The sequence below is a fragment of the Haematobia irritans genome, chromosome 4, assembly GCF_050003625.1.
Source record: "Haematobia irritans isolate KBUSLIRL chromosome 4, ASM5000362v1, whole genome shotgun sequence".
Taxonomy (NCBI): Eukaryota; Metazoa; Arthropoda; class Insecta; order Diptera; family Muscidae; genus Haematobia; species Haematobia irritans.
The window spans coordinates 189,897,395-190,185,752 of record NC_134400.1 but is presented as its reverse complement, the minus strand read 5'-3'; the positions used below and the strand labels follow the sequence as shown (position 1 = coordinate 190,185,752).

At 28.5% G+C, this 288,358-nt stretch overlaps 5 protein-coding genes and 3 long non-coding RNA genes across 12 annotated transcripts in view; 5 read left to right on the top strand and 3 right to left on the bottom strand.

Annotated features, from left to right (window-relative positions):
- The window catches only part of RhoGEF3 (Rho guanine nucleotide exchange factor 3), a 710,057-nt gene extending 700,739 nt beyond the window's left edge, over positions 1-9,318 (top strand). For all 4 annotated transcript variants that reach the window (XM_075305340.1, XM_075305342.1, XM_075305343.1 and 1 more), the window contains 5 exons: positions 1,203-1,452; positions 2,437-3,280; positions 5,134-5,296; positions 5,368-5,474; positions 8,141-9,318. In XM_075305340.1, coding sequence (XP_075161455.1) covers positions 1,203-1,452; positions 2,437-3,280; positions 5,134-5,296; positions 5,368-5,474; positions 8,141-9,317 — 2,541 coding nt within the window. In that variant the 3' untranslated portion in view covers position 9,318. The remainder of the gene's footprint in view (positions 1-1,202; positions 1,453-2,436; positions 3,281-5,133; positions 5,297-5,367; positions 5,475-8,140) is intronic.
- A 14,689-nt stretch (positions 9,319-24,007) lies between these two features.
- On the bottom strand, positions 24,008-41,598 carry Pc (chromodomain protein polycomb). 2 transcript variants are annotated; one of them, XM_075304513.1, is made up of 3 exons: positions 41,241-41,598; positions 40,558-40,963; positions 24,008-30,864 (listed from the first exon to the last, which is right to left on the bottom strand). In XM_075304513.1, the coding sequence occupies exons 2-3, from the start codon at positions 40,618-40,620 to the stop codon at positions 29,524-29,526; spliced, it is 1,404 nt and encodes a 467-aa protein (XP_075160628.1). In that variant the 5' UTR covers positions 40,621-40,963; positions 41,241-41,598; the 3' UTR covers positions 24,008-29,523. The 2 variants fall into 2 exon arrangements, with proteins under 2 accessions (XP_075160628.1, XP_075160627.1); XM_075304512.1 differs by having other exon boundaries at positions 40,558-41,598.
- A 32,722-nt stretch (positions 41,599-74,320) lies between these two features.
- Rab26 (RAS oncogene family member Rab26) lies at positions 74,321-244,966 on the top strand. The gene is made up of 7 exons (XM_075307614.1): positions 74,321-76,353; positions 82,262-83,259; positions 88,707-88,817; positions 224,863-224,971; positions 229,874-229,984; positions 230,107-230,251; positions 244,499-244,966. The coding sequence occupies exons 2-7, from the start codon at positions 82,879-82,881 to the stop codon at positions 244,608-244,610; spliced, it is 969 nt and encodes a 322-aa protein (XP_075163729.1). The 5' UTR covers positions 74,321-76,353; positions 82,262-82,878; the 3' UTR covers positions 244,611-244,966.
- LOC142237124 (uncharacterized) lies at positions 99,469-114,228 on the bottom strand. Its single transcript, XR_012722355.1, has 2 exons — positions 114,072-114,228; positions 99,469-99,727 (listed from the first exon to the last, which is right to left on the bottom strand). It is a non-coding gene; the product is annotated as an uncharacterized LOC142237124 (long non-coding RNA).
- LOC142233397 (uncharacterized) lies at positions 148,845-149,798 on the top strand. Its single transcript, XM_075304297.1, has 2 exons — positions 148,845-149,603; positions 149,790-149,798. Exons 1-2 carry the CDS (start codon positions 148,845-148,847, stop codon positions 149,796-149,798), a joined length of 768 nt encoding a protein of 255 aa, XP_075160412.1.
- On the bottom strand, positions 153,724-154,595 carry LOC142236748 (uncharacterized). The gene is made up of 2 exons (XR_012722178.1): positions 154,095-154,595; positions 153,724-153,929 (listed from the first exon to the last, which is right to left on the bottom strand). It is a non-coding gene; the product is annotated as an uncharacterized LOC142236748 (long non-coding RNA).
- Positions 244,967-280,771: 35,805 nt separating the features above from the next.
- LOC142237009 (uncharacterized) lies at positions 280,772-281,146 on the top strand. The gene is made up of 2 exons (XR_012722300.1): positions 280,772-280,875; positions 280,933-281,146. It is a non-coding gene; the product is annotated as an uncharacterized LOC142237009 (long non-coding RNA).
- Positions 281,147-281,983: 837 nt separating this feature from the next.
- The window catches only part of LOC142234701 (protein odr-4 homolog), a 17,723-nt gene continuing 11,348 nt past the window's right edge, over positions 281,984-288,358 (top strand). Inside the window, exons 1-4 of the mRNA XM_075305879.1 lie at positions 281,984-282,266; positions 282,785-282,971; positions 283,034-283,124; positions 287,454-287,573. Of these exons, the coding sequence (XP_075161994.1) occupies positions 282,174-282,266; positions 282,785-282,971; positions 283,034-283,124; positions 287,454-287,573 (491 nt within the window). The 5' untranslated portion in view covers positions 281,984-282,173. The remainder of the gene's footprint in view (positions 282,267-282,784; positions 282,972-283,033; positions 283,125-287,453; positions 287,574-288,358) is intronic.

Here is a 288,358-nt window from a genome sequence, read left to right as displayed (position 1 = left end):
CTTATTCTGTTTTTAAATAATTTGAAACAAAAAAAAATTTTTTTAAATTACCCTTAAAAAATATGAAAAAAGCGAATTATAAAAAAAAAATTAATTAAAAAAAACTTCCTGAGTACTTAAAATAAAGAACATCTTTGGGAAGACATTTTTGGAAGTTCTTTTAAAGTTATGCCTTTAGAATAACTTCCAAATTTTTTTGCTGGGTGATTATTTGTCACACAATAGTGAAAAAAAAAACCTATAATAAAATTATATTCGTAAACCATAACAATAATTGTGAGTAAATATTTATAGATTTATGCAAATAGAATGCTTTTTACTAAAGGCTTTTTACACAGAACGATTTTGTGTTGGCCTAAAACTATGCAACAGCTTTTTTGTTAAAATGTTGGAAATTTACATAACTCAGAATACAAAAGAAATTACATATAATTGAAAAGTTTAGGTTTCTTTCCATGGTTAAAACAATAAAACTGTAAAAAAAAATCTGAAAAATTAAATTTTTTGTGGCTCAATTTTCCCCCAAAAAGTAGGCAATAAATAGCCATACTTTGCTTTAGGATATAAATATTGAAAGTGATTATTTGTGGCACAATAATTTAAAAAAAATATATATGTATAAAAAATAACAAGAAAATTATATTCGTAAAGCATAAAAAAAAAATGTGTAAATGTTTATAGAGCTATGTAAATAGAATGCTACCTAAAGGTATTTTATATAGCCTAAAAATATGCACTAGTTGTTTGTGAAAATATTGGAAATTTGGATAAATTAAAAAAAAATATAAAGCAGTTATACATTTCTCTACACAGTTAATTCGAATGGAAAACAATTGGAAAATTAGATTTTTAGCCTTAATTTCCCCAAAACAAGCTTTGGTTGTTATCGCAAAAAGTCTTATATTAAACTCTAGCGATGACTCTCTGGAGCATACATTTTTAGTTTGAAAACGAGACCCACCTGGAAAATTAGAAAAAAAAATTGCAAATAGAAATTCCACTTCGTTTCAATAAAGTATTTTCTATAAGAAAAAAAATTATTGAGTTTCTCAGAAAAGAAAATTCTTCATTCAGTGGGGCCGGAGAAAATCTGACGAAAATAAATTACTTTATAAAAGCGTAGCCCAAAAGTAGGCAATGGTGTTGCAACGTTTTATTTAATGTCTTTATTTTTCTAATTCTTGTTTTTTTTTTTCTTCTAGAATGCCTTAAGGCTAAGAAGTGTACGACGCACCAATTCTGCCAAAGTCACCTCGATTACTGATCAAAGTATCTCTGAGTCTCTTAATAAAGCTAAGCTATTAAAACGTATGGATATCAACGATGAACGTGAGGCACCTGAATCATTACCAACAAGATCTCTTAGTCAGCCCAATGGTTTGGAATCGTGTGGTATGACAACCAATGATTTGGATGATAGTGACAGTGATAGTGTTACATCGCATGAAGAAGGTAAGCTTAAGGGAAATAAATGAATAAAACAATAAAAAATATTTAAAACGATTTTATTTTTATTTAACTTGATTTTAATCATTTATGTTTAATTTAATTTCATTTAGTTTAATTTTATTTCATTTAGTTTACTTTACTTTCATTTCATATCGTTTAAATGAATTTAATTTTTTTATTGCATTGCATTTCATTTCATTTCATTTCATTTCATTTCATTTCGTTTCGTTTAATTTAATTTAATTTAATTTAATTTAATTTAATTTAATTTAATTTAATTTAATTTAATTTAATTTAATTTAATTTAATTTAATTTAATTTAATTTAATTTAATTTAATTTAATTTAATTTAATTTAATTTAATTTAATTTAATTTAATTTAATTTAATTTAATTTAATTTAATTTAATTTAATTTAATTTAATTTAATTTAATTTAATTTAATTTAATTTAATTTAATTTAATTTAATTTAATTTAATTTAATTTAATTTAATTTAATTTAATTTAATTTAATTTAATTTAATTTAATTTAATTTAATTTAATTTAATTTAATTTAATTTAATTTAATTTAATTTAATTTAATTTAATTTAATTTAATTTAATTTAATTTAATTTAATTTAATTTAATTTAATTTAATTTAATTTAATTTAATTTAATTTAATTTAATTTAATTTAATTTAATTTAATTTAATTTAATTTAATTTAATTTAATTTAATTTAATTTAATTTAATTTAATTTAATTTAATTTAATTTAATTTAATTTAATTTAATTTAATTTAATTTAATTTAATTTAATTTAATTTAATTTAATTTAATTTAATTTAATTTAATTTAATTTAATTTAATTTAATTTAATTTAATTTAATTTGATTTGATTTAATTTAATTTAATTTAATTTAAGTTCATATAGTTTCATATTATTATTTGATTATTTGATTTTTCTGTGTATTTTTACTTATTGATTTTCTCTCTCTCTTTCCTTAGCTTCCACTTGCTCCTATTATCCCATTTATGCTGAAGTCTTGTACAATTTCACCGCCGCTGGACCCCAAGAATTGGGCCTAGAGAAAGGCACCTTAATTGAAATATTACGCAAAGAAATTGGCCCCTGGTGGTTTGGCCGCATTAAAAAAGAAGATGCCAGTCTGGTGGAAGAGATTTTAGATCCCGAATTGGGCTGGTTTCCCAAAGAGTTTGTACGCGTTATTCATTCACCCGATACAGATGCATTTTTCCTGCGCCACATTATCAATGAGGAGCAGAGACAAAAGGATCAAGAAAGTCAGCTTATGGGTCACTTGCAAATTCAAAATGAGCAAACTCCATTACCCACAGCAGTACAACCTCCCACATCATCCTCCCCAACGATGGTCAATGATAATCAAATGTTGAATACATCGTCTAGTGCACCATGTACACCCATTAACACCAGTTCCGAGGATAATTTTAATAGTACCATCGTTGATAAGCACAATGTGACAACCATTGTAATTGAATCATCATCACCGCCACCACCACCACCACCGATGGCATCATCATCACCATCGATGGACCATCAAAATCTCTGTCATGAACAGGATACATCCGATGATACTATGGAAAATCATAGCCAGCAGAAAAATCATCAAGATGGTTGCTGTACTACAGCAACAACAACCACAACGGCAGCCACATCCGCACTGACAACCAATGGCCAAACAATATTATCGACTTCCCAAAGCCTTAATGTTTTAATGGGCAGTGCTGATATATTGCGTCGTAGTGCTGTTAAAGAACTGCTGGATACCGAAGTTAATTATGTCAAATTATTGCAAGCTATATGTGAAGGGTAAGAATCCTTCTTTTTTTCTTTTTAATGAAAAAAATTTTTTTTTTATATTTAGAGATGGGTCCTAATGGAGAATGAAATATTAGAGAAAATATATAAATAGATTGTCAGTAGGCAGAAAAAAGGCTCAATAGAGATTGGAAGAAAAAGTTATAAATAAAAAAATGAGCACGAGTTCCTTGAAAAAAGATAGTTCGATAAATTAATTATCTATTTATTTTTTTATTTTATTGATTTGTTCTATAGAATATATTCCTTACAGTCTGGAAATTTTTAAAAGTAAATCAAATCTTAGCTATTATTAAATTATATAAATATTTTCTTATAACAACTTAAAAAATGTTGGTGTATTTTAAAAAATTTTAACTAAAATTTAAAAAGGCGAGCAAAAAATATCTACAAATTGCTAATAGTTCAGAATTTCCTCAAATTTGTACAATTTAGCAAAAAATTATTATTTATTCAACTTGATTATAGAGTGATTTGCCTTAAGTCGTTTGTAGTAATATATTGCAGTAAAATGTCCCAAAATAAATTTCTTTTCATGATGGCTTCACTTTTTTTGGGTATAAGTGATTCCATCATTTATCCTATTTATTACAGCATATTTTTAGGCGTTAGTAGTCTATCGTACAGCGTTGCCATTTTCGTCCGATCGGTCCAAAATTCGTCAAAAAATTATTCGTTTTTAAATTTGGTCCGATGGTCGGACCAAATGGAATTTGGTTGATTTTGGTCCATTTTCGTCAAAGCGGTAATTTTTTCAAAATTTTATATAGAAATAAAATGTTGGCAAAATTTTCTATATAGATACAAAATTATGCAAAAAATTTTGTAAAAATTTTTTATGGAAATAAAATTTTGCCATAACCTTCTATAGAAATAAAAGTTTGACAAATTTACTATAGAAATGAAATGAAAATTTTCTATAGAAATAAAATTTTGACAAAATTTTCTATAGAAATAAAATTTTGACAAAATTTTCTATAGAAATAAAATTTTGACAAAATTTTCTATAGAAATAAAATTTTGACAAAATTTTCTATAGAAATAAAATTTGGCAAAATTTTCTATAGAAATAAAATTTTGACAAAATTTTCCATAGAAAAAAAAATTTGACAAAATTTTCTATAGAAATAAAATTTTGGCAAAATTTTCTAAAGAAATAAAATGTTGACAAAATTTTCTATAGAAATAAAATTTTGACAACATTTTCTATAGAAAAAAAATTTTGACAAAATTTTCTATAGAAATAAAATTTTGGCAAAATTTTCTAAAGAAATAAAATGTTGATAAAATTTTCTATAGAAATAAAATTTTCTATAGAAATAAAATTTTCTATAGAAATAAAATTTTGACAACATTTTCTATAGAAATAAAATTTTGACAAAATTTTCTATAGAAATAAAATTTTGACAAAATTGTCTATTGAAATAAAATTTTCTATAGAAATAAAATTTTGACAAAATTTTCTATAGAAATAAACTTTTGACAAAATTTTCTATAGAAATAGAATTTTGACAAAATTTTCTATAGAAATACAATTTTGACAAAATTTTCTAAAAAAAATTAATTTTGACAGTTTTTTTTATTGTATTTCGACAAATTTTAACTTTTAAATTATATTAACTTAATTTTGAAATATGGTCCGCTGGTACAAATTTTGGAAAAATATTGGGCCAAAATAAAAATTCATTGTGGCAACGCTGCTGTCGTATCAATTATAAATAATTTATATCAGATTTGTTTTTTTTTTTAATTTTTGTCATTTGTTTTGTCAATATTTGCGTGTATCTTCTATTATTTATTCCTATTTTTTTTTTTCTTTTCCTCTTTCTCTCTCCATTTTTTAGTTATCTTCCTGCTATGAGCAAACGTATTGATATCTTCTCACCAAACAGTATACGCTTGATATTCTCCAATATTACAGCAATTTACAAATTTCAAAGAAAATTCTTGGATGCTTTGCGTAAGGGTATCGAACAAAATCAAGTGGGCAAAATCTTTTTGAAAATGGTAAGTTTGGTAAAATTTCCCAATAAAAAAAATCAGTCAATTTATTTTGATTTTTTTTTTTATAATTTTAGCACAAAGGATTTTTATGTTATTCAACATATTGCAATTCATATCCGAGGGCTTTAATCGAATTGGAATCATATGAGAGAGTTAAAGATGCTCGCACCATATTAGATAAGTAAGTATGAAATAAACACTCAAAAACAAAAATTGTTAGTAGACACAGAAGAATAATCTCCTAATATAGCTCAATTATTTCTAATTTTGTCAAAATTTTATTTCTATAGAAATTTTTTGTAAAAATTTTATTTCTATAGAAAATTTTGTCAACAATTTATTTCTTAAGAAAATTTTGTCTAAATTTTATTTCTATAGAAAATTTTGTCCAAATTTTATTTCTATAGACATTTTATTTCTATATATAGAAAATTTTGTCAACATTTTATTTCTATAGAAAATTTTGTCAAAATTTTATTTCTACAGAAAATTTTGTCAAAATTTTATTTCGATAGAAGATTTTATCAAAATTTTATTGTTATAGAAAATTTTGTCAAAATTTTATTTCTATAGAAAATTTTGTCCAAATTTTAATTTTATAGAAAATTTTGACAAAATTTTATTTCTATAGGAAATTTGTCCAAAATTTTATTTCCATAGAAAATTTTGTCCAAATTTTTTTTCTATAGAAAATTTTGTCAACATTTTATTTCTATACAAAATTTGGTCAAATTTTTTTTCTATAGAAAATTTTATCAAAATTTTATTGCTATAGAAAATTTTGTAAACATTTTGTCAAAATTTTATTTCTATAAAAATTTTGTCAACAATTTATTTCTATAGAAAATTTTGTCTACATTTATTTCTATAGAAAATTTTGTCAACAATTTATTTCTTAAGAAAATTTTGTCTAAATTTTATTTCTATAGAAAATTTTGTCAAAATTTTGTTTCTATAGAAAATGTTGTCCAAATTTTATTTCTATAGAAAATTTTGTCAAAATTTTATTTCTATAGAAAATTTTGTCCAAATTTTATTTCTATAGAAAATTTTGTCCAAATTTTAATTTTATAGAAAATTTTGTCCAAATTTTATTTCGATAGGAAATTTTGTCAAAATTTTATTTTTATAGAAAATTTTGTCAATAGTTTATTTTCATTGAAGATCTTGTCAAAATTTTATATCTATAGAAAATTTTATTATTGTGGCCAAAAAAAAAAATAGATTTCTATAGAAATTTTTAGGGAAAATTTTATTCCTATAGAAAATTAGATTTCTATACAAAATATGGGCAAATTTTTTTTCTATAGAAAATTTTATCAAAATTTTATTTCTATAGAAAATTTTGTCAAAATTTTATTTCTATAGGAAATTTTGTCAACAATTTATTTCTTAAGAAAATTTTGTCTAAATTTTATTTCTATAGAAAATTTTGTCCAAATTTTATTTCTATAGAAAATTTTGTCCAAATTTTATTTCTATAGAAAATTTTGTCCAAATTTTATTTCTATAGAAAATGTTGTCCAAATTTTATTTCGATAGGAAATTTTGTCAAAATTTTATTATTATAGAAAATTTTGTCAATAGTTTATTTTCATTGAAGATCTTGTCAAAATTTTATATCTATAGAAAATTTTATTATTGTGGCAAAAAAAAATAGATTTCTATAGAAATTTTTAGGGAAAATTTTATTCCTATAGAAAATTAGATTTCTATACAAAATATGGGCAAATTTTTTTTCTATAGAAAATTTTATCAAAATTTTATTTCTATAGAAAATTTTGTCAAAATTTTATTTCTATAGGAAATTTTGTCAACAATTTATTTCTTAAGAAAATTTTGTCTAAATTTTATTTCTATAGAAAATTTTGTCCAAATTTTATTTCTATAGAAAATTTTTTCAAATTTTATTTCTATAGAAAATTTTGTCCAAATTTTATTTCTATAGAAAATTTTGTCAAAATTGTATTTCTATAGAAAATGTTGTATAAATTTTATTTCTATAGAAAATGTTGTCCAAATTTTATTTCTATAGGAATTTTTGTCTAAATTTTATTTCCATAAAAAATTTTGTCAAAATTTTATTTCTATAGAAAATTTTGTCAACATTTTAAAAATTTTATTTCCGTAGAAAATTTTGTCAAAATTTTGTAAAAATTTTATTTCCGTAGAAAATTTTGTCAACTTTTTATTTCTATAGAAAATGTTGTCCAAATTTTATTTCTATAGAAAATTTTATCCAAATTTTATTTCTATAGAACATTTTGTCCAAATTTTATTTCTATAGAACATTTTGTCCAAATTTTATTTCTATAGAAAATTTTGTCAAAATTGTATTTCTATAGAAAATGTTGTCTAAATTTTATTTGTATAGAAAATGTCCAAATTTTATTTCTATAGGAATTTTTGTCTAAATTTTATTTCTATAAAAATTTTTGTCAAAATTTTATTTCTATAGAAAATTTTGTCAAAATTTTAAAAATTTTATTTCCGTAGAAAATTTTGTCAAAATTTTGTAAAAATTTTATTTCCGTAGAAAATTTTGTCAACTTTTTATTTCTATAGAAAATGTTGGCCAAATTTTATTTCTATAGAAAATTTTGTCCAAATTTTATTTCTATAGAACATTTTGTCAAAATTTTATTTCTATAGAAATTTTTGTCAAAATTTTTTTTCTATAGAAAATTGTAGTTCTTAACTCTCTATTTGGGCCCATTTTATTGGGACCCGGTTTTTTTAGATTTGAAACAATTTCCCCTTCCCTTTAAAATACTACCTCCCATTCCTTTTGAATGTCTTTTCTAATTTCTTTTCTAATTTTTGTGTCTCTTTTCTTACATTTTCCAGCTGTCGCGAATCGGAAAATTTAGCTGAACTTCCTCTCTCAGCCCATTTATTGGCTCCAGTACAACGTATATGCCGCTATCCTTTGCATTTAGCCGAAATTATGAAGACATCCAACAAAGGTTCCGAGCCCACTCCATTTCATTTACATGAATATGAACAAATCGATGTGAGTCAATTGGATATACCCGATACTACAGAAACAATAGATATGGCCTTGGAGGCCATGAAATCCATAACTGAAGCTGTAAATGAAGGCAAACGTCATAGTGAGACCATTGCTCGTCATCAGGCTAGTTTTCAGAATTTCAAAGGTCCTCCCTTGCATTTGCATAGCACACGATTTTTTGTGCAAGTCGATGCCACAAGGCAAAAACAAAATCTATGGAATAGTAGCTGTACCTTATTCCTATTCGATAATCAGCTGGTCTATTGCAAGAGGGATATAATCAAGAGATCCCATTTTATTTATAAGGGACGAATATTTCTGGATCGTTGCCGTGTGGTCAATGTACGTGATGGTAAAATGTTTGGCCATACCATTAAGAATTCCCTAAGGATTTACTGTGAGGCTCGAGATAAATGTTATGACTTTAGTTTTCGTTCGGCCAATCGCAAGCAAAGATTCTTAAATACCTTGGCCTTGGAGAGACAATTTAGTGGCAAGGCTTTGTATATATCGGAAATTCCTGGTCTAGAATATGCCTTTGAGGAGAGAGACTATTCCGATCAATCGGATTATGAGGGAAATGAAAAGGAACAACAACAGCAGCTCAAAGAATTTCTCTATGAAGCCAATCTGCATGGTGGCATGGGAAATGGTCATCAAACGAATACTTCGGGTGAAAGCTCTGTACCCGAATCACCAGCAAAATCATTTAAATACAGTGATACATTACCCAAAAAGTCTACACAGAGATTGGATGGAACCTCGTCCTCTTCGTCGACAGGCAATAATAATGAGGCTCAAACCACAGGATCTTTGGGAAGAAGAAGATTGGGCAATTGGTTTCGCAAACCCAAAAGTTCGGCCTCAACACCAAATCAATCACCCACCCATAAACATAGTCATCCCTCGTCAGCACATTCCACGGGAGATTTACAATTAACTGGTACCGATATAAGTGAAACCTATACGGTTTTGGAAAATGCCGAAAATGGAGGAGGAGTTAGTTCTTAAATCCAAAAAAAATATATATATAGAGCGTAAAAAATATTTAGTGTTTTTCAAAAAACAAAACAAAATCCCAGAATCTCAAGACTAAAAACAAAAAAACAAGTTTACTTATAAACTTACTTACATATTAAAAAAATAATTCGAAATTGTTAAGTTTTAGTTTACGTTTGGCACGAAAAAAAATCTTAAATTTTGTTTTTAAGTTTAATAAAAATTTTGTATAAAACAAACAAAAAACACATGGGAAACTAAATCAAGTCAATTATTATTGTTGTTTATAATGAAATCACCATTAAATAGGAAAATAAATTCTAATAATCTTGTTTTTAAATTATTTTAGTCTAAAACAATTTAAACTGTATAATAATTGTATGTATTTATTTTGTTTTTTTTTTGGACTAACTTTGTAATATATTATTTGTATTATTATTTTTTATTATTAATTTTGTAATTAAAATACAAACGAAAGCAGCAAACAAACCCAGAAGACCTTATAAATATTAAGTAATTGTTTTTTTAGTTTTTATTTTATAAATATTTATTAGTATTAAATGTTTTTTTTTTATTAACTTGTTACTTAAGTTTTTTATTTTTGTTTTCTAAACCAAAAACCTATTATTAATTTTATACCCATCAATCAACATTCATATACAGTATACATATATTTGCATTATTAACAGAAAAATTTTTTCCAATAATATATATTAGATGTTATTATTGAAAGAAAAAAAAAACAACTATTTGTTTTTTAGAAAAAGAAATATTAAAACCAAAATTATTACAAATATACATAACATTTTGTTTTAATTAAAAAAAAAATACATAATAAAAATTTAAAACTCTTTAAATGTAGCAATTCACATTACTGTATTAATTAATCTTTAGAAAACAATACTTAACAAAAAGTCTGCATTACTATACAATAATAACAAAGCAAAATTAAATTCAAGCATGTGGAAAAAATTCAAAAAAAAAAAAAACTAGTTATACTGTTTGGAAAACAATCTATTATTAAACAACAAAAAAAAACTATATATGTATATTTAACAAAATATATGTATTTTCAAAATATACCCCCAAAAAATTAAATATTAAAATTTTATTTGTTTTTGTTTCTCTTTAGCTTTAGGATTTGAAGTTAAATGTATGGGAATTTGAATTTAATGTGAATTTGAATGTAATTTGAATCTGATGTGAATTTCTAGGTAATGGGCTGGGCCTTTCCATAAGGGATTTCTACACCCAAAGTAGGAACAACAGAAATTCTGCTGAAAAAAGGAAAGCAGTGTAGCAGACAATGTTTGCTGAAATAGCAAACATTGTCTGCTATTTTTTAAGCTCTATTACACTAAAACATGTTTTAGTTTGGCTGAAACAAATAAAAATGTGAGCAACTTAGGAGCTATCCTAACACAATGAAAACAATATTTTTGGCTAATATCTTTAGTATTTGCCCAAAAAATTTGTATATTTATCAAACAGCAAATAAAATGTTTGCTGATCGTATTTAGGAGCTTGTAACCGTGTTGTCAGATTAAGGGTTTTTTCCCCCAAACTGGGGATTTTTTTCTCGTGGTTGGGGATATTTTTTCACTTTGGGGATGTGACTGGGGATAACGTCGTGATTTGGATTTTTTTTTTCTGGGGATATTAGATATTAGATTTTGCAAAATATTCCTCTCCAACTAAGAGGTACTTCACAAACTTTCTGTAGATATATAAAATTTTGTCCAAATTTTCTATAGAAACAAAATTTTGACAACATTTGCTATAAAAATAAAATTTTTAAAAAAATTTTTCACAACATTTTCCATAGAAATAAAATTTTGAATTTTGATTGTAATTTGGACAAAATTTTTATAGAAATCTAATTTTGACAACATTTGCTGCTATAGAAATAAAATTTTGACTACATTTTCAATAGAAGTAAAATTTTGACAAAATATTCTAAAAAAAATAAAATTTTTATACAATTTTCTGCAGAAATAAAATTTTGACAACATTTTCTATAGAAGTAAAATTTTGATAAAATTGTCTATAGAAATTTAATTTAGATAAAATTTTCGAAAGAAATAAAATTTTGACAATATAATTTTTGTTTGGGTTTTCTTCAAATTTTTCTGAAAATACACTCTGCATTTTTTATTGCAAAACATCGATTGCAATAATTGACCAGCTAACAGACTCGCTGAAGTCCTTACCTATTAAAGAATTCGATATTGTAAGACTGGGGATATTAGATTTTGCAAAATATTCTTCTCCAACTAAGAGGTACTTCACAAACTTTCTATAGATATATAAAACGTTGACAAAATTTTCTATAAAAACAAAATTTTGACAACATTTGCTATAAAAATAAAATTAAATTTTTTTTTAAATAAAATTTTGACAACATTTTCAATAGAGATAAAATTTTGATTGTAATTTTGACAAAATGTTTATAGAAATCTAATTTTGACAACATTTGCTGCTATAGAAATAAAATTTTGACAATATTTTCTATAGAAATAAAAATTTGAAAAAATATTCTAAAAAAGTAATAAAATTTTGATACAATTTTCTAATGAAATAAAATTTCTATAAAAGTAAATTTTTGACAAAATTTTTTAAACGAATAAAATTTTGAGAAAATATAATTTTGACAATATTTGCTGCTATAGAAATAAAATTTTTACAACATTTTCTATAGAAGTAAAATTTTGATAAAATTGTCTGTAGAAATGACAAAATAATTTTTGTTTGGATTTTCTTAAAATATTTCTGAAAAAAAAACAAGTAAGGAAAGTTTAAAGTCGGGCGGGGCCGACTATATTATACCCTGCATAATTTTGTAGATCTAAATTTTCGATAACATATCACATCCGTCAAATGTGTTGGGTGCTATATATAAAGGTTTGTCCCAAATACATACATTTAAATATCACTCGATCTGGACAGAATTTGATAGACTTTTACAAAATTTATAGACTCAAAATTGAAGTTGGCTAATGCACTAAGGTGGAACACAATTTTAGTAAAAAAATATGGGAAACATTTAAATCTTAAGCAATTTTAAGGAAACTTCGCAAAAGTTTATTTATGATTTATCGCTCGATATATATTTATTAGAAGTTTAGGAAAATTAGAGTCATTTTTACAACTTTTCGACTAAACAGTGGCGATTTAACAAGGAAAATGTTGGTATTTTGACCATTTTTGTCGAAATCAGAAAAAATATATATGGGAGCTATATCTAAATCTGAACCGATTTCAATCAAATTTGGCACACATGACTATATTACTAATTGTACTCCTAGTGCGAAATTTCAACCAAATTGGGCCAAAACTCTGGCTTCTGGGGCCATATAAGTCCATATCGGGCGAAAAATATATATGGCAGCTATATCTAAATCTGAACCGATTTCAATCAAATTTTGCACACTTGACTATACTACTAATTGTACTCCTAGTGCAAAATTTCAACCAAATTCGGCCAAAAATCTGGCTTCTGGGGCCATATAAGTCCATATCGGGCGAAAGATATATATGGGAGCTATATCTAAATCTGAACCGATTTCAATAAAATGTTGCACACTTAACTATACGACTAAGTGTTATGTTTGTACAAAATTTCAAGCAAATCGGTATAAAACTCTGGCTGCTGGGTCCATATTAGTGCATATCGGGCGAAAGATATATATGGGAGCTATATCTAAATCTGAACCGATTTCTTCCAAAATAAATAGGGTTCTATTTTGACCCAAATTAGGAACATGTGCCAAATTTGAAGGCGATCGGACTTAAATTGCGACCTAGACTTTGATCACAAAAATGTGTTCACAGACAGACGGACGGACGGACATGGTTATATCGACTCAGGGACCCACCCTGAGCATTATTGCCAAAGACACCATGTGTCTATCTCGTCTCCTTCTGGGTGTTACAAACATATGCATTAACTTATAATACCCTGTTCCACAATGTGGCGTAAGGTATAAATATGGGAACATTTAAATATGAAGCAATTTTAAGGAAACGTCGCAAAAGTTTATTTATGATTTATCGCTCGATATATATGTATTAGAAGTTTAGGAAAATTAGAGTCATTTTTATAACTTTTCGACTAAGCAGTGGCGATTTTACAAGGAAAATGTTGGTATTTTGACCATTTTTGTCGAAATCAGAAAAACATATATATGGGAGCTATATCTAAATCTGAACCGATTTCAACCAAATTTGGCATGCAATGCTAATTCTACTCCCTGTGCAAAATTTCAAATAAATCGGAGTTAAAAATTGGCCTCTGTGGTCATATGAGTTTAAATCGGACGAAAGCTATATATGGGAGATATATCTAAATCTGAACCGATTTCAACCAAATTTGGCACCCATAGCTACAATGCTAATTCTACTCCCTGTGTAAAATTTCAACTAAATCGGAGCAAAAAATTGGCCTCTGTGGTCATATGAGTTCAAAAAATCCGATCGTATTTAAATGACGTATATGTACATTTATGGCCGATCTGATCATAATTGGGGTGTTTATGAAGCGATATTCTTAAAATTTATATACGAATGTTTTGTGAGTATCGTAAAACTTGCAATATATCAGCCAAACCGATTTAGATATAACTACCATATAAAACTTTGTCGCAGCGGTTTCCTAAAAACTTTCCACAGACTTGATTAAGATTTAATTTTTTAATTGATTCAATTAAAAATGTATTTCGTTATAGCAATGCAAAAATATCATTGGCTAATTTTTATTGAAATTTTCTTCATATGTGTGATTGTTCTCCCGCAAAGTTACAAAAAAAGCTCACCGAAACTCAAGCCATTCATGTTTTATTGGTTTAGCAAAATATATTGCAATAACCGTTTGATTTTTTCGAATTCGGTCGGACAGAATATGTTTGGTTACCAGTGTTGGTACACGGTAGTACCTTTTCTCAGCCACCTACCCCAAGGTTGTTGTATTTGATAAATGTACATAGCCGAGACAACATCAAAAAACCAGTTCACATAACTCTCACATCTTGAATGTTAACAATTGAAAATATGTTGGATTCATGCGAAACTAAAATAATATATGTTTATGTCTGTGTTTAATTTTAGCAAGTATAATTTGGTCTGATGTAGAAAACAATTTGGTCTGATGTAGAAATAAAATTTTAACAAAATTTTCAATAGAAATAAAATGTTGACAAAATTTTCTATAGAAATAAAATTTTGACAAAATTTTCTATAGAAATAAAATTTTGACAAAATTTTCTATAGTAATAAAATTTTGCCGAAAATTTTCTATAGAAATAAAATTTTGACAAAATTTTCTATAGAAATAAAATGTTGCCCAAAATAGTCTATAGAAATAAAAATTTGCCGAAAATTTTCTATAGAAATGAAATTTTGCCGAAAATTTTCTATAGAAATAAAATTATGACACAATTTGCTATAGAAATAAAATTTTGACAAAATTTTCTAAAAAACATAAAATTCTGACAAAATTTTCTATAGAAAAAAAAATTTACTGAAAATTTTCTATAGAAATAAAATTTTGACAAAATTTTCTATAGAAATAAAATTTTGACAGAATTTTCTATAGAAATAAAATTTTGACAGCACTTTCTAGAGAAATAAAATTTTGCCAAATATTTTCTATAGTAATAAAATTTTGCCGAAAATTTTCTGTAGAAATAAAATTTTCCGAAAATTTTCTATAGAAATAAAAATTTGCCGAAAATTTTCTATAGAAATAAAATTTTGCCGAAAATTTTCTATAGAAATAAAATTTTGCCAAAAAGTTTCTGTAGAAATAAAATTTTGCCGAAATTTTTCTATAGAAAAAAAATTGCCGAAAATTTTCTATAGAAATAAAATTTTGACAACACGTTCTATAGAAATGACATTTTGAGAAAATTTTCTATAGCAATAAAATTTTGCCGAAAATTTTCTATAGAAATAACATTTTGCCAACAATTTTGTATAGAAATAAAATTTTGCCAAAAATTTTCTATAGAAATAAAATTTTGCCGAAAATTTTCTATAGAAATAAAATTATGACAAAATTTGCTATAGAAATAAAATTTTGACAAAATTTTCAAAAAAAAATTAAATTCTGACAAAATTTTTTATAGAAATACAATTTTGACACAATTTTCTATAGAAATAAAATTTTGACAAAATTTTCTATAGAAATAAAATTTTGCCAAAAATTTTCTATAGAAATAAAATTTTGCCGAAAAATTTCTATAGAAACAAAATTATGACAAAATTTGCTACAGAAATAAAATTTTGACAAAATTTTCTAAAAAAAATAAAATTCTGACAAAATTTTCTATAGAAATACAATTTTGACACAAATTTCTATAGAAATAAAATTTTGACAAAATTTTCTATAGAAATAAAATTTTGACAAAATTTTCTATGGAAAAAAATTTTGAAAAATTTTTCTATAGAAATGAAATTTTGACACAATTTTCTATAGAAATGAAATTTTTACAAAATTGTCTATAGAAATAAAATTTTGACAAATTTTTCTATAGAAATAAAATTTTGACAAAATTGTCTAAAAAAAATAAAATTCTGACAAAATTTTCTATAGAAATAAAATTTTGCCGAAAATTTTCTATAAAAATACAATTTTGAGAAAATTTTCTATAGAAATAAAATTTTGACAAAATTTTCTAAAAACATAAAATTCTGACAAAATTTTCTATAGAAATAAAATTTTGACGACATTTTCTATAGAAATAAAATTTTGCCGAAAATTTTCTATAGAAATAAAATATTGACAAAATTTTCTATAGAAATAAAATGTTGACAAAATTTTCTATAGAAATAAAATTTTGACAAAATTTTCTATAGAAATAAAATTTTGACAAAATTTTCTATAGTAATAAAATTTTGCCGAAAATTTTCTATAGAAATAAAATTTTGACAAAATTTTCTATAGAAATAAAATTATGACAAAATTTGCTATAGAAATAAAATTTTGACAAAATTTTCTAAAAAAACATAAAATTCTGACAAAATTTTCTATAGAAAAAAAAATTTACTGAAAATTTTCTATAGAAATAAAATTTTGACAAAATTTTCTATAGAAATAAAATTTTGACAGTACTTTCTATAGAAATAAAATTTTGACAGCACTTTCTATAGAAATACAATTTTGACAGCACTTTCTATAGTAATAAAATTTTGCCGAAAATTTTCTGTAGAAATAAAATTTTCCGAAAATTTTCTATAGAAATAAAAATTTGCCGAAAATTTTCTATAGAAATAAAATTTTGCCGAAAATTTTCTATAGAAATAAAATTTTGCCAAAAATTTTCTGTAGAAATAAAATTTTGCCGAAAATTTTCTATAGAAAAAAAATTGCCGAAAATTTTCTATAGAAATAAAATTTTGACAACACTTTCTATAGAAATGACATTTTGAGAAAATTTTCTATAGCAATAAAATTTTGCCGAAAATTTTCTATAGAAATAACATTTTGCCAACAGTTTTGTATAGAAATAAAATTTTGACACAATTTTCTATAGAAATGAAATTTTGACAAAATTTTCTATAGAAATAAAATTTTGCCAAAAATTTTCTATAGAAATAAAATTTTGCCGAAAATTTTCTATAGAAATAAAATTATGACAAAATTTGCTATAGAAATAAAATTTTGACAAAATTTTCAAAAAAAAATTAAATTCTGACAAAATTTTTTATAGAAATACAATTTTGACACAATTTTCTATAGAAATAAAATTTTGACAAAATTTTCTATAGAAATAAAATTTTGACAAAATTTTCTATAGAAATAAAATTTTGACAAAATTTTCTATAGAAATAAAATTTTGACAAAATTTTCTATGGAAAAAAATTTTGAAAAATTTTTCTATAGAAATGAAATTTTGACACAATTTTCTATAGAAATGAAATTTTTACAAAATTGTCTATAGAAATAAAATTTTGACAAATTTTTCTATAGAAATAAAATTTTGACAAAATTTTCTAAAAAAATAAAATTCTGACAAAATTTTCTATAGAAATAAAATTTTGCCGAAAATTTTCTATAAAAATACAATTTTGAGAAAATTTTCTATAGAAATAAAATTTTGACAAAATTTTCTAAAAAAATAAAATTCTGACAAAATTTTTTATAGAAATACAATTTTGACACAATTTTCTATAGAAATAAAATTTTGCCGAAAATTTTCTATAGAAATAAAATTTTGCCGAAAATTTTCTATAGAAATAAAATTTTGACAAAATTTTCAATAGAAATAAAATTTTGACAAAATTTTCTCTAGAAATGAAATTTTGACAAACTTTTCTGTAGAAATAAAATTTTGACAAACTTTTCTATAGAAATAAAATTTTGACAAAATTTTCTATAGAAATAAAATTTTGACAAAATTTTCTATAGAAATAAAATTTTGAGAAAATTTTCTATAGAAATAAAATTTTGACAAAATTTTCTATAGAAATAAAATTTTAACAAAATTTTCTATAGAAATAAAATTTTCTATAGAAATAAAATTTTGCCGAAAATTTTCTATAGAAATAAAATTTTGCCGAAAATTTTCTATAGAAATAAAATTTTGACAAAATTTTCTATAGAAATAAAATTTTGCCAAAAATTTTTTATATTTAGTAATAAGATTTTGCCGAAAATTTTCTATAGAAATAAAATGTTGCCGAAAATTTTCTATAGAAATAAAAATTTGACAAAATTGTGAAAATAAAGTTAATTCGTGATCATCATCATCATCATCAAAAACAAAAAATTAAAAATTCCATTCAAATCCCAAAAAAATGCAATTTTTTTCAAAAAACTTCTTTTGTTCATATCTCCTAAATGAATCGTCCTAGAACGAAAGGAGGGGAATTTCGTGGTAAAAAAAAAAAAACATTTTACAATCCACCAAAATCATTACTTCAAAAGATTGTTATTTGTGGACTATCACATTGACTGTCCTAGCGTTACCGATTCAAAATTTTTTGGTATTTGGCGGAAATTGGGATAGACCATTGTACCACGATAACTTTCCTTTCTAGTATATCCATGCCTGTGTTTTACAAAAATACATCTTTTGTGTTTTATTTCTCAAACAAATTCGATTTTATTTGCTTCTCATTTTTTGTTTGTTTGTTTATTGAGCAAACTAAATCTAAATAAATTTCGTAATATAATTTATGCGTTTTTTAATACAATAGATTCTATAATAAATTATGTACAACAATAATATTATTTGCATAATAGTAGTAATAAACATTAATTAATGTTTAACAATTAAGCAGGTTGTTCTTATCCTTGGAATTATATTTAATGGATATTTTCTTTCTTCTACATGTATTTTATGGTTGCAATTGCAATTTCTCTTCATTTTGTTTTAATTAATTGGTGTTTGTTTTGCAAAAAAAAAAAAGATTGTTTTGTTTTCATTTTTTGTGGTAGTTTTGGAGGCTTTGTGTTGTGTCTACTTTCTACATTTCATCTAAATAGAACCCCACATATTTCATATACATATATATGCATATATATGTTTCTTTGTTTATTGCTTAAGTAGTAAAAAATACAATAGTAATAATAATAATAATAAATATTAAATTATTTTATTATAAATATAAGTGAAGTTTTGACACAATTATTTGCAATTTATATATTATTGATACATTTATATAATAGGTGTGTTTTTGTTTTAGTTTCATTTTTAAGAATGATAATATTATTGAAATTTTTGGTGAATTAAAAAAAAAAATAAAAAAAAAAAACATTTAAATAAATTTGTTAAGTCCGAATCGTAGGATTTCGTTCCAATGAAATTAATGAAGTCAAAGACAGCTGTATTTTTCACTAAAAATATTTTCAACAGTTCAAGATCGGATTGAAAACGCTGATATCGAAAATAAGAAATTTATATTTAATTTGATTCTAATGTTAGATTCAATCGAATATTTCACTTATTGGAAACTGAAACAAAAACAAACCTATTATTGCAGTTTTGGTTATAATAATCAATAAAATATTTTCATTTTGATCCTGTATATGTTTTTTTTAGTTTTTTTTTATATTGATTGGATTAAAAAACAAGATGCATCGTTTGAGAGTTGATTATTTCATGATATTTAAAATAATTGCTGCAATTTATTTTCACAATATTTTGTAAATAAGACATCTGGAATTATTGCTTTAGATATTTGCCACTACATGTGAGTCCAAGATAATATTTTTATAGCCAAGTAGTTGAACTTTCCCTAGTGTCAATTTTTTGACTCGCAGTTTTTGATTGTTTTGAGAATCAAAAAGACGACTTGTAGGCATTTTTGAAATTTTACACTTAAAACATTTTTCAAAATTTTTGGGAATGTTGATTTTGCGAATTTTTAAAATTTCAGATAGACTTTCGACTTTTGCAGTTATTGAAAATTCGATTTTTGACGTTTGCGACTTTCATTGTTTTTTTCTCCATAAAAGGTGGTACTTCTCATTCCCCTTTCAGGCAAAATTCAAAAATTTCCTTTAAGTCCGATTTGTCATTTTTGTTGGGTAGATTTGAAAATGTCTATTATCGACATTTTTAAAATTTGGCAAAGTTGACGTTTAGAATTTTTAATATTTTGGACTTTCGACTTTTACAGCTATTGAAAATTGGAATTTTGACATTGCATCTTTGAATGCATTTTCTACCTAAAAATTGCTACTTCTCATTCCCTTTTCAGCTCAAATTCGAATTTTACGATTTAGTTCGAATTTCAAAAAAATAAAATTGAAAAGTCGATAAGTCGATTTTGCCTTTTGTTGAAAAAATATCGATGAATAAAATTGCTCATAATAAAATTTTGTAAAATTTTTGTTAACCCTTATCCTGTACTAGTGGGTCAAAATTGCCCAAAACCAATTTAGTTTTTGCCAAAACAATATGTAAATAAAATACATATACATGAATAAATGTATATTGGGCAAATTTGATCCACTAATACAATATGCGGTATTGTTTTGAGTACAGGATAAGGGTTAAAAGATTGAAGTCCCTTTCGACCTTTCGCATTTGTCTTTCGTTGAAAGTCGATTTTCACCAACAAGTGGATTCCAAATTATTTTATTTTTTTTTTAAAGTTAGTTACTTGAAAAAAGGATTTTCATCGACTTTCCAAACCAGATTTTCAAAATTAAAATTTCTAAACAACGAATTTTTCTAAAGTAGGGATACAAAACCAGAAAATCTATTTTTTGTCACAAAGGCAAATTTTTGTCAAATAAGACAATGTCAACTTTTTGCAAAAAAAAGGACGATTTCAAATTCGACTAATCGACTTTTAATATTGTTGAAAATCGATTTTTGATGTTGGACAAAATCAACTTTTCACCAAAAAGTCGTCATTGGATTGATACACACAAAAAAAATTATTTCGGATTCAATCACGAAATTAATTGATCCAATTAAATTTTTAATTGAAATGTCTTCAATCACAGAAATGATATTATCAATTAAAATATTAATTGACAGTCAATTGAAAAATTAATTGATCCAATTAAAAAATTAATTGATCCAATTAAAAAATTAATTGATACTATTAATTTGTGTGATTGATTTTTATTTCAATTAAAAAAATTGTTAACTCAATTAAATTTTTAATTGAATATTTTTTAAAACTCAATTAACATTTTAATTGGAAAAATTTTCGTGAAATATGTTTCTGTGTACAAATGTGTTTATACTCACAAAAACAATTGCTTTTCTGACTCAATCACGAAATTACTCAGAAAAAAATTTCACGAAAAATTTTCCAATTAAAATTTTAATTGAGTTTTAAAAAATATTCAATTAACAATTTAATTAAATCAACAAATTTTTTAATTGAAACAAAAATCAATCACGAAAATTAATAGTATCAATTAATTTTTAAATTGGATCAATTAATTTTTTAATTGACCTTCAATTAATTTTTTAATTGATACTATCATTTCTGTGCACACAAAAAATTTTTTCTCTGATTCAATCACCAAATTAATTGATCCAATTAATTTTTTAATTGAAATGTCTTCAATCACGAAAATGATAGTATCAATCACAGTTTTAATTGGGCATAGAAAAAATTCTTGATTAAAAAATTAATTGATTTTTTCAGCAAAATTCAATTAATTTTTTAATTGATTCAATTAAAAATTTAATTGATGTTGATTGCAAAACGCAATTAATTTATTAATTAAAAAGGGTAACTATTTTTAATTACTTAGTTAGATTGGCTTAGAGTTTTTATTTGGATTAACAAATGATTGTTTGAAATACATTTTTAATTAAAAAAGTAAAAAAAAAAAATCAGCACTTTTTTTAACTGAATTAGTCTTCCGAATTTGATTAAAAAGTTAATTGTATCAATTAATTTTTTAATTAAACATTTTAAAAATTCCAATCATTGACTTAATTAACTTAATGTTTCTATCATGATTAAAAAGTTAATTGTATCAATTAATTTATTAATTGAAAAAATTTTCAACTTCAATTAACTTTTTAATTGGAAATATTTTGGTGATATTTTTTTCTGTGTGATTGAAGACATTTCAATTAAAAATTAATTGGATCAATTAATTTCGTGATTGAATCAGAATTTTTTTTGTGTGTAATTGATCCACTTAATTTTTTAATTTAATGAAATGTCTTCAATCACAGAAATGATAGTACACACAAAATAATTTTTTTCTGATTCAATCACGAAATATATTGATCCAATTAATTTTTAATTGAAATGTCTTCAATCACAGAAATGATAGTATCAATTAAAAAATTAATTGAAGGTCAATTAAAAAGTTAATTGATCCAATTAAAAAATTAATTGATACTATTATTTGCAGAAGGATAAATATAGAATCTGGCTGCATTTATTGATATGAGAGAACTTTCTCTCCAGTCACTTATATAGTATACACAGAAAAAAAAATATCACGAAAATTTTTCCAATTAAAATCTTAATTGAGTTTTAAAAATATTCAATTAAAAATTTAATTGAATCAACATTTTTTTTTAATTGAAATAAAAATCAATCACACAAATTAATAAAGGGTGGTTAAATTGTAAGGGCCGATATTGAATGTGAACCACACCTAAACGCCAAATTTTTTCCGAATTTTATTTGACATTTCTCTATTTCAGACTTACTCAATTTGAACCATGGAGAGATACACAATCCAACAACGTGTTAAATGGTTCCAAGAAATGGCAACAGTGGATGATCAATTTTCGAAGAAAATCATCTTCAGTGATGAGGCACATTTTCACCTCAGTGGATTCGTCAATAAACAGAATTGCCGCATTTGGCCGAATGAGAATCCAAGAGTGATTGGCGAAAAACCAATGCGAGTGACTGTTTGGTGCGGTTTATGGGCTGGCGGCATCATCGGGCCGTATTTTTTCCAAAATGAGGCCGGTCAGGCAGTTACTGTGAATGCTGTTCGCTATTGTGAGATGATAACGAACTTTTTATGGCCCGAATTGGAAGATATGGATATGGACGATATGTGGTTTCAGCAGGACGGTGCCACTTGCCACACAGCTAACGAAACTATGGCTCTTTTGCGCAACAAATTCAATGGCCGTGTTATCTCACGTAATGGCGATGTCTATTGGCCGCCAAGATCATGTGATTTGACACCGTTGGACTTTTTTCTATGGGGTTATTTGAAAGAAAAGGTGTACGTCGATAAGCCAGCAACAATTCAAGAGCTAAAGGATGAGATAATTCGACACATTAACGGCATAGAACCTCCATTATGCCTCAGCGTCATCGAAAATTTGGACCATCGGATGAAGGTGTGCCACCGAGGTCGCGGCGCCTATTTGGCCGATATTTTGTTCCATACATAATTGAGTAATACCAATATATCATAATAAAATAAAATTACAATAATTTCCTAAATAGTTTGTGTTTTATTAAAAATCAACATCGGCCCTTGAAATTTTAACCACCCTTTAGTATCAATTAATTTTTTAATTGTCGATCAATTAGTTTTTTAATTGGCGCTCAATTAATTTTTTAATTGATACTATCATTTCTGTGACATTTCAATTAAAAAATTAATTGGATCAATTAATTTCGTGATTGAATCAGATTTTTTTTGTGTGTATGTGGATCAGATTATACAGAAAAAAAAAAATAATTTTTGGATTCAATAACGAAATTAATTAATCGAATTAATTTTTAATTGAAATAAATTCAATCACAGAAATAATAGTATCAAAGTCAATTAAAAAATTATTAGATACTAATGATTTTGGTGATTGATTTTTGTTTTAATTAAAACATTTGTTGAATCAATAAAATTTTTAATTAAATATTTTTTTTTGAAAATTCAATTAAAAATTTAATTGGAAATTCGTCGATATATCAAAAGATTAAGACAATATAAAAAATTTTGTTGTTTTTGTTGCACACAGATAAAATTTTCACCAAAATATTTCAAATTAAAATTTTAATTGAAAGGGTTAATTGATACTATCATTTCTGTGATTGAAGACATTTCAATTAAAAAATTAATTGGATCAATTAATTTCGTGACTGAATCAGAAAAAAAAAATTGTGTGTATCAATCAACGAAGTAAATTAAAAACTTGATACTATAGCGTTTTGTTTTAATTAAAAAATTTGTTGAATCAATTAAATTTTTAATTTAATTTTTTTGGTCTGGCTAGACCAAATTTGACTTTGAGCGCTTAGTGATCGAAAGCTTATCGCCTATCCTAGGGTTAAAAAATTAATTGATCCAAATAAAAAATTTAAAAAATTTTGTGTGATTGATTTTTATTTCAATTAAAAAATTTGTTGAATCAATTAATGGCCTGTTCCTGTATATCGAACGAAAGCTTGCTTTCGTATTCCAAACGAAAGAAAATTAATTTTTGTTCTTCTATTTCGAAAGGCAAGTCACTTCATATTTTGTTGTCGAGCAATAAACGAACATATACAATAAGTGTCAAGAAAAAAGTAAAAACATTGCTAATATATGAATGAATTCTCAGGCTAAAAATTTGAAAATACTCATTTTTGATATTCAATGTCTTCTCAGAAAGACGAACTTTCAAAAATATAAAAACCAATATTCTTTCGAATTCGACTGACTGCCTTTCTTTCGAATGGGTTTTCGTTCGATATACAGGAACAGTGCATAAATTTTTAATTGAATATTTTTTAAAACTAAATTAAGATTTTAATTGGAAAAATTTTTGTGAAATTTTTTCTGTGTACTATCATTCCTGTGATTGAAGACATTTCAATTAAAAAATTAATTGGATCAATTAATTTCGGAATTAAATCCAACAATTTTTTTTTTGTGTAATTAAAATATTTGTTGAATCGAATCAAATTTGTAATTAAATACTTTTGAAAATTCACTTAAAATTTTAATTGGAAATATTTTGGTGGGAATTTTTTCTGTGCAGAAAACACTTTAGATGTAGTGGTTCTGGTATTTTGACCCTTTGTCGATATATCGCATGATTATGACAATATAAAAAATTGTGTTGTTTTTGTTGCACACAGAAAAATTTTTCACCAAAATATTTCAAATTAAAATTTTAATTGAATTTTCAAAAAACAAAAATTCAATTAAAAATTTAATTGATTCAACAAATTTTTTAATTAAAACAAAACGCAATAGTATCAATTAAGTATTTAATTGACTTCGTTGATTAATACACACAATTTTTTTTCTGATTCAATCACGAAATTAATTGATCCAATTATTTTTTTAATTGAAATGTCTTCAATCAAAGAAATGATAGTATCAATTACCCTAGGATAGACTACTTGGTCTGACTAGACCAAATTTGACTTTGAGCGCTTAGCGATCGAAAGCTTATCGCCTATCATAGGGTTAAAAAATTAATTGATCCAAATAAAAAATTTAAAAAATTTTGTGTGATTGATTTTTATTTCAATTAAAAAATTTGTTGAATCAATTAATGGCCTGTTCCTGTATATCGAACGAAAGCTTGCTTTCGTATTCCAAACGAAAGAAAATTAATTTTTGTTCTTCTATTTCGAAAGGCAAGTCACTTCATATTTTGTTGTCGAGCAATAAACGAACATATACAATAAGTGTCAAGAAAAAAGTAAAAACATTGCTAATATATGAATGAATTCTCAGGCTAAAAATTTGAAAATACTCATTTTTTATTTTCAATGTCTTCTCAGAAAGACGAACTTTCAAAAATATAAAAACCCAAATTCATTCGAATTCGAGTGACTGCCTTTCTTTCGAATGGGTTTTCGTTCGATATACAGGAACAGTGCATAAATTTTTAATTGAATATTTTTAAAACTAAATTAAGATTTTAGTTGGAAAATTTGTCGTGAAATTTTTTTCTGTGTACTATCATTCCTGTGATTGCAGACATTTCAATTAAAAAATTAATTGGATCAATTAATTTCGGAATTAAATCCAACAATTTTTTTTTGTGTAATTAAAATATTTGTTGAATCGAATCAAATTTGTAATTAAATACTTTTGAAAATTCACTTCAAATTTTAATTGGAAATATTTTGGTGGAAATTTTTTTTGGGCAAAAAAACCACTATGATGTAGTGGTTCTGGTATTTTGACCCTTTGTCGATATATCGCATGATTATGACAATATACAAAATTGTGTTGTTTTTGTTGCACACAGAAAAAAATGTTTCACCAAAATATTTCAAATTAAAATTTTAATTGAATTTTCAAAAAAAAAAAAATCAATTAAATATTTAATTGATTCAACAAATTTTTTAATTAAAACAAAACGCAATAGTATCAATTAAGTTTTTACTTCGTTGATTTATACACACAAATTTTTTTTTCTGATTCAATCACAAAATTAATTGATCCAATTAATTTTTTAATTGAAATGTCTTCAATCACAGAAATGATAGTATCAATTAACCCTAGGATAGACTACTTGGTCTGGCTAGACCAAATTTGACTTTGAGCGCTTAGTGATCGAAAGCTTATCGCCTATCCTAGGGTTAAAAAATTAATTGATCCAAATAAAAAAATTAAAAAATTTTGTGTGATTGATTTTTATTTCAATTAAAAAATTTGTTGAATCAATTAATGGCCTGTTCCTGTATATCGAACGAAAGCTTGCTTTCGTATTCCAAACGAAAGAAAATTAATTTTTGTTCTTCTATTTCGAAAGGTAAGTCACTTCATATTTTGTTGTCGAGCAATAAACGAACATATACAATAAGTGTCAAGAAAAAAGTAAAAACATTGCTAATATATGAATGAATTCTCAGGCTAAAAATTTGAAAATAGTCATTTTTGATATTCAATGTCTTCTCAGAAAGACGAACTTTCAAAAATATAAAAACCAAAATTCTTTCGAATTCGAGTGACTGCCTTTCTTTCGAATGGGTTTTCGTTCGATATACAGGAACAGTGCATAAATTTTTAATTGAATATTTTTTAAAACTAAATTAAGATTTTAATTGGAAAAATTTTTGTGAAATTTTTTTCTGTGTACTATCATTTCTGTGATTGCAGACTTTTAAATTAAAAAATTAATTGAATCAATTAATTTCGGAATTAAATCCAACAATTTTTTTTTGTGTAATTAAAATATTTGTTGAATCGAATCAAATTTGTAATTAAATACTTTTGAAAATTCACTTAAAATTTTAATTGGAAATATTTTGGTGAAAATTTTTTTCTGTGCAGAAAACACACTATGATATAGTGGTTCTGGTATTTTGACCCTTTGTCGATATATCGCATGATTATGACAATATAAAAAAATGTGTTGTTTTTGTTGCACACAGAAAAATTTTTCACCAAAATATTTCAAATTAAAATTTTAATTGAATTTTCAAAAAAAAAAAAATCAATTAAAAATTTAATTGATTCAACAAATTTTTTAATTAAAACAAAACGCTATAGTATCAAGTTTTTAATTGACTTCGTTGATTGATACACACAAAAATTTTTTTTCTGATTCAATCACAAAATTAATTGATCCAATTAATTTTTTAATTGAAATGTCTTCAATCAAAGAAATGATAGTATCAATTAACCCTAGGATAGACTACTTGGTCTGGCTAGACCAAATTTGACTTTGAGCGCTTAGTGATCGAAAGCTTATCGCCTATCCTAGGGTTAAAAAATTAATTGACAATCAATTAAGAAATTAATTGATCCAAGTAATAAATTAAAAAATTTTGTGTGATTGATTTTTATTTTATTTAAAAAATTTATTGAATCAATTAAATTTTTAATTGAATATTTTTTAAAACTAAATTAAGATTTTAATTGGAAAAATTTTTGTGAAATTTTTTTCTGTGTACTATCATTTCTGTGATTGCAGACTTTTAAATTAAAAAATTAATTGAATCAATTAATTTCGGAATTAAATCCAACAATTTTTTTTTTGTGTAATTAAAATATTTGTTGAATCGAATCAAATTTTTAATTAAATACTTTTGAAAATTCACTTAAAATTTTAATTGGAAATATTTTGGTGAAAATTTTTTTCTGTGCAGAAAACACACTATGATATAGTGGTTCTGGTATTTTGACCCTTTGTCGATATATCGCATGATTATGACAATATAAAAAAATGTGTTGCTTTTTTGTTACAATTTCAAAGTCGACTATTTCAGATTTCGTATTTTTGAATTACTTATAATTCTTTAACATATATTTCTATTTGGACACACACACACACACATTTCCAGGCTTGACACATGTAGGAATTGTATGAACTTGTGTATTAGTTTAACAGCCTGTTTCGGTATGTCGTACGAGCTGTATCGATCTGCTGAAATGCATAGAAACAACTGATTTGTCGTTAAACATTCAGCTGTTGGTTTCCATTTCAGTCGATCAATAGATCTCTTTCGACATACAGAAACAGGTTGTAAGCTTTTCAAACACGAAATTAGGATTTTTTTTTAATTTGACAAGGACCTTGCAAAACTTGAAATTTCTTTTAGCCCATTCAAAAAGTCGATTTGAAATGCCAAATAATAGTTTGAAATCTATTTAAAGAGGATTTTGAAAGTGTAATAAGGTGTGAGGTATTAGAAACTTGTATCGACGATATGGAAACCAAAAGAAAATATCTAATAAAATTAATTCATAACACTACAATGAATTGAATGATGCATACAAAATATATTTGATTTATGAAATAATTTTTGGTATAATTTAGATAAAAATTAGCGATATTAATAGGCTTTGTTAAATAAATGAAATCATTGAAAAATAAAGAAGAAGAAAAAAAAATAAACAACTAAGTTGCTTTAAACTAAAATGGAACCTATCAGAATTATTTACATATAACTAATGTGATACCGAGTTTTTTTTTTTTTTTTAACAAAATAGAATGTAAAGTTTCAAAAATTTTGGGATAAGTAGCAATAAATAATTTATTAAAAATAGAAAATTTTGTTTTTTTTTTGGGTTTTTATGGGGAAAAATATTTAAGATTATAATTAATATCATTAGAGAAAAATAAACAAATGTCTCATGGATGATGGAAAAATATAATAAATTTGCTTTTATATATTTCAAAATCATTCATTCATTCATTTATTTCTCTTCTTATATCTCAAGCCCTACAAAAATATAGATTCGTATATATTTATATATGCATTATATTATACATATTTTTTTCGTACCAATATAGGTTTTCAATAATTATAATTGTTAAATGTTTTGTGTATTGATTCACTTATATAAATATATAGTATGCATATATGTATTGTTTGTTGTGTTTTTTTTCTTTTATTTTAATTAACATTTCATTTTATTACTACTTTTTTTTATATATATGCAATAAGTAACAATTTTTGCAAACACCATTGTTTTTTTTTGGCATCTTATCCAATTATTTTGTAATATGGAAAAGAAAAAACTTTAAAGGTAAAAGACACCAGAAAAAAAAATGTTATATCCTTGGGTCAAAATTTGCTTAGAAAAATAAATAGTGCATTTTGTTGTAGTTTTTTTCTCTGTTTGTTTTGTATATAAAAATATATATATTTATGTGTGTGGGTGAATGTATGTGTGTCTAGGGTATATATAGCAAATCTTGACTTAAAGTCCTGCTTTACGTTCAGTTACGGTTTTATAGTCTCATGGAGTGCCTCATAGGAAGTTTTCTTTATCCTTGCTTGTTTTTTAATTCATCATTGATTTTGTTGTTTTCATCATCATCATCATTAGCAGCATTATCATCTTTGGCCATCTGCCATAGTGTTTCCCCTTTTAGGCCATTGTATCACCGCTGGATTTCATATCTCTTTCACGAAAAAAACCTCTTTCGGTTTTACATTCACGTATGGTGACAGTTTCGAAATTCACAGTTACATCGGTGATAACAACTTTATTGGAAATGTTACATTTACTGGGTAGCCAAAAACGTGGTGGTAATGCTTGTGGTGACAATGGTGTTAAAGGAGTTGATTTTTGTTTGGGAGGTGGTGTATGTTCATAGATGGTGTCTAAATGCTGTAGGCGTTGCTGATGATGATGATGATTGGAATTAATATTGTTGTTGTTGTTATTATTATTATTGCTGTTGTTGTTGTTGTTGTTGTTATTGTGCATTACCATATTATTTTCCACTTCATTCTGACTATCAGCCTGCGATGATTCATCATCATCATCATCATCGGCAGCAGCACCAACATTTTGTCCATTATATTGTTGAGGTTTTTCGGATGGCGTTGCCTGTTCCGGCCTTGATGCTGGTGTCTCTGGTGACAATGGCTCCGTTTCCGCCTTTAAAGGTGTCGATATGGGCGTAGCTGTATCCACCGAACAATGAATTTTAGCTGGTGGTGGCCCGTCCGGTGATGTTTTTATGGTTACACCAATTTTACCCGATTCTTTTAATACTTCCGCCTTACGTTTAGTTCCCACAGTATCCTTTCGACTTAAAGGTTGATCTTCTGAACTTGAGGAATTTGTATCGGCCTCTGGTACAAAGGCCAACGAGGAGGAGGAGGAGGAGGTGGTGGCATTTGTTGATACAACTGCCTGCATTTGACGTTCTGTGGATTTTTGCCTTTTATTTTCAGCATGGGTATGTGGTGATTCAGATCGCCTACTACTTGAAGCACGTTCCGATTTCGAGCTATGATGATGGTGATGATGGTGGTGGTGATGGTGATGCTTCTTTTCCTTATCCTTTTCTTTGTCATGATGATGGTGATGACGTTGATGTGACGTCGTCGTTTCACTTGAGGCAGATGTAGAATTTGATGTGGCGGCAATTTGAGGGGTCGCTGTCGCCGTCGCCATTATAGCTGCTGGTGTTATTGCTGCCGAACTTGTTGCCACCGCTGACGCTGTTGTTGTGGAGGTTGTGGTGTGTGTATTGTGACCATCGTCTTCGTTGAAAGTGTATTCATCCTCTTCAGATTCTGGCTCGGGATCACGTTCTTTTTCCTTCTTTTTGGGACCACGTTTGGAGGGAGTATTCGATGATTTATTACCTTGTTCATAGATTTCAATAAGCCGCCGATCAAGAATATTGACTTCCGGTTCCCAGGTATTATAACGTTGATTCCATCCTTTCCATTTCACTCGATATTCCACAACTCCCTATAAGACAAAGAGAAATGGGGTTAATGCAAGATGACAAAGGATGATCGCTTACAATCATCCGGATGATAGCTTTTTTTTTTAAATCTTAGCTAAAAGAAGGAAGTAAAGCATCCTTGAAGAATCTATGGTACTAATTCTTGAATCTTGACCCCATGACAGCTTCCAAAATATTTTTAGAGAACACCCATACATTCTGACAGGAAGAATCTTGGTCTACTCATATGCAAATTCAGGAAACTTCAGCTCACAGAGTAGCCTTTTAGCAAATCTATGTCCATAAGTACGCTGTACGCTCTTTTGTGATATTGGAACGCTCTTTTGTGATATTGGAATTCACTCTCTGTGGTGATTTCCATTTCAGACCATTCCAGATCCGTCTTGTGTTAAAGCTATAATTCGGGTTATGAAAATGAAACCCTATATATCTCGATGATAGCTTTTTTTTTTTAAATCTTAGCTAAAAGAAGGAAGTAAAGCATCCTTGAAGAATCTATGGTACTAATTCTTACTCGTTGGTTGCCTTTAAAAAACAGAATTCTTAGTGCGGTGATTTCCAGTTCACACCTTTCTCAGATCCGCCTTGTAAGGAATACTTTTTCTTTTATAAAACTACACCTTACGAAAATGAGTAATGAATCTTGACCCCATGACAGCTTCCAAAATATTTTTAGAGAACATACATACATTCTGACAGGAAGAATCTTGGTCTACTTATATGCAAATTCAGGAAACTTCAACTCACTGAGTAGCCTTTTTGGAGATCTATGTCCATAAGTACGCTGTACGCTCTTTTGTGATATTGGAACGCTCTTTTGTGATATTGGAATTCACTCTCTGTGGTGATTTCCATTTCAGACCATTCCAGATCCGTCTTGTGTTAAAGCTATAATTCGGGTTATGAAAATGAAACCCAATATATCTCGATCACATGCCAGCTTCCAAAATATTTTTTAGAGAACTTACATACATACATTCTTACAATAAGAATCTTGGTCTACTCATATGCATCTTCTGGAGACTTCGACTCATAGTGTAGCCTTTTAGAAGATCTATGTCCATAAGTTTGTAATACTGAAACTGACTCTCTAGGATCACGAAAACAAAACCCAAGACCTGTGGGCTAGATTTTCGTATCCACATGACAAGTAAACGAGCCCTGTACAGTTCTTCCATCCGATAAGGCCTATTGGCCTACTTATGTAAATTGCACCATGTGAAAACGACGGCAGCTTTCAGAATTGTTTTTTTTTTGAAACTCAATCTATATCCATTTTACGTACTTTATTTTGACTAGATCACTTCGGATTCTAAGAATCTAAGGAATACAGCAGTTCCAACTCTTGGCGAATCAGAATTTGAAGAACTTTTATATTCTGGAAAATTTTTTTAATTTCCAATAGAAGTAGGTATTGCAGTCTTGTTTTTCAATAATTCAGCAGTATTCGATGGAATTGTCTTCCTTTTATTTAGCAGAAATCTTTCTTGCAAGTGGCCAAAGTTGAAGATGAAACTGTATTCCACTTTATTACCTCACAGAGCTCCCATATATGGAATTTCCAATTTTTTTGTCATTTAGACGAAATCATGATTCTCTGATAGGTCCAATTTTTCTGCTCTGTGATCCTCATGACAAATATGGCTTTTTTCTTACATAACTCTACTATAGACCGATGACGCGATTTAATTTCTTGAACATACAGAATGTCAAATTTTTTTACTTGAAATTGCATCCATTCAGACTTGTCCTTCGATTTCAATTCATGATTATTAAGAGACACAATTGTAAACCAATTAGCTGGATATTTGAAAATCGGTCAATTTTTTACTACATTCAATCACTGGTTAACACCAATCTCTCGTTGCTGCTTCTTGAGTTTTGGAAAGCCTGCAATTTGCCTCAATTTGTCCATAAATAAATAAGGTGAGGATGATTTATATCCGTTAGGTTAGGTTAGGTTAGGTTATGTGGCAGCCCGATGTATCAGGCTCACTTAGACTATTCAGTCCATTGTGATACCACAGTGGTGAACTTCTCTCTTATCACTGAGTGCTGCCCGATTCCATGTTAAGCTCAATGACAAGGGACCTCCTTTTTATAGCCGAGTCCGAACGGCGTTCCACATTGCAGTGAAACCACTTAGAGAAGCTTTGAAACCCTCAGAAATGTCACCAGCATTACTGAGATGGGATAATCCACCGCTGAAAAACTTTTTGGTGTTCGGTCGTAGCAGGAATCGAACCCACGACCTTGTGTATGCAATGCAAGGCGGGCATGCTAACCATTGCACCACGGTGGCTCCCTTATATCCGTTAAGTTCTCCAAATTGTGGTAGGAAGCTATTCAGCTCATTGCGATACCCCAGATTGCGAACTTCATTGAGTGCTAAATCACAAGGGATCTCCTGTTTATAGCCGAGTCCAAACGGTGTTCCACATTATGCCGAAAGCATTTAGAAAAGCTTTGAAACACCCAGGAACTTCATGAGCATTACTGAAAGGGTATAAACCACAGTCATATAACATTTTTAATGTTCGGTTGAAAGTAGGATTGAACTCACGGCCATTTGTTTGCAAGCCATACATTAACAGGTTAGCTGATAAGTCCTCGGTCTGACACATAGATAGCTTCGCTAGTATTAAATGCATATTATTTTTATAACGGGTGATACGGTCAAAATTTGGTCAATATAAACTTGACGTATTTCTTTCAATTTAGCATTTAAAAAACCTGAACACCCCTCATTTTGAAGGTGTGTGTGTGTAGAATTTTGCTCCCAATTTGATTTTGGAATTTACTCTTCAGTTGTCAAAATGCCGTCCAAGCAAGAAGAGCAGCGTATCAAAATTTTTCTCGCGCATCGCGAAAATCCAAGCTACTCGCACGCAAAGCTGGCAAAATCGCTAAAAGTTGCCAAATCAACCGTTACAAATGTAATTAAAGTGTTTGGGGAACGTTTGTCGACAGCCAGGAAGACTGGATCGGGGGGAAATCGAAAACCGGAATCCGCTGAGACGACAAAGAGAGTTACCGGTAGTTTCAAGCGAAACCCTAACCTCTCTCTCTGAGATGACGCAAATAAGCTGGGTGTATCGTCTACAACCGTGCATCGAGCCAAAAAACGAGCCGGACTATCGACTTACAAGGTAGAAGGTAGTGACTCCAAATCGCGATGATAAACAAAATACGACGGCCAAAGCGCGATCCCGGAGGCTGTACACGACGATGCTAACGAAGTTTGACTGCGTGGTAATGGACGATGAAACCTACGTCAAAGCCGACTACAAGCAGCTTTCGGGACAGGAGTTTTATACGGCAAAAGGAAGGGGAAAGGTAGCAGATATTTTCAAGCACATAAAGAAAAGAAATATCTGGTTTGGCAAGCCATCTGTACCTGTGGCTTGAAAAGCAGCATTTTCATAGCTTCCGGGACTGTCAACTAAGAAATTTACGTGAAAGAGTGTTTGAATAAACGTCTGCTGCCTTTCCTGAAGAAACACGGCTGTTCCGTACTGTTTTGGCCGGATTTGGCATCTTGCCATTACGGTAAAAAGGCCATGGAGTGGTACGCCGCAAACAACGTGCAGGTGGCTCCCAAGGACAAGAACTCTCCCAACACGCCAGAGCTCCGCCCAATTGAGAAATACTGGGCTATTGTCAAGCGGAACCTAAAGAAGACCAAAAAAAACTGCTAAGGACGAGCAGCAGTTCAAGGCAAACTGGCTTTCTGCGGCGAAGAAGGTGGACAAGGTGGCTGTACAAAATCTGATGGCAGGTGTCAAGCGTGAGGCCCGGCAATTCGGATTTGGAAAACCGAAAGCCTAACTGAATATTTTTCCTGCATTTTATACTAATTGAACTTGAAAAAGAAATTTAATTTGATTTTTTAAATAAACGATTTCACCGATTTACACGCGTTTTCCCTTGACCAAATTTTGACCGTATCACCCTTTATAGTACCAACTTTCAAATGATTCGTGTCAAAATTTGACGTCTGTAAGTCAATTAGTTTGTGAGATAGAGCGTCTTTTGTGAAACAACTTTTGTTATTGTGAAGAAAATTGAACAAAAAGGAATTTCGTGTTTTATAAAAAAAAAACTGTTTTCTGAAGGGGAAAATTACGGTGGAAGCAAAAACTTGGCTTGATAATGAGTTTCCGGACTCTGCCCCAGGGAAATCAACAATAATTGATTGGTATGCAAAATTCAAGCGTGGTGAAATGAGCACGGAGGACGCTGAACGCAGTGGACGCCCGAAAGAGGTGGTTACCGACGAAACCATAAAAAAATCCACAAAATGATTTTGAATAACCGTAAAATGAAGTTAATCGGGATAGCAGAGGCCGTAAAGATATCAAAGGAACGTGTTGGTCATATCATTCATCAATATTTGGATATGCGGAAGCTCTGTGCAAAATGGGTGCCGCGCGAGCTCACATTTGACCAAAAACAACAACGTGTTGATGATTCTGAGCGGTGTTTGCAGCTGTTAACTCGTAATACACCCGAGTTTTTCCGTCGATATGTGACAATGGATAAAACATGGCTCTATCACTACACTCCTGAGTCCTATCGACAGTCGGCTGAGTGGACAGCGACCAGTTAACCGTCTCCGAAGCGTGGAAAGACTCAAAAGTCCGCTGGCAAAGTAATGGCCTCTGTTTTTTGGGATGCGCATGGAATAATTTTTATCGATTATCTTGAGAAGGAAAAAACCATCAACAGTGACTATTATATGGCGTTATTGGAGCGTTTGAAGGTCGAAATCGCGGCAAAACGGCCCCATATGAAGAAGAAAAAAGTCATTGAGAACGATGGCAAAAATTCATGAATTGGGCTTCGAATTGCTTCCCCACCCACCGTATTCTCCAGATCTGGCCCCCAGCGACTTTTTCTTGTTCTCAGACCTCAAAAGGATGCTCGCAGGGAAAACATTTGGCTGCAATGAAGAGGTGATCGGCGAAACTGAGGCCTATTTTGAGGCAAAACTGAAGGAGTACTACCAAAATGGTATCAAAAAATTGGAAGGTCGTTAAAATCGTTGTATCGCTCTTGAAGGGAACTATGTTGAATAATAAAAATGAATTTTGACAAAAAAAATGTGTTTTTCTTTGTTAGAACGGGGACTTATCAGCCAACCTGTTATTCCTCTCCAAATAAGAGGTGCTTTACAATTTTTTTTTTTTTAGAAATAACATTTTGACAAAATTTTCTTAAGAAATAACATTTTGACAAAATTTTCTATAGAAATAAAATTTTGAGAAAAGTTTTTATAGAAATAAAATTTTGAGAAAATTTTTTATAGAAATAAAATTTTGACAAAATTTTCTATAGAACTAAAATATTGACAAAATTTTCTATAGAAATAAAATTTTGACAAAATTTTCGATAGAAATAAAATGTTGAAAAAAATTTCTATAGAAATAAAATTTTGTCAAAATTTTCTATAGAAATAGAATTTTGACAAAATTTTCTATAGAAATAAAATTTTGACAAAATTTTCTATAGAAATAAAATTTTTGACAAAATTTTCTATAGAAATAAAATTTTAACAAAATTTTCTATAGAAATAAAATTTTGACAAAATTTTCTATAGAAATAAAATTTTGACAAAATTTTCTATAGAAATAAAATTTTGACAATATTTTCTATAGAAATAAAATTTTGACAAAGTTTTCCATAGAAATAAAATTTTGACAAAATTTTCTATAGAAATAATATTTTGAAAAAATTATCTATAGAAATAAAATTTTGACAAAATTTTCTATAGAAATAACATTTTGACAAAATTTTCTATAGAAATAACATTTTGACAAATATTTCTATAGAAATAAAATTTTGATAAAATTTTCAAAAAGAAATAAAATTTTGACAAAATTTTCTAAAGAAATAAATTTTTGACAAAATGTTCTATAGAAATAAAATGTTGACAAAATTTTCTATAGAAATAAAATGTTGACAAAATTTTCTATAGAAATAAAATTTTGGCAAAATTTTCTATAGAAATAAAATTTTGACAAAATTTTCTATAGAAATAAAATTTTGACAAAATTTTCTATAGAAATAAAATTTTGACAAAATTTTCTATAGAAATAAAATTTTGACAAAATTTTCTATAGAAATAAAATTTTGACAAAATTTTCTATAGAAATAAAATTTTGACAAAATTTTCTATAGAAATAAAATTTTGACAAAATTTTCTATAGAAATAAAATTTTGACAAAATTTTCTATAGAAATAAAATTTTGACAAAATTTTCTATAGAAATAAAATTTTGACAAAATTTTCTATAGAAATAAAATTTTGACAAAATTTTCTATAGAAATAAAATTTTGACAAAATTTTCTATAGAACTAAAATTTTGACAAAATTTTCTATAGAAATAATCATAGAAGCTCTCTCAACATTACGGAGATTGAATATTGGACTGCGATGCAAGTACTAAATGTGTATTTGGATATAGCCAATAAAACCAGATATAAAGAGGACTCAACTCAATGTAACTCATCAAAACGTACCATAGTGACAATTTTATATAGTAAGAAACCATTAAATAATAAAAGCAATGATGCCAACCACATAATTTCAATGGAAAACAAATGCCGCGTAGAAGACATTTGTTAGAACATAGAACGTGCCGAGGACGCAAAAGAATACCGGCCATAACACAAATGAACTTTAACATTAAATATAAGATATATCCTACAAAACAGCCTGCCTCATAGAGAGAGGTGTCTGCTTTGGCATAAAGCAACAGTGACGACACACATTAAGGGAATATAAAAACAACAGCTGTATAGAGTAAGAACAACAAGGAACCACAAGAAGACAAAGACAACAAGGATCCTAATAACTCAATAATTGCACAAACACTTAAACTCACAGTATGTAGCACTCACAAACACAAATTTAGGTTATTGCTTTTGCTACAGTGGTTTCAAACGTATAAATGATACGAATTCCTCTTCAGAGGAAGAAGTTGTGCAAGTGCCTAGAATAGTGAAATATATTGATCGTCATGGTCAACATTCCGTTATTTACCGATGGTTTATCGACTAACGCCAGATTATTGACAGTGCAAGCGAGAGTTTAAAACAAACATTCGATGCCCACAGATCGAAAAATCGCTTTACACGTGTATCTGAGACTAAGTAGTTTCTAGTTTCCAGTTCCTAGACTCACAATAATAGCAAAAAAATTGAGAATTATGTTTCCACTGGGAAATAAGGGCGATGTTGAAATGCAAAACAAAACATGTTGCCTTGGTGTTACACTACTTTTTCCCTTATTGCATTTTTGCCCAAATGGTATCGTCATTCCCAAGTTATTGTCAATTCATAATATTGTGAGGGATACAGGATCACGGTTGCCACAGTTGGTAAAATTCTACCAAAAAACGGTAGATTTTTCACTGCTTGGTAGAATTTTTGATGTTTTGGTAAATTTTGCAAAATATTCCTTACAATTTTCTATTGAAATAAAATTTTGACAACATTTTCTATAGAGATAAAATTTTGACAAAATTTTCTATAGAAATAAAATTTTGACAAAATTTTCTATAGAAATAAAATTTTCTATAGAAATAAAATTTTGACAAAATTTTCTATAGAAATAAAATTTTGACAAAATTTTCTATAGAAATAAAATTTTGACAAAATTTTCTATGGAAACAAAATTTTGACAAAATTTTCTATAGAAATAAAATTTTTTCTATAGAAACAAACTTTTGACAAAATTTTCTATAGAAATAAAATTTTGACAAAATTTTCTATAGAAATAAAATTTTGACAGAATTTTCTAAATAAATAAAATTTTAACAAAATTTTCTATAGAAATAAAATTTTGACAAAATTTTCTATAGAAATAAAATTTTGACAAAATTTTCTTAAGAAATACCATTTTGACAAAATTTTCTATAGAAATAAAATTGACGAAATTTTCTATAGAAATTAAATTTTGACAAAATTTTCTATAGAAATAAAATTTTGACAAAATTTTCTATAGGAATAAAATTTTGACAAAATTTTCGATAGAAATAAAATTTTGACAAAATTTTCTATAGAAATAAAATTTTGACAAAAATTTCTATAGAAATAAAATTTTGACAAAATTTTCTATAGAAATAAAATTTTGACAACATTTTCGATAGAAATAAACTTTTGACAAAATTTTCTATAGAAATAAAATTTTGACAAAATTTTCAATAGAAATAAAATTTTGACAAATTTTTCTGTAGAAATTAAATTTTGACAAAATTTTCTACAGAAATAAAATTTTGACAAAAATTTTCTATAGAAATAAAATTTTGAAAATTTTTTTTATAGAAATAAGATTTTGGCAAAATTTTCTATAGAAATAAAATTTTGACAAAATTTTCTATAGAAATAAAATTTTGGCAAAATTTTCTATAAAAATAACATTTTGACTAAATTTTCTATAGAGATAAAATTTTGACAAAATTTTCTACAGAAATAACATTTTGACAAAATTTTCTATAGAAATAAAATTTGACAAAATTGTCTATAGAAATAAAATTTTGACAAAATTTTCTATAGAAATAAAATTTTGACAAAATTTTCTATAGAAATAAAATTTTTAAAATTTTTGTATAGAAATAAAATGTTGATAAAATTTTCTATAGAAATAAAATTTTGACAAAATTTTCTATAGAAATAAAATTTTGACAAAATTTTCTATAGAAATAAAATTTTGACAAAATTTTCTATAGAAATAAAATTTTGACAAAATTTTCTATAGAAATAAAATTTTGACAAATTTTCTATAGGAATAAAATATTGACAAAATTTTCTATAGAAATAAAATTTTGACACAATTTTCTATAGAAATAAACTTTTGACAAAATTTTCTATAGAAATAAAATTTTGACAAAATTTTTAATAGAAATAAAATTTTTACAAAAATTTCTATAGTAAAAAAATTTTGACAAATTTTTCTGTGGAAACTAAATTTTCTATTGAAATAAAATTTTGACAAAATATTCTATGGAAATAAAATTTTTACTAAATTTTCTATAGAAATTAAAGTTTGATAAAATTTTTTGTAGCATCGTGATTATTGAAGAACCTGTAATTGACCTTTTGTTATACATTTTCAGAAATCAAAGATTTATTAAGCACCAAAATTGTGCCAGCAACACTGTGCCTGAGAAAAATAAACAAGGAAAATATCATACAAAGAAGGTGTACTACAATTCCTTACTTAAGAAGACAACAAGGAGAATGATACAAAATATATACTATATACAAAGGTAGACAGTAATTATAGCAGATGACGAAACATTTTGGAGGAATAGGAACTAGCGCACGAGACAAAATTATGGACAGACAAACCATAGGCACCAACAACATAGCATAGCGAGAGAACGAACGAATTATTCCTATTACAGGATCCTATGAATGAAATAAAAACAGGAACAACAAAATAACAGCTGCCAGCAGATGTTAAGAGGATTTAAATGGCAGTTGGTAGTGGTGATGACGATGTCGACTGCTGGTATTGTTGGTTTGCATTGACAAAGTACTTATAGGAATGGAAAATATAATAAGGAGGGAACACCATGAACTTCCAGAATCAAGCATCTATTAGATTTGTGTTTTTAAATATTTGTACATTTCTTAAGATATATTTCTCAAAAAATAAAATATTTGAAAAAAAAAAACAATAATAATTACCTTTCTAATACGTTTCTGTATAATACGCTCAGCAGCGTATACCCTATCATCCGAGCTGCCCATAATGTTATCCAGTTTGAAGCCTTCGATTGCTTAAGAGTTAACGAAATGCTTGGAGGAATGTTGGTGTTAGATTTTATATTACAATTTATTTTCTTTGTTTTGTTATTTAATGCCCCAAAAGATTGCTTTAAAATTTGGCAAAATTTATTTGCACTTTATATTTAGGTAATCACTTTTTAATTTTTCAACTATTATTAAAATCTTCAATTGTTTACTTTTTAGATGTCTTGTTTTTACCGCGAGTATCCATAGTAATACATTTTTTCTTTCCCTCGTAAAAATTTATAATAATAACACTACGCACAAACAAATTACATGGGACGACGACAAAACACACAAGAAACTAAAATAAAAACACAAAACGTCCTTCAGGTAATGATAGTGTCATCTCTTTTTTTCTCACACAGTTGTTACGGAGGGGAATGGACCAACTAGAATTGTGATGGCTTGATTCAATAATTTGTAATTGTTGTAATGGCACAAAATCACAAATGAAATAAATTCACTTAATTCCAATACAATTCATATTTATCATTATTTCACTTATTACAAAATGGTGTATATATTGATCTGTTGTCACTTATATCAAATTTGTTGTTCTCGAAAACTTGTGTTATTACTTTCTCATGAATTATAAATGATGTTTGACGTTTACTCTCTCTTCCTTTATATTCTCTTGAACAAACCACTTTGAGCTATGTCTTACGCCGTCATGTTTTCCACATTGGCTTTGATACACAGCCTCAAATAATCCAGACGCAAAGCCAGCCAACAATCCGGCTAATTTCTCTCGAATATTCATGTACACAGAATTTTAGCTTGTTTTGATTAGCTTTTTTAAATACTTTATTTCATTTAAAATGATACTTTTCAAAACTATCTTTCACTATTATATCTCTCAAGTAGTAAATTTGCAAGAAATTATCTAGTTTGGCCAACTTTTAATTCGAAAATTATCACTTAAAATTTCTACGTCTTTCTTTCTCGCGTTAAAGCAAATGAATAAAATCCAAAGCCAATAAGTATAGACATTTAACGGCTCTCATTTTGGCAGCGCCATTGTGTTAAAATGTTCTGGAACAGTGTTGCCAATATTTTAAAGAACTTATGAAAGGGCGCAAACCTGATGAAACCACGATTACTTTTCTTAATTAATCCACTTTAAGGTATACAAACTTTGTGAAAATTTGCTTTGGGCTATTCCCCATCAAGTTATAATAAAATTTGCAACAAAATTTGTATAATTGTATGACTTTTTTTACTGATTTAGTTTTCACTTTAGCGATTTTAATTTTAGCGGCTAAACTCGAACTTAATACCCACCTTTAGGTACTGTTATGGCTTGTTTACATTTTGCTCCCATTAGAAATATCCCAACAAACACAAGGATGAACATTTTTCATAGGTAACACCATATCAATTTGATAGGGAATCCCATCTTCAACATTAATTCAAATAGCCTTGCAACTTCCTTGCCTTCAACAAATTGTCTAATAGGTTTGAAGTATTAAAATGAAATTTAGTTTGAAAAGTTGTTGCTAAAATGTTGAGAAATTGTTGCTAACGTGTTGAATTCTACTATTGAGGGTAGTGTCTGTTTTTTGTTGAGAACGCCATTTTCTCAACAATTTCTCAAATTGAATTCTAAGCTAATTCTTTGAAAAAATGCTTGAAAGTGTATTGAGTACAAGCATTTCTCCAATGCTTGTGTTTATTGCGATAAGGCAAAACTGTGTTATGCGCCGTTCAGACTATATGTTTATGGGACGAACTATTTGTGTTTCTAAAGAATCTTACAATGTGGCCAAATACTAAGAATTGCCGGCGACAACAAAATAATCGACAAACGTTTTAGCTGTCTATCGAGCATAACTTATAGTGTGACCAAAATCTGGGATATACCGATGGGATCATCAGCCACCCCCTTTGCAGCAGACATTCTGATGGAAAAACTTCTAGAGGAAAGCTTGAAAAAACTTGTATATAAACCTAAGGTAATAACGAAATATGTCGATGACTTATTTGCAATCAGTAAGGAAACTGAAATTGAACGAACGTTGGCAGAACTCAAAAATTTCCATAACGGTATCAGATTTAGAAACCCAAAAATTACCGTATCTGGATATATTGGTACTAAGAAATGGAGAAAATCTATATATGGATTGGTATCAAAAAAGAATTATGAATTTCTATTCAAAGCATCCAAAGAGAATAATCTTAAATACAGCCCAAAATCTAATTCATAGAGCACTTTCCATCGGTGACCAAAGATTCCATAAAAAAACAAGAAGAAACTACAAAATATAGTGGAAGAGAACAATGTCCCTACGAAACTTAGTAGGGATTTAATAGCTGCTTTTAAACCTCGTACGGATAAACTGGACAATGACAAACAGCAAAAATCTTACAGATCATTACTGTATGTACCGGGTTTATCGGAAAGAATAACAAAATCCAACATTTTTGACAGGAACAAATACAACTTAGCGCATAAATCAAACAACACAGTGAAAAAAAATGTTTACCAAAACCAAGGACAAAATCCAAAAGGCGGAAACACCGAACGTTATTAATGAAATTCCATGTGAAGGAAATTCTATAGAAAAATGTGAAATGGTCTACATCGGAACCACAAAAAATAAATGAACAAGTATATAGAGCAGTAAGTTCGGCCGGGCCGAATCTTAAATACCCACCACCATGAATCAAATATTATAGTTTCCTGTGAATATTTCAGGGGGATTTGGTGACAAGCAGATCAGTTCAACCAGTACACTTCCCGAAGATAAATTCAAAGATTTTACCTATGAAGACTAGATCAGATTATAGATTTATAAGAACCATATTTGTTTGAGCTTTAGAGGATTCATAGACATCGTGTGCAAGAAAATGAAATGAATATGAAATAACGCCTTGATTTAAAATCTAACATCTGTAGATGTTTACCCCCATTATTTAAATGTTTACAAGACGTAAAATCTGGAAACTATAATTCAGTTTAAAGCAATTTTCATTATCAGTGCACATGGACCGATATTCACCATTTTCGCCACACCTCTTTATGTTCCTAAAATACTTCTAGATTTAAAATTTCATGCAAATTTGATAAAAAACGATGGTTTCTAAAAGCCCAAGAAGAAAAATCGGGAGATCGGTCTATTTGGAGATAAACCAAAACATGGACCAATACACGCCATTTTCGGCTCTCATATTTAAGGTCCTAAAATACCTGTAGATTTCTCATTTCAAGCAAATTGGATAAAAACTACGGATTGTATAAGCCAAAGACCAAATCGGGAGATCGGTCTATACCCTGCCAGCAATTCAAAGTTCCATTTCATCCTCATCGCTACCACAGACTCGTAAATGTCACCACAACCATCGCGAACTGTGATGGGGGAAGCATATCAAAAAGTACAAAATGTACATGAAAGTATTTTGCCATCACTACTGTTAGAAAAGCCATTTTATTTTTTGTGAAACGCCAAGCGCAACCAGCTTGTTATATTTTATTTAAATAAAAACGAAAATAAAGTTCTGAAAACATAGATATTACGCTTAAAATTGTGAAAGGTATATGGTGAACAATTTTCGACTTTCCAAATAGAATAATGTGATCGTTTTTCAAATATTTTTCCAGGCACGCTGTCTCCATCGAAAATAAACAAACTGGCTGATAGACGCTGCAATATGTAACTTGCTACTTAAAACTCAGCATCATTCTTTTATTAATGCAAAAAATTATGTTAAGTGTGATGAGATAAACCGAAAAATGGTATATTTATAAGAAATTATAAATGTTTAATCAAATCAATAAACATCTACACAATCGTGTTTTACTTGACCACAATGATTCTTCTACAATTACCTTAAAATGCACTTTTTCTGATAGTTTGCAGGGGTTCTTATTGGCGTCCTTCGAAACTGATCTAAATAGGCACGTAATAATTGCACTGATGAGAATCTTTTTCGTAGTAACTTGGCGTGGTACAACTTCTCAATAGTGACGGTGCTTTTCCGACGAGTTTTTGATGTCGTATATGATTGTTTTCGACGTAGTGGGGATTCTCAGAAGCGCCCCCAAATTCAAAAAATGTTGGCAGGGTATGGGGGATATACCAAAGCCTGGGCCGATACTCACGATTTTTAGCACACCTCTTTATGGTCCTAAAATAGATTTCAAATTTCAGCCAAATTGGATAATAACTACGGATTCTAGAAGCCCAAGAAGTAAAATCGGGAAATCGGTCTATATGGGGGCTATATCGAAACATGGTTCGATTATAACCATTTTCGGCACATCTCTTTATTTTCCTAGAATACACAGAAAAAAATATCACGAAAATATTTCCAATTAAAAAGTTAATTGAAGTTGAAATTTTTTTCAATTAATAAATTAATTGGTACAATTAACTTTTTAATCAAGATAGAAACATTAAGTTAATTAAGTCAATGATTGAAAATTTTAACATTTTTAATTAAAAAGTTAATTGATACAATTAACTTTTAATCAAATTCGGAAGACTAAGTCAGTTAAAAAAAACGATGAACATTTTTTTTAAATTTTTAATTAATTTTTTTTTCAAACAATCAATTGTTAATCCAAATAAAAATTCTAAGCCAATTCAGAATGTAATTGAAAATAGTTACCTTTTTTAATTAATAAATTAATTGAGTTTTGCAATCAACATCAATTAAATTTTTAATTGAATCAATTAAAAAATTAATTGATATTTGGTAATGAAATCAATTAATTTTTTAATCAAGAATTTTTTCTATGCCCAATTAAAACTGTGATTGATACTATCATTTTCGTGATTGAAGACATTTCAATTAAAAAATTAATTGGATCAATTAATTTCGTGATTGAATCAGAAAAAAAATTTTTTGTGTGTACCTCTAGTTTTCCAATTTCAGACAAATTGGGTAAAAACTACGGATTCTAGAAGCCCAAGAAGTAAAATCGGGAGATCGGTCTATATGGGGGCTATATGAAAACATGGACCGATACTCACCATTTTCTGCACACCTATTTATGGTCCTAGGCAAATGAGATAAATACTAAGGATTCTAGAAGCCCATGAAGTAAACTCGGGAGATAGGTCTATATGGGGGCTATATGAAAACATGGACCGGTACTCACTATTTTCGGTACACGTCTTTAGGGTCCTAGAGTGCCTCTAGATTTAAAATTTCAGGTAAATTGGATTAAAACTACGGATTCTAGAAGCCCATGAAGTAAAATCGGGAGATCGGTCTATATTAAAACATGGACCGATACACCCCATTTTCGGCACAACTCTTTATGGTCCTAGAATACCTCTAGATTTCCAATTTTAGGCAAATCGGATAGTAAATACACTTTCTAGACGCCCAAGAAGCAAAATCGGGAAATCGGTCCATATGGGGACTAAATCAAAACATGGACCGATAGGCACCATTTTCGGTACACTTTTTGATGCTTCTAAAATACATCTAGAATTACAATTTCAGGCAAATTGGATAAAAAGTACGGTTTTTATAAGCCCAAGACCCCAAATCGGGAGGTCGGTTTACATGGAGACTATATCAAAACTTGGACCGATATAGCCTATCTTCGAACTTGACGTGCCTGCAAACAAAAGACGAATCTGTGCAAATTTCAGGATGATAGCACCATTATTGAAGGCTGTAGCGTGATTACAACATACAGACGGAAAGACGGACATGCTTATATCGTCTTAGAATTTCTCCCTGATCAAGAGTATATATACTTTATATAGTCGGAAATCGATATTTCGATGTGTTACAAACGGAATGACAAACTTATTATACCCCCGTCACCATTCTATGGTGGTGGGTATAAAAACAAGAATGCAAGGCCACAACCAGCAGAAAGTCGGGCGGTGCCGACTATATTATACCCTTCACCACTATGTAAACCAACATTTGCGTTACCATCTCAACTACTTCAAATTTGCTGGGAGCTATGTATATAAAGGTTTGCATTTTTAGATACAAATACTTATAATGGAGACAATTTTTGTACTTCTCCAAAATCTTTTTTTATTAAAATTTAAATTGGCTAACGCTATCCAGTTAATTGGAGAAAAATCCCATAGAAAATGTGGCTAAAATATGAAACAGTCTACCATATTTCCCCAACTCTGGTGTACGTATATATGGGAGCTATATCTAATCTGAACCGATTTTGACTAAATTTGACATACATATGTTAGTTAGAATGATAATTACCGATACTATTAAACGTACTTACCGATACTATTAAACGTACTCCTTGTGCAAAATTTGAAGCAAGTCAGGGTAAAACTCTGGCTTTTGAGGCCATATAAGTTCAAATCGGACGAAGGACGATTTTAACCAAGTTTGGCAAACATAACGGTATCATTAAACGTACCTTTTGTGCAAAATTTGAAGCAAATCACGGCAAAACTCTGGCTTTTGAGGCATTATAAATCTAAATCGCGCGAAAGATATATATGGGAGCTATATCTAAATCTGACCCGATTTCAACCAAATGTGGCACATAACAGGTTGGTTGATAAGTCCCCGGTCTAACAAAGAAAAACACTTTTTTTTGTCAAATTTCGTTTTCATTATTCAACATAGTTCCCTTCAAGAGCGATACAACAATTATAACGACCTTCCAATTTTTTGATACCATTTTGGTAGTACTCCTTCGGTTTTGCCTCAAAATAGGCCTCAGTTTCGGCGATCACCTCTTCATTGTAGCCAAATTTTTTCCCTGCGAGCATCCTTTTGAGGTCTGAGAACAAGAAAAAGTCGCTGGGGGCCAGATCTGTGAGAATACGGTGGGTGGGGAAGCAATTCGAAGCCCAATTCATGAATTTTTGCCATCGTTCCCAATGACTTGTGTCACGGTGCATTATCTTGGTGGAACAACACTTTTTTCTTCTTCATATGGGGCCGTTTTGCCCTTCGACCTTCAAACTCTCCAATAACGCCATATAATAGTCACTGTTGATGGTTTTTCCCTTCTCAAGATAATCGATAAAAATTATTCCATGCGCATCCCAAAAAACAGAGGCCATTACTTTGCCAGCGGACTTTTGAGTCTTTCCACGCTTCGGAGACGGTTCACCGGTCGCTGTCCACTCAGCCGACTATCGATTGGACTCAGGAGTGTAGTGATGGAGCCATGTTTCATCCATTATCACATATCGACGGGAGAACTCGGGTGTATTACGAGTTAACAGCTGCAAACACCGCTCGGAATCATCAACACGTTGTTGTGTTTGGTCAAATGTGAGCTCGCGCGACACCCATTTTGCACAGAGCTTCCGCATATCCAAATATTGATGAATGATATGACCAACACGTTCCTTTGATATCTTTAAGGCCTCTGCTATCTCGATCAACTTCAGTTTACGGTCATTCAAAATCATTTTGTTTTTTTTATGTTTTGCTTCCACCGTATTTTTTCCCCTTCAGAAAACAGTATTTTATAAAAACACGAAATTCCTTGTTTTCCATTTTTTCACAATAACAAAAGTTGCTTCACAAAAGACGCTCTATCTCACAAACTAATTGACTTACAGACGTCAAAGTTTGACACGAATCATTTGAAGGTTGGTACTATATAAAAATAATATGCATTTAATACTAGCGACGCCATCTATGTGTCATACCGGGGACTTAACAGCCAACCTGTTATAACGATACCATTAAACGTACCCTTTGTGCAAAATTTGAAGCAAATCACTGCAAACTATGGTTTCTGAGGCCATATAAGTTCAAATCGGACGAAAAGTATATATGGGAGCTATATCTAAATCTGAACCAATTTCAATCACATTTACCAAGCATTGGTAGAATGTCAATTCTACGCTCTATGCAAAATTTCACGAAAATCGGTAGTAAACTTTGGCCTCTGTGGTCATATGAGTCTAAATCGGACGAAAGATATATGTGGGAGTTATATCTTAATATGAACCGATTTGGCTGATATTTTGCAAGTTTTGCGAGACTAATAATATATTCGGATGTACGGAATTTGAAGAACATTGGTTGATAAACAGACTAATTGTTATCAGATCGGTGATAAATATATATAGCAGCTATATCTAAATCTGAACCGATTTTTCCAAAATCAATAGCGTTTGTCTTTGTTCCAAGAAACGACCCTATGGCAAATTTGAGAACGATCGGACTTAAACTGCGACTTATACTTTGCACACAAAAATACACGAACAGACAGACAGACGGACATCGCTAAATCGACTCAGAATTTAATTCAAAGACGAAACGGTGAGTCTCAGACTTTTCCTTATTGGCGTTACATACAAATGCGCAAACTTATTATACCCTGTACCACAGTAGTGGTGAAGGGTATAAAAATCGCAACAATCAAAAATTACAAAAAACAGCATTAGCAACCCACAGTGCAACAACCAATCATCGACCAAACTTCAATAAAGGGTGATACGGTCAAAATTTGGTCAATATAAACTTGACGTATTTCTTTCAATTTTGCATTTAAAAAACCTGAACACCCCTCATTTTGAAGGTGTGTGTGTGTAGAATGTTGCTCCTATTTTGATTTTGGAATTCACTCTTCAGTTGTCAAAATGCCGTCCAAGCAAGTAGAGCAGCGTATCAAAATTTTGCTCGCGCATCGCGAAAATCCGAGCTACTCGCACGCCAAGCTGGCAAAATCGCTAAAAGTTGCCAAATCAACCGTTACAAATGTAATTAAAGTGTTTGGGGAACGTTTGTCGACAGCCAGGAAGTCTGGATCGGGGGGAAGTCGAAAACCGGAAGCCGCTGAGACGACAAAGAGAGTTGCCGGTAGTTTCAAGCGAAACCCTAACCTCTCTCTTCGAGATGCCGCAAATAAGCTGGGTGTATCGTCTACACCAGTGCATCGAGCCAAAAAACGAGCCGGACTATCGACTTACAAGAAGGTAGTGACTCCAAATCGCGATGATAAACCAAATACGACGGCCAAAGCGCGATCCCGGAGGCTGTACACGACGATGCTGACGAAGTTTGACTGCGTGGTAATGGACGACGAAACCTACGTCAAAGCCGACTACAAGCAGCATCCGTGACAGGAGTTTTATACGGCAAAAGGAAGGGGAAAGGTAGCAGGTATTTTCAAGCACATAAAACTGTCAAAGTTCGCAAAGAAATATCTGGTTTGGCAAGCCATCTGTACCTGTGGCTTAAAAAGCAGCATTTTCATAGCTTCCGCACTGGTAGAAAAAGTTTCGTTACATTAATGAAATGTGTCATTAAAATTGAGCGAATGAAACAAATTCATTGATATAACGAAATTTTTCGTTATTATAACGAATTTTCCGAAATTCAACGAAACGTTTCGTACTATTAACGAACATTTTCATTGTCTTAATGAAAATGTTTCGTTATATCAATGACAAATTTTCGTTGGCTCAATTTTAATGAAATTTTCTTTGTGTGCGGGACTGTCAACCAAGAAATTTACGTGAAAGAGTGTTTGAATAAACGTCTGCTGCGTTTCCTGAAGAAACACTGTTGTTCCGTACTGTTTTGGCCGGATTTGGCATCTTGCCATTACGGTAAAAAGGCCATGGAGTGCTACGCCGCCAACAACGTGCAGGTGGTTCCCAAGGACAAGAACCCTCCCAACACGCCAGAGCTCCGCCCAATTGAGAAATACTGGGCTATTGTCAAGCGGAACCTAAAGAAGACCAAAAAACTGCTAAGGACGAGCAGCAGTTCAAGGCAAACTGGCTTTCTGCGGCGAAGAAAGTGGTCAAGGTGGCTGTACAAAATCTGATGGCAGGTGTCAAGCGTGAGGCCCGGCAATTCGGATTTGGAAAAGCGAAAGCCTAACTGAATATTTTTCCTGAATTTTATACAAATTGAACTTGAAAAAGAAATTTAATTAGATTTTTTAAATAAACGATTTCACCGATTTACACGCGTTTTCCCTTGACCAAATTTTGACCTTATCACCCGTATATTACAACAAGAAAGCAATAACAACAAAAGGTACACATTAGAAATGCTGCACATCAACAATGTACCAACAAATCGACGAAGAATTACAAAACGGACACAGACAACATCATCCACATATACAGGCATATGATATGCAAAAACGATGACCAACTGACGGGAAATAATCCGAACAACAACATTAGACAACCAGTGCAATAGATAAAGTAGACGAGAGCAGTGATGCTCCACTATAATAAGAATTGTTTTGTGATCATTGTCTCATATGTAAGTGAAAGATAGTTGTTGCGTGCTAACGTTATGTTATGTTGTGCTAAATGTTATGTTATGTTGTGCTAAATAATGTTATAAAGGGTGATTTGTTAAGAGCTTGATAACTTTTAAAAAAAAAAAAAACGCATAAAATTTGCAAAATCTCATCGGTTCTTTATTTGAAACGTTAGATTGGTCCATGACATTTACTTTTTGAAGATAATTTCATTTAAATGTTGACCGCGGCTGCGTCTTAGGTGGTCCATTCGGAAAGTCCAATTTTGGGCAACTTTTTCGAGCATTTCGGCCGGAATAGCCCGAATTTCTTCGGAAATGTTGTCTTCCAAAGCTGGAATAGTTGCTGGCTTATTTCTGTAGACTTTAGACTTGACGTAGCCCCACAAAAAATAGTCTAAAGGCGTCAAATCGCATGATCTTGGTGGCCAACTTACCGGTCCATTTCTTGAGATGAATTGTTCTCCGAAGTTTTCCCTCAAAATGGCCATAGAATCGCGAGCTGTGTGGCATGTAGCGCCATCTTGTTGAAACCACATGTCAGCCAAGTTCAGTTCTTCCATTTTTGGCAACAAAAAGTTTGTTAGCATCGAACGATAGCGATCGCCATTCACCGTAACGTTGCGTCCAACAGCATCTTTGAAAAAATACGGTCCAATGATTCCACCAGCGTACAAACCACACCAAACAGTGCATTTTTCGGGATGCATGGGCAGTTCTTGAACGGCTTCTGGTTGCTCTTCACTCCAAATGCGGCAATTTTGCTTATTTACGTAGCCATTCAACCAGAAATGAGCCTCATCGCTGAACAAAATTTGCCGATAAAAAAGCGGATTTTCTGCCAACTTTTCTAGGTAATAAAATTCAATGATTTGCAAGCGTTGCTCGTTAGTAAGTCTATTCATGATGAAATGTCAAAGCATGCTGAGCATCTTTCTCTTTGACACCATGTCTGAAATCCCACGTGATCTGTCAAATACTAATGCATGAAAATCCTAACCTCAAAAGAATCACCCTTTAGATCAAATCCCCTCTGAAGAAGCAATTCAGTGAAAATTGCGAAATATTAGGAATGATGGATGAAAAATAAATAAAGGAAAACTAAGATCTCAAGCTTAATAAAACTATTGACATTTGAAAGAAAAAGATCTTATAATACAAAAAAAAAACAAAAAGTAGCGGAAATTTCGTTAGAAGTGTATACCTCGCCATCATTTTGTTAAATTGAGTACTTCCTAGAATCTCCATAATGATTAATCTTGGATAACAAAAACAAAATCAAAAAATATACGATAAGCTTGAATGTCATCAATGGTTTTATATTCACTGATGTTATTTTTCTATCTTCTTATTCTATTGGCAAAATGCACCAATGAGTATTGTCCCATTCTATTTTCATATCTATGATAAAGTGGTTTTTCTATGGTTGTTTGTACATCCATGTACAGGGCTTAAAATATTGCTTAAATAGACTCCCACAACCTCGTGGAAAGCCAACCACGGTTGGGGGGAAAAAGGTTGCTAAAAAACTACACAAAAAATCTTATTTTGCAAAATTTTATTTCTATAGAAAACTTTGTCAAAATTTTATTTCTATAGAAAATTTTGTCAAAATTTTTATTTCTATAGAAAATTTTGTCAAAAAATTTTATTTCTATAAAAAATTTTGGCAAAATCTTAATTCTGTAGAAAATTTTTTCAAAAATTTATTTCTATAGAAAATTTTGGCAAAATTTTATTTCTGTAGAAAATTTTGTCAAAATTTTATTTCTATAGAAAATTTTGTCAAAATTTTATTTCTATAGAAAATTTTGGCAAAATTTTATTTCTATAGAAAATTTTGGCAAAATTTTATTTCTATAAAAAATTTTGTCAAAATTTTATTTCTATAGAAAATTTTATTAAAATTTTATTTCTATAAAAAATTTTGGCAAAATTTTATTTCTATAAGAAATTTTGGCAAAATTTTATTTCTATAAAAAATTTTGACGAAATTTTATTTCTATAGAAAATTTTGTCAAACGTTTTATTTCTATTAAAAATTTTGTTAAAATTTTATTTCTATAAAAAATTTTGGCAAAATTTTATTTCTGTAGAAAATGTTGTCAAAATTTTATTTCTATAGAAAATTTGGTCAAAATTTTATTTCTATAGAAAATTTTGTCAAAATTTTATTTCTATAGAAAATTTGGTCAAAATTTTATTTCTATAGAAAATTTTGTCAAAATTTTATTTGTATAGAAAATGTTGTCAAAATTTTTATTTCTATTGAAAATTTTGTCAAAATTTTATTTCTATTGAAAATTTTGTCAAAATTTTATTTGTATAGAAAATTTTGTCAAAATTTTATTTCTATAGAAAATGTTGTCAAAATTTTTATTTCTATAGAAAATTTTGTCAAAATTTTATTTCTATTGAAAATTTTGTCAAAATTTTATTTGTATAGAAAATTTTGTCAAAATTTTATTTCTATAAAAAATGTTGGCAAAATTTTATTTCTATAAAAATTTTTGGCAAAATTTTTGTTTCTGTATAAAATTTTGTCAAAATTTTATTTCTATTGAAATTTTTGTCAAAATTTTATTTCTATAAAAAATTTTGGCAAAATTTTATTTCTATACGAAATTTTGGCAAAATTTTATTTCTATAAAAAATTTTGACGAAATTTTATTTCTATAGAAAATTTTGTCAAACGTTTTATTTCTATAAAAAATTTTGTTAAAATTTTATTTCTATAAAAAATTTTGGCAAAATTTTATTTCTGTAGAAAATGTTGTCAAAATTTTATTTCTATAGAAAATTTGGTCAAAATTTTATTTCTATAGAAAATTTTGTCAAAATTTTATTTCTATAGAAAATTTGATCAAAATTTTATTTCTATAGAAAATTTTGTCAAAATTTTATTTGTATAGAAAATGTTGTCAAAATTTTTATTTCTATTGAAAATTTTGTCAAAATTTTATTTCTATTGAAAATTTTGTCAAAATTTTATTTCTATTGAAAATTTTGTCAAAATTTTATTTGTATAGAAAATTTTGTCAAAATTTTATTTCTATAGAAAATGTTGTCAAAATTTTTATTTCTATAGAAAATTTTGTCAAAATTTTATTTCTATTGAAAATTTTGTCAAAATTTTATTTGTATAGAAAATTTTGTCAAAATTTTATTTCTATAAAAAATGTTGGCAAAATTTTATTTCTATAAAAAATGTTGGCAAAATTTTTGTTTCTGTATAAAATTTTGTCAAAATTTTATTTCTACAGAAAATTTTGGCAAAATTTTATTTCTATAGAAAACTTTGTCAAAATTTTATTTCTATAGAAAATTTTATCAAAATTTTATTTCTATAAAAAATGTTGGCAAAATTTTATTTCTATACGAAATTTTGGCAAAATTTTATTTCTATAAAAAATTTTGACGAAATTTTATTTCTATAGAAAATTTTGTCAAACGTTTTATTTCTATAAAAAATTTTGTTAAAATTTTATTTCTATAGAAAATTTTGTCAAAATTTTATTTCTATAGAAAATTTTGTCAAAATTTTTATTTCTATAGAAAATTTTGTCAACATTTTGTTTCTATAGAAAATTTTGTCAAAATTTTTATTTCTATAAAAAATGTTGGCAAAATTTTATTTCTATAAAAAATGTTGGCAAAATTTTATTTCTATAAAAAATTTTGCCAAAATTTTTATTTCTATAGAAAATTTTGTCAAAATTTTATTTCTATAGAAAATTTTGTCAAAATTTTATTTCTATAAAAAATTTTGGCAAAATTTTATTTCTATAGAAAATTTTGTCGAAATTTTATTTCTATTGAAAATTTTGTCAAAATTTTATTTCTATAAAAAAATTTGTCAAAATTTTATTTCTATAAAAAATTTTGGCAAAATTTTATTTCTGTATAAAATTTTGTCAAAATTTTATTTCTATAGAAAATTTTGTCAATATTTTATTTCTGTATAAAATTTTGTCAAAATTTTATCTCTGTAAAAAATTTTATCAAAATTTTATTTCTATAGAAATTTTTTTTCTATACAAAATTTTGTCAAAATTTTATTTCTGTAGAAAGTTTTGTCAAAATTTTATTTCTAAAAAAACTTTTGTCAAAATTTTTTTTCTATTGAAAATTATGTCAAAATTTTATTTCTATAGAAAATTTTATCAAAATGTTTTTACTATAGAAAATTTTATCAAAATTGTAATTCTATAGAAAATTTTGTTAATTTTTTTCTATAGAAAATTTTGTCAAAATTTTATTTCTATAGAAAAATTTGTCAAGTGTTTATTTCTCCTCTTTGGAAAATCTACAAAAAAATAAAAAATTCTACCAATCTACCAAACAGTAAAATATCTACCATTTTTGGTAGAATTCTACCAACTGTGGCAACCGTGATGCCAACACACAGTTCATACATTCACATGAGAAATGTTACACACGTTAAACATATCCTGTGGCAAATGTTTGACATTAAAAGAAAATTCGATTAAATACAACGAAATTGCTTGTGTACTCGTACATATGGGACAGAAAGGAAATCACATATTAGTGAGTTTGTGTGGCGAAAATTTTCTATGGTAGGGATGTACCATCTTATTAAAATATTGTCCATCTTTCGCAGTTCATAAAATCATCGAACAAAAAGAATTTCCTACAAAAATCTAGAACAGCGAATGAAACCTCCGATTAAGTTGGATCATCTTGAGTGACATTGTAGTGCCCTAAAAACTGAAAAAGATTAATTTGAGCACAATTTGATTAAATTTTTCGATTCCGATATTTTAGTTTGGGATTTTAAAGGATAATTGGCCTACGCCGAGCAGATATTTTGCGTCAGTCCAGCCATAAAACAGTTCACGACTATGGCAATAATTGAGTGTCAGTCTTCTCCGACAAAAATGCGTCGACTTCATTCTCTGGTCGAGAACTTCATTAAGGGATATGTGAAATACACGACGAAACTGTATTATCGACAGGAAACCTATTTATGCTATTTGTGCACACCGTAATATTCTGGACATTTTAGCAACGTAGATTAAATTTTCGCCTACCAAACAGTCGCTATGCTAGTGTTTTCACACTTAGGGAGCGTCGATAATACCGGGTAGCTTTATTTACATCTCTGAGGTGTCTCACAAAGGGTGATTTTTTCTTGAAAGCTATAGGAAAATTTAAAAACAAAAATACATAAAAATCAGAAAAATACATGAAATCTTTATTTGAATCCATAGTACGGTCCATATAATTTAATGTTTGAAGATTATTCCAAGGAAATATCGTCTGCGACTGTTCGATCAGCTTAGTACAACTTTGGCAAACTCCTACCAACATTTCGAATATATGCTTCAATGTTGTCTTCCAATCACGGTTGCCACACTTGGTATATTTCTACCAAAAACGGTAGATTTTTTACTGCTTGGTATATTGGTAGAATTCTTGATGGTTTGGTAGATTTTGCAAAATATTCCTTTCCAACAAAGAGGTACATCACAAATTTTCTATAGAAATAAAATTTTGACAAAATTTTCTATAAATATAAAATTTTAACAAAATTTTTTATAGAAATAAAATTTTGACAACATTTTCTATAGAAATAATATTTTGACAAAAATTTGTCAAAATGTTTTATTTCTATAGGACAATATGTCAAACTTTTGACAATTTTGTCAACATTTTATTTCTATAGAAAAGTTTGTCAAAATTTTATTTCTATAGAAAATTTTGTCAAAATTTTATTTCTATAGAAAATTATGTCAAAATGTTATTTCTATAGAAAATTTTGTCAATTTTGTTTTTCTATAGAAAATTTTGTCAAAATTTTATTTCTAGAATATTTTGTCAAAATTTTGTTTCTATAGGAAATTTTGTCAAAATTTTACTTCTATAGACAAATTTTCAAAATTTTATTTCTATAGAAAATTTTGTCAAAATTTTATTTCTATAGCAAAATTTTATCAAATTTTATTTCTCTAGAAAATTTGGCAACATTTTGTTTGTATAGAAAATTTTGTGAAAATTTTATTTCTCTATTTATTTCTATAGAAAATTTTGTCAAAATTTTACTTCTATAGAAAATTTTGTCAAAATTTTATTTCTCTAGAAAATTTTGTCAGCATTTTATTTCTATAGAAAATTTTGTCAAAATTTTATTTCTATAGAAAATTATGTCAAAATGTTATTTCTATAGAAAATTTTGTCAATTTTTTTTTCTATAGAAAATTTTGTCAAAATTTTATTTCTAGAATATTTTGTCAAAATTTTGTTTCTATAGAAAATTTTGTCAAAATTTTATTTCTACAGGAAATTTTGTCAAAATTTTACTTCTATAGACACATTTGTCAAAATTTTATTTCTATAGAAAATTTTGTCAACATTTTATTTCTATAGAAAATTTTGTCAACATTTTATTTCTATAGAAAATTTTGTCAACATTTTATTTCTATAGACAATTTTGTGAAAATTTTATTTCTCTAGAAAATTTTGTGAAAATTTTATTTCTATAGAAAATTTTGTCAATTTTTTTTCTATAGAAAATTTTGTCAAAATTTTATTTCTAGAATATTTTGTCAAAATTTTACTTCTATAGAAAATTTTGTCAAAATTTTATTTCTATAGGAAATTTTGTTAAAATTTTATTTCTAGAATATTTTGTCAAAATTTTATTTCTATAGAAAATTTTGTCAAAATTTTATTTCTCTAGGAAATTTTGTCAAAATTTTATTTCTAGAATATATTGTTAAAATTTTATTTCTATAGGAAATTTTGTCAAAATTTTACTTCTATAGACAAATTTTCAAAATTTTATTTCTATAGAAAAGTTTGTCAAAATTTTATTTCTATAGCAAAATTTTATCAAATTTTATTTCTCTAGAAAATTTTGTCAACATTTTTATTTCTATAGAAAATTTTGTGAACATTTTATTTCTCTAGAAAATTTTATCAAAATTTTATTTCTATAGAAAATTTTGTCAAAATTTTATTTCTATAGAAAATTTTGTCAAAATTTTATTTCTATAGAAAATTTTGTCAAAATTTTATTTCTATAGAAAATTTTGTCAAAATTTTATTTTTATAGGAAATTTTGTGAAAATTTTATTTCTAGAATAAAATTTTCAAAAATTGCACAACGGGAGCCACCGTGGTGCAATGGTTAGCATGCCCGCCTTGCATACACAAGGTCGTGGGTTCGATTCCTGCTACGACCGAACACCAAAAAGTTTTTCAGCGGTGGACTATCCCACCTCAGTAATGCTGGTGACATTTCTGAGGGTTTCAAAGCTTCTCTAAGTGGTTTCACTGGAATGTGGAACGCCGTTCGGACTCGGCTATAAAAAGGAGGTCCCTTGTCATTGAGCTTAACATGGAATCGGGCAGCACTCAGTGATAAGAGAGAAGTTCACCACTGTGGTATCACAATGGACTGAATAGTCTAAGTGAGCTTGATACATCGGGCTGCCACATAACCTAACCTAACCTAACCTTGTCAAAATTTTATTTCTATAGAAAAAATTTTATTTCTATAGGAAATTTTGTCAAAATTTTATTTCTAGAATATTTTGTCAAAATTTTATTTCTATAGGAAATTTTGTCAAAATTTTACTTCTATAGACAAATTTTCAAAATTTTATTTCTATAGAAAATTTTGTCAAAATTTTATTTCTATAGCAAAATTTTATCAAATTTTATTTCTCTAGAAAATTTGGCAACATTTTATTTGTATAGAAAATTTTGTGAAAATTTTATTTCTCTATTTATTTCTATAGAAAATTTTGTCAAAATTTTACTTCTATAGAAAATTTTGTCAAAATTTTATTTCTCTAGAAAATTTTGTCAGCATTTTATTTCTATAGAAAATTTTGTCAAAATTTTACTTCTATAGACAATGTTGTCAAAATTTTATTTCTATAGAAAATTTTGTCAATTTTTTTTTCTATAGAAAATTTTGTCAAAATTTTATTTCTAGAATATTTTGTCAAAATTTTATTTCTATAAGAAATTTTGTCAAAATTTTATTGCTAGAATATTTTGTCAAAATTTTATCAAACTTTTATTTCTGTAGAAAATTTTATCGAAATTTTGATTTCTATAGAAAGTTTCGTACATGACTACTCATTAGGCTTTCTTAAATCTGGAAAATCTTCGATAGCATTTCACATTTTTTGGTGTATATGTTTCTACAATTAAGACAATTTCCCTTTAACATTGGCAATGACGTCAAACTGACACTCACACACATAGACACAAATACGAACGCACAATGTCAAACATTTATGATTAGATTAAGCACTCTGTATATGCCTGGTGTTAATTTGTTCTGTTTGCAATACATCCGGAAAAACGGATGTGTATGGTAGTGTCATTTTCTTTGGTGAAATGAGTTTTGGGCTACTTGGGACTTGGGTCTATGTGGAATGACGGAGGGTGGCCAATTTTCATTCATGCTATCTGTTTTGCTGCCCTAAAAGCTTTTTGATAAAACAATAGAGATGTCTCCTATAGTGGAGTGATTCAATTACACCATCACCCACCATGATGGGATGAGGTGATGATGGCAATGTCATAAGGGATGGTTGATGATTTGGTCAAGAGAAATGAAATGTCTTCAATTACATATTTTGATAGTATTAATTAAAACATTTGTTGAAAGTCAATTAAAAATTAGTCGATTAGTCGATAATTTTTGCGATTGAATTTTTTTTTTAATTAAAAAATTTGTTGAATCATTAAATTTTTAATTGCGCCAATACAATATCATGCACATCATTTCATTTATATATTATTTTTTTCGTATTTCGTATTTGCTCATTTTGCATCTACCAATTTATGTTAATTTGTTTCTAATGCTAAATTTCAATAACAGAGATCAGTCATGTTAAAAAAAAAAACACATAACAGCGTTAAGTACTCATTGCTATGCTAGTGATCAGTTACAACAACAAAAGCATTAACCCTTGCTCTCATTAGTAATGTTATGTATTGATTGTGGTAATCACTCATATAATTTATAACTGTTTTGTATCACTCTCAAATACTCAGTTCATTTGAGCAATCTGAGTGATCCCTACATTAAAATACTCTAGATAACATACATAATTTGGCGAGAAGCTTAGTGGTAAGATGTAAGAAAAATGTAAATTCATTCTCATCGAGAAATAACAGAATAAAGACGCATTCAAAACGAAAGCGCTGAGTTTCATTTCAGAAGGATAAAACAAAAAAGATTATTTAAATTTTAATAAATTTAATAATAAGTATCGCTAAGACTCAGGAAGTTTAACTACTATAGCCAGCGATCTCTAAGTCGGATAACGAGCCTTGTCGCCTTATTCCTGTCTAGGAAATAAAATACAGAATTAAAAAAATATATGTCAAACAACACTTTAAAGTGAAACCCTCTATGTAGATCTAGAGGAATTCTTCCATACAATTGATTATTTTCTAAAATTTTAATTGGAAAAATTTTAATGAATTTTTTTTCTGTGATAGTCTCACAAAATTTGTCTACTTTTGGGAAATGTCCGCTTTTAAATGTGTTCAACTTTGAAAGTTTTCACTGAATTCATATAAAAATTTGTATTTTTTAAAGATTTTCACAAAAAAATTGATTTTTTGAGTGGGTCACAAATGAATCTCCTTTTCGCTATAGGACTAATATTTAAGGAGATGTGAAAATTTTAATTTTTTTTTTGAGGATTTTCATGAAAATTTCAAATTATTTGAGGGTGGTCCCAAATTAACCTCCTTTTCGCTCTAGGAGGCACGTTTAATGAGATATGAGCAAATTCCATTTTTCCATACAGAAATTTAGATTTTTTTGTTGATTTTCATAAAATTTTTTGTTTTTGGGGTTGAATACAAATTAACCACCTTTTCATTCCAGAACGCATATTTAAGAAGATTTGAGCAAAATAAATTTTTCATACAAACATTTTTGTGTTCACTGTTTTTTCAGTGTAGATAAAAATGTATCCTAGAGCGAAACGAGGTCGAGCATGAGACATGAACAAACTAAGTTTATTCACACACAAATTTGTTTTTTTTTTGATTATTCATAAAAAAATTAATTTTCATAAAAAATTAAATTTTTTGAGGTTGGTTACGAACATCCTTTTCGATCCAGGGTCATATTTAAAAACACGAGTTAAATAAATTTTTCATATAAAAATTATATTTTTGTATGATTTTTAAAAAATATTGATTTTTTTTGAGGTGATTATAATTAATTTGCTTAGGGACATTTTAATTTTTTGGGGTTGCCACGAAATAATCTCTTATACTGAAGAAGATATGGCCAAAATAAATTTTTCCAATAAAAATTTTGATTTTGGGATTTTTTTTGTATATTTAAAATATTTTTTTTTTTCGATTTTTATAAGAAATTTTCATATTTTGAAGTTGACTATAATAAAAAAAATATATAAAAACCGTTAAAAAATTTTGGTGGTTTGTAGGTGACTAAGAATTAATTCGCTTAAGACGCATATTCGAGGGATTCGAGGAAAAATGAATTTTTCATAAAAAAAATGTTTGATTTTTGGATTTTCATGGAAATTTTAATTTTTTATTTAGAAAATGTGACCAAAATAAATTTTTCATATGAAAATTTGTACATTGGAGGAATTTTATGGAAATTTTAATTTATTTCCGGTGCTCACAAATTAACCTCATTTTCACTCTAGGGCCCATATTTAATGAGACATGAGCAATATCAATTTTTCATACAAAAATTTTGATTTTATGTTGATTTTCGTAAAAAGTTAAATTTTATGGGGTTGGTTACGAATTAACCTCCTATTCGATTCAAGCCCATATTAACAAAGATACGACCAAAATAAATTTTTAATACCTTTGTTTTTGATACTATAAAAATTTTGATTTTTTTGGAATTAATTCGCTTTCGCACGTTTGCCACAGTTGTTAGAATTCTACCAAAAATGGTAGATTTTTTATTGTTTCGTATATGGTAAAATTCCTCTCCAACTAAGAGGTACTTCACTAATTTTCTATAGACATAAAATTTTGACAAATCTTTGTATAGAAATAAAATTCTGAAAAAAATTCCCATAGAAAAAAATTGGAAAAAATGTTCTACAGAAACAAAATTTCGACAAACTTTTCTTTAGAAGTAAAACTAATTTTCTATAGAAATAAAATTTTGATAAAATTTTCTAAAGAAATAAAATTTTGACAAAAATTTCTAAAGAAATAACATTTTGACAAAAATTTCTAAAGAAATAAAATTTTGATAAAAATTTCTAAAGAAATAAAATTTTGACAAAATTTTCTTTTGAAATAAAATTTTTGCAAAATTTTTTATAAAAATAAAATTTTGACAAAATTAGAATGATAGAAATAAAAATTTTGAATAGGAATAAAAATTTGATTAAATTTTCTATTGAAGTAAAATTTTGGACAAATTTTAGCTTATGAATGATATTAATTTAAATTGGAAAAATGGTCCGCTGCTACGAATTTTGGTCCAATGTTGGAAAAATGTTGGGCCAAAATAAAAATTCATTGTGGCAACGCTGCTTTTGTTGTCAAAATCTGCTGAGTGTCCTCTCTTAAGCATATGTTGTGAAACCACCAAAGAAACCGAATATAAAAACAAGTAAGGAAAGTCTAAAGTCGGGCAGGGCCGACTATATTATACCCTGCACAACTTTGTAGATCTAAATTTTCGATACCATATCACATCCGTCAAATGTGTTGGGGGCTATATATAAAGGTTTGTCCCAAATACATAAATTTAAATATCACTCGATCTGGACAGAATTTGATAGACTTCTACAAAATCTATAGACTCAAAATTTAAGTCGGCTAATGCACTAGGGTGGAACACAATTTTAGTAACAAATAAGGGAAATATTTAAATCTGAAGCAATTTTAAGGAAACTTTGCAAAAGATTATTTATGATATATCGCTCGACTCTAATTTTCCTATAGTTTAGGAAAATTAGAGTCATTTTTACAACTTCTCGACTAAGCAGTGGCGATTTTACAAGGAAAATGTTAGTATTTTGACCATTTTTGTCGAAATCAGAAAAACATATATATGGGAGCTATATCTAAATCTGAACCGATTCAAACAAAATTTGGCACGCATAGCTACAATGCTAATTCTACTCCCTGTGCAAAATTTCAGCTAAATCGGAGTTAAAAATTGGCCTCTGTGCTCATATGAGTGTAAATCAGGCGAATGCTATATATGGGAGATATATCTAAATCTGAACCGATTTCAACCAAATTTGGCACGCATAGCTACAATGCTAGTTCTACTCCCTGTGCAAAATTTCATCTAAATCGGAGTTAAAAATTGGCCTCTGTGGTCATATGAGTGTAAATCGGGCGAAAGCTATATATGGGAGCTATATCTAAATCTGAACCGATTCCAACCAAATTTGGCACGCATAGCAACAATGCTAATTCTACTCCCTGTGCAAAATTTCAATTAAATCGGAGTAAAAAATTGGCCTCTGTGGTCATATGAGTGTAAATCGGGCGAAAGCTATATATGGAAGCTATATCTAAATTTGAACCGATTTCAACCAAATTTGGCACGTATAGCAACAATGCTAATTCTACTGCATGTGCAAAATTTCAACCAAATTGGGGTAAAACTCTGGCTTCTGGGACCGTATTAGTCCAAATCGGGCGAAAGATATATATGGGAGCTATATCTAAATCTGAACCGATTTCAATAAAATTTGGCACACTTGACTATAGTACCAATTGTTCTTCTTGTGCAAAATTTTAAGCACATTAGGATAAAACCCTGGCTTCTGGGGCCATATAAGTCCATATCGGGCGAATTATATATATGGGAGCTATATCTAAATCTGAACCGATTTCTTCCAAAATCAATAGGGATCTATTCTGAGTCAAAACACATACTTGTGCCAAATTTGAAGTCGATTGGACAAAAACTGCGACCTAGACTTTGATTACAAAAATGTGTTCACGGACAGACGGACATGGCTATATCGACTCAGGAGCCCACCCTGAGCATTTTTGCCAAAGACACCATGTGTCTATCTCGTCTCCTTCCGGGTGTTGCAAACATATGCACTAACTTATAATACCCTGTTCCACAGTGTGGCGCAGGGTATAAAAATCAAATACACATTGCATATGTACACCCTAAAAAAAATCGCTTCTCTAACATATGTTCCAAACATATTTTGCAGGAAGCACATATATTATTGGATACTGCCGAAAAATTAATATGTTTGTTTTATGTGAACATATTATATGTTTGGAAGCATTTTGAGCCCAAAAATATTATATGCCTGGAAGAATTTTCCCCAAAGAAGATTGTGCTCATTTCCTAACATAATTTGCACTTCCACGAAACTTTTAGTTCTTGGTACCTTTTTCTGTAATACAAATTATGTTAAAGAAATTATTCAATTTTATAAATTTTTTAAATTTTACCTTTCGCCTGGACGGAGAATCGAACCGAGGACCATACAGTTTGTAAGCCAACACACTATCCACTGGGCTACGTAGCAGTTATAGTCACCAGTAGACAATTATCATTATAAGTTACATTTATATAGCATAGTTTGCAGTGCCCACGAGCCCATGCAAACATAACAATATTTAAAGTAAACATACATTTGTTGGTCACGTGGAGCAGTGGTTAGCATGTCTGTCTTGCATGCAAAGGGTCGTGGGTTCAATTCCTGCTCCGACCGAACCATTTTTTTTATACCCTCCACCATAGGATGGGGGTATATTAACTTTGTCATTCCGTTTGTAACACATCGAAATATTGCTCTAAGACCCCATAAAGTATATATATTCTGGGTCGTGGTGAAATTCTGAGTCGATCTAAGCATGTCCGTCCGTCTGTCCGGCTGTCCGTCCGTCTGTGGAAATCACACTAACTTCCGAACGAAACAAGCTACCGACTTGAAACTTGGCACAAGTAGTTGTTATTGATGTAGGTCGGATGGTATTGAAAATCGGCCATATCGGACCACGTTTACGTATAGCCCCCATATAAACCGATCCCCAAATTTGGCTTGGGGAGCCTCCCGGAGCAGCAAAATTCATCCGATCCGGTTGAAATTTGGTACCTGATGTTAGTATACGGCCTCTAACAACCATGCAAAAATTGGTCCATATCGGTCCATAATTATATATAGCTCCCATATAAACCGATCCCCAGATTTGAACTCCGGAGCCTCTTGGAGGAGCAAAATTCATCCGATCCAATTGAAATTTAGTACGTGGTGTTAGTATATAGTCTCTAACAACCATGCCAAAATTGGTCCATATCGGTTCATAATTATATATAGCTCCCATATAAACCGATCCCCAGATTTGACCTCAGGAGCCTCTTGGAGGAGCGAAATTCATCCGATCCAGTTGAAATTTGGTACCTGATGTTAGTATACGGTCTCTAACAACCATGCAAAAATTGGTCCATATCGGTCCATAATTATATATAGCCCCCATATAAACCGATCCCCAGATTTGAACTCCGGAGCCTCTTGGAGGAGCAAAATTCATCCGATCCGGTTGAAATTTAGTACGTGGTCTTAGTATACGGTCTCTAACACCCATGCAAAAATTGGTTCATGTCGGTCCATAATTATATATAGCCCCCATATAAACCGATTCCCAGATTTGACCTCCGGAGCCTCTTGGAGGTGAAAAATTCATCCGATCCGGTTGAAATGTGGTACCTGATGTTAGTATACGGTCTCTAACAACCATGCAAAAATTGGTCCATATCGGTCCATAATTATATATAGCCCCCATATAAACCGATCCCCTGATTTGACCTCCGGAGCCTCTTGGAGGGGCAAAATTCATCCGATCCTGTTGAAATTTGGTACCTGATGTTAGTATACGGCCTCTAACAACCATGCAAAAATTGGTCCATATCGGTTCATAATTATATATAGCTCCCATATAAACCGATCCCCAGATTTGAACTCCGGAGCCTCTTGGAGGAGCAAAATTCATCCCATCCAATTGAAATTTAGTACGTGGTGTTAGTATATAGTCTCTAACAACCATGCCAAAATTGGTCCATATCGGTTCATAATTATATATAGCTCCCATATAAACCGATCCCCAGATTTGACCTCAGGAGCCTCTTGGAGGAGCGAAATTCATCCGATCCAGTTGAAATTTGGTACATGGTGTTAGTATATGGTATCTAACAACCATGCAAAAATTGGTCCATATCGGTCCATAATTATATATAGCAAAAGTCATCCGATGCGGTTGAAATTTGGTATATTTTGTCAATATATGGCCTCTAACAGCCATGTAAAAATTGGTCAATATCGGTCTTTAGTTATATATAGCCGATGACTTATTACACAAAAATTAGTCCATATCGCCAAAAATAATCTACCAAAAGTTTATTCCCATAGAAAATTTTGTCAAATTTTATTACTATAGAAAGTTGTGTCAAAATTTCATTTCTATAGAAAGTTTTGTCAAACGTTTATTTCTATAGAAATGTTTGTCAAAATTTTATTTCCATAGAAAGTTTTGTCAAAATTTTATTTTTATAGAAAATTTTGTAAAAAATTTATTTCTGTAGAAAATTTTGTCAACATTTTATTTCTATACAAAATTTTGTCAACATTTGACTTCCATAGAAAATTTTGTCAACATTTTATTTCTATAGAAAATTTTGTCAAGTTTTTATTTCTATAGAAAATTTTGTCAAAATTTTATTTCTATAGAAAATTTTGTCAAGTTTTCATTTCTATAGAAAATTTTGTCAAACTATATTATATACGTATTTAATCGGCCTTTTTTTGTTTAATATATACCCCGTATGGGCTAACTTACAATTTAGAAGACAGTGTTAAAAAGTTTTGCGATACCTTGCCATCGGCAAGTGTTATCGCAACCCAAGTAATTCGATTGTGGATGACAGCCTTTAGTAGAAGTTCCTACGCAATCCATGGTGGAGGGTACATAAGATTCGGCCTGGCCGAACTTATGGCCGTATATACTTGTTTTTTTGTAATTTAGACATTTATACTAAATATATTAAATTTTTATAATGAAACTTCGAAATGTGGGTTATTAAAGATTTACATTCAGAAACAGTGCTTGATATAAACGAAATGGCTTTTGAATAAAATACTATTATTTTTTTGCAAAAATAACAATTTTATAACAAAAAACTGTTTTTGGTATAAAAGTTTGAAATTTTGGAAGAAAATCAAAAACTCTAACAAAAGAAGAGTATAAACATACATAAATAATTTTATAATGTAGACATAAATTTATTTAGGCGTGAACCGTTTTTTACTAGCTTTTAACACCATTTTAAATGCCTTTAAAATTTATCGTGTTTCGTACTTAATTTCATTTTTACCTTTAAGGCCGTTAAAAAATGTGTGTCCATAATGCCAAAATGATAAACAAAACACTTGTCCACACATACATAAAATTCTCCTCTCAAGGCGAAAACACATGCTGTTTTTTCAAATCTCTATGCTCTTGGTTCCGAATGTCTATTCTCTTTACTCCGAATACTCATTCTAATATTCAAATTAAATAATATTTAGACTTAAGCATATCAAATTTTTGGCCTTATCATAAAGCAGTTTTCCGAAACAACATACAACCGTTTCACAGAAATTGTAAACATATATATATATATATGTTTACTTGAAATTTGTAAATTTATATATGTTTGCATTCACACATATTGTTTTTATGAAACATTCATGCCCCAAACATAATATATTTTAACATATTAACATATGTGTCCCAAACATTTAGTGTTAGTATAGGAACATTACATGTTGGCACTTAAATATATTGTGTTTAAAAATTGTGCCCGAAACTCATTTTGTTTATATCGGAACATATGAAAAACATATTTTTCTAACAGTGTAGATTATTTTTGCGCTGACAGTTTGTTCGACCCACCCCATTGTATCTATTGAAGGGAGACAATCCTTTATGAGTGTGCGTGTGTGTCGGTGTGTGTTTTGTATGCTCAAAGGGAAAGTGTCTCCGAAAATCCATTTATGAACAAAAATCAAAGGCAGATAATTACGAGGTATAAGTTAACCTGATTACAGGTGAATGGAGGGGATTCAGTCAGATTGGCTGGAATTGGAAACAAATGACTATGAGAGTGCGAAAAGTGATAAAAATTTGAACATTGTTTTAATGGTTAGACAAAGTAGAAATAAAAAGGGGAAATGCATAGAGTGTAGGCTACACATTATGCCGACAATTTGAATAGATCTTGCTTATCATTAAAGAGATTGTGAAAATAGTTTTGATAATATTTGTGGTATAATATAAAAAATTAGATATTAATAACTACATGCAAAACAATTTATCGATAGTTTAGTGAAGGAAACAGTAAACGTAGGCTTATACTATTCCTTAATATTTTTGTATTTTTTAATATTTTTGTATTTTGTTTCTTAGAAATAGGCTAAGGATTTTAGCCATATTTATTACACCAATGAAAATGCAAATTTTCAGCGACGGACCTTTAGCAGGACTGGTACCGGTGCCCGGTGTTCCAGTTTGTCGCAATTATTACATTTGTATATAATTATCGATTTCTATATTGTTGGTAATGTTAAAATCTTGGCCCTATGAAAATGGGCACCAAGAAAATGAACTTCAAATCCAAAATGAATTAGGACACCAAAAATTATATGACAAATCAGAACTACAATGGATTTGTCATAGCAGGGTTAGCCTGTCGCAAACTGTGACTTTTGCGACACACGTTTACGACGTTATATCACGTATGTCGCAAAGTCGAGAATCTAGTGTAGAAAACCTAATTATGAATTAAAGACATTGTGAATATTTTTATACCCTGCTCCACACTGTGGAACAGGGTATTATAAGTTAGTGCATATGTTTGCAACACCCAGAAGGAGACGAGATAGACACATGGTGTCTTTGGCAAAAATGCTAAGGGTGGGCTCCTGAGTCGATATAGCCATGTCCGTCTGTCCGTGAACACATTTTTGTAATCAAAGTCTAGGTCGCAGTTTTAGTCCAATCAACTTCAAATTTGGCACAAGTATGTGTTTTGGCTCAGAATAGATCCCTATTGATTTTGGAAGAAATCGGTTCAGATTTAGATATAGCTCCCATATATATCTTTCGCTCGATATGGACTAATACGGTCCCAGAAGCCAGAGTTTTACCCCAATTTGGTTGAAATTTTGCAGAGGGAGTAGAATTAGCATTGTAGCCATGCGTGCCAAATTTTGTTGAAATCGCTTCAGATTTAGATATAGCTCCCATATATAGCTTTCGGCCGATTTACACTCATATGACCACAGAGGCCAATTTTTTGGTCCGATTTAGTTGAAATTTTGCACAGGGAGTAGAATTAGCATTGTAGCTATGCGTGCCAAATTTTGTTGAAATCGGTTCAGATTTAGATATATCTCCCATATATAGCTTTCGCCCGATTTACACTCATATGACCACAGAGGCCAATTTTTAACTCTGATTTAGTTGAAATTTTGCACGGGGAGTAGAATTAGCATTGTTGTAATGCGTGCCAAATTTGGTTGAAATCAGTTCAGATTTAGATATAGCTCCCATATATACGTTTTTCTGATTTCGACAAAAATACCAAAATTTTCCTTGTAAAATCGCCACTGCTTATTCGAAAAGTTGTAAAAATGACTCTTATTTTCCTAAACTTCTAATACATATATATCGAGCAATAAATCATAAATAAACTTGTTCGAAGTTTCCTTAAAATTGCTTCAGATTTAAATGTTTCTCATACTTTTTTTTACTAACATTGTGTTCCACCCTAGTGCATTAGCCGACTTAAATTTTGAGTATATAGATTTTGTAGAAGTCTATCAAATTCTGTCCAGATCGAGTGATATTTAAATGTATGTATTAGGGACAAACCTTTATATATAGTCCCCAACACATTTGACGGATGTGATATGGTATCGAATATTTAGATCTATAAAGTGGTGCAGGGTATAATAGGGTATAGACTTTCCTTACTTGTTTTTGACTCGTTAATGGTTCTATGAACATTCCTGAGAATTGAAACTTCTTCGCATATATCTTGGGAGAAATCCACCAAACAAATATTTCTATAGAAAATTTTATCAAAATTTTATTTCTATTGAAAATTTTCTCATAGTTTTATTTCCATAGAAAAATTTATCAAAATTTTATTTCTATAGAAATTTTTGTCAAAATTTTATTTCTATAGAAAATTTTGTCAAAATTTTATTTCTATTGAAATTTTATCAATATTTTATTTATATTGAAAATTTTATCAAAATTTTATTTCTATTGAAAATGTTATCAAGATGTTATTTCTATAGATAATTTTGTCGAAATTTTATTTCTATAGAAAATTTTGTGTAAATTTTTTTTCTATAGAACATTTGGTCAAAATTTTATTTCTATAGAAAATTTTGTCAAAATTTTATTTCTATGGAAAATTTTGTTAAAATTTTATTTCTATTGGATATTTTATCTAAATTTTATTTTTATTGAAAATTGTATCAAAATTTTATTTCTATTGAAAATTTTATCACAATGTTATTTCTATAGATAATTTTGTCGAAATTTTATTTCTATAGAAAATTTGGTGTAAATTTTATTTCTATAGAACATTTTGTCAAAATTTTATTTCTATAGTAAATTTTGTCAAAATTTTATTTCTATAGAAAATTTTGTCAACATTTTATTTCTATTGAAAATTTTATCAAAATTTTATTTCTATAGAAAATTTTGTCAAAATTTTATTTTTATTGAAAATTTTATCAAAATTTTATTTCTATTGAAAATTTTATCAAAATTTTATTTCTATTGAAAATTTTATCAAAATTTTATTTCTATTGAAAATTTTATCAAAATTTTATTTCTATTGAAAATTTTATCAAAATGTTATTTCTATAGATAATTTTGTCGAAATTTTATTTCTATAGAAAATTTTGTCTAAATTTGATTTCTATAGAACATTTTGTCAAATTTTTACTTTGTCTAATTTTTATTTTTATAGAACATTTTGTCAAATTTTTATTTTGTATAAATTTTGTTTCTATAGAAAATTTTGTATAAATGTTATTTTTATAGAACATTTTGTCAAATTTTTATTTCTAAATTTTATTTCTATAGAAAATTTTGTCTAAATGTTATTTTTATAGAAAATTTTACAAAAAGTTTATTTCTATAGAAAATTTTGTCTAAATTTTTTTCTATTGAAAATTTTCTCAACATTTTATTTCTATAGATAATTTTGTCAAAATTTGATTTCTATAGATAATTTTGTCAAAATTTTATTTCTATAGAAAATTGTATCAAAATTTTATTTCTATTAAAAATTTTATCAAAATTTTATTTCTATTGAAAATTTTATCAAATATTTATTTCTATAGAAATAAAATTTTGTCAAAATTTTATTTCTATAGAATTTTATCAAGAAATTATTTTTTTATTATTGAAAATTTTATCAAAAATTTAGTTCTATTCAAAATTTTCTCAACATTTTATTTCAATAGATAATTTTGTCAAAATTTTATTTCTATAGAAAATTTTGTCGAAATTTTATTTATATCGAAAATTTTGTCTAAATTTTAGTTGTATAGAAAATTTTGTCTAAATGTTTTTTATAGGAAATTTTGTCTAAGTTTTTTTCTATTGAAAATTGTCTCAAAATTTTATTTCCATAGAAAAATTTATCAAAATTTTATTGCTATAGAAAATTTCGTCAAAATGTTATTTCTATTGAAAATTTTATAAAAATTTTATTTCTATATAAGATTTTGTCAAAATTTTATTTCTATATAAAATTTTATCAAAATTTTATTTCCATAGAAAATTTTGTCAAAATTTTATTTCTATAGAAAATTTTATCAAAAATGTATTTCTACAGTAATATTTCTCAAATTTGTTGTATAGAAGCTTTTTCCAATATTTTATTTTTATATCAAATTTTTCCAAAATTTTATATCTGTAAAGATTTGATCTACCAAAACATCAAGAAATCTACCAAACTGAAAAAATTACTATTTTTTGGTAATTTTCTGCTAACTGTGGCAACCATGGTGGTAATACAAACAAAGATAATAAAAAGACAAGAGGACGAAACTGTGAAGCGAAACTGCGTAAATAGGTGGCAGTCATGAGGAAAATTTCTCTAATATCATGCAGTTTTTGGCGGCGCTTCTCTCAAATATCATACAGTTTGCGTCGGCGTTACCCTGTTCAGTTCTCTGCCGGCTTTACGAAACGTAAAGAAAATAGGATTTAAAACCTACTTTGTAGTAACAAATGTTCGTTTTAATAAATGTTTTCATTCCATTACATTTTTTGGTAGACAATTTGAAATTATAACTGCCGATGCCTTTATAAACAATTTATGAAAACAGCGCTTCGACCGACCACAACGTCGGTAATACTAAAGCTGCAGGCATTGTGCGACATCTATACGGTTGACATTTGTTGTTTTTGTAGAAGAGAAATTTTCGTCCTCTTGTGTTATTATTCTCTCTGATACAAATTTATTTTAAAGTAATATACGTTGCATTTTCATACATTTTAAGATAATGAAGCACATAGAACCATTTTTGTTTTGTAAATTTTGTTTAAATTTAACGAAAAATATTGTAGGTGGAAATTCTAGAGAAAATTGTTTGGGAATGTAGGGGAAAGTAGGGAACTTTTTTTTGTCCTTATAGGGTAAACCGAAAATTTTCCCTGACAACACTGCTATAGACACCATGAAAATTTGCCCCAAAACCTATATGAAGTGGGTTCCATGCATGGAAAACAACAACACAATTTTTTTTTGTTGTTTGGGGAGTAACTTCGTTTTATTTTTGGAGCCCATTTGCATTATGAAAAAAAAAACAATATTTCAAATTAAATTTCACCCAAATATCCTTTTGGAACGGACCTGATGGGTTAGGGTTCAATTCCTGCTTCGACCGAACACCAAAAGTTTTTCAGCGGTGGAATATCCTATCACAGTAATGCTGGTGACATTTCTGATGGTTAGGTTAGGTTATGTGGCAGCCCGATGTATCAGGCTCACTTAGACTATTCAGTCCATTGTGATACCACAGTGGTGAACCTCTCTCTTATCATTGAGTGCTGCCCGATTCCATGTTAAGCTCAATGACAAGGGACCTCCTTTTTATAGCCGAGTCCGAACGGCGTTCCACATTCCAGTGAAACCACTTAGAGAAGCTTTGAAACCCGCTGCAAAAGTTTTTGGTGTTCGGTCGTAGCAGGAATCGAACCCACGACCTTGTGTATGCAAGGCGGGCATGCTAACCATTGCACCACGGTGGCTCCCTGAGGGTTACAAAGCTTATCTAAGTGGTTTCACTTTAATGTGGAACGCCGTTCGGACTCGGCTATAAAAAGGAGGTCCCTTCACCCAGAGAAGGAATATGATCATCTCAAATATGTTTCAAGAGCAAAATGTTATTTTTGGATGGTGACCATGTAACATGTTTGTCGCAAAAAACATGCTTTCCGAAAACAGATTTCGGAGAAAATAACATGGTTGCAGTGAACATGTTACATGGTCACCATCCAAAAATAACATTTTGCTCTAGAAACATGTTTGAGGTGATCATATTCCTACTCTGCGTGTTGTCATTGAGCTTAACATAGAATCGGGCAGCACTCAGTGATAAGAGAGAAGTTTACCAATGTGGTATCACAATGGACTGAATAGTCTAAGTGAGTCTGATACATCGGGCTGCCACCTAACCTATAGGTTAGGTTATGGGGTTAATTTTCACACAGTCGTTTGTGTGTGCTTGGGTGTCGATTTTCAGGCTTCAATTACATTTTCTTCGGTCCCATTTTAATGGGGCTCATATTCGTTATGAAGAGTCTGCACCCTTTTGGGGCATATTTTCATACAGCCTAAAATCTTATTGAAACTACACATTTACTGAAATAATATTATCAGAATCTATTGTCAACATTTTTCCAAAAGTTGTTCATTTCTGGTGCGATTCGGTTGTCCTAAGAGTTGAATGAAATGGATTCCTGGCATGAGTCCATGTCGTATCTTAAAGTGTCAATTTACCCTGTCAATGACAAACCAATGTTAAAGTGATCGGTTCGAAACCAGAAAAACAACCATTTATCTGTTTCAAAATTTCGAAATGCTTAAATAAATTAATTAAATGATAATTTGAATGTAAACAATCGATTTATAGGCTAACGGAATTCTGGGTTTCTGAAAATATAAATTATTACCATAAGATTTAATATGGTAACTCTGCTAGAGTTGTGCTAACGGTCATAGCAGCACATGTCATAAGACAAGTGAGGCCTATTCGGAAACCACACATATTCATATACTCTCTCTCTCTCTTTCTCAGTCATTGAAAAAATGCCTCTCACACAAATGTCGGTCATTGCATTGCCGAAATGTCAAAACCATTGTTAGTATCAGTGTAGATTTAAAGGAGAAAACAACTAAAAAAATGAACCAGGAAAAATTAGAAAAATAAATGCAATCCAAGATAAAGTTTACTTTTTTTATGAATGAAAATAAAATAAGCTAAGTTTATGAAATTGAAAGAAATAAATCAATGTTTCAATGGTGTAAAATTTCCATAATAAATCAATGATTAAAATTTCAAAATGTCTACGAGGACAAACAGTATAGTTATGCCAATTGATAGGATTCCACAACTTTAGTCGGTCATCGTAAGAAGAAGACATAAGGCACACATTCATATATTATATATGTGAGGACATTTTTTGTGTCAATGTAATAAATGTCATGACGCTGAAGAAAATCAAGTGTCTGAGAATGTAAAGCAATTGAGTGCTTGTGTGTGTGTGTGTGTGTGTCCGAGGAATAATAACTCCAATACTGTGATAAAGGCTAAATAAAAATTCCAAAGAATAATAAAATGAAAAAAATGTAACGAAAATTGGAAAACCCAAAAAACAATTTCTTTAACTAAACTCTAAAACTTCGGGTATCAAGAGGAGATCCCCTCCCCCCCAAAAAAGCAATTGAATGTAAATAGAGAAAGGAGAAATAAAACCCCCGCCCCCCCAAAATTAACTAACTTTGTGCTTTAGTTTTAAACGAATAACACCAATTTTAGTAGTTCGTATCTTATAGTACATACATATAGAATAAATATATACATGCCCGCATACCTATACATATATATATACATATAGCATAAATATTTAGTGAAAATTAACCGAAAAAAAATAAACAAAATTTTAGTGGAAAATATTAAAACGACGATACGGAAAGATAACTGAATAAACATAACGAATATTCATTTAGGGAATTTATTTTAAAATAAGCCAAGAAGCAAAATATTTTCGTTTTTGTGATAATAGAAAAAATGTTATAAACAACTTCTACGTGTCTGGAGCATACAAAATCCATATTCATCCATAGACAATTTCTTCAGTGAATGTGAAATGTCAAAAGTAGCCAAATATATAAGCATACACACATGCATATAGAACAAACTTCCTCTTTTAAACCGACTAAACTTCAACGAAACTATTGACGAATATCCTATAAACAATAAACACAAAGGCACAAACACTCTACAACTCTGGGACTCTCACTCTCTCTCCACATACTCTCTCTCCCTCAAATAATACGAAGACATCTTTCGTATTTATTTAATGCAAAAAAACATACGGGAAAGGATAAACTAAAGTCAAAATAAGATATTCGTATATATATATATAAAAAAAAAAAACGAACAAGCAAAGCAGAAATTTAATAAAACAGAAAAGTACTGCCAAAACAAAAAGAAAATTAAACCAAAAAAAATGTGTGTCAAATATTAGCTTGACTTCATTCGCTTACAATGTTTTAGCGTAACTCTCTTACTCTTGAACTCACAGAAAAATTCATTCAAACTCTCTTGTGCTCTTGGCCACCCCTTCGGCCATACAATAACAAACAGTGAAAAACAAAATCTATGTCAACTATTCACATCACATGTTTTGAGAAAAGGTAAACAAACCAAGAAAGCTCTCTCAAAAGTATCACTGAGAAATGAAAACGAGAATATTGACATTTGAATGAAAATAACCCTTAATCTAAAACAAATCTGCATATTTCAATAATAATAAAAACAATAATTTCAATGCTCAACAATATCCAATAATTTCAATAAAACTAAAACACCACCAACACCAACAACAAATAAATATAAAAGAAACAAGTTCCAAGGACCAATAACCATTAACGAACCCAACTATAAACCGAGTGAGAATTTAACATTGATAACTATGTAATAAAAAAAAAAAACAAAAACAAACAAACAACCATAATTTAGAAGAAAAACTAATTTAATTCGAAAGTTCAATTAATATTAATAAATACTAATAACAAAAAAATAGCCGTATTTAGAACAATAATGATTTAATATGAATTAGACCTAAAATACGAGAACAAAACAAAAAACGAAGAAGACATAACGCCAACGTGTTTACGAATATACCAAACAAATGAAATATGTGTAAAAAAAGCTTTTGCTAACGGTATGTTATGAATGAAGAAGTCCTGCTACTTGGCGAGTATTTTTTTATAGAGTTGCCAGATAAAACACAAATATACAAAGAAGACTATAATAAAATGGAAATGGACAAATGGCTTTTATAGAAACAAATTTTTAAAAACATTTCTATAGAAATAAAATTTTGACAACATTTTTTATAGAAACAAAATGTTGACAAAATTTTCAATAGAAATAAAATGTTGACAAAATTCTCTATAGAATTAAAATTTTGACAAAATTTTCTATAAAAATAAAATTTTGACATGATTTTGTATCAAATAAAATTTTGACACAAGTTTCTATAGAAATAAAATTTTTTATATTTTGACAAAATTTTCTATAAAAATAAAATTTTTACTAAATTTTCTATAAAAATTAAATTTTGGCAAAATTTTGTACAGAAATAAAATGTTTTTCATTCACACTTGTAGTTTAGTAAATGCATGGTTTTAAGCTGAAATCAAAAACAACAGAAATAAAATTTTCTAAAGAAATAAAATTTTTACAACATTTGCTAAAGAAATAAAATTTTGACAACAATTTTAATAAAGAAATAAAATTTTGACACAATTTTCTATAGAAAAAATTTTTTTCATTCGTTTTGTTTTGTTATTGTTGGTTTTTTTCTTTAATCATTGTTGTGTACAAGTGTAGCTTAAGCAACAGAGGAAAAGAATGTTTGTCAAATTTATTTGGACAAAGCCCTATAGACTGCAAGATGGTTAGATGGACGCACGTTTCGGAATTACCACATTCCTCATCAGCATCCTCTACTTGCAGCAAAACTATCAACCAATTATCAGAATAAATTCAGGCAGTTCACTAAACCCAAAAGTGAACCACACTTGAACTTAACCCTTTTTTCGGAAGGTTCAAGTGTAGCTCACTTTTGGGTTTAGTGAACTGCCTGAATTTATTCTGATAATTGGTTGATAGTTTTGCTGCAAGTAGAGGATGCTGATGAGGAATGTGGTAATTCCGAAACGTGCGATATCTAACCATCTTGCAGTCTATAGGGCTTTGCCCAAATAAATTTGACAAACATTATTTTCCTCTGTTGGATAAGCTACACTTGTAGTTTAGTCAATGCATGGCTTTAAACTGAAATCAAAAACAACAGAAATAAAATTTTCTAAAGAAATAAAATTTTGACACAATTTTCTATAGAAATAAAATTTTGACAAATTTTTCTAAAGAAATGAAATTTTGACAAATTTTTCTAAAGAAATAAAATTTTGACACAATTTTCTATAGAAATAAAATTTTGACAAAAATTTTTATAGAAATGAAATTTTGACAAAATTGTCTGTAGAAATAAAATTTTAACTAAATTTTCTAAAGAACTAAAATTTTGACAAAATTTTCTATAGAAATAAAATGTTGACAAAATGTTTGCCAGGGAAATAAATTTTGTCAAAATTTTATATAAAAATAGAAAATAGAAATAAAACTATGACAAAATTTTCTATTGAAATAAAATTTTGACAAAATTTTCTATAGAAATAGAATTTTGACAAAATTTTTTATAGAAATACAATTTTGACAAAATTTTCTCAAGAAATAAAACGTTGATAAAATTTTCTATAGAAATATAATTTTGACAAAAATTTCTATAGAAATAAAGTCTAAAAAAATTTCTATAGAAATAAAATTTTGACAAAATTTTCTTTAGAAATAAAATTTTGACAAGATGTTTGATAAAAAAATAAATTTTGCCAAAATTTTCTATAAAAATAGAAATAAAACTGTGACAACATTTTCTATGGAAATAAAATTTTGACAATATTATTTATAGAAATAAAATTTTCTATAGAAATAAAATTTTGACAAAATTTTCTATAGAAATAAAATTTCCCAATTGAAATAAAATTTCCAAATTGAGGTCTGTATGATTAATTTTTGTTTATTCAATATTTCGTCTTTTCATTGAAAGACTTAATCGGGAAAATTTTTCTGCGTATACACTCAAAAGAAGTGAACTCTCTTTTTCACTAAAGCCAATTTAACTTTATTTTAGTTCATGGAATTATTGTGTTTAGAGAAAGTTTTCTTTACTCTAATAATTTTTTGTGTACGTTAGTTAAATTAACTAAAGCCGAGGAAAAAAATATACTCCAATGAAGCATAAAGATGAACTAAATTCGTGTCTTCCACAAAATAGTTCAAAATTTCTTTAAATTTGTAAATTTTACCAAAAATGCGTCCATCATGAACTTCGTATGTCACTAAAGACATATTCAAAATTTTCTAAAATTAACCGAAAGTTTTCTTCCTGGTGGGTTCATTGTTTTTTCAGTGTAGAAAAGAAAATATATACACAATACATTTAAATATGTATAAATTGCATGTTACATTGAAAACACTCACACTGTAGAGTAAATAGCTAACGACGGTGTCAGTTGCATTACTAACGCTTACTCTGCTGCGCTTTGCTTTTTTTAATGAGATTTCAGTATTTTTTGCGCCAAATTGTCAGTGTGTGTCTTATAGTTTATTCGCTTCTGTGTTGGTGTATTGAGAATGTGCAACATCTCCAGTGTTATTCTCTTGTTGTAATTACTCACACACTGTAACACACGCGCTCTCTCCAAATCTGGGTGATGCTGTTTTTTGCATAGGTCTCTGCAAACGGTGTTTCAGATCTGATTTGTGACCTGATAATCGAGTTTTTAATTTATTTTTTGTATTGACAAGGGTACTCCTTTTTATAGGCAAGGTGAAAGCCCTTAGATAAGCTTTGAATTACTCGAAAATATTACTAGGGGGATACTGAGAGGGGATAAACCATCGCTGAAAGGCGGGCATGATAGCCATTGCACCACGTTAGGTTCGATATTTCTCATGTTTTAAATCCGGCAAGGAAAGACTATGAATCCAAATGTGTTTTTTTTGGGAGCCACCGTGTTGCAATGGTTAGCATGCCTGCCTTACATACACAAGGTCGTGTGTTCGATTCCTGCTTCGACCGAACACCAAAAAGTTTTTCAGCGGTGAATTATCCCACCTCAGTAATGCTGGTAACATTTCTGAGGGTTTCAAAACTTCTCTAAGTGGTTTCACTGCAATGTGGAACGCCGTTCGGACTCGGCTATAAAAAGGAGGTCCCTTGTCATTGAGCTTAACATAGGTTAGGTTAGGTTATGTGGCAGCCCGATGTATCAGGCTCACTTAGACTATTCAGTCCATTGTGATACCACAGTAGTGAACTTCTCTCTTAGCTTAACATAGAATCGGGCAGCACTCAGTGTTAAGAGAGAAGTTCACCAATGTGGTATCACAATGGACTGAATAGTCTAAGTGAGCCTGATCGGGCTGCCACCTAACCTAACCTAACCTAAATGTGTTTTTTGCAAAAATAGTGGTTGTATCTTAAAAGATACAGAGAAGAGATATTTTTACACTTCACAGAGTTTTTAAATATTTGTAGATTTTTGAATTTGCCGGGTAAAATATGATTTTCAATTTTGGTTTCAGATTATACAGAAGTACTAAAGATTTTCCTGAAAATATAGACGGATCACCTGGTATGACTTCTTGGGCTTCTAGACCACGGTTGCCACAGTTGGTAGAATTCTACTAAAAATGATCGTTTTTTTACTGTGTGGTAGATTGGTAGAATTCTTTATGTCTTGGTAGATTTTACAAAATATTCCACACCAAATAAGAGGTACAAAATTTTCTATGGAAATAAAATTTTGACAAAATTTTCTATAGGGATAAAATTTTGACAAAATTTTCTATGGAAATAAAATTTTGACAAAATTTTCTATAGAAATAAAATTTTGTCTAATTTTTTTTTATAGAATTAAAATTTTAACAAAATTTTCTATAGTTCTAAAATTTTGACAAAATGTTTGATAGAAATAAAATTTTATCTAAATGTTTTTTTTTATAGAATTAAAATTTTGACAAAATTTTCTATAGAAAAAAAATGTTGACAAAATTTTCTATAGAAAAAAAATTTTGACAAAATTTTCTATAGAAAAAATTTTGACAAAATGTTCTATTGAAATAATGCTTTGTCAAAAATTCTATAGAAAAACATTTTGACAAAATTTTCTATAGAGATAAAATTTTGACCAAATTTTCTATTGACATAAAGTTTTGTCAAAAATTTCTATAGAAATAGAATTTTGACAAAATTTTTTATAGAAATAAATTTTTTGGCAAAATTTTCTATAGAAATAAAATTTTGGCAAAATTTTCTATAGGAATAAATTTTTACAAAAATTTCTATAGAAATAAGATTTTGATGAAATATTCTATAGAAATAAAATTTTGACAACATTTTCTATAGAAATAAAATATTGATAACATTTTTATGGAAATTAATTTCCATGTTTCAAACATTGAGAATGTGTTGAAACCAATTTGCAAGTCCAGTTTTATAACAGGTTGGCTGATAAGTCCCCGGTCTAACGAAGAAAAACATATTTTTTTGTCAAAATTCGTTTTTATTATTCAACATAGTTCCCTTCAAGAGCGATACAACGATTATAACGACCATCCAATTTTTTGATACCGTTTCGGTAGTACTCCTTCGGTTTTGCCTCAAAATAGGCCTCAGTTTCGGTGATCACCTCCTCATTGCAGCCAAATTTTTTTCCTGCGAGCATCCTTTTGATGTCTGAGGACAAGAAAAGTCGCTGGGGGCCAGATCTGGAGAATACGGTGGGTGAGGAAGCAATTCCAAGCCCAATTCATGAATTTTTGCCATCGTTCTCAATGACTTGTGGCATGGTGCGTTGTCTTGGTGGAACAACACTTTTTTCTTCTTCATATGGGGCCGTTTTGCCGCGATTTCGACCTTCAAACGCTCCAATAATGCCATATAATAGTCACTGTTAATGGTTTTTCCCTTCTCAAGATAATCGATAAAAATTATTCCATGCGCATCCCAAAAAACAGAGGCCATTACTTTGCCAGCGGACTTTTGAGTCTTTCCACGCTTCGGAGACGGTTCACCGGTCGCTGTCCACCCAGCCGACTGTCGATTGGACTCAGGAGTGTAGTGATGGAGCCATGTTTCATCCATTGTCACATATCGACGGAAAAACTCGGGTGTATTACGAGTTAACAGCTGCCAACACCGATCAGAATCATCAACACGTTGTTGTTTTTGGTCAAATGTGAGCTCGCGCGGCAACCATTTTGCACAGAGCTTCCGAATATCCAAATATTGATGAATGATATGACCAACACGTTCCTTTGATATCTTTAAGGTCCCTGCTATCTCGATCAACTTCATTTTACGGTCATTCAAAATCATTTTGTGGATTTTTTTGATGTTTTCGTCGGTAATCACCTCTTTCGGGCGTCCACTGCGTTCACCGTCTTCCGTGCTCATTTCACCACCCTTGAATTTTGCATACCAATCAATTATTGTTGATTTCCCTGGGCCAGAGTCCGGAAACTCATTATCTAGCCAAGTTTTTGCTTCCACCGTATGTTTTCCCTTCAGAAAACAGTATTTTATCAAAACACGAAATTCCTTTTTTTCCATTTTTTTTTCACAATAACAAAAGTTACTTCACAAAAGACGCTCTATCTCACAAACTAATTGACTTACAGACACGAATCATTTGAAGGTTGGTACTATATATGTTAAAAATAATATGCATTTAATGCTAGCGACGCCATCTATGTGTCAGACCGGGGACTTATCAGCCAACCTGTTATATGTTAGGGATGGGGCTCATCCTCATATGAAACATGCTCATACTTGCGTTTATTGTATTTGAATTTTATTGTATATCTGGCCACTCTAACTAATGAGAAAGCAGAGAGTAGGAAATACGAAAGGTGTATTTCCTACACTCTGGAGAAAGCTTTGACAATATCTAATGTTATTGTGATTGTGATTGTTTTTATTTTATTTGTTTTCTTTGTAGCAATTTCATAAAACTAAAAGTTTTTTGTATATGCTGAAAGCTTAATGGAACGCCAACCAAAACAAGCCAAGGACCAAAACCGGAAATGGATGCTGACAGAATATAACACTAGAATATACAAACCGAAAGCTTTAGTTATACAATTACTCTCTGCAAAAAATTTCAAAAAAGCTCTCTACAATTTATAGTAAACAACAAGTAATGATATAATAAAAATTCTAAGTCTATCTCTAAAAAAGAAATTGTAGACATAAACCCAACCCTCTACAAAATTCGATGTTTAAAAAAAAAAGTTCTCGATTTCCCACCATTTACTTAAGAACGAAAACCATTAAAAAAATCTAACTCTAGCCTAAGAAAACATATCTGCAAATTTAATTTAATTGAAATAAAACCTAAGAAAGTTAAAGCAAGAGAAATTTAAAATACCTAAAACAATCAATTCCAACTTCTAAAGTTTAACAAACACCAATATATTCCCACATATTAAACAAAAAAAAAAAAACTAAACAGCTATAAAAGGAAACTGACATCAATTGAAATATAAGCAAATACCAAACAAGTAACTATCAAAGACTAAACCAAAAACCTAATCAAAGAAACCAAAAAAAAAAAACATGGCACAAATACCTGATGATGCCAGCAGTATGAGCGATGATGTATTCGAAGATCCTGAGACCACACAGAGACGTGTCGAGGAAGCTCGACGCCGTAAACAGGAAGAGGAACATAGTTTAACACGTGGCTCTGGTTATTATGGAGATGGCGCTTTAGCTTCATCCGAATATTGTAGGTCGCAGGCGAGTACAACACAGGCCACAGGCTATCCAGGCTATAGACCACCACGGGAGGCTTTGCAATTATATGCCTTGGAGGATGCCGGCTATACAATAGAAGACTATGATGATGATTGGCGTTCGTATCATTATGATGAAGTGGGCATGTATCAGCCGCCAGTACATCATCAGCCACCTTTCGATGATACAGTGAATCATAAGGTAAGAATTGTAAAAAAGGGAGCAAAATTTTATTTTTACGGAAATTTTGTCAAAATTTTGTTTCTATAGAAAATTTTCTGAAAATTTTATTTCTATAGAAAATTTTGTGGAAATTTTATTTCTATAGAAAATTTTACAAAAATTTGACTACTATAGAAAATTTTACCAAAATTTTATTTCTATAGAAATATTTTGGAAAATTTTATTTCTATAGAAAATTTTTGGAAAATTTTATTTCTATAGAAAATTTTTTGAAAATTTTATTTCTATAGAACATTTTGTCAAAATTTTATTTCTATAGAAATTTTTTTGCAAATTTTATTTCTATCGAAAATTTTTGGAAAATTTTATTTCTATAGAAATTTTTTTGAAAATTTTATTTCTATACACAAATTTTTATTCTATGGGAGATTTTGTTCAATTTTTATTCTATGGAAATTTGGTCAACATTTTATTTCTATGGAAATTTCGTCAAACTTTTATTTCTATGGAAGTTTTATTCCTATAGAAAATTTTACCAAAATTTTATTTCTATAGAAAATTTTACCAAAGTTTTATTTCTATAGAAAATTTTGTCAAAATTTTTGTTTCTTTAGAACTCTTTGTCAAAATTTTATTTCTATAGATTTTTTTTTTTGAAAATATTATTTTTATACAAAATTTTGTGCAATTTTTATTCTATGGGAAATTTTGTGCAATTTTTATTCCATGGAAATTTGGTCAAAATTTTATTTCTATGGAAATTTTGCCAAAATTTTATTTCTATAGAAAGTGTTGCCAACATTTTATTACTATGGAAATTTTGCCAAAATTTTATTTCTATAGAAAATTTTGTCAAAATTTTATTTCTGTAGAAAATTTTGTTTCTATAGAAAATTTTCTGAAAATTTTATTTCTATAGAAATTTTTGTGGAAATTTTATTTCTATAGAAAATTTTACCAACATTTTATTTTTATAGAAAATTTTACCAAAGTTTTATTTCTATAGAAAATTTTGTCAAAATTTTTTTTCTTTAGAACTTTTTGTCAAAATTTTATTTCTATAGAATTTTTTTTTTGAAAATTTTATTTCTATACAAAATTGTGTGCAATTTTTATTCTATGGAAATTTGGTCAACATTTTATTTCTATGGAAATTTTGTCAAACTTTTATTTCTATGGAAGTTTTATTCCTATAGAAAATTTTGTAAAATTTTATTTCTATAGAAAATTTTGTCAAAATTTTATTTCTATAGAAAATTTTTTGAAAATTTTATTTCTATAGAAAATTTTTTGAAAATTTTATTTCTATACAAAATTTTGTGCAGTTTTTATTCTATGGGAAGTTTTCTTCAATTTTTATTCTATGGAAATTTGGTCAACATTTTATTTCTATGGAAATTTTGTCAAACTTTTATTTCTATGGAAGTTTTTTTTTTGTGAAATTTTATTTCTATAGAAAATTTTGTGCAATTTTATTTCTATAGAAAATTTTACCAAAGTTTTATTTCTATAGAAAATTTTGTCAAAAATGTTTTTCTATAGAACTTTTTGTTAAAATTTTATTACTATAGAATTTTTTTTTTTGAAAATTTTATTTCTATACAAAATTTTGTCCAATTTTTATTCTATGGAAAATTTTGTGCAATTTTTATTCTATGGAAATTTTGTCAAAATTTTATTTCTATAGAAAATTTTGTCTAAATTGTATTTCTGTAGAAAATTTTGTCAAAATATTATTTCTATAGAAAGTTTTTGGAAAATTTTATTTCTATAGAAAATTTTTTGAAAATTTTATTTCTATAGAAAATTTCTTGAAGATTTTTTTCTATAGAAAATTTTGTCCAATTTTTATTCTATGGGAAATATTGTTTAATTTTTACTCTATGGAAATTTGGTCAACATTTTATTTCTATGGAAATTTTGTCAAACTTTTATTTCTATGGAAGTTTTATTCCTATAGAAAATTTTGTGAAATTTTATTTCTATAGAAAATTTTACCAAAGTTTTATTTCTATAGAAAATTTTGTCAAAAATGTTTTTCTATAGAACTTTTTGTTAAAATTTTATTACTATAGAATTTTTTTTTGAAAATTTTATTTCTATACAAAATTTTGTCCAATTTTTATTCTATGGGAAATATTGTTCAATTTTTATTCTATGGAAATTTGGTCAACATTTTATTTCTATGGAAATTTTGTCAAACTTTTATTTCTATAGAAAATGTTGCCAACATTTTATTTCTATTGGAATTTTGTCAAAATTTTATTTCTATAGAAAATTTTGTCAAAATTTTGTTTCTATCGAAAATTTTCTGAAAATTTTATTTCTATAGAAAATTTTGTGGAAATTTTACTTCTATAGAAAACTTTACCAACATTTAATTTCTGTAGAAAATTTTACCAAAGTTTTATTTCTATAGAAAATATTGTCAAACTTTTATTTCTATAGAAAATTTTGTCAAATTTTAATTTTTATAGAAAATTTTGTCAAAATTTAATTTTTATAGAACATTTTGTCAAAATTTTATTTCTGTACAAAATTTTTTGAAAATTTTATTTATATAGAAAATTTTGTGAAAAATTTTATTTCTTTTTTTTTTTGTCAAACATTTTATTTCTATACAAAATTTTGTGCAGTTTTTATTCTATGGGAAATTTTTTTCAATTTTTATTCTATGGAAATTTAGTCAGCATTTTATTTCTATGTGCATTTTGTCAAACTTTTATTTCTATGGAAGTTTTTTTTGTGAAATTTTATTTCAATAGAAAAATTTGTGAAATTTTAGTGGTATAGAAAATTTAGTGGAAATTTTATTTCTATGGACAATTTTACAAAAATTTTACTTCAATAGAAAATTTTACCAAAATTTTATTTCTATAGAAAATTTTACCAAAGTTTTATTTCTATAGAAAATTTTACCAAAGTTTTATTTCTATAGAAAATATTGTCAACATTTTATTTCTATAGAAAATTTTGTCAAGATTTTATTTCTATAGAACATTTTGTCAAAATTTTATTTCTGTAGAAAATTTTATTTCTATACAAAATTTTGTACAGTTTTTATTCTATGGGAAATTTTCTTCAATGTTTATTCTATAGAAATTTGGTGAACATTTTATTTCTATGGAAATTTTGTCAAACTTTTATTTCTATCGAAGTTTTTTTTTTGAAATTTTATTTCTATAGAAAATTTTACCAAAGTTTTATTTCTATAGAAAATTTTGTCAAAATTTTTTTCTTTAGAACTTTTTGTCAAAATTTTATTTCTATAGAAATTTTTTTTGAAAATTTTATTTCGATACAAAATTTTGTGCAATTTTTATTCTATGGGAAATTTTGTTCAATTTTTATTCTATGGAAATTTGGTCAAAATTTTATTTCTATGGAAATTTTGTCAAACTTTTATTTCTATGGAAGTTTTATTCCTATAGAAAATTTTGTAAAATTTTATTCCTATAGAAAATTTTGTCAAAATTTTATTTCTGTAGAAAATTTTTTGAAAATTTTATTTCTATAGAAAATTTTTTGAAAATTTTATTTCTATAGAAAATTTTGTGAAAAATTTTATTCCTATACCAAATTTTGTGCAGTTTTTATTCTATGGGATTTTTTTTTTTCAATTTTTATACCATGGAAATTTAGTCAACATTTTATTTCTATGGAAATTTTGTCACACTTTTATTTCTATGGAAGTTTTTTTTTTGTGAAATTTTATTTCTATAGAAAATTTTGTGAAATTTTAATTCTATAGGAAATTTTACCAAAGTTTTATTTCTATAGAAAATTTTGTCAAAATTTTTTTTCTATAGGTTTTTGTTAAAATTTTATTTCTATAGATTTTTTTTGGAAATTTTATTTCTATACAAAATGTTGTGCTATTTTTATTCTATGGTCAACATTTTATTATTTATTATTTTATTTCATTTATTTGTTTATTAAACTTATAGTAAATATAAGAATAATAGAGAAAAATCTAGCATTAGCTACTTAGGCTATCAGCTAACAAAATTTTATTTTTTTGAGAATTTGGTCAAAATTTTATTTCTATAGAAAATGTTGTTACAAATTTTATTTCTATGGAAATTTTGTCTAAATTTTATTTCTATAGAAAATTTTGTCAAAATTTTATTTCTGTAGAAAATTTTGTCAAAATTTTTTTCTATAGAAAATGTTGTAAAAATTTTATTTCTATGGAAATTTTGTCAAAATTTTATTTCTATGGAAATTTTGTCAAAATTTTATTTCTATAGAAAATTTTGTCAAAATTTTATTTCTATAGAAAATTTTTTGAAAAATTTATTTCTATAGAAAATTTTTTGAAAATTTTATTTCTATAGAAAATTTTGTCAAAAATTTTATTTCTGTAAAAAATTTTGTCAAAATTTAATTTTTATAGAAAATTTTGTCAAAATTTAATTTTTATAGAAAATTTTGTCAAAATTAAATTTTGTCAAAATTTAATTTCTGTAGAAATTTTTCTCAGATATTATTTCTATAGAAAATTTTGTGAAATTTTTATTGCTGTAGAAAATTTTGCCGAAATTTAATTTTTATAGAAAATTTTGTCAAAATTTTTCTTTCTATAGAAAAGTTTGGCAAAATTGTATCTCTATAGAAAATTTTGGCAAAATTTTATGTCTGTAGAAAATGTCAGAATTTTGGTTTTATAGAAAATTCTCTCAAAATTTTTTTTATAGAAAATTTTGCAAAATTTTATTTCTATAGAAAATGTTGGCAAAATTTTATTTCTATAGAAAATTTTTTCAAAATTTTAATTCTTAGAATAAAAATCGATTTTTTTGCCTCTTTCGAAGATTTGTGCGATAGGCACCTAATGTTGGTCACACATCATTATCCATGTCATTGTATTTGTAGATTAGTTATTGTAAACAAAACCAAAAAATTGACATTTCGATCATTTGCCTTTTTGAAAATTTGAAAAGTCGTTAATCAAAAGGTGACCTTTGGACTTTTGTAAAATTTGGAAATATCGTCTGATCGACTTTTTGAAGAATTGAAAAATGTCGTCTGATATTTTTTTTTTTTGAAAATTTTTAAAAATCCACAAAAATACGCGTACAACGGTTGCCTTTTAAATTTCGGGATTAACGAACAAATATATTATTCATAGAAAATGGCTTTACTATTTTTCCAAATATTCTCTTTAAGATTTAAACCTAGCGGTCTTTTGTCATAGTCGTAAAATTTTCAATTGCTTAAGAACAAAGTTATAATTTTTTATTTATTAATTTTGTGAGCTATAGAAAAGAATTTATAAATAAAGATTCATTCCTTCATTCATAGTGGTATACATTCAGTTGGTATCAGCAATAACATTTTCTTAACAGCCAGTATTTTGATTTTTGGTAATAGGGTTTTTTTTAATTGAAATCACTATGTCACAATGTTTGGAAAAGTTTTACTAATTATCTTCCTTTGTATGGTTTCCTTTATTCCATTTACAGACTATATTATTGGGCGATTCTGGAGTGGGAAAGACATCATTCCTTGTTAAATATAATACAGGAGAATTTCGATTGGGTTCCTTTTCTGCCACAGTGGGTATAGCGTTAACGGTAAGTCTCAAAATTTTCCTATTTATTCGGGTGTGGATTTAAAGTAACTCTGATGTAAGATAAAATATACAACGTGTATGTAGCAATATTTTTTTTTAATTTGGCTTTGAAAGTTAATAATAGCTTAAGATTTTTTCAAACAAATATGTGCCAAAAATTTCACAAGGTAAACATAAAAGGTAAGTAATAAAATGTGATTATACTTGTATCTATAGAATATATAAATTTTGTGTGTAGTTTTAGTAAAAAAAATATTTATTGTATATTGTGACGTATAATTCATATTAATTTCTTTAAGATCTAATATAATTGTCATTTTTGCAAACTCAAGAATTGTTTCCAAGGAGATAAAAATACAGTCTTTTTTAATAACTAATGCTATCTCAGAGGATGCTAAGCACTTTTATGTGTGCAGTGCTTACAGTAAAAAAATGAACCTTTCCTGAAACTTTTTTAGCTTGTTTTCATAGAAATTGTTTTTCTTAGCAATTTGGTGACATATATTATGTGTTAAAATGTTTTTGTCATCATAAATAGAATAAGGGATATATTCACTTTATTATTCCTTTTGTAATGCATAGAACTATTAGGCTGATCGCTGTGTTATTCAAGATCAAATCATTGCCATGCTCCTATCGGTTTGTTGAAATCTCTGAAACTTCTGTATGAAAACATTGCAGGATAATTTCTTCCATTCTTTGCTCTATTTTATTAGTTCATCCATTGTATGAAATTGAATTTTAAGCGTAATAATATTTAAATTTAAGCATATTACAGTTTAGGAGTCGTAATTTCCAGAGCCTTATAGGTGATTGGCTAAGAGAAAGAAATTCGTTATCAGTAAATTAGAAATTGAATCGTTGAGGACAAAACTAAATGGGAGAGAAAGGGAGCTACGTAACGTCTGTTATAATATAGGGTGTCTGATACGTATTGCAACCAATATCAACTCGTCATTCAAGTGACACTTAACTTTATTTTTTACAAAGCTTACAAAAGCCTTTTAATCTATTGAATTCAGATATAAATTAATTAATGATGGAATTCAAGCGTGATTGGTTTATATTTGTCTAGCAAATCACATGTTAGAGCCATCCAGCATTCAAAAATGTGAATACATCTTTTGTTTCTCGTAACATTGTTAGTTACTTTAATACTGCACAGAAAAAAAATAGTTTTTTTCTTCATTTATGAAATTAATTGCTCCAATTAATTTTTAATCGAAATGCCTTCAATCTATAGAAAATTTTGTCAAAATTTTCTATAGAAAAAAAATTTTGACAAAATTTTCTATAGAAATAAAATTTTGACAAAATTTTCTATAGAAATAAAATTTTGGCCAAATATTCTGTAGAAATTAAATTTCGACAAAATTTTCTATAAAAATAAAATTTTGACACAAATTTTCTATAGAAATAAAATTTTGACAAAATTTTCTATACAAATAAAATATAGAAATAAAATTTTGACAAAATTTTCTATAGAAATAAAATTTTGATAAAATTTTCTATAGAAATAAAATTTTGACAAAATTTTCTATAGAAATAAAATTTTGACAAAATTTTCTATAGAAATAAAATTTTGGCCAAATATTCTGTAGAAATTAAATTTCGACAAAATTTTCTATAAAAATAAAATTTTGACACAAATTTTCTATAGAAATAAAATTTTGACAAAATTTTCTATACAAATAAAATATAGAAATAAAATTTTGACAAAATTTTCTATAGAAATAAAATTTTGATAAAATTTTCTATAGAAATAAAATTTTGACAAAATTTTCTATAGAAATAAAATTTTGACAAAATTTTCTATAGAAATAAAATTTTGGCCAAATATTCTGTAGAAATTAAATTTCGACAAAATTTTCTATAAAAATAAAATTTTGACACAAATTTTCTATAGAAATAAAATTTTGACAAAATTTTCTATAGAAATAAAATTTTGATAAAATTTTCTATAGAAATAAAATTTTGACAAAATTTTCTATAGAAATAAAATTTTGGCCAAATTTTCTATAGAAATAAACTTTCAACAAAATTTTCGATAGAAATTTTTTGTGTGTGCGTATTTTTTTTGGTAGAATATTCTCCAAATTTTCGTAGATTATGTTTGGTTCGAGTGGTTTTGTGGTTTTCTATATAAATAAAATTTTGTAAAAATTTTCCATAGAAATAAAATTTCGACAAAATTTTCTTTAAAAATAAAATTTTGACAAAATTTTCTATAGAAATAAAATTTCGACAAAATTTTCTGTAAAAATAAAAATTTGACAAAATTCTCTATAGAAATAAAATTTTGACAAAATTTTCTATAGAAATAAAATGTTGACAAAATTTTCTATAGAAATAAAATTTCGACAAAATTTTCTATAAAAATAAAAATTTGACAAAATTCTCTATAGAAATAAAATGTTGACACAATTTTCTAAAGAAATAAAATATTGACACAAATTATCTATAGAAATAAAATTTTGACAAAATTTTCTAGAAATAAAATTTTGACGAAAATTTTCTATAGAAATAAAATTTTGACGAAAATTTTCTATAGAAATAAAATTTTGACACAATTTTCTATAAAAATAAAATTTTGACAACATTTTCTATAGACATTTGTGTGTGTGTGTGTTTTTTGGTATAATGTTCTCCAAATTTTCGTAGATTATTTTTGGTTCGAGTGGTTTTGTGGTTTTCTATAGAAATAAAATTTTGTAAAAATTTTCTGTAAAAATACAATTTTGACAAAATTTTCCATAGAAATAAAATTTCGACAAAATTTTCTATAAAAATAAAATTTTGACAAAATTTTCTATAGAAATAAAAATTTTGACACAATTTTCTATAGAAATAAAATTTTGACACAATTTTCTAAAGAAATAAAAATTTGACAAAAGTTTCTATAAAAATAAAATTTTGACAAAATTTTATATAGAAATGAAATTGTGACAAAATTTTCTCCAGGAATAAAATTTCGGCCAAACATTCTATAGAAATAAAATTTCCACAAAATTTTCTATAGAAATAAAATTTTGACAAAATTTTCTATAGAAATTTTTTGTGTTTTTTTTTTGGTAGAATATTCTCCAAATTTTTGTAGACTATGTTTGGTTCGAGTGGTTTTGTGGTTTTCTATAGAAATAAAATTTTGTAAAAATTTTACATTGAAATAAAATTTCGACAAAATTTCCTGTAAAAATAAAATTTTGACAAAATTTTCTATAGAAATAAAATTTTGCCCAATTTTTCGATAGAAATAAAATTTCGACATAATTTTCTATAGAAATAAAATGTTGACAAAATTTTCTATAGAAATAAAATTTTGCCCAATTTTTCGATAGAAATAAAATTTCGACATAATTTTCTATAGAAATAAAATTTTGGCCAAATTTTCTAAAGACAATAATTTTAAAGACACTTTCATTTAATTTAAAGAATTTTTCTGAATTATTGAAGTCAAGTTGACCTTAGCCCAAACATTTTTTCTTTCATGTTATGATACACATTTTTAAGTCAAATCACTTAATTATAAGGACAATACGACTTCATTGAAAAGTTTATCGACTTTTGGACAAAGAAAAAAAAACTTTATATTAGAGAAATTCGTTGTCTATGCTAAGCAAAATTTGCATTCGTATTTTAAAAACATGAAATCTTTGACCTCACGGCAATGTTTTTTTCAGTGTATGTAGGTTAAAACTCTAAATTGAATCTTGCTTTATTTGCCAAAAGATATGTTCACCGTCTGGCAGAAATTTAAATATTACTGAATTTTAACAAAGCAAAAAAAAAATGTATATAAACATATCTCTAATTAATATTTTATACGACATAAACGATAAACATTCTTTAGGCTGTTGTGTACATGTAAACATTTCACATTTATAAATTCTCTAAATAACGCAATTTCATATTCAAAGCAGCAAAAATAAATCACCGTTAACCTTTTTCGCACACACACACACGCACACACATATGCATATTCACCTGAATACTCAATGCTCCATATACATACATAAACTGTGTATACAATGCTATACATTTCGATAAATGTATGTACATATTTATTATTGACAGCAACATGTATCCTTCCTCCTTGTTGACTTTCCTTTATTTTTTTTTTTTTTGTTGAGTTCATACGAGTTTTTATGGTAAACTTGTTGCATGTATTGTATATAGAGTAGGTATCCTTGTATAACGTGTAATTGTACAAGTTCAAGTATTGTATGTATGAGTGTGTGTGCGCGCTTTTGTCTGTCCTTAACATCGTCCATTCCATTCGGTGTAGATATTTTGGCGCCTTTTTTACCTTAGAGCCAATTTATTGGTGTTTTTTTCCTTTCGTTTGCTTTTCTTTCAACACAACCACAATCATACCTAAAGACACAATTATAGCCACAAATACTCAAAGAAACACACGCACACACACACACACAGACAGCTTCATGCTTTCACCTTTTCGTATATGCGAAGCATAACGGAATGAAGACAGCGGTGTTGGCCTGTGACGTATTGATGTCTGGACGCATATTTTAGTTAGTGAAGTGTTTTCAAAGCTTTTGGTTGTCAGATTACTGGTGGCACGCAATAACAGCATCCGTTCTCAACAATCCCAGATAGTAGGAATCAATTTATTGACAGACCTAATGAACCTCAAACAGCCTTCAGAGGTTGAGACAATTGTAGAATAAAAAAATCCCGAAAAAACTGTTGAAAGAGAAATCCGTGTCTAATAAATAACATCGTGTTAGTGTAATTGTTGTGAGTTTGAGTGTATATATGTGTGTTGTGATAAAAGAAAGAGTTTTGTTTTTTCTAAAACTCTACTTACTCACCTTCACGTTTTTTTTAGCATAAATGCTGTATAGTCTCTCTCTCTCTCTTGCTCTCTGGTAAATGTGTGTTTATCTTGCCCCCACAACGTGATGGCGAGCGAGCTGTTGTTATAAATGTGGATGTTCCTCATAGACATAGTTAATTGTGTATGTGTAGCTAATATCGTTTGCCATAGGTTACCTTGACATTGAATTGGTATAAATGTATTTACTATCTCTCAGTAGATAGACTATTACTCTCAATAGTTAGAGTTGCATCAGTGAGAAACCGGAAGCCTATGAAAACATATTTGAAATGGCTTGTCTCAAATATAGTTGGTGATTCTATTTATCTTGTTTGTGATGATTTTAATAAACATTTTAAAATAAAATCGTAACGGTACTTGTGTTTAATAGAGTGAATTAAGTGTTACTAAGTGTTATTGAAATTAAATTAAGGGGAGAAAAACAAATTGAAATAATCACTCATCGTGTTATGTGGTGTATGGGTATATAGCTTGTGTATTTGAGTATTAAAAATATATTTATGGTAAACTGGACCAAAAAAGGAAAAAAGTCTAAGTCGACTAATCTTCCAATTCAAAAACTAAAAAAAAAAAAAACAAGTAAGGAAAGTCTAAAGTCGCGCGGGGCCGACTATATTATACCCTGCACCACTTTGTAGATCTAAATTTTCTATACCATATCACATACGTCAAATGTGTTGGGTGCTATATATAAAGGTTTGTCCCAAATACATACATTTAAATATCACTCGATTTGGACAGAATTTGATAGACTTTTACAAAATCTATAGACTCAAAATTTAAATTGGCTAATGCACTAGGGTGGAACACAATTTTAGTAAAAAAAAATATGGGAAACATTTAAATTTGAAGCAATTTTAAGGAAACTTCGCAAACGTTTATTTATGATTTATCGCTCGATATATGTATTAGAAGTTTAGGAAAATTAGAGTCATTTTTACAACTTTTCGACTAAGCAGTGGCGATTTAACAAGGAAAATGTTGATATTTTGACCATTTTTGTCTGAATCAGAAAAACATATATATGGGAGCTATATCTAAATCTGAACCGATTTCAATCAAATTTGGCACACTTGACTATATTACCAATTGTACTCCTAGTGCAAATTTTCAACCAAATTGAGCCAAAACTCTGGCTTCTGGGGCCATGTAAGTCCATATCGGGCGAAAAATATATATGGAAGCTATATCTAAATCTGAACCGATTTCAATCAAATTTGGCACGCATAGCTACAATGCTAAATCAACTCCCTGTGCAAATTTTCAACCAAATTGGCCCAAAACTCTGGCTTTTAGGACCATATTAGTCCATATCGGGCGAAATATATATATATGGGAGCTATATCTAAATCTGAACCGATTTCAATGAAATTGTGCACACATGACTATATTACTAATTGTACTCCTAGTGCAAAATTTCAACCAAATTCGGCCAAAACTCTGGCTTCTGGGGCCATATAAGTCCATATCGGGCGAAAAATATATATGGAAGCTATATCTAAATCTGAACCGATTTCGATCAAATTTGGCACACATGACTATACTACCAATTGTACTCTTTGTGCAAAATTTCAAGCTAATCGGGATAAAACTCTGGCTTCTAGGTCCATATAAGTGCATATCGGGCGAAAGATATATATGGGAGCTATATATAAATCTGAATCGATTTCAACCAAATTTGCCACACATAGCTACAATGCTAAATCTACTCCCTGTGCAAAATTTCAACCAAATTGGGCAAAAACTCTGGCTTTTAGGACCATATTAGTCCATATCGGGCGAAAGATATATATGGGAGCTATATCTAAATCTGAACCGATTTCAATCACATTTTGCACACTTGACTATACGACTATGTGTTATGTTTGTACAAAATTTCAAGCAAATCGGTATAAAACTCTGGCTGCTGGGTCCATATTAGTGCATATCGGGCGAAATATATATATGGGAGCTATATCTAAATCTGAACCGAGTTCTTCCAAAATCAATAGGGTGCTATTCTGACCCAAATTAGGAACATGTGCCAAATTTGAAGACGATTGGAATTAAATTGCGACCTAGACTTTGATCACAAAAATGTGTTCACAGACAGACGGACGGAGGGACGGACGGACAGACGGACATGGTTATATCGACTCAGGGACCCACCCTGAGCATTATTGCCAAAGACACCATGTGTCTATCTCGTCTCCTTCTGGGTGTTACAAAATTTTGTACAAAATTTCAAGCAAATCGGTATAAAACTCTGGCTGCTGTGTCCATATTAGTGCATATCGGGCGAAATATATATATGGGAGCTATATCTAAATCTGCGCCGAGTTCTTCCAAAATCAATAGGGTGCTATTCTGACCCAAATTAGGAACATATGCCAAATTTGAAGGCGATTGGACTTAAATTGCGACCTAGACTTTGATCACAAAATTGTGTTCACAGACAGACGGACGGACGGACGGACAGACGGACATGCTTATATCGACTCAGGGTCCCACCCTGAGCATTATTGCCAAAGACACCATGTGTCTATCTCGTCTCCTTCTGGGTGTTACAAACATATGCGCTAACTTATAATACCCTGTTCCACAGTGTGGCGCAGGGTATAAATACAAAATTTATTAACCTTATATCAAAGATTATGGAATCTTAATTTTAGAATATACGGTTTTTGCTATATTAAGCACAAATTTATTTAAAATAAAATACATAATATTTGCTTTAATTTTTTTTCATTAAATTTAGGATACATATCTTGGAAATAAACATCACTTCTCTAAACGCGAATGTCTTTGAACTAAGGAAAAGATTTCTTGAAGTAAAAAAAAACCAACATTTTGCAAATTAAAGATATCATTTTTGAATTAAGTGGGTTATTGAATGTTTGGATTATAAATAAAAAGACTTCAAATGTAGGCTAAGAGGATATTTTAAAGATTTTGCATTTTTGGTTTGAAATTCAGAAAATATGTTTGACTTTGAAGTTTTTGTTATAGTTTGCATTTTTAAAATGGCATTTTATTGTATGTGAGTACCTTTGTGCATGTATAGCAAAAAGAAAATGAAAATTCGATAAAGGAAATCAGCCCTGTAGGAAATTGAGGTGACTTTAAGTTAATAAATTGTTAGTCATAACTGAGTCACAGGTGACTCAAAACCTAACTCATTTCCCATGTAAAATCCTATTCAGTTTTAACGCGTGTTGTCATTGGAACGAGTCAGTCCTCACTCAACCCTACATAACCAAAAGTTAGCTCAAAGTGAGTTAGCTTTGCGGCCATTTTCATGTATCTCCGGGAGCCACCGTGGTGCAATGGTTAGCATGCCCGCCTGCTTCGTCCGAACACCAAAAAGTTTTTCAGCGGTGGATTATCCCATCTCAGTAATGCTTGTGACATTTCTGAGAGTTTCAAAGCTTCTCTAAGTGGTTTCACTACAATGTGGAACGCCGTTCGGACTCGGCTATAAAAAGTAGGTCCCTTTTCCTTGAGCTTAACATGGAATCGGTCAGCACTCAGTGATAAGAGAGAAGTTCACCAATGTGGTATCACAATGGACTGAATAGTCTAAGTGAGCCTGATACATCGGGCTGCCACCTAACCTAACCTAACCTATGTAGCTCCGTTAGGCTTTAACTGCCAGTTAACAGAGAGTAAATTGCAAATATCTTCTCTCCGGTTAACTTTAACTGAACAATTGTCGTCAGTTAAGTTCCTAACTGGCCTATAGAATATAAAGGGCAAGATGGCAGCTTCGTCTATAATACGGTTTAAAAGTTGGTTAGTTAACGGAACACTAACAGAGCTTTATGAAAATGGCCGTTAGACTGATATTATATGAGCATATTTAGTTTATGGTGAGCTCTTTGTGGATAATAAAATATTTTGTTTTTGTTTTATTATTTTTGATTCATTATACCCTCCACCATAGGATGGGGGGTATATTAACTTTGTCATTCCGTTTGTAACACATCGAAATATTGCTCTAAGACCCCATAAAGTATATATATTCTGGATCGTGGTGAAATTCTGAGTCGATCTGAGCATGTCCGTCCGTCCGTCTGTTGAAATCACGCTAACTTCCGAACGAAACAAGCTATCGACTTGAAACTTGGCACAAGTAGTTGTTATTGATGTAGGTCGGATGGTATTGCAAATGGGCCATATCGGTCCACTTTTACCTATAGCCCCCATATAAACGGACCCCAAAATTTGGCTTGCGAGGCCTCTAAGAGAAGCAAATTTCATCCGATCCGGCTGAAATTTGGTACATGGTGTTAGTATATGGTCTCTAACAATCATGCAAAAATTGGTCCACATCGGTCCATAATTATATGTAGCCCCCATATAAACCGATCCCCCGATTTGGCTTGCGAGGCCTCTAAGAGAAGCAAATTTCATCTGATCCGGCTGAAATTTGGTACATGGTGTTAGTATATGGTCTCTAACAACCATGCAAAAATTGGTCCACATCGGTCCATAATTATATGTAGCCCCCATATAAACCGATCCCCCGATTTGGCTTGCGAGGCCCCTAAGAGAAGCAAATTTCATCCGATCCGGCTGAAATTTGGTACATGGTTTTAGTATATGGTCTCTAACAACCATGCAAAAATTGATCCACATCGGTCCATAATTATATGTAGCCCCCATATAAACCGATCCCCCGATTTGGCTTGCGAGGCCCTAAGAGAAGCAAATTTCATCCGATCCGGCTGAAATTTGGTACATGGTGTAAATATATGGTCTCGAACAATCATGCAAAAATTGGTCCACATCGGTTCATAATTATATATAGCCCCCATATAAACCGATCACCAGATTTGACCTCCGGAACCTCTTGGAAGACCAAAATTCATCTGATTCAGTTGAAATTTGGTACGTGGTGCTAATATATGGCCTCAAACTCCCATGCAAAAATTGGTCGAAATCGGTCCATTATTATATATAGGCCCCATATAAACCGATCCCCAGATTTGACCTCCAGAGCCCCTTGGAAGAGTAAATTTCTTCCCATTCGTTTGAAATTTGGTACGTGATGTTAGTATATGGTATCCAACAACCATGCAGGAATTGGTTCCTATCAGTCCATAATTATATATAGCTTCCATATAAACCGATCCCCAGATTTGACCTCCGGTGCCTTTTGGAGAAGCAAAATTCATCCGATCTGCTTGAAATTTGGTACGTGGTGGTAGTATATGATATTTAACAACCATGCCAAAAGTGGTCCATATCAGTCCATAATCGTACATAGCCCCATATAAACCGATCCCGAGATTTGGTTTTGGAACCTCTTGGAGGAGCAAATTTCATCCGAGTGAGTTGAAATTTGGTACATTGTGCTAGTATATGGTCGTTAACAACCATGCCTAACTAGGTCCATATCGGTCTATAGTTATATATGGCCCTCAGATAAATCGATCACCAATCACACAAAAATTGGTCCATATCAAGTTCATAATTATATATATTATATATATATATAGCCCCCATATAAGCGACCCCCATATTTCAATTCTGGCTCTCTGCGTACAAAAAGTCCATATCGATTCGTAATTATTTGTAGACTTAACTATACACAACTTTTTTGTCTAATATATACAATGCATGGACTAAATCACAATTTAGAAAACGATGTTAAGAAGTTTTAAGATACCACAACCCAAGTAATTCGATTGTGGATGACAGTCTTTCGTAGAAGTTTCTACGCAATCCATGGTGGTGGGTACATAAGATTCGGCCTGGCCGAACTTGCGGCCGTATATACTTGTTTTATTTTGAATTAATTAAAAAATAATAATAACAATTCAGGTTTTTTAAATTTATTTTACAATAAATAAAATATAACGTACATAAAAATTCGGGTAATATTAGTTGAGTTCATCTTGTCTTGAGTTTGAGTGTTGCCTTAATTTTTCTCATTTAACTCAGAACGAGTTGTACCTACTTTTCGGGGAAGTCCAAAAGGTTTAAGTGTATTTCCCAATATCTTCATCTTCAAACAGACATTTAATTCGAAGTTTCCATTTATGTTATTCCGTCACTGATAATGATGGGTTCTAGTGGAAAAAAAGGAAAGTTAAATTATTAAGCATCAGCTTAGAGTGGGCGAAAAGGTAACTCATTGCTGATCGAGAAAAAGTGAGTTTGGGAAAAATTCAACTGATTCAAGATTGCATAAATATTGAGTTAGCTAAAGGTCGTCTCAAATTAGTTAGTAAAAAGTTAACAGGTTGGCTGATAAGTCCCCGGTCTAACAAAGAAAAACACATTTTTTTTTTGTCAAAATTCGTTTTTATTATTCAACATAGTTCTCTTCAAGAGCGATACAGCGATTATAACGACCTTCAAATTGTTTGATACCATTTTGGTAGTACTCCTTCGGGTTTGCCTCAAAATAGGCCTCAGTTTCGGCGATCATCTCTTCATGGCAGCCAAATTTTTTCCCTGCGAGCATCCTTTTGAGGTCTGAGAACAAGAAAAAGTCGCTGGGGGCCAGATCTGGAGAATACGGTGGATGGGGAAGCAATTTGAAGCCCAATTCATGAATTTTTGCTATCGTTCTCAATGACTTGTGGCACGGTTCGTTGTCTTGGTGGAACAACACTTTTTTCTTCTTCATATGGGGCCGTTTTGCCGCGATTTCGACCTTTAAACGCTCCAATAACGCCATATAATAGTCACTGTTGATGGTTTTTCCCTTCTCAAGATAATCGATAACAATTATTCCATGCGCATACCAAAAAACAGAGGCCATTACTTTGCCAGCGGACTTTTGAGTCTTTCCACGTTTCGGAGACGGTTCACCGGTCGCTGTCCACTCTGCCGACTGTCGATTGGACTCAGGAGTGTAGTGATGGAGCCATGTTTCATCGATTGTTACATATCGACGGAAAAACTCGGGTGTATTACGAGTTAACAGCTGCAAACACCGCTCAGAATCATCAAGTCGTTGTTGTTTTTGGTCAAATGTGAGCTGGCGCGGCACCCATTTTGCACAGAGCTTCCGCATATCCAAATATTGATGAATGATATGACCAACACGTTCCTTTGATATCTTTAAGGCCTCTGCTATCTCGATCAACTTCATTTTACGGTCATTTAAAATCATTTTGTGGATTTTTTTGATGTTTTCGTCGGTAACCACCTCTTTCGGGCGTCCACTGCGTTCACCGTCCTCCGTGCTCATTTCACCACGCTTGAATTTTGCATACCAATCAATTATTGTTGATTTCCCTGGGGCAGAGTCCGGAAACTAATTATCAAGCCAAATTTTTGCTTGCACCGTATTTTTTCCCTTCAGAAAACAGTATTTTATCAAAACACGAAATTCCTTTTTTTCCCATTTTTTCACAACAACAAAAGTTGCTTCACAAAAGACGCTCTATCTCACAAACTAATTGACTTACAGATGTCAAATTTTGATACGAATCATTTGAAGGTTGGTACTATATAAAAATAATATGCATTTAATACTAGCGACGCCATCTATGTGTCAGACCGGGGACTTATCAGGCTACCTGTTATTTGGCCACCATGGCGTATGAGTTTTTCATCTTCCCTAATTACGGCATAATCCACATGCGTTACGGTGGCCCACGTTTGTTCATTTGTGTGGGCATTAGGTGTTGGCTTTTTACAATGAAATTTATAAAAACGGTTGTAGGTTGCTCATTATTTTCATCAACATGTGGAAAAAAGTTGTTTCAAAGTATTGATACAATATACATAGGAAGGAAGACTTAGAAAATTTATACGGTAATTTAATTATCCAAACGATAAGTTCGTCATTCCTTTGGTAATAGCTTCAGGAGAAAAAAAATCTATTTTAGATATATTTTATATTAGCTTATATTTTAGCAATAATTGAGATATTTTACTAAATCATTGGTTTTGTGTAAGTGTGTCAAGTTCAAAAGTGACATGCGAGGGTTGCCTTTTATATGTTGGGATTAGTCAATCGTAGTGTTGCAATCTGCCAACTGACAGCTCTATCATACAGCGTGACATTTGTGATCAACTCATCAACAGTGCATCGATAAATTTAATTCAATTTTTGGCAATAACGCTTCATCAAGGACCAGTGTTTTTGTCATTCAACCAAGTTCGTAGTTCAAGATCATAGTTTGAGCTATCGTGTCATTAAGACAACATTAGGCATTACAGATACCAGCATCCATTCAATATTTCATGAACATTGGACCTTGAAACAAAATTGCACGCTTAAAAACGGCTCGCGTCGATTGGGACGATTGAGCCCCAAAGTAAACCGCTGTCGACAGGGTGGGTATGGGTGTTTCAAGATTAACCAAATCCAACAAATGTTGCTCGCGCACGAAATAATTCGAAGGATATTATCACTTATGTTTTTTTACAAACATGACATTTTGTCAAATTTTATTTGTATAGAAAATTTGGTCATAATTTTATTTCTACAGAAAATAATGCCAAAAATATAGTTCAATAGAAAATTTTGTCACAGTTTTATTTCTATAGAATATTTTGTCAAAAATATTGTTTTATAGAAAATTTTGTTAAAAATTTACTTCTATAGAAAATTTTGTTAATGTTTTTTTTTGTTGTCAAAATTAGAAAAAAAAATATTTCTATAGAAAATTTTGCCAAAATTTGTTTTCTATAAACAATTTTGTCAAAATAGTATTCATATAGAATATTTTGTCGAATTTTTATTTTAATAGCAAATTTTGTCTAAATTTTATTTTGGAGCAAATTTTGTTCAAATTTTATTTCTATGGAAAATTTTGTCAACATTTTATTTCTATAGAAAATTTTGTCAAATTTTTATTTTAATAGAAAATTTTGTCAAAATTTTATTTCTATAAAAAAGTTTATCAAAATTCTATTCCTTTAGAAAATTTTCTCAAAATTTTATTTCTATAGAAAATTTTGTCACAATTTTTTTCTATAGAAAATTTTGTCAAAATGTTATTTCTATAGAAAATTTTGTCAACATTTTATTTCTTTAAAAAAGTTTATCAAAATTCTATTCCTTTAGAAAATTTTGTCAAAAATTTATTTTTATAGAAAATTTTGTCAACATTTTATTTCCATAGAAAATTTTGTCAAAAATTTATTTCTATAGAAAATTTTGTCAAATTTTTATTTTTATAAAAATTTTGTCAAAATTTACTTCTATAGAAAAAAAAATATTTCTATCGAAAATTTTGCCTAAATTTCTTTTCTATAAACAATTTTGTCAAAATTTTATTCCTAGACAGAAAAAAATTTTACGAAAATTTTTTCCAGTTAAAATTTTAATTGAGTTTTAAAAAATATTCAATTAAAAGTTTAATTGGTTCAGCAAATTTTTTAATTGAAACAAAAATCAATCAAACAAATTAATAGCATCAATTAGTTTTGTAATTGGATCAATTATTTTTTAATTTATTTTCAATTAATTTTTTAATTGATACCATCATTTCTGGGATTGAAGACATTTCAATTAAAAAATTAATTGGATCAATTAATTTCGTGATTGAATCAGAAATCAATAATTAATTTGTATAGAAAATTTTATCAATAATTAACTTCTATAGAAAATTTTGCCAAAATGTTATTTCTATAGAATATTTTGTCGAATTTTTATTTTAATAGCAAATTTTGTCAAATTTTATTTTAATAGCAAATTTTTTCAAATTTTTATTTTAATAGAAAATTTTGTCAAAATTTTATTTCTATAGAAAATTTTGTAAAAATTTTATTTTAATAGAAAATTTTGTCAAAATGTAATTCCAAAAAAAGTTTATCAAAATTCTATTCCTTAAAAAAATTTTGTCAAAAATTTATTCCTATAGAAATTTTCATTTCTATAGAAAATTTTGTCAAAATTTTATTTCTATAGAAAATTTTGTCAAAATTTCATTTCTATAAAAAAATTTATCAAAATTCTATTCCTTTAGAAAATTTTTGTCAAAAATTTATTTCTACAGTAAATTTTGTCAAAATTGTATTTATATGGAAAATTTTGTCAAAATTTTATTTCTATAGAAAATTTTGTCAACATTTTATTTCTTTAAAAAAGTTTATCAAAATTCTATTCCTTTAGAAAATTTTGTCAAAATTTTATTTCTATAGAAAATTTTGTCAACATTTCATTTCTATAGAAAATTTTGTCAAAAATTTATTTCAATAGAAAATTTTGTCAAAATTTTATTTTTATAAAAATTTTGTCAAAAATTTACTTCTACAGAAAAAAAAATATTTCTATAGAAAATTTTGCTAAAATTTGTTTTCTATAAACAATTTTGTCAAAATATTATTCCTACACAGCAAAAAAATTTTACGAAAATTTTTCCAGTTAAAATTTTAATTGAGTTCTAAAAAATATTCAATTAAAAGTTTAATTGGTTCAGAAAATTTTTTAATTGAAACAAAAATCAATCACACAAATTAATAGTATCAATTAGTTTTTTAATTGGATCAATTATTTTTTATTTTACTTTCAATTAATTTTTTAATTGATACCATCATTTCTGGGATTGAAGACACTTCAATTAAAAAATTAATTGGATCAATTAATTTCGTGATTGAATCAGAAATTTTTTTGTGTGTATGAAAATTTTCTATAGAAAATTTTATTAATAATTAACTTCTATAGAAAATTTTGCCAAAATGTTATTTCTATAGAATATTTTGTCGAATTTTTATTTTAATACAAAATTTTGTCAAAATTTTATTCCTATAGAAAATTTTTTCAACATTTTATTTCTATAGAAAATTTTGTCAAAATTTTATTTCTATAGAAAGTTTTGTCAAAATTTTATTTCTATAGAAAATTTTATCAAAATTTAATTTCTATAGAAAATTCCGTCACAATTTCATTTCTATAAAAAAGTTTATCAAAATTCTATTCCTTTAGAAAATTTTGTCAAAAATTTATTCCTATAGAAATTTTTATTTCTATAGAAAATTGTGTCAAAATTTTATTTTTATAGAAAATTTTGTCAAAATTTCATTTCTATAAAAATAATTTATCAAAATTATATTCCTTTAGAATATTTTGTCAAAAATTTATTTCTATAGAAAATTTTGTCAAAATTGTATTTATATGGAAAATTGTGAAAAAATTTCATTTTTAAAGGAAATTTTGTTTAAATTTTATTTCTATACAAAATTTTGTCAAAATTGTATTTAGATGGAAAATTTTGTCAAAATTTCATTTTTAAAGGAAATTTTGTTAACTTTAATCTATAAAAAACTTTGTGAAAATATTTTTCGTAGCGAAAATTTTCTCAAAATTTTATTTCTATAGAAAACTTTTCTGTAGCAATTTTGTTATTTTTTATACCCTTTTTTCATTTTTTTTATTTGTTTATACCCTCCACCATAGGATGGAGGTATATTAACTTTGTCATTCCCTTTGTAACACATCGAAATATTGCTCTAAGACCCCATAAAGTATATATATTCTGGATCGTGGTGAAATTCTGAGTCGATCTGAGCATGTCCGCCCGTCCGTCCGTCCGTCTGTTGAAATCACGTTAACTTCCGAACGAAACAAGCTATCGACTTGAAACTTGGCGCAAGTAGTTGTTATTGATGTAGGTCGGATGGTATTGCAAATGGGCCATATCGGTCCACTTCTACGTATAACCCCCATATAAACGGACCCCCAAATTTGTCTTGCGAGGCCTCTAAGAGAAGCAAATTTCATCCGATCCGGCTGAAATTTGGTACATGGTGCTAGTATATGGTATCTAACAACCATGGAAAAATTGGTCCATAGCATCGGTCCATAATTATATATAGCCCCCATATAAACCGAACCCCCGATTTGGCGTACAGAGCCTCTAAGAGAAACAATTTTCATCCGATCCGGCTGAAATGTGATACATGGTGTTAGTATATGGACTCTAACAACCATGCAAAAATTGGTCCATAGCGGTCCATAATTGTATATAGCCCCCATATAAACCGATCCCCCGATTTGGCTTGCGGAGCTTCTAAAAGAAGCAAATTTCATCCGATCCGGCTGAAATTTGGCACATGGTGTTAGTATATGGTCTCTAACAACCTTGCAAAAATTGGTCCAAATCGGTCAATAATTATATATAGCCCCCATATAAACCGATCCCCAGATTTGACCTCCGGAGCCTCTTGGAAGACCAAAATTCATCTGATTCACTTGATATTTGGTACGTGGTTTTAATATATGGCATCAAATACCCATTAAAATTTTGGTCGCAATCGGTCCATATTTATATATAGCCCCCATATAAACCGATCCCCAGATTTGACCTCCGGAGCACCTTGGAAGAGCAAAATTCTTCCCATTCGGTTGATATTTGGTACGTGATGTTAGTATAGGGTATCCAACACCAGGAATTGGTTCCTATCAGTCCATAATAATATATAGCTCCCATATAAACCGATCCCCAGATTTGACCTCTGGTGCCTTTTGGAGAAGCAAAATTCATCCGATCTGGTTGAAATTTGGTACGTGGTGGTAGTATATGATATTTAACAACCATGTGAGTTGAAATTTGTGGATGACAGTCTTTCGTAGAAGTTTCTACGCAATCCATGGTGGAGGGTACATAAGATTCGGCCTGGCCGAACTTTTTTTTTTGCCAAAATTTTAAAAATTTTATTTCTATAGAAAATTTTGTCAAAATTTTATTTCTATAGAAAATTTTAACAAAATTTTATTTCTATAGAAAATTTTAACAAAATTTTATTTCTATAGAAAAATTTTGTCAAAATATAATTTCTATAGAAAATTTTGTGAAATTTTTATTTCTATAGAAAATTTTGTCAAAGTTTTATTTCTATAGAAAATTTTATCAAAATTTTATTTCTATAGAAAATTTTGTCAAAATTTTATTTCTATAGAATTTTAGGTAAATATTTTTATAAAAAAAATTGTGAGATACCTCTTTGCTGGAGAAAAATATTCTGCAGTTCATAAGTATTTCAAATGGAAACATTTTACTAAATTTGTACCTGTCTTCAACTTTGTGCAGCGCTAAATAAATTTGAAAAATGTGTATATCTAATTTTCTTAAACAACAGAAAAACTTATTATTTTTAATAAATTTTCTTCAATTAACATATAACATTTTCTTCAATTATTTATAACACGTTGTAATTAGAAAACTATTTTAGTTAAAATTTTCTAAATTAAAGCAACATTTTCTTTCATTGGGGTGATTCCTTTGTGGGTGTAGGTATATGCTACAATTTATATTTTATTAATAGCAGCATATTGTCTTTTAACAAATTGATTGACATATTTTCAATGTTTTAAATAGACAGACGACATACATAGACTTTTATGTAGATGTAGAGGTCTTCCCTATTTTTAGCAACTCAACTAAAATATTGAGAGTCTCTCTTATGTGTTTGAGTCTAACATTTTCATTTCCGTTTCACAGAACAGTGAACAAGAGCTATGACCATATGTATACTCACACACACACACACACGCTCCTATTCACCTGTAGTAAAATTTAACTATACATCCACATATGAAACTACACTGTAGTCCATTAGTTAAGGTATTGGTGTTGGTTCCCTACGGGAAATGGATCAACCACAGGACCGGTACAGGACTAGTCCCTGGTGCGCATGGGCCAGTCCTAGTTCTGCTCAAGACGTATGGAAGGGACCGGGCACTTTAACATGGGTTTGTCATTGACGGGGTAAATTTACACTTTAGGACACGTCCTGGGACATTTTAGTAATAGCACTCCATAGATAGGTCCTCATGAACCAGTCTCTGACAAACTCTTAGGAATCTGTGTCAGTCTGGTTATCCGAATCGCACCAAAAATGACAAACTTTTGAAATATATTGAACAATAGGTTATTCTGGTAATTCTACTTCACTAAATTTGTAGGTCCAATAAGATTTTTATATCAAGCGAGTATGGAAATCATTAAATTATGACTATTTAAAAACTGTGACAAACTGGATCACCGGTACCAGTCCTGTGATAGGTCCGTCAGTGGCAATTTGCATAAATTTCCCGTAGGGTTAGTTGCTTCTGGTCTAGACGATTGCATCTATTTTCACGTCAAAGGAAATCATTTATTTACATTGATACAGTTGAGAACGTCTCGTACACAATATCAAAAAATAATAGGGCCTTAAATGGAGAGGAATCTAGATTTAAACCAAAAAATTTTCCATTAAATAATTTTGGGAACTAATTCGTAAAAAAAAAATCAAAATTTGTTTAGCTTTTGTTATTGTTTTAATACAATTGTAAGTAAATTTTACATTAAAAAAACCAACATCAGATGCAAAGAATGGGTCCTATAGTTTGTGTGTAAGCTCCTTTATAAGAAGACAATTTGTAAATTCTTCAAAGATGAATGTATCAACAAATGGAACATAAATTGAATTCACGCTGCCCATAATAAAGAAAAGTTGTAAACAAATTCAAAGTTTCTTTTTTTGTTTTTGCTCCTGATAAATAGAATTATGCCAATGACAACAGTCTTTAGGGAGCAATTTTATTAACCTTAAATTGATGTCGCTGTGAAAATCCGAGTATTCTTCCAGAGAGGCCATTTGATGAAGGCTTTTTGTTCAAGGCATTAGCAACAGCTGTGAATGTTGACAAAATACGAAGAGCATGAAGTGAAAATAAATAGTTTAGGCTTTTTCTAAGAAGTGTCTGAGATATAAGAAATTTGTATGAATACCAATGAAGTACAACATTTATACTGGTTTAAATTAAATTTATAGAAGTTTAGCAATTTTTTCTACAGCACATAAATTTCTATGAAAAATAAAATTTTGGTATTTTTTGTTTTATAAAAGTCGATTCAACGGAGAAAAAAATTTTCAATATAAATAAAATTTTGACAAAATTTCCCATAGAAATAAGATTTTGACAAAATGTTATATAAAAATAACATTTTGACTAAATTTTCTAAAGAAATAAAATTTTGACAAAATTTTCAATAGAAATAACATTTTGGCAAAATTTTCTATAGAAATAAAATTTTGGCAAAATTTTCGATAGAAATAAAATTTTGACAAAGTTTCCTTTAAAAATGAAATTTTGACAAAATTTTTCATATAAATACAATTTTGACAAAATTTTTTTATAGAAATAAAACTTGAACAAAATATCCTTTAAAAATTAAATTTTTACAAAATTTTCCATGTAAATACACTTTTGACAAAATTTTCTATAGAAATAAATTTTTGATAAAATTTTCTAAAGGAATAGAATTTTGATAAACTTTTTTATAGAAATAAAATTGTGACAAAATTTTCTAAAGAAATAAAATTTTGACCAAATTTTCTATAGAAATAACATATTGGCTCAATTTTCTATAGAAATAAAATTTTGACAAAGTTTTCTGTACAAATAAAAATATGACAAAATTTTCTATATACAAAAAAAAATTACACAATTTTCTATAGAAATAAAATTTTGACAAAGTTTTCTGTAGAAATAAAATTGTGATAAAATTTTCTATAGAACTACAATTTTGGCATAATTTTCTATAGCAATAAAATGTTGACAAAATTTTCTATAGAAATAAAACTATGACAACATTTTCTATTGAACTACAATCTTGGAATAAATTTCTATAGAAATAAAATTTTTACAAAATTTTCTATAGAAATAACATTTTGGCTAAATTTTCTATAGAAATAAAATTTTGACAAAATTTTCTATAGAAATAAATTTTTTACAAAATTTTCTATTGAACTACAATTTTGGCATAATTTTCTATAGCAATAAAATTTTGACAAAATTTTCTATAGCAATAAAATTGTGACAAAATTTTCTATGGAAATAAAACTGTGACAAAATTTTCTATTTAGCTACAATTTTGGCATAATTTTCTAGAGAAATAAAATTTTGACAAAATTTTCTATAGAAATAAAACTACGACAACATTTTCTATTGAACTACAATTTTGGAATAAATTTCTATAGAAATAAAATTTTGACAAAATTTTCTATAGAAATAACATTTTGACAAATTTTCCTTTGGAAATAACAGTTCCACAAAATTTTCTATAGAAATAAAATTTTTACAAAATTTTCAATAGCAATAACATTTTGGCTAGTTTTAAAAATTTTCTTTAGAAATAAAAATTTGACAAAATTTTCTTTAGAAATTAAATTTTGACAAAATTTTCTTTAGAAATAAAATTTTGACAAAATTTTCTATAGAAATAAAATTCTTTAATAATTTTCTCTATACACAAAAAAAAAATTGGCAAAATTTTCTATAGTAATAAAATTTTGACAAAGTTTTCTGTAGAAATAAAATTGTGACAAAATTTTCTATAGAAATAAAATTGTGACAAAATTTTCTATTGAACTACAATTTTGGCATTCTTTTCTATAGAAATATAATTATGCCAAAATATTCTACAGAAATAAAACTGTGACAAAATTTTCTATTTAGCTACAATTTTGGCATTATTTTCTATAGAAATAAAATTTTGACAAAATTTTCTATAGAAATAAAACTATGACAACATTTTCTATTGAACTACAATTTTGGAATAAATTTCTATAGAAATAAAATTTTGACAAAATTTTCTATAGAAATAACATTTTGACAAATTTTCCTTTGGAAATAACATTTCGACAAAATTTTCTATAGAAATAAAATTTTTACAATATTTTCTATTGAACTACAATTTTGGCATAATTTTCTATAGCAATAAAATTTTGACAAAAATTTCTATAGCAATAAAATTGTGACAAAATTTTCTATAGCAATAAAATTGTGACAAAAAAATTTACACAATTTTCCATAGAAATAAAATTTTGACAATGTTTTCTGTAGAAATATAATTATGCCAAAATTTTCAATAGAAATAAAACTGTGGCAAAAGTTTCTATTGAACTATATTCTTGGCACAATTTTCTGTAGAAATAAAATAATGACAAAATTTTCTTTAGAAATAAAGTTTTGACAAAATTTTCTTTAGAAATAAAATTTTGACAAATTTTTCTATAGCAATAAAATTTTGACAAAATTTTCTATAGAAATAAAATTTTTACAAAATTTTCTATAGAAATAAAATTTTTACAAAATTTTCTATATACAAAAAAAAAATTACACAATTTTCTATAGAAATAACATTTTGACAAAGTTTTCTGTAGAAATATAATTATGCCAAATTTTCTTTAGAAATAAAAATTTGACAAAATTTTCTTTAGAAATTAAATTTTGACAAAATTTTCTTTAGAAATAAAATTTTGACAAAATTTTCTATAGAAATAAAATTGTGACAAAATTTTCTGTAGAAATAAAATTGTGACAAAATTTTCTATAGAAATAAAACTGTGACAAAATTTTCTATTTAGCTACAATTTTGGCATAATTTTCTAGAGAAATAAAATTTTGACAAAATTTTCTATAGAAATAAAACTACGACAACATTTTCTATTGAACTACAATTTTGGAATAAATTTCTATAGAAATAAAATTTTGACAAAATTTTCTATAGAAATAACATTTTGACAAATTTTCCTTTGGAAATAACATTTCCACAAAATTTTCTATAGAAATAAAATTTTTACAAAATTTTCAATAGCAACAACATTTTGGCTAAATTTTCTAAAGAAATAAAATTTTGACAAAATTTTCAATATAAACCAAAAAAAAAAATACATCATTTTCTATAGAAATAAAACTGTGACAAAATTTTCTATTGAACTACAATTTTGGCATAATTTTCTATAGAAATAAAATTTTGACAAAATTTTCTATTGAAATAAAACTATGACAACATTTTCTATTGAACTACAATTTTGGAATAATTTTCTATAGACATAAAATTATGACAAGATTTTCTTTAGAAATAAAAACTTGACAAAATTTTCTTTAGAAATTAAATTTTGACAAAATTTTCTTTAGAAATAAAATTTTGACAAAATTTTCTATAGAAATAACATTTTGACAAATTTTCCTTTGGAAATAACATTTCGACAAAATTTTCTATAGATATAAAATTTTTACAAAATTTTCAATAGAAATAACATTTTGGCTAAATTTTCTATAGAAATAAAATTTTGACAAAATTTTCTATAGAAATAAAATTTTTACAAAATTTTCTATATACAAAAAAAAAATTGACACAATTTTCTATAGAAATAAAATTTTGATTATGCCAAAATTTTCTATAGAAATAAAACTGTGACAAAATTTTTTATTGAACTACAATTTTGCCATAATTTTCTATAGAAATAAAATTTTGACAAAATTTTCTATTGAAATAAAACTATGACAACATTTTCTATTGAACTGCAATTTTGGAATAATTTTCTATAGAAATAAAATTATGACAAAATTTTCTTTAGAAATAAAAATTTGACAAAATTTTCTTTAGAAATTAAATTTTGACAAAATTTTCTTTAGAAATAAAATTTTAACAAAATTTTCTATAGAAATAACATTTTGACAAATTTTCCTTTGGAAATAACATTTCGACAAAATTTTCTGTAGATATAAAATTTTTACAAAATTTTCAATAGAAATAACATTTTGGCTAAATTTTCTATAGAAATAAAATTTTGACAAAATTTTCTATAGAAATAAAATTTTTACAAAATTTTCTATATACAAAAAAAAAAAAAAAATTGACACAATTTTCTATAGAAATAAAATTTTGACAAAGTTTTCTGTAGAAATATAATTATGTCAAAATTTTCTATAGAAATAAAACTGTTACCAAATTTTCTATTGAACTACAATTTTGGCATAATTTTCTATAGATATAAAATTTTGACAAAATTTTCTATAGCAATAAAATTGTTACAAAATCTTCTATAGTAATAAAATTTTGACAAAATTTTCTTTAGAAATAAAATTTTGACAAAATGTTCACAAAATTGTCTACAGCAATAAAATTTTGACAAAATTTTCTATTGAGTTAAAATTTTGAAATAATTTTCTATAAAAATAAAATTTTTGTTTATTTTTTTTATTGATGGTTTGTTCTTCAATCATATTTGTTGTTTTGATCTCAGCTTAAAACCATTGCGTTGACTAAACTACAAGAGTAGCTTAACCAACAGAGGGAAAGTATATTAGAGAAAAGTATATTATTATTTTCTATAGAAATAAAATTTAATCATTGTTGTTGTTTTTTGATTTCAGCTTAAAACCATGCATTGACTAAACTACAAGTGTAGTTTAGTCGACAGAGGAAAATAATGTTTGTCAAATTTATTTGGGCAAATCCCTATAGACTGCAAGATGGTTGGATGGACGCACGTTTCGGAATTACCACATTCCTCATCAGCATCCTCTACTTGCAGCAAAACTATCAACCAATTATCAGAATAAATTCAGGCAGTTCATTAAACCCAACAATGAACCACACATGAACCTTCCGAAAAAACGTTTTACATGATAGTTGGCTTATGCCGAAATAAATTCGTACAAACATAACTCTTTTCCTTTGAAATAAAATTTAGACAAAATTTTCCATAAAAATAAAATTTTGACAAAATTTTGTATAGAAATAAAGTTTTGGAAAAAGTTTCCTTCCGTGTTGGTCATTGTAAGTAAGTTCTCCTTTTGTAAAGAAGTAGTAAGTTTCCCTTGATGGTGCAAGCTAAATCATTAAAACGTTTAAAATTCGACGTAATTCAAGGTATATTTATACACCCAAAAAATTTGTGCTAATAAGAGAGATCATAATATATGATATAGCAAATCCTGAAATAAACTTCTAAAATAAAATAATGAAATATTTCTTTCGAAGAAAAAACATTTTTTGTTTCATAGTAACCACAAAAATTTGATAAAATGCTTCAAATTATTATGTTTTTTAATGGCAACCGTGCCCACAATCGTCTAAATTCTCAGAGGTTTAATTTGTGAATCATCAATGTAAAATCAGTGATTGCTTTTCACTCTAAATTTTCTTTAGTGTTAAAGTATTTATAACATAATTATTCTGAATTTCCAATTAAAATTATGTACAATTATATGTCCCCGTAAGATTGGGGACATATATAATTCCATCCAATAAAAGTGCTAATCGTTGAAACATTTTGAAGCACAATTGACTCGTTTTTTTTTTTTTTTACCGCGTGTAGAAGTTTGAGTGTCCTTGGCAATATTAGATCATGGTTTGGTTTTTGTTCCAGAATGTTTAATCGCCTTTTTCTCGAAATTAAATTCTGTAACAATTTTTATTGCGCAAAAAAAATTTAAGGGTATTTGCATATTCTGACCATAGCAAAACCACATACATTTCACATGGACCTCTCTCATTCACATACTCTCATGTGTAATAATTCCATTATATACATCAACATTATTCATTGAGTTGTCTTTCTCCATTTTTTTTATAATTTCCAATCAATAAGAGATTGAGTACCATAAACCTCAACCGGCATCTCAAGCCCTTTTACAAAGAAATTCCACAAATAAACATAAATACTCACTCTATTTCTCTCAATAACTGCATAGTTTTTTTTTTACTTCAAGTCATTCCATTAGACACATAACATATACACACACAGCCATATATATGAGAAGATTGTGTAATTAGGTTGTAGTGCTTTGAAAGCATATTATATTGCATTTATCTCTGGAGCGGCATTAAAGGCTATTAAGAGAGAAGAAAATAATTTTACACTTCAATGAATATACTCTTTATGGTTCGATTGATGCAATAAGGGGAAATGACGAAGAAATCGATTTATTAAAGCATTCAAAATGAGTTTGAATAAAATGAAAGTTAAACAAAGTTGATTACTTGAAAATAGAATAGATTTTCACGTGTATTGATGACATATGATGAGATCGGTCTGTTAGGCAGTGTTGATAAAGTTGACATTTTTGTGTTTTTTTTATACATTTCGACTGTCAAAAGCATCGTGACATGACCGCGAGCCATTTGGTACTTTTTCATCACAATTACTCTATATAGAGCTATTCTGCCCTAAATGTGTCTCAGATATCAACTCAACTCTAAAAATTATGAATAGCGGGCATTGACGATATAAACATATTCCAAAATGAAGATATTTTAGTTTTTATTACAGAATCTTAACATTTTTGAGAGGAATATTGCCTATACCACATTCGTGAAGCTGAGGAACAGAGTATTATAAGATAGTGTATATATTTGAAACGCCCAGCAACCCTACGGCAACCCTACATTTGGTAGATTTCTACAAAAATTGGTAATTTTTTTACTATTTTGTAGAGAGGTAGAATTCTTAATTTTGGTAGATTTTGATTTTTCTATGAAAATAAAATTATGACAAATATTTCTATAGAAATAAAATCTTGACAAAATTTTCTATTAAAATAAAATTTTGACAAAATGTACTATACAAATAAAATTTTAACAAAATTTTTTATAGAAATGAAATTTTGACAAACTTTCCTATAGAATTAAAATTTTTACAAAATTTTCCGCAGAAATAAGATTTTGACAAATTTTTCTGCGGAAATAAAATTTTGAAAAAAAAAAATTTATAAAAATAACATTTTGAAATTTTCTATAGAAATAATATTTTGACAAAATTTTAACAAATTTTTCTATAGAAATAAAATTTTTACAAAATTTTCTGCAGAAATAAAATTTTGTCAAAATTTTCTATAGAAATAAAATTTTGTCAAAATTTTCTATAGAAATAAAATTTTTACAAAATATTCGCAGAAATAAAATTTTTACAAAATTTTCTGCAGAAATAAAATTTTGACAAAATTTTCTATAGAAATAAAAATTTCAAAACTGTTCTATAGAAATAATATTTTGACACAATTTCATATAGAAATAAAATTTTAACAAATTTTTCTATAGAAATAAAATTTTTACAAAATTTTATGCAGAAATAAAATTTTGACAAAAATTTCTATAGAAATAACAGTTTGAAATATTCTACAGAAATAATATTTTGACAAAATTCCATATAGAAATAAAATTTTAACAAATTTTTCCATAGAAATAAAATTTTTACAAAATTTTCTGCAGAAATAAAATTTTGTCAAAATTTTCTATAGAAATACAATTTTTACAAAATATTCGCAGAAATAAAATTTTTACAAACTTTTCTGCAGAAATAAAATTTTGACAAAATTTTTTTTAGAAATAAAAATTTCAAAATTGTTCTATAGAAATAAATTGTTGACAAAATTCTCCATTAAAATAAAATGTTGACAAAATTTACTATAGAAATAAAATTTTGACAAAATTTACTATAGAAATAAAATTTTTACAAAATTTCCTATAGAATTACAATTTTTACAAAATTTTCCGCAGAAATAAGATTTTGAAAAAAATTTTCTGCGGAAATAAAATTTTGAAAAAAGAAAATTATAAAAATAAAAGTTTGAAATTTCATATAGAAATAAAATTTTAACAAATTTTTCTATAGAAATAAAATTTTTACAAAATTTTCTGCAGAAATAAAATTTAGTCAAAATTTCCTATAGAAATACAATTTTTACAAAATATTCTCAGAAATAAAATTTTTACAAAATTTTCTACAGAAATAAAATGTTGACAAAATTTTCTATAAAAATAAAGTTTTGACAAAATTTTCTATAGAAATAAATTATTGACAAAATTCTCCATTAAAATAAAATTTTGACAACATATCCTATTTAAATAAAATTTTGACAAAATTTCCTATAGATTACAATTTTTACAAAATTTTCCGCAGAAATAAGATTTTGAAAAAATTTTCTGCAGAAGTAAAATTTTGAAAAAAAATTTATAGAAATAACAGTTTGAAATTTTCTATAGAAATAATATTTTGACAAAATTTCATATAGAAATAACATTTTGACAAATTTTTCTATTGAAATAAAATTTTTACAAAATTTTCTGCACAAATAAAATTTTCTATAGAAATAAAAATTTCAAAAAATATTCTGTATAAATAAATTGTTGACAAAATTTTTTATAAAAATAAAATTTTGACAAAATTTTCTATTTAAATAAAATTTTGACAAAATTTACTATAGAACTAAAATTTTGACAAAATTTTTATAGAAATAAAATTGTAACAAAATTTCCTAAAGAATTAAATTTTTTTTTAACAAAATTTTCCGCAGAAATAAGATTTTGACAAAATTTTCTGCGGAAATCAAATTTTGAAAAAAATTTGTATAGAAATAAAATTTTGAAATTTTCTATAGAAATAATATTTTGACAAAATTTCGTATAGAAATAAAATTTTGACAAAATTTTCGCAGAAATAAAATTTAGTACAAAATTTTTTATAGGATTTAAAATTTTGCAAAAAACAATTTTTTTAGAAAATTAAAAAAAAATCTGAATCGGTCTAGATTTAAATATACGTATAGTTACTTCTACAATAGTCTTTGTAATGGATATTATGTAATTTTAGCACCTTTTTGGCTTCGAAATGTAAATTTTTAATACAGTTTTAGCAATTTTTCGTCAACATCATTTATCATCCCTGCTGTAAGGGCACCATATTCGCCATACTTGTTTATGAGCATGAGAGTTAATATGAAGTGAGATACCTCATACTCTTCATTCTTCTCGTCGTTCTGGCCTTTGGCTACAATTCTACTCTCTTTTCATAACATTCTAAGTCACTCACACCTTTGGTGATCCTCTCCCTATGTTTTCCTTTGAATTGACAAAGTAGTATATGTATCGAAGTTTGTTACGGCTGGAATGTTAATGTGTCTTATGTTTCCATTACTAGAGATGAAAGGACATACTAAACTAAAGCCATAAAGTGATATTGACTTGATTTGCTAAAGGCATCTGGCCATCTATCTTGTATCCCTAATGACAATACATATTTAACACAAGCTTTTGTAGTTCCCCATTTAAATTACAAAGTCAGATCAAATCAAAGGTAGAATGGTAATATGACTCCACACTATAATCACAATAATCCTGCATGTTAATTTAAGAAACATCAGAGATTCTGGGCCGGTATTCGTTGTCTTTGATTTGGTTTTGTGAAAAAACAACAACAACAACAAAACGAGAAAGTAATTAAAAAATGTTGACCTTTTTCATAAAATGTATGGCTGTAGGCTATATTTAATCCCATAAATTGACGAGGTACTAACACAGGCACAGGAAGGATGGAGCAGAAACGTAAGGCTGTTTCTGTCGTTATTGTCGTTTCTTGACCCTTTTTTAATTGTCTCGCATCCTTTAGAGGGGTCAATGTTGTTTACCATTTTCTTTGGCTTTGGCCTTGTCTTTCTAAGAATTTCCGTTCGCTTCGCCACCATACCGAGAACATGGTTTTTGTTTAAAAGACCATGGACTGTTGCTGACAAAGGCTTGTTTTTTTTTTTCAACTAGCGTAACTTGAATGGCAAAGTTTTCGAAATTTAAATTTTCCTCACAATTTTCATTTGTTGAACTTTATAAAAACTAATCTAAGATAAACTTATAGGTGGGGGTGTGTTAGTCTGTGCTCTCACTCATCTAGAGTCTGATGGGAAGGGCTTAGCATTAAATGGATTTCTCTGATAATAATGTTTGGACTCTAGGCTCGATGAAAAAAGTGACCATCGAAAGTCACAGCCGTTCATATACAGAAAAAAAATGAACTACCTCTTGCGAGTTGTACATGTTAAAAAACATATCAGCTACCATGTAATTAACATTAAATGTTAAAGGTAACATTTATAATATTCGACAATGGAAACAATAACAAATTTGTTGTATATGTAAATTTCCTAAGTGTGTATCTTGTATTCGTTCTCTTCTTCTCTCTGTGCAATGCTCTCGTCAAAATTTGTTCTAAGTACTCTTTTTTATGCAAAGACAAGACACTGTCTTCATAGACAATAGAATACATATAGATGAACCATGGGTGTCAAACTAAAGGGTGATTCTTTTGAGGTTAGGATTTTCATGCACTAGTATTTGACAGATCACGTGGGATTTCAGACATGGTGTCAAAGAGAAAGATGCTCAGTATGCTTTGACATTTCATCATGAATAGACTTACTAACGAGCAACGCTTGCAAATCATTGAATTTTATTACCAAAATCAGTGTTCGGTTCGAAATGTGTTTCGCGCTTTACGTCCGACAAATTTTGTTCAGCGATGAGGCTCATTTCTGGTTGAATGGCTACGTAAATAAGCAAAATTGCCGCATTTGGAGTGAAGAGCAACCAGAAGCCGTTCAAGAACTGCCCATGCATCCCGAAAAATGCACTGTTTGGTGTGGTTTGTACGCTGGTGGAATCATTGGACCGTATTTTTTCAAAGATGCTGTTGGACGCAACGTTACGGTGAATGGCGATCGCTATCGTTCGATGCTAACAAACTTTTTGTTGCCAAAAATGGAAGAACTGAACTTGGTTGACATGTGGTTTCAACAAGATGGCGCTACATGCCACACAGCTCGCGATTCTATGGCCATTTTGAGGGAAAACTTCGGAGAACAATTCATCTCAAGAAATGGACCGGTAAGTTGGCCACCAAGATCATGCGATTTGACGCCTTTAGACTATTTTTTGTGGGGCTACGTCAAGTCTAAAGTCTACAGAAATAAGCCAGCAACTATTCCAGCTTTGGAAGACAACATTTCCGAAGAAATTCGGGCTATTCCGGCCGAAATGCTCGAAAAAGTTGCCCAAAATTGGACTTTCCGAATGGACCACCTAAGACGCAGCCGCGATCAACATTTAAATGAAATTATCTTCAAAAAGTAAATGTCATGGACCAATCTAACGTTTCAAATAAAGAACCGATGAGATTTTGCAAATTTTATGCGTTTTGTTAAAAAAAAAAGTTATCAAGCTCTTAACAAATCACTCTTTATGTTTGACAGTTCCGAAGATTAAGAATAAACGAGAAAAATAAGAGCACGCTTACATTCTCTTTCGTTTTCCTTTTTGTAGTTTGCCAATTTTACACAAAATTAGGACGTTTATGATGCACCAGAGGATTTATAAATAAATTAATATATTAAAAGTTCATATTTGAACAAAAAATTGTGACCAAAACCGCGAAAATATGAAATTTAATTTTGAGCAGCATTGCTCTTCACGAACAACACAATAGCAAATGCACACAAATTAATGTTTGGGACTGACTCTTTACGAAAAAATCAAAATGAAAGGTCAGAAAATTAATTTTTGGAACTGACACAGTTTTTTTTTTAAGAGAATAGTGGATCATCTATATGTATTCTATTGTCTATGACTGTCTTGTGCTCTGAGAATATGTTAAGAGAACAAATGCTAGACTCAGATAGATAAGCCTGTTCTCTCCGCGAAAAAAATGTGTCAGCTCCAAAAATTAATTTTCAGATATTTCGTTTTAATATTTTTGCAAAGAGTCAGAGTCAAACATTACTATTCCGCCATTTGGTTTTGTGAGGTTTGTAAAGAGCAATGCTGCTCAAAATTACATTTCGTAATTTCGCGGTTTTGTTCACATTTTTTTTTTGTTAAAATATGAACTTTTAATAATGTTATTTATAAAGCCTCTGGTGCGTCATAAACGTTATAATTTTATATAAAATTGGCAAACGAGAAAAAGGAAAATGAAGGAGAATGTAAGCTTATTCTTAATCTTCGGAACTGCCAAACCTCTAAGTCGTAGTCTTTTTTTTTTTTGTAATAATGAAATTCGACTAATCGACTTTTGATGTAAGCTAAAATCGAGTAAAAAGGTATATTTTTCCAAATTTTTAAAAAGAGGAAACTTAAAATACCAACCTTTTCAAAAACTGAACTCTCCCAAACTTAAAAAAGTCGAAAAGGCAAAATTTTAAATTTTGTATTTAACCGCCAAATCATATTAATCATTTCTGGTTTACTTAATTTTTTAATAAAAAAACAAGTAAGTAAAATCTAAAGTGGTGAAGGGTATAAATACTATGTCCCACCATAAATTACTTTTCAAAACATTTTCCTTCGAAATTGGAAATTTGATTCGCTGGATAGAATTTTGATCTGATTTAGGGAAAAAAAATTCGTTATGGCAACACTGGTAACAGGACACAAGCAGTGTTCATCTCTGTATCCCTTGAAGTCCATATCGTAAAAAAATGTTATATACGGTTTTGTTCTTTTTTTTTATTATTTTCTAATTTTATTAAAAAAATCCGAAATGATTTTCTACTTATGACAATAATCAACAAAAATTCTTGGAAAGTCAATACAAGAATGTTTTTTCCCCTAGATGCTCTCACACATTTTCCTCTCACTAAGAAATTAACTGTTATCGAGAAAGATTTTCTTCAATAATTTTATTAATAGCCCTTAACCAAATGGTTAACCTATGGTATAAATGTCTTTAGTACAAAAAAAAAAAAAAAAAAAAAAAACAACAATACACACTCAAACATTTATAGATTTCTTTGAAACAAAATCTATTTTTATACCATACAAATAAGATAATGAAAAAATTCTTGTATATTCTAAAGAGGAAACAAGTGGTAATGCCAACTAATAGACAAGAAACCCTAAACCAAAGACCATTAATAAAGAAGACGTGAGATAAGCTTGTTCTTCCTCTTTTTCTTGAAGAAACAGAGATTAATATCATACATGTTCCATGAGACATTGCAACTTTTTTTCGGTTTCTCTTTTCATTTTGCATTCGTAACAAAACTTAACTCGCTTATTTTAGCAATTTTTTTAACTCTTAAACGAACAAAAACACTTCGTGAAACATTTTATTAATAATTTAGAGCAACCAACACAGAAATTTGCTTGAAATTTTGGAGAAAATAGCTAAATAAAAATTGTCTGCATCAAACCAGTAAGTTCGGAGCGCTTTTCCAACAAGTATGATATTAATCTCCGTTTTCTATTACTAACACTATCAAAGCCCAGTGCACGTCTTCTTTATTAATGGTCTTTGCCCTAAACTTTCTGCCTTACCCGGATACCATAGAAATTGGTTATAGCCCTAAGCAAGGATAACATAGTAAACATCAACATGATGAATACACAAACAACACATTCACACAAAAGATGTTTACTTAGCATGGTCTGGTATTTGTTGAGAGTGAGTAGTAAATCAAAATGACTATGTTATTACTCACACACACACACACACACATTTTACGTTGCACAACATACAGGAACTACAAACTTAATCTTATTAAAGAGTAGAAACGATTGCAAAACAAAGATGTTTTATTAAATAAACTCATACAGCAACAATGGCAATACAAAGGCCGAGATATTCTCAACCAAGCGAACACGAATACTTGCAGACATATTTTATTTTATGGACAAAGAGCCCAGCAAAAAAAATTGAAAGTTCTTCTCAAGGCACAACTTTAAAAGAACTTCCAAAAATGCCCTCCCAAAGATGTTCTTTACTTTAACTGCACAGGAAGTTCATTTGAGTCAATTTTTTATAAGTGGCTTTTTCCATATTTTTAATGAAAAATTAATTAATAATTTTTGTTTCAAATAGATTAAAAACATATTAAGAATTAATAGAATGGTACAAATTATTTAAATTTAGCCGAAAAAAATGCTAAATCCTTTCTAGAAAAATTGCGATTGTTTTTTTTTAAATATTTGATGACAAACGTTCCAGACAAGCGTTATAATGCATTAAAAATCATAAAAAATTTTAAAAATTATTTATTTGTCAAAATATCAGAAAATTTTTTAATTCACATCCAAAACACTGAATTCGCCTTACACCTTAAGAAGTGGCTTTTGAAATTGTGGACATCCGTCCTATGGCAAGCCCATGTTAAATTCATCGCTTCTGCGTCAATTTGGCACCACTTCTGGATCCAAAAACAGTTTTCACTACTTTTTTGGCAACGGTTTTTTTGCTGGGAGATTAGAGAAAACTATGAAGATGTTAACTTTAACCTTTTAATACAAAGGTGAAATATATACTGCGGTGGCGGTAAATTTTACCACTTTAATTTTTTGAAAAAAAAATATTATTATTTTAATTTATTTGCTTTTAATATTGAGTTAGACAAGAGTTTTTTTAAATGGCTGCAGAAAGAAATTAAAGATAACAGACTCGTAGTTAAACAAAGCAAGGATTAACAGAATTCAGTTAAAGTAATTAAGATAACAGACTCGTAGTTAAACAAAGCAAGGATTAACAGAACTCAGTTTATTGAAAAAAAAATAATAAGAGAGAGAGAGTGAGAGAGTAAAATTTACCCTCACCACCACCACAGTAGTTAAAGGTTAAACTAAGCAATTGAGATGGGTGAAACCAAAGAAATATATATGCCGTAAATTCGGCTGGACCGAATCTAAAATACCCGTTTCCTTTGAAATGGACCATTTCCTTTGAAAAACAAACCTCATCGCAGTGCCATTCAAGCCAAAAATGATCTACTAAAATTTTAAGAAAATTTTACTAAAAAACCACCAAAAAATATATGTATATATTATTTTTCAGTGTTTGATTAAGTTTTTGTGGTTATTATAAAAAAATGTTTCTTAAAAAGAAATGCTTCATTATATTAGAAGTTTATTTATTATTTTATAATCACTCCAAATAGCGACAATTTATTTGAGTGTATAAATTATCCCTTGAATTGTAAATGTGTCGAAGGTGTAAAGATTTTTGTTTGCACCAACAAGAGAAACATACTACTTTCACAAAAGTCAGACTTTTATACTATGGTCTAAAACAAAAATATTTTTTTTTAATACAATTGACATCTACAAAAGGCAGAAAAAGGGAGACAAAAGTTTAAATTTATACATATATTTATTTATACAAACGGCAGAAACCTGATCTTGATATTATGATCTAAAACACAAATTAAAATATTTAAAAATATTGTCTTTATAGGAAATTTAGTATACAATTTTTTATAAAAAAATTTGATACAATTTTTTTTTCTAGAGAAAATTTTCTTTCTGCTCTACAGAAAATGTTTTTAAATGTTTATTTCTATAGAAAATTTTGTCAAAATTTTATTTCTATAGAAAATTTTGTCAAAATTTTATTTCTATAGAAGATTTTGCCAAAATTTTATTTCTGTAGAAAATTTTGTCAAAATTTTATTTCTATAGAAAATTTTGTCAAAATTTTATTTCTATAGAAAATTTTGTCAAAATTTTATTTCTATAGAAAATTTTGTCAAAATTTTATTTCTATAGAAAATTTTGTCAAAATTTTATTTCTATAGAAGATTTTGCCAAAATTTTATTTTTAATTCTATAGAAAATAATTTTTATTTTCTTTTCTAGAAAATTTTTTTTCTACAGAGATTACTGTCAAAATTTTATTTCTATAGAAAATTTTGTCAATATTTTATTTTTATAGAAAATTTTGTCAAAATTTTATTTTTATAGAAAATTTTGTCCAAATTTTATTTCTACAGAGAATACTGTCAAAATTTTATTTATATAGAAATTTTTGTCAAAATTTTATTTTTATAGAAAATTTTGTCAAAATTTTATTGCTATATAATATTTTGTCAAACTGTATTTTTATAGAAAATTTTATATCTATAAAAAATTTTGTCAAAATTTTATTTTTATAGAAAATGTTGTCAACATTTTAATTCTATAGAAAATTTTGTCAAAATTTTATTTCTATGGAAAAATTTGTAATAACTTTGTTGCTACAGAAAAATTTCTTTTCTAGATAAATTTTTTTTAAATTTTTTTCTACAGAGAATACTGTCAAAATTTTATTGCTATAGAAAATTCTCTCAATATTTTATTTTTATAGAAAATTTCATCAATTTCATCAATTTCAAATCAAAATTTTATTTTTATAGCAAATTTTGTCAAAATTTTATTTCTATAGAACATTTTGTCAAAATTTTAAAAATAAAAAAATTTCTAAAATTTTTTTATAGAAAATTTTTTATTCTGCTGTACAGGAAATGTTTTAAAAATTTTATTTCTATAGAAAATTTTGTCAAAATTTTATTTTTATAGAAAATGTTGTCAACGTTTTAATTCTATAGAAAATAATTTTTAATAATTTTATTTCTACAACAAAATTTCTCTTCCAGGGAAATTTTTTTCAAAATTGTTTCTACAGAAAATACTGTCAAAATTTTACTTCTATAGAAAATTTTGTCAAAATTTTATTTTTATAGAAAATTTTGTCAAAATGTTATTTTTATAGAAAATTTTGTCAAAATTTTATTGCTACAGAACATTTTGTCAAACTGTATTTCTATAGAAAACTTTGTCAACATATTATTTCAATAGAAAATTTTATATCTATAAAAAATTTTGTCAAAATTTTATTTTTATAGAAAATGTTGTCAACATTTTAATTCTATAGAAAATTTTGTCAAAATTTTATTTCTATGGAAAAATTTGTAACAACTTTGTTTCTATAGAAAAATGTCTTTTCTACAGATAATTTTTCCAAAATTTTTTCTACAGAGAATACTGTCAAAATTTTATTTCTATAGAAAATTTTGTAAAAATTTTATTTCTATAGAAAATTTTGTAAAAATTTTATTTTTATAGAAAATTTTTCAAAATTTTATTTTTAGAGAAAATTTTGTCAAAATTCTAGTTTTATAGAAAATATAGAAATAGAAAATTTTATCAAATATTTCTATAGAAAATTTTGTCATAATTTTATTTCTATAGAAAAGTTTGTCAAAATTTGGTATTTTATTTTTATAGAAAATTTGTGAAGTACATCTTAGTTGAAAAGAAAAAATCTACCAAAATATCAAGTATCTATCATCAATAATTCTACCAACTGTGGCAACCGTGAGAGGGTTACTTGATAATATAGATAACAGCGTCTTCAAAAAAAGTAGTGAAAATGGATCCGGAAGTGGTACAAAATTGGCGCAGAAGCGATGAGTTTAACATGGGCTTGTCATAGGACGGATGTCCACCATTTCAATAGCCGTTGCACTAAATATGCATCACTTCTTTAGGTGTGATCCGAATTCAGTGTTTTGGATGTGAATTAAAAAATTTTGTGGTATTTTGACAAATGATTAATTATTATAATTTTTTATGATTTTTAATGCAATCTAACGCTTCTCTCTTACTCTGTTTTTAACATATTTGAAACAAAGTAAAAAAAAGTGAATTATAATAAAGAGTAGTTAAAATAAAGAACATCTCTGGAAAGACATTTTTAGAAATGCTTTTAAAGTTGTGCCTTTAGAAGTACTTCCAATTTTTTTTTTTTTTGCTGGGTAATGATAACTTCCCGAACTTAATTTTAAAATTTCTCTAGACAAACAAAAGTAGATAGGGGTTATTTTTTTTATTTCCGGGAAAGCGGGATTTTGTCAATTTGCATTCAAAAAGCAAGGTTAAATATATAGTTTTTTTGTTAATATTTTTTTCTTTTATATTTTTATATATTTTGTTTTTCAGACCTATCAGGATCCCACTTAAATAAAAAATAGCTTAAGGCCTATGTTCTAAGGCGCTATGTAGGAATCTAGCAATGACTAGTGTTTGCAAATCTTACATCAGTCGCACTGTAACATTTTCAGATAACATTCTTATTTTATATATTTAATTATTGTGCTTTTACACCTTTATGTTAACCTAACTAAATTGGATTAATAGACATCATTTATGTTAAATACTCATTGCTAATGTTATGAAGTCATTGCTATGCTAGTGATCATTTACAATAATAAAAGCTTTTACTCTCATTAAATTACATTAAATCGCTTTTGGTAATTCCTCAAATTACTCAATGCTCTCAATTACATCACTCTCAAACAGGGCTGCCAATAAAATTTCAAGAATAATCGTCACTTTCTTCCGAAAAAATCATCATAATCGTCACTTCCATTTTAAAAATCGGCAAAAAATCATCAATGTTAATAATATTAAAACCAAACTACATTTTTGGTTAAAAACAAAAATATTTATTTCATATAAAGAACAGAAAATTAACACAACTATGCATTTTAACATAATAATCATAATGAATTCAGTCTTGTATAAAAATCAAAATAAAAAAATAACATTTTTATGTAATGCAATTCAAAAAATAATATAAAAAAATATTTTTTTACTGCAATAAGTTTTTTATTTAAAAATAAAAACAAGTATATACAGCACTAAGTTCGTCCGGGCCGAATCTTAAATACCCACCACCATGAACCAAATATTAGGGTTTCCTTTGAAATTTCAGGAGGGTTTGAGGACACTTCCCCAAGATAAATTTAAAGATTTCCCCTATAAGGACTATATCAGATTCTGGATTTATAAGAACCATTTTTGTTTGAGTTTTAGAGGAATCATTAACATCTCTTGTAAGTGTGCAAGAAAATTATAAAAAAAAACGCCTTGATTTGAAATCTTAAATCTGTAGAAGTAAAATCTGGAAATTTCAAGCAATTTTCATGATCAGTGCGCCTTCTACACCCTCAAGAAGTGAAGTCGGTCTATATGGAGGCATTACCAAATGGACCGATAAAAACTTAATCCGATACACGTTTTTGTGAGCCTAAAATACCAGAATATTTACAATTTCAGGCAAATCAGATAAGAACTACGGTTTCTAGAAACCCAAGGAGTTAAATCGGGAGATCGTTCTTATGGGGGCTATACCAAAATATGGACCGATATTCACCGTTTTCGGCACACCTCTTTATGACCCGAAAATACCTCTATATTTCCAATTTCAGGCAAATTGGATAAAAACATCGGATTCTAGAAACCCAAGAAGTAAAATAGGGAAATCGGTCTATATGGGAGCTAAACCAAAATATGGAATGATACTCACCATTTTTGGCACACCTCTTTATGGTCATAAAATACCTCTAGATTTCAAATTTCAGGCAAATTGGATAAAAACTACGATTTCTATAAGCCCAAGACCCCAAATCGGGAGGTCGGTTTATATGGGGACTATATCAAAACATGGACCGATACTCACAATTTTTGACACACGTATTTGTGGTCCTACAATACCTCTAGATTTCCAATTTCAGGTAAATTGAATAAAAACTGCGGTTTCTATAAGACCAAGAAGTAAAATCGGGAGGCCGTTTTATATGGGGACCATACCAAAACATGGACCGATACTCACAATTTTTGGCACACGTATTTGTGGTCCTACAATACCTCTATATTTCCAATTTCAGGTAAATTGAATAAAAACTGCGGTTTCTATAAGCCCAAGAAGTAAAATCGGGAGATCGGTCTATATGGGGGCTATACCAAAACATGAACCGATACTCACCATTTTTAGCACACCACTTTATGGTCATAAAATACCTCTAGATTTCAAATTTCAGGCAAATTGGATAAAAACTACGATTTCTATAAGCCCAAGACCCCAAATCGGGAGGTCGGTTTATATGGGGACTATATCAAAACCTGGACCGATATAGTCCATCTTCGAACTTGACCTGCCTGCAGACAAAAGACGAGTTTGTACAAAATTTCAGCACGATTGCTTCATTATTGAAGACTGTAGCGTGATTACAATAGACAGACAGACAGACAGACAGACAGACGGACATCGTTATACCGGCTTAGAATTTCTCCCTGATCAAGAATATATATACTTTATATAGTCGGAAATCGATATTTCGATGTGTTACAAACGGAATGACAAACTTATTATACCCCCGTCACCATTCTATGGTGGTGGGTATAATAAAGATCTTTAATATTTACATATGTGTTGCCCTATTTTCCAAAATTTGACAGTTTGCAAACATTTTATTAAAAATAAAATTTTTTAAAATTTTCTTACAAATACAATTTTGCAAAAATGTTCATAGAAATACATTTTTGCAAGAATTTACTATAGAAAAAATTGCCAAAAATATTCTATAGAAATAAATTTTTGCAAGAATATTCTATAGAAATAAAAATGTGCAAAAATTTTCTACAGATATAAAGGCTTGAGAAAGTTTTCTATAGAACTAAAAATTTGACAAAATTCTCTATAGAAATAAAATGTTGACAAAATTTTTTATAGAAATACAATTTTGACAAAATGTTCTATAGAAATACAATTTTGACAAAATTTTCTATAGAAATAAAATTTTGACAAAATTTTCCATAGAAATAAAACTTTTAAAAAATGTTCTATAAAAATAAAATTTTGACAAAATTTTCTATAAAAATAAAATTTTGACAAAATTTTCTATAGATATAAAATTTTGAAAAAAATTTCTATAGAAATAAAATTTTGCCGAAATATTCTATAGAAATAAAGATTTGACAACTTGTTCTGTAGAAATAAAATTTTAACAAAATTTTCTATAGAAATAAAATTTTGATAAAATTTTCTATAAAAACAAAATTTTGACAAAATTTGCTATAGAAATAAAATTTTGCCGAAATTTTCCATAGAAATAAAGATTTGACAACTTGTTCTGTAGAAATAAAATTTTAACAAAATTTTCTATAGAAATAAAATTTTGATAAAATTTTCTATAAAAATAAAATTTTGACAAAATTTGCTATAGAAATAACATTTTGAACAAAAATCTATAGAAATAAAATTTTGCCGAAATTTGACAACTTTTTCTGTAGAAATAAAATTTTAACAAAATTTTCTATAGAAGTAAAATTTTAACAAAATTTTCTATAGAAGTAAAATTTTGACAAAATTTTCTATAGAAATAAAATTTTGACAAAATTTTCTATAGAAATAAAAATTTGCTGAAATTTTCCATAGAAATAAAGATTTGACAACTTGTTCTGTAGAAATAAAATTTTAGCAAAATTTTCTATAGAAATAAAATTTTGATAAAATTTTCTATAAAAATAAAATTTTGACAAAATTTGCTATAGAAATAACATTTTGAAAAAAAATCTATAGAAATAAAATTTTGCCGAAATTTGATAACTTTTTCTGTAGAAATAAAATTTTAACAAAATTTTCTATAGAAGTAAAATTTTGACAAAATTTTCTATAGAAATAAAATTTTGACAAAATTTTCTATAGAAATAAAATTTTGACAAAATTTTCTATAGAAATAAAAATTTGCTGAAATTTTCTATAGAAATAAAATTTTAACAAAATTTTCTATAAATTCCATAAAAAATATTTCTTTCTAATAAAACAAAATTTTTATATATACTAACCGCAAACATTTGATCAACAACTACAAGATATTTTTGTAATTTGGTCGATTTTTGATAAAATTTTCTTCAAATTTTGGTGATCAGTTTTGGCACGAGTGGCAACCGTGATACTAACACTGTACACACAAAAAAAATTCACGTAAATTTTTCCAATTAAAATTGTAATAGAGTTTTAAAAAATATTCAATTAAAAATTTAATTGATTCAACAAATTTTTTAATTGAAACAAAAATCAATCACAAAAATAATAGTATCAATTAATTTTTTAATTGGATCAATTAACTTTCAATTAATTGACCTTCAATTAATTTTTTTAATTGATACTATCATTTCTGTGATTGAAGACATTTCAATTAAAAATTAATTGGATCAATTAATTTCGTGATTGAATCAGGAACATTTTTTTTTGTGTGTAGATGTAAAGTGAGGTATAGCTCCTACATGTATGAAGTCTCTAGCAAAAACTTGCAATTTCTCTATCTGACTATTGTCAAATGTATTCTCTCTTTTGGTGGCTCTTAATATGTAAACGAACTGCTTCTAGTCCAAATTGTTGAACTGAGCTAATATCGTCATTTTTGGGGCAAAAATCGGAAAATCGGCATTTGCTATTTTTTTGAGTAAAAAATCGTCAAAATGCAGATAAATCGGCAAAAGTGGCAGTCCTGCTCTCAAATACTCTTTGAGTTATCTCATTGTGAAATACTCTATATATCTCTATTCTATTTAAATGGAAAACATAATGGTAGAAACCATTGAAATTGTAACATAATTGTGAGAGAACAGAGAAATAACGAAGACGCTGCCGAACTTGATAGTAGGGTTTCTTTTCAGAAAGCTAAAAACATAAAAAATAATCGCCAAGACTCAATGGCATGTTAATACTACAGCAGCAAGCGATTCCTAAGGAAAAAAAAAAATAAATAAATATAATCGTAAAAAAAGCATGTCCCTCTAATTAGAAAACCTCAGGCCGATAAACGTTTGGAAAAGTCGACATTTCCAAGAGAACCCCATATTGTCTAATGTATAATTGCTAATTGTTCACTCTATGAAAGGTCTACAACTTTTTAAGCTGTTGTAAACATAAACACTTCATTTACAAATAATTCAGTCTAAATAAACCACAAACAAACCAAACAAATTGTATCACGGGGGGAGCCCTTCATCCCTGCAACACTGAAATAAGTTGTGTTCCAAGAATTCATTGTTGTATGCAGACCATCTTAAAAAGTTTTCGCAAGCACATAAATCATTACAGTACAATTTTTACAGGCAACTGTAGAAGATGCCTCCCATGATGCTCTATAATACTAACAACATAATTATGATTCTTTGAGATTTACGTTTTTCTAAGGAAAGAAAAAAAAACAAACAAAATGGACTCCATCATCAAAAGCCAACCAAAATCTTTTGTTGTAGTTTTTAGTCAACTTCCAAATGGAATTTACGAAATTTCCACCATCATCTCTTCTTCTCTAGCCATATAAATTCCCCTTCATTGTCGTTGCCAAAATATACTGAAACAGGCGGCCAGAAAGTAACATTGCTACACAAAGAAAATCGAAAACATGAGAAAAAAAATTTAGTTTAGTCGCTCTATCCCTGTAGCTCTCCTGGAGAAATGAGAAAATTGGCAAATGCGAATTTAAGCAGCAGCATGTATTTTTACTTTTACACAAACATTGAGATATATCCGTATGTCTACATTTACATAAAATGAGGAGCACGTCCAACAACTTGTTGCCAGATTTATTTGCACACACATACATTGCGATGTTTGTGTACGCATGAATGTTTTCACTTTTCCCATTGTGTGTGAAAAACTGTTGATGGGATAATGTTGTTACCTGAGAAGCACAGTGTTTTAAAGTGAATTGAAATAAGCAAAACAGACAGTAACATTTTCAAATAGTACAGAGTAGCTAACATGTATTGTTACCAATTCAAATGGCCAGCAAAAGTGTCACCAAAAATCTATGAAAATGATTTTCTGGATATGGACAATTTTAAAAATCGGATCACATGCTTGCCATAGGTTGGAAATCACACATATAACATAAATTAATTTAACAAAAACTTAAAAAAAATCATTGGCCTAATTGACTTAATGTTTCAAGTTTGATTAAAAAGTTAATTGTATCAATTAGTTTTTTAATTAAAAAAATTGCAATCATTGTCCTAACAGCATTTTCCAATGTATTTTATTGGAAATATTTTTTCTTTATTTAAATGTAATTAATGTTTTAATTAATTAATATTACAATCACATAAATAAAATTTTTCATGGATTTCTTACTTGATTTTATGTTTTAACGTAATTAAAAAGTTAACTGTAACAGCTCATTTTTTTCAACTTCAAACTAATTTTTAATTGGAAACATTTTGATGATATTTTTTTTTGTGTTCCATCTTTGGCTTGGAATCAATACCAAAATCCTTAAGGGAACCTCAAAATCTTTGGATGTAAGTAAATTTTTTATTTGAGTATGTATTAAAGGGTGATACGGTCAAAATTTGGTCAATATAAACTTGACGTATTTCTTTCAATTTTGCATTTAAAAAAACACCTCTGTTTTTTTAAATGCACCCCTCATTTTGAAGGTGTGTGTGTGTGTAGAATGTTGCTCCTATTTTGATTTTGGAGTTCACTCTTCAGTTGTCAAAATGCCGTCCAAGCAAGAAGAGCAGCATATCAAAATTTTGCTCTCGCATCGCGAAAATCCGAGCTACTCGCACGCAAAGCTGACAAAATCGCTAAAAGTTGTCAAATCAACCATTACAAATGTAATTAAAGTGTTTGGGGAACGTTTGTCGACAGCCAGGAAGTCTGGATCGAGGGGAAATCGAAAACTGGAAGCCGCTGAGACGACAAAGAGAGTTGCCGATAGTTTCAAGCGAAACCCTAACCTCTCTCTCCGAGATTCCGCAAATAAGCTGGGTGTATCGTCTACAACCGTGCATCGAGCCAAAAAACGAGCCGGACTATCGACTTACAAGAAGGTAGTGATTCCAAATCGCGATGATAAACAAAATACGACGGCCAAAGCGCGATCCCGGAGGCTGTACACGACGATGCTGACGAAGTTTGACTGCGTGGTAATGGACGACGAAACCTACGTCAAAGCCGACTACAAGCAGCTTCCGGGACAGGAGTTTTATACGGCAAAAGGAAGGGGAAAGGTAGCAGATATTTTCAAGCACATAAAACTGTCAAAGTTCGCAAAGAAATATCTGGTTTGGCAAGCCATCTGTACCTGTGGCTTGAAAAGCAGCATTTTCATAGCTTCCGGGACTGTCAACCAAGAAATTTACGTGAAAGAGTGTTTGAATAAACGTCTGCTGCCTTTCCTGAAGAAACACGGTTGTTCAGTACTGTTTTGGCCGGATTTGGCATCTTGCCATTACGGTAAACAGGCCATGGAGTGGTACGCCGCCAACAACGTGCAGGTGGTTCCCACACGCTCACAAAAAATCGCTTCTGTAACATATACTCCCAAACATATTTTGCTTCAAGCATATACATTTTTGGGTATTGCCCAAACATTTATATGTTTGATCTCTTCCAATATATAATATGTTTGAAAGCATATTGGTCTAAACAATATATGTTTGGGTAGTCTAAGTCCCAAACATTTTGTATTTTTGCATCCAAATTCAATAATGTTGTCTTCCAAAAAACAATATGTTATTATGTGAACATATAATATGTTTGGAAGCATTTTGCACCCAAAAATATTATATGCTTAAAAAAAATTCTCCCAAACAATATTGTGCTCAAAATTTTATTTATTTATTTATGTATTTACAATCATAATGAATTATGAAAATAAACAGGTAATATAGGTGCTAACAACATGAATGCTCAAAATTTTGTTTCTGCCCAATTGTATATTCCCCCACATCTTTCTCACTTCCACGAGATTTTTTAGTTCTTAGCACCTTTTTCTGTAATACAAACATTGTAGAAGAAATTATTCAATTGTATGATTTTTTTTTATTTTAATTTTACCTTTTGCCGGACGGGGATTCGAACAGCGGACCACACAGTTTGTAAGGATCAAAGAAGTAGCTGATCAATTGCCCAAGGAAAAATAAAAAGTTTATTTTGTAATAACAAGCAACAACCACCACCTTAATTCAATATCGCTCCCTGTTAAATAGCGCTCCAAGCTACTAAACACATATATGTTTATAGGCTATTTCTAAATTAATATATGTTTGCATCCAAGCATATTATATTTACAAACATTTTATGTCCCAAACATAATATGTTCTAACATATTAACATATATGTCCCAAACATGTTATGCTAGTTTATGAACATTATATGCTTGCACTCAAAAATATTGTGTTTAAAAATTTGTGTTCCAAACATATAATGTTTATAGCCAAACATATGAAAAACAGTCTTTTTCATCCGTGCAAGGACGAGAACCCTCCCAACACGCCAGAGCTCCGCCCAATTGAGAAATACTGGCCTATTGTCAGGCGGAACCTAAAGAAGACCAAAAAACTGCTAAGGACGAGCAGCAGTTCAAGGCAAACTGGCTTTCTGCGGCGAAGAAGGTGGACAAGGTGGCTGTACAAAATCTGATGGCAGGTGTCAAGCGTGAGGCCCGGCAATTCGGATTTGGAAAAGCGAAAGCCTAACTGAATATTTTTCCTGAATTTTATACTAATTGAACTTGAAAAAGAAATTTAATTTGATTTTTTAAATAAACGATTTCACCGATTTACACGCGTTTTCCCTTGACCAAATTTTGACTGTATCGCCCTTTAAATAGTAAATTCAACCCACTGTGACCATATGGCTAGCTTATCTCAAATATTGGTGTTGTTGGTGCATTTGTATGGCAACGCTATGGTAGTATGTATGCCTTGGGAGAGTGGGTGTGTATTTATGTGTTTGTGTGTATTTAGTCCATGCCCATGGTCTGCTTATACAGCAAGAGAAAACAGATGTTGCCTAAACAGAGACTGGTTTTAGTAATAAAATTTCGTGCATTAAGACTGGATGTTTTGAAAAGCTAATACGGTTCAAAATGAAAAACAAAATTCCCAAATCTACAAAAGTGAAATTGAACTAGAGAACCCATAAGCTTTTATGGCAAATGTAACTGCAAATCAATATGAAAATGTCATTTTAACTATCTATCATCTCTCAATGCTAGTTTCAATGGCAAACATCTGTATAAACTGATTGATGTGGATATGCCCATATGTTAGTGAGCGTGTGTGTATATGTGAATGAAAAATTCATGTTTCATTGAAATTGACATTGAAATTGAAACTGCCATTGTATCAGACTATAAGGAAATTTTTATGAAAGCACACTTTTAGTAAATATAAAGAGTTGTGTTTTTTTTGTTTTCTAGGCTAATTGAATTATATCTGTTCAATTGTGCTCTATAAAAATACATACACTTGTCAGAAAAATTTATTGTATAGATAATTTCAATATGATTTAAAGATCCAAATGGGGATAGTTCATAATTAATATTAAAAGAAACAAGTGGGTAACGTAGAAATTCGGGGGGGGGGGGGGGGGGGGTCGACTGTATCATATGTTAGATACTAAGTTTTATATAAATTTGAACCCTAATGCCTAATATTGTACAGGACCTGTTTATTTCATAAACAATTGCTATATCTGTTGTTAGCTGCGACTTAAGCTCGCCGAAAGTGATTAGTGGTTTCAACGGTTTCTTAAAAAAAAAAAACAAATAAAACCATTGACAGATACAATTTTCGGACGGAGTTAATTTTTGAGCACTCAAGAGATCGATTTGACGGGTCATCTGCCGTATAGCCCTGACTTGGCACCGGTTCCCGTCAGGGATGGAAAATACAATTTCTAAGAAATTAAAAAAAAGTATTTTTTGAGCGAAAAAGTACTTTCTACTAAATTTCAACAAAAAATCTATTGGAAGATTATTGTCGAGAGCTCCTTTAGACTGAATTTTAATGAAAATAAAAATTTTTTTTTCAACTTCTCAATTTTAAATAGTTTTTTTTTTAGTATCCGTTTACAAAGCCTACTGTATTATTGTAACCATGGCTGCCACAGTTGGTAGAATTCTACTGTTTGTAGATTGGTAGAAGTCATGGTACTTCATACATTTTCTGTAGATAAATAAAAATAAAATTTTGACAAAACTATAGAAATAAAATTTTAACAAAACTTTCTATAGAAATAAAATTTTGACAACATTTTCTATAGAAATAATATCTTAACAAAATGTTCTATAGCAATAAAATTTTGACCAAATTTTCTACAGAAATAAAATTTTGACCAAATTTTTTATAGAAACACAATTTTGACAAAATTTTCTATATAAAAACATTTTTAACAAAATTTTCTATAGAAATACAATTTTGACAAAATTTTTCTATAGAAATACAATTTTGACAAAATTTTCTATACAAATACAATCTTGACCAAATTTTCTATAGAAATAAAATTTTGACAAAATTTTCTATAGAAATAAAATTTTAACAAAATTTTCTATAGAAATACAATTTTGACAAAATTTTTCTATAGAAATACAATTTTGACAAAATTTTCTATAGAAATACAATTTTGACAAAATTTTCTGTAGAAATACAATTTTGACAAAATTTTCTATAGAAACAAAATTTTGACAAAATTTTCTATAGAAATAAAATTTTGAAAAAATTTTCTATAGAAATAAAGTTTTGACAAAATTTTCTATAGAAATAAAATTTTTACAAAATTTTCTATAGAAATAAAATTTTGACAAAATTTTCTATAGAAATAAAATTTTGACCAAATTTTCTATATAAATAAAGTTTTGACTAAATTTTCTATAGAAATAAAATTTTGACAGAACTTTCTATAGAAATACAATTTTGACAAAATTTTCTAGAGAAATACAATTTTGACAAAATTTTTCTATAGAAATACAATTTTGACAAAATCTTCTATAGAAATAAAATTTTGACAACATTTTCTATAGAAATAAAATTTTGAAAAAATTTTCTATAGAAATAAAGTTTTGACAAAATTTTTCTATGGAAATACAATTTTGAAAAAATATTCTATAGAAATAAAATTTTTTATAGAATATAATTTTCTATAGAAATAAAATTTTGACAAAATTTTCTATATAAATAAAATTTTGACAAAATTTTCTATAGAAATAAAATTTTTACAAAATTTTCTATAGAAACAAAATTTTTACAAAATTTTCTATATAAATAGAATTTTGACAAAATTTTCTATAGAAATAAAATTTTTACAAAATTTTCTATAAAAATAAAATTTTGACAGAACTTTCTATAGAAATAAAATCTTGACAAAATTTTTTATAGAAATAAAATTTTGACAAAATACTCTATAGAAATAAAATTTTGACAAAATTTTCTATAGAAATAAAATTTTGACAAAATTTTCTATAGAAATAAAATTTTTACAAAATTTTCTATAGAAATAAAATTTTTACAAAATTTTCTATAGAAACAAAATTTTTACAAAATTTTCTATGTAAATAAAATTTTGACAAAATTTTCTATAGAAATAAAATTGTGACCCAATTTTCTATAGAACCAAAATTTTGACCAAATTTTTCTATAGAAAAAAATTTTGACAAAATTTTCTATAGAAATAAAAATTTGACCAAATTTTCTATAGAAATATAATTTTGACAAAATTTTCTATATAAATAAAATGTTGACAACATTTTCTATAGAAATAAAAGTTTGACAACATTTTCTATAGAAATAAAATTTTGACAAAATTTTCTATAGAAATAAAATTTTGACAAAATTGTCTATAGAAACTAATTTTGACAAAATTTTCTATGGAAATAAAATTTTGACAAAATTTTCTATAGAAATAAAATTTTGACAAAATTTTTCTATAGAAATACAATTTTGACAAAATGTTCTATAGAAATAAAATTTTGACAAAATTTTCTATATAACAAAAATTTTGACAAAATTTTCTATAGAAATAAAATGTTGACAAAATTTTCTATAGAAATAAAATTTTGACAAAACTTTCTATAGAAATACAATTTTGACAAAATTTTTATAGAAACAAAATTTTGACAAAATTTTCTATAGAAATAAAATTTTGACAAAATTTTCTATAGAAATAAAATTTTGAAAAAATTTTCTATAGAAATACAATTTTGACAAAATTTTCTATAGAAATAAAATTTGACAAAATTTTCTATAGAAATAAAATTTTTACAAAATTTTCTATAGAAATAAAATTTTGACAAAATTTTCTATAGAAATAAAATTTTGACCAAATTTTCTATATAAATAAGATTTTGACTAAATTTTCTATAGAAATAAAATTTTGACAGAACTTTCTATAGAAATACAATTTTGACAAAATTTTCTAGAGAAATACAATTTTGACAAAATTTTTCTATAGAAATACAATTTTGACAAAATCTTCTATAGAAATAAAATTTTGACAACATTTTCTATAGAAATAAAATTTTGAAAAAATTTTCTATAGAAATAAAGTTTTGACAAAATTTTTCTATGGAAATACAATTTTGAAAAAATATTCTATAGAAATAAAATTTTTTATAGAATATAATTTTCTATAGAAATAAAATTTTGACAAAATTTTCTATATAAATAAAAGTTTGACAAAATTTTCTATATAAATAAAATTTTGACAAAATTTTCTATAGAAATAAAATTTTTACAAAATTTTCTATAGAAACAAAATTTTTACAAAATTTTCTATATAAATAAAATTTTGACAAAATTTTCTATAGAAATAAAATTTTTACAAAATTTTCTATAGAAATAAAATTTTGACAGAACTTTCTATAGAAATAAAATCTTTACAAAATTTTTTATAGAAATAAAATTTTGACAAAATACTCTATAGAAATAAAATTTTGACAAAATTTTCTATAGAAATAAAATTTTGACAAAATTTTCTATAGAAATAAAATTTTTACAAAATTTTCTATAGAAATAAAATTTTTACAAAATTTTCTATAGAAACAAAATTTTTACAAAATTTTCTATGTAAATAAAATTTTGACAAAATTTTCTATAGAAATAAAATTGTGACCCAATTTTCTATAGAACCAAAATTTTGACCAAATTTTTCTATAGAAAAAAATTTTGACAAAATTTTCTATAGAAATAAAAATTTGACCAAATTTTCTATAGAAATATAATTTTGACAAAATTTTCTATATAAATAAAATGTTGACAACATTTTCTATAGAAATAAAAGTTTGACAACATTTTCTATAGAAATAAAATTTTGACAAAATTTTCTATAGAAATAAAATTTTGACAAAATTGTCTATAGAAACTAATTTTGACAAAATTTTCTATGGAAATAAAATTTTGACAAAATTTTCCATAGAAATAAAATTTTGACAAAATTTTTCTATAGAAATACAATTTTGACAAAATGTTCTATAGAAATAAAATTTTGACAAAATTTTCTATATAACAAAAATTTTGACAAAATTTTCTATAGAAATAAAATGTTGACAAAATTTTCTATAGAAATAAAATTTTGACAAAACTTTCTATAGAAATACAATTTTGACAAAATTTTTATAGAAACAAAATTTTGACAAAATTTTTTATAGAAACAAAATTTTGACAAAATTTTCTATAGAAATAAAATTTTGACAAAATTTTCTATAGAAAAGCAATTTTGACAAAATTTTCTATAGAAATAAAATTTTGACAACATTTTCTATAGAAATAAAATTTTGCAAAATTTTCTATAGAAATAAAATTTTGACAAAATTTTCTATACAAATACATTTTTAACAAAATTTTCTATAGAAATACAATTTTGACAAAATTTTTCTATAGAAATACAATTTTGACAAAATTTTCTATAGAAATAAAATTTTGACTACATTAGAAAAAAAAATTTGACAAAATTATCTATAGAAATAAAATTTTGACAAAATTTTTCTATAGAAATAAAATTTTGACAAAATTTTTATAGAAACAAAATTTTGACAAAATTTTCTATAGAAATAAAAAGTTGACAAAATTTTCTATAGAAATAAAATTTTGACTACATTAGAAAAAAAAATTTGACAAAATTATCTATAGAAATACAATTTTGACAAAATTTTTATAGAAACAAAATTTTCTATAGAAATACATTTTTAACAAAATTTTCTATAGAAATACAATTTTGACAAAATTTTTCTATAGAAATACAATTTTGACAAAATTTTCTATAGAAATAAAATTTTGACAAAATTTTCTATAGAAATAAAATTTTGACTACATTAGAAAAAAAAATTTGACAAAATTATCTATAGAAATACAATTTTGACAAAATTTTTATAGAAACAAAATTTTCTATAGAAATACAATTTTGACAAAATTTTCTATAGAAATAGAATTTTGACAAAATTTTCTATAGAAATAAAATTTTGACAAAATTTTCGATAGAAACACAATTTTGACAAAATTTTCTATATAATTAAAATTTTGACTAAATTTTCTATAGAAATAAAATTTTGACAAAATGTTCTATAGAAATAAAGTTTTTACCAAATTTTCTTTAGAAATACATTTTTGACAAAATTATCTATAGAAATAAAATTTTGACAAAATTTTCTATATAAATAAAATTTTGACAAAATTTTCCATGAAACTAAAATTTTGACAAACTTTTTGTATAGAAATAAAATTTTGACAAAAGTTTCTATAGAAATAATATCTTGACAAAATGTTCTATAGAAATAAAATTTTGACCAAATTTTCGTTAGAAATACAATTTAGACCAAATTTTCTATAGAAATAAAATTTTGACAAAATTTTCAAAAGGAATAAAATTTTGACCAACTTTTCTAAGAAATGAAATTTTAATAAAATTTTCTATAGAATTTTGACAAATTTTTTTGTAGAAATAAAACATTTACAAAATTTTCTATCCCAGGTTCCCGTACGTAAGAACTAAAATGAGAGATCAACATTGTTCGACACCTGAAGAAGCGGTTGAAGCGTTCAGAAAGCATGTTTTTTAGATTCCTCAATCAGAGTGACAGAAGTGATTCGACAGTTGGGGGAATATTTTGAAAAAAAAAATAGAGTGATGTTCCAATATTTGTTCTCTAATTCCGAAATATAAAAGGCAGTGTACTTTAGCACATGTAATGATATATTAGCTTTTGTAAATGGTTTTGATTAAATGGATTTGATTAATTAGCTGCTAAATATGAGTTGAGATAAGTAGAAATATTAGTCGGTGGAGTCGAAAAGAAGCTGAAATCTTCTGCTCAATTCGCCGGCTTTTGGACGCGCGTAAAACCCCTTACGAATGAATTTTTTTACGATCCGCAAAAAAATTGTGCATGTGTACGTATAGTTTTTCTGGCAAGTGTATGTATATACGTTTTTCCTCCAATATATGGCCAATCAATGTCATCGTTTTTATTTGGTTAACAGTTCAATGAATTGCAATGATATATGAATTCCACTAAACAAAGATGAAAGAGCACAATATTTTTCAAAATAAAATAATTGAATATTGGTTTTTATCATATGCTAATATATATCCTATTCAATGGAAATTTAATATTTATATGGGGATATAAATATATTAAAATATGAAATTTGACATAATTAAAACAAAAGTTAATTTGAATAAACAGGAAATCTGAGTGGTTGTAAAAAAGTAGGATTTCGCAACAGTGGATTCAAAATATGAATATTTTTTCAATGTGCGAGAAATAAGAGATTTATTCACATTTAAATGCTGGAGGACTTTAAAGACTACCACTTGTGGTTTTCCAGCCAAATATAAAGCAATTCCATAAACTTTCTGTCTACGACAATATTTTTTTCTTTCAGTGTATTTAAATGTAGCGTTCTAAAATTTAGTTTCCTTTTCGTTGTTCCTGTTTTACAAAATAACAAACAACAAATTACAATTTGTTACCTTTATCAGAAGCATATCCATCGTTATCCCGTTTGTCGATTTATTTATAAATGAAAACTCCAGGGATCATTACAAGGCTGTAACTGTCAACAAAATTAGGGTTTGGGTGTACGACTTTAGGCTAAACAATTTTACATTTCAAGGAATATTTTTGTTTTTTTGTTTTTTTTTGTTATTGGAAAAATTCAACAACTGTATTTATAGCAATAACAAATCCAATCATGTGATGGTGCAAAATGTCTTTGAATTTTTGATTAAATCCTTTTTAAGGTTGGCGTATTACAGCCAATGAATTATTAATGCTCTTAATGATGACAATTTTAGCTTCAATCAACAGCCACCTTTAACGATTTGGAAAATTTGTTGACTTTATTTTAAAAAGACGTTAGAAAAGACTAAAGTAGAACGGGACCGACCATAATATGGTGAAAACCATTTTGTAGATCTACATTTTTGAAACCATCTCAAATTCTTCAAATTTGTTGGATGCTATATATTCCCCATTTAAATGTGAACAGATTTAGACGAAATTTGTTAAAACTTCCACAAATTCTCCAGACTTAAATGTAAACCGGCTAATGTCCTGGGACAATGCATAATGTTAAATCGAAGTAAAACCATGGGCTCGTTGGTCATATCAGCACAGTTGTTACTCGTGCCCAAAAATAATATACCATAATTTGAAAATAATTTTTTTTTCAAAAAATGTGGTATCACAATGGACTGAATAGTCTAAGTGAGCCTGATACATCGGGCTGCCACTTTAACCTAACCTAACATTATTTCTATAGAAAATCGTTTTTTATTTTATTTCTAAAATTTTGCCAAAATTTTATTTCAATATAAAATTTTGTAAAATTTTTATACCCTCCACCATAGGATGGGGGTATATTAACTTTGTCATTCCGTTTGTAACACATCGAAATATTGCTCTAAGACCCCATAAAGTGTATATATTCTGTGTCATGGTGAAATTCTGAGTCGGTCTAAGCATGTCCGTCCATCCGTCTGTTGAAATCACGCTAACTTCCGAACGAAACAAGCTATCGACTTGAACCTTGGCACAAGTAGTTGTTATTGACGTAGGTCAGATAGTATTGCAATTGGGCCATATCGGTCCACTTTTACGTATAGCCCCCATATAAAGGAACCCTCAGATTTGGCTTGTGGAGCCTCTAATAGAAGCATATTTCATCCGATCCGCCTGAAATTTGGTACATGGTATTGGCATATGGTCTCTAACAACCATGCGAAAATTGGTCCACATCGGTCCATAATTATATATAGCCCCCATATAAACCGATCCCCAGATTTGGCTTGCGAAGCCTCAAAGAGAAGCAAATTTCCTCCGATCTTGCTGAAATTTGGTACATGGGGTTAGTATATGGTCTCTAACAACCATGCAAAAATTGGTCCACATCGGTCCATAATTATATATAGCCACCATATAAACCGATCCCCAGATTTGGCTTGCGGAGCGTCAAAGAGAAGCATATTTCATCCGATCCGGCTGAAATTTGGTACATGGCGTTGGTATACGGTATCTAAAAACCATGCAAAAATTGGTCCACATTGGTCCATAATTATATATAGCCTCCATATAAACCGTTCTCCACATTTGACCTCCGGAGCCTCTTGGAGGAGCAAAATTCATCCGATCCGGTTCAAATTTGGAACGTGGTGTTAGTAACAACCATACCAAAATTGGTCCATATCGGTCTATAGTTATATATAGCCGATCTCCAATCACACAAAAATTGGTCCATATCGGTTCATAATCATGTTTGCCACTCGAGCCAAAAATGATCTACCTAAATTTTATTTCTATAGAAAATTTTTTCAAAATTTTATTTCTATAGAAATTTTTTTCAAAATTTTATTTCTATAGAAAATTTTGTCAAAATTTTATTTCTATAGAAAATTTTGTCAAAATTTTATTCCTATAGAAAATTTTGTTAAAATTGTATTCGGTTCATAATCATGGTTGCCACTCGAGCCAAAAATAATCTACCAAAATTGTATTTCTATAGAAAATTTTGTCAAAATTTTATTTCTATAGAAAATTTTTGTTAAAATTTTATTTCTATAGAAACTTTTGTTAACATTTTATTTCTGTAGAAAATTTTGTCAAAATTTTATTTCTAAAGAAAATTTTGTCAAAATTTTAATTTTGTCAAAATTTTATTCGGTTCATAATCATGGTTGCCACTCGAGCCAAAAATAATCTACCAAAATTGTATTTCTACAGAAAATTTTGTCAAAATTTTATTTCTATAGAAAATTTTTGTAAAAATATTATTTCTATAGAAAATTTTGTTAACATTTTATTTCTGTAGAAAATTTTGTCAAAATTTTATTTCTGTAGAAAATTTTGTCAAAATTTTATTTCTATAGAAAATTTTGCCAAATTTTTATTTCTATAATTTTTTTTTTAAATTTTATTTCTATAGAAAATTTTGTTAATATTTTATTTCTATAGAAAAATTTGTCAAAATTTTATGTCTATAGACATAAATGTCTATAGACATTCTGTAGAGAATTTTGGCAACATTTTATTTCTATTGAACATTTGGCCAAAATTTTATGTCTATAAAAATTTTTTTTTTTGTATAGAAAATTTTGACAAAATTTGATCAAAATTGTATTTCTATAGAAAATTTTGTCAAAATTGTATTTCTATAGAAAATTTTGTCAAAATTTTATTTCTATAGAAAATTTCTTAACAATTTTATTTGTATATAAAATGTTATCAAAATTTTAATGCTATAGAAAATATTGTCAAAATTTTATTTCTATAGAAAATTATGTCCAAATTTTATTTTTATGAAAATTTTGTCAAAATCTTATTTCTATAAAAAAATTTTGTCAAAATTTTATTCCTATGGAAAATTTTGTCTTCTGGGTGTTGCAAACATATACACTAACTTATAATACTATGCTCCACAGTGTAGCGTACGGTACAAAAATGAAGATTTTGTTTGACTTAATTTTACTTATGCCAAATGGGTCAACAATGTCACCTTATCCATTTAGTTTAGCACCATTATCGTTTATAAAACTGTTAATGAGAACTTATTAATTATGCATTTAAAAATTGTTGACAATTGTTGCGGTTTAAAGGTATACCTTTTGAAAGGCATAATTAATTTTATATTGCAGAGCCTTTAAAAAGGTTTCAATGTCTACAATGGTCGCTTTTAAAAAGTGAAATGAAAAACGAAGATTGTTAGAATTCTTCATGTTTTGGTAGATTTGCAAAGAAGAGAAATAAACCATTGACAAAATTTTCTATAGAAATTAAATTTTGACATAATTGTCTATAGAAATAAAATTTTGACATTTTCTATAGAAATACAATGTTGTCCAGATTTTCTAATTAAATACAATTTTGACCAGATTTTCTATAGAAATTAAATTTTGGCCAAATTCTCTATAGAAATTAAATTTTGACAAAATGTTCTATAGAAATAAAATTATGACAAAACTTTTATAGAAATAAAATTTTGACAACGTTTTCTATAGAAATACAATTTTATCCAGATTTTCTATAGAAATACAATTTTGACCAGATTTTCTATAGAAATTAAATTTTTATAAATTTTGCTGTAGAAAAAATTTTGTCAACATTTTCTATAGAAATAAAATTTTGACAAAATTTTCTGTAGAATTCAAATTTAAGCAAAATTTTCTATAGAAATCAAATTTTGTCCAAATTTTCTATACAAAAAAAAATTTTGCAAACATTTTTTATAGAAATAAAATTTTAGCCAAATTCTCTATAGAAATAAAATTTTTACAAGATTTTCTATACAAAAAAAAAAAAAAAAAAAATTGCAAACATTTTTTTTTAGAAATAAAATTTTTACAAAATTTTCTAAAGAAATAAAATATTGACAAAATTTTCTATAGAAATAAAATTTTGTCCAGATTTTCTATAGAAATACAATTTTGACCAGATTTTCTATAGAAATTAAATTTTTATAAATTTTGCTGAAAAAAAAATTTTGGCAAAATTTTCTGTAGAATTTAAATTTTAGCAAAATGTTCTATAGAAATCAAATTTTATAAAAATTTTCTATAGAAATCAAATTTTGTCTATAGAAATCAAAATTTTCTATAGAAATAAAATGTTAACACAATTTTCTATAGAAATAAAATGTTGACAAAATTTTCTATAGAAATAAAATATTGACAAAATTTTCTATAGAAATAAAAATTTCACAAAATTTTCTATAGAAATAAAATTTTGACAAAATTTTCTATAGAAATAAAATTTCGACAAAATTTTCTATGGAAATAAAATTTTGACAAAATTTCTATAGAAATAAATTTTTGACAACATTTTCTATAGAAATACAATTTGGACAGTTTTTCTTTAGAAATTAAATTTTTATAAATTTTGCTGTAGAAAAAATGTTGTCAAATTTTTCTATAGAAATAAAATTTTGACAAAATTTTCTGTAGAATTTAAATTTTAGCAAAATTTTCTATAGAAATCAAATTTGGTCAAAATTTTATATAAAAAAAAAACAAAAAAAAATTGCAAACATTTTGTATAGAAATAAAATTTTGGCCAAATTCTCTATAGAAATAAAATTTTGACAAGATTTTCTATACAAAAAAAATTTATAAACATTTTTTTAGAAACAAAATTTTGACAAAATGTTCTATAGAAATACAATTTTGACAACGTTTTCTATGGAAATACAATTTTGTCCAGATTTTCTATAGAAATACAATTTTGACCAGATTTTCTATAGAAATACAATTTTGACCAGATTTTCTATAGAAATAAAATTTTTATAAATTTTGTTGTAGAAAAAAATTTTGGGAAAATTGTCTGTAGAAATCAAATTTTGTAAAAATTTTCTATAGAAATCAAATTTTTTAAAAATTGTCTATAGAAATCAAATTTTGTCAAAATTTTCTATAGAAATAAAATTTTAACACAATTTTCTATAGAAATAAAATTTTGACAAAATTTTCTATAGAAATAAAATTTTGATCAAATTTTGTCAAAATTTTCTATACAAAAAAAAAATTTTTGCAAAAATTTTTTATAGACATAAAATTTTGGCCAAATTCTCTATAGAAATAAAATTTTGACAAGATTTTTTATACAAAAAAATTTTTTTAAACATTTTTTATAGTAATAAAATTTATATGATTTTTTATCTCATAATCTCGGCTACAGGTCTATAAATTAAACTTGAACTTGTTGGTTTCTTGTTTTTTTATTTTCCGATATTTCGGTTGACTTCGTCAGAACCGTTTTCAAGGATTTTCTCCGCTGTCTTGTTACTTCGCTGTCTGTTTTTCTACTAATTTTTTTTTTCTAAAATTTTGACAAAATGTTCTATAGAAATAAAATTTTGCCAACGTTTTCTATAGAAACACAATTTTGTCCAGATTTTCTATAGAAACACAATTTTGGCCAGATTTTCTATAGAAATTGAATTTTTATAAATTTTGCTGTAGAAAAAAATTTTGGCAAAATTTTCTGTAGAATTTGAATTTAGCAAAATTTTCTATAGAAATCAAATTTTGTAAAAAAATTGATATCTATAGAAATCAGAAGGCTGTTGAAAGGTTCATTCGCCCGAACCGAAACATGTACAGTCCAGGCGTGTATAGATTTGTATCTGGCGTTTTCTTTTCAATGGCTCTATTAACCATGTTCCTTAATCTATATCTGTCCATAAAGCTCGAAAAATAATTGTTTAATTAAATATAATGCATTTGGACGTCAATTGCCTGTTTCGGTATCAGGCTAACATGAAATATAGAAATCAAATTTTGTCAAAATTTTCTATAGAAATAAAATTTTAACACAATTTTCTATAGAAGTAAAATTTTGACAAAATTTTCTATGGAAATAAAATTTTGACAAAATTTTCTATAGAAATAAAAATTTCACAAAATTTTCTATAGAAATAAAATTTCGACAAAAAGTTCTATAGAAATAAAATTTTGACAAAATTTCTATAGAAATAAAATTTTTACAACGTCTATAGAAATACAATTTTGTCCAGATTTTCTATAGAAATACAATTTTGACCAGATTTTCTATAGAAATTAAATTTTTATAAATTTTGTTGTAGAAAAAAATTTTGGGAAAATTTTCTATAGAAATAAAATTTTGACTAAATTTTCTGTAGAATTCAAATTTTAGCAAAATTTTCTATAGAAATCAAATTTTGTCAAAATTTTCTATAGAAATAAAATTTTGTCAAAATTTTCTATAGAAATAAAATTTTGACAAAACTTTCTTTACAAAAAAAAATTTTGCAAACATTTTTTATAGAAATAAAATTTTAACACAATTTTCTATAGAAATAAAATTTTGGCCAAATTCTCTATAGAAATAAAATTTTGACAAAATTTTCTATAGAAATAAAATTTTGACAAAATTTTCTATACTAGGGCGGTTCGGAAACTTCTTAGCCTATCAATGAAAGAGAATAGTTAGTTGATGGTATCAATTATACTTGAAATTTTTAAAAATGTCAATCATTGACTTAGTTGACTTAATGTTTCTAGTGTGATTAAAAGCGTAATAGAAATAATTTTTAATTGAAAAAGTTATCAACTTTAATCAACTTTTTAATTGAGAATATAATGGTGAAAACAATTTTTGTAGTTATGATATTAATGTAGAGTTCTACGGTAGTCGTAGAACTAAAATTTTAATAAAATTTTCTATAGAAACGAAATTTCGCAAAATAAAATTTTTTGTTTGGTAGTTTTTTGGTAAAATTTCCCTCCAATTTTTGGTAGACTATTTTTGGCTCGAGTGGCAACCGTGAAACCATACGTTTTACATCCTTATCCTGCCACTTCTGGACGTTACATACAAATGCGTTAACTTGCACACCGGAGTGGTGGAAAGTATAAATGAATAACTTTTCTTATTAAACAAATATTTTTTTTGTGTCAATGTTGTATTTATCAGTATTTTTACACCTCCCATTGAAATTCTTTCACATGGTCTATAGAATGATACGTGTTCTTAACATACGATGAGTGATTATTGAAGTTTGTTTTATTACGATTTTGTTTTCCTAAAAATTAAACAAAGACAGTCTTTTGCGAAACAGTTTCAACAGCATAAGGAGAACACTAACACACGCACACACATAAAGAGACGAATATTGTGTTTCCGTTTCTGGTAAAAAATAACACAAAAGAAAGACAATCCATACGAAAGATACACAATAATAAGAAAAACAAACATTAAAGAAAGACAGAAGAAAAAAACGAAAATTCAAATAAAAATTTATATAACAACCAATCAATACAGCAATTTGAAGAAAAAGAAAAATGCGTCGCAACATAGCCAACACTCGTTATCGTTCACAGTCGATTTGTGTTACAAACACCATGGCTGGCAATAGCGGAGGATCTGGATTAGCAACTGTTTCAGCCTCCTCGTCACCATTGCGTTCACCGCACTATGGTTCATATGACACAAGATCTGAATCCACTTGCTCATCCCCCTCGGGACGTCGTGAATCGTTGGTGAAACCAACATGGCAAAATATACGACCAGGTCAGATTCCTGTAAAGACCTTGGAAAAGATTAACGGTATCACTTCAGATTCGGATAACGATGAAGGGGAGGGTGGAAGGAGACCTAGTATTTTAATGTATGCCGCAGGCAGTAGCAATGGTGGGGCTTATGGTGTTACACAAAAATCCCCGAAATCCCCCAACAATTCAGCAGAACAACACGGCCAGGGACAGTCGTCATTGATACAGCAACAACAATCATCATCAGTATTGGTAGAGCAACAACAATCACATCCGAATCAACAGCATCGCTCAACATCGGCCCGTAAACATAGCTCCAGTAATTTGGGTCAATTGACACGCAAAGGTAGTCTGGTGGTCCATCGTGATTCGTTATCACATGGCTCGTCAAGATCCCGCCAGAGTATTGATGCCACCAACTCAGCGGCTACAGCAACATCATCATTAGCCCCCAAATCACCCAGCCGTTCTTTGGTAAGGGTATTGTCCGATAATCGTACCACATTCTATGGCAGTGATGATGATATGGACTATAACTTTATGTCCAAGGTAAGTCTAGACGGAAAGCTTTTTTCAAAATTCTATTCCTCAGAAAAGAAAATTCTACCTCATAGTAATCCTAACAGTTTTCTGGTTTTCTTTTATTTAAATATATTTTTATTTTTAATTCCTTCTGTGATTTTAATTAAAAACTATTACTGTTTTTTTGGAAATTGTTTTATTTCCATTTTAAAGCCGCTTTAAGTCACTTGACGTTTTTTTAATTTATCCAATTTCTTCGCCATCCGGTTGGATAGTAATAATGCGAGATGCAAATAAACCTTAAGGGGACCTTAGGCCTTACAAAGAGAATGACAAAATTATTATGGTGATGGGTATAAAAAGTCAAAATGCCAAAATTTCACCCGTTGTTGATTCTTTTTTCTGTTGGTACAACATGCTTAATGTTAATCGCTTATTTACAGCAACGGCTCTCTCTCATTCTCTGTCGTTATCAGAGTGTGATTCTGGGTTGAAATTTTGGTCCGATCGGACCAAACTTGGTCCAAAAACTTATTAATTTTTTTAGTCCGATGTTCGGACAAAATGGGATTTGGTTGATTTTGGCCCATTTTGGTTAAATCGGTAATTTTGACAAAATTTTCTATAGAAATAAAATTTTGACAAAATTTTCAATACAAATAAAATTTTGACAAAATTTTCTATAGAAATTAAATTTTGACATAATTTTCTGTAGAAATAAAATTTTCACAAAATTTTCTATAGAAAAAAAATGTTAAAAAAATTTTCTATAGAAATAAAATTTTGACAAAAATGTCTATAGAAATAAAATTTTGACAAAATTTCCTAAAGAGATAAATTTTGACAAAATTTTATGCAGAAATAAGATATTGAATATACATGTCTATATCCGATAAATGCATATTTGTTTTCTTCGTATATACAAGTTTTATATCTTTCATATTCAAGCATTCCGTGAAACCTGTTTGAATGTGTCTTGAACTATGCTATTAGTTCATCAAATTGAAGCAAATTAATCTCAAAATGATCCTCAACTGAATGATAAAAGTTTACTTAACAATCTCACAGAAAATCCAAGAAAAGTGGTTGGAAGATACAAGCATCTCTCTTGATACAAGGTTAGGTTATTTCTACGAAAGATTTCCAATAGAAATATGTATCTTGTATGTATGTCTTACGATGAAAAATTATAGCAATATAAAATTAAGCACTTTTGATTGTTTTTGTTTGTTCGTTTTTTTTTTGCCTCCTTTGTGTAACCTAACAAGTAATCTTCTTTGCCTTTGATATCAATTTCCGGTGTACTTAATCCAAGGTGATACAAATTTCAGCACAGGCTAATTTCTAAATATAGAGCATATATGTATGTATCTACCACAAATACCTTGTATCCTTACTCTGTTTCAGAGAAAAGAAGATATAAAGGGTGATTTGTTAAGAGCTTGATAACTTTGTTTTTAAAAAAAACGCATAAAATTTGCAAAATCTCATCGGTTCTTTATTTGAAACGTTAGATTGGTCCATGACATTTACTTTCTGAAGATAATTTCATTTAAATGTTGACCGCGGCTGCGTCTTAGGTGGTCCATTCGGAAAGTCCAATTTTGGGCAACTTTTTCGAGCATTTCGGCCGGAATAGCCCGAATTTCTTCGGAAATGTTGTCTTCCAAAGCTGGAATAGTTGCTGGCTTATTTCTGTAGACTTTAGACTTGACGTAGCCCCACAAAAAATAGTCTAAAGGCGTCAAATCGCATGGTCTTGGTGGCCAACTTACCGGTCCATTTCTTGAGATGAATTGTTCTCCGAAGTTTTCCCTCAAAATGGCCATAGAATCGCGAGCTGTGTGGCATGTAGCGCCATCTTGTTGAAACCACATGTCAACCAAGTTCAGTTCTTCCATTTTTGGCAACAAAAAGTTTGTTAGCATCGAACGATAGCGATCGCCATTCACCGTAACGTTGCGTCCAACAGCATCTTTGAAAAAATACGGTCCAATGATTCCACCAGCGTACAAACCACACCAAACAGTGCATTTTTCGGGATGCATGGGCAGTTCTTGAACGGCTTCTGGTTGCTCTTCACTCCAAATGCGGCAATTTTGCTTATTTACGTAGCCATTCAACCAGAAATGAGCCTCATCGCTGAACAAAATTTGTCGATAAAAAAGCGGATTTTCTGCCAACTTTTCTAGGGCCCATTCACTGAAAATTCGACGTTGTGGCAGATCGTTCGTCTATTCATGATGAAATGTCAAAGCATACTGAGCATCTTTCTCTTTGACACCATGTCTGAAATCCCACGTGATCTGTCAAATACTAATGCATGAAAATCCTAACCTCAAAAGAATCACCCTTTAGTTCTTATGATGCTTTGTTGTTGTGGAGTTAACAAACAAGTTAACATATACAAGGGTTATCATGCATCACAAAACCATGGAATTTTCCAACATTTCGATGATATCCTTGACATTGGGGGAAAAAAATTTGTAACTCCATATACAGTCATCGGCAAAAACATTGTGACAAGGAAAAAACTAAAGATTCAATAGTATTGTTTTGACAGAAAATAGAAATAGATACTACGCGGCGTTTTCTCTTACTCTCCAAAACGTTCTCTTTGTGCAATTAATAGGGAGTATGATAATATTATTTGTTTGAAAGGGATCTTTAAATAGAAAAATTTTGCAATACCTTCCTTCAAAAGGGCAATGAAACAAATTAGAAAACTTAATATCGAAATAAACTTCGTCTTTTCTTGATATCAAATGCAATTAACATTTGTCGAAGTACGTAACAGCGTTGCCGCAATGCATTTTTATTTTGGACCAACATTTTTCCAAAAGTGGACCAAAATTCGTACCAGTGGAACATTTTTTTCAAGTTAAATTAATATAATTTAAAAGTTAAAATTTTACTTCGATAGTAAATTTTGTGAAAGCTTTATTTCTATAGAAAATTTTGCCAATTTTTTTTCTATTGAAAATTTTGTCAAAATTGTATTTTTAAAGAAAATTTGTTAAAATTTCATTTCTATAGAAAATTTTGTCAAAATTTTTTTTCTACAGAAAATTTTTGTCAAAATTTTAGTTCTATAGAAAATTTTTTCAAAATTTTATTTCTATAGAAAATTTTGTCAAAATTGTATTTTTATAGAAATTTTTGTCAAAATTTTATTTCTATAAAAAATTTTGAAAAAATTTAATTTCTATGGAAAATTTTTATCAAAATTTTATTTATATAAATTTTTGTAAAAATTTTATTTCTTTAGAAAATTTTGTCAAATTTTTATTTCTGTAGACGATTTTGTCAAATTTTTTTCCATAAAAAATTTTGTCAAAATTTTATTTCTATAGAAAATTTTGCCCAAATTTATTTTCTACAGAAAATTTTTGTCAAAATTTTAGTTACAGAAATTTTTGTCAAAATTTTATTTCTATATAAAATTTGTCAAAATTTTATTTCTATAAAATTTTTTTCTATTGAAAACTTTGTCAAAATTTTATTTCTATAAAATTTTTTTCTATTGAAAACTTTGTCAAAATTTTATTTCTATAGAAAATTTTTTAAAATTTCATTTCTATAAAAAATTTTATTTCTATAGAAAATTTTGTCAAAATTTTATTTAATATAGAAAATTTTGTGAAAATTTTATTTCTATAGAAATGTTTGTCAAAATTTTATTTCTATAGAAAAATTTGCCAAATTTTTATTTCTTTAAACGATTTAGTCAATTTTTTTCCATTGAAAATTTTGTCAAAATTTTATTTCGACAGAAATTTTTTGTCAAAATTTTATTTCTACAGAAATTTTTTCAAAAATTTATTTCTATAGAAATTTTTGTCAAAATTTTATTTCTATAGAAAATTTTGCCCAAATTTAATTTCTATAGAAAATTTTTGTCAAAATTTTGTTTATCCGTGTAAAAATTAGGGGATCTGATTTGATATGGTTAGATCTGAGCCAAGATATGGTCAGATCTGAGCAGATCCGAAAAATGGTTATATCTGCTCAGATCTAAACACTATGAAATTGGATCTGATCAGATCTCAAAAATGAGACACATCTAATCAGATCTAATTTGATATAATTGTATATTATTTGATACAATTGTATCTTTCGAGATCTTTCAACACATAAAAGCCCACAATTTGTATATAAAATGAGATCAATTGTTTTATTTAATAATACAGACAAAAAGTATGTGCATAATAAATATGTTTAATTTAAATTGATCCATCAAAGCTATTTAAGAGTATTGACAGTTGAGTTAGAGTGTTGTCCAAGGGTTTTTTCGTTTGTTTCTTCTGCTTTGGACTTAGACACGCGACTAAAGTATTACAGCGTTAAGGCAATCTGCAATGAAATTAAGTAAAAACCCAATTATTAAACAAATATAGGAATAAACAAATATGGGAATATATTGAACTATGTAAGCAAGTATTAGTATTGTTTTGGATCATTCTTCTTTAAGTTGCAATAAAAATTGCCATATAATTTTATGTTGCTTTTAATACTCACATTTAAAGTGTATTCGGGATTAGGTTAGGTATAGCGATAGGCTGTCATTTTAGGCTCATACATACTATTCAGACCATCATGACATCACAGTGATAAACATCTCACTTATCACTGACTGCTGCGCGATTCAATAATTAGCTCAATAACATGGGACCTCCTTGCTATAATCGAGTCCTATCGGCATTTCACGTTGCGCTGAAACAACTTAGAGAATCTTTGAAGCAGAAATGTCACCAACATTACTGCGAGGAGATAATCCACCGCCAAAATAATTTTTGATGTTGGTCGGAACTGGGATTGAACCCGTGACCTTTTGAATGCAAGGCGGGCATATTAACCAGTACACCACTGAGGTTTCCTTTTTTTCCAAATCTAGAAAATAGTAAAACAATATGAAAATGACTACTAAGGAAATAACAAATACAATCTACTTACCTACATAATCTCCGCAATAAAGGAAACGATATACACTTTATCAAAGGAACACATTTAAAACAATTATATTAAATTTCTTAATTCTCAGCTAGTCTGGCGTTAAATTTGTTAGAAGTGATGTCCCTGACGGCGTTGACATTTGACATAATGACATTGAGGTTTAGACGTGTATTTCAAAAATCTTTTTAACTTGTTCATGATTTTTTTTATTATATTTTTGACCGTATTTAACCCCATATATAGTCAGATATGATGTTATATCTACCATATCTTATTAGATATAGTGCTATATATGGTCCTATCCAAGCATATATTATTATATATGCCAGATATAATTAGATATTATACTATATATGATGAGATCTGCAATTATATCTAACCAGATCTAGATCCATATATAGCATATCTGTGCATATCTAATTATGTCTGAACCAATATCTGAACAGATCCAATTAGATCCAATTTGATATTATTAGATAGGATTGGATCCTCCAATTTTTACACGGGTACAGAAATTTTTGTCAAGATTTTATTTCTATAGAAAATTTTGTCAAATTTTTATTTCTTTAGACGATTTTGTCAATTTTTTTTCCATAGAAAACTTTGTCAAACTTTTATTTCTATAGAAAATTTTGTCAAAATTTTATTTCTATAGAAAATTTTGTCAAAATTTTATTTCTATAGAAAATTTTGTCAAAATTTTATTTCTAAAGAAATTTTTTGTCAAAATTTTATTTCTATAGAAAATTTTTCAAAATTTTATTTCTACAGAAATTTTTGTCAATATTTTATTTCTATAGAAAATTTTGCCCAAATTTAATTTCTATAGAAAATTTTTATCAACATTTTATTTATAGAAATTTTTGTCAAAATTTTATTTCTATAGAAAATTTTGTCAAATTTTTTTTCCATGGAAAATTTTGTCACAATTTTATATCTAGAGAACATAATGTCAAAATTTTATTTCTAGAGACAGTTTTGTCAAAATTTTATTTCTAGAGAAATTTTTGTCGAAATTTTATTTCTATAGAAATTTTTGTCAAAATTTTATTTCTATAGAAAATGTTGCCCAAGTTTAATTTCTATAGAAAATTTTTGTCAAAATTTTATTTACAGAAATTTTTGTCAAAATTTTATTTCTATAGAATTTTTTTTCTATTAAAAATTTTGCCAAAATTTTATTTCTATAGAAAATTTTTTAAAATTTCATTTCTATAGAAAATTTTGTCAAAATTTTATTTCTATAGAAAATTTTGTCAAAATTTTATTTCTATAGAAAATTTTGTCAAAATTTAATTTCTACAGAAATTTTTGTCAAAATTGTATTTCTATGGGAAATTTTGCCCATAGTTAATTTCTATAGAAAATTTTTATCAAAATTTTATTTATAGATATTTTTGTCAAAATGTTACTTCTGTCAAATTTTTATTTCTTTTGACGATATTGTCAAATTTTTTTTCCATAGAAAATTTTTCCAAAATTTTATTTCTAGAGAAAATTTTGTCAAAATTTTATTTCTAGAGAAAATTTTGTCAAAATTTAATTTCTATAGAAAATTTTTGTCAAAATTTTATTTATAGAAATTTTTGTCAAGATTTTATTTATAGAGAAAATTTTGTCAAAATTTTATTTATAGAAATTTTTGTCAAGATTTTATTTCTATGGAAAATTTTGCCCAAAATTAATTTGTATAGAAAATTTTTGTCAAAATTTTATTTATAGAAATTTTTGTCAAGATTTTATTTCTATGTATAATTTGTCAAAATTTTATTTCTATAAAAATTTTTGACAAACTTTTATTTCTTTAGAGGATTTTGTCAAAATGTTTTTCTATAGAAAATTTTGACAAAAAAATTTCTATAGAATTTAAATTTGATCAAAATTTTGTCAAACTTTTATTTCTTTAGACGATTTTGTCAATTTTTTTCTATAGAAAAATTTGCCAAAATTTTATTTCTAGGGAACAATTTGTCAAAATTTTATTTCTATAGAAAATTTTGTCAAAATTTTATTTCTATAGAACATTTTGTAAAACTTTTATTTCTAGAAAATTTTGTCAAAATTTCATTTCGTTAGGTAATTTTGTCAAAATACCATTTTTTTTAGAAAATTTAGACAACATTTGATCTCTATAGAAAATTTACCCAAAATTTTATTTCTATAGAAATTTATCGAAAAATGTTATATCTATATAAAATTTTTACAAAATTTTTGCATAATTTGGTATGTATACAAAATTTTGTTGAAGTTTTTTTCTGTACGAAAGTGTGGCAAAATTTGCTTTCTATAGAAAAGTTCGTCAAAATTTTATTTCTACAGAAAATTTTGTCAAAATTTTAAAAATTTTGAAAAATTACCGATTTGATGAAAATGGACCAAAATCAACCAAATTCCATTTGATCCGACCATCGGACCATATTTAAAATTTAATATTTTTTTGGACCAATTTTGGTCCGATCGTACCAAAATGGCAACCCTGGTACGTAAAGAGAGTGATCATACGGACTCACACATAAACAAAAATTTCTCTCTGCTCATCCCAGATTTAGAAGAAGGAAGAGGACGTAGCTTGGTTCTCTGAGAGAGAGGTTTTCTGAAAGAGAGAGAGAAAACAAATGTCAAAGTGTAGAGGGATATGAGAAAAAAATTGCTTTATGTGTCAATATTTTTTCAAGGCAGTTCTGACCAGGAATTACTTAAAACAGCCATAATGTCAAAAAAACACAATGAATAATTGATTTATTATACATATACTTTCTATTTTAATTTTTTATCATCGTTTTAGTATTTTTTTTTTTTGTGTTTTTTAATTCAGAAATTTATCAAAATCACAAATCTTATTGACATTTGCCGACACAAATGCTAGTACATTTGAGAGACACATCGACGCAAACTTCATGACAGAGACCTCTGGTGCTTCAATTTTGTTATGACGAAACTTCGTCATCTTGTCTTTGGCAAGTCAATTTCTCACGGTTTGCAGGTTTACATTTATTCCATCAGTTGATTTTAGGTTACCAGCGCAAATGCAATAGTTTTGGGATATTTATTCAGAGTTCGCTTGCAACAATTTTAGTGGTTTTTGAGTATGTAATTGACGAGCGATGTCTTGTGCTGATTTCTGAAGTTTTTAGATGAAGTTTCCCACCGATTTAGCAGATTAATTAAATTTACATAATTTATTAAAACAACCATCATTGTACGCAGGCTTTTTCGTTGTAGAAAACAGTAAGAAGAAACAACAACAACACCCATACATAAATATCGAAGTGATATAAATAGCAAAAAACGATAACGTGCACTAAAAACTTTTATCAAAGTTTTATTTATAGATATGTTTGTCAAAATTTTACTTCTATAGAAAATTTTGTCAAATTTTTATTTCTTTAGACGATTTTGTCAATTTTTTTTCCATAGAAAATTTTTCCAAAATTTTATTTCTAGAGAAAATTTTTCCAAAATTTTATTTCTAGAGAAAATTTTGTCAAAATTTTATTCCTATAGAAAATTTTGTAAAAATTTTATTTCTAGAGAAAATTTTTTTCAAAATTTTATTTCTAGAGAAAATTTTGTCAAAATTTTATTTCTAGAGAAAATTTTGTCAAAATTTTATTTCTATAGAAAATTTTGTCAAAATTTTATTTCTATAGAAAATTTTGTCAAAATTTTATTTCTTTAGAAAATTTTGCCCAAATTTAAATTCTATGGAAAATTTTTATCAAAATTTTATTTATAGAAATTTTTGTCAAAATTTTATTTCTATAGAAAATTTTGTCAAAATTTTATTTCTATAGAAAATTTGTCAAAATTTTATTTCTATAGAAAATTTTGTCAAAATTTTATTTTTATAGAAAATTTTGTCAAATTTTTATTTCTTTAGACGATTTTGTCAAATTTTTTTTCCATAGAAAATTTTGTCAAAATTTTATTTCTAGAGAAAATTTTGTCAAAATTTTATTTCTGGAGAAAATTTTGTCAAAATTTTATTTCTATAGAAATTTTTGTCAAAATTTTATTTCTATAGAAAATTTTTGTCAAAATTTTATTTACAGAAATTTTTGTCAAAATTTTATTTCTATATAAAATTTGTCAAAATTTTATTTCTATAGAATTTTTGTTCTATTGAAAATTTTGCCAAAATTTTATTTCTATAGAAAACTTTTTAAAATTTAATTTCTATAGAAAATTTAGTCAAAATTTTATTTCTATAGAAAATTTTGTCAACATTTTATTTCTATAGGAAATTTTGTCAAAATTTTATTTCTACAGAAATTTTTTGTCAAAATTTTATTTCTATAGAAAATGTTGTCAAATTTTTATTTCTACAGAAATTTTGTCAATTTTTTTTCCATAGAAAATTTTTCCAAAATTTTATTTCTAGAGAAAATTTTGTCAACATTTTATTTCTAGAGAAAATTTTGTCAAAATTTTATTTCTATAAAAATTTTTGTCAAATTTTTATTTCGTTAGAGGATTTTGTGAAAAATTTTTTTCTATGGAAAATTTTGTCAACAATTTATTTTTAGGGACTATTTTGTCAAAACTTTATTTCTATAGAAAATTTTGTCAAAATTTTATTTCTAGGGAACATTTTGACAAAATTTTATTTCTAGAAAATTTGTTCAAAATTTCATTTCGTTAGGTAATTTTGTCAAAATACCATTTTTTTTGTGGAAATTTAGACAACATTTGATCTCTATAGAAAATTTAGCCAAAATTTTATTTCTATAGAAATTTATCGAAAAATTTTATATCTATATAAAATTTTTACAAAATTTTTTGCATAATTTAGTATCTATACAAAATGTTGTTGAAGTTTTTTTCTGTACGAAAGTGTGGCAAAATTTGCTTTCTATAGAAAAGTTTGTCAAAATTTTATTTCTACAGAAATTTTTGTCAAAATTTTAAAAAATTTGAAAAATTACCGATTTGATGAAAATGGACCAAAATCAACGAAATTCCATTTGATCCGACTATCGGACCATATTTAAAATTTAATATTTTTTTGGACCAATTTTGGTCCGATCGTACCAAAATGGCAACCCTGGTACGTAAAGAGAGTGATCATACGGACTCACACATAAACAAAACTTTCTCTCTGCTCATCCCAGATTTAGAAGAAGGAAGAAAACGTAGCTTGGTTCTCTGAGAGAGAGGTTTTCTGAAAGAGAGAGAGAAAACAAATGTCAAAGTGTAGAGGGATATGAGAAAAAAATTGCTTTATGTGTCAATATTTTTTCAAGGCAGTTCTGACCAGGAATTACTTAAAACAGCCATAATGTCAAAAAAACACAATGAATAATTGATTTATTATACATATACTTTCTATTTTAATTTTTTATCATCGTTTTAGTATTTTTTTTTTTTGTGTTTTTTAATTCAGAAATTTATCAAAATCACAAATCTTATTGACATTTGCCGACACAAATGCTAGTACATTTGAGAGACACATCGACGCAAACTTCATGACAGAGACCTCTGGTGCTTCAATTTTGTTATGACGAAACTTCGTCATCTTGTCTTTGGCAAGTCAATTTCTCACGGTTTGCAGGTTTACATTTATTCCATCAGTTGATTTTAGGTTACCAGCGCAAATGCAATAGTTTTGGGATATTTATTCAGAGTTCGCTAGCAACAATTTTAGTGGTTTTTGAGTATGTAATTGACGAGCGATGTCTTTTGCTGATTTCTGAAGTGTCACACCGATTTAGCAGATTAATTAAATTTACTTAATTTTTTAAAACAACCATCATTGTACGCAGGCTTTTTCGTTGTAGAAAACAGTCTTCCCACCTTGCACTCACTTAGTTTGAAAATTTTCATAGAGTAAGAAGAAACAACAACAACACCCATACATAAATAATGAAGTAATATAAATAGCAAAAAAAAAACGATAACGTGTACTAAACTCTCTCTCTCTCTCTCTTCTGTTTTCTCTGATATTGGAGGTCTGTATCAGTGCTGCCGCTACTACTTCAATCGAAGTATTTTGCTTCATTTTCACAAAATTTACTTCGTCACTCCTTCTTCCAAAAATCTGCTTCACTTTTTGTTCTGCTTCAAATTTTAAAATTTTCCCCCATATTACCTAATTGTTTTTCCTATTCCTTTAATTACGATGAACATAGCGGTTTTAATCATTGAATTATTACCCGATGTGGACCAATTTTTGCATAGTTTTTAGAGACCATATACTTACACCATGTACCAAATTTCAGCCGGATCGGATGAAATTTGGTTCTCTTAGAGGCTCCGCAAGCCAAATCGGGGGATCAGTTTATATGGGAGCTATATATAATTATGGACCGATGTGGACCAAGTTTTGCATGGTTGTTAGAGATCATATGCTGAAACTATGTACCAAATTTCAGCTGGATCGGATGAAATTTGCTTCTCTTAGAGTCCCCGCAAGCCAAATTTGGGGTTCCGTTTATACGGGGGCTATACGTAAAAGTGGACCGATATGGCCCATTTGCAATACCATCCGACCTACATCAGTAACAAATACTTGTGCCAAGTTTCAAGTCGATAGCTTCTTTCGTTCGGAAGTTAGCGTGATTTCAACAGACGGACGGACATGCTCAGATCGACCCAGAATTTCACCACGACCCAGAATATACTTTATGGGGTCTTACAGCAATATTTAGATGTGTTACAAACGGAATGACAAAGTTAATATACCCCCATCCTATGGTGGAGGGTATAATAAAATGAATTCTATTGTTTTGTTTTCAAAAATGTATGCTACTTCAATTTTATTCAATCTACTCCACTTTTTTCCAAAATCTACTTCACTCAATTTTTCACTAGCGGCAGCACTGGTCTGTATATGTGAGCAAGGTTATCAGTATCTGATTTATAGTTGATTATCTTTTCATGTGGTACCATATTTTTAATGTTAATCACTTATTTACAGCAACGACTCTCTCCCTCTCATTCTCTGATATTGCATTTTTGGATATCTGCTTGTCTAATTTATAATGTGTCTGTATACGTGACCAATGTAGGATCTGTTTTCAGTTTGTGCTTCGTATACTATATTTCCAATGTTAACCGTGATTTCTGATATTTCAGATAAAGTTTTCCCATCGATTTTGCAGATAGTTTCCGTTACATGGTGGGTCAATACAGAGAGGAGGAAAGGCAAGAGGACGAAAAGTTCTCTCCTGCATAGAAAACAAATGTCAACCGTATAAATGTAGCACAATACCTGCAGCTTTGGTATTACCGACGTTGCGGTCGAAACGCTGCTTTGATAAATTTGTTATAAAGGCATCGGCAGCTTATAATTTCAAATTGTCTGTCTAAAAATGTAATAGAATAAAAACATTTATAAAAAAAAAGTAATTTATTATTACAAAGTAGGTTCCAAATCCTATATTCATTTAGTTTTAGGCGACGCCGGCACAAACTGTATGATATTTGAGAGAAGCGCAGACAAAAAATGCATGGAATTAGAGAAAATTTCCTCATGACAGCCACCCAGTGCTGCCGCTAGTGAAAAATTGAGTGAAGTAGATTTTGGAAAAAAAGTGGAGTAGATTGAATAAAATTGAAGTAGCACACATTTTTGAAAACAAAACAATTGCGTCGGTGAGCGTATATTAAAGAATTTAGAATTAATAATATATTTATATATTTTATGGAAATTATTGCACTACTTACCGATTCATCTTACACATCACATGTCCACACGTTATTTACTCAAACAATTTGACAGTTCACGCATTGACACTTGTACAAAGCAAAAATAAAGGGTTGCCATTCAAGCGATGAAAAATAGGGTTTGCATTTGTTCAATGATTAAAACCAATATGTTCATCGTAATTAAAGGAATAGGAACAACAATTAGGTAATATGGGGAAAAATTTAAAAATTTGAAGCAGAACAAAAAGTGAAGCAGATTTTTGGAAGAAGGAGTGACGAAGTAAATTTTGTGAAAATGAAGCAAAATACTTCGATTGAAGTAGTAGCGGCAGTACTGCAGCCACCTACTGACGAAGTTTCGCTTAACAGTTTCGTTCTCTTGTCTTTTAATTTTCTCTGGTCAATTATATTGTAGGATTGCCGCATACTAAAATGTTTCTCTCAACATTGAATGTCATTACATTTTTGTATAATTTATTTTTTTCTCCATTTTTACTATTGCAGCTTTTTCCCATTTTCTTTTGTTCTGATATAATTTCCGAATAATGAAGTTTCTATGTAATAAAGTAATTTTCTGATCCCATCAAGATTCATTATTATAGTCCGGAAGTCCGACTGTATATTGTTTTTGTAAAAAACAAAAAGCCTGTACGAAGACTTGATTAAGTCAGTGTATATATTCTTAATTAGTGAGAAATTTGACGATCTAAGACGATCTAAGTGTGTCCGACTGTCTGTCCGTCCATCTGTTGTAATCATGATACAGATAATGGAGTTATATGGAAAATTGTCGCAGATTAGCCTTTTATTTACAAGAAGGTCAAGTCCGCCTTTTGTCTGAAAGATGGTCAGGTTTTTATACTAACAAAAAATTCTAAGTAAAATGGATTTTACTTTATTTTAGTTTATGAAAATTAATAGAACTTATTTTGAATTTTCCATAATTTATTTAATTGGAAATATTTTTTATTTATTTAAAATGTTACTTGGGAAGATTTTAAATAATTTTGCTTAAATTTGATGTTTGTTTGTTTTGTCATATTTTGAGCAAAGTATATGAGATAACGCCCCCTTTAAGGCAAGGGGGAATTCACAATTTGTTATTCTTGTTTTCTTAATATTTTCTTATTTTGCTAGATGAGGTATGTGGGTGTTTCCACTAATTTTAGAAGAAGAAGATTTTCATTAAAGAGAAAATAAAGAATAAAGAGTGTGAGTGGGGGGAGGCCAAGTTAGGGAGAAAAGTTTTCCATTTCAAGGTGAACGTGTACCAAATCGACTTATTGAACCATCAAAGGCTAAACCTGTTTTCTTTTCGACAATGGTGGTTGTTAACCCAATGGCATAGGTTTAGTGTAGATTTTGGGGACGCAGCCCGGATGATGTACACAGAAAAAAAATTGTTTTGATGTAATCATAAACTTAATTGACTCAATTGAAATCTCTTCAGTCACGAAAATGTCAATATCAATCACAAACTTATTTATAAAAAAATAATGTACTTGATTACAAAATAGTTGCTTTCTGTGTTATTTTCAATTAATTTTTTAATGCTGATTCTCTTTTCAGTTGATACACTGTTGATATATAATATTTCTAATGTTATTCGCTTACTTCATTTTTACTTCAAATTTTAAAAAAATAATTACTTTCTTTGGTATTTCCAAAAGATGTTTAAAATTGATTGGTACATTATTGATATACACAACAAATAATTGCTAATGCTATTCGCTCACATACAGCAACTGCTCTCTCTTTCTCTCTCTCTCTGATATTGGATTGTATCGGTACTTCCCTTAGTTATGATGTGTTTAAATCTGTAAGCAGATATTAACAGTATCTGATTTGTAGTTGATTCTCTTTTCTGTTGGTACATTGGTGATATACAATATTTCCAATGTTAACAGTAACTGCTCAAATGATCTCTCTCTCTCTCTCTATGCTAACACATTTGCATGTTATTTGATAAATAACATGTCTTCATAAATGACGTGTTTTTAGTGATTTTTGTTTAATTTATTAGTATTTATTATTATTGTTATTTTTATAGCCTGCTCCACACTGTGGAACAGGGTATTATAAGTTAGTGCATATGTTCGCAACACCCAGAAGGAGACGAAATAGACACATGGTGTCTTTGGCAAAAATGCTCAGGGTGGGCTCCTGAGTCGATATAGCCATGTCCGTCTGTCCGTGAACACATTTTTGTAATCAAAGTCTAGGTTGCAGTTTTCGTCCAATCGACTTCAAATTTGGCACAAGTATGTGTTTTGGCTCACAATAGATCCCTATTGATTTTGGAAGAAATCGGTTCAGATTTAGATATAGCTCCCATATATATCTTTCGGCCGATTTATACTCATATGACCACAGAGGGCAATTTTTTGCTCCGATTCAGTTGAAATTTTGCACAGAGAGTAGAATTAGCATTGTAGCTATGCGTGCCAAATTTGGTTGAAATCGGTTCAGATTTAGATATATCTCCCATATATAGCTTTCGCCCGATTTACACTCATATGACCACAGAGACCAATTTTTAACTCCGATTTAGTTGAAATTTTGCACAGGGAGTAGAATTAGCATTGTTGCTATGCGTGACAAATTTGGTTGAAATCGGTTCAGATTTAGATATAGCTCCCATATATAGCTTTCGGCCGATATACACTCATATGACCACAGAGGCCAATTTTTTGCTCCGATTTAGTTGAAATTTTGCACAGGGAGTAGAATTAGCATTGTTGCTATGCGTGCCAAATTTGGTTGAAATCGGTTCAGATTTAGGTATAACTCCCATATATATGTTTTTCTGATTTCGACAAAAATGGTCAAAATATCAACATTTTCCTTGTAAAATCGCCACTGCTTAGTCGAAAAGTTGTAAAAATTACTCTAATTTTCCTAAACTTCTAATAAAGGGTGATTTGTTAAGAGCTTGATAACTTCTTTAAAAAAAAAACGCATAAAATTTGCAAAATCTCATCGGTTCTTTATTTGAAACGTTAGATTGGTCCATGACATTTACTTTTTGAAGATAATTTCATTTAAATGTTGACCGCGGCTGCGTCTTAGGTGGTCCATTCGGAAAGTCCAATTTTGGGCAACTTTTTCGAGCATTTCGGCCGGAATAGCCCGAATTTCTTCGGAAATGTTGTCCTCCAAAGCTGGAATAGTTGCTGGCTTATTTCTGTAGACTTTAGACTTGACGTAGCCCCACAAAAAATAGTCTAAAGGCGTCAAATCGCATGATCTTGGTGGCCAACTTACCGGTCCATTTCTTGAGATGAATTGTTCTCCGAAGTTTTCCCTCAAAATGGCCATAGAATCGCGAGCTGTGTGGCATGTAGCGCCATCTTGTTGAAACCACATGTCAACCAAGTTCAGTTCTTCCATTTTTGGCAACAAAAAGTTTGTTAGCATCGAACGATAGCGATCGCCATTCACCGTAACGTTGCGTCCAACAGCATCTTTGAAAAAATACGGTCCAATGATTCCACCAGCGTACAAACCACACCAAACAGTGCATTTTTCGGGATGCATGGGCAGTTCTTGAACGGCTTCTGGTTGCTCTTCACTCCAAATGCGGCAATTTTGCTTATTTACGTAGCCATTCAACCAGAAATGAGCCTCATCGCTGAACAAAATTTGTCGATAAAAAAGCGGATTTTCTGCCAACTTTTCTAGGGCCCATTCACTGAAAATTCGACGTTGTGGCTCGTTAGTAAGTCTATTCATGATGAAATGTCAAAGCATACTGAGCATCTTTCTCTTTGACACCATGTCTGAAATCCCTCGTGATCTGTCAAATACTAATGCATGAAAATCCTAACCTCAAAAGAATCACCCTTTACATATATATCGAGCGATAAATCATAACTAAACTTTTGCGAAGTTTCATTAAAATTGCTTCAGATTTAAATGTTTCCCATATTTTGTTACTAACATTGTGTTCCACCCTAGTGCATTAGCCGACTTAAATTTTGAGTCTATAGATTTTGTAGAAGTCTATCAAATTCTGTCCAGATCGAGTGATATTTACATGTATGTATTTGGGACAAACCTTTATATATAGCCCCCAACACATTTAACGAATGTGATATGGTATCGAACTTTTAGATCTACAAAGTGGTGCAGGGTATAATATAGTCGGCCCCGCCCGACTTTAGACTTTCCTTACTTGTTTTAATTTATTATTGTTATTATTATGGGAGATGGTCATATGATTTCTGCTAATTATGTTTAAATTTGTAATCCTTTCGGTAATACCTTATATATACACCAGAGATCTGTAAATTTCAGGTTATTTTTCTCTTTCGGCTTTGTCGGTTTATGGTTTATATAAAGAGATAAGTTCATTGGTTAGCTACAAAATAATTTTGTACTTTGATATTTTTATTTAGTTAAAATTGTAATTGGAATAATTAATATTTTAAGTAAAAATCTAAAAATTTTCTATATCTTTAAATGATTTTTTATGCTTTGTTTTTAGTTTTTTTTTTTTATTGGATTAAAGGGTTTATTTCTTATATTTTCTTTTTTTAAATTGCAAATATCTTGGTTAACGTTTTTCTCTGTGTAAACAATTACTATAGGCTACCATAGGTTGCCTTGACTACCACTGATAACATAATTATGGCTATGACAATGGTTACACCGTTGCGGTGCGACTGAGCCATGAGTTGCTCGACGGTACGCTGTGATGACAACGAAAACAATGAAAATAAGAAAATGATAACGATGATGATGATGAGGTATTGTGGCAAGATGTCTACTTCAAACGAAGGAAATTAAAATGTAATCCCGCTACAGATGATGGTAAACCCTCAAACACAAAGATTCCTTATTACAAGCAAATATGTAAAAACGTATTTGTTGTGGTTTGGACAAGGATGTCGTTGTCGTTATTATTACCTTGTTTAGATGTTAACAAGGAATCACAACAAAGCCACAATAATAAAAATAGTTTTAGGCTACGATATTTGCTTTAGCCGGTGCTATCATCAAAGCAAATATATTTTTGAAGTTATAATTATGCTTGTGGCAATTAAGGAGTAAAATAGGTGGTCACGGGTATTGGTAAAAAAGGAAGAGGACTTGAATTTAGATTTAACTCCAAAGGAGATCCCAGTTTAAAACAAGTAAGGAAAGTCTAAAGTCGGGCGGGGCCGACTATATTATACCCTGCACCACTTTGTAGATCTAAATTTTCGATACCATATCACATCCGTCAAATGTGTTGGGGTCTATATATAAAGGTTTGTCCCAAATACATACATTTAAATATCACTCGCTCTGGACAGAATTTGATAGACTTCTACAAAATCTATAGACTCAAAATTTAAGTCGGCTAATTCACTAGGGTGAAACGCAATGTTAGTAAAAAAAATATGGGAAATATTTAAATCTGAAGCAATTTTAAGGAAACTTCACAAAAGTTTATTTATGATTTATCGCTCGATATATATGTATTATAAGTTTAGGAAAATTAGAATCATTTTTATAACTTTTCGACTAAGAAGTGGCGATTTTACAAGGAAAATGTTGGTATTTTGACCATTTTTGTCGAAATCAGAAAAACATATATATGGGAGCTATATCTAAATCTGAACCGATTTCAACCAAATTTGGCACGCATAGCTACAATGCTAATTCTACTCCCTGTGTAAAATTTCAACTAAATCGGAGTTCAAAATTGGCCTCTACGGTCATATGAGTGTAAATCGGGCGAAAGCTATATATGGGAGATATATCTAAATCTGAACCGATTTCAACCAAATTTGGCACGCATAACTACAATGCTAATTCTACTCCCTGTGCAAAATTTCAACTAAATCGGAGCAAAAAATTGGCCTCTGTGGTCATATGAGTGTAAATCGGGCGAAAGCTACATATGGGAGCTATATCTAAATCTGAACCGATTTCAACCAAATTTGACACGCATAGCTACAATGCTAATTCTACTCCCTGTGCAAAATTTTAACTAAATCGGAGCAACAAATTGGCCTCTGTGGGCAAATGAGTGTAAATCGGGCGAAAGCTATATATGGGAGCTATATCTAAATCTGAACCGATTTCAACCAAATTTGGCACGCATAGCTACAATGCTAATTATACTCCCTGTGCAAAATTTCAACTAACTCGGAGCAAAAAATTGGCCTCTGTGGGCAAATGAGTGTAAATCGGGCGAAAGCTATATATGGGAGCTATATCTAAATCTGAACCGATTTGGCTGATATTTTGCAAGTTTTTCGAGACTCATAAAATATTCGGATGTACGGAATTTGAGGAAGATCGATTGATATACACGCCAATTATGACCAGATCGGTGAAAAATATATATGGCAGCTATATCTAAATCTGAACCGATGTTTTCCAAAATCAATAGTGATCGTCTTTGAGCCGAAACAGGACCCTATACCAAATTTTAGGACAATCGGACTAAAACTGCGAGCTGTACTTTGCACACAAAAATACATCAACAGACAGACAGACGGACAGACGGACAGACGGACAGACGGACAGACAGACAGACAGACAGACGGACATCGCTAAATCGATTCAGAATTTAATTCTAAGACGATCGGTATACTAAACGATGGGTCTCAGACTTTTCCTTCTTGGCGTTACATACAAATGCACAAACTTATTATACCCTGTACCACAGTAGTGGTGAAGGGTATAAAAACGTATTTGTTGTGGTTTGGACAAGGATGTCGTTGTCGTTATTATTACCTTGTTTAGATGTTAACAAGGAATCACAACAAAGCCACAATAATAAAAATAGTTTTAGGCTATGATATTTGCTTTAGCCGGTGCTATCATCAAAGCAAATATATTTTTGAAGTTATAATTATGCTTGTGGCAATTAAGGAGTAAAATAGGTGGTCACGGGTATTGGAAAAAAAGGAAGAGGACTTGAATTTAGATTTAACTCCAAAAGAGATCCCAGTTTAAAACAAGTAAGGAAAGTCTAAAGTCGGGCGGGGCCGACTATATTATACCCTGCACCACTTTGTAGATCTAAATTTTCGATACCATATCACATCCGTCAAATGTGTTGAGGTCTATATATAAACGTTTGTCCCAAATACATACATTTAAATATCACTCGATCTGGACAGAATTTAAATCTGAAGCAATTTTAAGGAAACTTCGCAAAAGTTTATTTATGATTTATCGCTCGATATATATGTATTAGAAGTTTAGGAAAATTAGAGTCATTTTTACAACTTTTCGACTAAGCAGGGGCGATTTAACAAGGAAAATGTTGGTATTTTGACCATTTTTGACGACATCAGAAAAACATATATATGGGAGATATATCTACCGATTTCAACCAAATTTGGCACGCATAGCTATAATCCTATATTTACTCCCTGTACAAAATTTCAACTAAATCGGAGCAAAAAATTGGCCTCTGTGGTCATATGAGTGTAAATCGGGCGAAAACTATATATGGGAGCTATATCTAAATCTGAACCGATTTCAACCAAATTTGGCACGCATAGGTACAATGCTAATTCTACTCCCTGTGCAAAATTTCAACTAAATCGGAGTTAAAAATTGGCCTCTGTGATCATATGAGTGTATATCGGGCGAAAGCTATATATGGGAGATGTATCTAAATCTGAACCGATTTTGACCAAATTTGGCACGCATAGCTACAATGCCAATTCTACTCCCTGTGGAAAATTTCAACCAAATTGGGGTAAAACTCTGGCTTCTGGGACCGTATTAGTCCATATCGGGCGAAAGATATATATGGGAGCTATATCTAAATCTGAACCGATTTCAATCAAATTTGGCACACTTGACTATAGTACTAATTGTTCTTCTTGTGCAAAATTTTAAGCAAATTAGGGTAAAACTCTGGCTTCTGGGGCCATATAAGTCCATATCGGGCGAAATATATATATGGGAGCTATATCTAAATCTGAACCGATTTCTTCCAAAATCAATAGGGATCTATTCTGAGCCAAAACACATACTTGTGCCAAATTTGAAGTCGATTGGACTAAAACTGCGACCTAGACTTTTATTACAAAAATGTGTTCACGGACATCGCTATATCGACTCAAAAGCCCACCCTGAGCATTTTTGCCAAAGACACCATGTGTCTATCTCGTCTCCTTCTGGGTGTTGCAAACATATGCACTAACTTATAATACCTTGTTCCACAGTGTGGAGCAGGGTATAAAAATTGGAGGAAAGGGTACACTCTCTCCACGACATTTTTTAAAACGAATCGTTTTACATATGAATATCCGCCGTATTTGTACGTATAAACGAAAAAGCAAGTAGTCCGATTTGTTTGAAAGAATTCAAATCTTTTTGAATTTGTTGTCAGCACGAAGGATATGGCTGACTAAGTTAACGCAAAATGTTCCTACAAATACGCTTCGGAAGGCGCAGCGAAGCGGGCCAGGTTACGCTAGTTTTCTATAAAAATACAATTTTAAAAAAGTTTGTATAGACATAAAATTTGAAAATATTTTCTATAGAAATAAAATTTTGACAAAAATTTCTTTAGAAATAAAATTTTTGACAAAATTTCCTATAGAAATAAAATTTTGACAAAATTTTCTACAGAAATAAAATTTTGACAAAATTTTCTATAGAAATAAAATTTTGACAAAAATTTCTTCTTTAAAATTTTTTAAAATATTTTCTATAGAAATAAAATTTTTGAAAAAATTTCCTATAGAAATAAAATTTTTGACAAAATTTCCTATCGAAATAAAATTTTGACAAAATCTTCTATAGAAATAAAATTTTGACAAAAATTTCTTTAGAAATAAAATTTTGACAAAAATTTCTTCTTTAAATTTTTTTAAAATATTTTCTATAGAAATAAAATTTTTGACAAAATTTCCTATAGAAATAAAATTTTTGAAAAAATTTCCTATAGAAATAAAATTTTTGACAAAATTTCCTATAGAAATAAAATTTTTGACAAAATTTCGTATAGAAATAAAATTTTGACAAAAATTTCTTTAGAAATAAAATTTTGACAAAAATTTCTTTAGAAATAAAATTTTTGACAAAATTTCCTATAGAAATAAAATTTTGACAAAATTTTCTATAGAAATAAAATTTTGACAAAATTTTCTATAGAAATAAAATTTTGACAAAAATTTCTTTAGAAATAAAATTTTGACAAAATTTCCTATAGAAATAAAATTTTTGACAAAATTTCCTATAGAAATAAAATTTTGACAAAATTTTCTATAGAAATAAAATTTTGACAAAATTTTCTATAGAAATAAAGTTTTGATAAAATTTTCTATAGAAATAAAATTTTAAAAAAAATTTCCTATTGAAATAAAATTTTTGACAAAATTTCCTATAGAAATAAAATTTTGACAAAATTTTCTATAGAAATAAAATTTTGACACAATTTTCTATAGAAATAAAATTTTGACAAAAATTTCTTTAGAAATAAAATTTTTGACAAAATTTTCTATACAAATAAAATTTTGACAAAATTGTCTATAGAAATAAAATTTTGACAAATTTGCTATAGAAAAAAATTTTGACAAAATTTTCTATACAAAAAAACTTTCCATGAACTCGTGGACTGCAATACGTTTGTGTATGTTAGTTAAATTAACTACAAAATGTGGAAGAATTATACACAAATGAATCTAAAATTAACCGTAATTTTGATCCCTGATGTGTTCAATGTCTTTTGAGGGTAGGGACAATCTTTACCTATTTAGAGTTTTTCCACCGTGGGAAGCCCATTTCGTTCTAGACAACCCCTAACGGCATGTTACACCAAGTGCAAAATCGCTTAGAGAAATTTTGAAACATTTTAAAGTGTCAACATCATCTCTGAGAGGGCATACATAATCGTTTATTCATATTTTTGTTGTCTACCCGAGATGTGGTTAAAGCTTATAACCCCCGTTTACCGTAGCATAGAAGATTTTGGCTCATATTCTTAGGTTAGGTGGCAGCCCGATGTATCAGGCTCACTTAGACTATTCAGTCGATTGTGATACCACATTGGTGAACTTCTCTCTTATCACTGAGTGCTGCCCGATTCCATGTTAAGCTCAATGACAAGGGACCTCCTTTTTATAGCCGAGTCCGAACGGCGTTCCACATTGCAGTGAAACCACTTAGAGAAGCTTTGAAACCCTCAGAAATGGCACCAGCATTACTGAGGTGGGACAATCCACCGCTGAAAAACTTTTTGGTGTTCGGTCGAAGCAGGAATCGAACCCACGACCTTGTGTATGCAAGGCGGGCATGCTAACCATTGCACCACGGTGGCTCTCATATTCTTGCCTTGGTATGTATTACAGATATTTTTGTTTTTCCCTGGAAGTTAAGAAAATCCATCCATAATGTCACCATAATGAATTTTGTCTACAGTAGCTTGATATGGTCTTTCGCTTAGAAAACATCCTCTTAAAAATTCCCATCAAATATAAAACCAACCAAACAACCATGAAGTCCTTAAACCACGGTTGCCACTCGAATCAAAAAAAAATCTACCAAAATTTGGAGAAATTTTTACCAAAAAACTACCAAACAACGAAATCTTATTCTACAAAATTTTTAAAGAAAATTTTGTCAAAATTTTATTTCTGTAGAAAAATTGATCAACATTTTATTTTTATATAAAATTTTATAAAAATCTTATATCTATAGAAAATTTCGTCAACATTTTATTTTCTTTAAAAAATTTTGCCAAATTTTTATATCCATAAAAAGTTTTGTCGCAATTTTATTTCTATGGATTCTATAGAAAATTTTATCAATTTTTTATTTCTATGGAAAATTTTGTCAAAATGTTATTTCCATAGAAAATGTTATCAAAATTTTTTTTGTATAGAAAATTTTATTTTCTATAGAAAATTTTGTAAAAATTTTATTGCCATAGAAAATTTTATCAAAATTTTATTTCTATAGAAAATTTTATCACAATTTGATATCTATAGAAATTTTTATCAAAACTTTATTTCTATAGAAAATTTTATCAAAATTTTATTTTTATAGAAAATTTTGTCAAAATTTTATTTCTATAGAAAATGTCAAAATTTTATTTCTATAGAAAATTTTGTCAAAATTTTAATTCTATAGAAAATTTTATCAAAATTTTTTTTTATAAAAAATTTTGTCAAAATTTTATTTCTATAGAAAATTTTATCAAATTTTTTTTTATAAAAAATTTTGTCAAAATTTTATTTCTATAGAAAATTTTGTCAAAATTTTATTTCTATAGAAAATTTTGTCAAAATTTTATTTCTATAGAAAATGTTGTCAAAATTTTTTTTCTATAGAAAATGTTGTCAAAATTTTTTTTCTATAGAAAATTTTGTCGAATTTTTATTTCTATAGAAAATTTTGTCAAAATTTTATTTCTATAGAAAATTTTGTCAAAATTATATTTCTATAGAAAATTTTGTCAAAATTTTATTTCGCTTGATTTAGTTTGTTTCTTATTCGATCTTGTTCAGTTTAAATAAAATTATTTATTTTGCCAAGCTTTAGAAATAATAAAATCAAATAGTATAGCATAGATTGGAAATAATAAAAACAAATAGGTCTCAAGCTTGGCAAAATAAAGAATTATAGTTAAAAATTTAATTCTATAGAACATTTTGTCAAAATTTTATTTCTATAGAAAATGTTGTCAAAATTTTATTTCTATAGAACATTTTGTGAAAATTTTATTTCTATAGAAAATTTTGTCAATTTTTTTATATCTGTGGAAAATTTTATAAAAATTTTATTTCTATAAAAAATTTTGTCACAAATTCATTTCTATAGAAAAGTTTGTCAAATTTTTTTTCTATGAAAAATTTTGTCAAAATTTTATTTCTATAGAAAATTTTCTCAAAATTTTATTTCTATAGAAAATTTTGTCAACATTTTATTTCTATAGAAAATTTTGTCAAAATTTTATTTCTATAGAAAATTTTGTCAAAATTTTATTTCTATAGAAAATTTTGCCAAAATTTTATTTCTATAGAAATTTTTGTCAAAATTTTATTTCTATAGAAAATTTTGTCAAGATATTATTTCTATAGAAAATGTTGTCAACATTTTATTTCTATAGAAAATTTTGTCAAAATTTTATTTCTGTAAAAAATTTTGTCAAAATTTTATTTCTATAGAAAGATTTGTCAAAAATTGAATTCTTTAGAAAACTTTTTCACAGTTTCATTTTTATAGAAAATCTTGTCAAAATTTTATTTTTATAGAAAATTTTGTTACAATTTCATTTCTATCTTAAGCTGAATACTATGTTCAGTTTTCAAGCTGAAAACCAGCTTGTTTTCACGGTTACTTTTTTTAATTAATTAATTTAGAAATATAAAATTATTTGCAATCAATTCCTTGTATCTTTTCCATCCATTATTTGGTAAGACTTGAGCAAAATATAAACGTCTTCACAAATATATTTGTACTGTTAATTTAGTGTCTTGGTGAAAATCCCAAACATAGTACTCACCTTTAGTTGAAAAGGAATATTTTGCACAAATCTACCAAAACATCAAGAATCCTACCAGTCTACCAAACAGTAAAAAGTCTACCATTTTTAGATGAATTCTACCAACTATGGCAACTTTGCCTTGAACTTGTATTCTGGCATCAATCGAAATATCAGTATCAATTTCATAAAGTAGAAGATTAAAGTTTTCCACAACTTTAAAATTTTTCGAAAATTCTTCTTTATTATTTTGCGTCTCAAGGCTACGTCGCTTGGCATGTGTACCCAATAACCCCATTCATAAATCTATGTTGAGATTTATTATCAGCATAGCACGCTTGCAAACATTGACACGCTTACCCCATATTAAAACCACAAGGATTTTCAATTGAGATAACAGTTTCGCCTCCTACACATTTACATTAGACATTAACGCAACAGTTGAGATGAAATGGTCAACTTTGTAAAACTCTTGTGTACATGTCATGCCCATAAGAGGCCATTAAGTAAACCACAGCATCCACCGTTTTATCAGGCATTATAAAATCATGGCCAAATAGCATACGAATTACAAAAAAACCGCATGAAAATTTGTCTGCTTATCTCCCTATACCAAAATGCTGTAGACAAGGATAAAAACCCCTCCTCTCTCACTCGCTCTCTCACTCTTTGTCTCTTGCCCCAAATCGCTGTAGCTTTCTTTGTTATAGATGACTCGTAATGGTGGCTAGACAGCATGGCATGAAATATAAACAGCGAATTCTTATCTACCCTAGTCCTGGCGTAATGGCCCACTTTAACAATTTTTTTTTGTAAAATCAGACGGCGAAAACAACAGGTCCTTGTAGGCTATACAAGTTCAAGTGCATCATAAAACCAGATACCTAAATTGAAGCGCTTTGACCAGTGTTGCCAACTCCCCAAGGCCAAAAAGCACCAAAAAAATATTATAAATTCTAAAAATATTATAAATGCTCTACTACTAAAAAAAAAAAAAAAAAAAAAAAAAAAAACCCCTCTGAATATGTATTATAGAACTTTTGTGAATTGAATTTCAAAAAGTTAAGGTGGGTATTAAGATCGAGTTTAGCCGCTAAAATATAAAATAGTCATTTTTTTCACAATTACTTTTCTTTAATAAATCATTTTAAGGAATACAAACTTTGTGAAAATTTGCTTTTGGCTATTCCCCATCAAGTTATAATAAAATTTGCAGCAAATATGCATAATTTTATGCCCATTTTTACTGAGACAGTTTTCACTTTAGCGGCAAAACTCAAACTTAGTACTCACCATTATGAACCGCTATTCAAGTATACACCTTGATCAGTTTTAATGCTTTCGTCCAATTCATTTTGATCAGTGATGTTTTTCAACTTTCAAAATATTAATATATGGAAGGAGTCTATTGCTTATTTCAGTTGTGCGTGCTTTTGTGAATTTAATACAAACGTTTTTAATGACATCTTTACCAAATTCAAAAATTCGACACTCATCGCTCTACTTTCCTACAGAATACCCTAAATAACAATATTAATTAAAAAATAATCTATACCAACTTTATAACAATCAAATTCTATATTTGGCAATAAATTTGAGTTTCTTCGGCTCTTGAAAGTCTAGTCAAAATTTTTGTATCAATTAAACTTAATACTGTTCAAAATAAAAAAGCACCAAAAGCACTAAATGAAAATGCCAGAAAGCACCAAGTTGGTGCTTTTTTTGAAAAGGCACTAAAAATGCAATTTGGTGCTTTTTAGAAATCAAAAAGCACTAAATTTGGTGCTAAAAGCACCAAATTGGCAACACTGGCTTTGACACGAGGTAGGAAAACACACACACAAGCAAGAAAGTCATATTAATATCGAACACATGGCAAAGCTCTCCAAGGTCGAGATGCGCAAGGAGAGTAACAAAAAAGTGTAAGTGAGTAATTTGGAAATAAATGAGAGTAGCAAGTATAAATCAAATTTTAGCGGGAAATATGAATGAATGTGAGTCTAACATAAGGACAAACATATCAATGTATCGAAACATATGTTGATATACATTTATCATCATATGGCCTCATTTGTTGCTACATATGATTCTCCCACACAATACGTAAAAAAAGAGATGCCGTGGCGTAATGATTCACATTCCCGCCTTGCATACAAAAGGTCGTGGGTTCAATTCCGGTTTCGATCGAAAACCAGAAGGGGTTTCAACAGTGGTTTATCCCCTCTCAGTAATGCTGGTGACATTTATGAGTGTATCACACTTCTCTAAAAGTGGCAATATGGAACACCGTTCGAATTCAGCTATAACAAGTAAGGAAAGTCTAAAGTCGGGCGGGGCCGACTATATTATACCCTGCACCACTTTGTAGATCTAAATTTTCGCTACCATATCACATCCGTTAAATGTGTTGGGGTCTATATATAAAGGTTTGTCCCAAATACATACATTTAAATATCACTCGATCTGAAGAGAATTTGATAGACTTCTACAAAATCTATAGACTCAAAATTTAAGTCGGCTAATGCACTAGGGTGGAACACAATGTTAGTAAAAAATATGGGAAACATTTAAATCTGAAGCAATTTTAAGGAAACTTCGCAAAAGTTTATTTATGATTTATCGCTCGATATATATATGTATTAGAAGTTTAGGAAAATTAGAGTAATTTTTAACACTTTTCGACTAAGCAGAGGCGATTTTACAAGGAAAATGTTGGTATTTTGACCATTTTTGTCGAAATCAGAAAAACATATATATGGGAGCTATATATAAATCTGAACCGATTTCAACCAAATTTGGCACGCATAGCTACAATGCTAATTCTACTCCCTGTGAAAAATTTCAACTAAATCGGAGCAAAAAATTGGCATCTGTGGTCATATGAGTAAAAATCGGGCGAAAGCTATATATGGGAGATATATCTACATCTGAACCGATTTCAACCACATTTGTCACGCATAGCTACAATGCTAATTCTACTCCCTGTGAAAAATTTCAACTAAATCGGAGTTAAAAATTGGTCTCTGTGGTCATATGAGTGTAAATCGGGCGAAATCTATATATGGGAGCTATATCTAAATCTGAACCGATTTCAACCAAATTTGGCACGCATAGCTACAATGCTAATTCTACTCCCTGTGCAAAATTTCAACTAAATTGGGCCAAAACTCTGGCTATTAGAACCATATTAGTCCATATCGGGCGAAAGATATATATGGGAGCTATATCTAAATCTGAACCGATTTCTTCCAAAATCAATAGGGTTCTATTCTGACCCAAATTAAGAACATGTGCCAAATTTTAAGGCGATTGGACTTAAATTGCGGCCTAGACTTTGATCACAAAAATGTGTTCACAGACAGACGGACGGACGGACAGACGGACATGGCTATATCGACTCAGGGACCCACCCTGAGCATTAAAGGGTGATACGGGTGGTTCTGACCCAAATTAAGAACATGTGCCAAATTTTAAGGCGATTGGACTTAAATTGCGACCTAGACTTTGATCACAAAAATGTGTTCACAGACAGACGGACGGACAGACGGACATGGATATATCGACTCAGGGTCCCACCTTGAGCATTAAAGGGTGATACGATCAAAATTTGGTCAATATAAACTTGACGTATTTCTTTCAATTTTGCATTTAAACAACCTGAACACCCCTCATTTTGAAGGTGTGTGTGTGTAGAATGTTGCTCCTATTTTGATTTTGGAATTCACTCTTCAGTTGTCAAAATGCCGTCCAAGCAAGAAGAGCAGCGTATCAAAATTTTGCTCGCGCATCGCGAATATCCGAGCTACTCGCACGCAAAGCTGGCAAAATCGGTAAAAGTTGTCAAATCAACCGTTACAATGTAATGAAAATGTTTGGGGAACGTTGGTCGACAGCCAGGAAGTCTGGATCGGGGGGAAATCGAAAACCGGAAGCCGCTGAGACGACAAAGAGAGTTGCCGGTAGTTTCAAGCGAAACCCTAACCTCTCTCTCCGAGATGCCGCAAATAAGCTGGGTGTATCGTCTACAACCGTGCATCGAGCCAAAAAACGAGCCGGACTATCGACTTACAAGAAGGTAGTGACTCCAAATCGCGATGATAAACAAAATACAACGGCCAAAGCGCGATCCCGGAGGCTGTATACGACGATGCTGACGAAGTTTGACTGCGTGGTAATGGACGACGAAACCTACGTCAAAGCCGACTACAAGCAGCTTCCGGGACAGGAGTTTTATACGGGAAAAAGAAGGGGAAAGGTAGCAGATATTTTCAAGCACATAAAACTGTCAAAGTTCGCAAAGAAATATCTGTACCTGTGGCTTGAAAAGCAGCATTTTCATAGCTTCCGGGACTGTCAACCAAGAAATTTACGTGAAAGAGTGTTTGAATAAACGTCTGCTGCTTTTCCTGAAGAAACACGGTTGTTCCGTACTGTTTTGACCGGATTTGGCATCTTGCCATTACGGTAAAAAGGCCATGGAGTGGTACGCCGCCAACAACGTGCAGGTGGTTCCCAAGGGCAAGAACCCTCCCAACACGCCAGAGCTCCGCCCAATTGATAAATACTGGGCTATTGTCAAGCGGAACCTAAAGAAGACCAAAAAAACTGCTAAGGACGAGCAGCAGTTCAAGGCAAACTGGCTTTCTGCGGCGAAGAATGTGGACAAGGTGGCTGTACAAAATCAGATGGCAGGTGTCATGCGTGAGGCCCGGCAATTCGGATTTGGAAAAGCGAAAGCCTAACTGAATATTTTTCCTGAATTTTATACTAATTGAACTTGAAAAAGAAATTTAATTTGATTTTTTAAATAAACGATTTCACCGATTTACACGCGTTTTCCCTTGACCAAATTTTGACCGTATCACCCTTTATTGCCAAAGACACCATGTGTCTATCTCGTCTCCTTCTGGGTGTTACAAACATATGCACTAACTTATAATACCCTGTTCCACAGTGTGGCGCAGGGTATAAAAAGAAGATCTCTCGTAATTAAGACAAACTTAGATTCGGGCAGCACTCAGTGATAAGAGAAAAATTTGCTTAGGTGTTCAAATGCTAAATTAAAGAAAAGGGAAACATTTAATTCACCAGAAAAACAAGGTCCAACTGGGAATCGAACCAGAACTACAGGTATAACTGACAAGGTGATATAAGTAGGAGTAATTAGAGTAACTAGATACAATGAAATACACAGAAGTAACCATTAACCATAGATTCCAAGGACCGTAGTTAATTATTTCGAAGTGACTTTAAGTTAATAATTCGAAGTAACATAACTTTAGACATACAACTTAGTTGGAAGTTTAAGAGAGAACCCAAGGACTTTACTCATTCTGTACTTAAACGTAGTTATACATGTGATACGATAGTTTGGTAGACATGGAGAATGGATAAGGGAGAAGAAGTTCAGGTTAGATTAGGTTCAGCGGCAGCCCGATATTTCAGGCTCTCTTTTAGATTATTCAGTCCATTGTGCTACCACAGTGGTGAATTTCTCTGTTGTCATGGAGTTCTGCTCGATTCTATGTTTTTCTCAATGGCAAGGGATGGCAACCACATCGCGGTTTTATAACCATTTAGAGATGTTTCAAAACGCTCAATGTCACAAGCATTGCTGAGAAACTATATTTAGGGTTTGATGGAAACTGGCATTGAACCCTTTGTATGCAAGGCAGGCATGCTTGTCATTGCATTCCACAGGCTCCCCACGAAGTGTAACATGATAATAGTGCAAAGAGTCCAAAAGAAAAGCGGTCTGTTGAGGATTGCGTATGAAAGGTCTTTGCAGACAATATTGTGAATCAGACTGTTTTCCACCAGACTGGTCGCTTATACTTGATGAATAGTCAGAAGTCACATGAAGCTAGAAAACTGCCAACAACACTTGACTTGGTTTCCGGGTTTTTGCTAGTTTCATTACATTCTGGTAGTTGGAAAGAATAGAGTGTATCGTGATATGCGTCATACAATGGGCAAAGTATGGCTCTATCCGCCAGTGTTGCCAGTATTGGGTATTTTTCCCCAAATCGGGGATATTTTTCCGTGGATGGGGACGAACTTTGTGAGTTGAGGGCTTGGAAATTTGGTGGGAAATTTTCGAAATCTATTCAGTATAATAAATCAGTGTGAGAGTTATAGTTTGTATGGAATTCTTTATTTCTACATGCTTAAAAAAGGGCTTAGAGAGAGCGTACAGAGAGTCTTCAAAATATAAAACAAAACTCTCCGCCTCTTTATTCCACGATATTTATTTTGAGGGCACATCACTGATTTGGAAAATATATAGAATACGAGTACATATGGGGATACCAACGCCTTTTGATCGATCACCCACTGTTTTCTCTGGATTATCTATTATTCGATGACGATGATTATTCGATGACTCTTTATACCAATAATTAATTCTGATGATGGCTTTTATCAGATGATATCTCGATCACCCGGCTCCTGGTGTGTGTTTTGACATCTTCATCTTATTGTAACTCGCAAACTGGTATAACAAAAATAGCATATTTTTCCAATTTTTAATAATTACAGATTTTCTACAGCAGAGTCTATTATTGGGGAATTTTAAATGAAATTGGGGATTTTTGGGGATAAAAGAGTGTAGCGTGATATACGTCATGCAATGGGCAAAGTATGGCTCTATCCGCCAGTGTTGCCAGTATTGGGTATTTTTCCCCAAATCGGGGATATTTTTTCGTGCATGGGGACGAAACTTGTGAGTTGGCGGCTTGGAAATTTGGTGGGGAATTTTCGAAATCTATTCAGTATAATAAATCAGTTTGAGAGTTATAGTGTGTATGGAATTCTTTATTTCTAACAGGTTGGCTGATAAGTCCCCGGTCTGACACATAAATGGCGTCGCTACTATTAAATGCATATTATTTTTATATAGTACCAACCTTCAAATTATTCGTGTCAAAATTTGGCGTCTGTAAGTCAATTGGTTTGTGAGATAAAGCGTCTTTTGTGATGCAACTTCTGTTTGTAAAAAAATTAAAAAAAAGGAATTTCGTGTTTTGATAAAATACGGTTTTCTGAAGGGATAAAATGCGGTGGAAGCAAAAACTTGGCTTGATAATGAGTTTCCGGACTCTGCCCCAGGGAAATCAACAATAATTGATTGGTATGCAAAATTCAAGCGTGGTGAAATGAGCACGGAGGACGGTGAACGCAGTGGACGCCCGAAAGAGGTGGTTACCGACGAAAACATCAAAAAAATCCACAAAATGATTTTGAATGACCGTAAAATGAATTTGATCGAGATAGCAGAGTCCTTAAAGATATCAAAGGAACGTGTTGGTCATATCATTCATGAATATTTGGATATGCGGAAGCTCTGTACAAAATGGGTGCCGCGCGAGCTCCCATTTGACCAAAAACGAGTTGATGATTCTGAGCGGTGTTTGCAGCTGTTAACTCGTAATACACCCGAGTTTTTCCGTTGATATGTGACATTGGATGAAACATGGCTCCATCACTACACTCCTGAGTCCAATCGACAGTTGGCTGAGTGGACAGCGACCGGTGAACCGTCTCCAAAACGTGGAAAGACTCAAAAAATCCGCTGGCAAAGTAATGGCCCCTGTTTTTTGGGATGCGCATGGACTAATTTTTATCGATTATCTTGAGAAGGGAAAAACCATCATCAGTGACTATTATATGGCGTTATTGGAGCGGTTGAAGGTCGAAATCGCGGCAAAACGGCCCCATATGAAGAAGAAAAAAGTGTTGTTCCACCAAGAAAACGCACCGTACCCCAAGTCATTGAAAACAATGGCAAAAATTCATGAATTGGGCTTCGAATTGCTTCCCCACCCACCGTATTCTCCAGATCTGGCCCCTTGCGACTTTTTCTTGTTCTCAGACCTCAAAAAGATGTATCGGGCTCACTTAGACTATTCAGTCCATTGTGATACCACATTGGTGAACTTCTCTCTTATCACTGAGTGCTGCCCGATTCCATGTTAAGCTCAATGACAGTGGACCTCCTTTTTATAGCCGAGTCCGAACGGCGTTCCACATTGCAGTGAAACCACTTAGAGAAGCTTTGAAAACCTCAGAAATGTCACAAGCATTACTGAGGTGGGATAATCCACCGCTGAAAAACTTTTTTGGTGTTCGGTCGAAGCAGGAATTGAACCCACCACCTTGTGTATGCAAGGCGGGCATGCTAACCATTGCACCACGGTGGCTCCCTATCTTACAAGTAGCTCTTACCAGCGTTGCCACTACGAAATTTTATTTTGGACCAAAATTTTTCCAAAATCGGACCAAAATTCCCTCCAGCGGACCAAATTTCCAATTTCGAAGAAAAATGCTTTAAAAAATAATTTATTGTTGTACATAGTACTTTTATTAAAAAATTTAAATTCTTTTCAATTTGAAAAAATAAACTTTTTGAAAAGGTCGAAGTCAATTTTAGTTGACATCAACACAAAATTTTCATTCGATTTTCTGTGATTAAAATGGTATCTAATCCCACACTGAACAAAAGCATTCACGGCTCCAAAGATTTTGGCTTTACGCTTATGATTTTGGGATTGATTCCAAGCCAAAGAAGCAGAGAATAGAATACAAGTGAAAACTATTTTATGTTTCAAGTAAAAAACGACTTTAAAATAATGTGTTAAAAAACACCTCCTATTTTTAAAAGCTTTTAGTTTTAAAGTCAAGATGCAAAACGTCAACAATGTTTAATTAATTTTGAATATTTTTTCAGGAGTATTAAAGCCATTTTGACTTTAGTAAAACGAAATTTTTCATGTTAGGATACCTAATTTTATGTCGAATCACTTAACTATAAGGACAAACCGACTTCATTGAAAAGTTTATAGACTTTTTGATAAGGAAAAAGCTTTATTTCAGAGAAATACGTCTTCTATGCTAAGCAAAATTCGCATTCGTATTTTAAGCACATGAAATCTTTGGCCTCCCGGCAATATTTTTATATTTATTATTGAATATGTGATAGATTTTTAAATACTAGAAAAAATTTATATATTTTACCAAATTTATGAAAATGGACCAAAATGGGCCAAATTCCGTTTGGTCCGACCATCAGACCAATTTTAAAAATTAGAAATCTTTTGGACCAATTTTGGTCCGATCGGACCAAAACGGCAACGCTGGCTCTTACATAAATCTATTGCCCTATTTTCAGAAATTTGGATTTATTACCCACACTATTTGATCGATTTCCTCTTTTTTTTAATAATGGACTCAACATTAGTGGCATATTAACTCTGTAGGTTCAGAATCAACTATAACCCCTAGTATCAGAAATTTCTGTGCAGATTGTGATAAAACTCCCATAACCATGTACCCCTTAATGTTCTTAAATATAGAAATGCGGTTTTCCCCAAACCTATACCATTGATAACCCACAAACATTGTTTACTAATTCACTAAGGATGGTTTAGGGTATGATATAGTCAGCCCCGCCCAACTTTCTACTTTACACACTAGTTTTTATACCCACCACCATAAGATGGGAGGTATATTAACTTTGTCATTCCGTTTGTAACACATCGAAATATTGCTCTAAGACCCCATAAAGTATATATATTCTGGGTCGTGGTGAAATTCTGAGTCGATCTGAGCATGTCCGTCCGTCCGTCCGTCCGTCCGTCCGTCTGTTGAAATCACGCTAACTTCCGAACGAAACAAGCTATCGACTTGAAACTTGGCACAAGTAGTTGTTATTGATGTATGTCGGATGGTATTGCAAATGGGCCATATCGGTCCACTTTTACGTATAGCCCCCATATAAACGGACCCCAAAATTTGGCTTGCGAGGCCTCTAAGAGAACCAAATTTCATCCGATCCGGCTGAAATTTGGTACATGGTGTTGGTATATGGTCTCTAACAACTATGCAAAAATTGGTCCACATCGGTCCATAATTATATATAGACCCCATATAAACCGATCCCCCGATTTGGCTTGCGAGGCCCCTAAGAGAAGCAAATTTCATCCGATCCGGCTCAAATTTGGTACATGGTGTCAGTATATGGTCTCTAACAACCATGCAAAAATTGGTCCACATCGGTCCATAATTATATATAGCCCCCATATAAACCGATCCCCCGATTTGGCTTGCGAGGCCTCTAAGTATATGGTCTTTAATAACCATGAAAAAATTGGTCGACATCGGTCCATAATTATATACAGCCCCCACATAAACCGATCCCCCGATTTGGCTTGCGAGGCCTCTAAGAGAAGCAAATTTCATCCGATCCGGCTGAAATTGAATACATGGTGTTAGTATATGGTCTCTAACAACCATGCAAAAATTGGTCCACATCGGTCCATAATTATATATAGCCCCCATATAAACCGATCCCTCGATTTGGCTTGCGAGGCCTCTAAGAGAAGCAAATTTCATCCGATCCGGCTGAAATTTGGTACGTGATGTTAGTATATGGTCTCTAACAACCATGCAAACATTGGTCCACATCGGTTCATAATTATATATAGCCCCCATATAAACCGATCACCAGATTTGACCTCCGGAACCTCTTGGAAGACCAAAATTCATCTGATTCAGTTGAAATTTGGTACGTGGTGTTAATATATGGCCTCAAACTCCCATGCAAAAATTGGTCGATATCGGTCCATAATTATATATAGGCCCCATATAAACCGATCCCCAGATTTGACCTCCAGAGCCCCTTGGAAGAGCAAAATTCTTCCCATTCGGTTGGAATTTGGTACGTGATGTTAGTATATGGTATCCACCAACCATGCAGGAATTGGTTCCTATCAGTCCATAATTATATATAGCTCCCATATAAACCGATCCTCAGATTTGACCTCCGGTGCCTCTTGGAGAAGCAAAATTCATCCGATCTGCTTGAAATTTGGTACGTGGTGGTAGTATAAGATATTTAACAACCATGCCAAAAGTGGTCCATATCAGTCCATAATCGTACATAGCCCCATATAAACCGATCCCGAGATTTGGTTTTGGAACCTCTTGGAGGAGCAAATTTCATCCGAGTGAGTTGAAATTTGGTACATTGTGCTAGTATATGGTCGTTAACAACCATGCCTAACTAGGTCCATATCGGTCTATAGTTATATATGGCCCTCAGATAAATCGATCCCCAATCACACAAAAATTGGTCCATATCAAGTTCATAATTGTATATAGCCCCCATATAAGCGACCCCCATATTTCAATTCTGGCTCTCTACGTACAAAAAGTCAATATCGATTCGTAATTATTTGTAGACTTAACTATACATAACTTTTTTGTCTAATATATACCATGTATGGACTAAATCACAATTTAGAAAACGATGTTAAGAAGTTTTAAGATACCACAACCCAAGTAATTCGCTTGTGGATGATAGTCTTTCGTAGAAGTTTCTACGCAATCCATGGTGGTGGGTACATAAGATTCGGCCTGGCCGAACTTGCGGCCGTATATACTTGTTTTAAATTAATTTGATTTAAAAGATTTATACATTAAATTAATTTTTAAATTGATATTGTAGTAATATATATTTGTATTCAATTTAATTTTTATAATGTATCATTTTGTACTTTTTACATTCTTAAATTGTTGGGGGTTTTAGAAAAAACTCTAGACCAATTTAGGGGTTTTTTTTTTCTTAAAATTTGGGTGAACATTCAAAAATCACCTGGCAACACTGAACATGTTGTACTCTATAAGCAACAAACTGTTGCCTATTCCCGTGTTGAATATAAACAAGGACTTGGCAACATTTCATATTGTATCTAAACAATTGTTGCTTTCTTTTGCTACACCATTATCATGATAATGGAAACCTTCGGATCAGTTTGTTTTGAGTTTCCCATTGTAACGGTTGTGATTTCTTTTTCAAAAGAACCATACCACTAAAACAAAAATACATTTGTTTACATTAAAAAAGGAGTGAAATTATATTAGATTGTTATAAAACAAACAAAACAGAAAAAAAATTAAACAATTTTATGATCAAATAGAGTGTCTAAATAATTAAGTCTAGTGAATGGAGCTTTAAACAATACAATGCAGTAAAAAAAAAAAACATAATACCCCTACCCAAAGGATTATTATTGATGTTAATTGCTATGTAAAATTAATTAAAGAAGAGTCTTTTGAAAATTTCCACATTTTAATACGATTATCAACTAATCCTCAAACAGTAAATTGGCTTTTGTGTAAACAAAAAAGAACGAATCCTATTTAAATTCAAATGAAGCGTAAAACAAAAAAAAAAAGATAATCACGTCTCTGTGGAGCAATTGGAACTTAAACGCTCATTCACCTATAATGGGTAAAGGTCATGAAGATTTATTGGACGAATAGCCACAATTTTACTAAATGCGATTATACACACTGCAAGAAAATATGTTTAATTGATACAAATAATTTTTTTATAGATTTTTTTTTTTAAATAAAACTAGTAAGGAAAGTCTAAAGTCGGACGGGGCCGACTATATTATACCCTGCACCACTTTGTAGATTTAGATTTTCGATACCATATTACGTCAAATATGTTGGGTGCTGAATATAAATGTTTGTCCCAAATACATACATTTAAATATCACTCGATCTGGACAGAATTTGATAGACTTCTACAAAATATATAGACTCAAAATCGGCTAATGCAATAGGGTGGAACACAATGTTAGTAAAAAACAAGTATATACGGCCGTAAGTTCGGCCAGGCCGAAGCTTATGTACCCTCCATCATGGATTGCGTAGAAACTTCATCTAAACACTGCCATCCACAATCGAATTACTTAAGTTGCGGTAACGCTTGCCGATGGCAAGGTATCTTAAAACCTCCTAACACCATCTTCGATCGATCGATCCAATACGTATATAATTCAGTTTGACAAAGTAGACATAAAATTTTGACAAAATTTTCTATAGAAATAAAATTTTCACAAAATTTTCTATAGAAATAAAAATTTTGACAAAATTTTCTATAGAAAGAAAATGTTGACAAAAATTTCTACAGAAATAAAATTTTGACAAAATTTTCTATAGAAATAAAATTTTGACAAAATTTTCTATAGAAATAAAATTTTGACAAAATTTTCTATAGAAATAAAATTTTGGTAGATTATTTTTGACTCTAGTGGCAACCATGATTATGAACCGATATCGACCAATTTTTGTGTGATTGGATCAATTTTGGTATGGTTGTTAACGACCATATACTAACACCACGTGGCTAATTTGAACCGGATCGGATGAATTTTGCTCCTCCAAGAGGCTCCGGAGGTCAAATCTAGATAATGTTTTATATGGGGGCTATATATAATTATGGACCGATATGGACCAATTCTGGCACGGTTGTTAAAGATCATATACTAACACCATGTTCCAAATTACAACCGGATTGGATGATAATTGCTTCTCTTGGAGACTTCGTAAGACAAATCTGGGGAACGGTTTATATGGGGGCTATATATAATTATGAACCGATGTGGACCAATTTTTGCATGGTTATTAGAGACCATATAGCAATATCATGTACCAAATTTCAGTCGGATCGGATGAAATTTGCTTCTCTTTGAGGCTCCGCAACCCAAATCTGGGGATCGGTTTATATGGGCGCCATATATAATTATGGACCGATGTGGACCAATTTTTGCACGGTTGTTAGAGACCATATACCAATACCATGTACCAAATTTCAGCCGGATCGGATGCAATTTGCTCCTCTTTGAGGCTTCGCAAGCCAAATCTGGAGATCGGTTTATATGGGGTCTATATATAATTATGGACCGATGTGGACCAATTTTTGCATGGTTGTTAGAGACCATATACCACATCATGTACCAAATTTCAGCCGGATCGGATGAAATTTGCTTCTCTTTGAGGTTCCGCAAGCCAAATCTGGGGATCGGTTTATATGGGGGCTATATATAATTATGGACCGATGTGGACCAATTTTTGCATGATTGTTAGATACCATATACCAACACCATGTACCAAATTTCAGCCGGATCGGATGAAATATGCTTCTCTTAGATGCTCCACAAGCCAAATCTGGGGACCGGTTTATATGGGGGCTATACGTAAAAGTGGACCGATATGGTCCATTTTCAATACCATCCGACCTACATCGATAACAACTACTTGTGCCAAGTTTCAAGTCCTATCGACTTGTTTCGTTCGGAAGTTAGCGTGATTTCAACAGACGGACGGACGGACGGACGGACGGACATGCTTAGATCGACACAGAATTTCACCACGACCCAGAATATATATACTTTATGGGGTCTTAGAGCAATATTTCGATGTGTTACAAACGGAATGACAAAGTTAATATACCCCCATCCTATGATGGAGGGTATAACAAGTAAGAAAAGTCTAAAGTCGGACGGGGCCGACTATATTATACCCTGCACCACTTTGTAGATATAAATTTTCGATTCCATATCACATCCCTCAAATGTGTTGGGTGCTATATATAAAGGTTTGTCCCAAATACATACATTTAAATATCACCCGATCTGGACAGAATTTGATAGACTTCTACAAAATCTATAGACTCAAAATTTAAGTCGGCTAATGCAATAGGGTGGAACACAATGTTAGTAAAAAATATGGGAAACATTTAAATCTGAAGCAATTTTAAGGAAATTTCGCAAAAGTTTATTTATGATTTATCGCTCGATATATATGTATTAGAAGTTTAGGAAAATTAGAATCATTTTTACAACTTTTCGACTAAGCAGTGTCGATTTAACAAGGAAAATGTTGGTATTTTGACCATTTTTCTCGACATCAGAAAAACATATATATGGGAGCTATCTAAATCTGAACCGATTTCAACCAAATTTGGCATGCATAGCTACAATGCTAATTTTACTCCCTGTGAAAAATTTCAACTAAATCGGAGCAAAAAATTGGCCTCTGTGGTCAGATGAGTGTAAATCGGGCGAAAGATATATATGGGAGCTATATCTTAATCTGAACCGATTTCAACCAAATTTGGCACGCATAGCTACAATGTTAATTCTACTCCCTGGGCAAAATTTCAACTAAATCGGAGCAAAAAATTGGTCTCTGTGGTCATATGAGTGTAAATCGGCCGAAAGCTATATATTGGAGCTATATCTAAATCTGAACCGATTTCAACCAAATTTGGCACGCATAGCTACAATGCTAATTTTACTCCCTGTGCACAATTTCAACTAAATCGGAGCAAAAACTTGGCCTCTGTGGTCATATGAGTGTAAATCGGGCGAAAGCTATATATGGGAGATATACCTAAATCTGAACCGATTTCAACCAAATTTGGCACGCATAGCTACAATCCTAATTCTACTCCCTGTGCAAAATTTCAACTAAATCGGAGCAAAAAATTGGCCTCTGTGGTCATATGAGTGTAAATGAGAGTAAAAGCTAATATGGGAGATATATCTAAATCTGAACCGATTTCAACCAAATTTGGCACGCATAGCTACAATGCTAAATCCACTCCCTGTGCAAAATTTCAACTAAATCGGAGCAAAAAATTGGCCTCTGTGGTCATATGAGTGTAAATCGGGCGAACGATATATATGGGAGCTATATCTAAATCTGAACTGATTTCAATAAAATTTTGCACACTTGACTACAGCACTAATTGTACTCCTAGTGCAAAATTTTAAGTAAATTAGGGTAAAACTCTGGCTTCTGGGGCCATATAAGTTCATATCGGGCGAAATATATATATGGGAGCTATATCTAAATCTGAACCGATTTCAATCAAATTTGGCACACTTGACTATAGTACTTATTGTTTTCCTGCTGCAAAATTTCAACCAAATTAGGGTAAAACTCTGGCTTCTGGGTCCATATAAGTGCATATCGGGCGAAAGATATATATGGGAGCTAGATCTAAATCTGAACCGATTTCTTCCAAAATCAATAGGGTTCTATTCTGAGCCAAAACACATACTTGTGCCAAATTTGAAGTCGACTAAAACTGCGACCTAGACTTTGATTACAAAAATGTGTTCACGGACAGACGGACATGGCTATATCGACTCAGGAGCCCACCCTGAGCATATTTGCCAAAGACACCATGTGTCTATCTCGTCTCCTTCTGGGTGTTGCAAACATATGCACTAACTTATAATACCCTGTTCCACAGTGTGGCGCAGGGTATAGAAATAAATTGTTTCAATCATGGAAATTGTTTTTTTTTAACATAGGTCCCACTCTAGAGATCTTGGGGATTTTCGATACGAATTTCATATTTATAATTCCAAAAAAATTGGAATTGAAAAAAAAATATTTCTTGCCCAAAAGACTTTCAATTTTCGTACTTTTAGTTTTCCCAATTACATAGAAATAGAAAAAAATTTATCTCAAATACCTTTTCAACGATGTTGTTTAAAGCGGTTTCTCCTATTTTTTAATTAATTGTTTTGAATTTTCTTGAATTGTAGTGAGCTATGTTTAGTAATAAGTTGTATGAATTTCAACCATGTAATAGTAATATCCCATTATTTTATTGAGTAAATGTGGCAATGAAGCAAATCACTCTCTTGTTGGGAGGATGATGGGTTGAAACCGAGGCTTCTTGGTGCATTAACGAAGTTGACTCGCGCTCTTTTCATCATCACCGCCCAACATAGAGTTTGATTTCCTTCACCAGCTCACGATTGATCTCATAATATGTAAGTAAGAAGTCTCTAATGTACACACAAACATACTCAATGAATATATAAATTGTGAACTCATACCTCCTCGTCTTTCATTCCAAAAGGCAAATTATAAATCTTCTCCACTTAACGAATATTTCGAATGTCTCATTTTCGAAATATTTCTATAAAATTTTGTGTTTACAAGTTTGGTCGGTTCAAATTTACTTAAATAACTACAACTCCGTAGTCTACATTTTTCTTCGTATAATTTTATTCCTAATTACAAATATATTTGTTACAATCCCGTAACAATATTGAACAGATGTATTACATTTAGACCGTTGCTTAGTAAAATGCGCCAAATTTGTCCTAAACCTCATTGAAAAAGTGCATTTCTGCAAATGTACGAATATATGGGGGCTATACCTAAATCTGAACCGATTTAAACCAAACTTGGCACACTTGACGATACTATCAAATATACCCCTTTTCCAAAATTTTAAACAAATCGGAGAAAACCCGTAGCATCTGTGGCCATATAAGTCCATATAGGGCATAAAATATATATTTCAGACAAATTCGGTATCCATAGAAAATTGGAGTGAAACTTTAATCTCAGAGTGAAAATCTGGTCTCCGGAGGTCATATAAGTGCTTCATCCTTCACAGTGTGAGTCGTCGTAGTACAATGGTTAGCATGTCCACCTTGCATACAAAGGGACTCTTTTTATGACTGAGTGCTGCCCAATTCTATGTTTTATAGTCGAGTCCGAACGGCGTTCCACATTGCGGTGAATCCAATAAGACAGGCTTTAAAGCACTCGGAAATGTCATCAGCATTACTGATAGGGAATAATCCACCGCGGAGAAACTCTTTGGTGTTAGGTGAGTTCTCACAGCACTTACCAAATTTCAGACTAATTTTGATTGAAATTTCATATGGATTGGGTAACAAATTATACTTCATGTCACTCAAGAAATCAAATCTGCGGCTTGGTGTATACAGGGTGGCTGATGCCACAAAAATTAATTTTATTTTCTTTACAATTCTAAAATTAATTTAGATTTGTTCATATTGGCTACCTTTGATATGAATTATGGCTTTCAAACGACCGACAAAGCAATCACACGCTGCACGAAAGTGGCTCTGCGGTATTTTGACCCATTCTCGGCGAAGCGCTGTCTTGAAATGATGATGTTTTAATGCCAAACTTACTCCCCAAAATGCTGTAGGTCAAGCGGTTTGAGATCCCGAGATTTTGGTGGCCATTATGCGCTAGAAATGTATCGGGGAACCTCCTTTTTAAGCCTTTCTTGGTTGACACGTTCTGAGTGTGATGGTCCTGAGTCCTGTTGAAATCTCCATGGTCTACGACCACGGTTGCCACTTGAGCCAAAAATAATGTACCACAGTTTGGAGAAATTTTTCCACAAAACTACCAAACAAATATTTTTATTTTTATAGAATTTTTTTACAAAATTCAATTTCCATAGAAAAATTTGTCAAAATTTTATTTCTCTAGAAAATTTTGTCAAAATTTTTTTTCTCTAGAAAAGTTTGTCAAAAATTTATGTCTATAGAAAATTTTGTCAAAAATTTATTTTTATAGAAAATATTGTCAAAATTTTATTTCTATAGAAAATTTTGTCCAAATTGTATTTCTATTGAAATTTTTATTTCCATAGAAAATTTTGTCAAAATTTTATATCTATAAGAAATTTTGTCAAAATTTTATTTCTCTAGAAAAGTTTGTCAAAAATTTATTTCTATAGAAAATTTTGTCAAAATTTTATTTCTATAGAAAATTTTGTCAACATTTTATTTCTATATGCTCAAAATTCTCTTTAATATTTTTATTACATTGCACATCAAAGTAACCAATTCTAGAGCACAAATTTGTCTTGCCAGTTGCCATAATCAAGTGATTTAGAAATTTGTTGAAATGATATCTGATGGCATCCAATACGATAAGTATGGAGAAGGAGGGAAAAATCATCTTAGGTTAGGTTAGGTTAGGTTTTGTGGCAGCCCGATGTATCAGGCTCACTTAGACTATTCAGTCCATTGTGATACCACAGTGGTGAACTTCTCTCTTATCACTGAGTGCTGCCCGATTCCATGTTAAGCTCAATGACAAGGGACCTCCTTTTTATAGCCGAGTCCGAACGGCGTTCCACATTCCAGTGAAACCACTTAGAGAAGCTTTGAAACCCTCAGAAATGTCACCAGCATTACTGAGGTGGGATAATCCACCGCTGAAAAACTTTTTGATGTTCGGTCGTAGCAGGAATCGAACCCACGACCTTGTGTATGCAAGGCGGGCATGCTAACCATTGCACCACGGTGGCTCCCAAAAAAAAAAAAATCATCTTGAATTGCATTAGAATTAGAATTCAACTGAAACCTATTTCCATATATTCCCTGAAATCGTTAAAGGTTTTATATATTTCGGAAAAACGCATTTCTTGGAATATGTAATCACAGTAACCCAAGAAATCCCAAGTCCATAGATAACATTGCTTCATCTCTTTTACAATCAGAACCTAATAAAGAATTTTCCATTTAGATTCTTTTCGTTGATACCATTAAATATTTATTTTTTTCAATGCATCAAATTTACACAAATGGAGCGTGTGGGTGTTCTATCTAAATCTAAACCCATGAATAGGTTAGGTTAGATATGGTGCATATTATATTTCATGTTAGCCTGATACCGATATGTATTAAATATTGTCAAAATGTTATTCCAGTAGAAAATGTTGTCAAATTTTATATATATATATATATATATATATATATATATATATATATATATATATATATATATATATATATATATATATATATATATATATATATATATATATATATATATATATATATATATATATATATAAATATATATATATATATATATATATATATATATATATATATATATATATATATATATATATATATATATATATATATATATATATATATATATATATATATATATATATATATATATATATATATATATATATATATATAAATGTTATGAAAATTTTACTTCTATAGAAATTTTTGTCAACATTTTATTTCTATAGAAAATTTTGTCAAAATTTTATTTCTATAGAACATTTTGTCAAAATGTTATTTCTATAGAAAATTTTGTCAAAATTTTATTTCTATAGAAAATTTTGTCAAAATTTTATTTCTATAGAAAATTTTGTCAAAATTTTATATCTATAGAAAATTTTGTCAAAATTTTATTTTTATAGAAAATTTTTTCATAATTCTATTACTATAGAAAATTTTGTGAAAATCATATTTCTATAGAAAAATTTCTCTATAGAAAATTTTGTTAAAATTTTATTTTTATAGATTATTTTGTCAAAAAAATAGAAAATTTTGTCAAAAATTTTATTTCTATAGAAAATTTTGTCAAAATGTTTATTTATACAGACAATTTTGTCCAATTTTTTTTTTTTGTAAAAATGTTATTTCTATTGAACATTTTGTTTCTATAGAAAATTTTGTGAACATTTTATTTCTATAGAAAAATGTGTATTCAAAACAAATATACTTTGAATATGAAATTTTATTTCTATAGAAAATTTAGTCAAAATTTTATTTTTATAGAAAATATTGTCTAAATTTTATTTCTATAGAAATTGAGTCATATTTTGTTTCTGTAGGAAATTTTGTCCAAATTTTATTTTTAGAGATTATTTTGTCAAACTTTTATTTCTATAGAAAATTTTGTCAAAATTTTATTTCTATAGAAAATTTTGTCAAAATGTTTATTTATACACACAATTTTGTTAATTTTTTTTGTAAAAATTGTATTTCTATTGAACATTTTGTTTCTATAGAAAATTTAGTCAAAATTTTATTTCTATTAAAAATTTAGTCAAAATTGTATTTCAATAAAAAATTTTGTCAACATTTTATTTCTATAGAAAATTTTGTCAAAATTGTATTTCTATAGAAAATGTTGGCAAAATTTTAGTTATATAGAAAATTTTGTCAAAATTTTATTTCTATTGAAATTTTTATTTCCATAGAAAATTTTGTCAATATTTTATTTCTATAAGAAACTTTGTCAAAAGTTTATTTCTATCGAAAATTTTGTCAAAAGTTTATTTCTATAGAAAATTTATCAAAATTTTATTTCTATAGAAAATTTTATCAAAATTTTATTTCTAAGTAAAATTTTGTCAACATGTTATTTCTATAGAAAATTTTATCAAAAGTTTGTCTTTATAGAAAATTTTGTCAAAATTTTATTTCTATAGAAGATTTGGTCAAACTTTTATTTCTATAGAAAATTTTGTCAAACTTTTATTTCTATAGAAAATTTTGTCAAAATTTTATTTCTATAGAAAATTTTGTCAAAATGTTTATTTATACACACACTTTTGTCACTTTTTTTTGTAAAAATTTTATTTCATTTTGTTTCTATAGAAAATTTTGTGAACATTTTATTTCTATAGAAAAATGTGCGTTCAAAACAAATATACTTTGAACATGAAATTTCATTCCTATAGAAAATTTAGTCAAAATTTTATTTCTATAGAAAATATTGTCTAAATTTTATTTCTATAGAAATTGAGTCATATTTTGCTTCTGTATGAAATTTTGTCAAAATTTTATTTTTAGTGATTATTTTGTCAAACTTTTATTTCTATAGAAAATTTTGTCAAAATTTTATTTATACAGAAAATGTTATCCATTTTTTTTGTAAAAATTTTATTTCTATAGAAAATTTTGTTTCTATAGAAAATTTTGTGAACATTTTATTTCTATGGAAAATTTGGGCCAAATTTTATTTCTATAGAAAATATTGTCTAAATTTTGTTTCTATATGAAATTGTGTATTATTTTGTATCAGCAAGAAATTTTGTCAACATTTTATTTCTATAGAAAATTTTGTTAAAATTTTATTTCTATAGAAAATTTTGTCAAAATTGTATTTCAATAGAAAATTTTGGCAAAATTTTAGTTATATAGAAAATTTTGTCAAAATTTTATTTCTATTGAAATTTTTATTTCCATAGAAATCTTTTTCAAAATTTTATTTCTATAGAACATTTTGTCAAAATTTTATTTCTACAGAAAATTTTGTCAAAATTTTATTTCTAAGAAAATTTTGTCAAAATTTTATTTCTATAGAAAATTTTGTCAAAATTTTATTTCTAAGTAAAATTTTGTCAACATGTTATTTCTATAGAAAATTGTATCAAAATGTTGTCTCTATAGAAAATTTTGTCAAAATTTTATTTCTATAGAAGATTTGGTCAAACTTTTATTTCTATAGAAAATTTTGTCAAAATTTTATTTCTATAGAACATTTTGTCAAAATTTTATTTCTATAGAAAATTTTGTCAAAATGTTTATTTCTACACACAATTTTGTCAATTTTTTTTGTAAAAATTTTATTTCTATTGAACATTTTGTTTCTATAGAAAATTTTGTGAACATTTTATTTCTATAGAAAAATGTGTGTTCAAAACAAATATACTTTGAACAGGAAATTTCATTTCTATAGAAAATTTAGTCAAAATTTTATTTCTATAGAAAATATAGAAATAAAATTTTGACTACATTTTTATAGAAATTGAGTCGTATTTTGTATCTGTAGGAAATTTTGTCAAAATTTTATTTTTAGAGATTATTTTGTCAAACTTTTATTTCTATAGAAACTTTTGTCAAAATTTTATTTATACATTTTCCTAAAATTTTATTTCTATAGAAAATTTTGTCAAACTTTTTTTTCTATAGAAAATTTTGTCAAAATTTTATTTATACAGAAAATTTTGTCCAGTTTTTTTTTGTAAGAATTTTATTTCTATAGAATATTTTGTAGAAAATTTTGTGAACATTTTATTTCTATAGAAAATTTGATCCAAATTTTATTTCTATAGAAAATATTGTCTAAATTTTATTTCTATATGAAATTGTGTATTATTTTGTATCTGTAGGAAATTTTGTCAAAATTTTATTTCTATAGAAAATTTTGTCAAAATTCTAGTTATATAGAAAATTTTGTCAAAATTTTATTTCTATTGAAATTTTTATTTCCATAGAAAATTTTGTCAAAATTTTATTTCTATAGAAAATTTTGTCAAAATTTTATTTCTATAGAAAATTTTGTCAAAATGTTTATTTATACAGACAATTTTGTCCAAAATTGTTTTTTTTGTAAAGATTTTATTTCTATTGAACATTTTGTTTCTATAGAAAATTTTGTGAACATTTTATTTCTATAGAAAAATGTGTGTTCAAAACAAATATACTTTGAACATGAAATTTCATTTCTATAGAAAATTTGGTCAAAATTTTATTTCTATAGAAAATATTGTCTAAATTTTATTTCTATAGAAATTGAGTCATATTGTGTTTCTGTAGGAAATTTGTCAAAACTTTATTTTTATAGGTTATTTTGTCAAAGTTTTATTTCTGTAGAAAATTTTGTCAAAATTTTATTTATACAGAAAATTTAGTCCATTTTTTTTTTGTCAAAATTTTATTTCTATAGAACATTTTGTTTCTATAGAAAATGTTGTGAACATTTAGTTCTATAGAAAATTTGGTCCAAATTTTATTTCTATATGAAATTGTGTCATATTTTGTATCTGTAGGAAAATTTTGCTAAAATTTATTTCTATAGAAAATTTTGCTAAAATTTTATTTCTATAGAAAATTTTGCTAAAATTTTATTTCTATAGAAAATTTGCTAAAATTTTATTTCTATAGAATATTTTGTCAAAATTTTATTTCTATAGAAAAGTTTATCAAAATTTTATTTCTATAGAAACTTTTATCAAAATTTTATTTCTATAGAAAATTTTGTCAAAATTTTTGTTATATAGAAAATTTTGATAAAATTTTATTTCTATATGAAATTTTGTCCAAATAAATATTAAAGAGAATTTACATTTAATTTCACAACCGACAAGAGCTTAAATTATTTATGTAACAAAAAATTAAGGTTATTAATAATGTGGTAAGGCTATGTAGATTAAAACGTTCCCAATTTAATTATTGACTAATTAAAGAAATTGCTTAAATAATATGGCTTCGGGTTTCTGTTTAATAAACCTTAGATATGTCTTCCTCTCTCTCTCGCTCATTTACTTCCAATCATCCACCTTTTTGTATTCTTGTAAATAGGGCAAAGGAAACGGATGTGAAATACAGCACAACAGACAATGGAACATGTAAGGTTATTTGGACAGAGTTATAAGCATAAAGATGAAAGGATGCCAAACAAAAAATGTAACATCTCTTTAAAGCTGTCAATCACACATATATAAAGCGGAGCTAAAATGTTAGTCACCCATTTGAACTTGTGCCACGCACATGGGGTTACTAAGCAACAGGCATGACACACTCCTTAACATGTACACAAAAGCGCTTACTCACACAGTTTTAATATACAATCACTGAGTGTTGATTTACTTAGAAGCAACAATTCATAGAATATGAGAAGAGAATGTCTCGTTGATTAAATCTTTCACAATGAAAAAAACGAACGTGGTCTTTTTCCAAGTAACCGTTGTCACTAGCAAAATTTTGTCAGCATCGAAAATAATACCAAATAGAGTTTTATTTGCAGGAAGCCATAGAAGGATATTATGAGCTTTTACAATACACAAGAATTCTTTTTGTGATACAAAAAAAAAAAAAACGGCCAAAAACAATTTCGTGTCCATTACGAAATGACAGTGGGATTTTAAATGTTATTATACTTAAAAGTCGGAACTAAGGCCATATTTCACTATTCAGCAAACAAGCGTTATCAAAACAATATTGAAAATACAGTGAAAACGCTGAGAAGTGGACACTCATACCTGTCACGATGTCATAGTCGTATTTCGAAGCACTGTGATTTTGAAGCATTTCTTTCGACCAATCGACAAAGACTTCTTGTGGTCGATTGACAAATTGAGTAGAATCCAACGCGAGTAACTTTTTGACGGTCACATGACGATCATGCACTAACAGTTGGCGCGCAGCATCAATGGTTTCCGGAACAACAAATAATTTTGGATGACCTTCACAAAATTCGTCCATACCATCGATACACACTGGTCCTTGAAGAAGCTTCATCGCCAAACAAAGCCGTAGCCAGGATTTTAATTCGGGGGGCGTTCAACTTAAAAAAAAATATTCATATAATCTCATGTGTAGAAAATTTTATTTATGCATAGGTATGTATACAATATTTTTACAATATTAAATTGAGCCGACGGGCTTTTTGGGCAGCAAATAAATCAATGACTTCTTCAGTCGGCACATTTATTCGGCGATGAACCGACATTAATGCCAATCCATTGAGTCTACTCTCGCTAGTCGAATTTCTAAGATACGTCTTTAATCTCTTCATTGTTGAAAATGAAAGTTCGGATGAGTACGTAGTAACTGCAGGGATGGAAAATGCAGTACTATAGTACTTTTTTCAATACTTTTTCACCCCGGTCAGTACCGTAGTACCCCCGCGAATGATTTAGTACCTTTTGTGTAGACATTTTTGAGTCGATATCAGATTTATGGTACAATATCTTTGACAAAATATTTTAATATTTTGAGAAAGTCTTTATCAACCTTATTTGCTAATAGTCTTTTACAAATATGGCAAAACAGACATGTTCATGTGGGAAGAAAATCTCGATTTTGTAAAAGACATAGTCAAAAACAGGATTTTATTGATCTTCAAGAATGTTTTAGTCGAATAAAGAATGCGATTCTATATTATCGATTTTTTATTTCGGTAGAAAATGTTGTCAAAATTTTATTTCAATTGAAAATTTTGTAAAAATTTTATTTCTATAGAAAATTTTTGCTAAATTTTATTTATATAGAAAATTTTGTCAAAATTTTGTTTATATAGAAAATTTTGCCAAAATTTTATTTTCTTTAAAATTTAGTCTCTTGACAATAATTTTCCTGTGGAATTTTTGTAAAAAGTACCTTTCCGCTCAAAAAATACCTTTTTTGTACTTTCTTAAAAATTGTATTTTCCATCCCTGAGTAACTGGCAAATTGACCAAAATTTTTAAAAGAATATGCACGTTTGGAAATATCTCTTTATTGCACTCTCCAAGTGCTTCCATCGCTGAATTAGGCAGGTTCTTTTCGCAGGTTTTGCGCCATTTCATTTACACATGTGTGTTTGGCTATTTCGTTGTTGTTGCTATGGCTCATGATCCCCCTCATCCCCCCCCCCCCCCTGAATACGGACTTGTCGCCAAACATTAAATATAAAAGCCAAATATCGGCCATATCGGACCACTTTTAGGTATAGCCCCCATAGAAACCGATCTCTAAATTTGGTTTTCAGAGCCTCGTGGAAGAGGAAATTGCATCGGATACTGTTCAGATGTGATGTGTCCTATTAGCACATGCTCTCTAACAACCATGCAAGACTTATCCTTCCTTATCGGTCCATAAGTATACATAATTCCCATCAGGGTTGCCATTTTGGTCCGATTGGACCAAAATTGGTCCAAACAATTATTAATTTTTAAATTTGGTCAGAAGGTCGGACCAAATGGAATTTAGTTGATTTTGGTTCATTTTAAAATTTTATTTTATACACTCAAAAAAAGTTTACTTGGATCCTTCCCTTAAGTATTTTGGAATTGATTCCGAGCTAAAGATGCGGCTTTAAAAAAAAAAAGAAATTTTTTAGCGACCTATCTCCCTTTAAATCTATGACCAATAAAATAAAAATTAGGATACAGATCTGATTTACCAAATTTTCATTCTCTTTTCGCGGTTTATTAATAAAGGTACTCACGTACTTTAAAAATCCAAATTAGAACGCATGCTTCAAAATAAAAAATGTTTTATTAATTCCAAAAAAAACAAATTCCAAACCAAAGACGCTAAATCCTCAAAATAAGTCTTAGCCTATATTTGAAGATTTTTTATTTTAAATCTAAAGTTTCAATATTTCAGTTAATTTAAGGACAATTTCTTTAACTCAAAAATATGTTTCTTTACTTTAAGGAAAATTAGCCTTTCTTCAAAGACATTCGAATCTAACGGAGGGACGCAAATTTACAAAATGTGTGTCCTAAATTTAATGAAAAAAAATTTTGAAGCAAAGATTATAAACTTTATTTTAATTAAAATTGCATTATTTTAAAGAAATTTGTCCTTAATATTTTGTTAATTTCGCATCCTAAAATTAAGGTTGCGTAATCTTTAATATCACGTAAATATCTTTTTTAACAAAATTTTCTATAGAAATAACAAAATTTTCTATAGAAATAAAATTTTGAGAAATTTTTCTATAGAAATAAAATTTTGACAAAATTTCTTATAGAAATAAAATTTTAATTTAGAAAAATTGTTCGCTTGTAGGAATTTTGTTCCAATTTTGGAATTTTATTCCAATTTTGGCAACGCTGGTTCCCATATAAGCTGAACACTATATTTGACTTCCGATTCATTGTGGAGGAGTAAATTGCATAAGATTCGGTTGAAATTTGGTACATAGAAATAAAATTTTGAGAAATTTTTCTATAGAAATAAAATTTTGAGAATATTTTCTATAGAAATAAAATTAGCCTTACTTCAAAGACATTCGAATCTAACGGAGGGACGCAAATTTACAAAATGTGTGTCCTAAATTTAATGAAAAAAAATTTTGAAGCAAAGATTATAAACTTTATTTTAATTAAAATTGCATTATTTTAAAGAAATTTGTCCTTAATATTTTGTTAATTTCGCATCCTAAAATTAAGGTTGCGTAATCTTTAATATCACGTAAATATCTTTTTTCAGTGTACAGAAATAAAATTTAGGCAAAATTTTCTGTCTATATACAAAATTATGCAAAAATTTTGTAAACATTTTATATGGAAATAAAATTTTGCATTAACTTTCCATAGAAATAAATTTTTTAAAAAATTTTCCATAAAAATAAAATTTTTAAAAAATTTTCCATAGAAATAAAATTTTGACCAAATTTTCTATAGAAATAAATTATTATTAGTTTATTTAAAATCATAATAAATTATGAAAATAAATACAAAAAAATGAAGGTACTAACAACTAAGGTTTTCGACCTATATATAGAAATAAAATTTTGACAAAATCTTCTATAAAAATAAAATACTAAAAAAATTTTTCCAAAGAAATAAAGTTTTGATAAAATTTATTATAGAAATAAAAGTTTATCGAAAATTTTCTATAGAAATAAAATTTTTTGACAAAATTTTCTATAGAAATAAAATTGTGACAAAATTATTTATAGAAATAAAATTTTGCCGAAAATTTTCTATAGAAATAAAATTTTGCCGAAAATTTTCTATAGAAATAAAATTTCGAGAAAATTTTCTATAGAAATAAAATTTTAACAAAATTTTCTATAGAAATAAAATTTTGAGAAATTTTTCTATAGAAATAAAATTTTGAGAAATTTTCCTATAGAAATAAAATTTTGACAAAATTTCTTATAGAAATAAAATTTTAATTTGGAAAAATGGTTCGATTGTAGGAATTTTGTTCCAATTTTGGAAAAATGTTGGGTCAAAATAAAAATTCATTGTGGCAACGCTGGTTCCCATATAAGCTGAACACCATATTTGACTTCCGATTCTTTGTGGAGGAGTAAATTGAATAAAATTCGGTTGAAATTTGGTACATAGAAATAAAATTTTGAGAAAATTTTCTATAAAAATAAAATTTTGAGAAATTTTTCTATAGAAATAAAATTTTGAGAAAATTTTTCCATAGAAATAAAATTTTGAGAAATTTTTCTATTGAAATAAAATTTTGAGAAATTTTTCTATTGAAATAAAATGTTGACAAAATTTTTTTCAGAAATAAAATTTTAATTTGTAAAAATGGTCCGCTTGTTCCAATTTTGGAAAAATGTTGGGCCAAAATAAAAATTCATTGGTTCCCATATAAGCTGAACACCATATTTGACTTCCGAATCTTTGTGGAGGAGTAAATTGCATAAGATTCGGTTGAAATTTGGTACATGGTGTTAATATATGTCCTCTTACCAGTGTCGTCAACAGTTTTCTGCCTCTTGTCCCCAATTTAAATTGAAATTCCTTACAAATATTCCCTATAAATTTAATAATTGGAAAATTGAAAAAAATATGATAAAATTTCGAAAAAAATTTCTATAGAAATAAAATTTTAACAAAATTTTCTATAGAAATAAAATTTTGAGAAATTTTTCTATAGAAATAACATTTTGAGAAACTTTTCTATAGAAATAAAATTTTGACAAAATTTCTTATAGAAATAAAATTTTAATTTAGAAAAATGGTTCGCTTGTAGGAATTTTGTTCCAATTTTGGAATTTTGTTCCAATTTTGGCAACGCTGGTTCCCATATAAGCTGAACACCATATTTGACTTCCGATTCTTTGTGGAGGAGTAAATTGCATAAGACTCGGTTGAAATTTGGTACATAGAAATAAAATTTTGAGAAATTTTTCTATAGAAATAAAATTTTGAGAAATTTTTCTATAGAAATAAAATTTTGAGAAATGTTTCTATAGAAATAAAATTTTGACAAAATTTCTTATAGAAATAAAAGTTTGACAAAATTTCTTATAGAAATAAAATTTTGAGAAATTTTTCTATAGAAATAAAATTTTGACAAAATTTCTTTCAGAAATAAAATTTTAATTTGTAAAAATGGTCCGCTTGTAGGAATTGTGTTCCAATTTTGGAAAAATGTTGGGCCAAAATAAAAATTCATTGGTTCTCATATAAGCTGAACACCATATTTGACTTCCGAATCTTCGGTTGAAATTTGGTACATGGTGTTAATATATGTCTTCTTACCAGTGTCGTCAACAGTTTTCTCCCTCTTGTCCCCAAATTTAAATTGAGATTCCTTACAAATATTCCCTATAAATTTAATAATTGGAAAATTGAAAAAAATATGAAATTTTTATAACATGTGATGTGACAAGCTTGTGATTTCACAATTGTAGAAAAATTTAAATTAGCGCTTGGGCCAAACGCATTTATAGTTTTAATCCTCCATTTGCAGCCTATTGGATGTTGGATTTGATGTGCTTTTTTCATAATGTAGAAAAAAAAAGAATTTCATATAAACCTTATTTATTATATTGAACCGATTTTGAAATAATCCCCACAAAATTTCCAAATTTTTGAAAACTCTCCATCGAACTCGTTTCCTGCGTAACGAAATTTTTAATAAACAAAATCAACGCTTGTTAAAAATAATTTTTTTTTTAAACACCTAAAAACCGATTTTTTCACAAGCCTTGCAAACACATACTTTTCATTATTTTTTTTTTTATCAAAAGAAAACTTTATTTGCCTAAAATTTCAATGTCAATGGTAATGTATGAAAATATTTTATATGCAAGCGAAATTCAAAAAGATTTCAAATGTAGAAACTATTCATAAAATTTATCGCTTTTTGCGAGTATGCATCCCATATCAGTTTTCTTTTATTTAACTACGACATTTGTGGAAATTTTCAAAAGAACTCACCTTGGGCGATGAGCTCTTGCAAGTGATATTAAAACTCATTGCTTTGTTTGTTCATCTCCAAGACAGTAATGGAACAACGTGTTTTATTAAACCAAGGACAATAAATAAATATAATTTAAATTACCAAAAAAAAATGTATGAAATAAGAATATAAACAAAACACATCATAAATCAAACAAAAACTTTTGTCAATTAAATTCGCCAGAAAAAATCCCTTAGAGGGAGAGAAACATTTTTCATTATCATTAGCAATTATGTCAAGAGCTTTAAAAAATCGCAAGAATCGTCCGGATTCTGTTAGAATACCGGCTGTACCCAATCTTGGTAAACATCCCATTATGATGGGTCGTTCAGCTTCGGCAGGACCACCTAATGACAGTAGATCATCATCATCTTCGAAAGCTTTTGGTCTACGAAAAACCTCATCCATCACAACACCTCAAACACCTGCTTCAAAAAAGAAACAATTGGAAAAAATTCCAAGTATATCGGCCCACAGTGATAGCAGTGACGATGATGATAATGATGTGAATGTGGATGTGGATGTGGATGTGGATGGTGGAAAAAATCGTTTGCTTCAAACAGCCTCCAGTTTGGATCAGCGTAATGCTTTAACAACTTCTGTAACTGTCGCCGATGAGTACCATGACGATGAAGATGACGATGACATCAGTCATCAGCGTGTCAGTGTCATAACTCGAGAATATCCCAACAATACCGATTGGTCGCCATGCGGCGGTGGTATTGGAATCAATGGCCGTGCCACACATGCTAAAAGTTTTTCAACGAAAATGGCCTGCGGTTTCCGGGCATGCAAAGCAAGCGGACGTAATCTCATCAAGATGCTGTCCTCCAGTGCAAACAGCAGTAATATTTCATCACATACGGTAACATCACCATCATCACTTCCCAGCTGCAGTAATAGCAGACGTGGAAGTAAATTTGGTTCTCAATCCCATCCGGAGGCCAATTTCGATGGCAATGAAACTCGTTTTCTCACATCGAAAAAGGTGAAATTCAATTTTTATTTTCCTTAAACTACAATTATTCGATCGAAAAGTTTGTCAAAATTTTATTTCTGTAGAAAATTTTGTCAAAATTTTATTTCTATAGACAATTTTCCCCAAAATTTTATTTCTATAGATAAATTTGTTAAAATTTTATTTCTGCAGAAAATTTTTTTTTAAATTTTATTTCTGTAGAAAATTTTTGTCAAAACTTTATTTCTATAGAAAATTTTGTCAAAATTTTATTTCTATAGAAAATTTTTTCAAAATTTTATTTTTATAGAAAATTTTGTCCTTTAGAAAATTTTTTCAAAATTTTATTTCTATAGAAAATTTTGTAAAAATTTTATGTCTATATAAAATGTTGTCAAAATTTTATTTCTATAGAAATTTTTTATTTCTACAGAAAATGTTGTCAAAATCTTATTTCTATAGGCAATTTTGTCATAATTTCATTTCAATAGAAAATTTAGTCAAAATTTTATTTCTATAGAAAATTTTTTTAAAATGTTATTTTTATTTCTATAGAAATTTTGTAAAAATTTTATGTCTATAGAAAATTTTGTCAAAGTTTTATATCTATAGAAATTTTTTTTCAAAATTTTATTTCTACAGAAAATGTTGTCAAAATTTTATTTCTATAGGCAATTTTGTCATAATTTCATTTCAATAGAAAATTTAGTCAAATTTTATTTCTATAGAAAATTTTTACAAAATTTTATTTTTATAGGAAATTTTGTCATTTTGTTATTTCTATAGAAAATTTTGTTAAAATTTTATTTCTATAGAAAACTGTGTCGAAATATAATTTATGTAGAAAATTTTTTCAAAATTTTATTTTTATAGGAAATTTTGTCAAAACTTTACTTTTATAGAAAATTTTGTCATATTGACATTTGGTTATTCCTATAGAAAATTTAGTCAAGATTTTATTTCTATAGAAAATTTTGTAAAAATTTTATGTCTATGGAAAATTTAGTCACAATTTTATTTCTATAGATTTTTTTTCAAAATTTTATTTTTATAAAAAAAAATTGTCAAAATTTTATTTCTATAGAAAACTTTGTCAAAATTTTATTTCTATAGAAAATTTTGAAAAACATTTTATTTCTATAGAAAATTTTTTAAAAATTTTATTTCTATAGAAAAATTTCGACAAAATTGTATTTCTTTAGAAAACTTGCGGAAAAACTTTATTTCTGTAGAAAATTTTGAAAAACATTTTATTTCTATAGAAAATTTTTTCAAAATTTTATTTCTATAGAAAAATTTCGACAAAATTGTATTTCTGTAGAAAACTTTCGGAAAAACTTTATTTGCTATAGAAAATTTTTTTTAAATTTTATTTTTATAGGAAACTTTCTTTTCTATAGAAATAATATAGAAATAAAATTTTGACATAACTTTCTATAGAAATAAAATTTTTCCGAAGTTTTTCTATAGAAATAAAATTTTGATTAAATTTTTCATAGAAATAAAATGTCTTACAAAATAAAATTTTGTGTAGAAATAAAATTTTAACAAAATTTTCTATGGAAATAAAATTTTATTTTGTAAAACATTTTATTTCTATAGAAAAATTTCGGCAAAGTTTTATTTCTATAGAAAAATTTCGGCAACATTTTATTTCTATAGAAAGTTATGTCAAAATTTTATTTCTATATTATTTCTTTAGAAAACGTTTGTCAAAATTTTATTTTTATAGGAAATTTTGTCAAAATTTTATTTCTATAGGAAATTTTTTCAACATTTTATTTTATAGAAAATTTTGTCAAAACTTTATTTCTATAGAAAATTTTGTGAAAATTTTATTTCTACAGGAAATTTTGTCAAAATTTTATTTCTATAGAAATTTTTTTTCAAAATTATATTCTTATAGAAAATTTTGTCACTTTGTTATTCCTTTAGAAAATTTTTTCAAAATTTTATTTAGATAGAAAATTTTGTCAAAATTTTATTTCTATAGAATTTTTTTTTTCAAAATTTTATTTCTACAGAAAATGTAGTCAAAATTTTATTTCAATAGAAAATTTAGTCAAAATTTTATTTCAATAGAAAATTTAGTCAAAATTTTATTTTTATAGGAAATTTTGTCATTTTGTTATTTCTATCGAAAATTTTGTTAAACTTTTATTTCTATAGAAAACTGTGTCGAAATATAATTTCTATAGAAAATTTTTTCACAATTTTATTTTTATAGGAAATTTGGCAAAACTTTATTTTTATAGAAAATTTTGTCATTTTGACATTTTGTTATTCCTATAGAAAATTTAGGCAAGATTTTATTTCTATAGAAAATTATGTAAAAATTTTATGTTTATAGAAAATGTTGTCAAAATTTTATTTCTATAGAAATTTTTTTCAAAATTTCATTTTTATAAAAAAATTTGTCAAAATTTTATTTCTATAGAAAACTTTGTTAAAATTTTATTTCCATCGAAAATTTTGTTAAAATTTTATTTCTACAGAAAATTTTATTTCTATAGAAAACTTTGTCAAAATTTTATTTCTATAGAAAATTTTGAAAAACATTTTATTTCGATAGAAAATTTTGTCAAAATTTTATTTCTATAGAAAAATTTCGACAAAATTGTATTTCTTTAGAAAACTTTCGGAAAAATTTTATTTCTATAGAAAATTTTTTTAAAATTGTATTTTTATAGGAAATTTTCTTTTCTATAGAAATAATATAGAAATAAAATTTTGACATAACTTTCTATAGAAATACAATTTTGACATAACTTTCTATAGAAATAAAATTTTGCCAAAATTTTTCTATAGAAATAAAATTTTGATTTAATTTTTTATAGAAATAAAATGTCTTACAAAATAAAATTTTGTGTAGAAATAAAATTTTAACAAAATTTTCTATGGAAATAAAATTTTATTTTGTAAAACATTTTCTTTCTTTAAAAAATTTAATCAAATTTTATTTCTATAGAAAAATTTCGGCAAAATTTTATTTCTATAGAAAGTTATGTCAACATTTTATTTCTATGTTATTTCTTTAGAAAACTTTTGTCAAAATTTTATTTTTATAGGAAGTTTTATTAAAATTTTATTTCTATAAAAAAATTTGTCAAAATTTTATTTCTATAGGAAATTTTGTCAACATTTTATTTCTATAGAAAATTTCGTTAAAATTTTATTTCTATAGAAAAGCTTATTAAAATTTTATTTCTATAGAAAACTTTGTCGAAATTTAATGTTTATAGAAAATTTTATCAAAATTTTATTTATGTAGAACATATTTTAAAAATGTTTTTTCTATAGAAAATGTTGTCAAAATTTTATATCTATAAAAAAATTTAGTTTTTTTATTTTTTTTTTCTACAGATAATTTTGTCAAAATTGTATGTCTATAGAAAATTTGGTCAAAATTTTATTTCTATAGAAAATTTTTCTCAAAAATTTTTTTCTATAGAAAATGTTTCTCAAAGTATTATTTCTATAGAAAAATTTGTCAAAATTTTATTTCTATAGAAAATTTTGTGCAAATTTTATTTCTATACAAAAATTTGTCAAATTATTTCCCTCGAACTACAATTATATGAATTTTATTTCCCTCGAACTACAATTATACGAATTTTTGCCTGATTCGAGCATTCGTTTGATATAACGTGGAATTCTATATTGGTAATAAGTGAATCTGGTGTATGTGCGTCTTAAATGATCGTAACGGGCACATGATACATCAGCTAGTGATTATAGTAGGGGGATCCCCCAAAATTTTAGCTGGTGAATGTTCCATCATAACCACGTCCAAACGTCTTCTTTCAGAGAAATTCCAATTAAATTTTTCCCATAAAAATAATATATGACTCACCAGGATTAAGAAAAAAAACTCCACTATTGAAGGAAATAACATTAGATTTCTGCAGGTTATGATAAATTCCGTAATTTATGCATATCCAATAAAAAAACTGTAGGGGAATAAAATATTTGCCATGCAGATGAATGCATATGCTTGGAAGGCAAAAGTGCGATGCAAATGTCACAGTACCACCACCTACTTATCAATAACCTTTATTAAATTGACTTTCATATTAGTTTATGAATATTATCGCATGAAGTGCAGCTTACGATAAAAAGACATCTGCCATGGGCAATGTCTTTAGGAGGAATAAACTTTTTTTTCAGTTATGATCTGCTTCATTTACACACAAAATGCACATAATGTCTGTGCCTTTTCATGTTGCATCTCTTGAAGGAAACAAACAAGGCCTGATGATGATAGATTTGAAAAATCGAAAACTTTTGAAGTGACAAAAAATTTCAGTAACCCACGCGCAGCGAAGGAATATGATCACCCCAAACAAATTTTGTCAAATTTGTATTTCTATAGAAAATTTTGTCAAAATTTTACATCTATAGAAAATTTTGTCAAAACTTCATTTCTATAAAAAATTTTATCAAAACTTCATTTCTACAGAAAATTTTGTCAAAAATTTTATTTCTACAGAAAATTTTGTCAAAATTTTATTTCCATACAAAATTTTATCAAAATTTTATTTCTATAAAATATTTTATAAAAATTTTGTGAATATTTCATTTTTAAAGAAAACTTTGTCAAAATTTTATGTCTGTAGAAAATTTTGTCACAATTTTATTTTTATAAGAAATTTTGTCAGAAATTTATTTCTATAAAAAATTTGTCAAAATTTTATTTCTACACAAAATTTTATTTCTATATAAATTTTTGGCAAAATTTTATTTCTAACGAAAGTTTTGTCAACATTCTATTTCTAAAGAAAATTTTGTCAAAATTTTGTTTCTATAGAAAATTTTCAGCAAAATTTTATTTCTATAGAAAATGTTCGCCAAAAATTTATTTCTATAGAAAATGTTAGCCAAAATTTTACTTCTATAATAAATTTTGTCAAAACTTTATTTCTATAGTAAAGTTTGTAAAGATTTTATTTCTATAGAAACTTTTGTCAAAATTTTATTTCCATAGAAAATTTGCTCAAAATTTTATTTCTATGGAAGATTTTGTCAAAATTTTATTTCTACAGAAAATTTTGTCAAAAGTTTCATTTCCATAGAAAATTTTGTCAATTTTTTTTCTATAGATAATTTTGTCAAAATTTTATTTCTATAGAAAATTTTGTCAATATTTTATTTTTAAAGAAAACTTTGTCAAAATTTTATGTCTGTAGAAAATTTTGTCACAATTTTATTTCTATAGAAAATTTTGTCAAAATGTTATTTCTATAGAAAATTTTGTCAAAATTGTATTTCTATAGAAAGATTTGTCAAAAAGTGATTTCTTTCGAATTTAGAATTTTTTAGAATTTTATTTCTATCAAAAATTTGGTCAAAAATTTTTATTTCTATAGAAAATTTTCGATAAACTTTTATTTCTATAATAAATTTTGTCAAAACTTTATTTCTATGGAAAATTTTTTAAATATTTTATTTCTATAGAAAATTTTGTCAAAATTTTAGTTCTATAGAAAATTTGGTCAAAATTTTATTTCTTTGGAAAAATTTTTAAAAATTTTATTTCTATAGATAATTTTGTCAAAATTTTATTTCTATAAAAAATTTTATAAAAATTTTATTTCTATAGAAAATTTTGTCAATATTTTATTTGTAAAGAAAACTTTGTAAAAATTTTATGTCTTTAGAAAAATTTGTCACAATTTTATTTCTATAAAAAATTTTTTTCATACGTTTATTTCTATAGAAAATTTTGTCAAAATTGTTGTTTCTATAAGAAATTTTGTCAAAATGTTATTTCTATAGAAACTTTTTGGCAACATTTTATTTCTATAGAAAAATTTCGGCAAAATTTTATTTCTATAGAAAATTTTGTCCAAATTTTATTTCTATAGACAATTTTGTCAAAATTTTACTTCTATAGGAAATTTTGTCAAAAATTTTATTTCTAAAGAAATTTTTGTCAAAATTGTTTTTTCTCTAAGAAATTTTGTCAAAATGTTATTTCTATAGAAAATTGTTGGCAACATTTTATTTCTATAGAAAAATTTCGGCAAAATTTTATTTCTATAGAAAATTTTGTCCAAATTTTATTTCTATAGACAATTTTTTTCAAACGTTTATTTTTATAGAAAATTTTGTCAAAATTTTATTTCTATATGAAATTTTGACAGAAATTAATTTCTATACAAAATTTTATTTCTATAGAAAATTTTTGGCAAAATTTTATTTCTATAGAAAATTTCTATAAGAAATTTTGTTAGAAATTTATTTCTATAGAAAATTTTATCAAAATTTTATTTCTATAGAAATTTTTCGGCAAAATTTTATTTCTATAGAAAATTTTGTCACAATTTTATTTCTATAGAAAATTTTGTCAAAAAATTTTATTTCTATACAAAATTTTCGACAAACTTTTATTTCTATAATAAATTTTATCAAAACTTTATTTCTTTGGAAATTTTTTTAAATATTTAATTTCTATAGAAGATTTTGTCAAAATTTTATTTCTATAGAAAATTTGGTCAAAATTTTATTTCTATGGAAAATTTTTTAAAAATTTTATTTCTATGGAAAATTTTGTCAAAATTGTATTTCTATAAGAAATTTTGTCAGAAATTTATTTCTATACAAAATTTAATCAAAATTTTATTTTTATACAAAATTTAATCAAAATTTTATTTCTATAGAAAATTTTCGGCAAAATTTTATTTCTATAGAAAATTTTGTCACACAATTTTATTTCTATAGATATAATACCATAAATTTTGTCAAAACTTTATTTCTATGGAAAATTTTTTAAACATTTTATTTCTATGGAAAATGTTGTAAAAATTTTATTTCTATAGAAAATTTTGTCAAAATTTTATTTCTATAAAAACTTTTTCAAAATTCTATTTCTATAGAAGATTTTGTCAAAATTTTATTTCCATAGAAATTGTTTGCAAAATTTAATTTCTATAAAAAATTTTGTCAAAATTTAATTTCTATAAAAAATGTTGTCAACATTTTCTATAGAAAATGTTGTCAAAACTTAATTTCTATAGAAAATTTTGTCAAAACTTAATTTCTATAGAAAATTTTGTCAAAATTGTATTCCTATAGAAAAGTTTATTCCTTTTAGAAAATTTTGTCAAAAAATTTTATTTCTATAGAAAATTTTCGACAAACTTTTATTTCTATAATAAATTTTGTCAAAACTTTATTTCTATGGAATTTTTTTTAAAAATTTTATTTCAATGGAAAATTTTGTGAAAATTTTATTTCTATAGAAAATTTTGTCAAAATTTTATTTCTATAGAAACTTTTTCAAAATTTTATTTCCATAGAAAAAAAAATTATTTCTATAGAAAACTTTCGACAAACTTTTATTTCTATAATAAATTTTATCAAAACTTTATTTCTTTGGAAAATTTTTAAAATATTTTATTTCCATAGAAGATTTTGTCAAAATTTTATTTCTATAGAAAATTTGGTCAAAATTTTATTTCTATGGAAAATTTTTTAAAAATTTTATTTCTATGGAAAATTTTGTCAAAATTGTATTTCTATAAGAAATTTTGTCAGAAATTTATTTCCATACAAAATTTAATCAAAATTTTATTTTTATAGAAAATTTTCGGCAAAGTTTTATTTCTATAGAAAATTTTGTCACAATTTTATTTCTATAGAAAATTTTATCAAAACATTTTATTTCTATTTCTTTAGAAGATTTTGTCAAAATTTTATTTCCATAGAAAAAAAATTTATTTCTATAGAAAATTTTCAACAAACTTTTATTTCTATAATAAATTTTATCAAAACTTTATTTCTTTGGAAAATTTTTTAAATATTTTATTTCCATAGAAGATTTTGTCAAAATTTTATTGCTATGGAAAATTTTTTAAAAATTTTATTTCTATGGAAAATTTTGTCAAAATTGTATTTCTATAAGAAATTTTGTCAGAAATTTATTTCTATACAAAATTTAATCAAAATTTTATTTTTATAGAAAATTTTCGGCAAAATTTTATTTCTATAGAAAATTTTGTCACAATTTTATTTCTATAGAAAATTTTATCAAAGCATTTTATTTCTATAGAAAATTTTCGACAAACTTTTATTTCTATAATAAATTTTGTGAAATTTTATTTCTATGGAAAATTGTTTTAAAAATTTTATTTCTATGGAAAATTTTGTCTAAATTTTATTTCTATAGAAAATTTTGTCAAAATTTTATTTCTATAGAAACTTTTTCAAAATTCTATTTCTATAGAAGATTTTGTCAAAATTTTATTTCAATGGAAATTGTTTGTCTAAATTTAATTTCTATAGAAAATTTTGTCAAAATTTAATTTCTATAGAAAATTTTGTCAAAATTTTATTCCTATAGAAAATTTTGTCAAAATTTTATTCCTATAGAAAATTTTCGGTAAACTTTTATTTCTATAGAAAATTTTCGGCAAAATTTTATTTCTATAATAAATTTTGTCAAAACTTTATTTATATAACAAATTTTGTCAAAACTTTATTTCTATAATAAATTTTGTCAAATTTTATTTCTATACAATTTTTTCAAAAGTTTATTTCTATAGAAAATTTTGTTAAAATGTTATTTCTATAGAAAATTTTGTTAAAATGTCATTTCTATAGAAAATTTTGTCAAAATGTTATTTCTATAGAAAATTTTGTCAAAATTTTATTTCTATTTTATTTTATTTTATTTTATTTCTATGTGTTTGTTTGTTTTTTCCAATGGGTAGTAAAAAATCTGTTTAACCTTAAATGTCGAAAATAGGTTACATGTTCCCCCTTAAAAATTAATATTTTATTCTCTTGCTTATACCACACTGAAAAAAAAGCATATCCGGTTCCAAAGATTTTGTCTTTACTTTAAAAATGTTGGTATTGATTCCGAACGAAAGAAGCGGAGAATACAAGTAAGGATACTTTTAAGACACAATTCTCTTTTAAATTTGGGTCTTGTGTACTTGCTTCTAGGAAGCAAATTATAGTTGTTCGTTTTTTCTGCTTTTTTTCTTCATATGCTCTCAAAGTCCTTTAAAAACGAGTTAACGACAAGTTTATTTTCCAAATTAAGACTCAACTTCCAGTAGAAATTATGCTATGTTTTAAGTAAAAAACGTCTTTAAAATAAAGTGTTGAAAAACATGTCCTATATTTGAAAGATTTTTTGCTTTGTAGTCAAGATGCAAAAAGACAACAAATTTAAAGACAATTTCATTAAATTTAAAGAATTTTTCTGAATTATTAACGTCAAGTTGACCTTAGCCCAAACATTTTTTTTTTCATGTTATGATACCCATTTTTAAGTGAAATCACTTAATTAACATATAAGGATAATACGACTTCATTGAAAAGTTTATCGACTTTTGGACAAGGAAAAAAAACTTTATATTAGAGAAATGCGTCTTCTATGCTAAGCAAACTTTCCATTCGACAATATATTTTTCAGTGCACTTTCACTACACTTACTCTATATTTTTTCCATTTTGCTTTTGATTGTATATGGTTTTATTTGGGTTCTATAAACAACCCAAATAAAAAAATAAACTTAATCAAAAGCTCGTACTCTATCCCAACTTGCTGTTTTTCCGCATTTATTAACTTTCACTTCCGTTGCCTTCATTTGACTTCCGTATTGTTTTATTCCGTTTTTTCTTTCTTTATATTTGAAATATTCCCTAGTGTGCATTTATGAGTGAGGACATCACAGCGTGTAACTCTGTTCTCATCTGTGATATCCTACTGTTGCTGTTGATGGAAATAAGGCAGCACTCGTGTATTCTTAAACATTAATCTTTTCATCTTCTTCATTTCATGTCCGTCGATGTCATGTCAACAGGTTATAATGCTAGGAGACTCTGGTGTGGGCAAAACATCTCTACTGATAATGTTTCGGGATGGTAGCTATATGCCCTGCCATTATGTGACTACGGTGGGCATTGATTTCATGGTAAGCTCCATTGGTATTAATGTTGTGACAAAAAAAAAAACTCTAAGGTGTGAGATGGATTATTTTACTGTTAGGGTAGTCACTTAAATTTTTGAAATGTATACGATAATAAAAAATGTCACTTTAATTTAATCAAATTAAATTAAGAAAAAAAATGGATGTTTATTAAATGTTGAATTTTATAAGTGAATAGTCCATATATTCCTAGTCTAAGTGGCCGCTAAGGTAGGTTTCTGTGTATTGATAAAGAAATGTTTGGTTATGGCCCCAGGTGATTTAAAAGTTTTAAGGATTTTTAAAGAAATTTTGAAAATTTTTAATCAAGCAATTTTCACAATTTCTTTAAAAATCATTAAAATCCTGATGACGTCAATTTTTATTTATTTAAAATTTTAGTCCATAAATTATCCTTGGAAAAAATGGATAATCTAATTTGATATCATAAAAATGTTTACATGGTAAATTTGTTCTGATTATATCGCAAAAATAATATCGATCTAATGATGGAGATAGTATTAGATATAAAAACGGATAAATATTTTCAGATCTAATATTTTATTTGTTTTAACATTTATAATCCTGCACTGTAATTATAAGATTTTAATCTTGTTGTGTAGGTACTCAATAAAATGAAAATGAATGTAAATGAAATGAATGAATCTGTCAACATCTGCGTCCTACTAACACATATTTCTTCTTATCTGCTCAGATCTAATGTGTCATTTTTGTATTCAATTTTTTCTCGGGTTCTCAATGTTACCGATTGTACTCATGCTTGAAAAACTTGTTTAGCTATACAAATAACAAAAAAAAATGTGTCAATAGAGAATTAAATTTTATTCATATAGTCTAAACTGTAAGAAAATAATCCTTAATAAAACCCGTTCTTATGAGCCGGATCTAATCTCCCTATAAATATAACTATGTCCTACTATATTTCAATCTGAATGTTTCACATTCGAATTTATTTAAAAATATGTCTCTTTTTCCTCAACTATTGATTACGAATTTGTCAACAAATCCTCCTAAGAGGCTTACCTTTATAGAAATTATGATTTATATCTCTAATCCTATAAATATAAATACAAACCTTTCGTGTCGTTATTACAAATATTGAGAGTTTTGTCAACAATAATCCTTTATGGTTCATGTATAAAATTCTATTGTATCTCATATATTCTCTCCTCTATAATATCTGTGATTTTTGTACTCTCAAAAAAAGAAAAGAAAACAACAAAGTCTTGTCAATGTTTTACAGTGTTTGTTTTGTTTTTTGCGTTTCTTTAGTGTCTCTCTCCTAGTGTAACTCTTTCTTTCGCCCTCTCTCTTACTCTCTGGTTTTAGTTTTTAGTCTTCATCTACAAAGGAGATCTGTAATGTAAGTATATATGTGTGTGCGTATGTGTTATATGTCTCACATTGTATTATGGCTATCCTCTTCTTAAATGTCATTAAATTTCATTGTTTACCTATAATTGAAAGACTTATTTGTCCATGGAAAAATGCAATCACTATATAAATAGAACTTTATATTGATACGAGTATATTTTTTCAAGGAATTAACTGGAAATAATTATATTGGAATTATTATTACTTAGTAGAAACTAAATACATTGTAAAAGTTCCATCAATTTATTATACCCACTTTCATATATTGGAGGTATATTAAGTTTGTAACACATCGAAATATCTATTTCCGAATGTATATAAATTTTTAAGACGATCTAACGTACATAATAACAAAATTTTCTATAGAACAATTTGGCAAAATTTTCTATAGAAATAAAATTTTAACATAATTTTCTATAGATCATAAAATTTTGACATAATTTTCTATAGATCATAAAATTTTGGCAAACTTTTCTTTAGAAATATAATTTTGACAAAATTTTGTATAGAAATGAAATTTTGACAAAGTTTTCTAAAGAAATAAAATTTTGACAAAAATTGTCTGTAGAAATAAAATTTTGACAAAATTGTCTATAGAAATAAAATTTTGACAAAATTTTCTATAGAAATAAAATTTTCGATAGAAATATAATTTTAACAAAATTTTCTATAGAAATAAAATTTCGACAAAATTGTCTATAGAAATAAAATTTCGACAAAATTGTCTATAGAAATAAAATTTTTACATAATTTTCTATAGATCATAAACTTTGACAAAACTTTCCATAGAAATAAAATTTTGACAAAATTTTCCATTGAAATAAAATTTTGGCATAATTTTCTATAGAAATAAAATTTTGACAAAATTTTCTATAGAAATAAAATTTCGACAAAATTTTCTAAAGAAATAAAAGTTCGACAAAATTGACTTTAGAAATAAAATTTTGGCATAATTTTCTATAGATCATAAACATTGACAGAATTTTCCATAGAAATAAAATTTAGACAAAATTTTCTATAGAAATAAAATTTTGACAAAATTTTCTATAGAAATAAACTTTTGACATAATTTTCTACAGATCATAAAATTTTGGAAAAATTTTCTTTAGAAATATTATTTTGACAAAATTTTCTGTAGAAATAAAATTTTGACAAACTTTTTTATAGAAATAAAATTTTGACAAAATTGTCTGTATAAATAAAATTTTGACAAAATTGTCTATAGAAATAAAATTTTGACAAAATTTTCTAAAGAGATAAAAGTTCGACAAAATTGTATATAGAAATAAAATGTTGACATAATTTTCTATAGATCATAAACTTTGACAAAATTTTCCACGGAAACAAAATTTTGACAAAATTTTCCATAGAAATAAAATTTTGACAAAATTTTCTATAGATCATAAACTTTGACAAAATTTTCTATAGATCATAAACTTTGACAAAATTTTCTATAGACATAAAATTTTGACAAAATTTTCTATAGAAATAAAATTTTGACAAAATTTTCTAAAGAGATAAAAGTTCGACAAAATTGTATATAGAAATAAAATTTTGACATACTTTTCTATAGATCATAAACTTCGACAAAATTTTTCACAGAAATAAAATTTTGACAAAATTTTCCATAGAAATAAAATTTTGACAAAATTTTCAATAGATCATAAACTTTGACAAAATTTTCTATAGACATACAATTTTGACAAAATTTTCTATAGACATAAAATGTTGACAAAATTTTCTATAGACATAAAATTTTGACAAAATTTTCCATAGAAAGAAATTTTGACAAAATTTTCCATAGAAATAAAATTTTGACAACATTTTCTAAAGAAATAAAAGTTTGACAAAATTGTCTTTAGAAATAAAATTTTGGCATAATTTTCTATAGATCATAAACATTGACAGAATTTTCCATAGAAATAAAATTTTGACAAAATTTTCTATGGAAATAAAATTTTCGATAGAAATAAAATTTTGACAACATTTTCTATAGAAATAAAATTTCGACAAAATTTTCTAAAGAAATAAAAGTTCGACAAAATTTTCTATAGAAATAAAGTTTTTACATAATTTTCTAAAGATCATAAACTTTGACAAAATTTTCCATAGAAATAAAATTTTGACAAAATTTTCGATAGAAATAAAATTTTGGCATAATTTTCTATAGAAATAAAATTTTGACAAAATTTTCTATAGATCATAAACTTTGACAAAATTTTCTATAAATCATAAACTTTGACAAAATTTTCTATAGAAATAAAATTTTGACAAAATTTTCTATAGATCATAAACTTTGACAAAATTTTCTATAGACATAAAATTTTGACAAAATTTTCTATAGACATAAAATGTTGACAAAATTTTCTATAGGCATTAAATTTTGACAAAATTTTCTATAGAAATAAAATTTTTACAAAATTTTCTATAGCAAACAAATTGCCATAGTTTTCTATAGAAATAAAACTTTGGCAAAATTTTCTTTAGAAATAAAATTTTGACAAAATTTTCTATAGAAATGAAATTTTATAAAATTTTGTATAGAAATAAATTTTTGACAAATTTCTCATAGAAATAAAATTTTGACAAAATTTTCTGTAGAAATATAATTTGAACAAAATTTTTATGGAAATAATATTTTGACAAAATTTTCTTTAGAAATAAAACATTGACATAATTTTCTCTGAGCTTAGTGGGAATCTGCTATAAAATGAACTAAGTTGATCTTACTCATTTCACTAAGCAGTCCGTCTGTCTGTTTATTATAATCACACTATAGCCTTCAATAATGGAGGTATCGTCATGAAATTTTCAGAGGTTTGTTGTTTTATTTGCAAGTGAAGTTTGGGCTATATCGGTCCAAGTTTGTATAATTTCGTAACATATAGAAATTATGTATTTATAAAGATAGTTTTGTCTCGTTTGCTGATATCCATTCTATGTCTATGAATACATAGACTATATACAATCTCGCTGTGCCATTTTATGAGCCATTGTCTGTCAATATCAAAACTTCAGGAATGAGAAAAGGCAAGGAATTGTTCCCAATCCGAATTCCTCTTACTGACAGTTGACATTTCACTTCAACTATCGACAATTCTATCGATTGAGACAATCGTCATAGATATTTTTACGAGTAACATATCCTTCACAAAGGCAAACAATAAAATCCAATATAATTCACTATAAGTTGGCCTACATGTAAGGGCATATGTATCAAGGAAATGTTAAACATGCCATGCCATACCTCCGCCCCCGATTTAATATCGATTTGATTAAAAGAAAAAACGTTTAAAAATTACACATACATAAGTGTATATTTTTATAAAAAAAAAAACTCAATTCAACTGTAATAAAATTTGTGCTGATCTACTTACTCTGGGCAAACATACATATTTCATATAAGACCCCTTTGGATTCTATGTGAATCCTTTTGGACATATGTATGTATTTTTAATGGAGCGATATGATGTATCCTCCAATCAATAATATGCAAGATTATATCACCACCACAAGCATCATCAACATGCTAGTCAGTCATTCAGTACAGTTCTTTTGTATCAACGGGGTGTCGTTGTTATCCTTAGTGGGGGCTGGGGAGTAATATTTCCGTTTACATAGAAATGAGAAAAGATTGTGCCATTTATATCCATCAAATGTTTAAAGCAATGCACAGAGAAATATTGCTTTAAAATAATCTACTAAAATTTGGAGAAAATTTTAACAAACAAAAATGTTTATTTCTATAGCAAATTTAGTCAAAATTTTATTTCTATATAGAATTTTGTCAAAATTTCCTTTCTATAGAAAATTTTGTGAAAATTTTATTTATACAGCAAATTTTGTCAAAATTTTATTTCTGCAGAAAATTTTGTCAAACTTTTATTTCTATAGAAAATTTTGTGAAAATTTTATTTATACAGAAATAAAAAAAATCTATAGAAATAACATTTTGTCAAAATTTTATGCCTATAAAATTTTTGCCAAAATTCTATTTCAATAAAAATTTTGTCAAAATTATCTATAGATATAAAATTTTTACAAAATTTTCTATAGAAATAACATTTTGACAACATTTTCGACAGAAATAACATTTTGTCAAAATTTTATGCCTATACAAAATTTTGCCAAAGTTTTATTTCTATAGAAAATATTGTCAAAATTTAATTTCATGTAAGTTTGTTGTTTTTGTTTTTTTTGACCTTTTGTTTATTACCTTCTGTTTTCTTTTTGTAAATTCAAGCTCGAGTAAAATTTAATTTCTATGAAAATTTGTCAAAATTTTATTTCCAAAGAAAATTTTGTTCTATAAAAAATTTTGTAAAAATTTTGTTCTATAGAAAATTTTGTCAAAATTTTTATTCTTTAGAAAATGTTGTCAAAATGTTATTTCTGTTGGAAATTTTGTCAAAATTTTTATTCCAAAAAACATTTTGTCAAAATTTTTAGTCTATAGAAACTGTTGTCAAAATGTTATTTCTGTAGAAACATTTGTCAAAATTTTATTTCTACAGAAAATTTTGTCAAAATTTTATGTCTGTAGAAAATTTTGTCACAATTTTATGTCTATAGAAAATGTTGTCAAAATTTTATTTCTATGGAAAATTTTGTCAAAATTTTATTTCTATAGAAAATTTTGTCAAAATTGTATTTCTATGAAAATTCTGTCAATGTTTATGATCTATAGAAAATTATGCCAAAATTTTATTTCTATAGACAATTTTGTCGAACTTTTATTTCTTTAGAAAATTTTGTCGAAATTTTATTTCTATAGAAAATTTTGTCAAAATTTTATTTCTATAGAAAATTTTGTCAAAATTTTATGTCTATAGAAAATTTTGTCAACATTTTATTTCTATAGACAATTTTGTCAACATTTTATTTCTACAGACAATTTTGTCAAAATTTTGTGTCTATAGAAAGTTTTGTCAAAATTTTATTTCTATAGAAAATTTTGTCAAAGTTTATGATCTATAGAAAATTTTGTCAAAATTTTATTTCTATAGAAAATTATGCCAAAACTTTATTTCTATGGAAAATGTTGTCAAAGTTTATGATCTATAGAAAATTATGTAAAAATTTTATTTCTACAGACAATTTTGTCGAACTTTTATTTCTTTAGAAAATTTTGTCGAACTTTTATTTCTTTAGAAAATTTTGTCGAAATTTTATTTCTATAGAAAATTTTGTCAAAATTTTATTTCTATAGACAATTTTGTCAACATTTTATTTCTACAATTTTGTCAAAATTTTGAGTCTATATAAAATTTTGTCAAAATTTTATTTCTATAGCAAATTTTGTCAAAATTTTATTTCTATAGAAAATTTTGTCAAAATTTTATTTCTATAGAAAATTTTGTCAAAATTTTATTTCTATAGAAAATTTTGTCAAAATTTTATTGCTATGGAAAATTTTGTCAAAATTTTATTTCTATAGAAAATTATGCCAAAACTTTATTTCTATGGGAAATTTTGTCAAAGTTTATGATCTATAGAAAATTATGTAAAAATTTTATTTCTATAGACAATTTTGTCGAACTTTTATTTCTTTAGAAAATTTTGTCGAAATTGTATTTCTATAGAAAATTTTGTCAAAATTTTATTTCTATAGAAAATTTTATTTCCATAGAAAATTTTGTCAAAATTTTATTTCTATAGAAAATTTTGTCAAAATTTTATTTCTATAGACAATTTTGTCAAAATTTTATTTCTACAGACAATTTTGTCAAAATTTTATTTCTATAGAAAAGTTTGTCAAAATTTTATTTCTATAGAAAAGTTTGTCAAAATTTTATTTCTATAGAAAATTTTGTCAAAATTTTATTTCTATGGAAAATTTTGTCAAAATTTTATTTCTATAGAAAATTATGCCAAAACTTTATTTCTATGGAAAATCTTGTCAAAGTTTATGATCTATAGAAAATTATGTAAAAATTTTATTTCTATAGACAATTTTGTCGAACTTTTATTTCTTTAGAAAATTTTGTCGAAATTTTATTTCTATAGAAAATTTTATTTCCATAGAAAATTTTGTCAAAATTTTATTTCTATAGAAAATTTTGTCAAAATTTTATTTCTATAGACAATTTTGTCAAAATTTTATTTCTACAGAAAAATTTGTCAAAATTTTATTTTTACAGAAAGTTTTGTCAAGATTTTTTGCATATAGAAAACTTTGACAAAGTTGTATTTCTGTAGAAAATTTTGTCAAAATGTTATCTCTGTAGATAATTTTGACAACATTTTTTCTATAGAAAAGTTTGTCAAAATTTTATTTCTATAGAAAATTTTGTCAAAATTTTATTTCTATAGAAAATTTTGTCAAAATGTTATTTTTATAGACAAGTTTGTCGAACTTTTATTTCCAAAGAAAATTTTGTCACAATTTTATTTCCAAAGAAAATTTTGTCAAAATTTTTATTCTATAGAAAATTTTGTCAAAATTTTTATGCTATAGAAACTGTTGTCAAAATGTTATTTCTGTAGAAAAATTTGTCAAAATTTTATTTCTACCGAAAATTTTGTCAAAATTTTATTTTTACAGAAAATTTTGTCAAGATTTTTTGCATATAGAAAACTTTGACAAAGTTGTATTTCTATAGAAAATTTTGTCAAAATGTTATTTCTGTAGATAATTTTGACAACATTTTTTTATAGATAATTTTGTCAATTTTTTTTTCTATAGAAAATTTTATCAAATTTTATTTCTATAGAAATTTTGTCAAAATGTTGTTTCTAAAGAAAAGTTTGTAAAAATTTTATTTCTATAGATAATTTTTGTTAAAATTTTATTTCTATAATTTTTTTGTAATTTTGTCAAAACTTTATTTCTATACAAAATTTTGACAAAATGTTCTAGAAAATATTGTCAATATTTTATTTCTATAGAAAATTTTGTCAAAATTGTATTTCTATAGACAATTTTGTCAACATTTTATATCTATAGAAAATTTTTTAAAAATTTAATTTCAATTGAATTTTTTTTTTCTAAATTTTATTTCTATTGAAAATTTTAAAAACATTCTTCAATGAACAGTTAAAAAAAATTTCAAAAAATATTTGAATCTATTTTTTGGTATCTTTGGAATTTACAAGAAATTTTGTGCAGTATAGTTTAAGTAGTCACTTTATAGAGATAGAAATAAAAAACTAATACTAAAAGTTATTTTTTTATTTTTTTGTTTTAAATGAAATCCGCAAATTTTAAATAGTATGGCATGAATGCAGATGATGCTTAAAAAGATGACTTTTTCCCTAGGATAAGCTGATGTAAAATGTGTTCATTCTTATCTTATTTTACACAACTTTCCGATCTATAGAGAAGAATTTCTTTCCTTTTGTTTGGGTACATTTTGTTTGTGGAATATTAATAATAAATATTGACTAACGATTTTTAGCAGCATGTATTGTATTTGCTTCATTCCTGTATTCTGTGCAATCTTGAATGTTTTAAAATACAGCTTCATTTAGTCATTTAAATTTTTGATATTTGTTGTACAAATAAATGAATTACTATTAAAAATATTATAGTAAATATTTTTTTTCTATTTACTATCTATTGACGAAAAACCATATTATTTACTCTGTATGTTATTTCCCAATATTTGTATTTATTTTTCTTTTTCTAAATAAATTATGTATCGATTTAATAAATTTTCTAAAGGGTTCTCATCAATACAACAATGATCATCATCATCATTATGTATGAGAAATTACAGCGGAGTTACTAAATGCCACACATTTCAATTTTGCTTAATAAATAATGCTCATTCTACCATTTACCGGGACTGTTATTAATATTGATATTTTATTTTTATTTATTTGCATACATTTGAATATCTCCCCCCGCACCAAAGAACAAAGTGGTTGTAGTCGATGGTACACGAGTAAAGCTTCAAATTTGGGATACAGCGGGCCAGGAACGTTTTCGTAGTGTAACACATGCCTACTACAGGGATGCTCATGGTATGTAAAGAAACTCACTAATACACACAAACATATATCGACACACACATTTTCTAAACCACCAAGAGTAATGAAAACGTGTTATGTACACGGTTGCCAAAAATGGTAGATTTTTTACTGCTTAGTACGAGGGCAGTTGGGAAACTTCTTAGCCTAGCACAAAAAGCGCGGTATAAACAGAAAAAGTTAAGTGTTTTGGAAACTTCCATCTCTGTTATGAACGCATGTTAAATTTTGTTTCGATCAGGCAACTTCTTCATACAGAAACAGGTGTTCAAATAAAACGCATTCCCAATTTTTTTTGTTTACAATGGAAAAATTAGAAATGCGTGCTGTCTGTAAAAATTTACATAAAAATGGTTTATCCGGACAAGATATTCATAATGATATGGTGAATGTGCTCCTTCATATGCAACAGTTGGGTTGCTGAAGTTAAACGTGGTCGTACAAGCATTGAAGATGAACCACGTAGTGGAAATTGTAGCCAAAGTGCATGATATGGTATTAAATGATCGACGAATAAAAGTGTGTAAAATTGCTAATATCATGGGCATCTCAAATGATCGAGTCCATTTAATTTTGCATGGAGAACTACAGATGAAAAAGCTTTCTGCACAATGGGTGCCGCATTTGCTAACAGTCGATCAAAAACGCATAAGAATGAAAATTTCTCAAGCTTCTTTGGATCGTTTTAAGCGAAATAAAATGGATTTTAAGCGTCGTTTCATAACTGTTGATGAGGCATGGATGCACCACTATACTCCAGAGACAAAAGAACAATTCAAACAATGGACTTGAGCTGGATGAAGTGTCCCAAAGAAGGCAAAAACAATTCAATCGGCTGGCAAGGTTATGGCAACGGTTTTTTGGGACTTCAAAGGTATTTTATTGATTGACAATCTGCAAAAGGGTAAAACAATAAATTCAGAGTACTATTGCAACCTTTTGGATCAATTAAATTAACAAATTGGAGAAAAACGCCCCGGCTTACAACACAAAAAAATTATTTTTCATCAAGACAACGCACCAGCGCACAAGAGTGTTTTAACAATGGCTAAAGTCAACGAATTAAAGTACGAGTTGCTTAACCACCAACCTTATTCTCCTGATTTAGCTCCCAGTGACTTTTACTTGATTCCAAATCTAAAAAAAATTCCATGCTGGCAAGCGTTTTACCTCAAATGAAGATGCAATTACTCGTACAGTTGTAAACCACTATTTTGAAGACCTTGACAAATGATAAAATTGCTAGAAACAAATGATAAAATTGCTAGAAAACCATTGGACTAAATGCATTGAAGTTTCAGGAGATTATATTGAAAAATAAAAATATTTTTGAAAAACTACCTATTCTCTTTCATTGATAGGCTAAGAAGTTTCCGAACCGCCCTCGTAGATTGGTAGAATTACTAATGATTTGGTAGATTTTTCAAAATATTCCTCTCGAACTAATTCACAAATTTTGTATTTTCTTATTGAAATAAAATTTTTACAAAATTTTCGATAAAAATAAATTTTTAATAAAATTTTTTATAGAAATAAAATGTTACCAAAATTATCTATAGAAATAAAATTTTGACAAAATTTTCTATAGAAATAAAATTTTGACAAAATTTTCTATAGAATAAAATTTTGACAAAATTTTCTATAAAAATAAAATTTTTGACAAAATTTTCTATAGAAATACAATTTTGACAAAAATTTCTATGGAAATAAAATTTTGACAAAATTTTCTAAGGAAATAAAATGTTAGCAAAATTGTCTATAGAAATAAAATCTAGACAAAATTTTCTATAGAAATAACATTTTGACAAAAATTTATATGGAAATAAAATTTTGACAAAACTTTCTATGGAAATTAAATGTTAGCAAAATTTTCTATAGAAATAAAATTTTGACAAAATTTTCTATAGAAATAAAATTTTGACAAAATTTTCTAAAGCAATGAAATTTTTGACAAAATTTTCTGTAGAAATAAAATTTTGACAAAATTTTCTATAGAAATAAAATCTTGACATAATTTTCTATAGAAATAAAATTATGACAAAATTTTCTATAGAAATAAAATATTGATAAAATTTCTATGGAAATAATATTTTAATAAAATTTTCTATAGAAATAAAATCTAGACATAATTTTCTATAGAAATACAATTTTGACAAAATTATCTATAGAAATAACATTTTGACAAAATTTTCTATGGAAATAAAATGTTAGCAAAATTTTCTATAGAAATAAAATCTTGACAAAATTTTCTATAGAAATAAAATTTTTGACAAAATTTTCTATAGAAATAAAATCTAGACAAAATTTTCTATAGAAATAAAATCTAGACAAAATTTTCTATAGAATTAAATTTTGACAAAATTTTCTATAGAAATAAAATTTTGACAAAATTTTCTATAGAAATAAAATTTTGACAAAATTTTCTATAGCAATAAAATTTTTGACAAAATTTTCTATAGAAATATAATTTTGACAAAATTTTCTATAGAAATAAAATTTTGACAAAATTTTCTATGGAAATAAAATTTTGAAAAAATTTTCTATGGAAATAAAATTTTGACAAACTCTTCTATGGAAATAAAATTTTGGCAAAATTTTCTATAGAAATAAAATTTTGATAAAATTTTCTATAGAAATAAAATTTTGACAACATTTTCTTTAGAAATAAAATGTTGACAAAATTTTCACTGGAAATAAAATGTTAGCAAAATTTTCTATAGAAATAAAATCTTGACAAAATTTTTTATTGAAATACAATTTTTACAAAATTATCTATAGAAATAACATTTTGACAAAATTTTCTATGGAAATAAAATGTTAGCAAAATTGTCTATAGAAATAAAATCTAGACAAAATTTTCTATAGAAATAAAATTTTGACAAAATTTTCCGTAGGAACAAAAAATGACAACATTTTCTATAGAAATAAAATTTTGACAAAATTTTCTATAGAAATAAAATTTTGACAAAATTTTCTATAGCAATAAAATTTTTGACAAAATTTTCTATAGAAATATAATTTTGACAAAATTTTCTATAGAAATAAAATTTTTGACAAAATATTCTATAGAAATAAAATTTTGACAAAATTTGCTATGGAAAGAAAATTTTGACAAACTCTTCTATAGAAATAAAATTTTGGCAAAATTTTTTATAGAAATAAAATTTTGACAAAATTTTCTATAGAAATAAAATGTTGACAAAATTTTCAATGGAAATAAAATGTTAGCAAAATTTTCTATAGAAATAAAATCTTGACAAAATTTTCTATAGAAATACAATTTTGACAAAATTATCTATAGAAATAACATTTTGACAAAATTTTCTATGGAAATAAAATGTTAGCAAAATTGACTATAGAAATAAAATCTAGACAAAATTTTCTATAGAAATAAAATTTTGACAAAATTTTCCGTAGGAACAAAAAATGACAAAATTTTCTACAGGAATAAAATTTTGACAAAAATTTTCTGTAGAAATAAAATTTTGAAAATTTTTTCTAAGAAATAAAATTTTGACAAAATTTTCCAGAAAAATAAAATTTTGACAAAATTTTCTATATAAATGAAATTTTGACTCATTTTTCTATAGTAATAAAATTTTGACAAAATTTTCTATAGAAATACAATTTTGACAAAATTTTCTATAGAAATAAAATTTTGACAAAATTTTCTATGGAAGTAAAATGTTAGCAAAATTTTCTATAGAAATAAAATCTTGACAAACTCTTCTACTGAAATAAAATTTTGGCAAAATTTTCTATGGAAATAAAATGTTGATAAAATTTCTATGAAAATAATATTTTCTATAGAAATAAAATCTAGACATAATACTCTATAGAAAAAAATTTTGACAAAATTTTCTATAGAAATAAAATTTTGACAAAATTTTCTATAGAAATAAAATATTGACAAAATTTTCTTAAGAAATAAAATGTTAGCAAAATTGTGTATAGAAATAAAAGCTATACATAATTTTCTATACAAAAAATTTTTGACAAAATTTTCTATAGAAATAAAATTTTGACAAAATTTTCTATGGAAATAAAATTTTGAATTCTATGGAAATAAAATTTTCGAAAAAACTAAAATTTGGAAAAATTTTCTATAGGAATGAAATATTGAAACCTTTTTCAACAGAAATAAAATTTTGACAAAATTTTCTATAGAAATAAAATATTGACAAAATTTTCTAAAGAAATAAAATGTTAGCAAAATTGTGTATAGAAATAAAAGCTATGCATAATTTTCTATAGAAAACATTTTTGACAAAATTTTCTATAGAAATAAAATTTTGACAAAATTTTCTATGGAAATAAAATGTTAGCAAAATTTTCTATAGAAATAAAATCTTGACATAATTTGCTATGGAAATAAAATTTTCACAAAATTTTCTATAGAAATAAAATCTTGACATAATTTTCTATAGAAATAAAATGTTGAAAAAATTTCTATGGAAATAATATTTTAATAAAATTTTATATAGAAATAAAATTTTGACAAAATTTTCTATAGAAATAAAATTTTGACAAAATTTTCTATGGAAATAAAATGTTAGCAAAATTTTCTATAGAAATAAAATCTTGACATAATTTTCTATAGAAATAAAATTATGACAAAATTTTCTATAGAAATAAAATCTTGACATAATTTTCTATAGAAATAAAATGTTAGCAAAATTTTCTATGGAAATAAAATGTTAGCAAAATTTTCTATAGAAATAAAGTCTTGACATAATTTTCTATAGAAATAAAATTTTGACAAAATTTTCCGTAGGAACAAAAAATGACAAAATTTTCTATAGAAATAACATTTTGGCAAATTTTTCTATAGAAATAAAACCAATTTCACCAGTGTTTTTATAGCAATTTTAGCTAAGAATTTTATTTCTTTTACAGCATTACTGCTACTTTACGATGTAACCAACAAAACTACATATGACAACATACGAGCCTGGCTATGTGAAATACGAGATTGTGCCCAAGAAGATGTTGTCATTGTACTAATAGGTAAGATTTCAATGATTCCAAAGCAATAGGAAATACAATCTGCCATATTCATGCGGAATATGGTTGGCAATTTTCATATTACAAATTGGTCTAATATTCTTGGGCGCTTTCTTTAACTTTAGGTAATAAAGCAGATTGTAGCAGTAGTGACCGACAAGTGAAACGGGAAGATGGTGAACGTTTGGCAAGAGAACATAATGTTCCCTTCATGGAAACATCAGCTAAGACAGGTCTTAATGTGGAATTGGCATTTCAGACAGTGGCACGGTAAGAGAATATAATATTGAATATGATAATGGAAATAAAGAATTCATTTTTCGTAATTTTGAAAAAGTTAAATTTTCGATTTGCAATTGGTCTTAATTGCTAAAGACCCTTTTTAGAAATTTGAAAATGTCTACATTCAATTTCTATGGTTATTGAAAAGTCGACAGTCAACTTATTATGGTATTTTATGGGCAAAATGAGCAACATTACATTACCTATTCAACACAAATTCGAATTTTCACCTCTCACGAGTAGTTCAAATTTTTAAAAGTTGAATTTTCGATTTTTTTGAAATTTTTGATTTTTGCTAAAGCCATTTTTTTATTTTTGCTAGTCAATTTTTCGACTTCTGAATCTTAAAAAATTGAGGAAGTCGATTTACGAATTTTACAATGTTTCTTCAGCGATATATTATATTTTACGAAGTAAAAGACTTTCTCCTTACAAAGCAGTAAGACATAAGCTTCCCAGAAAAAAAACCGTCGCCAAAAAAGTAATGAATTATCAGCAGGGACTGAATAGTCTAAGTGAGCCTGAATCTTAATCGGGCTGCCACTTTAACCTAAGTAATGAAAATGTTCTTTTTGGATCCGGAAGTGGTGCAAAATTCACGCAGAAGCGATGAATTTAACATGGGCTTGTCATAGGACAGAAGTCCTCCATTTCAACAGCCGTTGCACTGAGTTTGCATCACTTCTTTATGTGTGATCCGAATTCAATGTTTTAGAGGTAAATTAAAAAATTCTGTGATATTCGTCAAATAAATAATTTTTATATTTTTTTTATAATTTTTAATGGATTCTAACGCTTGTCGGAAACGTTTGACCTCAAAAATTTTCTAAAATTCACAATTTTTTCAGTTTGGATTTAGCAGTATTTTTTCGACAGAATTTAAATGATTTATACCATTTTATGAATTCTTACCCTGTTTTTAACCTATTTGAAACAAAAAAAGTTAAAATTACCTATTAAAAGTATGAAAAAAAACCAATATATAAACAAGTATATACGGCCGTAAGTTCGGCCAGGCCGAATCTTATGTACCCTCCACCATTATGTACCCGAATTACTTGGGTTGTGGTATCCTAAAACTCTTAACATCGTTTTCTAAATTGGCAGTTGGCCCATACGTGGTAGAGAGACAGAATTGAAATATGGGGTCGCTTATATGGGGGCTATATACAATTATGAACTTGATATGCACCAATTTTTGTGTGATTGGGGATCGATTTATCTGAGGGCTATATATAACTATAGACCGATATGAACCTAGGTAGGCATGGTTGTTAACGGCCATATACTAGCACAATGTACCAAATTTCAACTGACGGATGAAATTTGCTCCTCCAAGAGGCTCCAAAACCAAATCTCGGGATCGGTTTATATGGGGGCTATATATGATTATGGACTGATTTGGACCACTTTTGACATGGCTGTTAAATATCATATACTACCATCATGTACCAAATTTCAACCAGATCGGATGAATTTTGCTTCCCCAAAAGGCACCGAAGGTCAAATCTGCACACAAAAAAATTTCACGAAAATTTTTCCAATTAAAATTTTAATTGAGTTTTAAAAAATTTTCAATTAAAAATTTAATTGATTCAACAAATTTTTTAATTGAAACAAAAATCAATCACAAAAATAATAGCATCAATTAATTTTTTAATTGGATCAATTAACTTTTTAATTGACCTTCAATTAATTTTTTAATTGATACTATCATTTCTGTGATTGAAGACATTTCAATTAAAAATTAATTGGATCAATTAATTTCGTGATTGAATCAGAAAAATTTTTTTTTTGTGTGTGGGGACCGGTTTATATGGGGGCTATATATAATTATGGACCGATGAGGACCAATTTTTGCATGGTTGTTAGAGACCATATGCTAACACCATGTACCAAATTTCAGGCGGATCGGATGAAATTTGCTTCTCTTAATTCAATTTTTATACCCTCCACCATAGGATGTGTTTATTTTGTTCGCGTTGGTGGTTTCGCGGGCCATTAAATGACAAACCTCTTTGATTCTGAAAAACCGTCGATGAAAATGAGAGTCATCTAATTTCTTATTTCTTCATAATAATAACAAACAATCTTTCCTTTATTAAACAAATTCTTTAACCCTTAATATTATTATCGAAACATCAATATCACTATATCACTATAATAAAGGGTTTCGTTTTTAATGATAACACATAACATTGTTTTATTTGTCTCACTGTCTTTTCGCTTTTTTACCACCGATCACCGCTTCTTCTATACCGTAACTAATAGAGCATTGCATCGGTCATATATTTTTGTGTTCGAGAACATCTCGAAGCCCAACAAGTAAGGTAGAGATTTGTAGTCGTTCCCGTTTGGACCGATGTTTGTAAGTTCGAATACAACCATAACTCGTTCTCGTTTGTGTTGTATGAAACGGTCAATCAAACAACTTCAGTCTTCGGGATCAAACACAACGAGTCAAATTGTTTTCGAAAACAAAGTGAAGGAATCGAGGATTTCGAATCTTTTTTTGCCCTCACGAAGTAACAATAACAACAACTTTTATATGTATTGTACGTTTGTTTAGTTGTAAGTTGATGGAGAGGCGCTTGTGTATGAAGTAAAAAAAATAACATAAAGAGGACAAAACCTTCTGCATTTCTATGTAAAAAGGTATTAACAGCAAAACTAAATATTGCTCTAGTTTTTAGGAGAAACATTTGGGATGATATTTTTGGGCATTATAGTAAGTAATCGTTAAAAATCCAATTCACTTTTTCGTATAAAAAATAAGGGGCATTCGTATTTAAAGGAAATAAAATATTTTTCCTTTTTCTATAAAAATAAAATTTTGACAACATTTTCCATAGAAATAAAATGTCGACAAAATTTTCTATTGAAATAAAATTTTCACAAAATTTTTTATAGAAATAAAAAGTTGATAAAATTTTGACCAAATTTTTTATAGAAATACAATTTTTGATGAAATTTTCTATAGAAATAAAATTTTGATTAAATTTTTTATAGAAATACGATGTTGACAAAATTTTCTATAGAAAAAAAAATTTTGAGAAAATTTTCTATAGAAATAAAATGTTAATAATTTTCTATAGAAATAAAATTTTTTTATAGATTTACTCGTTTGCGAATAAGTTCATTGTTCTTTACTTCTAAAAAAATTTCCCTGAAGACGAACATCGGAGATGTTTCGAAATATTGGATAATATTAAATAAAAATACAACTCAAAAAAAACAACATCTGTTTTTATTCATATGACCTCAAGCCGAACTATACAAATATAATGTTGATAAGATTTTCTATAAAAATAAAATTTTGACAAAATTTTCTATAGAAATAAAATTTTGATATTTTTTTTATAGATGTTAACAACATTTTCTATTTAAATAAAATTTTGACAAAATTTTCTATAGAAATAAAATTATGACAACATTTTTTATAGAAATAAAATTTTGATAAAATTTTCTATAGAAATAAAATTTTGATAAAAATTTTTATAGAAATAAAATTTTCACAAAGTTTTCTATAGAAATAAAACTTTGATAAAATTTTCTATAGAAATACAATGTTGATAAAATTTTCTATACAAATAAAATTTTGATAAAATATGGCCCGTTTGCAATACCATATAGCTTGTTTCGTTCGGAAGTTAGCGTGATTTCAACAGACGGTCGGACGGACATGCGTAGATCGACTCAGAATTTCACCGCGACCCAGAATATATATACTTTATGGGGTCTTAGAGCAATATTTCGATGTATTACAAACGGAATGACAAACTTAATATACCCCCTTCCTATGGTGGATGGTATAAAAAACAGACAAAAAAATACAAAAATAAATTTACTTTTGCTAGTTACATATAAAAACATAACAAATTTAAACATTTACCTTGTTAGAATTACTCATTTTATCGTCAATAAGCTTAACTATTAATTACACACTTATATCTAAAGAAACAAACAAAGTTAGTTACTAACAAACTTATGAGCCATCAATTTCTTTTCTTACAAGAAAGAACCAGGAGGACAAACAATATAAAAAAGAAGAAAAAATACTTACTGGAATTTACCCGTTGCGTTGTCTGTCCACTTTGTTTAGAAAAATGATCTTTGATAGTATTAGTGTGCGTGAGTATAACAACATTACAAAGCACACAAAATATTAAGAACGGCGTTTAATAAAAGCGTTAGCGACGGGAACATACACGCGCCACTACAATGAAAGCGGTTTATACTACTACGGTTTGCGTTTGGCGTGAACAGGATGGGTGTATATTAACTTTGTCATTCCGTTTGTAACACATCGAAATATTGCCCTAAGACCCCATAAAGAATATATATATAATTCTGGGTCGTGGTGAAATTCTGAGTCGATCTGATCATGTCCGTCCGTCCGTCTGTTTAAATCACGCTAACTTCCGAACGAAACAAGCTATTGACTTGAAACTTGGTACGAGTAGTTGTTATTGATGTAGGACGGCATTACAAACATTAGCGTAGCTAGACAATTTTCCTAGGGGGGGGGCTATAGCCCCCCTAGCTAAAAATTTATATTTCATTTATTTATATTTCAATTAATGTTTTATTTCATAAAAATGAATAAAAAAAATTAGACATCAAAATAACTCGAAAATTAATTTATAATAAAGCAAGTAAAAGTAGTTCCACACATTTCCCAGCAAAAAAAATTTGGAAGTTCTTCCAAAGACACAACTTTAAAAGCACTTCCAGAAGATGTACTCCCAATGATGTTCTTTATTTTAACTACTCAGGAAGTTCTTTATTAAAAGTTTTTTCATACTTTTAATAGGAAATTTTAACTTTTTTGTTTCAAATACCTTAAAAACGAAGTAAGAATTCATAAAATGGTACAAATAATTTGAATTTTGTCGAAAAAAATTCTAAATCCAATCTGAAAAACTTGTGCATTTTTGAAAATGTTTGAGGTCAAACGTTTCCGACAAGCATTAGAATCCATTAAAAATTACAAAAGTTATTTATTTGACAAAATATAACAGATTTTTTTAATTTACATTCAAAACATTGAATTCGGATCACACCTAAAGAAGTGATGCAAATTCAGTGCAACGGCTGTTGAAATGGAGGACTTCCGTCCTATGACAAGCCCATGTTAATTCATCGCTTCTTCGCTAATTTTGCACCACTTCCGGATCCAAAAAGATAATTTTCATTACTTTTTTGGCGACGCTGTTTTGGCTGGGCTTGTTTATTTTTTATAAAAATGGAAAATCGTAAATAGGTTTTCAAATTCTGGGGGGGGGGGGGCTAAAATTTTTCTGGGGGGGTCTAAGCCCCTCCCCAGAGGCCTTCCTACGCTTATGATTACAAATGGGCCATATCGGTCCACTTTTACGTATAGCCCCCATATAAACGGACCCCCAAATTTGGCTTGCGATTGCTCTAAGAGAAATTTGGTACATGGTGTTAGTATATGGTATCTAACAACCTTGCAAAAATTGGTCCACATCGGTTAATAATTATATATAGCCCCCATATAAACCGATACCCCGATTTGGCTTGCGGAGCATCTAAGAGAAGCAAATTTCATCCGATCCGGCTGAAATTTAGTATATCGTGTTAGTATATGGTCTCTAATGACCATGCAAAAATTAGTCCACATCGGTCTATAATTATATATAGCCCCAATATAAACCGATCACCAGATTTGGCTTGCGGAGCCTCTTGGAAGACCAAAATTTATCTGATTCAGTTGAAATTTGGTACGTGATGTTAGTATATGGTATCCACCAACAATGCAGGAATTGGTTCCTATATAATATATAGCTCCCATATAAACCGATCCACAGATGTGACTTCCGGTGCCTTTTGGAGAAGCAAAATTTATCCGATCTGGTTAAAATTTGGTACGTGGTGGTGGTATATGATATTTAACAATCATGCCAAAAGTGGTCCATATCAGTCCATAATCATATATAGCCCCCATATAAACCGATCCCCAGATTTTACCTCCGGTGCCTTTTGGAGAAGCAAAATTCATCCGATCTGGTTAAAATTTGGTACGTGGTGGTGATATATGATATTTAACAATCATGCCAAAAGTGGTCCATATCACTCCATAATCATATATAGCCCCCATATAAACCGATCCCGAGATTTGGTTTTGGAGCCTCTTGGAGGAGCAAATTTCCTCCGAGTCAGTTGAAATTTGGTACATTGTGCTAGTATATGGCCGTTAACAAACATGCTTAACTAGGTCCATATCGGTCTATAGTTATATATAGCCCTCAGATAAATCGATCTCCAATCACACAAAAATTGGTCCATATCAAGTTCATAATTGTATATAGTCCCCATATAAGCGACTCCCATATTTCAATTCTGGCTCTCTACGTACCGTGCAAAAGTCCATGTCGATTCGTAATTATTTCTAGACTTACCTATACATAACTTGTTTGTCTATATATATATACCACGTATGGACTAACTCACAATTTAGAAAACGATGTTAAGAACTTTTAAGATACCACAACCCAAGTAATTCGATTGTGGATGACAGTCTTTCGTAGAAGTTTCTACGCAATCCATGGTGGAGGGTACATAAGATTCGGCCTGGACGAACTTACGGCAGTATATACTTGTTTTAATTTGAAAAGTTTGATTTTGAAAATGCCGATTTTTCGATTTCCAAATTTTTCCAAATCTGAAAAACTTAAATATTCGGCATTTTGGAAAGTTCGACTTTTATGATTATTGAAAAGACAACTAAATATGAAATTCGTGATGTTAAGACTCTCCACTTTTCCATGAACTTACAGCATAAAAAGTGCTATATTAGAATCGCCTTTCAACTCAAACATGACTTTTCGATAAAGTAATTATTTTTTTTCTTCTGTTGACCTTTTCCGTACGTTGGGAATGTAATATATTGTCTTAATTTCATGAATATTGAATATGCTAATTTATTCCTTTATGTTTTTGTCTCCTTCACAGGCAATTGAAGAATCGCGGTCATGATCAAAGTGATGCGAGAAAATTTAATGACTTTCCACTTTTCCATGAACTTTCAGCATAAAAAATGCTATATTAGAATCCCCTTTCAATTCAAATTAGACTTTTCGATCTTTTTAGTTTAATTACGAGTAGTATTGAAAAAATTGATTAGTTAGATTTACAAATTATTTGCTCCTAATTCAAAACTCCCATGTATTTATAATTGTCTCCCAATTCGAAAAAATTGCCACATTTGATGTCTAGATTTAAAGTGTGTGCTAATATTGTTACTTGGAAAAAAGAGCTTTTTGGGTTAGAGAAGATTCATATTGATTATGGTTTGCAGAAACTTCCATGTATCATGTATCTATTTTGTCCAAAATGTACTTATATGGCTGTAAATGTCAAAAGTTCACTAGAACTTGGTCCCGATTAATTTACTTCATACTTTTGGGAAACTTTCAATACAAAGTATTAAAGAGTTTAATATATTTAATTTCGTTCACTTTTTCACTGTTTTTTTTTTCAATTATTTCAATATCCATTTACTTAAACTCATATCGAAAACCATTTTAAATTTATTTAAAAAAAATCACATTTCACGTCCCACTCTAATAAAGGGTGATTCGGTAAAAATTTGGTCAAGGGAAAACGTGTGTAAATCGGTGAAATCGTTTATTTAAAAATCAAATTAAATTTCTTTTTCAAGTGCAATTAGTATAAAATTCAGGAAAAATATTCAGTTAGGCTTTCGCTTTTCCAAATTCGAATTGCCGGGCCTCACGCTGCCATCAGATTTTGTACAGCCACCTTGTCCACCCTCTTCGCCGCAGAAAGCCAGTTTGCCTTGAACTGCTGCTCGTCCTTAGCAGTTTTTTGGTCTTCTTTAGGTTCCGCTTGACAATAGCCCAGTATTTCTCAATTGGGCGGAGCTCTGGCGTGTTGGGAGGGTTCTTATCCTTGGGAACCACCTGCACGTTGTTGGCGGCGTATCACTCCATGGCCTTTTTACCGTAATGGCAAGATGCCAAATCCGGCCAAAACAGTACGGAACAACCGTGTTTCTTCAGGAAAGGCAGCAGACGTTTATTCAAACACCCTTTCACGTAAATTTCTTGGTTGACAGTCCCGGAAGCTATGAAAATGCTGCTTTTCACGCCACAGGTACAGATGGCTTGCCAAACCAGATATTTCTTTGCGAACTTTGACAGTTTTATGTGCTTGAAAATATCTGCCTACCTTTCCCCTTCCTTTTGCCTACCTTTCCCTTACCTTTCCCCTTCCTTTTGCCGTATAAAACTCCTATCCCGGAAGCTGCTTGTAGTCGGCTTTGACGTAAGTTTCGTCGTCCATTACCACGCAGTCAAACTTCGTCAGCATCGTCGTGTACAGCCTCCGGGATCGCGCTTTGACCGTCGTATTTTGTTTATCATCGCGATTTGGAGTCACTACCTACTTGTAAGTCGATAGTCCGGCTCGTTTTTTGGCTCGATGCACGGTTGTAGACGATACACCCAGCTTATTTGCGGCATCTCGGAGAGAGAGGTTAGGGTTTCGCTTGAAACTACCGGCAACTCTCTTTGTCGTCTCAGCGGCTTCCGGTTTTCGATTCCCCCCCGATCCAGACTTCCTGGCTGTCGACAAACGTTCCCCAAACACTTTAATTACATTTGTAACGGTTGATTTGGCAACTTTTAGCGATTTTGCCAGCTTTGCATGCGAGTAGCTCGGATTTTCGCGATGCGCGAGCAATATTTTGATACGCTGCTCTTCTTGCGTGGACGGCATTTTGACAACTGAAGAGTGAATTCCAAAATCAAAATAGGAGCAACATTCTACACACACACACCTTCAAAATGAGGGGTGTTCAGGTTTTTTAAATGCAAAATTGAAAGAAATACGTCAAGTTTATATTGACCAAATTTTGACCGTCTCACCCTTTATGCTCTGTATAGGTTTTATTGTATTTACCATAGACCCTTTAATACATAGATGATCCACTATTCTCTTTAAAAAAAATGTGTCAGTTCCAAAAATTAATTTTCTGACATTTCGTTTTGATTTTTTCGTAAAGAGTCAGTCCCAAACATTAATTTTCGTGCATTTGCTTTGGTGTTGTTCGTAAAGAGCAATGCTGCTCAAAATTAAATTTCGTATTTTCGCGATTTTGGTCACAATTTTTTGTTCAAATATGAACTTTTAATATATTAATTTATTTATAAATCCTCTGTTGCATCATACACGTTCTAATTTTGTGTAAAATTGGCAAACTACAAAAAGGAAAACGAAAGAGATTGTAAGCGTGCTCTTATTTTTCTCGTTTATTCTTAATCTTCGGAACTGTCAAAAATAGTTTGGCACTCATGGCTCATCTATCTAAAGTCTATAGTCTATGGTATTTACCACTTGCTGTTATTTGCATTCTTACTGTGACAGTTATATGTTGATGCAACAACGGCATAAACTGCATAAAGCACTACGCATTTGGGATCACTACAGAGAATGAGAGTGATTTAACATAACATTCTTACTGTGACTGTTATAAGTTGAGGCAACAACGGCATAAACAGCATACAGCACTATGCATTTGGGATCACTACAGAGAATGAGAGTGATTTAACATTGTTTTTATTATTTCCAGTAACCATATCCTCTAGTTGTACATTCTTACTAGTAGTTACAGGTTACAACAACAAGTCGTTAAGTACCATTCACTCACAATCATTGCATAGAGAATGAGAGTGTTATATTATCATTGTTAATTGCTACTTTGAACTCTGAGAGGTTACTGAGGTTAATTAACCCAGATATGCTGACGGGCATATTATTGCAACAATCTTTGTAGTTTTCCATAATAGCATTATTCTGACAGATTATATTACAAAACTGAAGAAAGAATAAAAAAATATATTTTTTAACTTGGATTTTGGGTCCGTACTACATGTAGTACGCTCGGCATTTACGAAAGCAAAAGACAGTATTTTCTTGGGATTTAATTCGTCGTTTATTATTCAGGAACTTTTGTGTACATATGTAAAGACAAAACAAATTAATAAACAAAATTATTTGGGGTGTAGTACACCACATTACACTTTACATGGAGCGGCACATCACATTTAATGCAGCGTGTAGTGGTCTTATTGTGGCAATGATTACAACGTAGCTGTTTATATTTTCCATCGGCTTGACGTGTGTTCTCAGTAAGTAGATGATCTTTTCGATCAAATCTGATGTCGCATGGTAATCCCGATGGAAGCGTTGCTGAGGGTTTCTCATAAGTAGATATTAAAATCGTGGCAATGCGCCGACGAAATGATAAATGGTCCATTTTACCTCCCATATGGCTATGTTGAATTTTGCAAAAACTCTTAATCACTTTCTCCTAATGCATTTATTATCTCATTAACCCTTATATTATGTTTGGGGTCATCTGATGATGATATGGTATTTTTCATCAGCGCATTTCTTAATGTTGGAATATAATTAAAAGTTCTTACTACTCAGCAAGAATTCACTACATGTCAACAAATTGTGCGTTGAGTAGTAAGAACTTTTATTTATATTCCAACAGTAAGAAATGCGCGGATGAAAAATGCGACGTGGGTCATCAAATGACCCCAAGGGTTAAATGTTAAAGGGTTAAATGTTAAAAATAAGTTCTTGTTTTCACCATTTTTGCACACTAATGCCGAACGTACTACATGTAGTACGTCAGCAAATACATCAACTAAAATCACATATAATTTTTTTTCACATATACTTTTGCTACGTATTGGTTTTTACAACTATTATAATTAAAATAAGTATATACGGCCGTAAGTTCGGCCAGGCCGAATCTTATGTACCCTCCACCATGGATTGCGTAGGAACTTCTACTAAAGGCTGTCATCCACAATCGAATTACTTGGGTTGCGATAACACTTGCCGATGGCAAGGAATCGTAAAACTTTTTAACACTGTCTTCTAAATTGTAAGTTAGCCCATACGGGGTATATATTAAACAAAAAAAGGCCGATTAAATACGTATATAATATAGTTTGACAAAATTTTCTATAGAAATGAAAACTTGACAAAATTTTCTATAGAAATAAAATTTTGACAAAATTTTCTATAGAAATAAAATGTTGACAAAATTTTCTATGGAAGTAAAATGTTGACAAAATTTTGTATAGAAATAAAATGTTGACAAAATTTTCTACAGAAATAAATTTTTTGCAAAATTTTCTATAAAAATAAAATTTTGACAAAACTTTCTATGGAAATAAAATTTTGACAAACATTTCTATAGAAATAAACGTTTGACAAAACTTTCTATAGAAATGAAATTTTGACACAACTTTCTATAATAATAAAATTTGACAAAATTTTCTATGGAAATAAAGTTTTGGTAGTAATAAGTCATCGGCTATATATAACTAAAGACCGATATTGACCAATTTTTACATGGCTGTTAGAGGCCATATATTGACAAAATGTACCAAATTTCAACCGGATCGGATGACTTTTGCTATATATACTTATGGACCGATATGGACCAATTTTTGCATGGTTGTTAGATACCATATACTAACACCATGTACCAAATTTCAACTGGATCGGATGAATTTCGCTCCTCCAAGAGGCTCCTGAGGTCAAATCTGGGGATCGGTTTATATGGGAGCTATATATAATTATGGACCGATATGGACCAATTTTTGCATGGTTGTTAGATACCATATACTAACACCATGTACCAAATTTCAACTGGATCGGATGAATTTCGCTCCTCCAAGAGGCTCCTGAGGTCAAATCTGGGGATCGGTTTATATGGGAGCTATATATAATTATGAACCGATATGGACCAATTTTTGCATGGTTGTTAGAGACCGTGTACTAACATCAGGTACCACATTTCAACCGGATCGGATGAAGTTTTCCCCTCCAAGAGGCTCCGGAGGTCAAATCTGGGGATCGGTTTATATGGGGGCTATATATAATTATGGACCGACATGGACCAATTTTTGCATGGGTGTTAGAGACCGTATACTAAGACCACGTACTAAATTTCAACCGGATCGGATGAATTTTGCTCCTCCAAGAGGCTCCGGAGTTCAAATCTGGGGATCGGTTTATATGGGAGCTATATAAAATTATGAACCGATATGGACCAATTTTTGCATGGTTGTTAGAGACCGTATACTAACATCAGGTACCACATTTCAACCGGATCGGATGAATTTTTCCCCTCCAAGAGGCTCCGGAGGTCAAATCTGGGGATCGGTTTATATGGGGGCTATATATAATTATGGACCGACATGGACCAATTTTTGCATGGGTGTTAGAGACCGTATACTAAGATCACGTACTAAATTTCAACCGGATCGGATGAATTTTGCTCCTCCAAGAGGCTCCGGAGGTCAAATCTGGGGATCGGTTTATATGGGAGATATATATAATTATGGACCGATATGGACCAATTTTTGCATGGTTGTTAGAGGCCGTATACTAACATCAGGTACCAAATTTCAACCGGATCGGATGAATTTTGCTGCTCCAAGAGGCTCCGGAGGTCAAATCTGGGGATCGGTTTATATGGGAGCTATATATAATTATGGACCGATATGGACCAATTTTTGCATGGTTGTTAGAGACCGTATACTAACATCAGGTACCACATTTCAACCGGATCGGATGAAGTTTTCCCCTCCAAGAGGCTCCGGAGGTCAAATCTGGGGATCGGTTTATATGGGGGCTATATATAATTATGGACCGACATGGACCAATTTTTGCATGGGTGTTAGAGACCGTATACTAAGACCACGTACTAAATTTTAACCGGATCGGATGAATTTTGCTCCTCCAAGAGGCTCCGGAGTTCAAATCTGGGGATCGGTTTATATGGGAGCTATATAAAATTATGAACCGATATGGACCAATTTTTGCATGGTTGTTAGAGACCGTATACTAACATCAGGTACCACATTTCAACCGGATCGGATGAATTTTTCCCCTCCAAGAGGCTCCGGAGTTCAAATCTGGGGATCGGTTTATATGGGGGCTATATATAATTATGGACCGACATGGACCAATTTTTGCATGGGTGTTAGAGACCGTATACTAAGACCACGTACTAAATTTCAACCGGATCGGATGAATTTTGCTCCTCCAAGAGGCTCCGGAGGTCAAATCTGGGGATCGGTTTATATGGGAGCTATATATAATTATGGACCGATATGGACCAATTTTTGCATGGTTGTTAGAGGCCGTATACTAACAGCAGGTACCAAATTTCAACCGGATCGGATGAATTTTGCTGCTCCGGGAGGCTCCCCAAGCCAAATTTGGGGATCGGTTTATATGGGGGCTATACGTAAACGTGGTCCGATATGGCCGATTTTCAATACCATCCGACCTGCATCAATAACAACTACTTGTGCCTAGTTTCAAGTCGATAGCTTGTTTCGTTCGGAAGTTAGCGTGATTTCCACAGACGGACGGACAGCCGGACAGACGGACAGGCGGACAGGCGGACAGATGGACAGACGGACGGACATGCTCAGATCGACTCAGAATTTCACCACGACCCAGAATATATATACTTTATGGGGTCTTAGAGCAATATTTCGATGTGTTACAAACGGAATGACAAAGTTAATATACCCCCCATCCTATGGTGGTGGGTATAAAAACATAGAAACGCAACAACAATAAAATATGCATATAGAACTTTTTCTCACAGATTACGTGACATCTTCACACTTTTGCCAATTTCACAAAACTGAAATCTCTGATCCAAAAAAATACACATAAGCAGTTACCTTAGACAAAACTTATCAACGCATGGTTTGTTGACCGTTATATTCTGTAGCACACCAACAAGTAGATTAGAAAATGTAAAGCACTGTAAACGCAGAAACCTGAACATAACAGGTGTACTACATGTAGTACGGTCGGCATATCTGGGTTAAGAGTCAATTATTTCCAGCATTGAAATAAATAACGGCTACTCTAACATGTTTCCTGTGTGGTAGTAACAAATCATTTTAGTATAGAAAAATCTTAAAATTAAATTCCTAGGACTTGTTTTTTTTTATCATTTGAGATTCAAGAACCGCTAGTGGTTATGAAATATTATTTCATAAAACCAACTTTGTAAAAATAAAGTAATTATATTTTTTTCCTGTTGACCTTTTTCTTACTTTGTAAATGTAATACATTGTCTTAATTTCATGAATATTGCATATGCTAATTTATTCCTTTATGTTTTTGTCTCCTTCACAGGCAATTGAAGAATCGCGGTCATGATCAAAGTGATGCGGGAAAATTTAATGTTCATGATTTTGTACGAGATAATACAAAGGCTAAAAGTATATGTGCTCAGTGTAGTTTTTAAGTATTCCGCGGGTCAAATAACAACCATCCCGGAGAGATAAGAGAAGAGAAGCACAAGAGATGAAAAATCAAACATCTAAAATATGCTACGGTTTCCTGACCAGATAAAACATAAAACAGACAAAACCCCCCTCCCCAAAAAAAAAAAACAACAACCTCCCAGAAAACTTAACTGAAAATTATCCCCATCCCAACAAAAAAAAAGGAAAATTCCATCATTTTTTATAATTCTACATCTCCACTTTCAATCTTAAATAATTGCCAGAGGAAAAGTTTTTTTTTTTTAATTTTTTACGTTTTTCATAGCATACAACAACTTTTGAATCTTAGCTAATAACAATTCCCATTTGAGTAGAAGTGAGGTTTTTTCTTTTGTCATTCCCAAGAAGTCAGGCAGGTCTTTTGTTTTAATAATTTCATAATTCAAGCCTTAGGCTGGTTTTAAATTCAAACCGTTTTGTTGTTTTAGCAGCAAGATATTTTCTATTTAAACAAACTTAAAAACAGAAATATTCACTCAACATTTTTTACACTGAAAAATTACGAGTTTTTTTTTATAAAAAAAAATAAGAAAGAAGTGTAAGGCCAAAGGACTAGGCCGAAAGTTTGCCACACCATAAATACAAATTCTTTAATCTATAAGTCAGCAAGAATATACTGGTGAATTTTTAACTGAATATAAATTAAAGTTAAAGGTGTTACAATTAATGTAAATTACATTATTATTTAATTAAGATTTCATGTAGTATAATATAATTTATTTTAAATTATTTTAATTTAATTGACTTTTATTTAATTTTTTTTATTGAAATAATTTATTATCACCAATGTAGAAGAGCCCTGTTTTTTTCTTTGTGTAAAGGTTCATTCTATGTCGTGTGGATACATACCAAAATTACTAGTCAAAAATAATTATACAAAATAAAATTAAAATAATATAGTAAATCAAAGTAATCTAGATGTTTTTTTTTGATTTTCACTTGTGAAGCATGAATTTTAGATTGAAGAGAATAAACCAAAAGACAGAGGTTTGCGTATTTGTTCAGACAAAAAAAGTTTTTGTCTTCAATCACGAAATTAATCGATCCAATTAATTTTTAATTGAAATGTCTAATATGACAAAAATGATAGTATCAATTAAAAAAATTAATTGCAATTCAATTAAAAAACTTTATTCATCCAATTAAAACATTAAATGATACTATTAATTTTTGTGATTGATTTTTATTTCAATTAAAACATTTGTTGAATCAAATTAAATTATTAACTGAATATTTTTTAAAACTCAATTAAGACTATAATTGGACGAAATGAAAAAAAGCTATTGTTGGGGCCGTTGGCTTAATAAAAAAAAAAACGATGAAAAAATGCAATAAAAAGCCGCAAAACAATGGTTTCTGATGAGAACCTCATACTCACTTGAACAACTATTAGATGGGGTTACAGATTACTTCCCGACTAGATTTCCAAAATTTTCATTTCCCTCAAATCTTCTTTAGATTTATATAATTCGAAAAGTCCCAACCAGAATTGGCGAAGATCCCCTTTATACCTAAGGATTTATGCAATCCCACCTTAACAAAATCAATGTTCGTCTGATTTTAATGCAAAGTGATTTGTCGCTGCAACGTGTGGTAGGGGTTTTCCGAACGTCTATCGTATCCTTAGCATGTTAGGTTGTCCACATGTGCGTATACGTATTATGAATTCGAAATACACATACGTCTCAGTTATTCCAAATATTTCTTGGCGTACATACCAGAGAATGAAAAAGAGCCAACATTCAATACTTACTCATGTACTGAACATGAGAAAGTATACCCTGCAAACATTTTCTATCGAAAGTGTATCGAAGTAGTTTCGCCGCGGAAGATAAAACTTTCGCAGGCGATATCATCTTCTTATCGAATTCGGGTCCCCGTTCGGGAACAAATGTCCCACTGCGCGATAGTGTTCTCGGGGAATCGAACCAGTGACTAAAAGTAGTTAGAAAACGATAGTTATTTTTAAAAAAATAAAAATGATGATCAGATGCACCGAGCATTGAACTCGGAACCTTTCGTTTTCAAGTCAGAGGCTCTCCCTCTGTGACACCCACGCTCGTTGGTTGATAGTGGCTTTTTACACACATGTACTCTCAGAGAGGTGCTACCCTGCAAACATTTTCTATCGAAAGTGTATCGAAGTAGTTTCGCCGCGGAAGATAAAACTTTCGCAGGCGATATCATCTTCTTATCGAATTCGGGTCCCCGTTCGGGAACAAATGTCCCACTGCGCGATAGTGTTCTCGGGGAATCGAACCAGTGACTAAAAGTAGTTAGAAAACGATAGTTATTTTTTAAAAAATAAAATCGATGATCAGATGCACCGAGCATTGAATTCGAAACCTTTCGAACCTTTCAAGTCAGAGGCTCTCCCTCTGTGCCACCCACGCTCGTTGGTTGATAGTGGCTTTTTACACACTTGTACTCTCAGAGAGGTGCTATTGAAAATTAGTTATGTCGATGTATGGAGTCTATATTTAGATTTTTGATCGCTGTTAGAGTCGAATTTGTTTCGAAACGGAAACACCCCACGCGATAGTTGTTTTTTTTTGTTGCTGTGCTTGAGGTTTTACTACCAGAAAACTTCCTGGCGATACGAAATAGTGACATCTTAGCGAAAGACAATAAAACTATCACCCAAATGTTGGCAGGGAGTAAACATTAATGATCTATATCAGGGCTGGCATTTTGGTACGATCTGATCAAAATTGGTCCATACAAATTATTAATTTTTAAATTTGGCCCGATGGTCGGACCAAATGGAATTTAATTGATTTTAGTACGTCAAATCGATATTTTTTTTTAAATTTTCTACAGAAATAAAATTTTGTGAAAATTTTCTACAGAAGTAAAATTGTGACAAAATTTTCTAAAGAAGTAAAATTGTGACAAAATTTTCTATAGAAATAAAATTTTCTACAGAAATAAAATTTTGACAAAATTTTCTACAGAAATAAAATTTTGACAAAATTTTCTATAGAAATAAAATTTTGACAAAATTTTCTATAGAAGTAAAATTTTGACAAAATTTTCTATAGAAATAAAATTTTCTATAGAAATAAAATTTTCTATAGAAACAAAATTTTGACAAAATTTTCTATAGAAAAAAAAATTTAACAAAATGTTCTATAGAAATAGCATTTTGACAAGATTTTCTTTAGAAATAAAATTTTGACAAAATTTTCTATCGAAGTAAAATTGTGGAAAAATTTTAACTTTTAATTGAAATTTTAATTTAATTTGGGAAAATTCTAAAGAAATAAAATTTTCTACACAAAAAAAATTTTGACAAAATTTTCTATAGAAATAAAATTGTGACAAAATTTTCTATAGAAATAAAATTTTGACAAAAATTTCTACAGAAATAAAATTTTGACAAAATTTTCTATAGAAATAAAATTTTAACAAAATTTTCTATCGAAGTAAAATTGTGGAAAAATTTTAACTTTTAATTGAAATTTTAGTTTAATTTGGGAAAATTCTATAGAAATAAAATTTTCTACAAAAATAAAATTTTGACAAAATTTTCTATAAAATTTTGACAAGATTTTCTATAGAAATAAAATTTTGACAAAATTTTCTACAGAAATAAAATTTTGACAAAATTTTCTATAGAAATAAAATTTTAACAAAATTTTCTATGGAAATAAAATGTTAGCAAAATTTTCTATAGAAATAAAATTTTGACATAATTTTCTATAGAAATAAAATTATGACAAAATTTTCTATAGAAATAAAATATTGATAAAATTTCTATGGAAATAATATTTTAATAAAATTTTCTATAGAAATAAAATTTTGACAAAATTTTCCGTAGGAACAAAAAATGACGAAAAAATCGAAGTAAAATTGTGGAAAATTTTTAACTTTTAATTGAAATTTTAATTTAATTTGGGAAAATGGTACGCTGGTACGAATTTGGTAAAATTTAAACTTTTAAATTTTATTCTTTTAATTTTAGTCCAATTTTGGAAAAATTTTGGTCCAAAATAAAATTCATTGTGACAACACTGATCTATATACTCAACACACCAAACCTATTCTACCACTAATAATTGCATACTCTCTCTCTCTCTCTCTCTCTCTTGCATTCTCTGCTTCTCATATATAAACAACATACATCAGGGATTGACAGAGAGAAATTATGCACTTGGAGATATGTTACTTGCTAATAATATAAAGATAGTTTTTTTAATAATTTTTTGCAAAAAGGCTTTGAAGAAAATAGAATTTTATAGATATTTTTAATATGATATTGATTTATTATATGATAAAAGTTTTAGAATTTCAATGATATTAACTTGTTAATGGAATAATAAGTTACTTTGATTTCAAAAAAAAAAATTCAAATAAAACAACAAATGATGCTTTTTGTATTTGTCTCTGCTTACATATTTGTTGCTCCTTTTCTTTTAGCGAGTCAGAAATATATTGTTCATTAATTATATTAGAAACACATTAATATTTTCATTCTTCCTATGAATTGTTAAATAATGCCTCTTGAAATTATGCGAAACTGCATGAGAAAAAAGATTGATTGAAGATTGAAAAATAGTGTTTCAAAATCGAAAAGTGTTATGAAAATCCACATTCATTTTTTCGTGTGTAAAAAAATGGTTTTGTGCTTTAATTGATCAAAATTTTGGAGAGTAAAAGTGGGTACTAGTTTTTGGTTTCCGAGCCGAAAACCAATTTATTTCCACGATATATTGTTTAAATAAATTAATTTCATAAGACAAAATTTTATGGGATCGTTGCTTTAATACTTTCCATCCAAATATAAATATAACCAGTTTCATATATTTTTATACCCTCCACCATAGGATGGGGGTATATTAACTTTGTCATTTCGTTTGTAACACATCGAAATATTGCTCTAAGACCCCATAAAGTATATATATTCTGGGACGTGGTGAAATTCTGAGTCGATCTAAGCATGTCCGTCCGTCCATACGTCCGTCCGTCTGTTGAAATCACGCTAACTTCCGAACGAAATAAGCTATCGACTTGAAACTTGGCACTAGTAGTTGTTATTCATGTAGGTCAGATGGTATTGCAAATGGGTCATATCGGTCCACTTTTACGTATAGCCCCCATATAAAGGGACCCTCAGATTTGGCTTGTGGAGCCTCTAACAGAAGCATATTTCATCCGATCCGGCTGAAATTTGGTACATGGTGTTAGTATATGGTCTCTAACAACCGTGCAAAAATTGGTCCACATCGGTCCATAATTATATATAGCCCCCATATAAACCGATCCCCCGATTTGGCTTGCGGAGCCTCTAAGAGAAGCAAATTTCATCCGATCCGGCTGAAATTTGGTACATGGTGTTAGTATATGGTCTCTAATGACCACGCAAAATTGGTCCACATCGGTGCATAATTATATATAGCCCCCATATAAACCGATCACCAGATTTGACCTCCGGAGCCTCTTGGAAGACCAAAATTCATCTGATTCAGTTGATATTTGGTACGTGGTGTTAATATATGGCCTCAAACACCCATGCAAAAATTGGTCGAAATCGGTCCCAAATTATATATAGCCCCCATATAAACCGATCACCAGATTTGACCTCCGGAGCCTCTTGGAAGACCAAAATTCATCTGATTCAGTTGATATTTGGTACGTGGTGTTAATATATGGCCTCAAACACCCATGCAAAAATTGGTCGAAATCGGTCCCAAATTATATATAGCCCCCATATAAACCGATCCCCAGATTCGACCTCCGGAGCTCCTTGGAAGAGCAAAATTCCTCCGATTCGGTTGAAATTTGGTACGTGATGTTAGTATATGGCCGCTAACAACCATACCAAAATTGGTCCATATCGGTCTATAGTTATATATAGCCGATCTCCAATCACACAAAAATTGGTCCATATCGGTTCATAATCATGATAGCCACTCGAGCCAAAAATAATTTACCAAAATTTTATTTCTACAGAAAATTTTGTCAGAATTTTATTTCTACAGAAAATTTTGTCAAAATTTTATTTCTATAGAAAATTTTGTTAAAATTTTATTGTGTTCATAATCAAATTTTCATCATTGTCAAAATTTTATTTCTATTTTGTTAAAATTTTATTCGATTCATAACCATAGTTGCCACTCGAGCCAAAAATAATCTACCAAAATTTTATTTCTTTAGAAAATTTTGTCAAAATTTTATTTCTATAGAAAATTTTGTCAAAATTTTATTTCTACAGAAAATTTTGTTAAAATTGTATTGTGTTCATAATCAAATTTTCATCATTGTCAAAATTTTATTTCTATTTTGTTAAAATTTTATTCGGTTCATAATCATGGTTGCCACTTGAGCCAAAAATAATCTACCAAAATTTTATTTCTATAGAAAATTTTGTTAAAATTTTATTGTGTTCATAATCAAATTTTCATCATTGTCAAAATTTTATATCTATTTTGTTAAAATTTTATTCGGTTCATAATCATGGTTGCCACTCGAGCCAAAAATAATCTACCAAAATTTTATTTCTATAGAAAATTTTGTCAAAATTTTATTTCTACAGAAAATTTTGTCAAAATTTTATTTCTATAGAAAATTTTGTTAAAATTTTATTGTGTTCATAATCAAATTTTCATCATTGTCAAAATTTTATTTCTATTTTGTTAAAATTTTATTCGGTTCATAATCATGGTTGCCACTCGAGCTAAAAATAATCTACCAAAATTTTATTTCTATAGAAAATTTTGTCAAAATTTTATTTCTACAGAAAATTTTGTCAAAATTTTATTTCTATAGAAAATTTTGTTAAAATTTTATTGTGTTCATAATAAAATTTTCATCATTGTCAAAATTTTATTTCTATTTTGTTAAAATTTTATTCGGTTCATAATCATGATAGCCACTCGAGCCAAAAATAATTTACCAAAATTTTATTTCTACAGAAAATTTTGTCAGAATTTTATTTCTACAGAAAATTTTGTCAAAATTTTATTTCTATAGAAAATTTTGTTAAAATTTTATTGTGTTCATAATCAAATTTTCATCATTGTCAAAATTTTATTTCTATTTTGTTAAAATTTTATTCGATTCATAACCATAGTTGCCACTCGAGCCAAAAATAATCTACCAAAATTTTATTTCTTTAGAAAATTTTGTCAAAATTTTATTTCTATAGAAAATTTTGTCAAAATTTTATTTCTGCAGAAAATTTTGTTAAAATTGTATTGTGTTCATAATCAAATTTTCATCATTGTCAAAATTTTATTTCTATTTTGTTAAAATTTTATTCGGTTCATAATCATGGTTGCCACTTGAGCCAAAAATAATCTACCAAAATTTTATTTCTATAGAAAATTTTGTTAAAATTTTATTGTGTTCATAATCAAATTTTCATCATTGTCAAAATTTTATTTCTATTTTGTTAAAATTTTATTCGGTTCATAATCATGGTTGCCACTCGAGCCAAAAATAATCTACCAAAATTTTATTTCTATAGAAAATTTTGTCAAAATTTTATTTCTACAGAAAATTTTGTCAAAATTTTATTTCTATAGAAAATTTTGTTAAAATTTTATTGTGTTCATAATCAAATTTTCATCATTGTCAAAATTTTATTTCTATTTTGTTAAAATTTTATTCGGTTCATAATCATGGTTGCCACTCGAGCTAAAAATAATCTACCAAAATTTTATTTCTATAGAAAATTTTGTCAAAATTTTATTTCTACAGAAAATTTTGTCAAAATTTTATTTCTATAGAAAATTTTGTTAAAATTTTATTGTGTTCATAATAAAATTTTCATCATTGTCAAAATTTTATTTCTATTTTGTTAAAATTTTATTCGGTTCATAATCATGGTTGCCACTCGAGCCAAAAATAATCTACCAAAATTTTATTTCTACAGAAAATTTTGTCAGAATTTTATTTCTACAGAAAATTTTGTCAAAATTTTATTTCTATAGAAAATTTTGTTAAAATTTTATTGTGTTCATAATCAAATTTTCATCATTGTCAAAATTTTATTTCTATTTTGTTAAAATTTTATTCGATTCATAACCATAGTTGCCACTCGAGCCAAAAATAATCTACCAAAATTTTATTTCTTTAGAAAATTTTGTCAAAATTTTATTTCTATAGAAAATTTTGTCAAAATTTTATTTCTGCAGAAAATTTTGTTAAAATTGTATTGTGTTCATAATCAAATTTTCATCATTGTCAAAATTTTATTTCTATTTTGTTAAAATTTTATTCGGTTCATAATCATGGTTGCCACTTGAGCCAAAAATAATCTACCAAAATTTTATTTCTATAGAAAATTTTGTTAAAATTTTATTGTGTTCATAATCAAATTTTCATCATTGTCAAAATTTTATTTCTATTTTGTTAAAATTTTATTCGGTTCATAATCATGGTTGCCACTCGAGCCAAAAATAATCTACCAAAATTTTATTTCTATAGAAAATTTTGTCAAAATTTTATTTCTACAGAAAATTTTGTCAAAATTTTATTTCTATAGAAAATTTTGTTAAAATTTTATTGTGTTCATAATCAAATTTTCATCATTGTCAAAATTTTATTTCTATTTTGTTAAAATTTTATTCGGTTCATAATCATGGTTGCCACTCGAGCTAAAAATAATCTACCAAAATTTTATTTCTATAGAAAATTTTGTCAAAATTTTATTTCTACAGAAAATTTTGTCAAAATTTTATTTCTATAGAAAATTTTGTTAAAATTTTATTGTGTTCATAATAAAATTTTCATCATTGTCAAAATTTTATTTCTATTTTGTTAAAATTTTATTCGGTTCATAATCATGGTTGCCACTCGAGCCAAAAATAATCTACCAAAATTTTATTTCTACAGAAAATTTTGTCAAAAATTTATTTCTATACAAAATTTTGTTAAAATTTTATTTCTATAGAAAATTTTGTCAGAATTATATTTCTATAGAAAATTTTGTCAAAATTTTATTTCTATAGAAAAATTCAAATTTTATTTCTATAGAAAAGCTTGTTAAAATTTCATTTCTGTAGAAAAGTTTGTTAAAATTACATTTCTGTAGAAATTTTGTCAAAATTTTCTTTCTATAGAAAATTTTGTAAAAATTTTATTTCTGTAGAAAAATTTGTCAAAATTTTATGTCTATAGAAAATTTTGTCAAACTAAATTATATACGTATGTGATCCATCTTTTTTCATTTAATATAACCACGTATGGACTTACATACAATTTAGAAGACGGTGTAAGGGGGTTTTAAGATACCTTGCCATCGGCAAGCGTTACCGCAACTTAAGTAATTCGATTGTGGAAGTTTCTACGCAATCCATGGTGGAGGACACATAAGCTTCGGCCTGGCCGAACTTACGGCCGTATATACTTGTTTTAACATCTAATTTAGTGAGATTTTTATTTATTTTAATAGGCTGTTTGGGTCAACTTGGGTATACTCGTAAATGCAAATAAAACATCTTAGTTTTTCTTTTTTTTAATATCTATAGAGGGCAATTAGATTCTATCTAAATTTACATTGATTGTAGATTTTAATTTTTACTTACAACGGGTTTGTTTAGTGTTTTGATGCAAAAAATCGTATATAGTAACCACCTTAAGTCTCTTTGGCCATCCCTGCAATAAATATTTGCCTATTGTACTATTTGTCGGTCTAATACATTTGTACAGGCCCCTAATAAGTACAAATTTTGCTATTTCAATTTCATAGTAAACATTTTGCAAACAATTATTTCAATAGTGGTAATTTATTTAACCCATGGGCAATATTGTCTTATATTCCCCCAATAGAGGGTGCTGGGATATTTCCAAGAAAACATTCCTTAGAAATAAATAATGAAATACCTAATTTATACCATTGACTTCACAGCACTCAGTGTATTTCATATTTTAATATCCGCTTTATACACAATTTGGGAAAATGAATTATTATCGTATGCTAATAAACAATTAATTAATTTCTTCATTTTCAAATACAAATGCAAAGGCACATAAAAGCCTATACACACGCACTCACATACCCACTCAATGACACATACACACACACATTCTTATGAATAAGGGTGGCTATTGAAAGTGAAATTAATTAAAATTAAATTGTTTTCCTAATACATAGATCCTGCCTTAAAGCTATCAAATATCCAGAAAAGGTTTATTAGTCTTGTTAATAATCCTTCATTGTCTTTTCCTAGTGAAATTAATTATAAACAAACAAATTGTATAAATCAAGGAATTTATTTATTTTGATAAACCATACGTATATATTTAAAAAAAAATATTTGGAATGGAATTGAATCCCATAAGAAGTATTTATGAGTTTAGTAGACCATTTTTATCTTAGTCCATCTATATTCTAGATGATAAATTTGTAACATACATATTTCATAGGGTATGCCTTATATAACAATGGATGAAGAATGGATTTTTATTAAATGATATCTCTGTTATTAGTGGACACAATTTCCAGCGTAATAGTCTGATATATTGTGGGCATTTCTTTTTATGAGTACTTGTAATTCTAATTGGAGAAATGTTTCCAAGGGGACATATGCGACGCCTAAAATTATGCAATGGACGTTGTTTATAAAAGATAAATCTTGTTACAACCATGAACTGTAAAGTTTAAGTGGTGATTTTCGTTGAAAATGATTGTTAGAATTTTTAAGATTTATTATTGGGAGCCACCGTGTTCCAATGGTTAGCATGCCCGCCTTGCATACACAAGGTCGTGGGTTCGATTCCTGCTTCGACCGAACACCAAAAAGTTTTTCAGCGGTGGATTATCCCACCTCAGTAATGCTGATGACATTTCTTTCAGGGTTTCAAAGCTTATCTAAGTAGTTGCACCGCAATGTGGGACGCCGTTCGGACTCGGCTATAAAAAGGAGGTCCCTTTACATTGAGCTTAACATGGAATCGGGCAGCACTCAGTGATAAGAGAGAAGTTCACCAATGTGGTATCACAATGGACTGAATAGTCTAAGTGAGCCTGATACATCGGTATTTGGTTAACCGATGTACTTATTAGGTTAACCGATGTACTTCCGCGGTTGCCAAAAATGGCAGATTATTTGCTGTTTGGTAGATTGGTAGAATTCTTGATGTTTTTTGGTTTTGAATTTTGCAAAATATTCCTTTTCACCTAGAGGTACATACTTCACAAATTTTCTATAGAAAAAATTTTTTTTGACAAAATTTTCTATAAAAATAAAAATTTGACCAAATTCTCCATGGAAATAAAATTTTGACAAAATTTTCCATAGAAATAAAATTTTGATAAAATTTTCTATAGAAATAAAATTTTGACAAAATTTTCCATAGAAATACAAGTTTGCCGAAAATTTTCTATAGAAATAAAATTTTGACAAAATTTTCTATAGGAATAAAATTTTGACAAAATTTTCCATAGATTTAAAATTTTGACAAAATTTTCCATAGATTTAAAAATTTGACAAAATTTTCTATGGAAATAAAATTTTGCCGAAAATTTTCTATAGAAATACAAGTTTGCCGAAAATTTTCTGTAGAAATAAAATTTCGACAAAAATTTCTATAGAAATAAAATTTTGACAAAATTTTCTATAGAAATAAAATTTTGACAACATTTTCTATAGAAAAAAATTTTGACAAAATTTTCCATAGAAATAGAAATAAACTGTCTATAGAAATAAAATTTTGACAAAGTTTTCCATAGAAATAAAATTTTGACAAAATTTTTTATAGAAATAAAGTTTTGCCGAAAATTTTCTATAGAAATAAAATTTTGACAAAATTTTCTATAGAAAAAAATTTTGACAAAATTTTCCATAGAAATAGAAATAAACTGTCTATAGAAATAAAATTTTGACAAAGTTTTCCATAGAAATAAAATTTGGACAAAATTTTTTATAGAAATAAAGTTTTGCCGAAAATTTTCTATAGAAATAAAATTTTGCCGAAAATTTTCTATAGAAATAAAATTGTGACAAAATTTTCTATAGAAATAAAATTTTGCCGAAAATTTTCTATAGAAATAAAAATTTGCCGAAAATTTTCTGTGGAAATAAAATTTTGACAAAATTTTCTATAGGAAAAAATTTGACAAAAATTTCTATAGAAATAAAATTTTGACAAAAAAATAATGCCAATTACAAACTTAATTGATGTAAAAAAATTAATTTTCTACTAATTAATTTTAATTTTTGTTTAAATATTTGTTCAAATTTAATTAAGATTTTAATTCATACCCTTTTTCTATTGAAATAAAATTTTGACAAAACTGTCTATAGAAATAAAATTTTGCCGAAAATTTTCTTAGAAATAAAATTTTGACAAAATTTTGTATAGAAAAAAACATTTTGACAAAAATTTCTATTGAAATAAAATTTTGAAAAAATTTTCTATAGAAATGACATTTTGATAAGATTTTCTATAGAAATAAAATTTTGACAAAATTTTCTGTAGAAATAAAATTTTGCCGAAAATTTTCTATAGAAATAAAATTTTGACAAAATTTTCTATAGAAAAAAATTTTGACAAAATTTTCCATAGAAATAAACTGTCTATAGAAATAAAATTTTGACAAAGTTTTCCATAGAAATAAAATTTTGACAAAATTTTTTATAGAAATAAAGTTTTGCCGAAAATTTTCTATAGAAATAAAATTTTGCCGAAAATTTTCTATAGAAATAAAATTGTGACAAAATTTTCTATAGAAATAAAATTTTGCCGAAAATTTTCTATAGAAATAAAAATTTGCCGAAAATTTTCTGTGGAAATAAAATTTTGACAAAATTTTCTATAGAAAAAAATTTGACAAAAATTTCTATAGAAATGAAATTTTGACAAAAAATTAATGCCAATTACAAACTTAATTGATGTAATTAAAAAAATTAATTTACTACTAATTAATTTTAATTTTTGTTTAAATATTTGTTCAAATTTAATTAAGATTTTAATTCATACCCTTTTTCTATTGAAATAAAATTTTGACAAAACTGTCTATAGAAATAAAATTTTGACAAAATTTTGTATAGAAAAAAACATTTTGACAAAAATTTCTATAGAAATAAAATTTTGAAAAAATTTTCGATAGAAATAAAATTTTGACAAAAAAATAATGCCATAATTTTTGTTTAAATATTTGTTCAAATTTAATTAAGATTTTAATTCATACCCTTTTTCTATGGAAATAAAATTTTGACAAAACTGTCTATAGAAATAAAATTTTGACAAAATTTTTTATAGAAATAAAGTTTTGTCGAAAATTTTCTATAGAATTAAAATTTTGCCGAAAATTTTCTATAGAAATAAAATTTTGCCGAAAATGTTCTATAGAAATAAAATTTTGATAAAATTTTCTATAGAAATAAAATTTTGCCGAAAATTGTCTATAGAAATAAAATTTTGAAAAAAATTTTCTATAGAAACACAAGTTTGCCGAAAATTTTCTGTAGAAATAAAATTTTGCCAAAAGTTTTCTATAGAAATAAAATTTTGAAAAAATTTTCTATAGAAATAAAATTTTGACAAAAAAAATAATGCCAATTACAAACTTAATTGATGTAATTAAAAAAAATTAATTTACTATTAATTAATTTTAATTTTTATTTAAATATTTGTTCAAATTTAATTAAGATTTTAATTCATACCTTTTTTCTATGGAAATAAAATTTTGACAAAACTGTCTATAAAAATAAAATTTTGCCGAAAATTTTCTATAGAAATAAAATTTTGCTGAAAAATTTCTATAGAAATAAAATTTTGCCGAAAATGTTCTATAGAAATAAAATTTTGATAAAATTTTCTATAGAAATAAAATTTTGACAAAATTTTCGGTAGAAATAAAATTTTGCCGAAAATTTTCTATAGAAATAAAATTTTGCCGAAAATTTTTCATAGAAAAAATTTTTGACAAAATTTTCCATAGAATTAAAATTTTGCAGAAAATTTTCTAAAGAAATAAAATTTTGAGAAAAAAAATAATGCCAATTACAAACTTAATTGATGTTATTAAAAACATTAATTTACTGTTAATTAATTTTAATTTTTGTTTAAATATTTGTTCAAATTTAATTAAGATTTTAATTCAAATAGATATTTTTATTATTATTTTATTTACTTAATTGATTTGTGTATTTTATTTAAGTTTTTCTTTTTCTAAACTTTTATTTATTTTTAATTAAGATTCTAATTCAGCAATATATTTTTTGTGTTCGCCGATTGTTTTGAATTAAGAAAAAACAAAAACATATTTATTAAATTGAAATAATTCTGTAAAGGAAAAAATTAACAGCTATAAGAATAAATCAATAAATATAAAAATATGTATATTTATTATTCATCAAAAATTTCATAAAATATATATTTTTTTTCATAATCTATTTATTTGGCAATATTTGCTTCTATATGCTATAGAAAATATTTAATATAAATTTTTTTTTAATAGTTTTTTTTTACAATTTCTCTGTAATTTTCTATCACTTTGCTTCATATATCCATTAAAACAATATTTATTATTCATGGAAAGTTTCTTTGATTTAATTAAATATTGTATTGACTGTATTTCCTGTATACAGAAGGAAGGATAGATACCAAAACCATTTAAAAATAAAAATATCTTTAACAATTTCTCTATATACTTTTCACCCTTTTACATCCCTATATAATATGTATATGAACAACAGATAAAACAAAAAGTAATAAATTTTTTACAGGGTTAATTTTTTAAATTTTATATGAAAGTAAAACATGTTGAAACCCAATGAACCAAACTATAAACCAATAAATATAATACATACAAATGAAATAACCATATAAAAATAATTGCAACAATTAATCATTCAATGTAAACATTAAATGTTGAAAAAAAAACAAATTAATGAAAGTAACTCAAACAAAATTATACAATAGTCATAAACAATAAATGTTTTGTGTCAATAAAATAAATGCATAATGTAACAGATACAAGAATTCAAACCGGAAATGAGTTTATAGGCTCAAGTCTATGCATACATACACACACACATACAATGAAGTTAATAAAATAAATAAAAGTAAAGTTTCATATATATGGAAAAATAAGCTATAGATACTGAATTTGATATAACGCTCCTTAAATACAAAAGTCACATATTTCAAAAAAAATCAAAAACAATTATTTTTGTTTTTTCATAAAATGATTTTTAAAAGATAATATGTTCGTATTTCGGTTAAACAGCCGTTATTTTATGATGGGAAAAAACCCGTAACACAAACACATAGTTTTTATAAAAATCATAAATTTTTTTTAAATTATTAGAAAATTTGATTTTATTCAACCTTTTTTATATTAAATAGAAAATAATTATTCAAGCTTGAGATCTTTTTTTAATTATAGAGGCTTATTTTATTTACCATTTTTTTTCAAGTATAATGAGAACAGGAAATACAAAAAAAGACTTTCATTACACACTTACGTATAAATAACATTCAAATGGAAAACAACAACAACACATAAAGCTCACTAGTTGGTCTGTTACTTTTATTGCACTGATTTCCCTCTTGCTTTCTCTGATGCTGAGAACTTGTGTATCCACTTGTCTTATTTATGATGTGTCTGCATATGTGAGCAATGTTATCTGTCTCTGATTTGTAGTGCATTCTCTTCTCTGTTGGTACATTGTTGATGTACAACATTTCTAATGTTAATCGCACTCTCCCCCTCTCCAATACTCTCACATCATCAAAGTTCGGGTGATGTTTCGATGTGGCACAGTGTGTTTTATGTCTGATACATTTTTCGACAGCCTTGTTATACCCTGCGCCACACTGTGGAACAGGGTATTATAAGTTATTATACCCTGCGCCACACTGTGGAACAGGGTATTATAAGTTAGTGCACATGTTTGTAACACCCAGAAGGAGACGAGATAGACACATGGTGTCTTTGGCAATAATGCTCGGGGTGGTTCCCTGAGTCGATATAACCATGTCCGTCTGTCCGTCCGTCTGTCTGTGAACACATTTTTGTGATCAAAGTCTAGGTCGCAGTTTAAGTCCAATCGACTTCAAATTTGGCACATGTTCCTGTTTTGGGTCAGAATAGAACCCCATTGATTTTGGAAGAAATCGGTTCAGATTTAGATATAGCTTCCATATATATCTTTCGCCCGATATGGACTAATATGGTCTTAAAATCCAGAGTTTTGGCCCAATTTGGTTGAAATTTTGCACAGGGGGTAGATTTAGCATTGTAGCTATGCGTGCCAAATTTGATTGAAATCGGTTCAGATTTAGATATAGCTCCCATATATATCTTTCGCCCGATATGGACTAATATGGTCTTAAAAGCCAGAGTTTTGGCCCAATTTGGTTGAAATTTTGCACAGGGAGTAGATTTAGCATTGTAGCTATGCGTGCCAAATTTTATCGGTTCAGATTTATATATAGCTCCCATATATAGCTTTCGCCCGATTTACACTCATATGACCACAGAGGCCAATTTTTAACTCAGATTTAGTTGAAATTTTGCACAGGGAGTAGAATTAGCATTGTAGCTATGCATGCCAAATTTGGTTGAAATCGGTTCAGATGTAGATATAGCTCCCATATATATGTTTTTCTGATTTCGACAAAAATGGTCAAAATACCAACATTTTCCTTGTAAAATCGCCACTGCTTAGTCGAAAAGTTGTAAAAATGACTCTAATTTTCCTAAACTTCTAATACATATATATCGAGCGATAAATCATAAATAAACTTTTGCGAAGTTTCATTAAAATTGCTTCAGATTTAAATGTTTCCCATTATTTATACCCTGCGCCACACTGTGGAACAGGGTATTATAAGTTAGTGCATATGTTTGTAACACCCAGAAGTAGACGAGATAGACATATGGGGTCTTTGGCAATAAAGCTCAGGGTGGGTCCCTGAGTCGATATAACCATGTCCGTCTGTCCGTCCGTCCGTCCGTCCGTCTGTCTGTGAACACATTTTTGTGATCAAAGTCTAGGTCGCAATTTAAGTCCAATCGCCTTCAAATTTGGCACATGTTCCTAATTTGGGTTGAAATCGGTTCAGATTTAGATCTCCCATCTCCCATATATAGCTTTCGCCCGATTTACACCCATATGACCACAGAGGCCAATTTTTAACTCCGATTTAGTTGAAATTTTGCACAGGGAGTAGAATTAGCATTGTAGCTATGTGTGCCAAATTTGGTTGAAATCGGTTCAGATTTAGATATATCTCCCATATATAGCTTACGCCCGATTTACAATCATATGACCACAGAGGCCAATTTTTAACTCCGATTTAGTTGAAATTTTGCACAGGGAGTAGAATTTGCATTGTAGCTAGCCAAATTTGGTTGAAATCGGTTCAGATTAAGACATAGCTCCCATATATGTTTTTCTGATTTCGACAAAAATGGTCAAAATACCAACATTTTCCTTGTGTGCAGGGTATAATATAGTCGGCCCGTCCTACTTTAAACTTTCCTTACTTGTTTTTAGTTTATTTTTAGTAGTTCCAATATACCTTTTGCCACATGGTTCTTTGTTGTCTCCATTGCATGTTATCTGATAAATAACATTCGCTGTCTCCATAATTGCTGTCCTGTCCTTAGTTTTTGTGAAAATGGTTTTTAGTGTATTACAATTTTTATGGCCACTATTAACTTTTTATTAACTATGTTCGAGTTTGTAATCCTTTCTGAAATTCCTTTTACGTAGGAAAAGGATCTGTAAATTGTGGGTTCCTTTTCCATATTTTCTTTGTCCAAGCAGGGTTTGTATGGTGAAATTAATCTTCAATAATTATTTTCTATTTTCTATTTAATATTTAAAATTATTTTCAAACATGACTCTTCTGTATGTTATACTCTTCTTACGGCCATTTTCATGTAGCTCCGTTAGGCTTTAACTGCCAGTTAACAGAAAGAAAAATGAAAATATCTTTTCTCTGGTTAACTTTAACTGAAAAATTTTCAGCAGTTAAGTTTCTAACTGGCATATGGAATATATATGCAAGATGACAGATATGTACATAGCACGATTTAGGAGTTCGTTAGCTAACGTAGCACTAACGGAGCTTCATGAAAATGGGGGTTATTAGTGTGTTTTATTTCTTGTGGTGCTTTTGTATTTAAGGTGCGATAGAGTAGAAGGAATAGAAATTTCACTTTTCGACATTTGGATTAAAGTTCCAGTTGAGTTGATGTTGGTCACTAAAAAAGGTCGATAAGTTAAGATTGAAGAGAAAACCAACAAAAACCAACAAAAAATAAAAATACAAAACTAATTCTTATAATATCTTTTTTATTTTTTTCTTGTTAATTATGTTGCTGTTGACAATTCAGTAAAATGCCTTTTTTTTATATATAATTTTTTTTTCATATTGTTTTCAATAAAAAAATGTTAATAATATCGACCAAAAAAATTCCAATCACCAGATTAGTTCCATAAATAACATAAATACATTGCTATATAACATAATATCCCAAGTATACTGAAACATAAAAAAAACAAACAATATATGACCTCTCCAAATTTCAAATTGTTAAATATGCACCTTTAACATGATTTATTTCTGGTTTTCCAAATCCTCCCCACCCCAAAATGAATAATTGACAACAAATTTGCAACTTTTATAGGGAAAAATTGTTATGAGATTAAATATTAAAAATAAAATATGCAAAAAATAAAATTGAAATAAATATGCAGTAAACTATTTCATATATTTATATGTACATGTATTGTTATTCCCCATATTAGGGGTACGCATTAAAATCTATGTATAGCAAGGGCAGTCTTAAGCAATCTATCAAACATATCGATAAATGAAATGTTATTAAATTTATATTGAAAGGCTGTTCACACACACACACACACATTTTTATTGTATAACTTTTTGGGAAATTTGATATAAAAAATGGCCTTTACAGATTTGGTTTAGAAACATAAGAAATAGTGGTTTCCCAGCAAAAACTGGGTAAGCACTAGTGATTCTTTCAGTAATACCGGTAATCAAAATGTTACTCCTTGCAGTATTACCTGGGATTTAAAAATAATAACTTACCTGTGTAGGCAAAAAGTGATTCTTTCTACTAATACCGGTAATCAAAATCATATCTTGAGGTCCGGGTTCGGCTCTACAGTATGCACCGTTAATAGTAGCGATAAATAGTGCCAAATTACATTTCAGAAAAAAATGCCAATAAAATATTCCTTTGTTTTCTAAAATTGTATAATACATAATTTATATTACAAAATAACATCATTGAATAGGTCCATGCCGTGGAGCGTGGTATAGTGTGTTGGATTAGAAAACAACAGGGGTGAGTTCGCACTTTTTGGGTATCTTTATGGTAAAGATATTATTTTTGGAGAGCTGGTATGCTTGCGAAGAAGTACTTATTTTTCAACTGCTGGTATGCTTGCACGGAAGTACTTTCCTCCAATGTCATGCCCGTGTAAAAGTATTACTACTGGTATATGTACGAGGAAGTTGTTACCCATTTGGCGCAGGCATACTTGTACTCATACCTGGTAATAGGAGTTTTTGCTGGGTTTTGATATGAATTCCCAAAAAGTTTAATAATAAAATATGACCATGGCATATTTCTTTTTTTAAATTGTTTCTATTTTAAAGGGTGATACGGTCAAAATTTGGTCAAGGGAAAACGCGTGTAAATCGGTGAAATCGTTTATTTAAAAAATCAAATTAAATTTCTTTTTCAAGTTCAATTAGTATAAAATTCAGGAAAAATATTCAGTTAGGCTTTTCCAAATCCGAATTGCCGGGCCTCACGCTTGACACCTGCCATCAGATTTTGTACAGCCACCTTGTCCACCTTCTTCGCCGCAGAAAGCCAGTTTGCCTTGAACTGCTGCTCGTCCTTAGCAGTTTTTTGGTCTTCTTTAGGTTCCGCTTGACAATAGCCCAGTATTTCTCAATTGGGCGGAGCTCTGGCGTGTTGGGAGGGTTCTTGTCCTTGGGAACCACCTGCACGTTGTTGGCGGCGTACCACTCCATGGCCTTTTTACCGTAATGGCAAGATGCCAAATCCGGCCAAAACAGTACGGAACAACCGTGTTTCTTCAGGAAAGGCAGCAGACGTTTATTCAAACACTCTTTCACGTAAATTTCTTGGTTGACAGTCCCGGAAGCTATGAAAATGCTGCTTTTCAAGCCACAGGTACAGATGGCTTGCCAAACCAGATATTTCTTTGCGAACTTTGACAGTTTTATGTGCTTGAAAATATCTGCTACCTTTCCCCTTCCTTTTGCCGTATACAACTCCTGTCCCGGAAGCTGCTTGTAGTCGGCTTTGACGTAGGTTTCGTCGTCCATTACCACGCAGTCAAACTTCGTCAGCATCGTCGTATACAGCCTCCGGGATCGCGCTTTGGCCGTCGTATTTTGTTTATCATCGCGATTTGGAGTCACTACCTTCTTGTAAGTCGATAGTCCGGCTCGTTTTTTGCCTCGATGCACGGTTGTAGACGATACACCCAGCTTATTTGCGGCATCTCGGAGAGAGAGGTTAGGGTTTCGCTTGAAACTACCGGCAACTCTCTTTGTCGTCTCAGCGGCTTCCGGTTTTCGATTTCCCCCCGATCCAGACTTCCTGGCTGTCGACAAACGTTCCCCAAACACTTTAATTACATTTGTAACGGTTGATTTGGCAACTTTTAGCGATTTTGCCAGCTTTACATGCGAGTAGCTCGGATTTTCGCGATGCGCGAGCAAAATTTTGATATGCTGCTCTTCTTGCTTAGACGGCATTTTGACAACTGAAGAGTGAATTCCAAAATCAAAATAGGAGCAACATTCTACACATACACACCTTCAAAATGAGGGGTGTTCAGGTTTTTTAAATGCAAAATTGAAAGAAATACGTCAAGTTTATATTGACCAAATTTTGACCGTATCACCCGTATTTTAAATTGTCGTACAATTTGTATGGGATTTCATGTTGCACAAAACCCCTTGGCAGAAAACAGAGAATGTAGCCGCCGAAAAAATATTGTTTTAAATTAGAAAAAATCATGAAAAATTATTGTATTTTTTGTCAAAATGTTTAACTTTCCACCCAAAATCGAGTTGCTATAATAATTTTGCAAAAATGTAGCAGAGAAATTTAAAATTAAATGAATATGTGATTGTACAATTGGTTTTACAACTAATCTCATTATCATTCGGTAAACTTCAAATCAGAGAATGAAGCCGCCGAGTCGCGCCTCCGATTTCAGCCGCCGCCGACTAGTTTTTACCAGTCGAAGCCGTCGCTGAATTTGTCGACTCATCTCGACTCAAAGTTAGCCGCCAATTAATCAAAAATATTGATTTGAATCAGAAAAAATTATTAATAATGGTTGCATTTTTTGTCAAAATGTTTAACTTTCCACCCAAAATCCGTCAGTATCAAGTTGCTATAATAAGCCGTCGCCGAATTTGTCGACTCATCTCGACTCAAAGTTAGCCGCCAATTAATCAAAAATATTGATTTGAATCAGAAAAAATTATTAATAATGGTTGCATTTTTTGTCAAAATGTTTAACTTTCCACCCAAAATCCGTCAGTATCAAGTTGCTATAATAATTTTGCAAAAATTTGGCTCATAACATTTGAATTATGTGTAAATGTGATTGTAAGATAAGTTGTACAACTAATCTCATTACCATCCGGATAACATCAAATTGTTTTTATTATGGATAATTGTCCGCAGTCGATAAGACAAATTTATATCGGCTTAGCCGTCAAGCCGCCGCCGACAAAAATGGGTCGGCTTCATTCTCTGCTTCAAATTGATTTTATAATGGATAATTGTCCGTCGTCGAATAGACGCTGCAGCCGACAAAAATGTGTCGGCTTCATTCTCTGGTCATCGCTTGATATGAATGCCTTAAAAGTTATCCAACAAATCAGTCAGCCAGAACTGTACAGAGAATGAAGCGACGCCGTCAACTACCAGTCGACGTCGCCACTCATCTCGACTGAAATTTAGCCACCAATTAATCAAAAATAAAAAGAAAAAAATTTATATATATATATATATATATATATATATATATATATATATATATATATATATATATATATATATATATATATATATATATATATATATATATATATATATATATATATATATATATATATATATATATATATATATATATATATATATATATATATATATATATATATATATATATATATATATATATATATATATATATTTTTCTACATATATGCATATATTTTTTTAAATCCAAATCTTCCTATTTTTTTGGCAAATTATGAATCATCTACCCAAAATAATTCGGATAGTTTTAATTGAGTTTTTAATGAGTCAGCGTAGTCGCCGATGACAAAAAACGAGTCATGGCTCTCTCTCTTTGGTCCAATACTGACATCCTGTGGCCAGTCGACGCCGTCGTAACCCGTAATGTAACCGCCAATTAAGCAAACTTTAAATATTTTTAGCCACTTCCCTGCCAGTATTTCAAAGTTCCATTTCATCCTCATCGCTACCACAGACTCGTAAATGTCACTACAACAAACGGCAAATGTGATGGGTGAGGCATATGAGAAAGTACAAAATGTAACATACATGAAAGTATTTTGCCATCACTACTGTTAGAAGAGCCATTTTATATTTTGTAAAACGCCAAGTGCAACTAGCTTAACAGGTTGGCTGATAAGTCCCCGGTCTAACAAAGAAAAACACATTTTTTGGTCAAAATTCGTTTTTATTATTCAACATAGTTCAAATCAAGAGCGATACAGCGATTATAACGACCTTCCAATTTTTTGATACCATTTTGGTAGTACTTCTTCGGTTTTGCCTCAAAATAGGCCTCAGTTTCGGCGATCACCTCTTCATTGCAGCCAATTTTTTTCCCCTGCGAGCATCCTTTTGAGGTCTGAGAACAAGAAAAAGTCGCTGGGGGCCAGATCTGGAGAATTCGGTGGGTGGGGAAGTAATTTGAAGCCAAATTCATGAATTTGCCATCGTTCTCAATGACATGTGGTACGGTGCGTTGTGTTAGTGGAACAACACTTTTTTCTTCTTCATATGGGTCCGTTTTGCCGCGATTTCGACCTTCAAACGCTCCAATAACGCCATATAATAGTCACTGTTGATGGTTTTTCCCTTCCCAAGATAATCGATAAAAATTATTCCATGCGCATCCCAAAAAACAGAGGTCATTACTTTTCCAGCGGACTTTTGAGTCTTCCCACGCTTCGGAGACGGTTCACCGGTCGCTGTCCACTCAGCCAACTGTCGATTGGACTCAGGAGTGTAGTGATGGAGCCATGTTTCATCCATTGTCACATATCGACGGAAAAACTCGGGTGTATTACGAGTTAACAGCTGCAAACACCGCTCAGAATCATCAACACGTTGTTGGTTTTAGTCAAATGTGAGCTCGTGCGGCACCCATTTTGTACAGAGCTTCCGCATATCTAAATATTGATGAATGATATGACCAACACGTTCCTTTAATATCTTTAAGGCCTCTGCTATCTCGATCAACTTCATTTTACGGTCATTCAAATTCATTTTGTGGATTTTTTTGATGTTTTCGTCGGTAACCACCTCTTTCGGGCGTCCACTGTGTTCACAGTCCTCCGTGCTCATTTCACCACGCTTGAATTTTTCATACCAATCAATTATTGTTGATTTCCCTGGTATTTTTTCCCTTCAGAAAACAGTATTTTATCAAAACACGAAATTCCTTTCTTCCATTTTTTTCACAATAACAAAAGTTGCTTCACAAAAGACGCTCTATCCCACAAACTAATTGACTGACAGACGTCAAATTTTGACACGAAACATTTGAAGGTTGGTACTAGATAAAAATAATATGCATTTAATACTAGCGACGCCATCTATGTGTCAGACCGGGGACTTATCAGCCAACCTGTTATTTTAATTTATTTAAATAAAAACGAAAATAAAGTGCTGAAAATATGGTTATTATGCTTAAAATTGTGAAAGGTATATGGTGAACAATTTTCGACTTGCCAAATGGAATAAAGTCATTGTTTTCAGATAGTTTTCCAGACACGCTGCCTCCTTGTTACGTGTAAATCAATATCATTCTTTTATTAATGAAAAAAGTTATGTTAAATGTTATGAGATAAATGAGATAACGGATAAATGTTATATTTATAAGAATTTATAAATGTTTAATCAAATTAATAAACATCTACACACGATTGTGTTTTAGTTGACAACAATGATTCTTTTACAACTACCTTAAAATGCACTTTTTCTGACAGTTTGAAGGGGCTCTTATTGGCGTCGTTCAAAATTGATCTAAATAAGCACCTAATTTTGGCACTGATGAGAAACTTTTTTGAAGTAACTTGGCGTGGTACAACTTCTCAATAGTGACGGCGCTTTTCCGACGAGTTTTTGATGTTGTATATGATTGTTTTCGACGTGGTGGGGATTCTCAGTAGAGCCGTCAAATTCAAAAAATGTTGGTAGGGTTTCTTATATCTGCTTCGGTCGACGGATGTGCCATTCATATTATTAGTACAGAAAAAAATCTTACTATGTAATCAAGCGCTAAGAATTGTCTGCGAAAAGTTAAAAATCGATAAATGTGTCATCGATCACATTTATAAGCAGCAATGTCGATTATGTCATCGAACATAAAGTGTGATGTGGCACACATTTGGAATTTTTCTGGAAAAGTTGAATAGCCACATTATAGTACGAATAAAATTATAGTGCGAACGGAGCATGATACGTCAAAAACAGCTGTTAAATTTTCATAATTAATTTATTTTATTTTATATATTTATTTTTGTTTTATCTTTTATTATTTTGTTTTCTGCAGAGTAAAAGAAAACTTATATCGACTCAGCCGTAAAACCGCCTTCGTTGGCAAAAATATGAGTGTTAGCCGCTGTTGAATATATTAGATCGGCTTCATTCTCTGTAACATTTTATATCACTTTATAAGATTTTTTTTTTTTAATTTCATGGTACCCCTAATATTTGGTTTACTGTTATGTTTGTGTTATGATAAAACTAACAAAAAATACTAATATATGTAATAAAAATAGAAAAGTTCTAATTTCAGTCAATTTACAAAAAGAAAAAAAAAACAAGACTACCTATCATTTGCTTTAAACTACAACCATATAAAAATATCCAAATATATTGACATACTCACCATAAAAATATATATAAACATATATTTAAAATATACAACAAAAAATATTAAATCCCATTTTATTAATTTAAACAACAATTAATCATAACTAAACCGACAAAAAAAATGAAAAATAAACAAACATGATGTATTTAATTGTTGTAAACAGCAAAAATCTATTTTAATTATACTGACCCTTTTCTGCCTTATTTATTATTATATTTGGGTAAATAATAGGTGTGTTTTTCTGCTAGTATCAATATGGATAATGTATGAGTGATACCAAGTTAAATGAATTGAAATATTTATTTTAGTAAATATATGAAAATTGTTTTTTGGAACTCAAAAATACGTGCTAAGCTTAAAAATGTTGAATATTTCCAATTTATTTTATTTTTTTTTTATTTTATATTTAGATGCAAACATGAGTGCTAATTTCAAATTAAAATTTTGAATAGTTCCAATATATTTATTTATTACTTTTTTTTAAATTTAAAATAGGTAATTTTCAGTTTCGTGTTTATTTTCGCTAAATGCTGATTTCTATATGAAAAATCATTATCGGTTGTTGGCATTTTCTTTTATTGGGCTATTAGAAACACATAGCAAAACTATATTACGAGAATGTTGAAGATATTTTAGTGAATATTTGTTTTGTATATCCGTAAGGAAGGCCAAAAATAGACATCTGCTAGATTAAACTATAAATGTCGGTAATGCAGTTGCCATATGTTTCTGTTAAAATAAATGTAAATTGCTGGTAAGCTCGACATGCACCTCTAGCCAAAATTTCGTTTGCGTGCCAATAACACAGTTTTGCAATGCATTTCTTATGGGCAGCGGTGCCACAATGAATTTTTACTTTGGCCCAACATTTTTTTTAATTGGACCAAAATTCGTACCAACGGACCATTTTTCCAAACTAAATTAATTTCTATACAATATTTGGTCAAAATTTTATTTCTATAGAAAATGTTGTCAAAATTTTATTACTATAGAAAATTTTGTCAAAATTTTATTTATAAAAAAAATTCGTCAAAATTTTATTTATATAGAAAATTTCGTCAAAATTTTATTTATATAGAAAATTTTGTCAAAATTTTATTTCTATAGAAAATTTTGTCAAAATTTTATTTCTATAGAAAAATTTCAAAATTTTGTTTATATAGAAAATTTTGTCAAAATTTTATTTCTATAGAACATTTTGTCAAAAATTTATTTCTATACAAAATTTTATAAGAATTTTATTTCTATAGAAAATTTTGTCAAAATTTTATTTCTATAGAAAATTTTGTCAAAATTTTATTTCTATCGAAAATTTTGTCAAAATTTTATTTCTATCGAAAATTTTGTCAAAATTTTATTTCTATAGCAAATTATGTCAAAATTTTATTTCTATACAAAATTTTATAAGAATTTTATTTATATATGGAAAATTTTGTCAAAATTTTATTTCTATAGAAAATTTTGTCAAAAATGTATTTCTATAGAATTTTTTTCAATCTTCTATTTCTATAGGAAATTTTGTCAACATTTTATTTTTATAGAAAATTTTTTTCTATAGAAAATTTTGTCAAAATTTTATTTCTATAGAACATTTCGTCAAAAATGTATTTCTATAGAAATTTTTTTCAATCTTCTATTTCTATAGCAAATTTCGTCAAAATTTTATTTTTATAGAAAATTTTATAAAAATTGTATTTCTATAGAAAATTTTGTCTAAAATTTATTTCTGTAGAAAATTTTGTCAAAATTTTATTTCAATACAAAATTTTGTCAAAATTTTATTTCTATAGAATATTTTGTCAAAATTTTATTTCTATAGAAAATTTTGTCAAAATTTTATCTCTATAGAAAATTTTGTCAAAATTTTATTTCTATAGAATATTTTGTCAAAATTTTATTTCTATAGAAAATTTTGTCAAAATTTTATTTCTATAGAAAATTTTGTCAACATTTTATTTCTATAGGAAATTTTGTCAAAATTTTATTTCTATAGAACATTTTGTCAAAATTTTATTTCTATAGAAAAATTTGTCAAAATTTTATTTCAATACAAAATTTTGTCAAAATTTTATTTCTATAGAACATTTTGTCAAAATTTTATTTCTATAGGAAGTTATACCAAAATTTTATTTCCATATAAAATTTTAAAAAATTTTCTTCCTATACAAAGTTTTTGCATAATTTTGACGAAAGTGGACCAAAATCAACCAACTTCCGATCATCGGACCAAATTTAAAAATTAATAATTTTTTGGACCAATTTTAGCCCGATTAGACCAAAATGGCAATCCTACTTATGGGAGCAAAATGTAAACAATCGATAATAACGTCTCAAGTAATTTTTGTTAGCAAATATATAAAATGCATTTCGTAGGGATAGCGGAAATTTCGGCTAGAGGTGCATATCGGCGCTTTTGGAAACATTCGCAAATAATAACCAGACCTTGAAATTTATTATTATTTTTTTTTTATAAATTTTTTATTATTTCATTAAAAATAGAGAAAAAACTTTTCTATGAAAAAACGTATATAAATCCCAAATCCATATTGACAAATTCCTCTTATTCATAACCAAGTAAACCAATATTGGAAATTGTAATACCCAATTGTAGTACTGAAGATTTTGATCAATAGCTTATTAAAGCAAAAATGAAGGAACCATGGAAAAAAATGATATACATTATATATGTCTTAAATAGACAATATAAAAAATATTATATAAATTATATTTATGTATGAACAACAAAGATGAAATAAAATAAAAAAGTATATATATATATTTTAAAGTGTATATATAAATACTGTTTTTGTTTTAATTTAAATGCTTTGAAAATACAATTAGAAATGGTAAGCATTTGTATAAATGTACTATATATATATATATATATATATATATATATATATATATATATATATATATATATATATAAATATATATATTTATATATATATAAATATATATATATATATATATATATATATATATATATATATATATATATATATATATATATATATATATATATATATATATATATATATATATATATATATATATATATATATATATATATATATATATATATATATATATATATATATATATATATATATATATATATATATATATATATATATATATATATATATATATATATATATATATTATTTTTGGGCTTATGGGCTTGGGCTTATGTGTGTAAACGAGCGTTAAAAGTGTTTCCTTATTTTGGCTTGTGTTTCTTATGGGGCCAACATGCAGAAATAATAAATTGACCGGATACATTTTTACAATCACGTCGATAATGCAGTTATCTTAAGTATTCTTCCCTGTCACTATAATGGCTTGTATGCAGGGCTATTATTCGGGATATAGCCCGTCCCTAAACCTGAAATTTTCTGGACGGGATTAATCCCGAATTCAGGGATTTTTTTAGTTTCAATCTCGTGATATTTTGGGGTCCCAAAAAATCCAAATTTTTTGAATTTCTGGCTTTTTAGGATTGTTTATTAATTAATTGGTGTTGTTGTTGTAACAGTTATTTATGTAGTTTCATCCATTTTGTTCCATGCTTGTGTAGTTCAGGTGGTGGTCAGATCAAGGAACTCTGCGACAAGGATGGGGTGTGTCCAGAGTGATCTGGTAGTGAGACGGGTAGGCTTAACTGGGCAAGCAAAAAGGTGACGAGTGTGTCCAGAGTGATCTGGTAGTGACACGGGTAGGCTTAACTGGGCAAGCAAACAGGTGACGAGTGTCATGCGGCCCTTGATTACAATTGGGACACACGTCAGCTACGCTGCTATCAATCACTGATAAGTGTGAATTGAGGCGGCTGCACTTACCTGACCTTAGTTGGGCCAAAACTACCCTTGTCTGCCGTGGGAGGTCTCTCTCCTCCGGTGCTATGGGCGGCGGGTGGGCTCCGAGAACAGTATTAACCTTGTAGCTTCTCATCGCTTCAGCCACAGTATCCTCATGAATCCTGTTCAGACCTGTTTGATATACTGCCTGATCTAGAGGCTCTCTTTTGTAACGCTGGATCTCGGGCTCTAGAAGGTGAAGATCAACCCTTACATTCCTGGGTGGAGGTTGTCTATCCACAAGATGGTGATTCAGATGACAACTTCGATGGCAACCCAAGAGGTACTGCTTTGACAACATTTAGTTGTGTCGACGCACTGGGATGATCTTGGTCTCCGCATAAAGGTGATCCAGGGATGTACTCCAAAGACATCCTTTTACGGTTCTAAGGGCAGCGTTCTGACAGGTCTGTATGTTACTCCATTGCGTATCGCTCGTTTGAGGTGTCACTGCACTGGCACTGCATAATTTACCACTGACTGGCCAATTGCCTTATATGTAGTTAACAAGGTTTCTTTGTCCGCACCCCAAGTGTGGCCGGCAAGCGACTTGAGGACCTTGTTTCTACCGCGGAGCTTATCACAAATTACAGTGGCATGGGCGGACGAATTAAAAAGGCTGTCGCATGTGACCCCGAGAATCTTAGGGTAATTTGTTGTCGGAATTGTTTCACCATCGACTCTGACATTCAACTGCTTGTGTACTTCCGCCGTCCATGTAGTGAATAGTTTGGCTGAGGATTTGGTGGGCGATATCCTCAAATTTCTTGCAGTGAAATAATTGGAGCCTTCATGCAGTGCAAATGACCCTAAGATTTAATACTCGACAAATTGAGTAAATAAACATTTCTGGTACACCCTGAGTAAGAATTTACTACACATGAGGTATACTATAAACAGCAGGAGCCACCGCGGTGCAATGGTTAGCATGCCCTCCTTGCATACACAAGGTCGTGGGTTCGATTCCTGCTACAACCGAACACCAAAAAGTTTTTCAGCGGTGGATTATCCCACCTCAGTAATGCTGGTGACATTTCTGAGGGTTCAAAGCTTCTCTAAGTGGTTTCACTCGAATGTGGAACGCCGTTCGGGCTCGGCTATAAAAAGGAGGTCCCTTGTCATTGAGCTTAACATGGAATCGGGCAGCACTCAGTGATAAGAGAGAAGTTCACCACTGTGGTATCACAATTGACTGAATAGTTTAAGTGAGCCTGATACATCGGGCTGCCACATAACCTAACCTAACCTAACCTAACCTACTATCAACAGCACAATTTCATCTAAAAACGAAGTAAACGATCCGGACCTTCTTTGACCAATGAGGTCATGTGAAATGAAATGCGTGCCACATAAAATAAAAAGCAATGTAAAAGGTCCGTCGACAATACGACAAGAATGGTTTAATGTACAACAATGTTTTGGTGCTCCAGATTGCTATTACTTAAAAAATTAAAAGAATCCCGAATTAAGGGATTTATAAAAATCGATCCCGAACGACAACCCTACCTTTATGTTTGCTGGTCAATAACGCAGTGCATAATACACCATGTAAAACTCAATAATGACGCCAATAAAACAGTTTTACTATGTGTTCTCATGGGGAAAATGTAAAGAATCGATAACATCGTCTTCATGAAATTTAATCGTAATTCGGAAATTTCGTTAGCTAAAAACTCAAAGGTGGATACTAAGTTCGAGTTTAAGGTGAGTACTATGTTCGTATTATTCACCAAAACACTAAATTAAAAGTACAAAAATCTATATGAAGACGATTATATTTTTATGAAGTCTTGTGAAATAAGGAAAGGAAAAGATCCAAGGAATTGATTGTGAAACATTTTATTTCTATAGTTTAATTAATTTAAAAAAGTAACCGTGAAAACAAGCTGGTTTCCAGCTTGAAAACTGAACATAACTGGTTGGCTGATAAGTCCGCGGTCTAACAAAGAAAAACACATTTTTTTGTCAAAATTCATTTTTATTATTCAACATAGTTCCCTTCAAAAGCGATACAACGATTATAACGACCTTCCAATTTTTTGATACCATTTTGGTAGTACTCCTTCGGTTTTGCCTCAAAATAGGCCTCAGTTTCGGCGGTCACCTCTTCATTGCAGCCAAATTTTTCCCCTGAGAGCATCCTTTTGAGGTCTAAGAACAAGAAAAAGTCACTGGGGGCGAGATCTGGAGAATACGGTGGGTGGGGAAGCAATTCATGAATTTTTGCCATCGTTCTCAATGACTTGTGGCACGGTGCGTTGTCTTGGTGGAACAACACTTTTTTCTTCTTCATATGGGGCCGTTTTGCCGCGATTTCGACCTTCAAATGCTCCAATAACGCCATGTAATAGTCACTGTTGATGGTTTTTCCCTTCTCAAGATATACGATAAAAATTATTCCATGCGCATCCCAAAAAACAGAGGCCATTACTTTGCCTGCGGACTTTTGAGCCTTTCCACGCTTCGGAGACGGTTCACCGGTCGCTGTCCACTCAGCCGACTGTCGATTGGACTCAGGAGTGTAGTGATGGAGCCATGTTTCATCCATTGTCACATATCGACGGAAAAACTCGGGTGTATTACGAGTTAACAGCTGCAAACACCGCTCAGAATCATCAACACGTTGTTGTGTTGGTCAAATGTGAGCTCGCGCGGCACCCATTTTGTCCAGAGCTTCCACATATTGATGAATGACATGACCAACACGTTCCTTTGATATCTTTAAGGCATCTGCTATCTCGATCAACTTCATTTTACGGTCATTCGAAATCATTTTGTGGATTTTTTTGATTTTTCGTCGGTAACCACCTCTTTCGGGCGTCCACTGCGTTCATCGTCCTCCGTGCTCATTTCACCACGCTTGAATTTTGCATACCAATCAATTATTGTTGATTTCCCTGGGGCAGAAGCCGGAAACTCATTATCAAGCCAAGTTTTTGCTTCCACCGTATTTTTTCCCTTCAGAAAACAGTATTTTTTCAAAACAAGAAATTCCCTTTTTTCCATTTTTTTCACAATAACAAAAGTTGCTTCACAAAAGACGCTCTATCTCACAAACTAATTGACATACAGACGTCAAATTTTGACACGAATCATTTGAAGGTTGGTACTACATAAAAATAATATGCATTTAATACTAGCGACGCCATCTATGTGTCAGACCGGGGACTTATCAGCCAACCTGTTAGTACTCAACTTTAGCCGCTAAAATAAAAACTAAATCTCCAGAAATAAAATAATATTATATCTTGTTGCAAATTTTATAACAACTTTATGGGGAATGATCCAATGAAAATCTGAAAATGTTTATTTTCGGTAAAATGAATTAGTAAAGTAAAGAAAAAATTGCCAATTTAGCGTGATAATACCAACTTAATACAGGCCTTAAAGGTAAGTATTAAGTTCGAGTTTAGCCGCTAAAATAAAAAATAAAGCTCTAAAAACAGAATAACATAAATATTTTGGCACATTTTCTTAAAACTTGGTGCGGAATGAACCAAAGCAGCAATTGAAAAAGTTTATTTTGTTTAAAATGAATTATTGAAGGAAATCAACCGTGAAAAATTGATATTTTATGCGCTTTACAGAATATCAGTTATTCCGGACGGAATGTCGGTGTTTGTAAAGAACCTTACAGTGTGTCGGATCGATACGACTTGTCGGCGATGACTAAATAATCGGTAAATGTGTTATCGATTCCATAAACATGCAGCAGTATCGATTATGCCTTCGGACTTAACTTAAAATGTGGCCGATATATGGGATATCCCTGCCAACATTTTTTGAATTTGGGGGCGCTTCTGAGAATCCCCAGTACGTCGAAAACAATCATATACGATATCAAAAACTCGTCGGAAAAGCCCCGTCACTATTGAGAAGTTGTACCACGCCAAGTTACTACAAAAAGGTTTCGCATGAGTGCAATTATTAGGTGCCTTTATAGATCAATTTAGAACGACGCCAATAAGAGACCCTCCAAACAATCAGAAAAAGCACATTTTAAGATAGTGGTAAAAGAATCATTGTGGTCGAGTAAAACACGTTTGTTTAGATATTTATTGATTTGATTAATCATTTACAAATTCTTAAAAATATAACATTTATACCACTATCACATCACATTTAACATAATTTTTTGCATTAATGATGATGTAGAGTTACAAGTAGCGAGTTACATGTTACAGCGTCTATCAGCCAGTGTTTTTATTCGATGGAGGCAGCGTGTCTGTAAAATATTTGAAAAACAATCACTTTATTCCATTTGGAAAATCAAAAATTGTTCACCAATATACCTTTCACAATTTTAAGCGTAAAATCTATGTTTTCAGAACTTTATTTTCGTTTTTATTTAAATAAAATATAACAAGCTGGTTGCGCTTGGCGTTTCACAAAAAATAAAATGGCTTTGTAAAAGTAGTGATGGCAAAATACATGTATGAAGTACATTTTGTACTTTATGATATGCTGCCCCCCATCACAGTAGGATGGTTGTAGTGACATTTACGAGTCTGTGGTAGCGATGAAGATGAAATGGAACTTTGAAATGCTGGCAGGGATGTCAGATACGAGCATTGTCGTCCGGAATTGATGATAGTCTGTAATGCGCTTTACAGAATATCAGTTATTCCGCACGGAATGTCGGTGTTTGTAAAGAATCTTACAATGTGTCGGATCGATACGAGTTGTCGGCGATGACTAGATAATCGGTAAATGTGTTATCGATCCCATAAACATGCAGCAGTATCGACCCTGCCATCATTTCAAAGTTCCATTTCATCCTCATCGCTACCACAGACTCGTAAATGTCACCACAACCATCGCGAACTGTGATGGGGGAAGCATATCAAAAAGTACAAAATGTACATGAAAGTATTTTGCCATCATTACTGTTAGAAGAGCCATTTTATTTTTTGTGAAACGCCAAGCGCAACCAGCTTGTTATATTTTATTTAAATAAAAACGAAAATAAAGTTCTGAAAACATAGATATAACGCTTAAAATTGTGAAAGGTATATGGTGAACAATTTTCGACTTTCCAAATAGAATAAAGTGATCGTTTTTCAAATATTTTTCCAGGCACGCTGTCTCCATCGAAAATAAACAAACTGGCTGATAGACGCTACAATATGTAACTTGCTACTTAAAACTCAACATCATTCTTTTATTAATGCAAAAAATTATGTTAAATGTGATGAGATAAACCGAAAAATGTTATATTTATAAGAAATTATAAATGTTTAATCAAATCAATAAACATCTACACAATCGTGTTTTACTTGACCACAATGATTCTTCTACAATTACCTTAAAATGCACTTTTTATGATAGTTTGCAGGGGTTCTTATTGGCGTCCTTCGAAATTGATCTAAATATTGGATATTGGATTAAGTTGGTGGTTGTTGCTTGTTTTTACAAAATAACATTTTATTTTTCCTTGGGCAATTGATCTGCTATTTCTTAGATCCTTTGTATAGTTTCGGAACAAAAATATGGTCCGTGTTTGTTTTATAAACCCGCACAAATAGTTTTTAATAAATAAATTATTCCTTAATTCACATTGCAAATGGCGCCGTGCTATAAACGTCAGTTTTTCAACACGAAAAAAACAAAGTATCACAAATGGAAAAAATTTCGCAAAATTTTCGCATTTTTTGGTTTTGTATGGAGTTTCAACGCGAAAACCGAACAGAGTACCGGCCTTTATTCCGGACGACAGTGCTCGTGTCGAACATATCCCATATATTGTGCACATTATAAATTGAGTCCGGAGGCATAATCGATACTGCTGCATGTTTGTGGGATCGATAACACATTTACCGATTATTTAGTCATCGACGACAAGTCGTATCGATCCGACACACTGTAAGATTCTTTACAAACAAAGACATTCCGTCCGGAATAACTGATAGTCTGTAGAGCGCATAAGGCGCATTAGCTCATTAATGCGGCCTTAAACCCTGAATATTTTTCATCTTGTATCAGCAGCGACATCTATCGCTTTATGTTACCAAAGCAAAACTACATCTACATATTTAATCGATTGAACCCTTGCGCAGATAACATAAATTTAATATTCAAATTCATATCACACTTAAACATTAAAATACCGATTTATTACATTATTGTTAACTTTGTATAAATGGGAGCCACCGTGGTGCAATGGTTAGCATGCCCGCCTTGCATACACAAGGTCGTGGGTTCGATTCCTGCTACGGCCGAACACCAAAAAGTTTTTCAGCGGTGGATTATCCCACCTCAGTAATGCTGGTGACATTTCTGAGGGTTTCAAAGCTTCTCTAAGTGGTTTCACTGGAATGTGGAACGCCGTTCGGACTCGGCTATAAAAAGGAGGTCCCTTGTCATTGAGCTTAACATGGAATCGGGCAGCACTCAGTGATAAGAGAGAAGTTCACCACTGTGGTATCACCCCTGCCAGCATTTCAAAGTTCCATTTCAACCTCATCGTTACCACAGACTCGTAAATGTCACTTCAACCATCATGAAAAGGTACATCAAAAAGTACATGCAAGTAATTTGCCATCCCTACACACAAAAAATTTTTTCTCTGATTCAATCACCAAATTAATTGATCCAATTAATTTTTTAATTGAAATGTCTTCAATCACGAAAATGATAGTATCAATCACAGTTTTAATTGGGCATAGAAAAAATTCTTGATAAAAAATTAATTGATTTTTTCAGCAAAATTCAATTAATTTTTTAATTGATTCAATTAAAAATTTAATTGATGTTGATTGCAAAACGCAATTAATTTATTAATTAAAAAGGGTAACTATTGTTAATTACTTAGTTAGATTGGCTTAGAGTTTTTATTTGGATTAACAAATGATTGTTTGAAATACATTTTTAATTAAAAATTTAAAAAACTCAGCACTTTTTTTAACTGAGTTAGTCTTCCGAATTTGATTAAAAAGTTAATTGTATCAATTAATTTTTTAATTAAACATTTTAAAAATTTCAATCATTGACTTAATTAACTTAATGTTTCTATCATGATTAAAATGTTAATTGTATCAATTAATTTATTAATTGAAAAAATTTTCAACTTCAATTAACTTTTTAATTGGAAATATTTTGGTGATATTTTTTTCTGTGTACTGTTAAAAAAGCCATTTTTTTTGTGAAACGCCAAGCGCAACCAGCTTGTTATATTTTAATTAAATAAAAACGAAAATAAAGTTCTGAAAACATAGATTATACGCTTAAAATTGTGAAAGGTATATTGGTGAACAATTTGGTGATTTTCCAAATGGAATAAAGTGATTGTTTTTCAGATATTTTACAGACACGCTGCCTCCATGGATTAAAAGCACTGGTTGATAGACGCAGCAACATGTAACTCGCTACTTGTAACTCAACATCATCATTAATGCAAAAAATTATGTTAAATGTAATGTGATAGTGGTATAAATGTTATATTTTTAAGAATTTGTAAATGTTTAATCAAATTAATAAATATTTAAACAAACGTGTTTTACTCGACCACAATGATTCTTTTACAACTATCTTAAAATGCACTTTTTCTGATTGTTTGGAGGGTCCCTTATTGGCGTCGTTCTAAATTGATCTATAAAGGCACCTAATAATTGCACTCATGCGAAACATTTTTGTAGTAACTTGGCGTGGTACAACTTCTCAATAGTGACGGCGCTTTTCCGACGAGTTTTTGATGTCGTATATGATTGTTTTCGACGTAGTGGGGATTCTCAAAAGAGTCCCCAAATTCAAAAAATGTTGGCAGGGACAATGGACTGAATAGTCTAAGTGAGCCTGATACATCGGGCTGCCACCTAACCTAACCTAACCTAACCTACATTGCCCGCCTTTGCCTTTCAAAGCAAATTTTATCTTATAAAATCATTATCATACTGCAGTTTATTAAAACTTCAATATGTAACAGGAAGTGATAATTTGTAGTAAATTTTGCGTTCCTTGACTATTCTTAATATTCATTTAGCTTATTGGTTAGCAGTTTGTGCTAATAATTTTGTTTTGTCATTTGCAGAAATCAATTCTACAAAATTTCTTAAAATTGCTATCTCGAATTACAAATATGTTTGCCCAATTTTGTAAAGAAATTCCTATAACGGCAACACTGCCATTGAGTGCAAAATCAGAAATGAACTTTTCCAATGCGTGAAAGATTGGACCAATATGCAAGGACGACATCTATTGGGTATTGTCAAAATGTAAATGCGACATCTTGCTGGTTTATAATGAACTCCTTTGGCAACGCGCGATGCCAGTAGACATTCAACACGCAATGATATATCTGCTGATTGTACCCGAGAAATACAACTCTGTGTTTTGACACACGTAAACAAAATAGTTTGACAAACAATACAACAACATTTCCACTTGGTCATTAAACTTTGAGTTTTAAGTCAAGGAATTGGAACAAAATACCGTATTCAATTGCAGTAGCTTTGAGTTTTAAGTAATTCGACAAAATTATTATCATCAAACGAAAATTTCTCACCAATCACCGCAATACAATAGTAAATGCTAGCTGGCAATGTCGAAACTATTGCTGAGTAAAGCCGATGAAGAATATTTGGAAAAATGTGCAACACAAATGAACTTTAGCTATGGCATCATAATTGGACAGGTAATTGTTCTTTACGTCAATTAATCGGGATTGTATTTTATTGATTGTCAATTATTCTGGATTTTATTTTATTGAATGTGGTCACATTTCCCTCATACGTGTGATCCATGGGTATTTTAATGGATACACCATCAGGACGGCTAGATGGTGTTCACATAAATTGGTTTTTATTTTATTTGTCTCTCCCAATAATACTAATATTTAGAAAAATGCAATTCTAATTGGATTTTTCCAATTTATTAAAAAAATATCCAACTCCTAAATTTAATCTTTAACGTTGGTGCATTGTTAAATTTCCCACGTTTTATTGTAATACTCAAAATTGGTTGTGTATTGCCTATTATTGAAGTGGTTTTTGGTTTTTGCTTTGCTATGCACCGCATAGATAACGTCACCTCAATTATTCATTCAATGTTCACGTCATCATCTAGTTCGGTTCCGTTTTTTATCTACACTGCACTTGTTGCCATCGTCGCAGAGTTTGTATTAACACATTTGCCTTTTGTTTTTTTTTTTAGAGATCCGAACCGGGAAAATATATCGTCGTACATTTGGCCAAAAATGATGAAGATGAAAATGATTTTCCCGACTCCAATACAACATCTGCTGTGGGTCCCCAAAAGGTTGAACAAATCAATCTGCAGTCGTTAACAAATCAATGGTTGAGTGCAATTAAAATGATTCCTGGTTCATTTAGTGTTATGGGTATGTTTGTTGTACTTGAATTGTATGGTATGGTGCTAAAGTTAAATTTTGATTTTTTCTAGGTATATTTGTGGCGAGTGTAAATAAAGATGTTATCGATGATTCGTCGGATGAATTTAAATCTGCCAAAAGACTATTCTACGATATGCACAAGTGAGTAAAGTGAGGGAATATTAAAGAGAATCGATTTATATGTAAACCACAATAACGATGTCGATAATGCAAAAGAAAGGAACTGTAAGGATTGGTTTTCTTACGTTGAGGATCATGGTCTCCATGTGACGACCATGTCTTAAAGACCGAAACGAAATGAAAAAAACAAAACAGCCGTAAAGCTTACGCCTGTTTTTTTCATTTCGTTTATTTATTGTTTGCTGTAAAGCATTTTATGTTTACCAATACCGCCATACACAGAGCATCGGTTGTGCTTGGGTTGGCCGATAGCTAATATCTCTCTGCTAAATTGATGAATATGATTAACATAAGAATTTTCATTTATATGGCCGAGCTTGAATGGCGCATCCCAATAGGTGCGAAAACCACCATAATTACTGAAAATTGATAAATCAAAGCTAAAAATCTTTTTTTTTATTCGGAGCAACCTGGAATTGAATCCATGTTCCATTGTATGACTTCATGATCTTTTTTCTACCTTCGAGTTCCATAAGGAGCGAAGGAGAATAGTAAAAGTCTAGGCGAACGATTTAGAAATGCTAATAGATAACCTACTGCATTCATCCATGGATCTTGTGAATACTTACTCGTACTCCGTAAAGTCATAAACTTGTCCAGCAAATTCGTGGTGGACATTAATGTCTACAAAGGACATCAATTAACGCATACGATTCGTAGTGAGAATGTCTACTCTCTCCGAACACCACTCTCTCACTTCATGAACCCAGTTAAAATTTGGAAAAGACGTATTTTCGATTTCCCAAATTTAATTTATTCGAATTTTCGCCTTTTTATAAATTTTTATGTAAGATCGATTTTTCGGATTTCTAAATTCTTTGAAAATCTGAAATTCATACACTATAAAAAATAATCTTGGCCAACATCAAAAGTAAATTACTAGATTTTCAGAATAGAAATAAAAATCCAAAGTCGGATAGATGAATTTTGCTCGACATTCACAGGTGCCATTCGAGCCAAACATAATCTAACAAAATTTGGAGAAAATTTTACAAAAAAACAACCAAACTGATCTTATTTTTTTCAAAATTTTATTTCTATTATAAATTTTGTGAAAATTTATTTAGAAACTGATGTAAAAATTTTATTTCTATAGAAAATTTTGTAAAAATTTTATTTCTATAGAAAATTTTGTAAAAATTTTATTTCTATAGAAATTTTTTTCAAAATTTTATTTCTATAGAAAATTATGTGAAAATTTTATTTCCATAGATAATTTTATCAAAATTTTATTTTTATAGAAAATTTTGTCAAAATTTTATTGTTGTTTTTGATCTCAGCTTAAAGCCATGCATTGACTAAACTACAAGTGTAGCTTAACCAACAGAGGAGAAGTATGCTTGTCAAATTTATTTGGGCAAAGCCCTATAGACTGCAAGATGGTTGGATGTACAGCTGTTTCGGAATTACCACATTCCTCATCAGCATCCTCTACTTGCAGCAAAACTATCAACCAATTATCAGAATAAATTCGGGTAATTCACTCAACCCAAAGTGAAATACACTTGAACCTTCCGAAAAAGGGTTTAATAGTCGGCTACTGCCTAAACAAGCATAGCATAGAAAATTTTGTTAAAATGTTTCTATAGAATTTTGACAAAATTTTATTTCTATAGATAATTTTAACATATAACAATTTTATTTCCTTCGAAAATTTTGTCAAAATTTTATTTCTATAGAAAATTTTGTCAAAATTTTATTTCTGTAGAAAATTTTGCGAAAATTTTATTTTTATTGAAAATTTTGTCAAAATTTTATTTCTATAGAAAAGTTTGTCAATATTTTATTACCATAGAGTATTTTGTCAAAATTTTATTTTTATAGAAATTTTTGTCCAAAAATTTTATTTCTACAGAAAATTTTGTCAAAATTTTATTTCTATAGACAATTTTGTCAATATTTTATTTCCATAGAATACTTTGTCAAAATTTTATTTCTATAGAAAATTTTGTCAAAATTTTATTTCTATAGAAAATTTTGTCAAAATTTTATTTCTATAGAAAATTTTGTCAAAATTTTATTTCTATAGAAAATTTTGTCAAAATTTTATTTCTATAGAAAATTTTGTCAAAATTTTATTTCTATCGAAAATTTTGTCAACATTTTATTTCTATAGAAAATTTTGTCACAATTCTATTTAGAAAATTATGTCAAAATTCAATTTAGAAAATTTTGTCAAAATTGTATATCTTTAGAAAGTTTTGTCAAAATTTTATTTCTATAGAAAATTTTGTCAAAATTCTATTTCTATAGAAACTTTTGTCAAAATTCTATTTCTTTAGAAATTTTTGTCAAAATTCTATTTCTTTAGAAAATATTGTCAAAATTGTATATCCTTATAAAATTTTGTGAAAATTTTATTTCCACAGATAATTTTATCAAAATTTTATTTTTATAGAAAATTTTGTCAAAATTTTATTGTTGTTTTTGATCTCAGCTTAAAGCCATGCATTGACTAAACTACAAGTGTAGCTTAACCACCAGAGGAAAAGTATGCTTGTCAAATTTATTTGGGCAAAGCCCTATAGACTGCAAGATGGTTGGATGTACAGCTGTTTCGGAATTACCACATTCCTCATCAGTATCCTCTTCTTGCAGCAAAACTATCAACCAATTATCAGAATAAATTCGGGTAATTCACTCAACCCAAAGTGAAATACACTTGAACCTTCCGAAAAAGGGTTTAATAGTCGGCTACTGCCTAAACAAATTTGCAAGCATAGAAAATTTTGTTAGAATGTTTCTATAGAATTTTGACAAAATTTTATTTCTATAGATAATCTTAACATATCAAAATTTTATTTTTATTGAAAATTTTGTCAAAATTTTATTTCTATAGAAAATTTTGTCAATATTTTATTTCCATAGAATATTTTGTCAAAATTTTATTTTTATAGAAAATTTTGTCCAAAAATTTTATTTCCATAGAATATTTTGTCAAAATTTTATTTCTATAGAAAATTTTGTCAAAATTTCATTTCTATAGAAAATTTTGTCAAAATTTTATTTCTATAGAAAATTTTGTCAAAATTTTATTTCTATAGAAAATTTTTGGTCAAAATGTTATTTCTATAGAAAATTTTTGGCCAAAAATTTATTTCTATAGAAAATTTTTTGTCAAAATTTTATTTCTATAGAAAATTTTTGGTCAAAATTTTATTTCTATAGAAAATTTTTGGTCAAAATTTTATTTCTATAGAAAATTTTTGGTCAAAATTTTATTTCTATAGAAAATTTTTGGTCAAAATTTTATTTCTATAGAAAATTTTCTCCAAAAATTTTATTTCTATAGAATATTTTGTCAAAATTTTATTTCTATAGAAAATTTTGTAAACATTTTATTTCTATAGAAAATTTTGTCAAAATTTTATTTCTATAGAAAATTTTGTCAAAATTTTATTTCTATAGAACATTTTGTCAAAATTTTATTTCTATAGAAAATTTTGTCAAAATTTTATTTCTATAGAAAATTTTGTCAAAATTTTATTTCTATAGAAAATTTTGTCATAATTTTATTTCTATAGAACATTTTGTCAAAATTTTATTTCTATAGAAAATTTTGTCAAAATTTTATTTCTATAGAAAATTTTGTCAAAATTTTATTTCTATAGAAAATTTTGTAAAAATTTTTTTCTATAGGAAATTTTGTCAAAATTTTATTTCTAAAGAAAATTTTATTTCTATAACAAATTTTGTCAAAATTTTATTTCTATAGAAAATTTTGTCAAAATTTTATTTCTATAGAAACTTTTGTCAAAATTTTATTTCTATAGAAAATTTTGTCAAAATTTTATTTCTTTAGAAAATTTTGTCAAAACTTTATTTCTATAGAAAATTTTGTCAAAATGTTATTTCTTTAGAAAAATTTTCCAAAATATTATTTCTTTAGAAAATTTTGTCAAAACTCTATTTCTTTAGAAAATTTTGTCAAAACTCTATTTCTTTAGAAAATTTTGTCAAAATTTTATTTCTATAGAAAATTTTGTCAAAATTTTATTTCTATAGAAAATTTTGTCAAAATTTTATTTCTATAGAAAATTTTGTCAAAATTTTATTTCAATAGAAAATGTTGTCAAAATTTTATGTCTATGGAAAATTTTATCAAAATTTTATTTCTAACGAAAAACATAAACTAGAATGCGTACCGTAAATATATTCTGAACGTCGAGGTTTTTTCTGATTGCTAAGACACAGACATCGATAATATTTTAGTTAATTAAGGCTTGAATGTTACAATAAATCTAACAATCCTACTATTTTAATGATTTGCTTTTACAAATTTCATTTTAGTTTACTTAAACAAGGAAATCAATTTAAAAGTGCCGATTACGATGAAACCGAATACATTTTCCTAACTTATTCCAGTACAGCTAAAAAAGCCACAAGTAAAATCTACAATTATGTTGCCAAGTAAGTAACAGAAATTTGCATATGCTTTTATTTAGTCGTGACTTGTACATAAGAATTATAACACCCTCAACAATTTACTACCTTTTACACTATGCACCTATTTATTTTTTCACTTTTAAAATAATTTCTATATATTTTTGTGTTGTATTTTTATGCTTATATTTCGCATAGATTTTTTTATTTTACAATTCTAGAATATATGTGTAGAAATAAAAGTCGAATGAATCGATAACGAGAAATTTGAAAGTTCTCCATAAACAACATTTTAAAAGGGACCAGAAAATGTCTTTAGAGAAATTGCATGTCCACCCTTCGTTTATATTTCGTTGGTTGATAATATTTTAAGGTTTTCAGTTTCTCTCTTTTGGTTCTCTAGTACTGCAAAAAAAATACATTCGTTTAGTAAACAGTCTTTTTGATATTATATTGAGATTTTAATCCATATCTATTTCGACTTTTTTTTAAATATTTTCTCTTTAAAAATTTTACAAAAAATGTGAATATCTAACAACAGGGAATGCAAGAAAACCTACTTTACTGCACATATTAAATGTGTTTTATGGTAAATAATTTATTATATAATGCATTTATTTTAATATATATTCCTAATTTCAACGAAAATATATATCTTCTATATACTTTTTGTTATTTTTAATTTATTTTTTTATTATTTAGTTTAACTTTTGTGAGAGAGATAGGGCAACACAATTGAAATTTTCGAGGGATACTGATCCAATTGCACATATTTGTAAGTTTTTAAGAAAATTTAGGAGTACTTGTAATTT

Coding starts and splice junctions, on each gene's coding strand:
- Pc (XM_075304512.1), bottom strand. CDS start 40,620: ATGGGCAGCTCGGATGATAGGGTATACGCTGCTGAGCGTATTATACAG. Junction 30,865..40,557: donor TACAGAAACGTATTAGAAAG/GTAATTATTATT, acceptor TTTGTCTTATAG/GGAGTTGTGGAATATCGAGT.
- Rab26 (XM_075307614.1), top strand. CDS start 82,879: ATGGCACAAATACCTGATGATGCCAGCAGTATGAGCGATGATGTATTC. Junction 224,972..229,873: donor CTACTACAGGGATGCTCATG/GTATGTAAAGAA, acceptor TTTCTTTTACAG/CATTACTGCTACTTTACGAT. Junction 230,252..244,498: donor GCATTTCAGACAGTGGCACG/GTAAGAGAATAT, acceptor TCTCCTTCACAG/GCAATTGAAGAATCGCGGTC.
- LOC142233397 (XM_075304297.1), top strand. CDS start 148,845: ATGCGTCGCAACATAGCCAACACTCGTTATCGTTCACAGTCGATTTGT.